The sequence below is a fragment of the Eretmochelys imbricata genome, chromosome 6, assembly GCF_965152235.1.
Source record: "Eretmochelys imbricata isolate rEreImb1 chromosome 6, rEreImb1.hap1, whole genome shotgun sequence".
Taxonomy (NCBI): Eukaryota; Metazoa; Chordata; order Testudines; family Cheloniidae; genus Eretmochelys; species Eretmochelys imbricata.
The window spans coordinates 64,806,017-65,094,374 of NC_135577.1; the positions used below are offsets into that span (position 1 = coordinate 64,806,017).

Below are 288,358 nucleotides of genomic sequence, written 5' to 3' on the forward strand. Positions count from 1 at the left end.
TGTCCACGGACAGTGGTGGGGTAGCGGTAGGATCCCCCCCTAGAATGCCATGCAGCTGATCATAAAAGTGGGATGAATGGGGCTCTGACCCAGAGCGACCATTTGCCTCCTTTGTCTTTTGGTAGGCTTGCCTGAGCTCCTTGACTTTCATGTGGCACTGCTGTGTGTCCCTGGTGTAGCCTGTCTGCACCATGCCCTGTGCGATTTTGGCATATATATTAGTATTTCTTTTTTTTTGATCGGAGTTCGGCCTGCACAGATTCTTCTCAGCAATCAGATCCAGTGTCTCCTGTTTGCTCCATGCTGGAGCTCATTTGCAATTCTGGGACTGCATGGTCACCTGTGCTGCTGAGCTTGCCATGCTGACCAAACAGGAAATTAAATTCAAAATTTCCCTGGGCTTTTCCTGTGTACCTGGCTAGTGCATCGGAGTTGAAAGTGCTGTCCAGAGCGGTCACATTGGAGCACTCTGGAATAGCTCCCGAAGGCTAATAACATCAAATTATGTCTGCACTATCCCTAATTTGACTCAGCACCGTCGATTTTAGAGCTACTCCCCTTGCCAGGGAGGAGTACAGCAGTCGATTTTAAGAGCGCTTTAGGTCGACGGAATGGGGTTGGTTGCTTATAAAATCTATCTAACCTGGCTAAATTCAACCTAACCTCGTAGTGTAGACCAGGACTTAGGCTCCTACTTCATCCTTAAGAAACAGCCATCAGGGTTTATGGACACTTATTATTTGAGTGCTTAGTGATGTACTAGGTGCTTCACAAACCAGGAAGACACACGGTCCCTCTTGTGTAGTGTTTACAAATTAAACTCACCATGACAGACCAGTGCTCACCATAACTGCACCAAAAAGGAAATAGGAAAAGGACAAAAGTGACAATAAGATCAAATGATTATGCAGCAAGGTTTATATACTTCTTGATCTGATTTTTGTTTTATTATATTCCCTTCCTCTACTTGTTTCTTGCAGGCAGAAGGGAGTTTATAGGAGGGATTTGAATAATAGGAGCCAGTTTAGGATTGTGGGATTAGCTGATGTTTCTAAAATGATTAGTTATCAGTGTCAACAATTGAAATGGCTATTTAGGTTTCGTTAACCTTTAAAGATTAATGGGGCAGTTCACATCTCTCAGAGCTGTTTTTCAGGTTGTCTGCAGATTCAGGATGACACTACTATCTCATTTACACTCCCAAGGATTCTCTTTGCAACTATGAGGCTGGAAACATATGATCTTTAAATGAGAGGTGAGATTCTGGAGCACAGTTCTGCAGCAAGGAGTGAATTGATCGCAAATTCTGTGACCACTGAATCTCAGAATACAAAGGGTCTTGGCTGTAACTCCCATTCAGTGGGAATTATTCAGCCGGTGGTGAGAGCATTATGCCCATGAAGATTAATCACAACTGAGGATATGGTTTCCCAGCTCTATTGTACACAATGAAGCCTGAGACTCTCAACTCGCAATACTGCTATATCCTTCACTGGAGCAGAACTTCATTAAAATACAAGCTCATGGACCCAGATCCTCAAAGGTATTCAGGGTCTAATTCCAATTGATTTCCCTTTGGGCCAGTGAGAGAGGTTGAAAATGACTCTCTAGCCTGGTGATTAGGGCACCCAGGTGGGAGACCCTAGGTCCAATCCCCCTGCTCCATGACTATATTATTTGTATAGAGTGGAACAGCTTCAAGAGGAGAGACTGAGGACACCCCACAGCAGACTGTCCTATTGCTCGCCTCATCAAGCAGGGGGGAATTGAACCTGGGTTTCCCACAACCTAGGTGAATCTCTAACTATTGGGCTATAAGTTTATAAAAGGAGGGCACCTCCTCTGGCCAGGGTGGGACCTGATCTGGTAGGCAGTTTCTGAGCACACCTGCTGGATCAGGCCCCAGATGAGAGACAGGTGGCCGAATGCCTGTCTCCCCCTGGTTTGTGAATCGCTCTGGGGTTAGGCAGGAGGTAGGTGTCTAGATGCCTAGAGGGAGGCAGCAGTGTGCATGCAGTGCAGGGGGAACTTATATAGAGGGAACTTTCAATAACCTGAAAACTTATTTGCTGAGTGAGTTTAGGCACCTATAGACTTCAGCAGGAGTTTTATGGATCACAGTGGAGCTAAAGCTGGAAGTGAGGGTCCTAAACTCAGATGTAGGTACCTGAGTGCCTTTGTGAATCCTGGATTCATTGACTGATAATATCACTCACTGAGCCCTTCAGCGGCTAGCACATCACATCTGCTGCAGGTCCCTGTGCGACAGATATTACAACCCCTTGCAGTATCTTTGGAGAGCACTGTATTAAATCCATGAATGGATTCTGCACAATTGTGTTCTGCTCCATGGGGGACGGTTATCACAGCTCCTCCAGGAACAAAGTGTGTGTGGTGATTACCTGTTGGGATTGTAAATGACTCCAGAGAAGCACCACCCCCCTGGGGTGCTTGCATTTGCTGGCTCAGCCTGGGTTTTCCAGAGGCTCAGACAAAGAAAGCATAGGCGGCGAGTTATGTGGGCCCGCCATGTCCGTGCTCCACCAATATTAAGGAAGGTGGGCCTGTCTCCACCAATGTTTGGGCTTATATTTTCAGAGCCGTCCCATCCATAGGACGGACTGGGGCAACTGCCCCAGGCCCTGTGTTTTGGAGGGCCCTGCGCTTCAGGGGGTCCAGGGTGGCCTGGTGCTGGCAGCCCAGCCCACCCCTTCCCCCAAGTCCCTCCCCTGCCCCACCTCTTCTCACCCCTGCTCTGCCCCCTCTCCACCCCCATTCTACCCCTTCCCCCAAACCCTGGCCCTGCCTCTTTCTGGCTTCCACCCCCTCCCCCAAGCCAGCAGAGCGGGGCAGGATGAGCTGGGGCTGGGACCAGGTTGCTCACTGCTGCCAGGGCCAGGTGCCCCGCTACTCCCCCAGGCCACCCTGGACCCCGCGTTCCCCAAAGCACAGGGCCCGGGGGAGTTGCCCCGGTCTGTCCTCTGGATAGACGGCTCTGCTTGGTCCTGTTCTCAGCACCACCAAAAATTATACAAACCTGGCACCCATGAAAGAAAGAGGTTTTGGTATAAAAAGACTGAATTTGAACGGACTCAGGGCCTCCCTTCTGATTCAGCAAACAGGCAGCGCCTTCTGTCCGGACCCGGGGGAGGGGCAGGTTCTTGGAGAAGGTTTGGAAAGACTTTGGTCTACTAGGGGCCCATAAAACTAGTGAGTGACTATTAGTATGTTTGTTTAAGTCTGTTCTATTTTGGTGGGTTTTTTTCTAGGTTTTTTTTCTGTAATGCTTTTACCTTATGAATAAATGTGCCTATTTAGAAAGAGCTAAGTGGTCACTTGTAACTGCTGGCAATGCACTGGCCTTAGCGCATGGAGAGAAAACAACATACAGGCACTGGCCATTAGGTAGACTGACTTGCTGGGGATATCACAGTGTGAGATAGGGGGCTGTGCAGCCTTTAAACCCCTGGTCAGAAGGGATTGGCACAAGGGTCCCTGCCCAGAGACAGGTGATTGCTGGAGACCTGAGACCTGACTGGGGACTATTGCAGTGGACCACTGAGGGGCAATACACATGTAATTACCCTGAAACTGTGACAGTCCTGGTGGAATCTTCATCTCTTTCGTGTCATTCACTGAAATGATCTATGCTGGAGACTGTCCGGTGAACCTCATGATGTGATCAAGGCAGAGTAATAAATGGGACCTGGGTGTGTTCATTTCAGGTTTTTTATTGCTGCTGCTCTCCTGCCTACAGCTGGAGAGAGTCCCTTTAATAAAAGGAACTCATTAGTAACCAATAATGTGTGCTGGCAACACAATCCGATTTCCAGACTTCGTGCAAAGTGCAGTTGTTTCCAAAGATAACTCTATAGTGATCTCAAACCAGCTGCAGCTTTAGCTGGATAGCCTGAACCCTGCTGTTGGTAATACCATCTCTGGAATGTACAACTCAGTACATTATTGTGCAGTTGTTAATTCTCAATAAAAACAGGTCTAGTTGTCCGTTGTCTTTTCCCGTCTGTAATCACTCACAGCTGTATAAAACAACCAAATTAGAATTCTCTACTCACATACACAGCTGGTAGCATTTTACATTCACTTAGCACAGGTACAGATGGCTATATAAGGCAGTGGAGAGTCAGGCCCAATTTGTGGGATTAAAAAAAAAACGAATTGGTATTTTAATAACAAGGTACTAGATTTTATTGGCAGATGGCAAATTGACAGATGGCAAACTGCGAGGGCAAACTAGCAAAATATAAGTGATGATACTGGAACTGCATATGGCCTTCATAGATCCTCTCTTGCATATGGAATACAGTTCAGGGTATCTTTCCCAGGCAAAGATTATTGCCATGGAAAGGGTATTAGTGATATTAAGATGATACTGTCAATTCAGGAAGTTGGGTTTATTCTGGGAGGAAAAGAAGAGACATCAGGATGACCTAATGGAAGGTTCTGCGATTATGAAAGAGATGGATAAGGCAGAGAGGTCACCTTATGGAGAGGATCAGAATCAGGAGACGTGAAAGTGATGGATGAGGAGTGTAGATGTACTCTGATGGAGTCATTCAATTTAAGTGATGATCGGCATAAGAAACCAATTACTGGGGATGCTGACTGAAGAATCTAAATTATTTGTTTCTGGGGAGAGGTTAAGCAGTATGCTGGGAAAAAACAGGAAAGTTCAATCAACCTAAATTAAACCAGGATAGATGTATTGGGTTGGATGGCTTTCTCTGGTTCCAAACATTCCTCCCTGTCAGTGTTGGGGTGGCTGGCCTTTCTCTAGAGATGCTCAAATTCATTAATCCCTCTGAGGAAATAAACATTCCTGTCTCATCTGTGTCTTGAAGAGTTCACTTTACAATCCATAAAGGTTACTCCAGAAGGGCTCAGAGAATGTGGTTATTAATTGGCTGCCAAAGAAGACTATCTAGTACCTTCCACAGAGGCTTAAGAATGTTCTTCCATATTATAAAAACAGTGTGAATAGCACAATCCCTGGTAAGATCCCTTAACTCATTTCTGATCATCAGTCTGCTACCTGAAACTGCAACTGCAGGACCTAGCAATAAGAAAATCTGCCAAAGATGGTCCAGCAATTGATATGCAACAGGGCACAGCAACACCACCCAATGCTTTAGTACACAGACTGAAGAAGAATATTGGATCCAGCTGAAACTGAAAGAGGAATGTAGGAAGGCAGAGTGTAATTGCCCACAGTGGAATCTGACCAGGATGGGAGGACTGAATCCCTACTCTTGCGAAGGGGACAATGGAACTCATAAGACCACAAGTTCTCAAGACCTTGGCTTCACGTCTCACCAGAAAGCCAGCACGTCCAGCCGTGTAGCATCCCCTATCGTCATGCTGGGCATGTGCTCAGGCAGCTCTGACTCAGAGAGAGGAGTGTGAGTCACTGACAGCACAATTGCTTGCCAAAGGCACGGAGGGCAGAGGCATTCCATCTGTAACCACTGGTCCGCTTCAGGACACTGTAGAAGCCTATTTGACATTAGGTTAGTTCTCTTCTCTTCTTTTCACCTGGACCCACAGGCCAGGGGAGACAGAGTCCTCTGCTCCACAGACCCTTCATTTGTGATGGTCCCAGGTAAATGTCTTGATGTATGATTTCAGAGTAGCAGCCATGTTAGTCTGTATTCACAAAAAGAAAAGGAGTACTTGTGGCACCTTAGAGACTAACCAATTTATTTGAGCATCCGATGAAGTGAGCTGTAGCTCACGAAAGCTCATGCTCAAATAAATTGGTTAGTCTCTAAGGTGCCACAAGTACTCCTTTTCGTCTTGATGTATGTTTGAAATGGATCCCAGGCACCTTCTCTCCAGCCGATTGTTACCTGATGTTGTGCAAATCATAGGGTACGCCCTTGTACCCATAAATGCAAAACTACCCCCCCACTCCCACTTCTGCGGTTGATAATTAACCCTTAGCTCTCGTGTCCCCTAAAACACCAGCACTAAAATAAACCCTTATACAGTCCCGCCCACTCCAGGAGCTCCAGAGGGGCCGCTGGGGAGGAGATCATCTGAACTCGGGCTGGAAACGCCCCATTAGCGCGTTGGGTCCATTCCCGCCACGCGAGTCCAGTGCTGGCCTGGCAGCGCGCGGGGCTCGGCTCCCGGCGTGCGCCTGATCCCAGCGGTGCGCTGGAGAGTGCAGGGCATTAGGACCCTGAGGCTCTCGCTCTCTTTTTCTGCTCCGCAGGACTGAGCCGCGAGAGCCGAGCTAAAACAAACAGCTGTGACTGGGTAAGAGCCGGCCGAACAGAGAGAGGGCGAATCCTGTCACCAGCACCCTCCTCTCCCCATCTCCCTCACACAGAGCGCGGACCCTTCCCTTGCCTGATCCCTGGGAAACCTCTTCTCCAGGTTATCTGGCTCCCAGGCTCCACTGGGGCTTTCGGGATGAGGCGGATCAGGGCTAATGCCATTGCAATCCTGACTGTAGCCTGGATCCTGGGCACTTTCTATTACTTATGGCAGGACAACAAGCCTCATTCGGCAGCCTCCAGCAGATCCCCTAGCAGCAGCGGCAGGAATGGGCAGAGATCAGCTGCGAGGCTGGAGAGCCACAGGGAAGATGGGACCATCCCCCTCATTGTGAGTGAGACACGCTCGCCGAGCGGATTACATTTTAATTCTTCAGCAGCGGTTGTTGCGGGGAAATTGCATTGCGCGTCGGTGCTGCTGCCGGGTGAGGTGTTGTCAGGACCATTCATCTAGTTTGTCAGAGATTGGTGGGGGCTGGTGAATGAAGGGGGGGGGGCGGGGATGCATTAGAGGAGGTGTTAGATGTGCATGGGTTTCTTTCTATTTATTTTAGCATTCTGGCTTGTAACCATGACAGCACTTGCAATTGGGGAGCACTACCCAAAGGCTTGGAGAAATAGGCTAGCGCTGAATGTAAAGTCGTGTCCACTGGATGGCCAGGGTCTGTTTCTCTGGCTGGGAGCTGGATTTCCTTTTTGGCTAAGAAAGGGGTGGATGAAACAGCCGTGAAGGCTTGTTGGGTTGTATTCAAGCTGCGTGTTTTAAATGAGGCCAGAACGATTTGTATTTGCAGAAAACAGTTTCTTAGGTCCTGGGCTCCATGATCCTTGCTCTGGAAGGATTGTGAGGATCAGGGCCTGGGGGAATAATGTTGCAACACCCACACTGCCATGTGGCGGGTTTGGTGGTCTCAGCTGCATCATCCATTAGTTGTTGTACGTCCTAATGTGAGAGCACAGCAGAGCGTGCGAGCTTGGAAGTTAAAACTGAATTGAGCCAGAGGAAGCTCTCTACTGTTAGACTCATATTTCGGTTGAGCTCAGAGCGAGACAGGAGGGGTAGGCAGCCCTGGTTTATCTCTGCTTACATCCAGACTGGCTCCCTCCCCCGTTTTATTTCTAATTTGAGGCACTGTATCAAAAAGACCTGTCCTCCACTTTTCCTGGGGATGTCCAGGGGTTTGGCAGGGGGGTCAAATAGAGCTTCTGCTCTCCCTGTATTAGGGGAGATGATAAGAACCATTCAGCTCTATCAGGTGGAGAAGGTTTTTCCTCTTTCAGGCTACAAGGTAAAAATAAAAAGCCACTATTTACTGTAAGAAAAATACAAGTAACCAAATAAAAAACTCATTGAGCCCATTCTTACTGGAAACCTGGGCAAGACCACTCAGAAATTGGGAGATGTGTCATTGTTTATGTTTGTCTGTGAATCATCTGGTTGCACAGACATGGAAAGGAACAGAAACAGCCTGGTCTAATAGTTAGAGCAGAAGCCTGGACACCAGGATTCTTGTCTTTTCTTAGTGACTTGCTTTGTAACTTTGGCCAATATCTCAGTTTTTCCATCTGTAAAATAGGGCTGTGACCATCACATGGGGGTCATGATGCTTAATTTATTAATGTTTATAAAACACCATGAGATCCTACAATGAGAGATGCTTTAACAAGTGGGGTGTGTGTGTGTGTGTGTGTATGAGGGAGAAGGAGAGAGAAAAAAGAGGGGGTGGGGGGAACCCTACAAACACATAAGAACAGCCATACTGGGTCAGACCAAAGATCCATCTAGCCCAGGATCCTGCATTCTGACAGTGGCCAATGCCAGGTGCCTCTGAGGGAATGAACAGAACAGACAATCATCAAGTGATCCATCCCCTGCCACTCGCTTCCAGCTTCTGGCAAACAGAGGCTAGGGACACCATCCCTGCCCATCCTGGCTAATAGTTATTGATGGACCTCTCCTCCATGAACTTATCTAGTTCTTTTTTGACCCCTGTTATAGTCCTGGCCTTCACAACATCCTCTGGTAAGGAGTTTCCCAGGTTGACTTCCATGTATTGCCTTACAACCCAGGAACTCTACAGGAAAGGTCATGTGGTGAAGGCATAGGGCTAGGAGTCAGGAGACCTGGGTCTGTTCCTAGCTGGGCCACAGAGATCCCAATTTCTGGTGTGCTCTTGGACAAGTCATTTTGCCTGTTTCATAGTTTCTCCATCTGTAAAATGAGGGAAATCATATGAACTTAGCTACCTCTCTGAGGGGTTGTGTGGCTTCATGCCTTCATGTTTGCAAAGCCCCTTGAAATCCTCAGAGGGAAGATGCTGTAGAAGTGCCAAGTCTTATTATATTACTAATGTGTGGTATGTAAGTGCACATGCTCATACATATACACAAATGGTGTGATGATGAGCTTTAGTCATTTTTGAGTCATTATTATTAAAATATGGCATTACTGGTGGAGTACCATAGACATTGTCATTAAAAAAAAATAGGTATGGGTCAGCCTGACCTGGGCTTCTGTCCCAAGCCCATTAATAGAGCGGGATAATGCCGCTCTCTGCCTCCCCATTCCTCTCAGTAATTGGGGTCAGAGGATTTGCTACCATACTGGTCTATCTACTCCAGATTCTTGTCTCCAGTAATGGCCAATAGGTAATGGGAGAAAGGAAGGTGAAATGTAATGCACTTGACTGACTGTGCAGTGCTGTACATGGAATACTCCTTCCTGACCCCTGCAATGATCAGTTTATACAAGGAAGCAGGAGAATGGAAGCAGTTGGATCTTTTGAGTAACCGCATTTCTCAAATATATTCTATACACAGTGTGCTTTCCAAAATGTTCTGTCTGCTGCTGTGAGAGTCAAGCCAATCAAATGCCGTATTCTTGCTGATGTGACCCCTTGCAGTGGCATTACTGTTGATTTGGCACCACAGTGAGAGAGTAACGGGACTTTACTGTGATGGAATGTGAATAACAAGCAGTCAGCCCCATTTGTAGCAGTCTCATTGGATTGCTAGAGACAGCTCTGGGAGGAGGTGAAGCAGAGAAATAAGCAAGGAGCCAGTCTGGGGTGTGAGGGGGAAGATCTGTGGGCAGAGAAGCTGGAGAGCAGGGTGGTTGACATGCATTCCTGCAGGCTCTGTCCTAGGCACACTTGGCATAGGTTCTAATTTTTCAAGGCATATAAAATGTGCCTTTGTAGTTGCTTTTATGTGGGAACAGAAGCTATTAATATATAGAGAAACAGGTGCTCCTGGGTCTGTAGTGCCGTCAGCTCTGGTCTCCTTAGGAGTTAATTACTTTGCATAATAAACAATGTCAACACTATTTGTTTACCAGGTGTATCTATTGGCTGTTAACTTTTCCAAAGTTCCAGGGTGTTTGGATCTGCAGTTTTGGTTTGGCCCACGATAGAATTGTTAAGGTAAGCCACACAGTTTGGCTCCAGATCCAGATGTATCTCTGGTTTTTGTGGTTGGCATCTGGAGATTTGTTTGGGGCTTGTATTAAGATTCTTTGGAAGCACATTGTTTTGCAGTTTTAAAACCCTCTTTGTACTGCTTTTGTCTGCAAATCTCTTCTTTGACCAAGTGAGTCCAGAAGTTCTGCTCTGTGCCATTGCAAATCCCAGGTGAATGACATGTTTAAAAAATGGAAATGCCTTTGGGGGTTTTACAGGACTCTTTTTATCCCCTCTTGAGTTGGAAAATAAAAATCTACAGCTAACTAAATGGAGAATGAGCAGGGAGTAAGGCCACTAAATAACTGCCTGACTTCTGATGGCCAATGTGAGCCTGACTTTCAAACTTGGGTGCCTAAAATTTTGAGTCTGCTATGGAAATCTCTATATCAACCCTAATCATTAGCGGGAGGTCAGGTGTTACAGTGATGGGTCTCCAAGAAATACCTGAGATTCGATAATGTTGGACACTCAAATCCCTGTTCTAGGCACAGAAGTTCTAAAAATTTGGCCTCTCTGGGTCAAAAGTCATCCTTGGTTTCATCCCACTGAAATCAACAGATTTAAAAAAATAAATGAAAAGACTGACTAGGTCAGCTTTGGAAATCATCTGCAAAGCTGTGTCCCCTTTTGAAATAAACATGGAGATGAACTAGTAAAAATCTGCTATGGGCTATGTCTACACTATGCAGCTTTTAGCGACACAGCTGTGCGTGCCGCCACAAGGTGCACAGTCTAGCAGCTGTTTGTCGGTTCCCCGGCCGACAAAAAACTTCCACCCACAACGAGCGGCCAACAGAGCACTGTTCACACAGACGCTTATCATCGACAAAACTTTTCTCTGTCGGGGGCGGGGGTTAACACCTCTGAACAACAAAAGTTTTCTTTCACTTGCCATTGTAGACCTAGCCATAGTTACAGGCAAAGCTCAACTCCTGTGTGTTTGGCTTTCCAAATTCCCTCTCCAAAGACCACAAAGGATCTGCAAATAGCTGGTGGTTGTTCCTCTAGGATGGGGGAACCAAAATACAGCCCAAGGGCCAAAGGCAAATGCTCAGGGCTGAGTTGCTGTTATTATTTAGTATTAAATACAGCCCACAGAATCCAATGGGGCAAGCTCACTCCCATGCAGTTATCACAAAGCTATCAGCACCACTGTGTAGCGATGAGGCGTGTGTAAACGAAACAGCTGCATGAAGAGGATCATGGCATTCCTAGAGAGGCTGTAGAGGGGGCCCTGCACCAATCCCAAACAGGCTAGCACAGAGTGGTTATTGGGGTAACTGTGGGAATCCATCCTTACCGGATGTCAGTGGTCCAGAAGAGCAGTGGATGATACTGACTCGTAGGCTGAAAGAACAGCAGTGAAAGGAGTGAGGTGCTGCCCTGCTGCCTAGGTACAGGTTGGGGGTAAATTCCAACCCTCCTTGGAGTAACCCACCCACAGCTTGATTAACCCAGACTAGTATGAGGAGGAGTAAAAGTTCACCCAAAATATAGTCTCTCTGGCCACTCTTTTTTTAATAAACTGCAGGCTGAGAACAAATCAGAATCTGATGAGCTGAGCCCCAGGACTTGGTTGCTGGTGAATTGAGCCAACAAGCACTCCCTGCTCATCTCTCAAGGAAGGCGCAAATACCACAGTCCTGGGTATTTATTTTTTATGTTTAACAACGTGGTACTTTTTTTAGGAGTAGCCCTGGGGCTCCTGCACGTTGCTCACATGGCTCTCTCTGTTGCAGCGTTTGGGCTTTTCTGAAAAACAGCATTCCAATACATGTGCCCTCCTTTCTCTTTCTCCCCAGTGGGATGTTGTCTTCAGCTCCCCATAGGTCTCCTTTACACAGAAGCTTTAAAATGGGTGATCAAAGGGTTCTTGGCACTACTTACACACTGAATTTCAATGGGTTAATCATTCGCCTCTTTTCTTCCATCTCCGTTAGCACAGATGTGATGGACGCTTGCTTCCCTTTCCAAAAGACTGAGAAAGCTGCCCAGTACATTTATTCCATGTAAAATCCGTGGTCCTAAACGTGAGCCCATTGAGGAGAGTAAAGACCCTGTTGTCACGCAGCGAATGCTGCCTGCATGTCAGATACATGGCTGATGCACAGTTTTGAAAATGGAGCCCCACTGCTGTCTCTCCATGTGGTGGTGGTGATGATGCAAAAGGCATAGTAATAATAGCTCACCTAGACCACTGACTAGAGAATTACTAAAAAGAAAAGGAGTACTTGTGGCACCTTAGAGACTAAATGTGTTAGTCTCTAAGGTGCCACAAGTTCTCCTTTTCTTTTTGTGGATACAGACTAACACGGCTGCTACTCTGAAACCAAGAGAATTACTGAAGATTGAGATAGGAAAGACTTGTTGGATGATCTTGATGATTTGTGATGCTGGAATGATTTGTATAGGTGCTGAGAGCCTTTGAACCAAATAGTGAACCCTCTATATTATGGAAACCACTTCAAACCATGGGTGCGGTAGCACCCCCAGTACCCCTGGTTCCAGCATCTATGATCTTGTCTGTCCTGCAGGGCTGGTACAGGATTGTTCCCTATGGTTTGTTCTCCCATTCTCTTGTCCTGTCCAGTTTTATACATCCTAAGCAACGTCCCTCACATCCCTTAGGAGACTATTCTACAACTGATAGATCTCACTGTCTAATATTCTGTCTACATTTCCTTCCATAAAATCCCATTACTCTTTGGTGTGGTAGAAAGAGAGCCTGAGACATAAGGCTTTGTATCCATTTCCATTTTGTATCAATATCAATTTTGACCAGCCTAAATAATACATCTCCCCTGTTGGTGTTTGTTAACAAATCCTTTATCCTTCTCTCCTTCCATCTGAAGATTTCAAAATACTCTGCAAAGATTAGTGGATTAAGCTTCACCACCCACTGTGAGATAGGGAACAGTATTATCCCCATTTTACAGATGGGGAAAGTGAGGCATAGAGGTTAAGTGACTTGCCTGAGGTCACATAGTGAGTCGGTGGCAGAGTTGGGTAAAGGACACAGATCTTCTTATTCCCAGTCCTGCATTTTAGCTGGAAGACCATTCTCTCTGCTCTCCCCTTTACTATCCTCTTACACCCTTCAGATCCTGATAGATTTAACTGTAATTTAGCCACGCTACCGATAATCAGTTTTATTTATTTTTAACACATTATTGGGGAAATAGAGTGTGTGTATATGCATTTTAAAAAGCTCCCTGCTAGATCTGATACTCTCAAACTCATTACACTTCACACATCTGAATCAGCTGTTTCCAGCTCCTGAGCTCCCTGACAGTCCTGTGAAATGGTTATGTCCCCCTCTTCCCACTTGCTGCTGTCAAAACCAGATATGATATTTCACTCACAACTGAGATAAACTGCATCTTTCATGGTTCAATAGCTGATCTCTTTTGTTCTGCAGAGGTTTCTATCCCACTGGGCTCCCTAGGGTTGTGTGCCTGCCTGGAGGCAGTTCTTGTCAGTTTCAGTGCTGTAGCTATGGGAATACAGGTGGCTTCCACATAAATAAATAAAATAACTGCAAGAGAAAAAACTCTCTGTAGTGGCACTTTGCCATACTCATGATCTACAGGTTTTATTTCACGTCCTGCTGTGCTGCTAAGGAGGTAGAACCTAATAATTAAAGATATATCACAGCTCATAAAAGCGTCCTCTTGAGCTGGGGGAAATCTGGTTTCTGTAGAATTTTACTCTTCCTAGCTAATTTGTGACTGACCGTCCCATAGTCAATAATTTGCCTTGGTGTTCCAGTTTAAGAATTTAACCAAGTTTCTTCTTCTACCCCGCTGGGTCGATACAAATTGATTTTCATCTGTACATGATCATAAAGTGGCAGTCCCCGCTAGACTGTTTGATCTCTTAAAGGCTGCTCATTGAATTTGTATTTTTGTATAAGATGTGCTCTACAAAGTAGGTGATCAGACTCTGGATTCGGAGAGAGTCCAAAGCAGTTCAGGCTTTTGGGCAAACCTTTGAACGCCTCATAATATTCAGTGTATTGTGAACTATTGATGTTTTTCTTAAAATGACTTTTTCCCCCACAGGAAATGATTTCTCCTCCTGCATCACTAAAGGAAAGAGGAATGTTGCAGAGTTCTTGGGCTCTTCCTCGTGCTAGAATGCAGGACTGTCTTGCAGGAGGAGTTGTTCGGCTAGTACCTGCATACCTTCACAGATTCTGCATTCTAGAACCTGGCCTGCTTTGATGGAGACCTATAGTTCGGATCTCAAATTCTTCCCTTCTTATAGCTGGTTCACCAGAAGGCATAGGACTTTATGAGAACCATCCCTAGAGTCCAAATCCTGGGTGAACGTAAACTGATCTGTCCATACTGTTGCTAACACTGTTGCCCACAGTTCTGCTAGTGTCCTTCACAGAATTCCTGTATCATCTGGATATGAGGAAGGGGATTCTTCCCTGGATACCAGTAGGATCAAAAGAGCATTTTCCCTTTCTTTGGGTTTACTCCGGTAGTATAGCTGAGGATAAGTGTGTGTAAACAGAGTTTACCGACTTCTTGTTTGGGGAATATGGTATTTACCACAGCCAAGTCTGGAGTGCCAAAAAATTTATTAATCTTCACCCACTTTTTTTTTTTTTTAAACCTCTACACCGCTGGTCTATCCTGTTTAATACTTGGTTGGGAGACCCCTCTGGAAAAGCAAAATGCTAATGGGAAACCCTCATGGAAAATCCAGATGCCACGTGAAGTTGTGTTGGTGATTAAGTAGGTTTTGCTCTTCCCTTGCATACTGGATGGGACCAATGTCCCAGCGCAGGAAGAGGTATTGTGCTGCTGATGGAGGTACTGTCACGTTCTGGGGTGCAATCCAGACATGTGAGAGGTTGTATCACCGCCTGCCCTATAGCCCTGAGTGTCTCCAAATGCTGTGCTGCCAAAGCTCTCTTGTCTGGACGCTTCCAGCTAGCAAACAAGCCTGCACTGAGTGTCGGTGAGTTAAGCAGCCCTGGTTCCTTGCTCTGACCCCAGCAGCCTGCCTACAATACCACAGTCCCACTCTGGTAACACCTGGCAAAAGGACCCCACTGCCCCCCTGTGACAAAGTTCCTCCTCTACCTTGGTGGGTCTTGTGCTTATTGGCGGATTTGCTCGCCTTGGAGCTTCACGGCAGCTCTCAGTTTGGCCGTTTTCGTGAACCCACAGTCCAGTTTGACTCGTCCTGCGTCTGACCAAGAGTTGGGAGGTTTGGGGGGAACCCGGGCCCGCCCTCTACTCTGGGTTCCAGCCCAGGGCAGCTACAACTCACTGGGCTACTTCCCCATGGCCTCCTCCCAACACCTTTATTCTCACCATAGGACCTTCCTCCTGGTGTCTGATAATGCTTGTACTCCTCAGTCCTCCAACAGTCCACGTTCTCACTCTCAGCTCCTAGCATCTCTTGCTCCCAGCTCCTTTCACATGCACCACAAACTGAAGTGAGCTCCTTTTTAAACCCAGGTGCCCTGATTAGCCTGCCTTAATTGATTCTAGCAGCTTCTTGATTGACTGCAGGTGTTCTAATCAGCCTGTCTTAATTGTCTCCAGAAGGTTCCTGATTGTTCTGGAATCTTTCCCGTTACCTTACCCAGGGAAAAGGGACCTACTTAACCTGGGGCTAATATATCTGCCTTCTATTACTCTACTGTAGCCATCTGGCCCGACCCTGTCACACCCCCAATACTAAATTTTCCCAAATCCATGTGCTCTGCAGTGTCCAGCCCTCTCCTAGAACACTCAGAGGAATAATAAGGTCCGTTTGCACCTTTAAAGAGACAAAGTTGGGGATTGGCCCTGCTTTAAGCAGGGTGTTGGACTAGATGAGCTCCTGAGGTCCCTTCCAACTCTGATATTCTATGATTCTAAAAGAACATCACAGCTTATTAAATTAACTGGGGTAAATAAACCCTTCCCTTCAAGTACAGCACTGACTTGGTTTATTGTAAAACAAACAAACAAAAGGACATAGGATAAGTGATACCAAGTAGAAGAACTAAAGTTAGAAAGGATTACAAACAGATAAAATCAAATACACTTTCTAATGGCTAAGACCTGACTTAAACAAGCTATAGTCTTTGTTCAAGGTAGTTTCCTTACCAGTCTTCCATTCCCAGAACTTTGACTCCCTTGGCTGAAGGACCCATTTTTCTAAGCTTGCAGAGCTCAGTCCAGTGATGTTGGTGAGATGTGAAAATGTGTCCCTGAGCAGGGCTAGTCATTAATGTTTTTATGGCATCTTTTGCAAGAGTAGAGGTACTAGAAATTTCTGCAGAACACTAAATCTATCTGTGTAATTAAATTCTCCTTGTGTTTTCAACTGGATAAAATATACTACATTTTCTGTCCTGCAGATCTATAAGTGTTGCATTTCATCCCAAAGGTAGTTGGCTTCTTTTCAGAGGTGGTTGAAAATTGTTACCTCATGGGAAGGCCCATGAAGTCTGTGGTTTATTGTAGGCAGATATTCACTCCAGGGGACAAGGCCTCTAACACTTAAGGTTTGTTGTATATATTCCTGTTGCGGCAAGGCCCACAATGTTTGTGGTTTCTGCTGTCCTTTGGATGTTTCTCACAAACCACAGGTGAGTGGGCTATGCCAGCTCCGTAGAATAAGCATGGTTGATAAATGCGTCTCTGGGAGTGTTACTGCACAAGAAAGATTCTGTAAGAGTTTGACAGCTTTATATTTTATTTACAGTGCTTACATTTTGGAACTGTGGAAATGCTATTTGCCTAAATGGCAGCAAATGATTTCATATTTAATTTGTTCCAGTGGTATACATGGGGCTTAAAAAATTAAAGTAAAATAAACAAAACAAACCCATCACAAAAATGTAAAAAATCCTGTCAGCTGTGTCTGAGGGCTTCCCTCAGTACCTTAATTCTGAATTCAAGTGGCTAGGTGGTTCTACAAATATTCTGTTCTTGAAAAGTGTGCTGCTCTGCCTGTGGCATGATTTTTTGGTGAGGCCAAAGGTGAGGTGCTCCTTAAATTAATCCCACATTCTACTTATTATTTATATTTTGGCAGTGTCTAGGAGCATGAGCCAAGGACCAGGACCCCTTCATGCTAAGTGCTGTATGAACACAGAACAGAAAGATAATCCCTGCTCTGACCCTTTCCACCTAAATCGGTGGGAGCATATGGGGTAGGGAACACATCCATTACTTGCTCCAAAGTTTAGGTAGCTTGTGCTTCAATAATACACAGCCACTTCCCAAGTGAGGCTCTCCCGATGGTCTTTGCCTCAGTCTGCAAAATGGCCCCCATCAGAGATCATAGTACTAAAACCTGGTAATACACCTGCACACATGGAGTCAGGGAGCTTTCCAGTTTGCCTTACAATCCTGATTGGATGGAGCATAGGCGAAGGGGAGGATTCTCAAATCCTTGGCTCTTTTAAAGGAGCCTGCAATAGCGTAGTCATTACATGTAATACTGTAATACCAGATCTGCTTGCAGGCACTGCAAAGTGAAGCCTGGATCCTGTCTCTTGATGCTCACTTGAGGAGAATATGAACTGCCATATGCCTGAAGATGAAGTCAGGACAGGAAAAAAAAATCACTCTTTCCATTTTAACTGAGCTGTATTGTGGTTGTCAGTGTTGAGGAGCTTTCCTGCTCTGAAATATGACTTAATTATCCTTGCTGGCAAAACACAGCCCAGCAGAAAGGGAGTAAAAGAAACAGAGTCAATTGTGTTGAGGATGAAAAAATATTCTGGCCATTTGCTTACTGTTATTATTTTTGTCTGTGTCTTTCTCTATGGAACTGAGCTGCCGTATCAGATAGGAAGTAAATTCAGTGGTTGGAACTAGCATCTACCCTCATAATGGATAAAATAACTTTCTAAAGGAGAGGCTGACTCGGCCTGTTTCTGTTTGTCCTGGGAACTGCTGCAAAATACCTTCACACCATAGGAGCCTCTCTAGATCCCATCTTCTAAGAAGTTCTACATGTCCCAGGGTCTAGTTGGTTCTAACTTGGTAATCCTTTCCCTCTTCTCTGGCTGGCTTTATTCTCTTGCACTTCCCTTCCTTTCACTGCTTCAAACAAATCTTCCATTGTTTTTCTCCTTCCTCCTCGTTGGCTTTCATGCCATGAAGTGTGATAAGGTGTGAATTGATCATTCTTAACCTGTACCTCAGTTAGGTAGAAATGCAGGATGGTTTTGTGGTTAAGGCACGGGACTGGGAATCAGGAGACCTTGCTTCTGTTCCTGGTTGAAGTGCAGACTCGGTCTGTGACAATGGGTAATGCCTCAATTTTCCCATCTGTAAAATGGAGCTGTTGTGAGGCTTAGTTCATGAATGTTTTTTAAGTGCTTTGAGATCTTCAGGTGAAAGGAGCTTTACAGGGCTGGCTAATAGGTGAACCTGTGTTGGATGGCATGAGAGTGGCTCAGCTGTATGTGCTGTCATCTTAGATGCTGTTTGTCTGAGCATTTCCAGTGCATGCTCCAGCAAGGTTAGAGCTGGTCAGCATTTTTCCAGCAGGATGTTTTTGCATTGGAAAATGCTGTTTCATTGAAATCAAAACTTTCCTTTGGAACATGTTTATTTTGACTAAATTTCCTTTTGAAAAACAAGAGCTGGAAAAGTATTTTGATATAACTGAAACATTTCAACCTTCTCAGAATGGAACATTTTGATTTTTTGTTTAGAAATGACTTTTTGTTTCAATATTTATTTTATATGATAAATTGTAATTTAAAAACAGACAAAGTCGGAAAGCAATGTTTCAGTTTTCTCAAAATGGAACATTGCGATTGACCTGAAATGAATTGTTTTCAAAAAAATTCATTTCATGAGAATTTTTTTTTGTTCTGATTTGAATGAAAACAGATTTTGAAATGCTGGAATTTCCTGTTGAACAGAAATTCCAGATTTCGAGCAGCTCTTATCAGGTTATTGGTGTGTTCGCATCCCAAACTACTACATCATCTAGTATAATTGTTGTAAGCCTGAGCGACCATAATATTGAAAGCGCTGCAAATCAGAATGGAGGTGCACTAGTAAAGCTGGGGGTGGGGGCGGCAGATGGTGTCTCAGCAGCAGAATAGCAGAGGCTGCTGCAGGTCAGGAATGAAGTGCTTTGACAGAGCTGTGTGAAAAGCCAAGGACTGCATTCAAGAGGGCTGACAGTTGAGGATTGACTGGTAAAGCTTACACGCTGCCTGCTGGTCTCTACCATTCACTAGTATAGATCACACTTTCACTTTTGTGAGCACCTTTTTTGTTTTTGGGTTTTTGTTTATTTGTTTGTTTTTTTTTTAATCCAAAAAAGGAAAAGAGGGATTAGAGCCTGGCCATTCCCCACTGATGCTCACGAGGCCAGATTGTGCTTGTCGTTGTATGCTGTTATTTAGACAGTGAGACGTGTGTGTGTGCTCACGTATGTGTATACATAAAAATGAGAGAGAGAGGTCTTCAGGGCCCCATTCATGCAGAGAAATTGCCCATGGTGTGAAATGTGGTTTCAGAGCATGGGCAATTTTCCAGTGCCGATTGAACCTAGCCGTTGGATAGGCAGCTGTGTGTTCCTTTTGGAATTGCCTTCTCTTGACTGCTTATAGAGGGGTCCTTTCTGCTCTTTTGAATTGGGTAATGCAAATCTGGCAGATGTGTCTGTTTCTTAGCTACGTCCTACTTTCTGACTTGAAAGAAAAGAGGAGAGGGCTCGCTGTCTGCAGAGAAATGGTTCTAGTCAACCTGAAGAGGCAATGTTAGACTTTCCTGGTGTGTTGTGGAGGGGCTCTTGGTTATAAGATTTGACTCTCTGGATACTTGGCCTCCAAAAAGTCTCTGAGCTCTTTGGGTTAAAGCCGTACTTTCTCATTTAATTATATGAGGGCCAATAGTGACCACTCTGTTAGAGCTGCCTGAAATTTTCCATTACCAGCCCCTTGTTTTCAATCTCTTATAACTTCCCAAATTTGTCACCTTTTGAGCTGAACGTTTCCAGTCTTGTCTCTCTGTGCAGGTGACTATATTTTTTCATAATAATAATAATAATAAATAAGTTAATAATAAAACAAACGTTATTTTGGGGCACTGGGAAAATGGGGGAATATATTTTCCTTACTATTAAAGCAATACAAATTAAACCTTTTTTTGAACAGGCCTTTTGTCGAAACAGCTGTGGGTTGAAGCTTGGCTGGGGAAAGAGCTCTTATTGAGGAGAGGTGATATTGAGTGTTCCCATAAAAGTTCTTTTTGATAGACTCAGTTATGAATCATTGAAAATTGCACTTTGTCCATGTGCAGAATGTTCTGAATGGAGTTTTCTCACTCACCTCAAAGTGCCTGGCTAACTTAAGTGAATGGTGAAAAATCTAGTGAATGGCACAATGAATGCAGTAAGGCTTGTGCATTTCGTAAAGAGACGAGTGCATGGCTCCTAAGGCTTAGCTTACAGGAGAGGGGCTCTCTGGAAAGTGAATGAGATGGGGTGTTCCAGCCAACTAATTCCATATAATAGAGTTTCTTTTTTACATCTATTTTTCTTAAGAAATTTCATTAGAGAATTGTAAAGATGGTAAAGCACTCCAATTAGGAACGTTGAAGTTATATGTGTAACCTTGTCTAACCCATGGCATACCTATATAGCACAACAACATGGTAATTAATTACGTGATCACATACTATTTCTCAAACAATATAATACAGGCTTTTATATCGTCTTAGAGTACGTCTTTGCTGCAGAGTTAATTCAAGTTATCTGCATTTGAGTTACGTCTCTTACAGTAGCCTAGCTTGCATCAGAGTGGCCACATTGAAATAACACTTGAGTTGCCAGGGCTGCCCTGGTGCTGCACTCACTTGTGTGGCAGGCAGTAGCACTTTGAGGGCCATATCCCATGGTTCTTTGCGCTGCAGTAAACTGATCTGCTTGAGGAATTCTTTCCAAGTGCATTATGGGAGAAGCTGCTTGTCTTTTCTGGGAACATGGGGGGAATTGTGGGAAGGCGCTGGTGCATTAGCAGCACTCCCGGGGCGCTAGTCTGTGTCCACCCTGCAGTGCAGTTGTTTTAGCATCTGCTGAGTTGTGTTAACTGAAGCTTTAGGCTATACCCCCCCTGTACAAGCCACCAGACTTGAGTTAAGGGTTTTTGTGTGTGGATGGGACTCAAGTTTGGGGCAACAATCAAATTATAACTTGAGTTAACTTTGCAAAAAACAATCTCCTGGATGCACGTGTGTTGCATCTGACAGTACTGTGTATGCTAGAGATAGTCCATTTAAAGTAATTGTAAATGAAAATAACCAATAAACCATATTTACACTACATACTACAGATTAAACACAACCACATAGAGTAGTAGTGAAAACTTGCTGGTCTACTTAGGTCACCTAAGCTTGTCATTAAACTAGTTTTGTAGCTAACTTCCTCGTGCTCCAAACTGCATCCAAAGAGAGCTGAGCAGTGAGCCGAAAAGGAAACCTGTAGGCTGGAATGAGTGGCTGTGCTTGGGGCGTGCCTGCTGGGAGATAGCTCTGCTGAGACGGCTTCCTCCTTTTCCCCTCCGGTAAAGTCATCAATGCAGCAGGTGTTAAGAGCTCTCCACCATAGAACATGCTGAGTGGACATCTTTTGAGGCATAGGATATCCCGGGACTCCTTTCGATGAATCCTCTTACCATTTTGAATCTTTGTGTCTTAGTTAATGGGGATTTAGTCCTCTCAATTTGTCCCAACTCATCTCCGTTTCCTCCTTTTTTTGTTAAAGAGTTATACTGTCATATTAAGCTTTAAAGGGGATTGGATTGTTGTATATCATTCCTCTCTTCTAAATGTCTGCTAGGAGACCTTATGAATTAGGGGCAGGAATGGATAAAAAGATGACATCACTGTCTCCTGAAGGAGAAGAGGGCACTTAGATTCTCTAACCTTTTCTTCTCCTTTACATTCTCCTTGCAGCTACTGCATTGGATACTCTTTGAGCTGCTAACCAGTGACAACACCATGTCAAATTTCCTATAAGTCATCCTCCACAATTACATTACACAGAGGGAGGGATTCCTTGCAGTCAGCTGGGGGAGAATTCTTCAGCACAGGCACTGCATGGGGCTACTTTAGGCGGCCCAGTGCAAACCACCTCACCAGCCTCCAGGGTAAAAATGTGCTAGGGACATGACTGTGTGTTGGAATGGCGTTCCCAAACTGCATGCTCTTACAGAGATTCTGGGGTGCAGATCTTCCCATAAGAGTCTGACATAATGTAGAGTAGCCACCCCATGTGTGTCAATCTGACCCCTCACCAGCCCAGACTCCAGAGGGCACAAAGGTAACCTAAACCACCCTTGTGCCTTCCATCTCCCGGGCTTCTCTCATGCGTGCTGCAACTCCTAGAGACACAACACACAATCTTACTTAGTGTTTATAGCGCAGTTTCTTCCGTTTGGTTCAGTGGAATTTTAACATTGAATCATTTCATTTAAAATGTAGAGATTTTAATTAAAAAGAAAATCTGTGGCAGAATCTTCACCCGTATTGGAAAACAGAATTCCAGGGCTGCAGAATGACAGTTTAAAAACTCCCTAACTAGTGTAACAGCAAAATTGAGCTCTTGGAACATAATGCTACCATGTGCAATTTTCATTTATTAGGTGCACCAGCACATCCTGACTGCGTCTTGTGACAGATTAAGTGTTTGGAATCCACATTACATCATCATATCTTGCTCTCCTGTAATACTTCAGAATTCCACTAAATTATGTCTCTCTCTGCTATGCCTAACTCTCCAAAGTGGTGTAGAGCTTTTGTTGTGGCTTTTATAATTCTCTGTAACAAGGACAGAATTATGAAGCATGGAAGCGGAAGGGTATTTTGAAATATCAGAGCAAAAGATTCACATCTTTCCAGACCTGACTAAGGCAGCTGAGTCTCAGTGGAAAAGATTTTTAAATTTTGGATCAGAATTTTCTTTTATCTAAAGGTATCAATTGTTTAGTATTTTTCTTCCAGGTAAACTCCAGGTCATCATCACTGGAAACGTTAGTAGCATATAAAAAAAGTTTGGATTGATGGTGTGAAAAATAAATCTTAGAAATAAAAATGACAAAATAGGCGATCTGTAAGCAAATTTATATATATATTCATATTTCCCACATACTTGTGTGGCTTATTTGTGTATAGTCTTCATGTTCAGTTGTGTTTTTTGTGTATCTGGGAATCTCACTTGGATCCCTTTTTAATAGAGATTTTTTTTAAGCATCGAGACTGGGGACCCCCTTGTACTAGGCGCTGTATGTGCAAAAGAGAGCCTCTGCGCCCCCACCCCCGCCCACCAATTTACAATCTACATGGACAAAGCAGACAAAGAGTAGGGGAAAGGAAGTATTCATCTCCTCACCTTACAGATGAGGAGCTGAGGTTAAGTGGCTTGCCTGGGTTCGCACTGGAATTCAGTGCTGTTGCAGAACCAGCAACAGGACTCAACTTGCCTGAGGCTCAGTCCAGTGCCTGGATTGCAAAGCCATCCTTCCTTTCTAAGGTCATGGCTAGGCTAGGAAAATAGGTCATGCTTCAAAACATGTTATCTAATATGTTTTAATTAACATTTTAAAATACTTCCTGTTCAAGAGGACTCTCCATGGGCCTGCTATCATTGGAATCTGTTCCATTTGTGCTGGAACAGACCAGAAAATCTGTATGCCATTGGCCTACAAGTATTATCTCAGGCATCCGTGGTTGTGGCATGGCTTACTGAAGGAGAATGTGAATGTCAGCTTCTCTACAATGCCAAAGGGAATGTTTTATGCACATTGTTGCATGGACAAATTTCTATCTGAAAGGTCACTTGGCCACTAATCAGAAAGCAATAGTTTATGTGTCAAAAATTTGAAAATAGGGGGCTGTTATCACGTTAGCTGGAACTAATTGGCATTTAACAGAGCATTAAACCAGGAACCTAAGGGTATGTCTACACAGCAAGTAGACACCTGCGGCTGGCCCATGCCAGCTGACTTGAGCTGGAGTTGTGGGACTGTTTCACTGCAGTGTAGACACCTGGCCTTGGGCTGGAGCCTGAGCTCTAGGACCCTCCCACACATCACAGAGTCCTAGAGCCTGGAGCCCAGCCTGAGCCCAGATGACATACAGCAATGGAACAGCCCCGCAGCCCAAGCCCTGCAAGCCTGAGTCAGCTGGCATGGGCCAGCCGCGGGTGTCTACTTGCTGTGTAGACATACTCTTACTGTCTCAGGATGTATCAGTTGAAGTTCAATCTGTAATTTTATTGTTACCTGATCATGGTAGATTATTATTGGCACTGTGCAGTGGTTAGTGGAGGAATAATTCCAGAAGGCAATAAGTTTTAGGTGCTTCAGTATTTGCTTATTGCTAACATAATGATGCTTTGCACTTACATATTTGCATGAAGATCTCAGAAAATGCTTTACAAAGATGGTAAATATCATTCTATTTTATAGTTGAGAAACCAGGGGCACAGAAAGGTTAAGGACCTGATTTACAAAGGTGACAAGCACTCGCAGATGCCATTGATTTAATTTTGACATCTGTCATGCAAATCATTTGATTGACATCTCTCAGCTGGAATTTAGGCATACTTTTGATTATCCATAGTTCTATGAAAAACTTCTTTAACTTGCTGGCAAGAATACTATGGGAAACTGTATCAAAAGCTTTGCTAAAGTCAAGGAATAACACATCCACTGCTTTCCCCTCATCCACAGAGCCAGTTATCTCGACATAGAAGGCAAATAGATTAGTCAGGCATGACTGTCCCTTGGTGAATCCATGCTGATTGTTCCTGGTCACTTTCCTCTCCTCTAAGTGCTTCAGAATTGATTCTTTGAGGACCTGCTCTATGATTTTTCCAGGGACTGAGGTGAGGCTGACTGGCCTGTAGTTGCCCGGATCCTCCTCCTTCCCTTTTTAAAAGATGGGCACTACATTAGCCTTTTTCCAGTCGTCCGGGACCTCCCCCGATAACCATGAGTTGGCAGTCGGTATCAAGCGGAGTGCCCCAAGGGTTGGTCCTCAGGCCGGTTTTGTTCAATATCTTCAATAATGATCTGGAGGATGGTGTGGATTGCACCCGCAGCAAGTTTGCAGATGACACTAAACTAGGAGGAGTGGTAGATTCACTGGAGGGTAGGGATAGGATACAGAGGGACCTAGACAAATTAGAGGATTGGGCCAAAAGAAATCTGATGAGGCTGAACAAGGACAAGTGCAGAGTCCTGCACTTAGGACGGAAGAATCCAATGCACCGCTACAGACTAGGGACCGAATGGCTAGGCAGCAGTTGTGCAGAAAAGGACCTAGGGGTTACAGTGGACAAGAAGCTGGATATGAGTCAACAGTGTGCCCTTGTTACCAAGAAGGCCAATGGCATTTTGGGATGTATAAGTAGGGGCATAGCCAGCAGATCGAGGGATGTGATCGTTCCCCTCTATTTGACATTGGTGAGGCCTCATCTGGAGTACTGTGTCCAGTTTTGGGCCCCACACTACAAGAAGTATGTGGAAAAATTGGAAAGCATCCAGCAGAGGACAACAAAAATGATTAGGGGACCTTGAACACATGACTTATGAGGAGAGGCTGAGGGAACTGGGATTGTTTAGTCTGCGGAAGAGAAGAATGAGGGGGGATTTGATAGCTGCTTTCAACTACCTGAAGGGGGGTTCCAAAGAGGATGGATCTAGACTATTCTCAGTGGTTGAAGATGACAGAACAAGGAGTAATGGTCTCAAGTTGCAGTGGGGGAGGTTTAGGTTGGATATTAGGAAAAACTTTTTCACTAGGAGGGTGGTGAAACACTGGAATGCGTTACCTGGGGAGGTGGTGGAATCTCCTTCCTTTGAAGTTTTTAAGGTCAGGCTTGACAAAGCCCTGGCTGGGATGATTTAGTTGAGGATTGGTCCTGCTTTGAGCAGGGGATTGGACTAGATGACCTCCTGAGGTCCCTTCCAACCCTGATATTCTATGATTCTATGAGATAATATATCCCACATGCGGCATGAAGGATTTCAGTGTTTCATATAAACGGATGCCATTTTTCCAGATTTGATGGCTTTTGGATCTGGCATTCCAAATCCATTGCCTCTACTGTATGTGTTACAAGGTGAAAGTTCTTCACTCTTGACTGGAACAAGATGAGCAATAGTAAGTCATTTCAGGTATGTTTCACTGGCATCTACATAAAAAGACAAAGGTGTCAATGAGAGGCTTATTTACATAAATGTACGACTGTATTTATCTTTGAGCCAGTTTCCAGATTAGAGTAAAATCCTTCAGGTGAGACATATGCCATTTGCACTGAGTTTTTAATTAGAAAAAATGCAGCATAAACACAGTTCTTTCTCTCTCTCTCTTTAATATGGTGTGGGATAGGGATTTTGTATATCAGCAGAAGTGTGTATTTCATCCTGTTGTTGTTGTTATTTATTACTTAGCTGTATAGTGGCAGAGCCTAGGGGCCCCAGTCAGGGATAGGGGCTCCAAGTGATCTCTCTGTGCTGACACACACATAATTTTTCATTATTTAATGAATGTACTCAATAGCTGTCTTTGAGTTGGGACAGTTCCACGAGACTGTTCTTTGTTGAGAAGATTTTTAAAATTTGCACATTGAAAAACTTCTTAATCCCAAAAGTTAAAAATGTAAACTGTGGGGAGAAGTGGGATCTTAACAACAACTCTTTAATAAAACAGATTTGCCCCTTCCCCAAGCCTTGCCCAAGGGGGGGAAAATACACTACCAAAGGAAAATCTTCCTCAAATTTAGTAGTTTAGGTTTGGTGCTAAGGTACCTACCAAATTTAATTGTATTGGACAATGGCTTTCAGTATTATGACACCCTAAACACAGAGCTGTTCACCAGAGTTTAAAAAGTCCAATTTCTTTTACCACTTTATAGCAAAAGAAGAAGAAGAAGGAAAGAGATTAAATGTAGCTTACTGGACTCATCTAGTTGAAATCTAGTGCACAGCACTGAGCAGTAATTTATTAGACTTCTAATTTGAAAAGTTATTACCATTTTAAAGAGTCATGTAATAATGGCTCACTGACGCCAGGGAACTTAAAACAGGACTCCACATGGCTACAGGAGCTGTCGGGTGTGATTGTCAGAAGCACTCAGCATTGGCCTAACTCTGCTCCCATTGAAGTCAGTGGGAGTGCTATCCCTGACATCAGTGGGAGCAGTTAGACCAAAGGAGAGCACATTTGCAAATCCTACCCTTAAGTGCTTATATTTATTATTTTAGTGGATGTTTTTAGCCCTTTCCCTTGCAGAGACAGACATTAAAGTATAAACCAATTGCTAAGCAGACTTGCCAAGGGTCAAAAGAGAATTTTTCTAACAAAATTGGATCAGACAAGCTGAGTTTATTAAGACATTTTCAAAAATAAAAAGTTACCACATTTAAACACTGCTAAGATTTATTTTTCCCCTGAACTTAGCTGAGAGAGTTTGGGATGTGCCTGGATATGCCTCCCTGCTGTTCAGTGTCCCCTTCACCCCACCCTGCACCCAAGATGACCTGCTAGCCCCAGTGGCCCCATTCTTTGGGCTTCTTAAGGTGTTCACTTTCTAGGTGACTCTTAAGAGATGTATGTGGTGGTAGGACTGGTTAGAACACATAGGCAGGGCCATCCTTATCCATACGCAAAGTATGCAGCTGTGTAGGGCACCAGGAAATTTGGGGCATCAAGTTTCCTGGTGCCCTGCACAGCTGTGAGTTGCTCCAGCCTTTGCTCTGCCTCTTCCCCATGGCTCCCACCCCTTCCCTGCCTCTTCCTGCCCCTGATCCACCCCAGACCCACCCCCACTCCCCTGAGGACTACAGCAGGGCTGGGCCTGTACTCACCGGCGGCGGGAAGTGCAGCGACCTGGCCCCAGCTGCGCTGCCGGTGAGTGCTGGGGGGTGGTTCCCCCTTGTCCCCCAAACCAGCCTCCACCCTACGGAGGTCTGGGGCCAGCTCCCCCACTCTAGGGGAGGCCTGCCCCCCCCCACGCCCCGTGGGGGGCCTGCATAGGGCCCCAGAATAGCTAGAGACAACCCTGCACATAGGTTAGGAGAGCAGCAGAAAAGGGGAACATGAATGGTGTCAGCAGAACAAAGGGCAATGGAAAAGAGAGGAAGCGGTGTGCACCAGAGCGAGGGGAAATGGAGAAGGGTAGCCTGGGGGACAGCAGAATGGGAGGCATTTCTCCCCTTCTACGGCCCTTAAGAGGCTCATTCGCACCCCAAACAGCTACCGCCTGCAAGCTTTGGAATGCTTGTTGGAGTCTTACAACTATTCTGCAAGCCTTTGTTGGCTTGTCAGGGGCCTTAACCCTGCCCCTGGAGCCTTGTGGACAAACTCAAGATAGGGGTGCTGGATGCAGAAGGGGTGGTATACAAGAAGTACAAAGATCGTTGTGGGAGTAGTGGACAAACGGTGTTTCAATGCTGGCTTTGTTGGTGGAGTGAATATGGGGACAAATCCCTTTGGCCTTGAGTCCTGTGAGCTGGGCTGGGGCCATCACCAGAGTTAATTATTATCAACCTGTGCTTGTGTGCTAGGGAATGGATACGTGATACATATTACTAATGGAGAGGGAGAGACCACCTCTCCCTTACAGTGACAGAATGTTTCACCATATGCTTTAATTCAAGTTGAAGTAGTAATTGAAAAGTATATCCTAAGAGGAGTTTTTCCTCTCTTACGTTGGGATTAAAGGCTTGAGAGCAATTTTCTCTTACCTAAGAAAAAAGTTAAGAGAGGGTAAAAGTCCCTTCTCCACCAGTCTTGATATTCAGTAGGTCTTGGCTTTCAGGTCTTGGGAAGATAACTTGAGCACAAGTTATTCAGCTCCAGTGGATAAGTAATTGTTACCTGTTTGAGTTGAGAATATCTCTTCAGCTCTTTATTCCCCAAGAGAGTGGCTCTATTACAACTTATACCACTTGGAGAAATGAAATGGGAATTCCCCATAACTCTTGTTCTCAGAAGATGTGTAGTTATACCAACGCTGCATTCAGCCACCTGCCTTCCCAAGAGAGGAGTGGATTGTCGTGTGGTTTTTACATCGCTTGAAAAGGAACTGCCATTTGGGTTCTGGTGCATTCTCTCTCTGCTCTGGAGTGGCCTACGTGTGGCTTTGGCTGCGGGTTCTAATTTTGTAGCTTACAAGTCAAGGGGCATGGACATAGGATTCTGGTGGATCTAGACATACCTTGTGAGGACAGGAGATACAGGTCAATAATTAGAAGTAAATAGGAACTTATTTATACTGAATAGTCATTTGTTATGAGGCAGGGGGGCACCACAATTTCTTTTTAATTATAGGACATTAAAGGACAAGGCTGTCCTTAGAAAACTGGACAAGCCAAGCCTCTCATATCTTAAAGGTAGAGTGTATCAATTAATTAAAACAAATCTGCATGGGTTTTATATTTGCAGGGTCTCTTGTGCTGAAGGACCCAGGTGAATCTGAAGAGGGATGCTGCACAAAGCTTTATCCTGGCCCTTCCCACAACTGAGAGTGGAATGAGAGTTCTGATTGTTAATCAGCATTGCCTCTCCAGTTAAGGGGAGAGAGCTGCAGCTCTGATGTCAGCCTTGTTCAACATACCACGCAACAGAACCACTAACCCAGGAACTTATCCTTGCAACAAAGCCCGTTGCCAATTGTGCCCACATATCTATTCAGGGGACACCATCATAGGGCCTAATAACATCAGCCACACTATCAGAGGCTCGTTCACCTGCACATCCACCAATGTGATTTATGCCATCATGTGCCAGCAATGCCCCTCTGCCATGTACATTGGTCAAACTGGACAGTCTCTACGTAAAAGAATAAATGGACACAAATCAGATGTCAAGAATTATAACATTCATAAACCAGTCGGAGAACACTTCAATCTCTCTGGTCACGCAATCACAGACATGAAGGTCGCTATCTTAAAACAAAAAAACTTCAAATCCAGACTCCAGCGAGAAACTGCTGAATTGGAATTCATTTGCAAATTGGATACTATTAATTTAGGCTTAAATAGAGACTGGGAGTGGCTAAGTCATTATGCAAGGTAGTCTATTTCCTCTTGTTTTTTCCTACCCCCCCCCCCCGATGTTCTGGTTTAACTTGGATTTAAACTTGGAGAGTGGCCAGTTTGGATGAGCTATTACCAGCAGGAGAGTGAGTTTTTGTGTGTATGGGGGTGGGTTTTTGGAGGGGGGTGAGGGAGTGAGAGAACCTGGATTTGTGCAGGAAATGGCCTAACTTCATTATCATGCACATTGTGTAAAGAGTTGTCACTTTGGATGGGCTATCACCAGCAGGAGAGTGAATTTGTGTGGGGGGGTGGAGGGTGAGAAAACCTGGATTTGTGCTGGAAATGGCTTTTAGATAAGCTATTACCAGCAGGACAGTGGGGTGGGAGGAGGTATTGTTTCATATTCTCTGTGTATATATAAAGTCTGCTGCAGTTTCCACGGTATGCATCTGATGAAGTGAGCTGTAGCTCACGAAAGCTCATGCTCAAATAAATTCGTTAGTCTCTAAGGTGCCACAAGTACTCCTTTTCTTTTTATCCCTGATAATGTTCTCCAAAGTTCTGATCAAGGTCCTCTAGCTAAGAGAAGAGCGGGAGGACTCTGATATCTTTAACATCAGAAGGAAGAATAGTTTTAAAAAAAGTTAAGGCAACTGTGTGGTGAAAAAGAAGCAAAAAACCAGCACTGTTGTTTTTGCTTCACATTGAGAATTAGCCAGTTCTACAAGGTTGCCTGTGGTTACTGGTTGGGGTGGTCATGCTTCTGGAAGATGTGACATGTCAGGACTTACGGGAGAAGCTGGCTTTGACAAGCACCCACTTTGGACACCCCTGCCTGCCTGGTCTGTATGTGATGTTCCCTGCTTTCCCTGGCACTGGGTACTCCCAGGTGGAGATATCTGATTGGGGACCTATTGCCCCAGATTAATTCCTCTCATTCCAGTCAAATCCAGCCACTATGCTGGCTCCGAGCATTGCCTTGGTTTGTGGAGGGGAAGAGTCTATAGCTTGCCCAGCCCCATGAGAGTGCCCGGCAAAGGATGAATTTAAATTGCTAAGAAGTAAAGGGATGAGAAGGGATCTCTTGCCTCTTGGTTTAAAATTTTTTCCTTGGTATAGGTGAATGCTTTGTTCTGGGAAGAGGTGGAATTGAGGTGTGTAATGTGCACAGGTAGATGGTGGGATGATGTTTCACGGCTTCCCGTGACAGAACATATCAGTCATTTGGGGATTGGTTCTAGTACATTGGTTTTTCCTCGCTGAGGAAAGCTCTTAAAGCCACAGCTCTGGTGGGTGATGAAAGACCCTCATAAGCTTGTTTTTCTAAAAGACATTATCAATTTTAAGATTTGAAACTGCTCTGGAATGGTAATTGTCCTGAGATAGGTTTCAGAGTAACAGCCGTGTTAGTCTGTATTCGCAAAAAGAAATGGCCTAACCTGATGCTCACTTTAGATAAGCTATTACCAGCAGGACAGTGGGGTGGGAGGAGGTATTGTTTCATATTCTCTGTGTATATATAAAGTCTGCTGCAGTTTCCACGGTATGCATCTGATGAAGTGAGCTGTAGCTCACGAAAGCTCATGCTCAAATAAATTGGTTAGTCTCTAAGGTGCCACAAGGACTCCTTTTCTTTTTGTCCTGAGATAGGTTTTCACTCAGTGTCAGGTGGAGGATTTCGAGCCAATAGGCTGCTTTTCAGCTTCAGGATCTCAGTTCAGTTCCAAATGCTGAATGGATAGCCTTGGATGAAATGACCTTGTTGCTTGAACAGCTACCATGAAGACTCACAGTCCCATACCACAGCCTTCAGTGTGCAGTGGGCAGGGTGCAAATAGAGGAGTGCCATTTATGACAAACAGGGCAATCTCCTTGATGAACCTTATTGAATTAAGTTTAATATCTTTGGAGTCTATTGTATTAAATGAATGGTTTACATAACCTTGTGGGTCAGGAAATTATGTATTTTAGTTTAGTAAATTGGTAAATACAGCTCCTCCAGGAACTGAGAACAGAGTGAGGTGATTAGTCAAAGTCACCCACGTTGTAACATCTCCAGGGAAGCACCACCTCATGGAGAAATTCACATAAACTAGTTCAAACTGTATTCTACAGGGACCGACAGACCCAGAAAGCATTTTTGAATCAATAGCCTGGCGGTAAACTGACTGATGGCCTCCTTTCTGATCCAGCAAATAGACAGGACCGTTAGTCCAGGGAGGGCACCAATCTTTAGGGACGGGTTGGAAGGACTTTGGCCTGCTGAGGCCCCATAGGACTATGTGCTTGTTCTTGTTCTGAGCAAAAAGTGTTACAAATTTGAAACCACAAGAAAACCTCTGTGTGGGGTTTGAAGGCCTGCTGACCTGCCAGAGCCCATGGTGGAGTTGGGACGATCTCTGGTAAGCTCATTAGCATGCATGTTCTCTTATAGTTTTTAATATGTTTTCTCTGTATTGCTTTTACCTTAAAATTAAAATGTGCTTGCTTAGAAAGAGCTGTGTGGTAGATTAACTATGATGTTTACACTGTTAACCATCTCTGAAGAGAAGGCAAAAGAAGCCTACTTAGGCAGCCTGTCTTGGCTAGTATATCACAATGAAGGCAGAGATCTGTTCATCCTGGAAATACCCTGCTCAGAAGGGAGAGAGATGCAGGTCTCCATCCTTGAGAGGCAATGGCTGGGGAGCCGGAAGCCTGAAGTGGGTGCCCTTGCTGGACCATCGAAAGGGAAATACCCATGTAGTTGCCCTGTAGTGCGACACCAGTCATGAGCATCAGAGATGGGAGAAGACTGAATGGCCACAGGTTCTTCTACCCTGACCTCAGTTGCAACTCTACTGTATATGTCTCTACTGCTCACCAAGGAACACAGCCAGGCAGAACTCTGAGTTTAGCTGGTGCTGCAATGCTTAGGAAGGTTGTAGGCAGGGCCTGTCCAGCACTTTCCTACCCTGTCTTCACTGTCACTGTTGCATGTGGCACAGTTCTCTCTGGGTGGTGCATGGAGGCTTCAGCTGCAGGGGAAGGGGTGAAGCTCAGAGTACAAAGCAGAGGAACATTATAGCATCACCACCATAGCAGGAGGCTTAATTAGTGGTGTTTCCCTCAGGACAACATTTATACCTCTTTTAACTTAGGTCTGAGTTGGTAGTAGTGTTGCTAGGCGTCTGGTCTTCGACTGGAATGCCCAGTCAGAAAGGGACCCTGGTGGCTCCAGTCAGCACTGTCGTTAAAAGGGAGTGCAGCGGGGCTAAGGCAGACTCCCTGCCTTCCCTGGCTCTGCGAGGCTCCTGGAAGCAGCCAGCATGTCCCTGTGGCCCCTAGGCACAGGGGCGATCGGGGAAGCTCTGCATGCTATCCCTGCCCTGAGCGTCGGTTCTGCAGCTCCCATTGGCCAGGAACCTCAGCCAATGGGATCTGTGGGGGTGGTGCCTGCAGGCGCAGAGTTGCCTGGCTGCCCCTGCGCCTAGGAGCTGGGCTGCATATGCTGGTTGCTTCCAGAAGCCTTAGCACCCCAACCTCCTACCCCAGCCCTGAGCTCCCTCCTGCACCCAAAACCACTCATCTCCTGCCCCACACCCCTAACAGGAGTCCACATCCCCTCCTGCACCCCAACCCTCAGCCCAGAGCCACCTTCTGAACCCTGAACCCCTCATTTCTGGCCCCACCCAGGAGCCCATATTCCCAGCCGGAGCCCTCACCCCGTCTTGCATGTCAACCCCCTGCCCCAGCCCAGTGAAAGTGAATGAGGGTGGGGGAGAGCGAACAATGGAGGGAGGGGGGATGGAGTGAGTGGGGCCTCGGGGAAGGGGTGGGATAGGGATTGGGGCAAAGGTGTTCGGTTTTGTGCAATTAGAATAAAAGTTTTGTAAATGCGGCCACCAGGGGCTTTTCTTGCAGATACAGCCTTCTTGGTGGTGATTGTGGAGGGGAGGGCAAAGCAGCGTCCCCTCCCCCGGGGCCACCAGCAGGTTGGGCCCTGCCCCCTGTGGAGCTAGCTTGTGTGAGTTCCCCATCTTCCTGGGGGCGATGGGGCTCAGGCTTCCCGCTTCAGCCCTGGGGTGGCGGGTGGCATGCTCCGACCGTGCGGTGGCAGGCTCTGAGCTTGGGCTCCAGTACCGGCCCTGGGTTTACCACCTCCCTCGTCGCCGCTGGCCCCTGCTGCCTCCCTAGCCACTTCCCCATCCAAGGCTTAATTTGTCCCCTGGCTTGCTAGGAATGAGTAAGTCTGCTGAGAAAAGTGACATTTGTATGTTTGCTGTGAAAAGTGATATTAACAAACATACAAATGTCACTTTTCATAGAAGCAGACTTACTAGCTAGCAAGTCTGAAAAGAAAATGCAACCAAAAAAGCAAAAGAAAAAAATAACAAAAAAAGACAAGAACATGCAAAGCACCTGAATTGTGTTTCTATTCTGTTTAGGTCCAGTAAAGAAATAGAGACTGCTGTATGTTATTTTTATTATTGAGTCTGCAAAAAAAACCCTACATAAATAAATTACTTTGATGTGGACATATATATGTGCATGTTTATTTGTCTTTCCCAAAGTTAATTAAGTATTTTAGGAAAAATTGTCATACTGGCCACCAGCAAGAGTTCCTGGCTGCACTCTGTGGCCACCAACGGTTTGTTTTTGGTGAGAACCCTGACTAACGTAACCTCTAAAGAGCAAAGGACTTGCCTACATAAAAGACTTCACCCAGTTCATCTCTTGTGTCTTTTTCTTACCTATCTCGGGGTGGAATCATGCGATACTTCTACTCCTAGACTGGGACATGGCTATGGCACCAGGTGTATACCAGCCGCTTACCACCCTGCAAGTCTAACTGGGTTTCACACACCTGCATTTCTTCCCTTCAGTGGCCTGTGACCAGTGATATACTGACCAACAGCCTTATTCAAACAAATAATGTTTTCATTTAGCAGTTGGAACAAAGCATTGGAGAAAAAAGGATTTTAAAACAATAAACACCCTTCCCCCCCCCCCCTTTAGTCTCATCTAAACTTATACTTCACTGCAAACAAAGCTAGATGGGCTGTCCTGTTAGGTTACAAGAAGTGCAGAACAGAACCAACTTTTATTTGCAGTGCTCTAGCCATGTTGATCCCAGGATGGTAGAAAGACAAGGTAGGGGAGGTAATATCTTTTATTGGACCAACTTCTGTTGGTGGAAGACACAAACTTTTGAGCCATGGAAAGAGTGAGTGACTCTAGAGCCGGGTGGTTGGGTCTCTCCCCTCAGACATACGAGATTGAAGTCCATGCTCCAGTGACTAGTTTTTTATAAAAAGTGGAATGGCTTCAACAAGAGGGACTGAGAGAGCCTCTTTCCAGGGAATCTCATAGCCCAGTTCTTAGGGCACTCACCTGCACTGTGGAAGACACAAGTTCAGAGCCCTTCTCGACCTGACAGGGGAGGGGGCCGAGGGAGAGTGAAACCACACTTTCCACATACCAGGTGCATGCTCTAACCACTGGGCTCAAAGATCTAAGCATGGCTGCTTCTCCTCTGCCTGTCCTGTGAAGGGCATGTAAATTCTTTTCCAAAAAATTTGCCCAAAACTATTTGACAAATTTATGTCAAATCTCCAGATAGTTCTGGGTTGACCAAAACTACATTTTTTAGGGGGAGAAATAAACTCTTTTTCAGAAGGCCGGGAGAACGGTAAGTAGGCCTCATCTATCTCCCCAAGCCCCATGTTGAATGCAGCTCCATGGCATGCAGAGGGGCTTCTCTCAGAGACCTCTGTGTTTGGGGAATCAGGACCAGGATTTGGCCTGGGACGTGCCAAACAGGCACATAGATTTAAAGAAGGGAAGGGTGCTGGGGAAAGAAGAGTGATTGTGCCTGGGGGATGGAGTTCCTGTTTAATACACTTTCTACCTTCAGCTTTGGCTCACCCCCTTCTTGTTTTGGGTCACCTCGTGCATCACGCAGGGCCAATGCAGGGTTGTTCTCTAGTGCTATTTCCAATCTAGAATCCTATGTCTCAGGCAATGGAGCTTCCTTCAAGAGATTATCCCACAGTCCAGTGAATTTCACTGTCAGGAACATTTTCCTGAGCTTTAGCCAAAATCGTCCTTTGCTCCATTTAATCTCATTAATTTGAGAATGCTCTTCTGTGTTGACAAGCAGGAGACTCAACAGGAGCAAACTGAACTGTTTGTTGGTTTGCTAACCTTCCCCAGTGCTGCTGCTTGGATAAATGAGGTGTCTTTGGTTTCCGTCGCTCACACGAGCACGCAGCTGTTGACCAAAACTGGGCTGGGTGTGAGATGTGAGAAGGAAAAGAATTGAATGAAAAGTTGGTATAGCAGTGTATTTAGAGAGAGAGAGAAGTTGGTTAAAATAAAGAGAATAGCAGGAGGATTTGCTATTGAATAAGTTTATACTTTGTTAGTGCTTTCAATCTGAAGATCTCAAAGGGCGCAATTTAAGGAAACCTCTCCTTTCAGGGCGGCATGTGCTGAGGTGTGTTCCGGAATGGGGCCAAAGTGCTGAGCAAACATTAATGATTTAAGCCCTCACACCCTAGCCTCAGGGGCAGGTCAATATTCCTGCTCCTAGAGGTGGAGAAAATTGTCCAAGGTGAAACCAGGAATGCTGTAGCAGAACTGGGAATGCAGCTCTGATCTGCCTTCTAGTTCTGTACCTATGCAACAAGACCATCCTTCCTGTAACAAAGGGCTCCTTTCTGACTGGAATTTGAAGTGCCTTCTTGACTTCTTTGGGTGAACCATGTGGCATCTTCGAGCCTTTTAACCCTCAGCTATGAGGAAAAAGGTTTAAGAAGCCCTGTTGGCACCATGTCAGCAGAACGTGTATCTTCTAGGAACCCCGTGGCTATGTTGGTAAAGTTATTAGCTTTAGTGAGGCCTGAAATGTGAAGCTCATAGTAGAAACAAACTCAGTGGGTTACGCTAGTGAAGCATGCATCTTCCATAAGGCCTCAAATATGGTTTTGCTTACACTGAGTGTGCCCTCAGAACCACAGCTGAGGCTTTAGGGAAGTTACAAATTGTGGTATTTTAACCTGCACAGCTTGTAATCCACATGACTGCTAGTGATAAAATAAAGACTTCACTGTAATTTATAAGTACAATTAATTTGGCTAACTTTGTTATGTGATCACAACAAATGATTTTTCTTCACTTTAATAAAATCTAAGGAAATTCCCAGACAAAAAACTTGAAGGTAGTTATGTTTAAGAATATATTGCCCTTTACAGCAACAACATATTATGTTTAACACCCTCCACCGCAAAAAGCGTTAGAAACGCAGGAAATTTGTATATAAACTCACACCAACCATAAACACTAAAAAGCTTAGAGGAAACTTAGATTACAGTATATATTGTTAGATTACACTGCTGTTTTAACGGCAATCACTTCCTGGATCCTTTCATCTGCTTCCCCAAATGTATTTAAATAAAACAAGAAATTTATTTGTAAATCTTGTTCCCCAAGTGATGATTCACAGAGACCTGGTTTCACTGCTGGAGTGTTGCTGCTGTACTGAGTGATACATATAACAGATTAAAAACACTGCCGGTCAAAGGGCTGCTTCCTCCTTAGCTACAGGGAGGACATAGCTACTGACATAACTAATGAAATGGGATTGGTTTGAGTGGTGTGGGCTATGTGCCATACAACTTGTTGTCCATTAAAAGCTGCTGTCATTCTGTTCTCATCACCTGTTTAAAATAGGTCTTTGGCCAGAATGTTCTTGCTGGGATCTGACAGACAGGGTAATAGGTGTGCTGGTGTGTGCTTTTGTGATAAGGATAATTGTCTACTAGGAACCTGACTGAGCCCAACAACCCCTCCACACTGGCCACTGGATGATGACAGCTTTGGCTCAGTATCACCTTGGAGTCAGTTTTGAACTTGCTGTCTAGTGTGTAAGGCATTATAGCCCATTGTCAGTCCCCTTCCCCCCCTTCTCCTCCCCAGCCTATCTTTTAAATCTCTCTGTTTCAGAATCTGTGGAGTGCTGACAGCGTAGAGCGGACTCAGTCCTGAAAAAGGTGACATAGCTGGCAGACCTGCCCTGCAATACTGAACCCCAGAATGTTGCTGCACCTGGCAGAGAAGCCCCCTGTAATTCTGGGAGGGAGAGTCCCTAGAATGTTGATGAACCTGGGAGGGGTAACCTCCCACATCTTCCAAAACATGGGCAGTAGAATAAAGGGCTGTCTGTTCAGTATTTTGGTCTTTAAAAAAAAAAATTGATAAGGCTTCCAAATGGCTTGACAGGGAACTTGGTGCCCAGGTATGCAGCGATAGCACTGTTTGGGGTCCTATGATCTTTACCTTAGTTTCCAAATATACCTTCCCAAAGATTCGTAGACTTTAAGGCCAGAAGAGACCATAATGATCATCTAGTCTGACCTCCTGCATATCCAGGCCACAGAACCTTACCCACCCACTCCTGTAATAGGCCCATAATCTCTGGCTGAGTTACTGAAGTCCTCACATCCTGATTTAAAGACTTTAAGTTACAGAGAATCCATTATTTACTCTAGTTTAAACCAGTAAGTAACCTGTGCCCCATGCTGCAGAGGAAGGTGAAAACCCCAGGGTCTCTCCCAATGTGACCTGGGGGAGAAATTCCTTCCCAACCCCCAAAATAGTAATCAGTTGGACCCTGAGCATGTCAGCAAGACCCACCAGCCGGACACCTGGGAAAGAATTCTCTGTAGTAACTCAGAGCCCTCCCCATCTAGTGTCATGTCTCTGGCCATTGGGGATATTTACTACAATGCCTACAATGGTACGTGGCCCATCTCATCATACCATCTCTGTGATGGGTTGCCCCCCCTTTTGGGGTGCCACCTGCTGTACTGGGGTACCACTGAGCCCGCCTGTTCCTCCAGCCTGGGCTCCCTCACCCTGTCCTGCTAATCAGGCCCTCAAGCCTCCTCTAGCATACACACAGGTAGGGACACACCCAGCTGCAGAAAGACACAGACACTGAAATCAGTACTGCATGGGAAGGCTTTCCGCTAAGGAATTGCCCAGCACTCAAGTGCACTCCCCCTCTGGAGAGTAAACCCAAAATTGTATTGTCTTGCGCTGCACAGAGAACTGTACAGCATAAGCTAATTGAAATTTGCCCTCTCCCTCAATGTGGAGAGAGATACGCACAACTTTCTTTGCTGCTCCCAGTTATGAATGACACAAACTGGGTTTAAAACAAAACAAGTTTATTAAGTACAAGAAGTAGCTTTTAAGTGATTATAAGGGATAGCCAACAGATCAAAGCAGATTACCTTAGTAAATAAACAAAAAACGCAAATTGAGCTTAACACACTAGATAGGTAGGATATACATTAGCAAATTCTCACCCTGAGTGATAAACAAGCTGGCAGACTCTTAAGGCACAGGTTGCCTTGGCTTTCCCAGGTTTTCATACACAGGCTAAAGACCCTTCTAGCCTGGGACCATCACTTCCCACAGTTCAATCCTTGTCCTTCAGGTGTTTTCAGGTGTGTTGTTGCAGGGAGAGTGAGGTCCCATCATGATGTCATAGTCCCCCTTTTATATCTTCTTCCCACTTGCTGGAAAGTTCTTTTGCTGTGACCTTGGTCAAACAGTTCCCACTGTATAGTGCTATCTCTGAGAGGTTTCTATTGTACACAGTTCCTGGGGTAATCCTGTGTTTGTGTGAATTTCCTCAATAAGCCATTAACATTGTTTGGCCTTTTTACTGTTGTACCTGAAAGGCTGCTTGTGGGTGTTTTCAGCCTCACAACATGTTTCAGTAACACATACACAGCCAAACTTCATAAAGTCACACACAACAATAACACATACTATCCAACGAGATATTAATGTATAGCAGATCAAGACTTTTAGAATGATACTTCACAAGACATACTTTGTACAAAATATATCCTAGTTACATGACAGTGGTGAATATTGGGGTGTCAGGGTGTCACAATCTCCTCTATAAATTTATCAAGCTCAGTCTTAAAACAAGTTAGGTTTTTTGCCCCCACTGCTCCCCTGGGAAGGCTGATCCAGAACTTCACTTCTCTGATGGTCAGAAACCTACATTTAATTTCAAGCCTAAACTTGCTGCTGGTCAGTTTATATCCATTTGTTCTTGTGTCAACATTGGCACTTAACTATAAATAATTCCTCTTTCTCCCTGGCATTTATCCCTCTGATGTATTTATAGAGAGCAATCAGATCTCCCCTCAGCCTTTGTTTGGTTAGGCTAAACAAGCCAACCTCCTTGAGCTGGGTCTGGTAAGGTAGGTTTTCCATTCCTCTGATCAGCCAGTAGCCTGTTCTCTCCGCCTGTTCCAGTTTGAATTCATCTTTCTTAAACGTGGCAGAACAGAACTGTACACAGTACTCCAGATGAAGTGTGACCAGTACTTTTGTATAAGGGTAATAACACTTCCTTATCTCCACTGGAAATACCTCCCCTGATGCAACCTAGGATTGCATTAGCCTTTTTCTCAGCCGCATCACCTTTGCAGATCATAGGCTTTATCTACACTAGAGAGTTTACAGCAGCACAGCTGTATTCATGCAGGTGCAGCGCTGTAAGATATCTACTGTAGCCGCTGTATGCTGATGGGAGAGAGCTCTCCCATCAACATAATTAAGCCACCCCCAACGAGCTTTGTCCACCGACATAGCGCTGTCCACACTGGCACTTATGTCGGTGTAACTTATGTCACTAAGTGACATACGGTATACCAACGTAAGTGGTAGTGTAGACATATCCTTATTCATCCTGTGATTGACCAATACACCCAGGTTTTTTTCCTCCTGTGTCACTTCTAACTGATAAGTCCCCAGTTTATGGCAAAAATTCTTGTTGTAAGTCCCTTAGTGCATGACCTTGTACTTTACATTTTTAAATTTCATCGCATTTCTATTACTCCAGTTTTCAAGATCCTCCAGATCTTCTTTTATGATATTATGGTCCTCCTCTGTGTTGGAAATACCTCCCAGCTTTGTGTCATCTGCAAATTTTATTAGCACATTCCCATGTTTTGTGCCAAGGTCATGAATCAAAATATTAAATAAGATTGGTCCCAAGACTGATCACCCTGAGGAACTCCACTAGTATCCTCCCTCCAGCCTGACAGTTCACCTTTCAGTATGACCCACTGCAGTCTCCCCTTTGACCCGTTCCTTATCCATCTTTCAGTTCTCGTATTAACCCCATCTACTCCAATATAACTAATAATTTCCCACGTGGAACTATATCAAATGCTTACTCATCCAGCTTGGTCTGCAACCCTTCCCTATGAATTTTTTCCCCTTGTTTGGGATGCAGACTTCAGATAGCTTCTGCAACTTTGACTTAAAGTAATTCAAAGCCTCCTCCACATTCAGATCCTTAAGTTCTTCAGTCCAGTCCACTTCCCTAACTAAGTTCCTTAGTTTTTGAAAGTTTGCCTTTTTGAAATCAAGGACCCTTGTTGTAGACCTATTTTTGTTTATCCTTCCATTTAGTTTAAACTGCATTTGTTCATGATCACTCAAACGAAGGCTGTCCTGCACAGCCAGTTCTTCTGAGAGGTCCTTGCTACTTCCAATACTAAATATAAAATGGCATAACCTCTTGTTGGTTCAATGACTATTTGGTGAAGAAATATGTCAGCTGTCATACCAGGAATATCTGGGCCCTACCATTATTAGTAGCACTTGTCCTCCAATCTATATCAGGAAATTAAAGTCTCCTATAATCACAGAATTCCAAATAGTATTCATTTCATGAAAATGTTAAAAAGGTCTCTATCCATATCCAAATTGGATCCTTGGGGTCTGTAGCAGACCCCAAGCACCATCCCAGTGGAGCCCCTGTAACCTTTCTTCCACAAAATGATTTTGACCCAAATAATTCTGTTTTATCCATTCCATCACTTCTAATTTCTTTGCAGTCTACTTCATCATTAACATGCAATGCTACTCCACCACCTTTACCTTTTATTTCTGTCTTTCCTGAACAGCACATACCATTCAGTACCTGTACTCCAGTCATGACTACTATTTCACTATGTTTCTGCTATCCCTATAATATCTTGTTTCACTTTCTGCACCAGTTCGTCCTTTTTGTTACCCAGGTTCCTTGTATTGGTGTATAGACATCTTAGTTGTTTCTGTTCGGCTTTGCCCAGATTTCTCACTCAATTAGGTACAATCATTCTACGTCCGGTATTGCCTACCTGACTGTTAATGTCACTGGTATTAGCCTTGTCTTTCCTCTTGATGCCCATTCTCCTACCCTCTGTTGTTCCTTTCTCTATTGCTGTTTCCTCTTACTTGATTTTCCTTCTGCTCAGTGTTAGAATCAGATATGGAGATTACATAAGCATCTCCCAACCATCTCCCCCGAATTCCTAGTTTAAAGCTTTTTAAATCAGTTGTGGCCATCTCCATCCCAGAAGTCTATTTCCCTTCCTACTCAAGTGGAGTCCATCTCATGAGAACAGTCCTCTGTCTGTGAATACCTCCCAGTTGTCAAACATCCCAAAGCTCTCCTTTACCTGAGCCATCTGTTGATAATCATAATCTTGTCTCCCCTTTGTTCTTCTCCTCTGGGGACAGGTAGAATTCCACTGAAGATCACTTGAGCCTCCATTTCTTTATCGGTCTTCCCCAGCCTGGCATAGTCTCCCTTGATGCATTCCAGTGGGAATCTAGCTGTATTATTTGTTCCCACATGAAGGACACTCATTGGATTCTTTCCAGCTTCCATTAGGATCCTGTTCAGCCTTGAGTCCACATCCCGTATAGACAGCACAGAACCCTTCTGTTCTCTGAATCTGCTCTCGTGACAGGCCTGTCTGTTGTTCTTAGTAGGGAGTCTGCAATCATGCAGACCTGCCTCTTCCTGGTGTTGGTGCGATTCTCCAGCTTTCCCTTTCTGTTCTTTCTGGCTGCAATTCCTCTTGTCTTTTGTTCTCACTTGCAATCTTCTGCAATTCATCCTCTATCCTCCTGGGGCTCCAAACTCTGGTGATCTCCATTGACACTTTTGCTCTTCTTGTAAGACTAGCTGCTCTTCTCTTCTTCCTTGCCCTCCCACCTTCCATCACTCCTGCCTCTCCCTTTCCTTTTCCAACTCAGCAAACATGTTCCTCAGTTCTTTTTCTCCTTTGCTAGTCAGTCTTTTCCTCTGCCTGGTTCTTGTAGTCACATGCTTCCACTGGCCACTTTCCTCACCTGCCAGTCTACCCTCACAATTCTCCAGCCAAGCTTGCATCTGTGAGTCTTGAGTTTTCCCTTCCACCTCCTCTCGCCTTCCCTCCATCATCTGCTCGACTCCCCTTTGAAACTCAACCACAGTTTCTACCTGCGTCTCCAAACCTCAGATCTTCTCTTCCGTCAGCTCTAGCAGGCCTCACGTCATACACACAAAGGACTTTTCAGGACCCACGCCAGGATAATGTATGTGCCACAGCGTCCAAAATCAGTCATCTTCATTGTCTCTTCCATTCCTTGGGTCACTACTGTGGCTGCCTCTGTAGGTGTCCTCGCCTTCCCGCCTAAGCTCCTGTCAAGGAGAGAGAAAAAACACACACACACAAAACAGAAACACAGAACCCCACATAGCCCCTCCTCTAAACTCTCCTTACAAACGCCCACTCAAACTCCCCTGTTCCCATCTCAGTTTACTGGTTCCTTGGGTTGCCAGTTCTGGTCGGATGTATTCCTGGAGGTTTCATCACATGACATAATATTTAATTGAATATTAATCTTTAATTCCTGGAGACCCCAGGACAATCCTGGAGGGTTGGCAACCCTACCAGTGGTTCCTTTGCCACTGCTCCCAGGGACCTTCTTGTCTTGCCCCGAAGGAAGTCCCCAATTTCTCATCCACGCTCTCGCAGTGCCTGTCTGTCTGGTGGTGCAGCAGGTACGCATACAGCAGCTTGACTCTCAGATATTATTGTTCAGGGGTTATTTTCCTTTTGAATAAAGCTCTGTAGACCTTCACAAGAGGCCTGTCTTTTCCCCATAGCCCTGCCTGTGAATGCTATTTCATCTATTGACAAAAAAATAGCTGATGTGGAGGAGGATGTTGACTCATTTCTAACCCCTGGCTGGCAGTCAACACCATCCTGGAAATATTTACCTTACCAGCTATCGGAACTCCCCTGGCTATTCTGAAGAAATAGATCTCTGCATAAAGCTACTGGAAGGAGTGTTTTCTGTTTCCTTCAGTTCACTTGCTGGTGCTGAGAGCATAGGGGGTCCACCACTCTGGGTGAAAGAAGCTGCAGTGCGTCATGTTTTTTAGGACCCGCAAAGTGGGGAGAATTTCCCTTGGGTCTGGGGGGTTTGAAGGTGTGGTGTCTGCTGGGGATGGGCAAGGTTACAGCCACATACTCTACACATGTATTTGTCCATGAGGGCCTTGTTGAGTTGTTTGCGTTTTCTAATACAGCCACTGGAGTAACAATACTGGGTTATATATGCAGGTCCCAAACTATTCTGAGGCAGTGCTCTGTGCTGACTGTGCTGGCAGGAGTTCACAATGACTGACCAGGGTCTCCCAACTCATGCAGCTGTTAAATAGCATAAGTGCGCTTTCACTACTAGGTCCCTTGGGAGACTGCACTAGTGGGGACCAAACTGTCATGGCTTCTTTCTTTCTTTCTTTCTTTCTTTCTTTCTTTCTTTCTTTCTTTCTTTCTTTCTTTCTTTCTTTTTCTTTTTCTCCTGTTAAACTGACCACATGTTACAATCACCTCCTTTTCCAGAACTTGCAAGCCAGACCCCATTTTCAGGCTTCGGTCTAGCATCCTTCCAGTCCAGCTTGCCCAGTAATTATGCATTTTGATGGGTATAAAACATGTTTATCCTGTAGGTTTGTACAAAACTCAATTAACAATACAGCAAATCTAAAATTGGGCCAATGCCAGTTAGAGGGCTCCTAACTAATTTTGGACATTGCCATATGGTGATATGACATCCTAGTGCTGTCTTCCTGATACAAGAGAGAGACTGAGGAAGAGAAGATGTTTTCTAGGGAACAAGGAGTCAGACTCCTGGGTTCTATTCCTAACTTGGCTGCGAATTAACCTTTTGGCCTTTGCAAGTCACTTAGGACCTGATTTTTAAAGGTGCAGAGCCCCTACAGCTCCCATTGACTTCACCTGGAATTGTGGGTGCTCAGCACTTCTGAAAATCAAGCCCTTAACCAATCTGTTTCTCAGTGACCAACTCTGCAAAATGGGGATAACAACCAGGACCTACCTCAGAGAAGGCACCACTGATCAAAACTTGTAAAGCATTTTAAAATGTGGGGATTAAAGGTGGCTACAGATGGGCATATTTTTGGTTGTTATTATTCCTGGACTATGATAGAGGTACAGATGCAGCACCTCAGCATGTGAGATTTTGTTTGTTGTTTCAGCTCTCCAGGGTAATGAGTCTGCTTGAGCTAGCTAGCAATTTGCCCAACATCCGCCATCAAGTTTCAAGGCTTCTTGGGTGGGAACTGTATAAATGAGGTTAATGCTTGTGATATAAAATTGCTATTACATTGCCTTCTCCACAGTGCATGGACTGTGTCCATTCAGGTCACCACACTTTGGGAGTCTCAAATGCAGCTGTTTTTATGAGCAGTCCATTGTGCTGTGCAAATACAGTTTTGCTGAGGAAGATCTCTTGTTGCCTCTGAAGAGAAAAATGTGGTCCGAGCACAGCACTGGGAACCAGGAAATTAGGGCTGGGGTTTTAAAAATGTAATTTCCTAGTTTTCTTTTAAAGAAAATACAAATGCTATCATGTGTCAGCTGGGTCACCAGCAAGGTTTGAGCCCTAGGCCTTCAGCACTGCGGTACAAACCTCTACCACTTGCACTTAAAGACTGACTATGTTAGGGAGCAGCAGAAGTAGCTATTATTCTCTGTGAGTGAGGCATGACGGTAGTGGGGGAGAGGTAATGGATGCAGGAGTAGCCCCATTTTACAGAGAGTATATGTAACATTGGCCCATACTAGACAGTTAATTTTCTGTTCTATCCTTTGAGTTAGTTATTAGCTTGTGACTTTGAGAACATCTTGCTGGCATCTTCTTCTGGCCCATTGAATTGAGGGGTGTTTTGGGAAAGAGGTGGGTTTTGGAGTGCAATGAGTATGGTAATGGTTTGGCTCTATCTGATCTCTTTTTCAGGGAGACTTCTAGGGCCTTGGTTCGGTTGTTGGGGCAGTTCTACTGAGGGGTCCCTCAAGTCTGAACCTGATCTCTGTTAGCTGTAATGTGCTAGATGCCCATAGCTTACATAGCAGTTCCAGAAGACCTCTGCCTTGAGATAGCATGGATCTGTCCTATTAAGTGCTTTGTAGATCATTCACTATTAGATGCACTTCAAGGTTCTGTAACTGAAGAGCCAGTGAAAGTTGTGGAGACCCATGTGACATGCCTTTTCTGGCTGGTCCTGCTTGGGAGAGAGGCTGCTAATAGGTGTACTAGCTGCAACCTTGTGATCTTCCCCTGTAGTCCTCGGATGAGTGACTTGCAATAGCACAGTGGGGAGGTGATGGACACATGAACCACGGTAGTCAGATACTCGTCAGAGAGTAAGAGGTGGAGTGCTTTTGCTAACTGTAGATGGGAGAAGTGCTTCTGATGAGGGTGAGATAGTGAAGTTTGCCACCTCCTCAAAGCATTCCTCTCTTCCATTTAAAATCCCTTCATGCTTTCCCAGATTTAGCATGAGCCAGGAGTTCTTTATCCAGGTGTCAGTTTCCTTCATGCACTGGCATAGCTCTGGCTGCACTGTAAGAGAATCTAGATAACCCCCACCCCAGGTGCTTATCGCTATGGTAACTAAGCACCTAAAAAAGAACACCAAGCTCTGCATCATCTGCAGACTGCTGGCTTTGCAGCCCAGGCCCTAGCAATTGCACATTGATGTTAAATAATATCAGCAACAGGACTGGGTGTGAGGGGAAGAGCTGCTAGCCATCATGACTCTTTGGGATCTCTCTGAAGGAATGAGCGTCACCAGTTTAACCATTACCATTGACTCCTAGAAAGTCTTGTAGGTGGATCAGCAGCTTCTCCTGCTTGATGGTGTCAAAAACAGCTGAAAAATATCAAGCAATGTGGGAAGTGTTTTCCTTCTGTCAGTCACTGTGGCGAGACCCTATGTTACAGCTACCAACATCCTTTTAGTGCTCTACTCTGGCCTGAAGCCAGGCCAGGAAGGGTTTTAAGATATTAATAAAAGTTTGCTATCACCGTGTCAGTAATCATGCCCAGGATTGTGAGATTTGAGACTGAATTCTACTTAACAAGATTGCTTGGCCTGAGCAGTTGTGGGTGTGGGTGGAGGAGACTGTGGCTTATTGTGTTAATGTTTTAATAGAACGGGGATCACATTTTTAAAGGCAGTTGGTAGAATGCCTACTCGAGGGAGGCACAGTTGATCTTTGTCAGCATTTGCCAAGGCATCTCCTGCTGGTTTTGATTAGCCAGGGAAAGCATGAGTACTGTTTGCATGTGGTGTGTCTTCTTCAGCTTCCAGCACCTCCATCAGTGGGACTGTGCCAAGTTCCAACAAGGTGGGCAGTGTGAGTCCAGTGGGAGAAGAGCTCTTAGCAGCCGGAGGTGAGAGGTGATGAGGTCTGTGGGTGATATTTCAAAGTACTTCAGACTGTCCAAAGGATCACTGCATTCATCACTGAAATGCAGGCATCTCTGGAGTGGAGTAGGGCAGTTGTGTTCAAGAGCCCATGGCAACAGTGCATAACACTGTTGGAGAGGACGTGAAGAATTCCACATCCAATGAAACTGCAGTGGTGTCTGGGAAGCAAAATGTAATTACTGAGGTAGGAATTGAGTTGGGAACCTGACACTACCAGAAAGGAGGGACGCTGTCCTGGAAAGGGCTGCCATTGCAAAAGAGGAAAGAACTAGCGATTATTAACAAAGTTGGTGCCATTTTCAAATGCTATCCTGTGAAAGGATTTATGTTTCTCTGAAACATTTCCTCTTGGGATGATTCTGACAGGAGCACAACTGTGTGTGTGTGTTGTGTAAACGACACTGTCTCTCCTTTCAGTGCCAAGAGTTCTGTGGCCTGATAGATCTGGGATTGCCTCTAGGGACCCAGTGGCAGGGTGATTCTTCCTCATTACAACTTCTCGCATCTAAATAAGTTGAAGATTCCCAGTCAGATGCCACTTGGGGATTTGATTTGGATATTTTGGCTCTCCACTGCTTTCTGTTGTATTTTGCAGGAGATAGGAAGAATCCATGATAGGAGAACTCTATAGGGAATACAGTCTCATGGCGGAGGGAACATGTTGGCATGTAACTGCATGTGATCATAATGCATGGACATAAGGGGAATGAATTAAGGTTGCATAGAGGGTCTGAATTCTGGCCTTTCCTTACTTCTGAGTGCTCAACTCTGCAGCCTAAATAACATTATTGGGGGGATTGTATGTAATTATACATTGATTGACAAGACCCTCAGCATCCCTACTCTCTGACTGGGAGAGCTCCAAGACTCCTGATTGGGCTGCAGCCCCTATTTAATCCAGAGGAGAAAACAAGAAGTTCTTTGTACAACTGGATTTCACCTTGATCTGGTGTTTACCTGGTCCTGCCTTCTGATCCTGACCTCTTGGTATGCTGACTTAGCCTGACTCTTGGTACCTGCCTCCTGGTTTCTGTCCTCTGATTCCTTTGCCTGAACCTGACTTCCTGGTGTCCTGGCTTGCCTGACTCTAGGTAACTGATTCTTGATCCCTGTCTTCTGGTTTATCTCTTGTTTTTGATCTCCTGGCATTCTAACCCGGCCTGATTCCAGGTGATTGGGTCCTGGATTCTGGACCCTGGTCTTGTGCCTCATGCAAACTCTTAGGCCAGGCAGCCCATGGTCTGGTCCTGACAGCATTACATGAAATTCACCCCACCACATTGAAAATGTAATCCTGAATGGGGCATTCCAACAGGAACTTAGTATGCCACTCCTTATTAGCTTGTGACATTGGGTGAAACCCATTGCATTGCTTGGGCCTCTGGTTGTTGTTTTTCCCGAAGGATCCTAGAACACTTTACTTTCTGACAGAGACATCCCTTAGGGGAGGATCTACGAATGGAGAGTCTCTATGTCCTAGTAAAGAGGAGAGGATGGAAGATGATAAAATACAGGTAGGATTTGATGAGAAACAGTCAAATGAAAAAAGTCTCATTCAATTACATCATGTAATGGGAGACAGCTAAAAAGTAACAAGTTTTTAACGTGCTTATATACCAGTGCTAGAAGTCTAAATAACAAAATGGGTGAACTAGAGTACCTCGTATTAAATGAGGATATTGATATAATAGGCATCTGTAGAGGGGTTTGGCCAGGGCTCGTCCCTCTCCGGGGTGGCGGGAAACCACACTGCCTCACTACTTCCTTCCAGTTGTTGACGGGGAATTAGCCTGGCTGCGGGAGTTTCTTGCTGCAGCAGTAGTAGAGGCAAACACAGACAGTTATTCGTGCCTGGCCTGTGGTCGGCAAGCAATAGTGAGTCAAGGGCTCAGGCTGGGGCTGAGCAAAGAGTTATGTAATTAGCAGGCCGAGGCCCGAGCCCTGGCTCCGTGCAGGGCAGCAGAGGGTCAATGGTTCAGGTCCTCAGGCAGGGGCTGACCAAAGGCAGGTAAACAACAAGCCCAGGCCCTCAGCTCAGAGGGGCCTGGGAGAGCAGGAGACTGCCACCCACAAGCTGGGTGGAAGGGGGGATGCAGGCCCTCCCACTCCACTGCATCCCAGCCCGGGGCCCTAGCAGCGGCAGAAGGCCTACTGCTGAGTCAGTGTGGATACTGGTCGCAACACACTGACATAGGTTCTGGCAGTGCTGCAGCCAGACTAGAGTCAGCTGCCCCTGGGCTACTTCTGAACTCCCCCTCTGGAGGTACCTGGGTCTGGACGGTGTCCTCCAGGGGGGTCAAACACCATGGGGTCCTCTGGGTAACTGGTGAGGGGCAGGCTGGGCAGCTCCTCCAGGCTTTGGTCAGCGTCAGTCATCAGCAGGTCAGGCCAGACCTCGGGTCCACCGTAGGTTGCCAGGGTCTCCCAACTGGGAGCTAGGCCAGAGGCATCTGGCCTCTTCAGCGGCTGCCTCCCAAGTGAACTCTGGGATCGGGCTTTTATATTTCCTGTCCTGTGCCTTGACCTCTGGGGGGTGCGTGAGGGACTTGCTAGCTCTACCCACTTTGGTGTCGGGGGCTTGTCCCTCTCCTGTGCAGTGGGGAACCACACCGCCTCGCTACAACATCACAGAAACTTTGTGAAATGAGGATAATCAATGGGACACAGTAATACCAGGGTACAAAATATATCAAAAGGACAGAACAGGTTGTGTTTGTGGGGGAGTTGGTGGGGGAGTGGCACTATATGTGAAAGAAAGCGTAGAATCAAATGAAGTAAAAATCTTAAATGAACCAAACTGTACCATAGAATCTCTATGGATAGTAATTCCATACTCGAATAATAAGAATATAGCAGTAGGCATATATTACCAACCACCTGACCAGGATGGTGATAGTCACTGTGAAATGCTCAGGGAGATTAGAGAAGCTATTAAAATAAAAAAATCAATAATAATGGGGAATTTCAATATCCCCATATTGACTGGGTACATGTCACCACAGGATGGGATGCAGAGATAAAGTTTCTTGACACCTTAAATGACTGCTTCTTGGAACAGCTGGTCCTGGAACGCACAAGAGGAGAGGCAATTCTTGATTTAGTCCTAAGTGGAGCACAGGATCAGATCCAAGAGGGGAATATAGCTGGACCAGGTAATAGTGACCATAATATAATTAAATTTAACATCCCTGTGGCAGCACAGTGGTCCAACACTGTAGCATTTAATTTCAGCAAGGGGAACTACACAAAAATGAGGAGGCTCGCTAAACAGAAATTAAAAGGTACAGCACCAAAAGTAAAATCCCTGGAAGCTGCACGGAAACTTTTTAAAGACACTGTAATAGAGGTTCAACTTAAATGTATACCCCAAATTAAAAAACATGGTAAGAGAACCAAAAAAACATGGCTAAACAACAAAGTAAGGAAGCTGTGAGAGGCAAAAAGGCATCCTTTAAAAAGTGGAAGTTAAATCCTAGTGAGGAAAATAGAAAGGAGCATAAACTCTGGCAAACGAAGTGTAAAAATATATTTAGGAAGGCCAAAAAATAATTTGAAGAACAGTTAGCCAAAGACTCAAAAAATAATAGCAAAATTTTTTTTAAGTACAATCAGAAGCAGGAAGCCTGCTAACAACCAGTGGGCCCTGGCTCATCGAGATGCTAAAAGAGCACTCAAGGATGATAAGGCCATTGCGGATAAACTAAATTAATTCTTTGCATTGGTCTTCACAGTTGAGGATGTGAGGGAGATTCCCAAATCTGAGCCATTCTTTTAGGTGACAAATCTGAAGAACTGTCCCAGATAAGGTGTCATTAGAGGAGGTTTTGGAACAAATTGATAAACTAAATGGTAATAAGTCACCAGGACCAGATGGTATTCACCCAAGAGTTCTGAAGAAACTCAAATGTGAAATTGCAGGACTACTAACTGTAGTCTGTAACCTATCATTTAAATCAGCTTCTGTACCAAATGACTGGAGGATAGCTAATGTGATGCCAATTTTTAAAAAGGGCTCCAGAAGTGATCCCAGCAATTACAGCTGGTAAGCTTGACTTCAGTACCGGGGAAACTGATTGAAACTATAGTAAAGAACAAAATTGTCAGTTACCTAGATGAACATAATTGTTTAAGTCAACATGGTTTTTGTAAAGGGAAATCATGCTTCACCAATCTACTAGAATTCTTTGAGGGGGTCAACAAGCATGTGGACAAGGGGGATCCAGTGGATATAGTGTACTTAGATTTTCAGAAAGCCTTTGACAAGGTCCTTCACCAAAGGCTCTGAAGCAAACTAAGCAGTCATGGGATAAGAGGGAAGGTCCTCTCATGGATCGGTAACTGGTTAAAAGGTAGGAAACAAAGGGTAGGAATAAATTATCAGTTTTCAGAATGGAGAGAGGTAAATTGTGGTGTCCCTCAGGGGCTGTACTGGGCACAGTCCTATTCAACATATTCATAAATGATTTGGAAAAAGGGGTAAACAGTGAGGTGGCAACATTTGCAGATGATACAAAACTACTCAAGATAGTTAAGTCCAATGCAGACTGTGATGAGTTACAAAGGGACGTTATGAAACTGTGGGACTGGGCAACAAAATGGCAGATTAAATTCAATGTTGATAAATGCAAAGTAATGCACACTGGAAAACATAATCCCAACTATACATATAAAATGATGGGGTCTAAATGTTACTACTCAAGAAAGAAATCTTGCAGTCATTGTGGATAGTTCTCTGAAAACATCCACTCAATGTGCAGCGGCAGTCAAAAAAGTGAACAGAATGTTGGGAATCATTAGGAAAGGGATAGATAATAAGACAGAAAATATCATATTGTCTCAAAATAAATCCATGGTACAACCACATCTTGAATACTGTGTGCAGATGTGGTCACTCCATCTCAAAAAAGATATATTGGAATTGGAAAAGGTTCAGGAAAGGGCAACAAAAATGATTAGAGGTATGAAATGCCTGCCATAATCAGGAGAGATTAATAAGACTGGGAATTTTCAGCCTGGAAAAGAGACAACTAAGGGGGAATATGATTGAGGTCTATAAATTCATAATGGGTGTGGAGAAAGTAAATAAGGAAGTGTTATTTACTCCATCTCATAACACAAGAACTAGGCGTCACCAAATGAAATTAATAGGCAACAGGTTTAAAACAAACAAAAGGAAGTATTTTTCACGCAACGCACAGTCAACCTATGGAACTCCTTACCAGAGGATGCTGTGAAGGCCAAGACTATAACAGGGTTCTAAAAAGAACTAGATAAGTTAATGGAGGATAGGTCCATCAATGGCTATTAGCCAGGGTGGGCAGCGATGATGTCCCTAGCCTCTGTTTGCCAGAAGCTGCGAATGGCGACAGGGAAGATTACCTGTTCTGTTCATTCCCTCTGGGGCACCTGTCACTGGCCACTGTTGGAAGACAGGATACTGGGCCAGATGGACCTTTGGTCTGACCCAGTATGGTCGTTCTTATGTTCTTACAAACTACTGACTGGATCCTGAGAGGTACACTGTAGGCATTGGAGGTGTGCCACATCTTCAGGATCAGGCCCAAAATATACAAGAATCATTGTGGCAGCTATTTTAATGTTATGTTAATGTGGTACAGTAACTCTTTGTTTTGTTTTAGTTTCTTAAGAAAATCCCTTCGGATGCAGTCTTGTCCCATTGACCTCAGTGGGAGTTTTGCCTTTAAGCCAAGACTTCACCCTTAATCTGCAACATAATTCAATTTTACATTGTATTCATGTGAGTAAAAACAAGGTCTGTGTTTTTTGCCCAATTCAACTCCATCTGAGGAGATGGAACAAAAGAATGCAATGAGCCAACTTCATTTTAATGTTTTGAATGGTCCTGGAGAGGACCTCACTGAATTCTGTGGAGTTCTAGCCAGAATGAATTTTTCATTTCCTTCTTGGGATTTTGGAGGAGTCATGAAGGCCCCCTATGTTGGATTTAGGCTTCAAACGCCTGCTCTGACCCTCCCAATACCAGTCACTTTCGAGGGCTGGTCAGTCTCCTCAGTGAAATAAGAGTGTTTTAAAAAATATCCTGACAAACTCACCAAAGAAGGAAAAACCCTGTTCATCAGCAGCAGAATTTGCTGGATAATGCAGCCTTCACACACACACACACACACCCCCTCCCCTTCCCTCTTGGGAGATCAGAATTTGGAGTTGCAGCCTCAAATAACTGGACTAAGTTACCCATCTTGAAACAAGCATTCATGTTGTTTGATTTTAATAAATGAATAATCTTTTATTTGAGGAAGCCACTGCAGAGCAAAATGAATGGAAACGGTCGCTGCTTAGTGGTGATGTCTGCTGTTTTAGATTGTGGGTCCTGCATTAAATAGTATGGTGACAGGCGTGTTAGAAATGCTTCTAGACTATAGTGTTTGTATTGTACTGAAGGCGGCTGCAGTAAAACAGTAAAATTACTGTCCTCCTGGGACCCTTATGAAAATGTGGTTTGTACAGGAATTCATTAGCTACACTAGTAAGCAACATTTTAAGTCCATTTCCTTTGATGCCCAAAACTCAGGGCTCCCAAACTTAGCATGATCAAAATCCTCACTGACAGCTAGCCAGGAGCCCAAGGGCTGCCTGCATCTACAGTACTGACGGCCCCAACCTTTCAAACTTCATGATGGGTCAGGCCCTGTCGGGGTGAGGGGGGATGTGGGGGAAAGGGGCTGGTTGAGTGCTCTGGGCTGATAGTGCCACCTAATGGTGATACTCCAGGATATAATGCCTAAGGTGAGAGTCCAAGGGCTGCTTTGCCTAGCGGCATATCACAGGGGTAGTGTGTCACCCACTACTGAAAGAGGGGAGGGGAACCCAGATCCACCCTACTCCACTGGGTTCTGACCCATGGCCATTCAAAACAGTGGACCCTGACAGAGGGTTCAAGTCCTGATCCCACCAAGCATGTTCCATGGGTCACTTCCTACCCTCATTCCAGTCCCTCTGGCGTCATGCCAGGGTTGGAGGTGGGGTCCCTTTTGTGTTCCCTCTGAATTGTCTCCAGAGTCTTCTCTGTTGGCAACAGCGAGTTGTTCCTGTGGTCGACTGGCTTCCTACAACGCAGCTAGGAGGCTCAACCCCAGCAGCTTGGAGTCATGGTGGCTTCCCAGCAGGAGGCTGCTGCACACAAGTGCTCTCCTCCTCAGTCCACCCAGACTGAGCTGAGCTGCTCCCTTTTGAATGCTCCCTCCACCAGGAGCATGCCCAGCAGGGGTGAGGGCTGTGTGGCCTCTTGGGCCCAGAGCAGTCCATTAATCCTCGCCTCTCCAGTGTGGGATTGGTTCACCCTGGCACAGGCCCCCAAAACCATTGGCTTCAAAATAATGAGATTTTTAAAATAATAAATTTGGGATCTTTATATTTGTCTTCTATTTTTTTTTAATCTTTAGCTTTCACCTTTCCCAGCTTTCTTCTACAACACAGAGGGCTAGAAACTTACTTTTTTAAAAAGAAAGCTGATATTCTCACATAATCTTAAAAAGAAAAGGAGTACTTGTGGTACCTTAGGTTTCAGAGTAGCAGCCGTGTTAGTTTGTATTCGCAAAAAGAAAAGGAGTGCTTGTGGCACCTTAGAGACTAACCAATTTATTTGAGCATAAGCTTTCGTGAGCTACAGCTCACTTCATCAGTTGCAATTTATTTGAGCATAAGCTTTCCTGAGCTACAGCTCGCTTCATCGGTTGCAATTTATTTGAGCATAAGCTTTCGTGAGCTACAGCTCACTTCATCGGATGCATCCGATGAAGTAGCTCACGAAAGCTTATGCTCAAATAAATTGGTTAGTCTCTAAGGTGCCACAAGTACTTCTTTTCTTTTTGTGGTACCTTAAAGATGCATCCGATGAAGTGAGCTGTAGCTCACAAAAGCTTATGCTGAAATAAATTGGTTAGTCTCTAAGGTGCCACAAGTACTCCTTTTCTTTTTGCGAATACAGACTAACACGGCTGCTACTCTGAAACCTGTCACATAATCTTGTGAAGTTTTAAGAAAGACACCAAATATTGCAAGACTCGCAGTTAAAATTCCAAGAGGTGACAACACTGACTTGTGTATACTCAAGTAGATTGCTCAAGTAAAACTCCTCGTGTTGAATGGGGGTTAATAAATTAATAGATTTTTAAGACTGAAAGAGGCCATTCTGATCATCTAGGACAGTGGTTCTCAACCTGCAGCCCGTGGGCCGCCTGCGGCCCAATCAGCACACAGCTGCGGCCCATGTGACATCCTCAGGGCCAAATCGGTAGTATATATAATGTGTGGATGTCACCCACATAACACACAGAGAACTGCATATGTGCCCACAGTGGTAAATAGGTTGAGAACCGTTGATCTAGTCTGATCTTCTACATACCACTGACCACAGAATTCCTCCAATGATAGCTTGGGGCTCTACAGTTCTTAACATGCAGTGTTCCCTCTTGAGCTGAGATGATTGTAGAATTCAATTACCCATATTTTGGCCACACCAAAATGTCTCAGAACTCTGCCAAATTCTTGAGTTTGCTGTTAACAGCAACTCAATAGTTCTACCCAGACAATGGGTTTAGGAAAGTACCAACTCTTTCTTAGTTGACAGTGATTAAAATGCGGAGCAGGAATGCAGTTATGGGCCTTTGATAATAGTGCAACTGAAATCTGATGTGGCAAAGGCCTGAATAGCGTAACAGGTTTTGGGTTTTTTTTTTAATCTTTGACAGGCATATATGAGCCCATTGCTCTGCTTCTTATTGGTATGCACCATCCTTGATTAAATTTGCAATGGGGTTGGGTGGATTTAATGCCATTGCAAATGGAGACCCAGGCAAGCACAGAACGCAGCACTGAGGGTCTTGTCAGTTCAAATTGATTGCCTGGAATTGAAGCAGCACAGTAAGTGAAAAATTCAATCAACTCCATTGAATTTCATTTGGCTTCTAAACAAAATGCCAACGGCCTGATATTCTCAAATCTCTGCTGACAAATGGACAATGAGCTTTTCACCAGTGGGAATATATGCTTCATGTTACAAACCTAAGTGCATGTGAGATAATGCATGTCAGAGCACATATGGAAAGCCTTGCACCAGAGTGTTCATTGTGTAATAAATCCATGGCTGCGTATGCACAGTCACTATGGTCATCAGGATAAATAGCATCTACGCAGCACTGAGGATGAAACCCAGGGCTTTTGGCTCCCAGAATGCAGGCATTTACCACTTGTGTTAAAGGATAGCCAAGGGCTTGTCTTCACTAGAAAATCAGAACACAACTTTGAGGAGTTACAAGGGTTTTTTTCAGTATAGACCAAGACAAGTTGTGTTTACCATTGTCAGCTTCTTGTGCATAAGCCTGTGGTCCAAGCAGGATTGACCCATAGCCAGCTGACATGATGTTAAAAATCCCCTGGCTCTGTCTACACTTACTGCCAAAGCTGTGTTTAACATCATGTTAGTTAACATGACTTCTCCAGGTCATGTTCAAACATAACGTAATTTTCTAGTGAAGACAATCCCATTGTTGGCAGTAGTGGCAGATTGGCCTGTGGGCCAGCCTCTAGAGCAGGGGTGGCCAACCTGAGCCTGAGAAGGAGCCAGAATTTACCAATGTACATTTTTGCCAAAGAGTCACAGTAATACGTCAGCAGATCCCCATCAGCTCCCCACCCCCCTGCTCCCAGCGCCTCCTGCCCACCGGCAGCCCCGTCGATCAGCGCCTCCCCTTCCCTCCCCATGCCTCCTGATCAGCTGTTTCATGGCTGCAAGAGGCTGGGGGGGAGGGTGGAGACGGGGCAGGGCAGGGGAGCAAGGGCATGGCAGGCTTGGCAGGGGGCAGGAAGGGGTGGAGTTGGGGCAGGGCCTGGGGCAGAGCGGGGGGTTGAGCAGTGAGCACCCCCCAGCACATTGGAAAGTTTGCACCTATAGCTCCAGCCCCGGAGTTGGTGCCTATACAAGGAGCCGCATATTAACTTCTGAAGAGCCGCACATGGCTCCGGGGCCACAGGTTGGCCACCCCTGTGCTAGAGAAACAACTGTGATCTCTCTCACTGAGCCAGGACATAACAGTGGCTCCTGGAAGCCGGTGGCCACTGTTCCCCATGCTCAGGGCATGTCATATTGTGTGCTGCATAGAGGGGTCAGAGGGATTATCTGTGGTGGGCCAGTATTTCTCTGGTGGCCCCAGCAATTAATTAAAAGGGGTGGGGGAGTAGTTTCTAGCCCTTATGATTTTGAATGTAACCTGATGCTGCTCTCTCTGACTGAATTTATAAGACCCTCAGACAGAAACAAAGCAATAAGAGCCAAATTGTGGTCCCACTGAAATTAGGATTGCCAGGCGTCTGGTTTTCAACCAGAACGCCCAGTCGAAAAGGGACCCTGGCGGCTCCAATCAGCACTGCTGACTGGGACACTAAAAGTCCGGTTGGTGACGCAGCAGGGTTAAGACTTGGTTTAGATTGGATATTAGGAAAAACTTTTTCACTAAGAGGGTGGTGAAACACTGGAATGCGTTGCCTAGGGAGGTGGTGGAATCTCCTTCCTTGGAAGTTTTTAAGGTCAGGCTTGACAAAGCCCTGGCTGGGATGATTTAACTGGGAATTGGTCCTGCTTCGAGCAGGGGGTTGGACTAGGTGACCTTCAGGGGTCCCTTCCAACCCTGATATTCTATGATTCTATGATTCTATGAAGACAGACTCCCTGCCTGCCCTGGCTCCGCGTGGCTCCCAGAAGCGGTGGCATGCCCCCCTCCGGCTCCTAGGCACAGGGTCAGCTAGGAGGCTCTGTGCGCTGCCCCCGCCCCGAGTGCCGGTTCCACAGCTCCCATTGGCCGAGAACTCTGGCCACTAGAGCTACAGGGGCGATGCCTATGGGTGGGGCAGGGTGCGGAGCCAGAGGGACATGCTGGCCACTTCTGGGAACTGCTTGAGGTAAATGCCATCCAGAGCCCACATCCCGTACCTCCTCCCACACCCCAACCCCTTGCCTCAGCCCAGAGCCCTCTCCAACACCCAAACTCCCTCCCAGAGCCTGTACCCTGCACCCCCTGTTGCACCTTAACGCCCTTCCTGAGCCTGAAGCTCCCTCCCGCACTCTGAACCCCTCGGCCCCACCCTCCAGCCCGTAGCCCCCTCCTATGCCCCAAACCCCACATCCCCGTCCTCACCCCAGAGCCCGCACCCCCATCCCAAGCCCTTACCCCCTCCTGCACCCCTGCCCCAGCCTGGTGAAAATGAGTGAGTAAGCGAGGGTGGGGGAGAGCGAGTGACGGAGGGAGGGGGATGAAGTGAGCAGGGGCATGGCCTTGGAGAAGGGGTGAGGCTTCAGGGCAGGCAGAGGGCGGGGCAAGGGTGTTCGATTTTCTGCAGTCAGAAAGTTCACAACCCTAACTAAAATCTATGGCAAAACTCCCTGATTTCAGTGGGAGCAGTCCTGTCCCTAAGGGTATGTCCACACTGCAGTCAGGGGTGTGTAACTGCAGCATGTATCTGAGATAAACATAATCTAGCTAGCTGGTGTGCCAATAGCTGTGAAACAACGTCACAGGCTTCAGTGTGGGCTGTACAAGCCCTCCTGGAACCCTCTGTAGTTCTTCGGGCAGCTTGCCTGCACCGAAGTCCGGGCTGCCATGGTTTTACTGCCATTGCTATGTTAGTTAAAACTGATGAGGCTTGGGTATGCCTACCTGTAATGCAATTGCATGCCCCTTCCCAACTGCAGTGCAGACATATTTGAAGAGAGACATGAGTTGGCCTGCCCTCTCCCCCTGCCAACCACGTGCACGCATCTCTGAGAGGAGTGATCAACGTTGTGAACTCTTGCTGTGTTACTAAAAAGAAAAGGAGTACTTGTGGCACCTTAGAGACTAACAAATTTATTTGAGCATAAGCTTTCGTGAGCTACAGCTCACTTCATCGTCTTTCAATATTGAGTGTTTTTCTTAAGGCCTCGGCTGCTGGAGACAAGTAATCAAGGGAATATCTCAGCTTACTTTTCTAACATCACCGTTTCTAGCCCTCACAGTTGCAGAGAAAGACTTCAAAATGTGACCCCAGCGCACCCTAAAGGAACAGAAAGAAAGCTCCATACTTATTCATTTTAAATCTCATTTTTGAACACTTGGGGTTGACCTGGCCCGTTCACCTCAACTGGTGTTAACTTAACCCTATGCGGATAATTGTAAATGCCTATATGGTTAACTCTTTCACTGCTGATTACGTTAGCACGAAGTATCCAGCTACTCTGGGACTAGAGACAGATAGTTAGCAGAAAAGCAACACAATATTTTTTTTCAATTACTCCCTGGGATTCACAGTCTAGGAGACCTCACCAGAGAGCTTTCGTGGACCTGTAGTATGAAGAATGCTTTGGGACATTTTTTTTTCTGAATTAAAATAAAATAATAAAATATCTTTAAAACATGAACATATGTTTGGTTTTTTACTGCACTTCCACTGCAGTCTTAGGACAACGTGATGTGGCTATTAAATTCCAGCTAGTGCATTTGCAATGCTATAGATATGTTACATTCCCTAACTTGGCCTATTTTATCCATTTGAATTTCAGTGCAAAAAGAAACCAGAGGCTAAGCTTTGTCTCTCTTCTTGACTCAAGGATGCATGCAAAACCTACTCTGATTCAGTGACTGCGGCCAGGTCTACCCTACAAACTACATCGGTATAACAGTGTTGCTCAGGGGTGTGAAAAATCCACACCCCTGAGTGACGCAGCTATACTGACATAACCCCCAGTGTACACAGTGCTAAGTCGATGGGAGGGCGTCTCTCGTCAACATAGCTACTGCCTCTCACAGAGGTGGCACAACTGTGCCGGTGCAGCATTTAAATGTAGACCTGCTCAGAGTTGTGCTTATTTCCCTCTAGGAGGCTGTCCCCTGCTACACCCGTCTCTAGTCAGTCAGTCAGTCATTCAGACTGACTTTTACCCTCGGCTGCCAGAAGAGCACAAGTTACCCTGAATGATCCTGCAGCCTGGCAGGTCTGAAGCAGCTTCCACCTTATCTGTGAACCAATACCTCTGGGGACAGCTGTCACTCTAGACAGTCATGATTCAAGCCATTTGAGTTCAAAGAGACTAGGTTAGTAAAACAGCAAGGGAGATACATACATACACTGTGTCTGTGCAGGCAGTGTGGGTGGGGATGTGAACATACATCTTACATGACTGATACTTTTAACTGTTGTCTGCAGTGTTGTTGCAGCTGGATTGGTCCCAGGATATTAGAGTAACAAGGTGTGTGAGGTGATATCTTTTATTGGACCAACTTCTGTGGGTGAGAGAGACAAGCTTTGAGCTCAAAAGCTTCTCTCTCTCACCCACAGAAGTTGGTCCAATAAAAGATATTACCTCACCCACCTTGTCTTTCTGTCCTAGCCCTCATTCATGGGAGTTGCCTTATTGACTTCAGTGGGACTACTGACATGATCATGCAGTCCTCATTCAGGTGGCAATAGTGGACCAAATCCTACCACCCTTATTTAGCTCCTTACTCAGGAAAAACTCTGGCTTGGATGGGGCTGCAGGATTTTGTCCATGATGTACATTTTGAAATGGGAGCAACCAAATCTGGGTTGAGGAGCTCAGGTCCAGCATATGGGCACTTAATGGCCATTTAAGTGTCAAACATTTGGAAAACCTCTCCCCTGCTTACAAATTCGTTTTGAAAGAACCCACCCTGTCTGGTAAAACCATGTGGATGTCTCATATTTAAAAACGAGATGCACATTCTGTGTGTGTATGTAAAACATACAAGATTGATAGATTATCCCAGAAATAACTTCCCTTTCTATGTGGCCTTTTGTTCCAAGGGACCCAACACCACTTTACAGATTTTATATATGGAATACAGATAAACATTAAATAAAACATCTCTATACCATAAAACACATTAGTACGTCACAAGTGCTGGCAGTGTAGTTAGACTTTGATAAAAGGTTCTCCATGTGATGCTTAACAGATGTCTGAACTCAGACAGTTCTCTGGCTAAAACCTTCATCTTTGAAGCTTCTACTCAGTTTGTTCCCACCGAGATCTCATTTTGATGGTGCTGGCAGGGGTCTTGCTGAAAGTTTTGTTCTGTGTCCAGTGTGGATGGTCTAATCCCTTAGTTATTCCATGTGTGCACTTTCACCTCAGTCTTGCCTTGCTGTGGCTAGCTGTCATCAAGGAAATATACAGTCTAGAGAGGTGTCCTCAGACACTGGCTCTGTGGATGAGGGGAAAGCAGTGGACGTGTTGTTCTTTGACTTTAGCAAAGCTTTTGACATGGTCTCCTACAGTATTCTTGCCAGTAAATTAAAGAAGTATGGGCTGGATGAATGGACTATAAGGTGGATAGAAAGTTGGCTAGATTGTCGGGCTCAACGGGTGGTGATCAATGGCTCCATGTCTAGTTGGCAGCCGGTATCAAGTGGAGTGCCCCAAGGGTCGGTCCTCAGGCTGGTTTTGTTCAGTATCTTCATAAATGATCTGGAGGATGGTGTGGATTGCACCCTCAGCAAGTTTGCAGATGACACTAAACTGGGAGGAGAGGTAGATACGTTGGAGGGTAGGGATAGGATACAGAGGGACCTAGACAAATTAGAGGATTGGGCCAAAAGAAATCTGATGAGGTTGAACAAGGACAAGTGCAGAGTCCTGCACTTAGGACGGAAGAATCCCATGCACCGCTACAGACTAGGGACCAAATGGCTAGGCAGCAGTTCTGCAGAAAAGGACCTAGGGGTTACAGTGGACGAGAAGCTGGATAAGAGTCAGATATGTTGCCAAGAAGGCCAATGGCATTTTGAGCTGTATAAGTAGGGGCATAGCCAGCAGATCGAGGGACGTGATCGTTCCCTTCTATTCGACATTGGTGAGGCCTCATCTGGAGTACTGTGTCCAGTTTTGGGCCCCACACTACAAGAAGGATGTGGAAAAATTGGAAAACGTTCAGCGGAGGGCAACAAAAATGATTAGGGGACTGGAACACATGACTTATGAGGAGAGGCTGAGGGAACTGGGATTGTTTAGTCTGTGGAAGAGAAGAATGAGGGGGAACTTGATAGCTGCTTTCAACTACCTGAAAGGGTGTTCCAAAGAGAATGGATCTAGACTGTTCTCAGTGGTAGCAGATGACAGAACAAGGAGTAATGGTCTCAAGTTGCAGTGCGGGAGGTTTAGGTTGGATATTAGGAAAAACTTTTTCACTAGGAGGGTGGTGAAACACTGGAATGCGTTACCTGGGGAGGTGGTGGAATCTCCTTCCTTTGAAGTTTTTAAGGTCAGGCTTGACAAAGCCCTGGCTGGGATGATTTAGTTGGGTCCTTCTTTGAGCAGGGGGTTGGACTAGATGACCTCCTGAAGTCCCTTCCAATCCTGATATTCTATGATTCTATGACTCTATGAAACAGGAGCGAATTCAGATAAAAACAAAAGAAAAACCATGACACATGCTTCCTTTTCATGTTGTTACTCAGCATTTTTGAAGAATCACCCCCGCTCTGTTTTTCAGTGTCTTTCCATATTTCTATTTTTTTCCCACTAGATAGTTTTTTTAAAAAAACCTTTAAACTATAAGAAATGAATAGGAATGGCAACCTTTGTATAGGAGCAAGAATTTACCCAAACCAAAAGCGCTTATCCCCATCAGTATGTTCAAAATCAAATATGTATGAACTATATTTGTGTGTGTGTATATATGAAATACACATGCACTTTTTACATAATTAAATTAAAAACTCAAACATTGGAGTATATACAACAACATGTCAATGTGTGCATTGGAGATAGGTGCAAAGACTGAAACAGATCTTAGGCAGTCACTTAACCTCACCTGGCCCCTGGACCTGTGAGGTTCTGAGCATTCTCATTTCCCACAGAAGACATTTGTAGGTAAAGGCACTAAACTATCTTGCAAGTTCTAGCCCTTGCTTACTACCCAGGCCGAGGTGGTGATTAAGCAGCTAATGACATAAGATAGCAATGGGTAATGATGTTAATGTTAATAATGTTAAAGAGTCTGTATCATTGAGCAGTAAAGCACGGCAGAGACAGTACAGTGTGTCTACTGCATGTAAGACTCCCTTCTGATCTTATACAACTTCAGCTGGTGTAACTTACAAACCGAGGAGCTAGAAGAGCAAGGTTGTAACAGGAAAATCAGATACCGGGAGGATGGAAGAGAGCCAGCCCTGTTTTATTTTCTTCTGACTCTTCGGAGTGCAAGCCAAACGATTCTTAAAAGGTGACTTGATCACGGGTGACCTATAGGGTGACCAGATAGCAAGCGTGAAAAATCAGGGGAGGGGGTGGGGGAGACTATATCAGAAAAAGACCCAAAAATCGGGACGGTCCCTATAAAATTGGAACATCTGGCCACCCTAGTGGTCTATAAGTATCTAGATGGGGAGAAGTTTTCTGATAGTAGAGACCACTTTAATCAAGCAAAGATATAACAAAATCCAGTGGCTGGGAGCTGAAGCTAGACAAATTTAAACTGGAGATAACAGATTTTTAAGAGTGAGGGTAATTAACCATTGGAACAATTTACCTAGGGACGTGGTGGATAATCAATCACTTAGAATCATAGAATATCAGGGTTGGAAGGGACCTCAGGAGATCGTTTAGTCCAACCCCCTGCTCAAAGCAGGACCAATCCCCAATTTTTGCCCCAGATCCCTAAATGGCCCCCTTAAGGATTGAACTCACAATCCTGGGTTTAAGCAGGCTAATGCTCAAACCACTGAGCTATCCCTCCACTCTTGAAGTCTTTAAATCAAGACTGGATGTTTTTCTAAAAGATAACTTCCAGTTGAACTAGGACATATGGGCTGCATGCAGGAATCATTGACTGGTGAAAGTCTGTGATCCGTGGGAAATCAGACTGGATCATCATGAGAGTCCCTTCTGTCCTTAAAAAGTGGGGTGGGAGGAGGTATTGTTTCATATTCTCTGTGTATATATAAAGTCTGCTGCAGTTTCCACGGTATGCATCCGATGAAGTGAGCTGTAGCTCACGAAAGCTCATGCTCAAATAAATTGGTTAGTCTCTAAGGTGCCACAAGTACTCCTTTTCTTTTTGTGAAACTTGTGACTCCCTTGCACCCACTTGTGGGCATAGACTGCCTCACATATCACCTCTCAATCTGGTCCTTTAGTTTTAGTCCTGTGCATGAGGCCTTGGAATTAAGGTTGAATATTAACTACATTTCCTGATTTTGAGTGCATGCTTTCCCTCTACCTGAATGCTGTATTGACCTTAGGGGTGAAATCCTGCCTCTACTGAAGTCAAGGGGAGTTGTGTCACTGACTGTAGTGGAGCCAGGATTTTACTCTAGACTTGTGCGTGTGCAATTTTCTTGACTTGTTTTTCTTTTCTATATAAAAAAACATGTAACATATTACTGTCACACTGTCTGGATGGCTCAGAACCATGAGTGCCAGCCTCAGGGCAGACTGTCAAAAAAGCAGAGCTGAGACTGCAAACTGGTTGGTTTCAGAGTAACAGCCGTTTTAGTCTGTATTTGCAAAAAGAAAAGGAGGACGTGTGGCACCTTAGAGACTAACCAATTTATTCGAGCATCCAATGAAGTGAGCTGTAGCTCACGAAAGCTCATGCTCAAATAAATTGGTTAGTCTCTAAGGTGCTACAAGTCCTCCTTTTCTTTTTGCAAACTGATTGTGTTCTGTAATTAGATTTAACCAACCTAGTAGCAAGTGTGAACTCTTAAAGCACTATAACAGTCTTACCATGGAGCCACAGACAGTCCCCTTGGGCTCTCCAGTCTATCTTGCCACCCAGGCAAGCTGGACTTAGTGATAGATGGTTGATTTACACCAAAAATCACAATAATAATCAGGGCACTCCCAATCCCAAAGGACTAGTCGTTTACCCCAGGTCAATTTGCACCTTAGATTTTACTGCAAAGACAATGCTTGTAGCCAATCCTATAGTAAACTACCTAAAGATTTATGAACTAAGAAAAGAAATGAGAGAGTTCTTACAAGGTTAAAGCAGGCAAGCATATATATACAAATGAGTTACAGTCTGTGGTTTCAAAAGGTGACAGAGTTGTAGTAATCTGTCAGCTGTGAATGTCTTTTAGGGCTAAAAGACAGGTTGACCCTAGGGATCTCTACTTCGGTTTCATAGCTCCGGCCCTGGGAGAGTCCAAACAGTAAAAGAGGTGAAACATTTTCTTATCAGCTATTTTTATTTCCTTCTTCCAGAATTCAAGCTGATGGCATGAGCCCCTTTGCATGCATCCTCTTCATGGGTGTGAGGTGGGCAATTTAAAAAGTCTTTTTATTGTGATGTCCCACAATGGCCCATTTAGTTTTGATGGGCCTTCTTGATGGTAGGAGATATTCTTCCTGACTGGATTTGCAGCTTCAGAGCAAACATTTTTTACAGTTACAAAGCAAAACTTAAATATGACCTTATAGCATGTGAGAAAGATATAAATGAGATTAATGCATGCAGCAGCTTACACGCATTTCATAATGTCTAAACACATTGTTATAAGTCCAATACTCATCTTAACCATACTAAGACACAAGTGAAACAGACTGGTTTCCAGTAATGAATTTGTCAGTGCTCAGCAGAGGCCTAAAGCCTTGGCAAGAGCTGGCATCTGGTCTGCTGGCCTCACACCTCTGGCACCAGTTTAAGTGACCTGAAGGATGGCCAAAGGGCAATTGCATCCAGAAGGGACTAGACTCTAGGGTGCCTGTGTCACGTCCTGCATTTTCTTTGCCACATCCTCTACAAATTGGGCTGGGAGAGGGAATGGTGCAGGTGCCAGTCTGACATTCTGCGCCCCAGCAGAATCCGCCAGGGCCCAGCTCTGCCTGTTCTAGCCCTGCTTTGCTGTATTCTCTGTGTAAGGGTGCAAAGAGACGTGTGCACATGCGCCAAAGAGAGAAATGAAAAAGCATAACCCCTCCCCACAATGTGGTGTGCAGTGCTGGCAGTTTGGAAAAATCGAATGCAAGTTTAAACAGCTGGCACTCTTCACAACCATTCTCTGCTCCCATGCCTGCTGCACCATGCAGATAATCATTTACAAGAAACTGCTAGCAGGGAGCCTGTAGCCTTAGCTGAACAGCTGGCTGTCCTCTTGGTCACCATAGCAACATCTGTCTAAGTGAGGTTGGCAAGCTCTCTCGTCTGAGGTAATTTATTAAATCAAGTAGTTTGTCAGGGTTGCAAAGCCGGGGGATGTTTGGAAGGATTATTATTTCTGGTTTTGTTTGTGTGTATGTGTTCATTTGTAGGGGAAGGATGTAAGGTAGGCCTGTCCCTTTCTTCCTGGCAAACCGTGTTTATTGGGGCAGACGCACAGCGAATCCATTTCATGTTCTCTGGTCCAGCAGACCTGCTGCAAGCATGACAATGAGCTTGGGAAGAAAAACCAGCTTTCATTTGTTAGCTTGGACAAATATAGGGTTGATAACTTTCTATTTGCAGAAAACCAAACACCCTTGTGCTGCCCCCTGCCCCGCCCCTTCTCCGAGGCTCCACCCCACCCCTTCTCCAAGGCCCCGCCCCCACTCACTCACGCTCCCATCCCTCCGTTCCTCGCTCTCCTCCATCCTCGCTCACTTGCTTATTTTCACTGGGCTGAGGCAGGGGGTTGGAGTGTGAGGGGGCTGAGGGCTCCAACTGGGGGTGCGGGCTCTGGGGTGGCACCAGAGATGAGGGGTTGGGGGTGTGAGAGGGGGCTCTGGGCTGGGAGTGTGTGGGAGGGGGTACAGGCTCTGGGCTGGGGTGTGGGCTCCGGAGTGGGGCCAGAAATGAGGGGTTCAGAGTGCAGGAGGGGGTATTGTCTATGGGCTGGGGATGCAGGCTCTGGAGGGGGGCCAGGGATGAGGAGTTTGGGGTGCACAAGGGGGCTTAGGGCTGGGGCAGGGGGTTGCGGTGTGGGAGGGGGTGTGGGGTACAGGCTCAAGGAGGGAGTTTGGGTGCAGGAGGGATCTTAGGGCAGGGGATTGGGATTGGGATTGGGCTAAGGATTCGGTATCTGGGCGGCACTTACCTTAGGCAGCTCCTGGAAAGCTGTTGGCATTTCCCTCTGTCTCCTAGGCTCAGGGGGAGCCAGGCAGCTCTGCACACTGCCCCTGTTTGCAGGCACTGCCCCTGCAGCTCCCATTGGCCAGGAACTACGGCCAATGGGAGCTGCAGAGCCGGCGCTGGGGTGGGGAGCAGCGCTCAGAGCCTCCATCACCACCCCTAAGCCTAGGAGCCAGAGTGAGATGCTGGCAGCTTTCTGGGAGCTGCGCGGAGCCGGGCAGGCTCCCTGTCTGCCGTGCTGCAGGCGGCCAACCAAACTTTTTACAGCCCAATCAGCAGTGCTGACCGGAGCCGCCAGGGTCCCTTTTCAACCGGGCATTTCAGTCCAAAACTGGACACCTGGCAACCCTAGACAAATGCCTACCAGGAGGACGGCTAAGAATTCCAAAGGATATATTCTGTCAGAAGTGCTCACTAGAATCAGGTTGGAACTGAAGTGTTCGGGGCGGGGGGGAGCAGGGCATTGGTGTGGGGAGACAAAGCAGCAAGGTGATTAGAACGTTGTACACTTAAAGTCTGAAATCTTACCAACTACCAGGACTAGACTATCTATACACCGTTAAAAAAAACGGGGTTGCCAGGTTTCTGGTTGTGCTTGGCACTATTCGTTTCTAACTCTGTATCTGCGATGGTTCAGATAATTGTACCTTACAGTGGCCTCTTGGGTCAAGCAAAAATACGATCTGTTTTCCATAGAAGCTAGGATGCTTTCAGCAACCTTAACAGCCAGCACCATTCACCGACTGCTCTTCCAGTACTGGCTGGAACCAGGAAGGGGAAAGTCCATGCAAAAATAAGAAATGATGAAGGGGGAAGGGAATATTATACACATTTTTCTAATCTCAAAGTTCAGTATTTGAATTCATTTGGAGGTTTGGGTCAGATCTGACTTTATCCAAATTACTTTGCTAATCCATAGTTTAAACACTCAGATTTCAAGCACCTTGTGATCTGTACTGCTATTCTCTAGCACGTTTCCTTTGTCACAGAGAATGTTCTACCCATCAGCCAGAAGGAGCTGCTCCCCTTCTATTGCCATGCATCCCATTAATGGTTCCAGACTTGTGGCCATGGATACAGGTCTTTGGATAGAGACAGACCTTTAGGGTATTTCACAAGTGTTGGCTGCACGGTCAGTTTGCTAACAAACTTAATTTGTACATAAGTGCACATATTGTGCCCCTTAAACATCAATATAAATGCAGTCAACGCCAATATGTGCTCATACTGACTTCTTCCTTGAGCAACAAATAGAAATTTCTGGTTGCTTGAATTCACAGCTCTCATCAACCAGCTTTACAGGAAGTAATTAGACTGTCATGTAGAGAAGAATGGGGCCTCAAAAAATTGTGAACAGAAAGTGCCCACAGCCTCCCAAGAACAACAAAATAGCAGGGTCTGGGCTATTGTCCTTAATCTTTGTGGATTCATGACTAAAACAGAACAAAATTTGAGGGCAGTTGCAGGCCACATTTTTGGGCCTCAGTGAGCTCTAGTGAACTATCTAATTAATCCTCACATTGTGGCATGCTGGGAGTGGATGTGTCATTACACAAAGTAAAACTATTCCCCCCCTCCCTTCCTCACACATTCTTATCAACTGCAGGAAATGATCCACCTTGATTATCACTACAAAAGGTTCCCCCCCACAGCTCTCCTGCTGGTAATAGCTTACCTTACCTGATCACTTGTTACAGTGTGTATGGTAACACCCATTGTTTCATGTTCTCTGTGTATATAAATCTCCCCACTATTTTCCACTGCATGCATCCGATGAAGGGAGCTGTAGCTCACAAAAGCTTATGCTCAAATAAATTTGTTAGTCTCTAAGGTGCCACAAGTACTCCTTTTCTTTTTGCAGATACAGACTAACACGGCTACTACTCTGAAATGCTGGATTGGGTTATCCCTAAACCATCCCTAACTGGGTATGTCTACACTGGAGCTGGGGGTGTAAATTCCAGCTAGAGGTGACATACCCGTGCTTATTGAATGAACATGCTACAAATAGAAGTGGGAGGGAGGAGCTGCCATGAGTACAGTCCCCTCAGAGACCATAGGTACGTACTCACAGTGGCTAGCCCCTCCCATGGCTTGCACCACAACAGCTACAATCCTGTTTTCAGCACATTAACGCGATCATAGCTAGTGTGTATGTCTCCTCAAGATGGAATTTACATCTTCCAGCTCTAGTGTCTTTCTGGCATACCTAGGAAGTCTTGTTTCAGAGTAGCAGCCATGCTAGTCTGTATTCGCAAAAAGAAAAGGAGTACTTGTGGCACCTTAGAGACTAACCAATTTATTTGAGCATGAGCTTTCGTGAGCTACAGCTCACTTCATTGGAAGTCTTGTCACTTGAATCAATGCAGGTATTGCCTCCGAGCTTGTGTGTCTTTTGAATTCACAACGATACCTGTGGTGATACGTGCTGTAGTAAAACATCTACATTCCAGGGACACTGTTTGACAAATCAGTTTCTCTTCATTTTGGATCGTGCTTTATTCGCTTTGCTGTGCCTGTCTACTGCACTTTGGTCACAGGGTATTCAGGTTTATGAAGATCCTGCAGTCTTGGAGAGTCTCATCCATCATTTTGTAAGCCAGTGCTCTGGGTGTGTTTTGGTAGAGTTTCCCAAGAGAAACATTTCAGGATATATATTAACACCGCCTCAGTTCTGAGGAAGCTTCAGTTTTCAGAGATCAGGAGAACTGGGTAAAATAAGAACCAACCGGAACCTTCACCTAGTGCTGAAATCCAAGCCAAACCTTTAATGAGGGTCTGAAAAGATCAGAGAACTTTTTTTTTTGACAAAAATGATAAGTTATAGTTTCACCTGCCTCTACACTTCATGGACAGGATCAGAAGTGATGACCCACAGCAAGGGGCGACTGGTCAGGACTCAGGTATGTTGGCAAAGCTGTAATGGATGGTTCAGGACTGGAATAGCACTAGGTGCTGATAGCAGAACTATTGGTAAAGAGGTTGTGGTAAGTATGTAGTGCATATGCCTGCTTTATTTCTGCTCCAGCACTGTAACATGGTCAACAGTAAAAAAAAAAAAAAAAAAGTTTGCAAACAAGGTGTCAGGAAGGAGTAGTCTTATCAAATGCCAACAACTGCGTAAGCAATGGGTACTGAGTTTCCTTCCCTGCTGTGGAAGTGACTCTCTTAGGAGAGGATGTTGGTGCAGGAAGCGGGATGGAATGGGGAGTCTTGCAATGTTGCCCATGTTGTAACTGTAATAAATGAGATTTCAAGGTCCAATCCTGCTTCCAATGGAAGCTTTGCCATTGACTTCAGCAGCTGGAGGCTCAGGTTTTTTTGGGTATGTCTATACTGCACACTAAGCTTGGGCTCAGGCTCAGGTTCAAGCCCAAGCCTCCCTTCCAACCACACAGAAATTAGTCCGACTCAGGCCCGTGGATCCTGGTAGGGGGCTGGGTCAGATCCCATGTCTGTGACATGGGTCAGAGTCCAGGCCCTCTGCAGTGTGAAAGCAGCTCAAGTCTGGGTTGTCAGACTTGGGCCTGGAGAGTCCGCCAACACTATCCCACAATCCCCTGGGACTGGGATACCCATTAGATTCCAAAGCTTGTCACTTGCTTCCCAGGAACCGGAAGCAATCTCCTGATTAAAAACAGCTGCTCCGCGATTAACCCTTTATTGCCACACAGACTGCTCAATAGAAACAACAAACATAGTCAATGCTAACAATTATTATCTGTGGCCAGCAACAAGGTGAAGTCCTGCCTCAGGTGCACTGCTAGCTGACCAGGTAACCCAGCTGGATTCTGGTTAACCTCTGGCATGAGGCAAGCAAGGCATTGGACTGCAGCAAGAGCGTGAGAAATGAGCATGCGTATAAAAATGATATCCAAGTGACTGGCAGCATTGAGGATCGACCAGACAGCCAAACAATGCCAACAGCAGATCACACAGTAGAAGACAGACTACTGGAAAATCAAGGATGCTAATGGCATCTCTGGGAACTCCCTATCTTTCAGCCTCTTCTGAGGAATCTGACTGGGCAATGGGAATGGCACCAAGCACTGTGCCCCACATGATGCATGACCCTCTGCTGAGTGACGATGGTGATCTTATATCTCTCCTATCACTGGCACCACCAGAGGAGAGCTAGGCGCTGGATGAGGCCAGTAACAGAAGAGGCTGTGTGGCTGGAATAGGTACTGCATAGCCTGGATATGTACCGTGAGGACCTTTTTGGGCACGGCCCTGGGGAGCAGCCCACTGCAAAACTGGCATCAGAATCAGCGCTGGAGCTGGAGTTGAAGGCTGGTAAGTTTCAACCACTATGCTTGTTTTTATTAATGGATGAATGAGAGAGATTTCCAGTTTATGGACCTATTTAATTTTTAATACAAATCAGGATTTTGGTGCACTTCTGTTCAGGGCAGGACCCATGTCATTCTCCTATCTCCCTTCACCCCCTACTGCTACATGGGATTCAAAATGGACACCACAGAAAGATGAAATTATACAGGCAGTTATCATGACATTTTTACTAGTTACTTGCAGATTGGTTTATGTATGGGTTGGTGTGCCACAACTCATTGCCTCACAAACCTCTCCCATGTAATACAGTGCACCGTACCATTCTGCCACACACTCACTGTTCCCAACTCCCTGTTGAGACAGGCAGCGACAGAGGCTGCACAGCGTGAGGGGAGATTGGCAGACAGATTCACGGAGCATGACTGCCAGTTGAGGGTGAACAACAGAGCTCAGCAGCAGGAGCTGTTCAAGCACTTACTGCAGGAGATGGCTACCAGACTGCAGGCTCCAGTGCAACCAGTATCTCCTTCTCCAGATCCATGGCCCAAGTCCCCTTAGCACTATTGCACCCTGCAGAGCGTCCATCTTTTGGATAATTCAGGGGGTGGATGGGCCATGTCACAGGAAAACAGTGGGTCATGGAACGGACAAGTGCACCCTGTACACTCATCCATTCCCATCCAAGTGTGCCTACACGCACAAAACGTGCCAGAAAGGACAAAGAAATCATGGTCCTTTGACTGTTTTTAAACAAATTTTGTTTCACTATTACAACCAAACCAGCTGCCATTATGATATGCAGTGCAGCAGCCTGTACATACCCATGAGAAATAAAATCTTGGATTTGCACAGAAGGCAACCATAAAAAGGCTTATTGTGTGTAATGGTAAAAGTGGCACAAATGTTAATGAAGGTCATCGGATACCCAATGTCAAGTTTCATAATAAAAATTGGCAGTCTGTGGTCACAGTAATCCACCAACTGTGAATGGCAGTACATTGCTAATATGGACAGAATGCATAACATGGAAGTTTTTATGGAATTCATCATGACACAATACCTACACATGTATAAGAAATACCACAAACACACACACACCTCAGATACCATTTCATTCCCCCTCATGGATAGGGCCATGCATACCCATTATGTAGGCACACAAAACATCCCTGATTTCCATTGCATGCCAGGAAATCAGGACTGGCACCAGTCTTGACAGGCACACTGTCTGGCTGTGTGTACCAGTTCAGAAATCCAGCAGTGTCCTGAATCCATTCCTGGCAAAAAGAGTCCCCCTTCTCCTCACAAGCAGTGTGTAGGGTGCAGCAAGCCACAATAATGCAGACTGTGTGACACTGGCATCCAAACGGTTTGGAAGGCAGTGCCAACAGGATTTAATCGGCCAAATGCACATTCCACCACCATCCTACAGCTACCTTCTTTTGCCTGATCTTCTGAACTCAGGGTGTGGTTTCATAATGGCGGGGATAGTGACTCCATTTATAACCAAGTCATTTGGTGGGAATAATGTCCCAGCTTCTCCATGAAGGTAAAATACCCATTTCTGGAACACACTGGCATCATGCACCCTGCCGGTGCCTCCAACGTGAGGGTCCATGAATCTGCCCCTGTGGTCAACCAGGGCCTGCATAATGATGGAGTAGCACCCTTTGTGGGTTATGTGCTCCTTGTAGCGGGCAGACTATGGGCACATGAGTCCCATTAGTGGCCCCAGTGCAGTTTGGAAAGCTCAGTCTCAAAAAGCCAGCAATTATTTCAGGAATGTTTGTAAAACCTGCCCACAATTGGTAAATCTCAGTCCTGATCACCTCACAAATTTCTGCCAACAACAATCCCACAGCTAATTTGCTAGCTCCAAACTTGTTAGCCACAGACCAGTAGCTGTCTGGGACAACCAGCTTCCAGATGGCTCTCACCGACCTGCTTCTGGGTGGACATAGCCTGCCTCATGTGAGTATCCTGACACGGGAGGGTAGTGACAAGCTGATCACAAACCTCCAGGAACATCCGCTTCTTCATGCGAAAGTTCTGACCATTCTATTGGTCATCCCAGGGCCGCATGATGCTGTGATCCCTCCAGTTTGTGCTGGTGGCCCTGCTCTAGAAGTGCTGGTCGACAGAGAGGGAAATCTGCAGCTAAGGCTACAACAGGCTTGAGCAGCACCACCTGGTTCACAGCCGGTATGTCAGTATCCCCCTCCAGAGGTGCCTCTGGCAGTTCAAAGACTGCTGCCAAAATGTTCACCAGCATGTTGCAGATGCTCCGCCCGTGTCCTGAAGTAGGACTGAGAGCATGAGGTGGAGCTGTTCTTCCAGCAGGGCGGGATCCATGTTGACTCTGGCTGCAGGGAGTGTGTGACACAAAATGGCTCAGCTGGATGTGATTGTGGTCAAACATCACCCAAACTTCTTTCAACAAGCTCCCGCGGGCAAGTTCTCTGACGACTCACTGTGGAGGGCTTGCAGCAGAGGGCCCCAAGAATCTTGGGATAAGATAATAAATGCCCACAGATGCTGGAGTTCTGATTCAGGTCTGCAGAGTACAGTATGGACATGCCAGCGCAGGTGCAAGGCCTGAGTTTCCACTGCAGTGCGGATGCTCAAAAATACAAGTTCACAAACCTGGGCACCGCAGACTCGGACTGTGTGTGCAGTGCAGACATACTCTCAGTCTCCAGAGCTGACAATTATCAGCACTAAATTGACTTAAAAATGTTTATAATGAAAACAGAGTAGGCAGAGAGCCTGTCCATTTCCAAGCCAAGATAAGATCTGGGAAGGGGACACCTGAACCTTCCACTTTGCACACCTTCTCTACATAATAATGTGTGGGTGAACCTTGATAGGTATGATATGAAGGGCATCTGAAACAATGTAAAATATTATGCAAACAATATTGGAACCTCAGGGTTTTGGTTCAGTGTTCAGTTTAAGTTCTGGGTGAAGGACGAAGTCAGATTTCATTATATTTCAATAGGTTTTCCTGGCCTTACTAATTTAGGATCTGCTTCTGTTCCTACTGAAATTAATGGGAGATGAGAACTCCTATTTATTTTCCTAGAAGTTTTGGTTGTGCAAAGAAAATATAATCAGGCTCTTAATGTTACATATGGGATAAAAAGATACTGACTGAGGATGAAAAACTAGAAACAATTTTGGCTAAAAAACATTCCAAATGTTTTTATTTATACAACAGATTTAAAAAGTAATAATGTGAGACTCAAACTCTAGATGACTTACTTGTAGCCATTTATCCTTAAATTAAATGGCTCTGAAAGGGTTGTTACCACTGGCAGAACCATGTGCATTGTTCATGCATCTATAAAGCTAGAGAATGAAAGCAGTTGTTACTCTGCCAGGGCATGGAAGTGCAAGACTAACTATTGGAGGGACACTGAGTGATTGCAGAACATTTAAAGAGACATGCTCAAATAGCTTGTTCCTGGAATTTAAGCTGTGTTTTTGGGGAGTATGTCAGTTTTACCAAACCTAATAGGAATGGAAATTTAAAAAGAAAAAAGTTTCTAAGTTTTTTATGACTAGTGAAAATTTCCCTTCCTGTGAAAGTGAAATTCAAGAGCAAGAAGTTAGTGTTTGAGAACCAGGAAGTGAAACTGACTGTATACATCTCTAATATTTTTTTGAATCACACTACGCTCTTGGAATCAATTATATCTTTTGGCAATGAGTTCCACCAGTTAACTATGCTTTGTATTGAAAAATATTTCCTTTTATTGATAAGTGTGTTGCCTTTCAATTTTATCAAACATCCCCTTGCTCTTGTAGTATGAGAGAGGGTAAGCTGAGCACCTGACTGATCTTCACTATAGCATTCATTGTTTTCTGGACCTTTATTTTGTCCCCTCTTCTATTCATCTCCTTTCCAAACTAAACAATCTTAATCCTTTTAACTTTTCCTCAACCCTGTAATAATTTGTCATCCACCGCTGAAAGTTTTCTGTTGCTGCTATATCCTTTTGGAGATTGGTTTGACAAAACTTACACTCTCACCATGAAAATATTTATATAATGGCATTGCAGTAGTTTCAGTATTCTCTGTCTCTCTCTTCATATATCATAGAATATCAGGGTTGGAAGGGACCTAAGGAGGTCCACCCCCTACTCAAAGCAGGACCAATCCCCAAATAAATCATCCCAGCCAGGGCTTTGTCAAGCCTGACCTAGAAAACCTCTAAGGAAGAAGATTCCACCACCTCCCTAGGTAACCCATTCCAGTGCTTCACCACCCTCCTTGTGAAAAAGTTTTTCCTAACATCCAACTGTAATAGAGCCACTCACCCGGCGGCACCTCCTGCTGGTTGTCCTTGGGAATTAGCTTGTCAGCCTCTGGAGCGCCCTCTGTGTCTGGTGATCTGCCTTACCGCCAGCCCCAGTCCCTCCCAGGACCCAATGCCTCCTCCCACTTGGGTGCTGCCCCCGGCAGTAAACCCCAACACTCCCTGAGGGTCTATCGTCCCCAGGGAACCCCCACCAACTACCCCCACCTCCCCTCAGTCTTGGCTACTGCCAGTCATCGCTTAGTCCCGCTCCCCGGGGCAGCCTGCAGTATATCAGCCACTCATCACAGATGAGGGGGTTTGGACCTGCTGCCTCTGTCTGCCCCCTTGCAACACCAGTACCTAATAGGCCCTAATCTAGGCCTTGCAGCCTGGGGTTTTCAGGCCAGAGCTCCCCTGGCCTTTCCCCCTCAGCCCTGCTCCAATCTAGGTACTCCCTCAGGTCTCTACAGCCAGGTCCTTCCCTCTCTGAATGCAGGGAGAGACTGGCTAAGCTTCAGCCTAGCAGTCCCTTTTTGGCCCAGCTGCAGCCTGATTGGGCCATGGCCCAGCTGTGGCCATTTCCCCAATCAGTCTAGCTGTTCTTGCCCTCAGCCCTAGCTCTCTCCCAGGGCGGGTTTTTAAGCCCCACAGGGCAGGAGCGGATAAGCACCCCACTACACAACCTAAACCTCCCCCACTGCAATCTGAGACTGCTACTCCTTGTTCTGTCATCTGGTGCCACTGAGAACAGTCTAGATCCATTCTCTTTGGAACCCCCCTTCAGGTAGTTGAAAGCAGCTATCAAATCCCCCCTCATTCTTCTCTTCTGCAGACTAAACAATCCCAGTTCCCTCAGCCTCTCCTCATAAGTCATGTGTTCAGGGTCCCCTAATCATTTTTGTTGTCCTCCGCTGGACGCTTTCCAATTTTCCCACATCCTTCTTGTAGTGTGGGGTCCAAAACTGGACACAGTACTCCAGATGAGGCCTCACCAATGTCGAATAGAGGGGAATGATCACGTCTCTCGATCTGCTGGCAATGCTCCTACTTATACAGCCCAAATTGCCGTTGGCCTTCTTGGCAACAAGGGCACACTGTTGACTCATATCCAGCTTCTCGTCCACTGTAACCCCTAGGTCCTTTTCTGCACAACTGCTGCCGAGCCATTCGGACCCTAGTCTGTAGCGGTGCATGGGATTCTTCCTCCTAAGTGCAGGACTCTGCACTTGTCCTTGTTGAACCTCATCAGATTTCTTTTGGCTCAATCCTCTAATTTGTCTAGGTCCCTCTGTATCCTATCCCTACCCTCCAGTGTATCTACCACTCCTCCCAGTTTAGTGTCATCTGCAAACTTGCTGAGGGTGCAATCCACGCCATCCTCCAGATCATTAATGAAGATATTGAACAAAACCGACCCAGGACCGACCCTTGGAGCACTCCACTTGATACCGGCTGCCAACTAGATATGGAGCCATTGATCAGTGGCTGTTGAGCCCGACGATCTAGCCAGCTTTCTATCCACCTTATGTCCATTCATCCAGCCCATACTTCTTTAACTTGCTGGCAAGAATACTGTGGGAGACCGTGTCAAAAGCTTTGCTAAAGTCAAGGAATAACACATCCACAGCTTTCCCCTCATCTACATAGCCATTTATCTCGTCATAGAAGGCTATTAGGTTTGTCAGGCATGACTTGCCCTTGGTGAATCCATGCTGACTGTTCCTGATCACTTTCCTCTCCTCTAAGTGCTTCAGAATTTATTACTAGAGGACCTGCACCATGATTCCTTGACGACCTGCTCCATATATTCCAATACGTTGCTTGCTGTTTTCCCACCTCTGCACATCAGGTGCAGGGTTTCCTTGATCTGTCCATGGGGATGTTCAGGTACTTACTCTGAGTGGTTATAGTCAATTTAGAATCCATTAGTGTTCATGAGTAATTCAGTTCCATTCCAGGGTTTATTACCTTGTACTTGTCCACACTGAATTTCATTTGTCTTCATGTTGCCCAGTTATCTAGCTCTTTTAGGTCTCTCTGAAGTCTTGGGGTTGCCTCCTTTTGGAAATGGCAGGAAATTTGGCACCCTAAATCTTCAGAATCCTCCAGGATCTGCAGAGGTTTTATGTCTCTGCATTACTTCCCATCCCACCTGTATGACAGCACAACTCCTGCAATAGCTGTGCTACTAGGGACTACTCCTAGGCCATTGCCCTCAGGCACCCTCTAAAGGGGAGTCCCATTGCAGAAGCAGAAACCTGATCAAGACTAACACTGAGGAAATCAGAATTAATGTAGACGGGATCCCAGTATCCCTGGATCGCCCACCCCTGTGGGGTTAGGAGAAGGTGGGAATGATGCCATAGAATCCACCCATGTTTTCCCACAGAGCTGGGATCCTACAGATTTCAATCGCTTCTTCACACGGAAGTAGAGAAAATTATTTGGCCATTATATCCAGCTGTGCATGGCTTGGCTTGTGCCATCAGATTCTGCTGCTGTATATAATTTGTTCTGGTTTTTAAACTCCTAATGTTGCACAGACACCAATAGTCCCTTTGTGTTTTTAAGCAAATAGTTTACCACTGTTTTTTCTCTTCAACCAAAACCTCTGTCTGCTCCAATGTATTTCAGTGGGGGTTGAAGCTGTGTCCTTGTCTTGTTCCACTCCCAGTGTCTGTATTACTAGTTGTCAAATGTCGGCATTACGCTGTGTTGGACGTGTAATTGTGTAATCTACATTCTGGGGAAAGCAAGCTAATACCTAAGATTGCTAACTAAGGTAGACAGAGGAGGTGAAATCTGTACCCATTCCATGAACAGAATTCAGGTGCAGGGCTGCCATGCTGGCACCTGAAGCCCAGCATTAAATTCACTCCATGTGAATGTGGGAGCCATTATTGACAACTGGCTCATCAATGGCTTTTCTCAACCACTTTAACAAATATTTTTCTTTGACCCTATCGCCTGGAACCTGCTGGCAAAACCACATCCCCTCTGAGCTGGGAGAGCGTTCAGGCAAATGGAGTCTAGCCCACTCTGTGTTATAGGTGCTAACCATGATTTGGCCCTGTCTACACTGGCAGCCAAACTATTTTCAGCCCAAGTGGGAAGTGGGATATGATGCTGACATGTCAACTCTGAGTCATAGTGTTGACAGGACTTCTGTTCTGGTTCTTACACGGCCCTCATGACCATTGTATCTGTGCATCTGCCAGAGTGCAGTGGGGGTTTGTGCACTTGGAGATGAGTCCCAGCTCAAGGAGACATACTTGTGTGAGCTCTGATCAAGCCAGCATGCTAAAAACAAAATGTAGCTGCAGCAGTGCGACTGGTGGGAGGGGCTAGCTGCCCTGAGTATGTACACGTCTGAAATGCTTGGCACATAGTCAGGGTGGTTAGCCTCTCCAGCTGGTTGTGCTACGCTCTGCTTTTTTGTGTGCTAGCTGGATGAGAGCCAGCACAGGTCTGTCTCCTCACGCTGGGAATCACACCACCAGCTCCAAGTATAGGAAAGCCCTCAGTGACGTGGCTGTGTGTACGATTGTGCATCACGCTGAATTTACTTTTGACATGTTAGTACGCCTCTCTCCCATGTGCTCTGACACTTGTGTCTGTTCTAGGTGACCAGAGTCCCACAAGCAGAGAAGAGCAGCCTGAGGGGTTTGGATGAAAAGGCTTACCTGTCCTCCAAGCTGCTGAAGGCCGGAGAAGACCCATACCGACAACATGCTTTTAACCAGATGGAGAGCGACAAACTCAGCAGTGACCGGCCCATTCGGGACACCAGGCATTACAGGTACCACACTACCCTTGTTCAAAGCCAGGGCCACCTTCTTGTGCTGAGGCCTCTCGGTTCCCGTTACCCCTGCCATCCCTGTGTTGTTATGCCCCCTGTTAGTGAAGAACAGATTGTGTGCATTGGCAGGGTCTCCCTTTCACCTAGCTTTCTGTTTCTCCAACAGGATCTTGTGGGTCTTGAATGAACACACACAGACTCCTGCTATTCCAGCCCTGCACCACCCCCCATTGCCGTGCTGTGCCAATAGCCTTAACCCAGACCTAGAGCTCCGTCTTGTTATTTCAGCCCTGCGTAGACCTGCCATTGCGACTCAAACCGCCCAGCCTGCACCTGTCCTTCTTGCCTCCTTCCACAGATTTCCCAGTGAACATCCATCCCGCCCTGCAACACACTCTGTTAGTGCAGACCTGCACTTCTTCCCGAACACGCCTCGCCTCTCAGGCCCTAACCGTCTCTGGCCTGTAGTGTTCTGGAGCAGTGAGAGCCAGTCTTTCCACACTGTGTGGTGGGTTTGGGATGTGTGCAGATGCGGTTCAGATGAGACCAACACGTTTATTTACTACTCACACCAGACATTTTTTATACATTTTGCAAAACACCCACACTCTTGGCTTTATTTCACGGTGGGGAAATTCATTCTGCTGACTAACACCCTCCTTAAGCCATTAATATCTTCACTGTCTTAAACTGTTATACGTTTGGGTGAAAGGTACTACAGAAATAGAAGATAATTGTAACACAGGGCTTTGATGATGTATGTTTGATGATGGCAGGTGTGGTGTAAGGGCCTGAACAGAAACAGACCCACTCTACTCACTTCTGAAATGAACCTTTGGGGTGGAATGCAGACGCTGCCTGACACTGCACAGCAATATAGGGCAAGAAGGGAAACTGCACAGGGAACGTGTGGAGCCAAGGAGTAATAACCTAAACTGGAATCAGCGCTCCAGGGTTAACAGCCACAGTCTTACAGTTGGCACGGTTGGACCTTTAGTGACTGCAGGTGGTCAGGATCTTGGCTACATACCTCCTCTGAAAGATGGCTCCTCCAGCAGCACAGAGCTCTGCTCCAAGCACCGTGCTAGGGACTGGTTCCTTAATGACCCAAAGGCAACAGTGCCACATATGGAATTAACAACACACCACTTCCTGCTGGGTAGAACTGCTGTTCTCTGATAATCAGCTATTGTGCTCTGTCAGAGAAATGGGTGCAGTTCACTGGTGAATTATTATTTATCTATTTTGATTGCTGTAGCACCCAACATGTAGTAAGTGCCTCTAAAACAGAGGAAGACAGTCTTTGGGCTTAACAGCAAAAAGTCTAAGGGCTTGGCTACACTTGCGAGTTACAGCGCAGTAAAGGAGCCCCAGGCGCACTAGCTCACTCCCCGTCCACACCGGCAAGGCACGTAGAGCGCTCTGACTTTGCGGCTACAGCGCTGCTGGTACTCCACCTCGGTGAGTGGAATAACGTTTGTTGTATCCCCACTGGTGCGCCGCAGTGCCAGTGTGAATGAGGTGTTGCTTTACTGCGCTCTGATCAGCCTCCGGAAACGTCCCATAATCCCCTTAATACAGTGGCCACTCTTGTCATTGTTGTGAAATTGGCTGCAGGAATGCAGAAATGCCGTTTCAAAGCTCCATTTCGGAGAAGCCGGCTGCTTATCAGCTCCGAGAAAAAGCAAACATTTACTGTTTGCTTTGAGTGAGTGAGAGAGAGGAAGGGGGTCTGAACTTACAAGACAGCACACTGACACATTTTCAGCACCCCAAAAACCCACTCTTTCTCCCTCCACATACACATAACACACTCCCTGTCACACTCCACCCCACCCCACCCCACCCTCATTTGAAAAGCACATTGCAGTCACTTGCATGCTGGGATAGCTGCCCATAATGCACCGCTCCCAATGCCGCTGCAAATGTGGCCATGCCAGTGCGCTGTCAGCTGTCAGTGTGGACAGATTGCAGCGCTTTCCCTACTGCACTCTACGAAGGCTGGTTTAACTCACAGCGCTCTACATCTGCAAGTGTAGCCATGCCCTAAGGAAGAGAATACACAGTGATTTCTGTAAACCTAAGGCCAGATCCAAGGCCCCTTCTTCATCCACTTTGTGCTGCTCTCACGGAGAGCTGCAGGGCAGCTGGGGATTCCTCTTGCAGAGGAGAATCCCTGGGGCTAGGTCCACACTGCAGGTGGGAGCTGCAGCTCAGCTCGAGCTAGCACCTAAATATAGCAGGGTGGATATTGTAGCACAGCTGGCAGCTTGGGCTAGCCACCCGACCAGCCCCCTGGGTCCAAGCTTGGGCGACTAGCCCAAGCTATCACCTGTGTCACCACTTCCACGCTGCTATTTTTAGGCACTACCTTGAGTTGAGCTAGTGCAAGTCTGTTTACCTAAGCTGGGAACCGCAACTCCCAGCTGCAATATAGACACATCCCGACTGGCATCAAGTCAGTGTAGGTGGCTGGCCCTCCCCTCCAGTGCAGTGGTTATTCTGGAGGCATTTTGGGGCAGAATGGGGCATGTCAGGTTACACTGTGCTGTGGCACTCCTAGGCTAATGGAACACCCCCTGAAAGTCATTTCAGATTATACAAGTTAGAAAATCCCTGAGGCTGCTCTTGCTTGTGCCAGGAGAGGAACTGGCCCCTGGCTGCCTTAAAGGTCACAGGTCAAAAGGCCACCTATGACTCTCCTCTTTCCTCAGGCACAGAAGTAGAGCTGAGACATGCCTGAACTTGTGGCCCATAGTTAGTTCATACAGTTTTTCAATCACTTTGGGATCCTTTGGATAAAAGAGACTAATATTATTCTACCCAGCACAAAGAGAGGCCGAACCTTTTTATATCAGCTTCTTCCTCCCCTGATGTGACTCTGAAATTTGCTGAGGAGCTGGGAACCCCTTTCCAAATAAGCATAGACAAATCTCTATACTTGCCCACATCTTGTCACCTTAATAGTCCTTAAAAAACAACCCACCCAGTTATTTTAAAGCAATAATAAATACAGTATGTCTCCTGCCTGGTCACAAGTCTTCCACTTTGTCTTGATCAGGGCTTCTTTATATGCCTGAAAATTGCAGTAATAAGCCACTGTCACAGTAGTAACACTCTGTAAGGAACAAAATAGTCAGCACTTAGAATAGTTGTAAACAATGGCAATAAATGTGCGGGGAAAGAATGGCAACAGTTTAAGTAATAGTCATAAAACAATGGTAATAAATGCTGTAATAAACATAGAGCTAATAAGTCATGGGAAGAAGTCAGTTATTTCCCCTAGGTCCTGGGGTGGATTCAGTCTAAATGTGGCCTTGATTAGCCAAAAATGTCAGGCCCCAATCCTAAGGGTGGGAATTTGATCTGAAATGTGAGAGTCTGAACTGGCCGATGTTTGTCATTGCCACAAACTTGGGTGGCGGGGCTATGGAGGAGCAGATCAGCCCAAATCTGTCATTCCCAGAACATGGCAGAGGCTGGAGCTAGAATTCGTGGGCTCATGCTGGATGGGTGGGGTGGATCCCACAGTCTTTGCTCGTGTAGCAAAGAAAATTCAAAGTCTTGGATGGAGGATATAGTGCCCTGACCTAATGGTTTTATGAAATCTTGATACATTACCTCATAAGAGGAAGGTCTGGGAGAGTAGCCTATTGCTACTAAATTAGCAGTGGCCGGGAATACTGTGGCTGCAGCATTCTCAGACCCGGAAGGAAGGAGGAGCACCCCATTTCACTTAACAGAGACTCCTCTGGCTTGATGAGCTTTGAAAAAATGGTTGTTGCAAGGGCCTTTATGAAGAGGGAAGTTGCGTGGGGGGAATCCATAAGGCTTTGATAAACCACCCCCTCCAGAAGGGAAGAGCTCATGTAGAGTACATTATTGTTGCTTTGCATTAGCAGTGCTGTTGGTATATAATTCAGATTTTCAGGTTCCCTTCTTTTCTCATCTCAACGTTTTATTTGTAACTACTATAAATAGCCACACATTCCACATCAGAACACCAAACTGGAATTCTGGCACAAACCGAGCTGAGTTCAAAGGTTACAAGCAAAACATACATGGTGAGCTGCAGGAGAAAACAGATTCTTGGAGTCGTGGGAATGAATCCTTGTTCTCCTGGGGTGTAAGAAATCCTGGCACAAGTTCACCCTAGGCTAAATCTTGGCTCTTAGTCAGTGAATAGATTTGTGTGCTTGTCATGCAAGTAAAGTAAGACGAGAGAGTGTTTTTCATTCAAAGAAATTTAAACCTCCTCATCCCCTAGCATTTTTTTGTGGTTTCAGATTTTATGCTGGCTTCTAGTGATACAAATTCAAATTTTGATACAACCTTCCATTTGGCAACACTGTAATATCTTGATCCTGATATTTTCCTGGTAGTGTAGGGGAATCATTTTCCATTGCCAAGCAGAGATGTTGGTGGTTGAAAGAGAAGCCATTGCCCGTGGGCAGATCTTTAACAAATAATGACAGTGCTTTCCCTTCTCTAGGGCCTGCATCCAAGGATCTCAAAGTGCTTTACAAACCCCAACCATTGAAACCTCCCAACTATGCTGTATAGATACTGTGACGTACCAGGGTACAATCCAGACTAATGAGTAGCTGTGTTACCCCTACCCTCTAACCTGGGGTGCCCTTTACAATGCTTTGCTGCTGTAGCCTCCAGCCTGGACTGCTCACAAACAACCTCCAGCCTGCAAGTCACTCCCAGCAACGTCTGTGTGTGCGCTGCAGCCAGCCAGCCACATCTTGGCATTTACCAGCCTAGGTTATAGTGCAAGGTGACCCCAACACACTCCAGGTCCTAGATTTTCCCCCAGAAGTGTATGTCCTATACTACCCAGCCCAGCCCTCTCCTGGACAATACAAATTTATCTATAGTCTGTTATTTCTTTAATAGAAATAATATGCACATAACTTGAAACCCCCAATGGAGTTTCCCAATCACTTCAGTTTAAACACACTGCATTAGATAAAACAATAAAACAAGCTTATTAACTACAAAGAGATACATTTTAAGTGAGTACAAGTAATGAGGTATAAAAATCAGAAATGTTTACAAGAAAATAAAGTTAAAACACTACTGGTGCCTAGCTTAAAAGCTATTTCAGATTCAAGCAGTTTCTCAGCATATGCTTTCAGCGGTCTTACTGATCAAACTTCATAGGTCAGGACCCCTTCTCTCATAGTTCAACGAATGCTTCCTTTGTTGCTTCTGGTGCTGTGAATGTGATGGGCAGGGAAAGAGAGGGAGGGTGCCTTGGGATGTTTGTCCTTTTAGTGTCAGTCCTCCTTTTGAAAAATATTTCCAGCTAGGTACCAGGAGAAAAAAGGTCTATATGGCAGGATGTTCCCTGCTGCTTTTTTCTCACCTGTTTGAGCTTCCTTTATCTCCCCTTCCTGCTTGATGACTGTTTACTGCTTAAATCAAATTACGCAGAGCACACATTCCTTTGTGTGAGACAGATCAATTTGCCAACCAGAGGCTTGGTCTACACTATAGAGTTAAGTCGACATAAGGCAGCTTACATTGACCTAACTCTGTAAGCGTTTACAGTAAAATGCGCTCCCACTGGAGTAACTAACCCACTAAACCGCCTTAATAACTCCACCTCCGTGAGAGGCATAGCACTTAGGTCGATGTAGTTAGGTCAAGGCAGTATCAGTGTAGACACTGGATTGCTTCCATCGACTGTTGCGGCCTTTCAGATGCCATTCCACAATGCCCAACCAGACAGTTAAATTGGTGCAAGCATTCCTGGTGAGGACGTGCACTGCTGACACAAGGAGCCTAGAATGGACATGCAAAAGGGATTTAATGACTGCAATGGCTGTACGTCGACATAACTTAGGTCCACTTAATTTTGTAGTGTAGACTGATCCTCAGTTTGGAACATGTGTTAATAACACCATACAGTGGAATCTTATAACTTCAAAAAAAGTATTGCCACACATATTTTATCAGGACAATAATGAACAGCGAATTATGAGTTTTCAAATGATACCTTACATGACCTATTTTGTACAAAGATGATTACAATAGTGTGTAGCGTGTGGATGCAGGGGTACATTCTGTCACAGATACTTATTGTCCCTGTTCTACACAGGGATAAACAGACTTTATTCAACTTGCTGAAGATCACACAGCAAGTTAGTGGCAAATCCAGTAGTCATGAGACCCAGTCCCTTGCTTGAACCACTAGACCTCATTCACTCCTAGTATTGTTGGTCAGACTGCAGTACTGTCAGTGTCTTTTTCTTTTTAGTAGTGACTGAACTTTTATCCTGTTGTCCTTCTTAACCCCATTGAGCTCAGCAGAGGTTCCCATGGTAGGCAGGCAGTGTGGTGGTTGCAACCCCTGTGCCACACTCGGCTGTTTTTCTTTGGGAAATTCCAGGCATCTCTCGCAAAGGGCTGCTGTGTATTGTATCTGGTTTGAATGTTTGCCCTCCCATGTTTCAGATGTGCCTCTGTGCACTATGATGCAGACCTGCCAGCAACCAGCATCATCATCACCTTTCACAACGAGGCTCGCTCCACCCTGCTCCGCACAGTGAAGAGGTAGGTACCAGTGGGAGAAACGGCTCTTAAACCACAGGAAATTGGTTGCTGGTCCCGGATCTGAGATGGCTCCTGGCAGTAAAGAGCAGGGCGGAAAAGTCCCCAAATGCAATGCCCCGCCCCCAGGTGGTTTTTGATCTGACCATGAGCTCAGCAACCGGCAAGAGGCCAGGAGGTTGGCCAGGTGTACGTGTCTGCAAGGGTCATGCAGGGAACTGTGTGTTTCAGGGGGGCAGTTAGACAGGGAGTTTGAGGGAATTGTTAGCAGCAGGGAGGAGGCTGTTTGGGTTAGGCCCACAAACACTTTCAAGGGGCATCCAGGCAGGGAGCGTGAGGGAAGCTGAAGGGAAAACAGACTATTGGAGGTGCTTTCAGGAGGGAGATAAAGAAGTTGCGGGGGGGGGGGGCAGTCTCAGAGAAGAATCAGCAGCTAGGTCCTAGCTGGGTCATATATTGTAGTAGTGGTTTACACTGGGATGCAGCAGGAGTCTATTTCATGGGAGGAGGGCGGTGCGCAGACGGCATGTCCGAGTGTTTGGAGTGAAAGGTGATGGCATTGAAGTCTGATGGAGACTAGGCCCCTGTCACCTGATACAACACTTGGAATCGCTCACTGATGGAATAGCACTCGAGTCCATGGAAAACCCCTGGCTAGGCTTGTGTGCACAGCCCCTGCCAACCAGAAGCACCCCAGTCCAACAATATATGTGGCTCTCTCCCCTTAGTCACAGTGGTAGCCAAAAACAAACAGGTGCATCAGGTGGGGTGGCTCTGAGTGTGGGAGTAGCCCCAAGCAGGTGGGAGCATGAAAATATCTGCTGCTATTCATACAGCAAAGAAATATTTCTACCAGCTCCTTTCCTTCCCCAAATCCCTTTCTCTGCTGCAGAGCCCAGACAGGTTTTCTGCCTTTATTTTTCCAGAGACTGTGTCCTCTGCCGTCTCTGAGATACCAAATACTCACTCAAAAGCTCCCTGAAGCAGGCAACCAGCCCAGGGAAAAGCCTCCCTCTCCTGTGGAGACTGGCCGAAGGGAAAGAACAGCTCAGCTGGAAGGTTCAGCTAAGGGCACCTGTAGCAGGAATGCAGCATTCATTGGCACTTGTTCTCTCACTGAGTCCCAAGGGCTTGCAGAAGTTTGCTTTGTGAATAAATAACAGACTCTTTCAAGTGTGCCGGAGCTGGACTCATGGATAGAAGGCTGGCTTTCTAAGTCTCTTCCCAGTTTGGGGCCACCTGCTTTCCAGAGGTCTGAATGTGCCAGGCTGGGCATGAGCTATTGCTGTGTGTATAATTGCTGCTGAGTTCGCCTGCCCAGGCAGTGCACCCACCACTGTGTCATTACGGTAAAGCACTTTGGGATATATCAAGTATGAAAGGGACTCTTCTAGTCTATTTATCACTTGTTGTGAGTCTGCAGAGGACCACAGTGATATTAAGCAAGAGGAAGCATAAAATTGTGTCAGCTACTTTTTTTTTATGACATCTGGTCAGGCTTCCAGAACAGCTTTAGGTTTAAAATTGCACCAGGTGTGTGGGGCCCAGGATGACAATTAGAGCTTGATTGGTTAGATAACTAATCAAAATTAACCATGCAAGGAGCACCTGTTGAAAGTTCTATGTAATTACATGGTTATAACAGAGTACTTATTTTTTCCCAAACAGAACTTAAGGGATTTTAGTTGCACTTTGGGGATGATGAATGAGGAATTGGGAATGAAGAAGAATAACTGATGAAAATAAATGACAATAAGGACATTTTTAAAAGCAGCCATTGGGTTGGGTACCAAACTTGCCATTTTGGGCCTGATTTTCAGAGGTGCTGAGAACTTGCACTTACAGTTGACATTCATGGGAGCTGTGGATGCTCAAAACCTCTGAAAATAGGGCCCAGATATCTCAAGTTGGGCATCCAAAATGGTGGCTGCTTTTTAAAATTTCAGCTATGCACTAGCTAGTTTTAAGAAGAACTACACAAGGGTGGTACCACTAATTTGGCTGAGCCTGTGTGAGACGGGTGGGAGCCCTCCTGTAGACAAGGTCCCACAGCCAGATGCATTTGTACCACATGGGTTTAAATTGTCTACACAGGGGATCCCATCAGGGCTAACACAGATTCATGTGAATCGGTGGCACTGTTGGAAGGAATTTTTTCCTAAAGTTCCCTAGCATAGAGAAGACTGTTGTGTGCATGGCCTTGTGATTTGTTTAGCAGGCAAATGCTGCTGGTTCAAGGCATACAACATGTTTAGGCCACAAGGATTTGTTTTTAGCTTAGAGGTAGCTGAGGAGGAAGATACAAAGTCTGATGCTTGGATAAAGAGACCAAACAAGAGACTAAATGAGAGAGGGAATGCAGAAAAGAATTAGAAATAGCCTGGATGCCAGCAGCTATTACAGTGGCATCTTAAACAGCTTGCCTGCTGGCATCCTTTGATGTGCAGGAGATATCTGTGCTGGTCTGCTTGACATCTGTTGCTTTGCAGGAGACAGTTGTCACTCATGAACTGTTTTCTCACTTGACGTGCCCTACTCTGCAGGAGATGGCTATCATTCATGGACTGCTTGCCTGCTTGGTATCTCTGCCTTGCTCGTCATTAAGTGAAATTACCAGTTTCTGCCATGCTGGCCGCTCTCACTGACACAATGAGGCCTTATATAGAGGGAAGACAACAGCTGTGTTGTCTATATTTTATTTATTGATTTTTAGGGTGTGTGGATGCCATTTGTCTGTGAATACAAATGTATGGGTGTACATTTGCTGTGTAAGATAACAGGGCTGTCAGTAGTTCAGTGCCCAATCTAAGTGATTGTGTAAATTCTGGTGGAAACAATGCTGTAGAATACAAACGTATTTTGGGCAGCACCTTTCATACAAGCTGCATCCCAATATGCTTTGGCAAATTCAATAAATATGGGCAGATAAAGAGAGAAATTCAGAGTAAAAGAAGAAAGGGATGTATTTTCTGGTGAGATTTGAAATGAAATGGAGAGTCTGTGAGCCAGAGAGAGATAAAAAGGAGGATTATATAGATGGTCAGATCTGCAGAGGAGAAGACTCTCACGTCAGCATTGCTGATACATCCATGATGAGGCAGCAAGAGGACACTGATGCTGAATAAACAGGGAGCAATGAGAGGAGTAGAGAGACAAGAAATGCATCGGAGGGGGGAGGGGGGAGAACAGACTGAAGTTGGTCCATGTTTCGGACACAAGGAAATTTAGAACTGGATTTTGGAATAGTAGTAATGTTTAGCTCTTCTATAGCACCTTAAGAACGTAAGAACGGCCATACTGCGTCAGACCAAAGGTCTGTCAAGCCCAGCATCCCGTCCCCGGCCAGCGGCAGGTGTCCCAAAGGGAATGAACATGGATCAAGTGATCCATGCCCTGTCACCCAATCCCAGTTTCTGGCAAACAGAAGCTAGGGACACCATTCCTGCCCATGCTGGCTAATAGCCATTGATGGACCTATCTTCCATGAATCTATCTAGCCCCCTTTTGAACTTTACATCTGAATTAACATTAACTAATTTTCATGGCACTCTTGTGAGGAAGAGACATATTATTCCCTGTTATCTACACTGGGGAAATATTGGAAGTGTTATAATCCCCATTTTGGAGATGGAGAAAATTATACACAGAGAAGTTAAGTGTCTTGCTGGAGGTCACACAATAGGTTAGTTGCAGAACTAAAATTAGAACTCAGGAATTCCTGACTCCCAGCCCTATTTGCAGGCCACTAGACCATAGTACCTCTAATGAGGAAATCAGTGGAAGTGTTGATGAAAAAGGTGTGATGTGTTTGTTTCCTTTTGCACGTGTTGGAGTCTGGAGATCTGGAACTTGTGGACAAAAGCGTTGTGGAAGTTGTAGTCATATAGGTGAGAGGAGGAGAATGCAAAGACAAGGATTTCAGAAGAGGTGGGATAAGGGAATACGCAGGCAACACTGTAGAGGAGGCAGGAAAATTTAGATGATAGGTGGGGTTAGACCAGTCTTGTTAAATATTTTCTCTAACAAAGTGGTAAACTGCCTGGGGCTGGTTCTCCACTGCCTTTCGGCTTGTGGTCACTGACACCTACGAAGAGAAGGTACAAAATGGAACCGTTTTGATTTGGGTGCATTTTACACTCACTTTACACAGCTGTGAATTACTACACAAAGCACAAGGTAGTCCTGTACATGAAACTTGCAAATGACAGTGATGTGGGAGAAATTGCAATCATCAGAGAAAACAGAAAAGTAATGCTATGGGACCCAGAGAGGGCTGAGATGTGAACCAGATGTAGCAAATGGTATCTGGCTCGCAAAAATGCAGGCTGAGACATCTAGGGAAATACAAGCTGAAACCCAAATATTCATGGGCGGTCATGTGGAAACATAACTCTGAAATAGAGTGGGGTGAGATAGTGAACAGCAAAGCGGTTATGTGTTTGCAGGGTGAGATAGCAGTAAAAAAAACACAGCAACATTAGGCTCTGTTAGCCTAGATGTGGTGGTTTTTAAATAATAATCTCACGCTCCTCTCCTCTTTATGGCCCTGATCCGGCAAGGTACTTGAGAAGGTGCTTAATTTTAAGCACATGATTAGTCCCATTGAAGACTGGGAGTTTTTTCCTGCTTAGGGGGCATTATGGAAGAAGGCCTGAGTGGGCAGAGGAAGCAAAGCGGTTGGTGAGGCCCGCATTGTTGACAGAGAAAAGCAGGTAAAGGGAGACATAAGGAACGATGTAGATCCAATTGGAGCTGCGCAGGGGCTTGAAGGTGAGGATGAGAAGTTTGAATTGGCTGTGGGGAGTAACGAGGTGCTAGGGGAGGGATTTGAAGAGGCGAGGGAGATGGTTGGATTGACAGGTGAGGAAGATAATTTTAGCAGTTGCATTTTGGACAGATGGGAGGGACTTGGGAAAGCCAGAGAGTTCTCTACACCTCCCTACCAGAAAGATATTGACAAGTTAGAAAGTGATCAAAGAACTGCAAAAATCATTATTTGCGCTTGAGAGAATGGCTTATGAGGACAGATAAAAGAACTTTGGTAAATTCGTACATCTGAACTGAACAATGATGACTAACTCTGATCCCCAAGCATGGTAGAGCCCCTCATTCCTCCATCTGCAGAGGGTTGGCGACTCTCCCTAGGACAATGGGGCCTGACTGCCTTGTGCACAGTGCTTCCATCTAGTGGCTGGATGGGGTCCTGGTCCATGACTGCATCTCCTATGTGCGATGACAATACAAATAATAAATAATAACAACTACCACCCATGGAATATTATAATATATAACAGGACCAACAAAGAAAGATAAACAACACTTTATTTCCAGAAAGGATGGGTAAACTAAAAGAAGGGCAAGGGAACAGGCAAAGGAGACAAGGATATCAAATAAACAAGTAACTAATCAATCCTGCAACACTGAAATCCCACAAACTAAGGGAATCTTTGGAGCGAGCTCTCCAAATTCTCCCCACAGCTTTATTTGGGTGCTGGAGTCAGAGTGAGGGGTTAGTGTCAGTGACATAGCTACAATGGTGCAAGTGGTGCAGTTGCACCAGGGCCCACAAGGTTATGGAGGCCCAACCAGGCAGACTGTTGCTCCAGCACTGCACCAGGCACGTGGGGTTGCAACGCCACTTGCTTAAATTTGGCCCCACCTTCCCTCCAGCACTGCTCAAGTTTAGTCAGGACAGGGGTTGGCCGCGCCAAATTCAAGTGAGTGATGTTGCCACTCGACAATGGGGTCACAGAGCCACTCATGTGTGATCCGGCTGCGTCTCTATCATGATACTCCAAACCTGAGTAATGTTATGGCCCCGTGTGCCTGGTCACATCATTACTCATCACTCAACTTTGACCCGCACTGTGTGAATGCTGGGCGGGTGATGGGAGCCAGCATTGCTGCTGAGTGGCCAGGTTTGGGAGGAGCTGCCCTTGCCCAGGATGGGAACAGAGTGCTGAGTCAGCAGGGGTGCCAGTGAGTGGCCAGGAAGATCCTGGGGGTGGTGGGTCAGGGGCAGGGGCAAGTGGTTGAGGGAGTGTTGGGGGGGGGGGTGAAATTAAGAATGGGAACATTTTGGCTGAATATCAGGAAAAGCTGAGTGACAGTTAAACTTATAGGGCTGTGGAACTGTCTCACCCAAGTGATGTGACGTCATGTGGGAATTTGGATATACAGTACATTGGGCAAAGCACTAGAAAATGTACTGCTGGCAGCAATCCTGCCCAGGTCACTGTACGACCGAATAACTTACCCTCAGCAGGGCTCTTTACCTCTTATAGGTATGGAAGGAGAGAGGCAGTGCAGTATCTAGCGGGATGCGCAGTATCACAGGTACTGGGCTGATTGCACCTCCAACTCCTCCTAACCTTGTTGAGTGCATCTCTCCCGGTCCCAGACCTCTAGCCATCACCTACCTCTGAGTGGAATCGTGATTCTTGCATTCTCAGACTGGGCCCTGGGTTGCGGCCCCCTGATATCAACTGTGATTACTTCAGCAGGTCTGACTTGTGTCCAGACCCAGCAATTCTCCTCCCTTCTCTGGAGCAATGGCAATGGTAATCAGTGACCAAACAGATTCCTTAAAGCAAAGTATTAGCTGTTTAGAACTAAAGCATTTCAGAGGAAAAGAGATTTTAAAGCAATAAAACTAAGCTTATTTTCCCTAAGGCTTACTGGTCCCTGGATGTGGGGAGCCCTGTGTCAGCCTGTCTCCCTAGACAGCTGTTGACAAGTGACTCCCTCTTCTCTCCCTGAGAAGCGCTACTTATCTCTTGCCCTGTAAAAAGAAAAGGAGTCCTTGTGGCACCTTAGAGACTAACCAATTTATTTGAGCATAAGCTTTCGTGAGCTACAGCTCACTTCATGGGATGCATACTGTGGAAAGTACAGATCCAGGTTTGTGCTGGAAATGGCCCACCTTGATTATCATACACATTGTAAGGAGAGTGATCACTTTAGATAAGCTATTACCAGCAGGAGAGTGGGGTGGGGGGAGAGAAAACCTTTTGTAGTGGTAAACACCCATTTTTTCATTCTTTGTGTGTATAAAAAGATATTCTATACTTTCCACAGTATGCATCTGATGAACTGAGCTGTAGCCCACGAAAGCTCATGCTCAGATAAATTGGTTAGTCTCTAAGGTGCCACAAGTACTCCTTTTCTTTTTGCGAATACAAACTAACATGGCTGTTACTCTGAAATCTTGCCCTGTAGTTTTTCAGGTGTATGTTGGGGTGTCTTTATCTAAATCTATTGTGTTTCTTTGTGGTTTGCTGTTCCCACAGCCCCCTGTTAAGTTAGATCAATAAAGTCGTACAAGAAATTCTAATAACCCACCATCTCCTACAGTAAGTTTACCTCACTGAACAGGTCATGGACAGTATTCATATCATTATCACATATCAGTATTCCCAAAATAAATAAAAATACAGCTTCTTGTCCATCACACCCAGGTTTAGGGTGACCAGACAGCAAGGGTGAAAAATCAGGATGGAGGTGGTGAGTAATAGCTGCCTATATAAGACAAAGCCCTGAATACTGGGACTGTCTCTGTAAAATTGGGACATCTGGTCCCCCTACTCAGGTTACAAACAGTACAACAAAAGCGTTTGTTTAATAATGATGAGGTCCTTCTTTCCTTCTTGGATTCCTGCAGTGTTATGAACCGCACCCCTGCCAATCTCATTCAGGAGATCATTTTAGTGGATGACTTCAGCTCAGATCGTAAGTATCAATCCTCCCTCTCTTTCTTTTGCTTTTCTCTCTGATTTTCTCCTTCACTCACTCTGTTCTCTTTCCCTCCCTCTCAAAGATTCTCTCTCTTGCTCACTTGCCAGTTGGCGAAAGAAGAAAGAAGAAGGAAAGGAGAGAGGCTTTTCTGCACCTAGTTTAGCTTTCACCCATGGCAAAGAGGCCGTGTTTTCCTCTTTCCTGTTCTCCTTGTGTGAGGTTGGTAGTTCTGGCCAGGTTGCCAGAGTACCCAGTCTGGTCCCATTAACCACCTTTTTATGTGGTGTTTAGCCCAAATATGGTGAGTGGTGTAGGCCAGTAGTGTCTGATTATATGGGTTAGAGCAGTGGTTCTCAACCTATTTATTATTGTGGGCCGCATATGCCCAGCACCCCAGCCCACACCCAGAGACCCCTCCACAGAGTGGGGCCAGGAGCGTACTCCGCTGCAGGGCTGAGTGGAAGGGCAGCCCCAGACCCCGCCATCGCACAGGGCAGCCTGGCAGCCCGGACCCAGCATGCAGGCCCTGCGGCCTTTAGCACACAGCTAGGCCACAGCTATGTGCTAACTGGGCCATATGTGACCCGCGGGCAGCAAGTTGAGAACCACTGTGTTAGAGAGAGAGACCACAGAGAACTGTTGCAAACTCTCATGTTCTACAGACAGACTGGCTTTTGCCCTAGGCCCAGGCTGGGATCGTCATGTAGCTAGGGCATCCCTGGGAGTAGTTCTGGGTGAGATTTTGCTTCAAGAGGCACCCGACTTCCTCCAGCAACCTGGTGCCAAGCAGGAGTGTATGCTGCATGATCCTGGCTAGCTCCACAGACTAGTGGCTGTGCCATGACTCTGCCATGCCACCTTTTGGGTAATTCATTCCCCTAAAGGCACTAGGAGATAGTAATCTATGCACTCCCCTGAGCACAGTGCTTGCATTTGTTCCTGGCTGTTGTATAATGGGGTTGGGGTACAAGGGGCTTCCACAATGGCCCAGGACAATCTAGCACCATGTTTATTATAATAATTAATTACATCTTCAGACTATTATTAGTTTTTTACAGCATTTTGTAATGAATGTCTGCAGTGCCCCTGTGAGTTAAGGAAGTGATACTGGCTGCATTTTACATATAAATAGCTTTGCCCAAAATTTTCAAAAAGCGGCCACTGAGTTTGGGTGCCTGAGTTCCTGGGTGCCAGCTTGAGACTCCAAGAGCCTGATTTTGAGAAGTGCTGAGCACCCACAACTCCAATGGGAGGCAATGGGAGCTGTGGGGCTCAGCACCTCTGAAAAGCAGGTCCTAAGTGTCTCAAGTTGAGCACCTGACAATTCAAACCCAGACTCCGTTGCCACTTTTGCAAATGTTGGCCTTGAGCAGCTTGAGGCCAGATTTTCAAAAGAGCTCAGCCAGAAACTCCCATTTAGGCCTCTAAATAAATGGCAAGATTATCAAAAGTATCCATCTCCCAGATGTTCCCATTATTCTCAGCGGTAGCTCTAGGGTGCTGAGCACTTCTGCAAATCTGGCCCTTGGCGCCTCGGTTTCCCCAAGGACACACAGAGGTTAGGGTCAGAACTAGGACGTGGATTTCTGGGCCCACTCTTCTTACATTCCTGGCGGGTGAATAACCTGAAAAGAGATTCTTGCATTCACCTGAAATGGACCTGTCCAGTGCTGGGACACAGTCTTCCCTTGTGACATCCAGCAATATCTCAATAGTTCTTTACTGAAGAGCTTCTGCCACTACATTTGAATGATACAACAGCTGCCAAGCTGCCCACAGAAAAGCAATATTTCAGATTTGTGTCCTTGAAAATGGAAAAAGAGATGCCAAGAGAAGCACTTTGGCTGGTGGCCTTAGCGTCTCTCTCCAGAGCACTGAGGCTGTGGGAGGATGATGGCAAGCAAAGGGCTCTGCAAGATGTAGAAAAGTGCATGGGATAAAAGAGTTGCTTGTGGGGGGAGGGAGGTGGAGAGGGCTCTGGGAAAATGGGCTTGTGATGGAAACTTTTGCCCCAGTGATATCTGTTAGAGCAGGACTTGCCAAAGTGTGGCCTGTGGTCCAAATGTATCCCACAGAGTTCTAGAGCAGTGGTTCCCTAACTTTAACAACAATAAAATGTCAAGTCTCACGTACCCCATCCTAAAAAGGAATATTTCCAGGGATTTTCTCCTTTACCTGAGTATAAATTATAAAAGCAGTGATCTTGGAAATATAAAATTGGTTTTTATGACATGCTTGTACACTCTATTTATTATTAATTATTATTTATGATTACAGTATTTTTATTACATTATGAAAATGGCAACACGCTTCCAAGATCTCACTTTCATAGCTTGTTTCACTTTGAATGAGCCTGTAATAAGCCAAGGCTCCTATGGTTCATCAAGGAGTATCAGATGTGAAACAGCATGAAGGTATTTAAGAAGCCAACTCAAAGAGTTCCTCCTACACAAGCATTCAGGTCTTGAGCAGTCCAGGCAAACAACGCACGTTACAACAAAGCTTAAACTTGTTTTTCATAATAAGTTTAAAAACAATACTAGCTGCCTATTTAATTTTAAAAACAGCAAAAAATATCCACCTCCATTTCCATTCCTTATAAGGAGTCTTGAAGTTTAAATCTCCTGAGTATGATAGATATGCTTGCTTTGATCTGCTTAGCTCTTGGAAGTCCAGGGCCTCCGGGCTGCTGGCCCTGTGCTGCCCAGGGTCCCTATGGACAGCTCTGTTCGCCATTAGGGAGTTTTTTCCCAAGAACCCCCTGTAACATTTCACAACCCCCCAGGGGTTCATGAACCCCAGTTTGGGAACCACTGTTCTAGAGGGAGCCCTGTGCCTTATCTCCTCTTTCATGTGGAGATGTGGCCTTCTGAGCCTACATGGCCCAGCATGCATTGCTCCACTGTGAGCTGAGCAGAAGGTCCCTCTTACCAAATGCAGTCTGGGATGGTTCTGTAATATACTTCATTTAATGCAAATTAGGTGTGATGTGGGCTCCCAGCAAGTTACCAGTCAGACATCCCTATATTAGACAGTGGAAAAGTGTCCCCAAGAAAGATGGTTGAATCACTATGGCTTGGATTAATTAAAACTAAGCTGAAAACTATCCCAGAGAACAGATTGTAGGGAACAACCTTGCATGATCTCGTGGGTGGAGGAAATGCACTAGATCACCTAATAGAATAGGTCTCTTTCCTCCTTAGCTTCTTGGATTCTCTGCACTTGCTCCCTGATGTCCCTCAGTTTCTCCTGCTCTCAATTCTACAACCTACAGCATATGCCCCTTTGTTCTTCTGCAGTGCTGATCTCGAGCTGGCTGCAGCCTCAGCCTTTCAGCGCATCTGGGGAGCTTTGGCTCAGCTGCCAGGGAGGAGGACTGTCAAGTGAGATCTCTTGGGTACACTTTAGACAATGGGATTAAGGTATCAGGTTGATTAAAGTGATATTAAGTGAAAGCAGCACTTTCCCTGCATGGAGACACATGAGAGCAGTTAATTGGAGCACTCCACGGAAGCCAAATAATTCATGCATTTGTGCCAAATGTTTTCTCCTTTCCTAAGCTGAGGACTGCCAGCTCCTTACCAAGATCCCAAAGATCAAGTGTCTACGCAACAGTCGGCGAGAAGGTGAGTGTGGAAAACTTTGCAGGTACCATCTGCTCACAAAGTCACCCCTTCTGCCCTCCACTCCCCTAGATGGTATTTCTCATGGTTACAATTCATACTTGCAATACAGGTGAAGCTTTTATTTCCCAATCTGGAGGCTTTGGCAGAGAGAACCTGGGTTATCAATCCTCATGCTTCAGGGCATTTGTTGTTATTTTAAATATTTACGTTATAGTAGTGCCCACAGTCCCCAGTCAGGATCAGGACCCCATTGTGCTAGAAACATATAGGTAGACATGGTTCCTGACCTGAGAGAAGAAGACAATCAAATATACATTATATATACACACACACACACAGTTGGGGAAAGCTAATATTTCATATATATAATACACCTACAAAACGAAATGTTGACTTTCCCTAGCTGTCCTAACAGCTGTCCTTCCGCGCAGCCATTTTGTGCTGTCTGATTTCTTATAGCCAGCACAGCACAAGCGGGTCTTGAGAAGGGATTTGAAGGAGGTGAGGGTAGCGGCCTTACATGGCATCCCAAGCATCAGGGGGTGGTGTGGAAGATGGGGAAGCATTTGTGGGAGAGACTGGCATCATAAAAGAGAAGAGTGAAAAGCAGTGAGGGGCCCTGAAAGTCAGGACAAGAAGCTGGAGCTCAGTACACTGGAAGGGGTGAGGGAGCTAGGTGAGAGATTGAGAGATGGGGGTGACTGAGCAGAGTGATAGGCAAGGAAGGTGATTGTAGCAGCTGTGTTTTGCAGGGACTTGTGGGCAGTGATGTGAGTGTCAGGGAAGCTGATGAGGAGGAGGTTCCAGTAATCAAGAGTGGAGGTTTAGTGGTGTAGACAGAAAAAAAAAAAAAAGCCCATGCTCCCTAGCATGTCTCCTACTCCTGTGGTGTCATGGACCTGGCTAGGGCAGCTCTATGCCATCTGGGGAGGCCCCTCTGGTAGGGGTACGTTTATGACCCATTTACACTGTTAGAGCAGTGTAAAGGGTCCAGCTTGCCCTCGAGAATCAGGCTCCCTGCACCAGTATAAATGGCTACACAAGGTGCAAGGTAGTGGAGAATTTTTATTTTTTCTAAGTTGTAGAAGTTCAGGGCTTTCCCTCCCTTATCTCACCTTTCTTTTACTCTCTGGCCTTTCCACTTCCTTCCCCTCCTCTGCCTGTTCCTCCTTTTAGGGCTGATTCGCTCTCGAGTGCGAGGGGCCGAGGTGGCAATGGCTGAGATTCTCACCTTCCTGGACAGTCACTGTGAGGTGAACAGCGAGTGGCTGCAGCCGATGCTTCAGAGAGTGAAAGAGGTGAGACCCCTTCCCCACGTCATCTTTCTCTCTCCACACAACTCCTGCCAGGATTTAGCTTCTTTTTTCCTGGCCCTGCCAGGCAGCTGACAGACAGCACCGTACACACTGTGAGCTTCAGCATCGAGGGCAAGTACCCAAATGCCTCCTTGTCCAACTCAGATGTTTTTAAGAGGAGTACGGAGCCTAAAATATTCCGTGCAACTGGCACCTGCTGTGTATTACCAGGACTCTTACTGCAGGGCCCCAGCACTTTCCTGTTGTGGGGGCGGGGATGTTCATAGATGGCAGGGGAGATGTGTGAAAATCCTTGTGCTGCTGACTGCTACTTTAACCTTCCTGGATACCTCTTCCACGTCCCCTCACATGTAGACAACACACACAACCTCTGCACGGACTACTGCTCCCTTTCCACAACCCCCTTCCAACTGTTGAACCTCTCCCCTTCCCACCCCCCAAACCCTCCTGCTATTAACACCCTCTGCAACAAGCACCGGGTCCACAAAACCACTTCCCAACACAAAGTGGGAGGCACTTGCGCTGCTGTACATTTCATATGTCTGCTCAGTTTAGTATCAAGGGGAGGAAGAAGGTGAAACCTTAGAACTTCTTTTTAAGCCTGCTCAATAAATCCTCCATCTCAGTAGCCCGATATAAATGTCTACTTTACTTCTGCTCGTAAAGTCAAGCTTCTGGCAGGAGCAGCAGCAGCAGCTCAGTGATGGTGTCTCTGCAGCTGGGTCTGAGTGGTTGCTAGCAGGGATGGATCTGAGCTGCAAAGTTTTTGGACCCTGATCCAACCTTTTTAGAGTTCTGGGCTGGCCTGAGCTCAGATTTTGGTTCAGCCCATTATAGATATAGGGCTCAGTTGCCACGTTCAGATCTAGGTCCAGGTTCAGATTCCAAACTTGCCCCAAATTTTGTAGTTGTTTCGGTCCGGGGGTTTGGTTCACACCTGTCTCTAGCTGTGAGGAGGCTGGAATATCAGGCCACCTGGATAGATGGTAGCAGAGCACAGACCATAGAAGGGATGAACTCTGACACGGCTGTTGACAGTGCTCTTGCACGGGCAGAATTAACTCATGCCTGTCCTGTCGCTGTCAATGAAAAATCAAACAGCACACCCAGGCTCAAGGCCTGAATACAGGCCACAGCAGAAGGAACTTGTTCTGAGAATAAGTGGCTGTGTGATCAGAAGGCAAGAGGTAGTAGTGACAGATGGATGGCTAGGTACCTCCAGCATTACCGACTCTCTCAATTTTATCGTGAGTGTAGAGATAGCAGGTGTTCTTCTTAAAGCCTCAGCTCCTGGAGTCAAGAATCTCAGCTTTCTTTTAATACAAAGTAAATTTCTAGCACCCATTGTTGCAGAGAATAGCTTGAAAATGTGACTGGAGTGCTCCCTGAAGGTTCAAAAACCAGAAGGCAAATAAAAAGCACCCAATATTTCTTTCTTTATTTTAAAAATCTCATGATTTCCAAGCCTGTCTCATTATTCTCAGGGACTAGTCAATCATCATGAGTAAATACTGTCTCCACCTTTGTGGTTTATTAGTTGGCTATGTGGTTGTTTTGGGTTGGTAATGAGCATTTTTTTATTGTATTGGCCTTTTTGTTTAAAAACATCGAAGGAATGCTGGATACTGATTCCTGCCTGTGTGACAAAGATATTAACCTTTGAAACTGGGACCCATGTCATGTGATTGGGGCCAGGAAATAAAGAGCTATCACTTACCAGTGCTCCTGTGTGCTAAACCCATATTACAAGGGCCCTTAGTTCCATTCCCCGTGTCATAGATATGAAGTTGAGCTGACAGTTTCCCTATCTGTAGACATGTGCAGCAGCCATGGATTCGTTACCCAGCTGCCACACGGGAGGTAATGAAGGGTTGCAATGTAATATGCTGATTTATTTTTCCCTGTTGCTCTGTACATAGCCTCTTGTCTCTGATATCCTATTCTTTTTCCAGCCCCCCAAGAGAGGCCTGATTGTTCTCCCACTCTTCTGTTCTTACAGGATTATACCCGAGTCGTGAGTCCAATCATCGATGTGATCAGCCTGGATAATTTTGCCTACCTGGCAGCCTCAGCCGATCTGAGGGGAGGTGGGTAAGGCTAATGGCTGGGATAAGTTAGACCTGGGGGGGAGGTAGGCCAGGACCAGATAGTGAGTGGCAGCAGTAACAGTGCTCTGCTCTTTCTGACCTATGTGTTTTACTCCTTGGAATGACCAGCTCCAGTGGAGAAGAGGCCAAGGAGCAACTTGGGGGTATCCAGAGAGGCTCTCCCCTCACTCTGTGTAACTGGCCCTGCATGTGGATGCTTCAGACACAAGACAGTAGTTTTTTAGGACTAAAGATGGCTCTCTAGGAAAGATCTGCAGGCAGATTGCAGGCCAGGCAGGTATTCAGGAGATGTGCCAGAGTCTGACCCTTACAATGCTCCAGACCAGAATTCCCAGCTCCCAGTGACACCCACAGGGCACCCAACCCAGCCCCTCCTGCTATTGCTGAGCCCTCCAGTAACCCTGCAGATGAGTGATCAGAATGCACCCTGCTTGTTCTCCAAAACTCACCACACACACACCTGCCCATCCCAAAGCATGCAGGCCAACCCCCCTCGCAACCACTAACATCACCCATCACCTGATGGATAATGATGCAAACAATCCCTCACCAGCTCATTAGCTCTCCCTCTACTCAGCAGTGCCTAAACCCACCAATAGGTCCCTCAGGTTAGCCCCCTAACCCAACCCCATTCCCTGCTGCACCCTCTGCCTGCCTGCACCCTCTCCATGATTCCCCCAGACAAATGCCACCATCAGCTGTTGAAACCCACAGATATCGCAGATAGACTCCTGACAGCTGCAGAGCCCTCCAGCCAGCGCACTGTGCTAAGCAGACATTAGAGCTTCCTTCTATCTCTTGAAGAGCATCCCAAGGTCACTCCTCCCAGCCACCAAACCCTCCCACAGTAGCCCCTGAAAAACAGTCTCAACTCTCTTCCTAGCTGCAAAACCCTTCCACTACCATCCCTCCAACGTCATCTGGCTCAACTCTCTCTCCCTTTCAACAGTGAATCCCACCTGCCAACACCTCCTCTCACCACCCTCCCTGCCTTTAGAACCCACCCAATTTGTGGGTGTCCATTACCTGGCAGCATTTTAAGGATTACACTGAGCTAAATTCAGAAACGTGGGGCAACTCAACAAGTGATAGACTTGGGAAAACCAATGACAATGTACTGGAGCCTTTGTTCCCAGAAATACACCGTCATCCCACCAAGAGTGCTGATTAAAACCTCATAACTTTGTCAGCCAAAGAGGCATAAGACACACTGACCAGACTGCACCAGCCTTGATTATCACCTCCACCCTGACAACACACTCGAGAAGCTCTGGAAAGTAGTTGAGCACAGCCAAGTATTGCTAAGGGAGGGGAGAGCCTGGAGGGACTCCAAATGGTACAGCAATATGTTTACATTTTGATGCAATGTAGAAGGCTCTTGCTACTTTGGGGCACGTGTGGGGTCACCTTGGGACTTCTGCTCACTTGGGTCACTGGTGGCCTCATGCATTTGCAGGTCCAGTGTGCCCCGCTGCCTCCTGCTGGTTGATGTGCAGGATAGTACTTGCAAATCTTGTATGGCACCTGCCACAGGTAGATGGGCCTGAGGGGGCAAAACAGGCACCCTCTCAACACCACCATACAACGAAGGTGTGGGTCTGTTTCCAAGGCTAGTGGAAACCTGTGTGTGCAAAACAATCACCAGGACCATCAAAAAAAAAAAAAAAAAAAGGTGGTTTGCAGCATCCTGATAGTTTAGTTTGTTGTCCCCTAATGCCCTTGCTGCAGATTTCCTGAGTATTCTAGTAGCTGGCATTGTACTCTTACTCTATTGGCATCCCTAGTGTTTCTTTTCTTCTCAGGGTTTGACTGGAGCCTTCACTTTAAGTGGGAGCAGATCCCTATAGAGCAGAAGATGTCCAGAACGGACCCAACCCAGTCCATAAGGTACCAGTCTCTGTTGGGCTTGTGCTGCCCTCTCTTTGAATGCCATTGTTAAGACTTCATCTTTGCATCAGGAGTGCACAAGAACTTTCCTGGTGAGGACAAGATACCATCACCGTTGCTGCAGATGCTGTGCGAGGCATTTGTCCTGTGAGATGTTTGAAGCAGTCATGTGACACGGGTGAAAGCTGTAATTTATCAATTCGCTACTCCCTGAACAATGTAAGAAGCAGTGATTTTAAGTTAAACACATTTACAGACTGTTGCAGCCAGTTCAATCTGTCTACTTATGTGGCCCCTATCACTCTAGTATCTGAGTGCCTCACAAATTCATGAATTTATCCTCTTGACAGCTTGTGAGGTCTGGTTGTGCTATTATCCCCTCTTATGGATACAGAATTATGGCACAGAGGCTGAATGACTTGCCCAAGGTCACACAGGAAGTCAATGGCAGAGTCGGGAACGAAACCCAGTCCAAGGGCTTAACTACAGAATCATCCTTCTTTCCCAGCTTTGAATGTTCAAGTTTTTGACTGAGATAGGGGTGAGGCACATAATGGCTTCTCTGTTGACCGGTGTAGTCACTAGGTGGTTCATTACTGTGTACAGAGCGTTGAGAAAACTAAAGTGTGAAAAATGCTGACAAAACCCCCAAATTCTTGTCTATTTAGACGGCAAGGTTCTTTATCTATAGCACATAGGAATTGGAAAGCATCCAATAAATAGTTTGTGAGCCCTGTAGTGGTCCTCACTGTCTCTCATGTTTCTGAAACCATCAGAACCCTGACAGAACAGCGGTGGATATATGTAGCTGAGCCTTAGTAACAGTCCAGCAGTTGTTTGGACCCCACTGTGCCCATGTGGTTCCTTCATATTGAGTATGTTGTGCAAAGAGCAAAAGACACAACACAAACCTTCTAGTGATAGAATCTAACATGGGGAGGAAGGCGGGTGAAAGCACAAGACTTGGAGCCAGGAGATTTGTGTTGTATTCCCACCTCTGCTGCAATCTCATCATGTGATTGAGGTGCGGAACTATGTCTGGCCAAATTTTCCCCATCTGTAAAATGGAGATAAGGATAATGGGGGTGGTGCATGTTTACGAGGCTTAATTAATGAATGTTTCTAAAGTGCCTTGTGATCTTCAGATGACAGATCCTGTGCAAGGACAAATTATTATTATTGTTTTGTTATGTATTTGCCCTTTCTTCCTTCTCTCCAGAACACCTGTCATAGCGGGAGGCATCTTTGTGATCGATAAGTCCTGGTTTAACCATTTGGGAAAATATGACACTCAGATGGACATCTGGGGAGGAGAGAATTTTGGTGAGTGGTGAAATTAGTCATTGCCCTCTCTTTCCCCCTACCATCTTCCTCCTCACACAGAAAGTGACGCCAGGAAATCTTTGTCAGACAAAATATGCTTTCCTGTGGGCATTTCATGTAATTAATATAATACTTGCATATAGATGGGACGCATTTCCAATCCACAAAAACACCCCACTCCAAAGATCTGTGTATCAATGTAAGGTTCTAGACATCAGACAACCACAGTGTCAGTCAGATCTATATTACTGGCTCATGTGTATATCAAAGATATAAGCTCTTCAAGGTAGGGACCATCTTTTTGTTGTATATGTGCACAGCACCTAACAAGACAGGTCAAGATCTTTGAGTGGGGCCTTCTAGGTGCTACAGAAATACACATAAATAACAATTACATCTGTGGTACTTAACATCAGATCTTCGGGAGAGATTCTCTTTTCTGTCCCACTCCACAAGTCTTCAAGTGGAACATCACCACCATTCAACCTTTCTATATACATCCCTTCTTCCCCTAGTAAAGGTGAGTTCTTATCCCATGACAATTGCTTTGAAATGTAGTGTTCCTAGTATGTCAGGCCTCTTTGGGAGTGAAAGCTGGTACAAATACTCATAATGAAGACTCTTAAACTGGGACCAAGATCTAAAACCCTCTGAGGAATATCTCCCCAGGTACTGTTATTTCACATAGCAAAGCACTGAAATCTGTTTCCCCAATACTACTAAAGGTGACAATTGGAGTCATCTCTTTCTCCCAAACGAGATGATGCCATGTGCTGTAGAATCATCACATGTAAGTGAGGGTTAGAGACAGCAAGAGAACTGAAAAGAGGAGCACAGAGAAATCAAGTATTTGGGACTCGATTAAAATGAATTGCTGGTGAGGGAGAGTGGAATTAAAATAACTAATTTATTTGTCTTTCCTGTGAACTGAAATGAAAGTATACATATCTCTTTCAGTATTTCAATACCTCATGTCGTAATAAAACCACTCCCTCTGGCCTGACTCTCTGGAATTATAAAGTGATTTTGCTCACTATTTGAGGAGTTCCAAACATGGCCTGTCTGCAGTACATATTTCTTGGGATTACCTAAGGAGTTCAGAAGAGTACTTTCCATTAGGTGGAGGGAACCCTCTCTAAGACACATAGGAAATGATGATCTGTCAGAATTCAGACATGTGGCAGTAGGAGGATCATTAAGAATGTGATAAAGCTGCCACAAATTTATTCTGTTTGCATTATTAATTAAATTGCAGATAAATTCCATTCAAAAGAATAATGCATCCCGTGCTTTCGGCTTCTGAAAGGATAAACTAGGAACGGGGAAAACAAAGTTGCGAGGTGGAGTCTTTGTTGTAAAGATCTGATGTCGGGTTACTCAATATGATATTTCTTCAGATTTCTGTAAACCTCTGTTGGTGCCCATCTCATCAATTAAAATACAATATAAAGCTCATTCCACCTTGACACATAAATTATATATCTATTAGATAATAGGAGGATAATAAAATAGAAAATGGTCATGGATATTTTTCATTTTTGTTTTGTTTATTGAAAACCAGGTTTTTGGTATATGACAAATCTTGATTTTTTAAATAAAATTTATATTAAAAATGCCACATTTTTTCATGAAAAACAAAATATTTTACAGACCAACCATTTTTTGTGGACTTTTTTTTAAAGGCCATTTTTTGACAAATTTCTTGTTTGAAAATTTCTCCCAGCTCTACTTGCGAGTGAGCAGGGTGAAAAAGGAGGCAGAGTGTGGGAGGCAAATGTATATCCAAAGGGATATGGTAAAAGGATGCTTCACTACACACTCCCCTACAGAATCGTGCTCCAGCTAGGAGACAGGAGTAACTTGGTCCCTAGATGCAAGCACTCCAAGCACGTTTTCATGACAGCGAGATATATTAGGTATGTGGGGTGTGTGATTCCCAGCTTGAGGACACATACCCATGCTAGCTCTGATCAAGCTAATAGAGTGTAGCCATGGCAACATGAGTAGTGGGAGGGATTAGCCATGCTCAGTACATACACATCCAAGACTATAGGCATATACTTGGGGCTGCTAGCCACTCACGCAGTAGCAGCTACATTATTTTTAGCACACTATGTCGATCAAAGTTAGCGTGGGTATGTCTCCTGAAGCTAGGCATCACACTCTCCTCTCTAAGTGTAATTGTACCCTTAGTTGGTAAAAGTCTCTTAGGGGAAGTGGAGAAACTCACAGTGCTTGAGTCATCTAAAACTGCAAAGCACTTGGAAACATACAGTACATAACAATCCAACATATGCCCCAGGAGATGGGCTAAATCACCTAGTAGATCTTCTCCATCTCCAATTTCTATTCCATATCTGAAGGAAAGAAGTCAGAATAAAATGATGTATTGTTGTGTGAACTGCATCATCTTTTTGTCCTTTTCACCTGCCTTCAAGGATCCTGCTGCTTTACGGATATGGAATAGATACGCTCTCTCTCTCTGTATGTGCATGTGTGTGCACATGGCCGTTTGTGTCCTTCCACGTCCACCTAAAATCAAGAACTGTCTTGAAACCCATACATCAGGTTAACTGAACAAACTGGCTTCAGGATTTCACAATGGATATATTTGATATAGTTATTAGGATGCAACCTGGCCCAGAATGAGTCAGAACCTAGTTCCAGGAGTAAAAAAGCCAGTTGGACACAATGCCAAAAGAAATGTATAGCTTGGCTTTTTTCAAAGACCTTCCCTTCCTATGAGGTTGGGGAGCTTTCTTCTGCTGTTGTCTCTCAACTGATCCCTGTTGGGCACAGACTGTCTGGGATGTGTGAGAGGAATCAAAAGATAGCAGTGAAAATGTGACTTACTAACATTTTCTCCTTTATTCAGAGGCAGAAGTAGAAGCCATTTTAAAAACAAATAACCCACTCACGTTAAACAATCCTGCCCACTCCTTCCAAAGGAGCTGGACTGGCAACCTGGGGGTGGGAGGCCTGAAGTATGGTAGCCATGGGGCCTGCATGGCAGATTTCAGGCTGAAAGGATTTTTTTTTAACTTAATGTTGTATCTCCTGCCCCATGGCCTGAGGAAGACCCCAGGCGAGTAAAATTTTTGAAGGAGAATCTATATGACCTGAAGTCTGTGGAGGGCCCCATTGTTGTAGGGAATCTTATGCAATCTTTCCAACTCCTTAGTTGATTTTTTTGCCTACTACCCTTCCTCTTTTGTTGCTTTCACCTCCACATTGAGTGCAAGTGGGGAACCCATCCAGTCTGGCACAATGATTCAACCTGGGGGGGAGACAGACAACCCATAATCCTTAACAAGGGCCTGTCTCTTCTGTGATGCAATGAGCTTCTGCACATCAAAGTCCCCGTGTTCCTACAATTCTTTAACAAAATGTTGAATTTGACTTCTGGATCGGTTGGGTTTCTGTCAGCAATGTGTGTGTGTGTGTGTTTCTCTCAAATAAACCGGACGGAATTCTGCTCTTGCGAGAGGTAACTGTGAGTTGCGGCCCAGTGTTTTCACTCCTCTACCATTTTTGGCAGAGCCAGGTGGGTTGGGAGCGTTATAATGAGACGGTGTGAGACAACTGAAGCATTAATGTGAGATGTACTGCAACTGCTGGGATTCCAGGGGCCAGGAGAGAGAAGGGAAGGGGAGATACAGTGTTTAGATGGGCAGTGGTGGCCAACTTTGCCATGGCAAGGGGCCACAAGCACCTGAGCTAAGCAGATATATTTAATTGGATATACATAAACCTGATCAGCTGGGTCATTGCCCTGAAATTAGAGGGAGAGAGCAACCCTGGCCCACACTTGGCAGCTGTGTACGATATGCTCTGTTTTGAAACTGTACTTGAGTGATTTCAGTGGGGGCGTGGCAAAGGGAACAGGACTCCAGGCATGGACCGCTTAAGTAAACCAAAGGACCTCCCTGACTCCTCTTCTCTCTATCATTTCCTATTCTCTCACACCTGTCCACCTTTTTCCTCAATCTGTTCCTTTTCTCCCATGCACCTACTCTTCCCTATAGACTTGGCACCCATTCTGACTTCTTCAGGGGTGTCTATTTTCCTGGGGCAGCCCCATCTCTTGTAGACAGGGCTCGTGGGCCACTGAAGTCCAGTGTCATGTCAGCAATATCTGTTGCCAGAAGCCATTCTAAGTGTCTGACAGCCAAAAGGCCCAGGATAAATGAGTAGGTCTCTTGCTAAAGGGATGGTCTCAGAGAGAGGAGAGGGACGTGAGGAAGGTTGGGAAGTCTAAGAAGGATCAACTCAATTTTAACAAAGAGAGACATGTTTTCTCTCCATCAATTCGTCCCTTCTGGTTTTGCCGGGGACTGTGTCTATGGCATCTATGCAGGGAAAGGAGGCAAAGCCATTCAGGTGCCGGGTATGAGGCGGCTTTTTCTGGCCGGTATTCTTGGAAGTTTTACTTGTATTGCTTGTCTGGCTGTACCTTCTGATGCTTGGGATCTCTTCCAGAGCTCTCCTTCCGCGTGTGGATGTGTGGTGGCAGCTTGGAGATTGTTCCCTGCAGTCGAGTCGGCCATGTGTTCAGGAAACGCCACCCCTATGACTTTCCAGAGGGCAATGCACTGACCTATATCAAGTAGGTGTTGGGATATCGCAATGGCAGGTGGATCATCTTGATATTTAGCATGTCTAAATAATCCTATATCTTTCTTTCCCCCTTTCCCTTTTTTTTTTGCCTGGGGATTCAGGGAGGATGGCACGTGATTGAACATTTAACAAGATTCAACCTGAAGCCTCCTGCCTAGGCAAAGAAATGGTGCAGGTGCCCACTGCATAAAGCATATCCCCTTACTCTGGAATGCTAACCCAGAAGGACATATCCTTTGTGTCCCTTGGAATTCCAGTCCTGGGTATTCCTTGCCCCGTCCATCTCCTTCCTTCCATCTGAACCTGCCACAGGACTCAGGAGTTCTTTGTCACATTTTTTGTTACTGATTTAGGAGATAGCACATGAGAGTTGCAGGTCCAGATGTACTACAGAGATGTATCTGCTGTGAAAAGAGCCAAATGGGCAGCTTCCATTGTAGCAGAGAAGGGAAGAGAATAAAAATGAGAGAAGTTGGTAGACCTGTTGGGAGGGAGAAAGAGGTTGTTACAAAAAAACAAAGGGTGATATTGATCTGTGACTAGTCACAAAGGGCACATCTAGTCAGGGACAAAAGTGAATTAAGCTAAAGTGAACTACAGCCACCTCACTTCTGAATGAGCGTGTCCACATAGGCTTAATGCACTTTAACACTCTTTAACTTCACAACACCTTTAGACTTGGTCTGTGCTTAAAATTTAGGTCAGTATAGCTACATCAGTCAGAGGTGTGAAAAATCCACACCCATGACCAATATAGCTATGCTGACCTAACCTCCAGGGTAGGCACAACTAGAGAAACAGAAGAATGCTTCCGTCAACTTAGCTACCATTGCTTGGGGAGATGGATTACCTACAGTGATGGAAAAACCCCTTCCGTCACTGTAGGTTGCATCTACACTGTGAGGTTATGCTGGCATAGCTGTGGCGATGAGTTAACTTTCCCAAGACCTGGTCTACACTTAAAAGTTAGGTTAATATAGCCATGTTGGTCAGGGATATGAAAAATCCACACCACTGACCGATGCAGCTATACCAACCTAACCCCCAGTGTAGGTGCAGCTGTGTGGACAGAAGCGTTTTTCCATTAACAAAGCTACTGTCATTTGGGAAGGTAGTGTTCCTACACAGCCAGAAAAACCCCTTCCATCATCTTGGGCTGCATCTAGGCTGCACTGACTGAGCTATGGTGCCATAGCTATGTCAGTATAATCTCCACAGTGTAGACATACCCTGAGTGTCTCCATGAGTACATTCCTAAGTTGCCAATGTTCCTTTATCTCCAGCTCCTGGGGGAGCTGCCACAAGCTACTAGCACTCAGCATAGCTTCTCCTTGCCCACCTGCAGGAACACCAAACGCACAGCAGAGGTATGGATGGATGAGTACAAACAGTACTACTACGAGGCCCGGCCATCTGCCATCGGGAAATCATTTGGAAGGTAAGCAGTCCCTGAGCCTGGCTAGCAGCCTTCCTGCTAATCGGTTTGTTCACTGGAAATGGCTTTCGCACTTTCACTGGGAGAGGGTAGGGAAAGGCTAAGGGCAAAGATGCCCTGCCCAGCGCTATCTCAGAACCACAGCTCAAATGGCTGGTTAACGAGATTTACTTTTAATTTACTTTATTTTAAATGGCAGCATATGTCCTTCCTCCCCTGCAGTGCCCTACTTAACTTGCTCTAGAATACAAGGCCAGAGGGACCCTTAATGAAATTAAAAGGCAACACATTAAGTGGATAGAAGAAAATATGTTTTTTTACATAGTAGGTAACCAGTCTATGGAGGTCTGAGTTGAGCAGGTAACTGATCAGACATTCCTGTGCTTACGCTGCATCCAGAGCCAATGGGACTGGCTTTTATTGGTATGAATGGCCATTAGGCATTAGAGTTAGACAGGCTGTCTGCCCCACAAAAAGGTTCACATAGGTGTGGGGCAGAGGGGAAGTTGCATCAAGAACAGTGAACTTCCCAAAGAAATTTAAAAACCTAAAGCATATTTATTAACTAGGAGAGTACCCTGAAGCCAAACATACCTCTGTGTATGTATCAGTTTATGGACAGCACATGGATATTACTGCATTGGCTTAAGAGATCCACATTTGTGGTTGTCTCTCAGACACATGTACGTTCAATACTGATGTATCTCCTATATGCACTGAGCTCTGTAGATGCAATATGATGTAAGTGCCACTCTGTGTTTTACATCATGTTTTATTTCTCATGAATTAATAAATTATCTTTTTAAAATGTCTTTGCCTGCCGAATGTTTATCCATCTCTGGTCTGGCGTGAGTGCAGCCCTTGGGCCAGAGCCCAAAAACAGTTCCAATCCCCGTCCCTCTGCTCCCTGTCTGTTTGTGATGGAGAGCTCTCTGTTACACAGAGTACTTGAGCCTCCCTGAGCCCAAAGCTTACAGCGCCGTTCATGCAGATCTCCTTATGGCTTCAGTAGCAGCTTTGTGTGAATAAAAGCTGAGTCAGGGCTGCAGGATTTGGCCCTTGGTAATTACATAATGTATAGTAATGGCTCTGTAAAGCTACCATGAAATGTACTTTTAGAAGGCTTATGTCACTGGTTAAAGGGACACCATCAAGGTTAATTGGGCCCTAAATGTGACCTGCTTCCCCACCAGTTACATCAGTTTATAAGATCTATGTAGTTCTTTATAAGGTATGGGCTGTATTATGGCTGCTCCCAGTTGGGTCCCTGAGGATGGCAGGAGAAAGAGGATGCGTAAAAACAGACTCTTTCCCTTCCACTCACCACACCCACAGAGGGTGAGTATGCTGATGAGGGGGAACCACTAACTCTGCCAGCAGCATCGCACGCCCCACGGAAGGAATGTTTGACTGGACTGGATGTGGGGCCAGAGCCCCGTTCCCCCGATTCCTGCACACCAGCTAGAGCCAAGAGAATCGTCTGTGGAGGAGAGTGCACTGAACAGCTTTAATACAGGGCTATGGAGTGCAGCAGCAGAGGACAGTCCCTTGCTTCCCCCCCAGCCATATGGAGACATTATGCCCCCAGTGCTTTGTGCCTTCTCCACTACTCACGCACTATAGCTGCTCATCTACCCCATGCCAATAGCGCACCCTGGTCTGTAACAGCCATAATTTAACCCTTGACGTATTCTTTCCTTTAGAACAAAAGCTTCACGTCTCCTCTTCCAGGGAAAACAAAATCAGTGCCAAATGCCAGCTCCCGAGCTACTGGACGCTGATGAGCCAGTGCGTGCAGCACAGCCATAAGGAGCCCTAGAGTGACAATGCAGTTGTTTTTTTAAGTGACCATTTACATTTAAAGTTTCCAAGGAGTCACTGTGAACACAGGAAAAAATCAATTACAAAAATGATTAAACACACCCTTGATCATTGGGAGTGACCTGTTTAGCTTCCCAAGCCAATCTGGTAACCAGCAGTTGTCTGCGTCTCTCTCTTCCAATAGAGCCCCAAAGGGACATACAACAGTGAAGACACTTTCTCAGCTCTCCAGTGGTGCCACTGTACTGTGCTGTTTTTCCCTGAGCTAGAGGAAGTGCAAGAAATTGCCAGAGTGTGTGTTCGTTTCTTCAGTCCCCTCCCACATCAGGAGGCCTCTGCACTCGCCCCTCCTTGTCTCTCACTTACTTCAATGTCCCTGCTCTGCCCCCATCACATTGGCCAGCAGGCCAAGGGCAAGGGGGCAACGTTATACAGCTTCACACATCCCGAAAACTAGCCCTGCCCTCCCTGCTACCCCTCATCATCTCCGTTCACTGTAGCATTCTGAACAACATGCTTTTGTTTCCAGTATTGCAGACCGCATGGAGCAACGCAGGAAACTAAACTGTAAATCCTTCCAGTGGTACCTGGAGAATGTCTACCCAGAGCTCAAGTGAGTTAATCCTCAACTCTTAGAAAGCTGGAAACCAACTCTCTGAAAGGATGCAGGATCTAGGCCAGGGAGGAAAGCACTAGCCTCAGAATTGAGGAAGATCTGTGGCAGCTGGGAAGTAGGAAATCAGGACTCTCATGTTCAGAGTAAATCCTGCTCACCCCTCTCTTTTTGGCGAGAAACCCTCCTTGATTTCCTGGCCTGCACTTCCTCTTGACCCACCACCAGTTCCTGCTTGGACATTTGAGCTGGGACCTGGGAACAGGGAGGTGGAAAAGGATCTCTACAAGGGAAGTGGGGAGAGGTGGCAGCCAGGAGGCGGGCAGGTGGAAAGAGTACATTTTTGGGAGAGGGAAGGAGTGGCAAGGGCAGGTGATTTCGTGGGATAGAGAGCTCTATTAGGAGACCTTCAGGAAGCCAGGTGGGGCAGCACCCATTGTTCATAGGGAGAGAGGACATGCAGTCCAAGGAAATCAGGATGTGTGTTGATGGGAGAAGAGCTGCAGACTAACATACCTCTGGAGATGAGTCTGTTAAGATCTTAACGCTCTGTTGTGTGAATACCTGTTTCTGAATTTCGGGTGCCTCAGGGATCTGAAATAAAGTGGCTTGTTAAGGTATGGTTTGTATACATGCTTATGGCATTGCTGGAAGTGTGGAGTACAGCTCCCTCTAATCTAAGGCTCCAGCATTTTTGCTGCCCACTGTACTGAAGTCCAGGGCCAGATTAACCATTAGACCTAAGACTAGGGCCTCTGACTCTGGAGTCACAGTGACATAATCATATAGAGCCTGGAGCTCCCAAGGAACAAACTACATGGAATTGGGTCTGCCGCAGGACTTAGATGGGAGATTTTCAAGGAAAATCCCAGATTCTGTAGCAACTGGTCTTTGTGAACTGGTAACTGGCACTCTTCCTTCTGAGTCAGTACTGAACCAGTGCCCTAGCCCCGTGTTAGTGAGCAGCCATGTCTACACTAGGGCTGTGTTATTAGAACATGTTAGCTAACACAGTCTAACAACACCCCTTTAAATCCTAGTCTAGACAAAGCCTAAAACTCAGTAGGGTTAGATGATGGTGGTTAAAAAGTTGATAGCCGTCTGGAGCCCTGTCCACACTAGCGGAATGCTAGTTGTTACCACAGTGGAGATGAACTGATGGTAGCAATGGGGAAATTTGGGGCAGGGGAGGCTAGCATAGACATAGCTTTTTGCTGGAGGTGCTGTCTTTCAGAGGAGATGCAACCCTGAAGTCCTAACTCATTGGGGATATTAAGGATCCCCCAGCACTTTTTGAAAGTAAGGGATACTAATACAGAGTTCTGGCCAAATCCTAACTCACATTCTGCCTCCTCGAATTCCCACAGACATTTCTATTGGGTATAATATTCTTCATTTGCTGGCCCCAACTATTGTGCGGTGTAACTGCATGCTGTATTCCACTCGAGAGGTGGACGCTCGATATAAATGCATACAGTGTATTGAGACATTTCTGGCTATAAGGTGCCATGCAACTGTTGTTATTTTTCTCCTAGGGTTCCTGAAAAGGAGCTGGTTCCTGGGATTATCAGACAAGGAGGACAGTGCCTGGAGTCTTGGGGCCAGGACACAGCAGGAAATTCTGTGGCTGGTGTGGGAGGCTGCAAAGGGACAGTGAGCAATCCCCCTGTCAGCCAGGTGAGGCAGGCTTGAATTTGGCTCTTTACTCCTGCTTGCTGCTTTTTAGCAGCTTTGACACAGTGGTACTGGGAGGATAAATGTTTAGGAAAGGTGTGTGTGTGTGATCTTTGGAATATCTGAGACCCTCGGCAGTGTGTCCTGACAGACAACAGTAGCCACTTCTGCACAGCCTTATAATAAGTTACAGTCTTTCTGCTGTAGGGGGTGGACAACATGCGAGTCAGAGTTTGACAATATGGCCCACAATCAAACCGCTCAGATTAAGCTGAAGCATTACATGCTGGGACTTGTGTTCTCCACTGGCCACATTTCTGTTTCCAAGCTGGGGTGGCCTCAGGCGTCTCCATTTTATGCAAACTTGATGTGGGCCTTGGGCTTCGTGGCAAATTGTAACCATGGCCTTCAGTTTGACAAAGTTTGGGTGCTCCTGATCTACTGTATTAGATATTGATTCAGTGAGATGGACATTAATGAACATATACAGATTCACAGGCAATGCTCCATTAACCCCTGAGTGCTACAGTGAGCACTCAGGAGTTGAGCTACTTCTCATTCTCTCTGCCTATCTCATCCTTATAGTGTGAATTACCATAGTATCCAGGCACTGAAATACAGTAAAGAAGGGACACATTATTCCTGCTAAAGGTGAGCTGCACTTGGGTTCATGCATTACACTGGAGTATTTGGCCTGAGTCCATGGGAGCGTACAGACACCACTTTCTGAGCACAATACAAACATTCACAGGATTTTGAAGTGGTTAATATACTCTTAACTGGCACAGATGCTGGTGGAAATTGAAATCTTTGCTATAATTACTGGAAGAATATATTTAAATACTTATTCAGGAAAGAAAGTCTGCACTTAAATAAAAATGTTGAAAGTACTTTTTAAAACAGTATTTGTAAGGGGCAGTGTCTGGTTAAAAAGCAGTTTTTAAAGAAACCTCATTTCTTTATGTTACTAATAAGACTGAACATAAATAAAACATAAATAATTTCCCAGTGCTAGCAATTGCAGCTCTGCTACCAAATGGCATGCTACCAGAGCCATCATAGATTCTCCCCCCACTACCCCAGAATCTGTGTGGATCTGCAGGGTGTGCATTTGCAGCCCCACAGCTTATTCCATGGAAGGGGACAAACCAAAAAAAAAAGGACTTTTCCAAAAGCTACATTCTGGATCAAATTTGACCCAACACTGTCCTCTTTAAATAAAATCATACCAAAGTGCAATCCTAATCTGAGAAGTGATTTAGTAAAACAGCATTCTGGGTTATGAGAAAAAGATGTGTGGGTTGTTTCCTAGCTGCCAGCCCTGCAAACTCCACCTGGGGTCTGAAAGTCATGCACGTCACCACATGTAACGGAGATTCTCTAAGCCAGAATCTGTCCTTGATGGAGTTGCTCAGGTGTAATTTGAGGGGAGAATTTGGCTCTGCAGTTGGAGTTTAGCTAATAACTCTGTTGATGATGGGTGAGCCAGAATAGAACTCAGGTCCTGCTCCTGAAGTTGTGTTGGCTCCACAGAGCTAACAAAATGTAAGACATAGGGGGAGAGAATACTTGTCACTAAAAGTCAGCAAATAATACTTAGAGGGAAAAGATCTGTTAAGTAAGAAGATGTCATTTTTACAGTGGCTTTTCTGAATAAAGCCACACTTTATGGTAAGCAGCCAGGACCCCAGCTGCTGTAAATTGGCATAGTCCCTGTTACTTCAATGGGGGACTACATTACACCAGCCCAAGATTTTCTCATTTGACAGCCTTGCTACAGCAGGGAAGCAGCCTAAGTGAACAAAGGGTCCCAGTAAGCTATTTCATGCCAGCAAATGCTCATTCACATCTGTTATCTGTTGGGAACAAGTTTGCAGCCAGCATCCAACATGCCATTTAATCAGACTCACTGTGCCATTTCACTATTGTTTAAAGTCACTGAAATGTATTGCATTCGGTCCCTCTGCTGGGCCACTGTCCCAGTGAATAATAACCTTAATACCTGATGGGATGGGTGTCTGTCAAGTGGCATGACGGATCAATGCAATGGCTTATTTTCTATGGATGTGTGTGTGCTGTATGGAAGCGTGTGGGTTTAAATGTATGTGTTTGCCTAATTTGATAAACTGTCTGTTATCCACATTGGACAATTGTTGTTGACTCCTGGGAGAAGTAGGCAGTGCATTTGCCTATTATGTAAAATAATCAGAAACTGTTGCCCATTACCTCAATTAGGAGACAGGGTCTTAGCTGCTTTGCAGGCCAGTAGAACCCTGGTTACGTAAGGGTGCTGTGCAGGGAGACACTTGGAACCCAAGGATAATCTGACTATTGGAAGCCAGCTGGACAGGTTTTGAAGTTCACATGTCAGGGTTCCCCAAACCTGAACACAGACTTCAAAGCCTGGTGCCAGACCTGCCCAGGACCTGCCAGCTCAGTCCATGGGAGTCTCTTCTCTGGTAAGGACTGAGAGAGGACTCCAGGATTTGGCTCATTTTTCTGTTATATCATTGCTACCATAATGATGGAATCTGTATCTTTTTGTTTTCTCCTCCAAAGGAGTGGGTCTTCAGTGACCCTTTAATTAGACAACAAGACAAGTGTCTCTCCATCACCTCCTTCTCCACCGGATCTCAGATCACACTGGAAGCATGCAATCAGAAAGACGGCAGACAGGTACTGTACCGCCTTCATAATGCTGTCACTGTCCTATGTTGGTATTAGTGTTGCTTAAAGACAAAGAATTGGCACTGGCAAGGTGACCATATAAACTAAAAGGTCTCTTCCATCTCTAGATTCTAGGATTCATCCCCCACATGTACATCTCTTGTCTTTCATAAACTCTGATGTGACCCTTCCCGTTACTAGGGATGGGATACAGATCACATTGCTCTGAGATACCCAAGGGAAGTGGTGAATGCATCGTCATTTACTTATTTAGAAATATGTAAAATGTGCTTATCACTCAAAGCTGACCTCGCCTCTTGGGGTGGGGAGACAGGTGCCTCACACAACCAGGACCAAATTGGGTTTGAGGCCTGAGTTGTTAACTGGAATGGACAAAGCACAAGAGGGGAACGATCCTGCACTTCTAGAAAATGAATGGGACTTACTAGGGCTCTTCTATTCCTGACTTCTGTGCTTCCCTCAAGCAGCAAGGGAGAATAAGCATTGCATCGTCCAGGGCTGTGCTGGCATCTTTGCTAAGGTACCTATTGCCTTGGTAGCTGAGAGGCATGAAGCTGCATAGCCTATGACCAGTCCACAGCACCATCTGCTGTAAAGTACTACGCGTGTCTGAATTTAGCCCTTGCCAAAAGGAAAGTGATTTTAAAAGCATTCAGCCAGGCCCATCTATGGGAAATTCAGCCAGGCCCATCTATGGGAACCAGGAGCATAGATGTCTCCAGAGCGTTGGTTAATGCAGGAGTCTCTCGAAGAGCGGTCACTGTGAATATGCTGGGACAACTCTCACTGTCAAAATTAACCCTGCAAGGATAACCCAAGAGGTCTGTACTTTCCTGGGTCTTTCCCCCTCTGGGCGACCACATGTATCCCGAGCTGCGTAATTAGGTCACTCAGCTCTCTGTAAGTGCCTTCCTGAGTCCTCCTCCCAGTCGCAGAGAGGATCCTGGCAGCTGCCAAGATCATCAACTGCCCCCTCCTCCAGGGAGGGGAGAACCGGGGGAGCAGTGGGGCCTAGCACCCTAACAATGGCAATATTGTGGGGGCTGATCTATGTTTCCCTCCCCACAGTATTTCCGCTGTACCTAGGGAGAGTGCAAGACAGGGCAGCCCAGGCCTTGCTCCTCCTCCAGCTCACCCCCCTCTCCTTGGCTCCAGGAAGAGGGGACTGGAGCTGGGCTGGGTGAAGAACAGCAGCAGGGTGGAGCTGCATCATTTCGGGGGCGGTGGGGTATGGGGGAAGGCTGTTTCCACACCAGGGTTAATTCTGGGGCAAGGAGCAGGATGTCGGGTGTTCTTGGTGCCCGGGATGAGGCAGCAGGGACCGTTCTGCCACAGCCACCCTAACCACCTGCTTCCTCTGCCACGTGTCTCCGAGGCCAAGATGAATGCCTGCCCTGCCACCCTCCCCCACCCCTGCAGCTGCCTTTGAACCACTCATCTGCAGCTGCGAAGCCCAGATCCTGAAAAGTCCAAATCTCTTCCTCCCCATTCACCATAGCCCTGTGCTGAGGGCACTAACAGAGAACACGTTCCTTGAGGCTCACCCTCAGACACCTTCAGTGGTGTACATCTCCCTGTTCCTACCATCTTCTCCCAAGACATTATTTGTATTGTCTAGGACCATCCCCATCAACTCTAGAGAGCAACTGAGTTCTCTTGCTTTGCTCCTTCCCCTCTCACAAAGTACCTCAATTCTCTTTCCTCTACTCTGCCCCTCCCACCTCTCCCCACTTACAGGGGGTCAGAGTGCCACTGCTGAGCCTGGGGCCACAGAGCCCACCCCCAGCTCTCCTCCTGGTTTGGATGGCAGGACACTTGATGCCCAAGTTGCACCCTTCTTGTCCTGGACTTCTGGACAACAGGATTTTTCCCAGCCTTCTGGGAACTATATTTGAACCTAGTGGTGGCCAATATAATGCATACCTTTCAATACAGCCCCCAGCCTTGAGTATGTTAGCGGACATGAGAGTGCAGTAGAGTAACTTTGCTCGGTGCATCTTTCCCATCTCATTCTGCTCTTTAGTGCTTACAGCACTGAAAAGTTATCAGGTAGCTGACAGCTGGAAACTGAGTTAGGAACAGGGTGACCAGATGTCCCGATTTTATAGGGACAGTCCCGACTTTTGGGTCTTTTTCTTATATAGCCTCCTGTTACCCCCCATCCCCTGTCCCGATTTTTCACACTTGCTGTCTGGTCACCCGAGTTAGGAAGGCGTGGAGAGAAGCCCACTCTGCCATATCTCTGTTCCCAGACACTCTCCTTGTTAGCCCAGACTTTCGCTCACACATGAATCACCTGGTAGCTGCCAGCTTCAGTTTCCACTTGATCTGGGAGAGACAGTTCCAGTCCCCAAAATGAAGTTGAGGCATTGTCTCAAATGGAAAAGGGGGAGCGTGCGGATGGGCAGAGAGGGTGTGGGGAAGGGAGGATCCTGCTAGTTAAAGATCAACATCAATATTAATAGCAGTGGTTGCCAGACCTATGGGTGTGGTTACACAATACCCTTTGTCATCCCAGGACATGCAGCCAGCTTGGACACTGCTAGTAGAGAGAGCTCCAGCTGCAAGAATCCTGATCTGGAATTTGAATCCCCAAAAATTCAGAGCTGTTTGGATCTGGAGTTTACCATTAGCCCAATATATAGAGATGGGCCCAGATTCAAAATCCAGATCCAGGGTTGGATTCAGGCCCATGTATCCCATCCCCTCCCCCACAAAATTCAGGAGTGTTTGGAACTCGAGTTTTGGATCATCCCCATATTTAATTATTTGAAGCATTTAAACAAAATCCTTGTTAACAGACTGTCAGCAAAATCATCTGCTAGGTCAAGCCCTTGATTTGAGTCCAGCTTATCCACATAAGGTAATGGAAAACAATGACTCACATCCTTAGTAGACTGGCTCCAAAGTTTGTGTTCGCATCTTTGTAATGAGACCACTATAAAACTGTCACATCAACGCTCTGTAACTCACTCCAATGGCACAATGAATCCACGGGTGTTAGTGTGCATTGATTTTTCACTTCTGGGGAGAGGAGCCCATGTGCCTCTCTGGCGCAGAGAGGACGCTTGCCCTGCAGGGCTAGGGAAGCAGGCAGAGGTGGCAGAAGCTCGCTTTGAATGGGGGCGGGGGGGTAGCCTGAAGTTTGGGACAGAGTATGCACTGAGGAGCCTGTGGTCAAGGTGCAGATAGAGCTTGGGCAGTGGCAAGTGCTCTGGCAGCTGCAGAAAGTCAGAACAGAAAGGTGAGCAACTGTTTCATTCAGTAGCCAAGCCAGAGTAGACTGTGTCACAACACTGGGATCCTTGCTCTGTTACTGAAAGTCAGTTTGATTTGACTGGTTTCAGAGTAGCAGCCATGTTAGTCTGTATCCGCAAAAAGAACAGGAGTACTTGTGACACCTTAGAGACTAACAAATGTATTTGAGCATAAGCTTTCGTGGGCTAAAACCCACTTCATCGGATGCATGCAGTGGATTTGATTTGATGTTCAGAAAGAGAATAAAGGCTTGCAAGCTGTGGGCCAGTCGGATCATTCAAAGACTGTTGTTTTTGCCAGAAAGGCAAGCAACAGTTTAACTTGCTAGCCACATCAAAATAGGCTTTGTAAAAACAAATTACTGAGTCAGAATAAGTCCATGTACATATATGCAGGAAAGCACTTGATGGAGAGATCAGAGAATGACCCAAGTCTAAAAGCATTCCAGCCCCATCAGGCTATTCTGTACTGGGCTAAAGGAGACCAGGAACAACATATATTTGGCAAAGCCATGATCACTGAACAGGAACAGCTGGTTGCTGGCAGCACTAATGGAGAGCTAGCCAAGTGCTATTCTTTATGATCAGAACTAGATTTCAAACCAGATGGACATTATCCATAATGATATTTAGATGTTAGCATTTCTACTTGAATGTCAGATAAATTATTACATAGTCTCAGACTGGTGGTGGACGTGGCATTTTAATTTGTAATAAAGTGAGGACAAATATAAGACCAAGTGAGAGTCAGACACTAAAAACAAGATAATAGAATTGAGAAACCCTGGCATAATATTCCAAGACAGAACAAAGTGAATGCAGAGAAATCCCATTAGACAAAAGTATTTCATTGTAATTTACCTGAGAGAATGAGACCCCAGCCTGAAAATTTTTTGAGGGACGACCAAATCTGAAGTCATAGCTGTCTGCCTTTTTCCCCAGCTTGCTGCTCAATGATGCATATTATCTGAGATAAAGACAAATGGAACTATGTGCAGACAATCAAAAAACAGAGTGAAAACCTTACAGTTTTGTAGGTGTCTGAGTCAGCGTCTTGACAGTAATAGCCAAGTAAAATGTTCCTTTCAGTATACCACAGCTTGAAAGCAATTTTCAGGAGACATGAGATTTTCTCAGCTCTGATTTCCTTTTTGTTTCAGTTTTGTGAATTTCAGAGCTCACAGGGAGAGTGACAGCACTTGTTAGATTCTGGCCTAGTGCACCAACTGCCATACAAGCTTTCCTATCAAACACCTCTGTTTACGCACAATCTTCTGTGAAAGATCTCCTCTGATTCCAGTCCTAGGCTCCCTGCAGCTCTGCAAATGCACCTCAATCATGACCTGCAGTACCCTCTATGTCAGAGCTGGCTCATGGGCAGCCATGCTTAGAAGTCAGAGCCAGAGCCCACAGTCATAAGATAGGAGTCAAAAGTCAGCCGAGTCAGGACACCGGGAGGTCAGAAGCAGGAGATAAACTAGAAGTCAGGAGCCACAAGTCAGATGCCAGGAAATCCAAGCTAGCGGAGCAGAAGCAGATGGTAGCAGGAGTGGGTAGTACGAGACTCACAGACCAGAGGGGAACCCAGTTGTTCAGACAGCTTCCTGTTCTTGCTGCGGGCTTAAGTAGGGCCAGCAGGCCAATCTGTCACTCTGGGACTCTGCCAATCGGGCATCAGGGGTGGACCCTCACACTGGGACTGGGCTTCCGGGGTCTCAGATAAGCTGCTGCCAGGTAGATGGTTGAAGCATGGCTGCTTCCATGAACCTTGCAGGCCCAGGTATGAGGCCTGTGGGTCATAACACCCGGCTATTCCAATTATCAGCTTCACCTACTGTACCTCAGTCCTGTGTCTGGTCTACACCTAAACCCTAAGTTAACCTAGCTTTGCCACTCAGGGATGTGAACAATTCAGTCCCCTAAGAGCTGAAGTCTAGCTGACCTAAGCCCCAGTGTAGACACTACTAGGTCAATACCTGTGCTGCTGTAGTGTTTCTAGTGTAAACATACCCCTAATATATAACACCCTGCTGTTCTACTCTTACTTCTTACCTGACTCGGCTGCTGCCAGTAGCTTCCTAGGTTTACTGAGCTATTTTTAGTCACTTGCAAAAATTCCAGACCCGCTAAGACCCATGATTTGCCTGTAAAATTATTTGGACTGACAGAAGTTAAAAACCAACTTGTGCTCACACTGAAAAATTATAGTACTGTTATACCTTGGGCTATATTTTACACTATCAGAGTGGAAGGATTGAATGACTTTTCCTTCAATATTATAGTAATAATATTTGCAAGACAAGGTGGATGAGGTAATAGCTTTTATTAGACCCACTTCTGTTTGTGAAAGAGACAAGCTTTTGAGCTCTGTGTGGCTCAAAAGCTTGTCTCTCTCAACATCAGAAGTGAGTCTAATAAAAGATACTATCTCACCCACCTTGTGTCTCTAATATCCTGGGGGGAACCTATTTAGCTACAACACTGCAAAGAGTAATGATATTTGGCACTTGCAGCGCCTTCATTCATATATTGCAAAGCACTTTAGTGCACAGTAGGGCTAGTGGGACAGTTTCAAAATTTTGATGAGATTTTGATGGGTAAAAAAGAGACAAAATATTTGTGAAAATCATGACATGTTGTCCAACCAGTTCTAGGGGGTAATCTGTATTATCTCCTTTTGACAGAAAGAGAGGCAGAGGTACAGAGAGATTCAGACCAAAACTTTTTGAAAGCTTGGCAAGCCCAAAGAGTCATTTCAGAACTGGTAACCCAAAATCTTGAGCTGGCACAAAGTGTATTTTCACTCCATGCATCTGAAGAAGTGGGTTTTTTACGCACGGAAGCTTATGTCCAAATAAATGCTAGTCTTTAAGGTGCCACCGGACTCCTTGTTGTTTTTGTGGATCTACCCCTTGATACTTGAAAGTATGTGTTGTTTCCTCTTAGCCCCAATCTCTCATTACATGTCTCTTTGCTTCAACAGTGAGTTCTTTGGGACGGGCTGCACCTTCCTGTCTGGCTGGAAAGTGCCTAGTACGTAGTGGTTGCTACCATAAATAAATAATAGTAATAACATGGGTTTGAGAGCTCCACCAGGATTCTCTGCCATTCATTTACTCAGAGATGGCTGATTTCAGCAGCTACATTGAATGGAGCGCTCCAGACTGTTGGGATTTTCCTGTCTCCCTCTTCTCAGTCAAGCAGATGGCCCAGTTAGGACACAAGGTTTGAGTGCTCAGTAGGCTGACAGCCTGGGGATCTGAAGAGGATGTTTGGCCTGACTGCCTGATTGATGCAAGAAAAGGGGGACAGCCTGTCAGGCTGACTTGAAAGGTCTGGAGCAATTGCAGACGCACCATATTCAGGGAGCAAATATCCCTAGAGAAGCTGTCAGACTTGCCTCCCCTTTTAGATTAATGTTAGAACTCTATAGGCCTTGGGTCATTCATGGGTAACTGACCCAGTGAACAGTTTTTAGGTTGCCACATATTGCAGGTATTAGGCTCCCAGCCACATTCAGTGAAAATCCAGTGGTTAAAGTTTATATCAACTCGCTAACACAGCATTTCATTACGGCACTATTTATAATTCCTACCGCAACAGTGTCCGGGTGGCTCCTCATTGTCTTCTTGCTTATCTATACACTGATTATTATTCTCGCATGACAGAGCAATTGTGCAATGTAGGCTCTTCTCCGCTCAGTCCAGTTAGACCTGAAACAGCCTGGACTTGATTTTACAAATATTAATCCTCAGCTTGCCACTGTTACCAGCTCTGACTGAGGGGTCTCCTGCTGGGGGACTGGCCTTTGCTTCACTGGGAAGAAGTCAACATGATCAGGGAGGGTGCTAGGAGGGCCAGAAATATGGTGGGGGTGGAATTATAACCCTTCCTGAAGCACAAAATGGAGCTTACAGTGCCATCAACACCTGCTGCCTCCTAGGACCCAAAATCCACGTTCCAGGTTAGGCTGGCTATCACCTGGCAGAGGCCCACTGTGTAGAGAGCCAGAGAGGAAGTAAACCACAGAAAGCAGACACCATCATGAAGGACTGGGAGAAGGGTACACCTGCTCTTGGGAATCCCCAAGAGCACATATTGTGCCTGCCCTCATTTCGGTAATACCTCTGCATGTGAAGGCCTTCTCTCCACCTTGCATCTCCCCTGTGGATGCCTTTCCTCGTATGTGCTATGGCTTCCTGTATTAGCAATTGCTGCTGTGAAGGAGAAGGCTGCAGTTTACCATGCCTTGAATATTAGAGATCTGTGACCATGGCAATTAGCAAGGGACATTTTCCTTCCTCTTCCACCCAGGAGAAACCTGGCCCCATCGGAGATTCTGTGTCATGTGATTTCTCCAGATTACAGATCCACTGATCTGTGAGCCTCTGTGCGCTGAGCAGATGCCAGCCACTCCGTCTTCAGCAATGGCCTGCAGCAACAGCAGCAGCAGGAGGACACACAGTGAGCGTTCAGCACCACACATTTCTTCCTGCTAATAAACTACACCAAACAAATGAACTTCTCAGTTAATTGCACAACCTGAAAACCCAGCAGTTGTTTCAGAGTCATCCTGAATCTCTCAGTGCAGTAGAAAGTGGTAGGTCAGTTGTGGGGGAGGAAGTACAGGCGTGGGATTTGGCTGTAGGAATTTTATGCAGGTAGCAGTTTGTGTGTTGACAGTTATAAGCGGAAGTTGTTGGTTCTTTTCCTTAGATGACGTAAAAACAGTGGTTTTGATCTCATTAATTTTGCCCCATACAGGCCTGGAGTTTTTATGCCCCCCTCCTCCCCTCATATTCAGGAGGAAGCAGTAAAGTGGCTAGAGACTCACTAGGCTTCACTTAAAATCTCTTATCTGATCACTCGAGGCCCCACAAGAATTATAAGAACAATCACAGGCTGTGGAGTTTGAGTGGGCTGCCCAGCTGTGGCCTGATTGCTTTTTGGCTGAGCCAAACCTGAATGGCACTGCTGCCCCATGCAACAGGTCACAATGCCACTCACTCAAATTTGGCTTGACCACCCCTCCGTCTGATGAACGAGCAGCTGGGCCAAACCTGAGTGGTGCAATGCCACCCATTCAAATTTGGAGGATGTATGTTTAGGGGCTCATGAACCTCAGGGTTTAGGCTGCTGGTAGGGAAAGAGGGCGCCTGAGAGGGGAAGAGGAGGGTCAGGCACAGGGACAAATCTATCCCCCCCACCCCAGCACACTTTAAATGGTGCTCTACAGCCCCTGAGAACAACCTTGTGTTGGGGCAGCGCAGTTGGGCGTGATATCTCGGATAGATAGATGAGTAAAGGTACAGGGAGAGGGTGAAAACTGAGTGTTTGGGGGGAATCTCAAAAACCTTCACAGGAAACTACCTGCAGCCATGCAGCCTCAGGCTGTGGTCTTCCCAACTCTCATCCACCAAGCACCATTTGGCCTGGTTAGCACTTGGAGGGGAGCCTCCTATGTATACATAGGAACACCTGTGTATTGTGGGAAGCGATGCTGATGACTCAGTAGAAAGCACTCTTCCCTAGGCCCTGTCTATGCTGGGTGAAAATGCAGGTGCAGCCCGTCCCAAAGAACTCACTGTTGAAGCAAAGAGGCAAGTAATGAGAGATTGGGGCTAAGAGGAAACAACACATACTTTCAAGTATCAAGGGGTAGATCCACAAAAACAACAAGGAGTCTGGTGGCACCTTAAAGACTAACATTTATTTGGACATAAGCTTCCGTGCATAAAAAACCTGCTTCTTCAGATGCATGGAGTGAAAATTACAGATGCAGGCATTATTATACTGACACGCGACGAGAAGGGAGTTACCTCACAAGTGGAGAACCAGTGCTGACAGGGCCAATGCAATCAGGGTGGATGTAGTTCACTCCCAATAATTGCTGAGGAGGTGTCCATTCCAGGAGAGGCAAAATTGCTTTTGTAGTGAGCCAGCCACACCCAGTCTCTATTCAAGCCCAAATTAATGGTGTTAAATTTGCAAATGAATTTTAGTTTTGCAGTTTCTCTTTAAAGTCTGTTCCTGAAGTTTTTTTGTTCAAGTATGTATGGCTACTTTTAAATCTGTTACAGAATGTCCAGGAAGATTGAAGTGTTCTCCTACTGGCTTTTGTATGTTACCATTCCTGATGTCTGATTTGTGTCCATTTATTCTTTTACATAGAGACTGTCCGGTTTGGCCAATGTACATGGCAGAGCGGCATTGCTGGCACATGATGGCATATATCACATTGGTAGATGTGCAGGTGAATGAGTCCCTGATGGTGTGGCTGATGTGGTTGGGTCCTCTGATGGTGTCGCTAGAGTAGATATGGGGACAGAGTAGGCAACGGGGTTTGTTACAGGAATTGGTTCCTGGGTTAGTGGTTCTGTTGTGTGGTGTGTGGTTGCTGGTGAGTATTTGCTTCAGGTTGGGGAGCTGTCTGTAAGCGAGGACTGGCCTGTCTCCCAAGGTCTCTGAGAGTGAGGGATCATTTTCCAGGATAGGTTGATGAGGTGCTATAACAGATTTAGAAGTAGCCATACTTGAACAAAAACCTTCAGAAACAGACTTCGAAGAGAAACTGCAGAACTAAAATTCATTTGCAAATTTAATACCATTAATTTGGGCTTGAATAGAGACTGGGAGTGGCTGGCTCACTACAAAAGCAACTTTGCCTCTCCTGGAATGGACACCTCCTCATCAATTATTGGGAGTGAACTACATCCACCCTGATTGCATTGGCCCTGTCAGCACTGGTTCTCCACTTGTGAGGTAACTCCCTTCTCGTCGCGTGTCAGTATAATAATGCCTGCATCTGCAATTTTTACTCCATGCATCTGAAGAAGTGGGTTTTTTACCCACAAAAGCCTATGCCCAAATAAATCTGTTAGTCTTTAAGGTGCCACCGGACTCCTAATACATACTTTGACCTTTCAGTGTAAGCATCACAACCACAGTGGGCCACCAAGAGAATTCTTTGTGGGTGGAGACCTTGCGGATGAGCCCAGGGACGTTGCTCCATGCATGGCAGAAGGCATAGAGGCATTTATTGAGATGCTGACAACGTGGCAGTCAGGGTGGAAATGCTGGCAGAGTGGAGGAATGTTGGGGCAGCTTGAAGTGAGATCAGCTTGGATAAGTAGGGAGGGGCAGAGTTATAAAGAGCTTTCTAGGTGGTGATAAAAAGTTTGAATTTGATGTGCTAGCGGGTAAGGAGCCAGTGGTGGGCTTTAAAGAGGGCAGTGACATGCTCAGATCAATGGGCAAGCAGATGATGACTTACTGTGGCATTTTATATGGAGTGGAGAAAGGCAAAGTAGGCTTTGGGGAAGGCAGAGACAGAGATGTTGCTGTAACTAAGATGAGATATAATGAAGGCCTGGATCAGAGATTTAGCTGTGTGAATGGAAAGAAAATGATGGGTCTTGTCGGTACCGAGGAGGAGGAAGCAACATGATTTGGACGTAACCCAGATGCAAGGGAAAGGGAGCAGCCAAAAATACCCCAGGTCATAGGCGGGAGTCAGAGGGAGGGTGGTGATGTTGCAACAGTGACAGAGGAGGTAGAAGTGGACAGAGTTTGGGAAAGAAGATAAGGAATCTGGCTTCTCCCATGTTAAATTCAAGCCGACAAAATCTTCCAGAGGAGATGTGGGATGGGATGGAAGGGGCCTGGCTAGGACTGGAGAGAGAGATTTGTGAATTGTCTTCAGAAATTAGACAGAGGAAAGAAAGGTTCTTACTTTGAAGTGACAGTTTGACTTTAAGGCAGCTCCATTGGCTTTTAAAGCCCTTAATGGAGAAGGGACTTGGCTATATCTGAGACTTCTTCCTTGAGCTGCTGCTTCATGGCAATCTGCATTGTTTGGACCCGACTCACCTTTCAGCTTTCCCCATCCTGCATTGGCTCAGCAAGGTGAAGGGCTGTTTGCAGAGGTGGTTCTGAGGGTGTGGAATTCCTGCCCTTGCTGCCTCTGCCTGGGCCTGTCCTTCCCCACGGCACTAAACAGTGATAGAACAAACACTCCCCTGCAAAACAAAGTATTCAAATGTAGGGCCAGGTTGCAGCCAGCCCCCTTTTAATACCACTTTGGCTTTCTAATATCATAGTTGGTTTTATATGGTATGTTTTATGCCATTGTAATTATTGTGTGTGCCAGATTCTGCTGTGTTACAGCAGTGTAATCTCAGAGCAGCCTTGGTTTACACTAAGGTAAGCGTGAGCAGGATTTGGCCTGCACCCTGCAGCAGAGGGATTCTCCGTGGGCCAGCAGGTGCCTAGAGATGTAGATAAGGAAATTAGGAACATAACCCGCTTAGGTTCCCTTGAAAATCCCACTAGGTGCCTATGTGCATCGTTAGGCTCCTAAATACCCGTGAAAACCTGTCCCTATAAGTACAGGTGAACTCCTATCAGCCAAACCCTGATTATGGAAAATACAGAGGATCCCAGATTTTGGAAATGTCACCAGAAACCAGAATTCCAATTTCCTGAAGTTCCACTATGTCCCCCCGCCAATTGTTCCAAACCCTGCCTCCTGTTTCAAGCTGGGAGGAGCAGCCTCCATGGTGAAAGTAGGGGGAGCCTTTCATCTCACTACATTGTTTCTTCTTTCTCCTCCCTTCTTCCCACCCCTTCTCTCAGAAATGGAAGATGAAAGGCAGTTTCATTCAGCACTTTGTCAGCGGCCTCTGTCTGGAAAACCAGTCCAGCAGGGTGGTGACCAACCCATGCCAATCGGATAGATCCGGCCAACAGTGGGAGCTGCTACAAGCCACATGATGGTAGCCCGGAAACTTCTCTCTTTCTTTTTGCATGAGACTTGGGGAATGGAAGGGGTTAGGGTGGGGAGTAAAGGTTTATTATTTCTAACGCTAATGTTTCGATTGTGATCATCAGCAAGTCACCATTTCAGCTGAACATTCACTGCTTTTGAACTTTTAAGGAAGAAGTTAGGGGAGGGGGGATAAGAAGTGGCACTGAAATTGATCCATCTGTTTCTTCTTTGCGGTGACTGACATCCTCATACAACAGCAATCAAAGGTAAGAGAGGGCACAACCCAATAGCCGAACAGAGCTCGGAGCAACAAGTACTGAGTAACAGCTCTCTCCTTTCTTTGCATTGAACTTTATGATCTTCAGTCCTGTGGATTCCATGTAACCAGTGGTCTTGACAATGCTTCTACAGACTCTTGGTGGCTCCTGGGCTCCACTGACTTTCCTCTATAACATCTTGTGTTATTTGTATGTGTTGTCTCGAACTGCTGCAATGAGGTTGCTTTGTGGGAAATGCAACATAACTAATGCATGGGTTGGGAGATGGGCAGTGGATCTGAGGGGCAGGGACTGTGTTGGGACAGGGCCTAGCACACTGGGGCATCATTCTTGGTTGGTCAGTCTGCAGACACTGCCATTGTACATATAATTTGTAGTATGGATGGAGAATGGCAGAGGAGGGGTAATGGATGCAGGGGGGGAAGGTTTGTATTTGTGCAGTGTTCCACTGGATCATGTCAATGTCATTCCTTCCAGAGTTTCTTTTTACAGCTTCCCATTTCCTATGGGAAATAGCCATGATGGTCAGGAAGGCTTCTGTGGTGAGATCTGAGAGAGGCCAAATACCATTGCTGTAGGTGGTAATCCAAACCCAACTCTCATTAACCAGTCAGATTGGTGTGCTTAATATGACGGAGTTCTAGGATAGGATGCAAGCTTATTATGAAATGCCAGTATCTGTATAACAGCCCCTGCTCTTGTACCCTACACCCAGGGAACCGGAGAAATAGCCAAGCTTTAGTTTGTGCATTTCCTTCCTCCCCCAGTGTTACTCTGCTGTGAGTTGACCTGACATTCAGAAAATGACTGGCTAAATTCTGGGATATAGGAGGTTGCTGGAGGTTACTCTGAGACTGATAGATCTGATGCTACAACCGCTAGGAAATGTCCATTAAGCCCCACCCCGAAGGCATTCCACGGCACTGCACTGACAGCGTGTGTTGGTGTATTCGGTGATGACAGGCCAAGCAACGTGGAGGGAGCCAATATCGCTCCCTTCTGCCTTTCCTCAGCTGGGATGCACTAACACAGAGAGAGTGCAATCCCCTGGGTAATTACTGTGTTCTAACTGGGGGTTATGCCAAAGGAGCGCAGTGAAATAGCAAAGTGTGTGTGTGTGCGCTGTCCATGTGAATACAGCCTGGGGTAGCAGCTCTCCTTTTACTAACCTTCACCCTCTCTCAAAGACAGGCAGCTAAAAGGTTTGAGGATTTTGCTGCTCTTCTTTCATTAGCTCTTCCCAGCCGAGAAGACCAGCTTTTCCCTCCAAAGGGTTAGCACTCACCCACCCACCTTCCCTTTTCTGAACCCACTCCCCATTCCATTAGTGCTCACACTAAGGCATTTCCTTGTGTTCTCTCTCACTTCTAAATGGGGATGCATACAGTCCAAGTGTTTGGTCACTCGCACCCCAACCCTTTTTGTTTTCATCCATGCATAGGTGGAGAGGGAGGGCAAGAATTCACCCTGCTGCTATTGGCACAAAGGGGCTCTGATCACCAGAATCTGCCATTCCTAACCCTTCACTACCAGACAGACAAGGTGTGCCCGTAAAGGCCTCCAGTTCTTCTTTTACTTAAATGAATATGGTGTGGAAAGGCCTGGTACTGAGAATACTTGTGTATCCCAAGTTGTGAAGGCGTTAGCAGAGCTGAGCCTTTCTCTTTTTCATCCAGGAGACCAAAGGTCTCCTAAAGAAATAGCATCAGGATACAAATCCATACATTAAGAACAATCAGTCTGTGCTACATACCTGAAGTTATAAAAATAGGGGAAACGCTAAAAATCTAGTGAATTTTCCTTACTTATGCTGTTTGCTTTCTGTAAATAGAACAGCCAGTTTCACTTTCTGTTTCTAGTTAGTATCCCTTTTTGTTTTCTGGGAGCCCCCCAGTTGTGTGTCAGGTTTGAGTTTCCAGAGTTGCAGGAGGTGGTTTACATCTGGAAAAAAGCCAAAATTGTTTTAATTGACAAGCCTATTAAACCCTTTGTATTGCTGTTGGATTTTGTAATCCCCACAACCACCACTAGAACAGGGCAAATATAGCAAAACAATGAGCGTATTTCTTTAAATTCTAAACAGCTGTTTGCTTTGACCATATCTGTGTCTTCTTTTTAATTCTCTATTCACAAATGATTTAGTTGCACACTGTTTGGAGAACAGTAGCTCTTTGTACCTGTATCTGCATGTGAATAAGAGTGCTGATATGAAAACAAGAGGATTCATCATTTGCTATTATTCTTCTGTTTAAAAAAAAAAAAAGTTTGTCATCCAGACAGGTGGCAGAATCCGTACCTGAGCAGTAGACAAAGCAGCAGGAGTCTGAACGTTTGGGTTCCTTTCTGGCTCTGCCAAAGTGTGTGACTTTGAGCAAGTCACTTAACCTCTCTACACTTCAGTTTCCCTATTTTAAAAATGGGGAAAAAATACAGAACCTATTTCATATGGGTGCCATGTGAATTAATTCATTAGTGTTCATAAAGTGCTTTAAGATTTTCAGATGACAGGTGCTCTAGAGGTGCAAAGTATTTATCCTTTATTAGCTCTTGTTTTGTTTTTCCAGCATATTGAAAACTGGAAGTCCTTGCTGGTTCAGGATAACATTCACTGGCTGATATTTCATTTCAGTGTAGCTAGTCATCTTAGTAATGTCCTTGGATGAATCTGATGAGTGATCTGCGTAGCGAATGAAAACTCAGACGGCCATTCCCCACTCCCAGTTGGGGCAAGTTCCATTTGGTGCAGCACTACCTGTATGGGAGGAGGGAGTGCTGGGCAGAGTCCAGGTGTACTGCTGCCTTCTCCTCCTGTGTCCTGCAGAGATGCTTCAGTGCCATGCAAGTGCACATCAGAAGGATGAAGAAGAGCAAGGGCAAGGTCTTAGAGACAGAGAAAGAGAGAATGAATACAGGGAAAAAGAGGAAAAGCCAGGCATGTTCTTAGGATTTATGGGGCCCTATGCAGTATTATTAAACTGGTGCCCCTATGCTCCACTGAAGGAGGTCCCCAGCTGGCTCCAGTGTGACCCCAGTGTGTCAAGGGGGCACAGCCACCACCCCCACATATGGACCCCCAGAATCTCCCCCGCCCCTACAGCCCCTAGCCACTCCTGGCTCACCCTGAGCATTTTGACAGGAAGTACCAAGCAGTAACACCACCAACAATAATACAAGTGTGTGTGTGAGAACTAGTGCATGTGAGAGAGACAGAGAACCTGTGTGGGTGTGAGAGAGCGATTGTGTGTTGGGCTGTGTGACAGAATGTGTGTTGGGGAGTGCGAGACTGTGTGTGTGTGACAATCTGTATTGGGGGACTGTGACTGGTGAGAGGCAGAGTGCACGTGGGTGTGAGAGCCAGTCTGTGTGTGTGTTAGGGAAGTGTGAGAGACAGTGAGCGCACTGTCACTTGAAGCCCCCCCCACTCTCTCTCTCTCCCTCTCCCGCTCAGCCACCCGCCGCTGATTCCCGTGGAAGTTTCGCTCCCCGGCCCGGCCCCCACCGGAGAGCGAGCAGCGCAGGCAGGCGGGGTCCAGGGAGGGACTCCGCTCTGGGCCCGCTGGGGCTGGGTCGGCAGAGCCGCAAGCGGGAGCCCTCAGCCAAGCGGCTGAGAAGCAAGCGAGGGAGGGGGCGGGGAGAAGCCCGCCGGCTCAGCGCGGGGGAGGCGGAGAAGAGAGGATACCAGCCGCGGCCCGCGAGGGGAATGGTGCTGCACGCAGCCGCGTGTGCCTAAGGGCGGCGCTGGGGCGAGGCAGCATCGGGAGAGGGGGCGGAGAGAACAGAGGGAGAGGAAATGAGAGCAAGGGGGAGAGGAAAACTGAAAGAGCGAGCGAACGTGGGACAGCCAGGCCCTCGGGAAAAAAGATAAAGTCCTTCGCATCCCAGCCACAGGCAGGAGGCGCTGCTTCAGGCAGTGGGGAGCAGGGAAGTCTAACTTACCTGGCTGACAAAACTAAAAGGAAGAAAGATAGAGAGGAAGAAGAGCAGGAAGTGGCTGGTAATTTCTTTGTGTGTTCAAATGCTTCCAGACTGCAGCTTTTTGTCAAAATATTGCCTAAGGAGACCCCCTGCGCTTCCCTATTTTCCCACCCTGCAGGTTAATATTCCTTGCTAGCAACTTATTCGTACCCCTGAGCGACGTAAGTTATGCCAACATAAGTGTTAGTTGCATCCGATGAAGTGAGCTGTAGCTCACGAAAGCTCATGCTCAAATAAATTGGTTAGTCTCTAAGGTGCCACAAATCCTCCTTTTCTTTTTGCGAATACAGACTAACACGGCTGCTACTCTGATAAGGGTTAGTGTGTCCATAGCCTTCCGCGTGAGAAAGGGAGAGAAGCGCTGTCTTACTTGCAGTTCCCTTTTAAGAATTTGTCTGGTAACTCCACTGGGGGCTAAAGCCAGCTCTAACTCCACCTCCTCAAACAAAACAATTGCGGAAGGTTTCTCTTTGTGAGGAGACCCTCTGAAGAAACGTTGCTACTGGCTCTGGCTCCTGAGCCCTGTACGTATGGAGTCTCCACGTTCTGAATCTTCCAAGGTTGCTGTTTGACTAAAGGTCAGTCCTGGTTCAAGAGCTCCATTCACCAATAAATATTCCATGCAAAATCAACCCCAAGTGATTTCCTCATTGCCTGCGCTGGGTGTCAGGCCCAGAAGTACCTGCAGCACTGCATGCTAACAGAAGGCTGAATTCCAAAACATAATTCCCTCACACATCTTTGGTGATTTACATTAGAATCAATCAACAGTTTGCAGATCTCCTGTTTGATTGTCATGATCCTTGATAAGGAACCAGCACAGAGTGCTACTTCTTTCCATTTCAGACAAACCAACCACCTTCCCAAAGCAGTTGAGGACTCGTCTAAATCGGTTATAAATGTATTTCCTCATAGATCTTACGTGAGGGATGTGATCATCACCCTTTCCACACAGGGTGCTGCTTCTGCTAGTCCAATTCCATTAGTGCCATATCTTGAAGCCCTTTCTCAGTCAAAGCTCCCACTGACTTCAGTGGGAGCTTTGGCTGGTAAAAACCTCACGGTTTGCCCCTCACTTTGTAAAAACAAACAATCGGAACAAGTAGTGACTGGTTGTTGTTTTGCCTATTGACTTTGGACATACATCTAGACTATGAGGAAGAGCTTTAAGATTAATAGAAGAGAATGCGCTTATTAAATCAGATCATCCAGTGTAATTTCATGTGCAGTGTGCCAGGTGATTTAGAGTTTATTTAACAGGAGCTAAAACTACAGCTGTACAGAAATCAATTTCAAAGAGTTTATTTTCTTTCACTTGGTTAAAAAGTTTTCTTTGCCAAATGTAGTTTATGTGAAACACAGGTTTGTTTTTCCTCTTTTTCAACAAAGCATGTGCCAGAACTTGTCTATTTAAATGCCTGGAATAAAATCCACTTTGAAAAAAGCATTCAGACTCTTTATTTTCTTTGCTTTCCGTAAAGCAGGGGTTCCTTCTCTGCTCCCCTTGCTGTTTAGCTACATTCTGGCACTTCTGGTAACTGCTCCTCCGCAGATGCATCCCAGAATCCTTTGCCCGGAGTCCCAGGGCACTTCAAAAGAAACACTGCGGGAGTTGACTTAGCGATTTATAGGGTGCTCCTGGCAACTAAAGAGAACTAGTCACAAATAGCATAGCAAGTCCCTTTTAACAGGCTAGGAAGAAGAGCATCCTTTCTTTCCTGCAGCACAGAAGTAGTTGTGGAGAGCAGTTAACATTAAGCTACTACATCAGCAAAAAATCGTCCATGAACAGTATTTTCACAGAGCCTCTCCTCCTTAGACTGTCTCCCCTTGCCACCCAGATCCTCTCACCTAAAGCTGCGAGCCTGTCCCTTACCAGGCCATCCTTCTGCCCCTGGCTTGGGGGAGAGGAGACATCACTTACCCCTGTGGAGCTGCTTAGAGACATACATTAGGTGCTCAGGCCTTTTCATGCAGTTTGATTCCCCAGTTTCTTCCAGAAGTAATTCTACAGGATTCCTCTTGCCACCACCAGCTTCCCTGAATGGCTCAGCCAGAGCTTCCATTTTGAAATTTTGGGTTTAGAATCAGGGCTTAATCATGGCTGCCTGTTGCTACACCTGGGTGGCTCTGGCCCTGTGCCAATGGTGGTCACTCCAGGAAGTGACTGCCTGAAAGGGGGAATTGGTTTCAAGCTTCCCTGGAACTTAGTAGAAGTGAGAAGACCCAGCAGTCCCTCCTCAGGCTGGTAGGTATCATATCTTGTATTTGATGTTACATGGGTGTGCTGAACAGCAAATGAAGGTGTTTTGAAATGCAGTGGGAACTCCAGGTCTTGGCTGGGCTGCAGGATATTAGCCCAACTTCTCTACATGTGTACTGAGATTTGCAAGCTCCTTAGAACCTAGGAAGCTGAGCAAACATTCACTGAGCCTGAAGGCTTTTAACAGGCCCTATCCAAGGAAACAGGCACGGCTTTCCCAAGGGCCAAACTGGCTGCATCTGACCTGGGGAATGCGGGAGGATGATTCCCTCCTCCTTGTAGAGACGGGTTAGGCATATAGAACAGTGTAGCACAGGCACCGCTTGCAAACGAGTATTACTCCTGTACCAGCTTCCCTGCCTGGGGGGAGGGCAGGGCTCAGCTTGGCTCTGCTCCATTTCACTGTTGTAAGGTCCCTTAGGGATGTTATAGCAGTGACCCCAGTTTGAACAAAGTCATGCCGGGGCTGGGCAGGCTGAGAATCAAGGGGCTGTACCTGGTTCCCTGGCAGCCTCCACCCTACTGCTGCACTGAGTGGAGTCTAGACACAGGAGAGACTCAAGCTCATTGTTACTTTTCTGACAAATTAATCCATAGGCGTCTGTATCTCACCACTAAGTAAGCAGTGTGGCCAAAACAGCTGAGAAACTTAAGAGTGAGGTAACCTCCTTCGTACACTGGAAATCACTCTGGGAAATGATCAAAGTAGCACTTGGTAACCTGCAAAGCTTTGGGTCAGAACTGTCCCTTCTTTGAATGGCATCTGTGATTTCTGGTTGGGATATGCTTGGTACTGTGTAATGCAAAAAGGCAGAATAAACCCAACTCCATCAATATCCTTCTGTCCAGTCACCATGGGAGAAAAGACAACAAAATAATCCACCCGGGGGGGAAAAACTATTTTTTAATAATGATTTCAATGGATACCAACTGCTATGGTTAACATTTCCATGGAAACCAGCGCAAAACACTTACTGCCATCTGACACTGAGCTAAGCCAGTATAAATACAGACTGTATCCACTTGCACTTGAGCTGACCTGGGCATAAAGGTATCCTCTCATAAAATTTACAAAAATGAGTGACCACGGCATAATTTTTCCTCCAATCTAAAAACACATACGCACAAACCCCTCTTACCTTTTTGATGCCTCCAGTCCCTATGACTTTGTCTCCACTTGCTCTTCCCCAGGCCTCTTTTCCCCACCACCACTCACAGACTGGTTTCTCCAGCCACCAGGATTCCCTCAGGTCCCCACACCCTTCTCACCAGGCTCCTGAGACTTTTCGAACCTCAGTTTGGCAGCAGGATCTCAGTGAGGGCTCTCTTTCTAAATGCCCAAGGCTTTCTTCCACCTCACTTTGACTGCTGGCTGGGCCATGACTTCTCTTGTTCTTAGCACTGTTTTGTGCTCTCACAGCCTTTGTTCCAACCTCCTGATATTCTTAGTCTTCAGATCAGCTGCTGGCACATTGGTTCATTTGTCCTTGGTGCTGCCTTAGGCTACCACAGGTGTCTCTCCAGCCTCATGAGTCTCTCCTGACTTTTACACAGGATTTCCTTAGTCCTACTTCTCTCTTCTATCTGTCCCACTCATCTGTTCCTTCAATAACTGGGTTACCATAATTGGTCATCTTATAAACCAACCCTACTTGCAATGAATGATTTACACTGATAGATTTATGCTCACATTTTAATATTGAGGAACCCTCTTAAGTTTCAAGGACATAGGACAATTGCATAAGAAATTCAGAGGACCAGATAACTTGTACCACAGTGCTTGATCTTTTGCAAGATTATTGCTCAAATACAAGATAAAGTGTTTCCTAGCTAGTCTTGACTCCAGGTGCATGACAGGCAGTTAGGCACCCTGCTGTATACACAAGCATTTACTGTTGCATTTGGCTGAAATGAAAAAAGGTGGGAAATGTCAACGTGAATAGCTCTGACATTATCCAAATGAAACGTTTTGATTTTTCAGGCTAGATTCATAAGGGGATTAAGGTGCCCTTCACAAAACAGAGGAGGCAGTGATGGTAGTGCACCTCCCTCCCCACCCTTAAGAGAACAGACCAGTGGTTAGACCTCTCACCTGGGGTGTGGAGACTCAAATTCCAATTCGGGAGCAGATACTGGAACCCGGGTCTCCTCCCCTCTCACCTGAGTGCTCGAACCACTTGGCTACTCTGGAGAAGGGGGTCGCCACCATCTCCTCCTCTCTGCCTAGTCATTCTAGCTCTGCTTTTCCTTTGCTTTTGTCAAGAAGGTTTAAAATGCCAAAAATAAAATGTCTCATTTTGCGATAGGAAAAAAATATTTTGGTTTGACCTGAAACAAAAACTTTCTGACTTTTTTGATTAGCCAAAAATTTTAAAAAATCGGTTTTGGCTCCACCTGAACTTTAGGCTAACAGAAAAATCAGTTATTCACCCAGCTGTCGTGTGTATGTACACACACTCATCCATACAAACTCCCATCTACACAGCCTGGGAAAAATTGTACTCACTTGCTTTTGATAATTATAGATTATCATGGAAAAGGGCAGGCATGTAAATCTTATTCCTGGCAATTTTCTTGGCAATTTTGTACAGCTATATAGGTGCACACAGAGTCCACACTGAAAGATCACTGTGCTACGGCGGAATCTGTCATAGAAATGAAACACCACCTAGCATATGGCTTGCATTGTTCAAATAGTAAACAGAGAAGCAGCTTATGCAACCATCACAATGGTGTCTGAGTGCCTTAGAACCAGCAATAAACAGAAGAGGTACCAACCAGCAGAGAGAGATTTACATTTATTATTTGTATTGCTGTAGTGGCTGGGACCCCACTGTGCTAGGCGCTGTGCAAACTGAACAAAAAGACAGGCTCTGCCCCAAAGAGCTCACAATCTAAGTATAAGACAAGAGACAACAGATCAAAAATACATTTATTTCTATGGTATGAATCACTTTGTGAGGCTCTGAAACAAAGCAATGGTCAAGTGAGTGCGTCCAAGTCATTTTTATATAGTGCTCAAGACCTTTGTCTTCTCTCACATTGGAAAGACTGCACCTTGACTAGCACGGCACCCCCTAACACCAGGCTGGGACACAAGAGCTTCCCCTACTGAATAGCCAGTACCACTTCTTGGAGCACATGGGGTTTGCCTTGGAAGTCTCCCATCCGAGTACTGGTTTGTGCAATCTGAGAGGATTAGTCCAGAAATATTAATGGCTGAAAAGGATGTTAAAAATTTGACAGCTGTAGCTGTGTCAAAACCATACTGAACTGTTTACCTAATGCATAGAATTACAAAGCGTGAGAATTCAAGTTGGTTCTTTCAGAGCCCCTCTCAAATAACTTAAAGTGTTTAATGCAGGAATTTTTAGCTTGCTTAAACACACTATTCCATGGTTTTGTTTGTTTACTTTAAATGTAGAGGCTGTATGTTATAACACCATTGACAAAGACAACCCAACTATGTCCTTCTAATTATCCCAAATTAAAGTGTCTTCTCTCTTTTCTGTCTAGGGAGACAAAAGCAATGTTCAAGGAGACCCATTTATTACCAGAGCATTTTTCAAGGCAAGGAGTTGCTGGAAGCTTTTTCCCTCCTAAGCAATCTAAATGCTAAATAGATCTTTAAAATAATTACTTTACATAAGACAAGGAGTCATTTTCCCCTGCAAAACACCTGATGCTCATTAGCAACATTTAATGTATCACACATCACCTCTGTGTAAACGAAACTTTCTTGGCTTGGGTTTGCCAGGCATCTGTGAAATTCTGAACCTTTCTTGAAATGCTAGGAAAGCCACTTAGGCACCAACCGTTACTCGTCAAAGAAAGACTGGTTGCAAATGTTCATTTCCTCCAAATTGTCTTGCATTTTGTCTCCCAGCCCTGTTTTTATTCATCAAAGTTAATTATTTTTAGTGAAAGATGCCAGATTGACTTGGAGCCCAGTTCATCATGGTGCCAGAGATGAACTCAATACAAGGGGGTAGATCTCCCCTTTCATAGGCCAGTATAGACATAGGATTGGGCACCGGGGGCTGCCTGTGGCCCCCATGGGCCATTGTGGCTGCCAGGAATAGCCAGAGTGAAGCAATACTTTGATCACGTCTCCTTTCCTCAGGAATGCCTCTAACACACTCCCTTTAGGTGGGACTACTGTGGAGTTGAGTAGAGCTGTTATTCTGGCTTGATCCTAGCCAGGCAGCCCCCTATATCAGGGAACATCCCCAGGAGATGGCTCTGCTGGCTGTGCCATGAGATCACAGGGCAATCACGATTCAGGCCCCCTGATGTAATAATGGAATACATTAATAGGGAAAAGGGCTCTCTGAGGAATTTACGAATCTTGTCCTGTAAAACAGGCATGGCACAAGTGGCACCAATGCAAAGTTCCTCATGCGGCCCTGCAAGTTACCCCAGACCTGATCCAACAGTGGGAGGGTAATTTGATGTCTGTGCTAAGATGACCAAGAATTATGTCAGTTAGCCCTGGTGGCACCTGTTCATTAGGAACAAGGACTAAAACTTCCACCAAACAGGTTATCAGCCTATACCAGATTTGAACTGGATACCTAAAGGTAAAAGAATCTCTGTTCTGTTATCAACCCCTCCAGTTCTGCAGTGCCACTTCCAAATAGGAGGAGAATTCCTTCCACAGTAGGCTCTCTATATAAAACAAAATCTTACTGTCAAACCCCACATCCACACAACCTTTCTGTTTACATGTCAGCAACTCAAAATGCTTCTCTAAACAGAAAGAACTGGTGTGGTGTGAAGAACAGTCTGTGACTGACATTGCAACACCTCATCAAAAATTAGAGCTGCAATTGCCCTAGATCTTCTCCTTGTGCATATTTGTACAGTAGGTGACTAGTCTCATCCTTTTGCAGATTGTAACATTCATCAGCGCTTGTAATCAGTCCTCCTCAGGTGCACTCAGAATCCCTTAAACATGTTCTCTGAGTGTTTCCAGGGACACCACAGAGAATAAATTTGTTGGCTTAAAGAGCACTTCTCAGGAAGACCAGGTTGTAAGTGGCTGAGACAGTTGCTCCAGCAGAAGAGCAGAGACAAGGAATGTGAATGAGAGAGTGAACTTCCAATCATGGCTACTACTGATGACCTACATGGCTGGGGAATATGATCCCAGGTTCAGGACCACAGCTGTACATAAATTATAGTAAGGACCCCTTAGGGACACACTATGTTGCAATAAATAAATACCCACACCCTTTTCAATAATTGGACATAAAACTTAGAGGAAAACATTTACACTGACCTGTGCATTACCTGAATAACCCATATTGGGGTGAATTCACAACTCGTGTAAGATTTTGATGGAGCTTTGCCACCACTCATAACATGGAGGACCAGTTTTTTTCAAAGGGATCACACAATTCTGCCTCCAGTTGTACAAATGCAGCTTTGCACACACAAAGTCTCATGCACACATTTTTAAAGCATAAGTATTTACACACTCGTGACAGAATTTACATGTGCAAAACCCATCACGTGCATGTACCATCATGCTCAAAGTGCACAGGCAGGTGTTTATGTACAAAATTGTCCAATATACAAGCAAAGGGCAGATAATAATGATTTCCAGAAGTTCCATCCCAATATGTATATTTTAAAGCCCCTGCATGCAGCACACTGAAGTTCAGTTGTGGTAGCCTGGAAGTAGAAATCACCAAAACGTCACTAAACTGAAGAGGATTTTCATTCCTCTGTTTACACCCGGGACTAAAACTGCCCTGGGTGGATCAAAAATAGAGTCTTGACTGCTCCTGCTAAAAGGTAATGCTTTGCGCTCCTAGACCATCTTGTGTCTAACGATCATGCCTCCCCCCCCCTCGCCCCCCGTGACATAAAACATTATTTTTATCCCCTCCCATGGATAGGAAAACTGAAAAACAGAGTTTGTGACTTGTCTGAGGTCACATAGCATGTCTGTGGCAGAACTGGGAATAGAACCTAGATCATTTGGCTTCAAATCATATCACTAGCTATGCTCCCTCCATATATCTTCATGTACAACTCCTCAAAGTTTATTTAGTTGAGTAAAGTGTGCTCGATTATCTGGGTTGGGGGTGTAAAGCATTGAAGGCAAAGTAGTTGTGGTTTTCATCCCAGTCTAGATACTCTGTGAGATGGCTGAAGCTTTTATCTGAATCGAGTTCATGGGACACTTTTGTTATTTTGCATTTACATAACTGTGTTTGTAATGCTATCTGTAACCTTCAAACGAGTTCAGAATCTCCACATAATATTGTCTCAATAATAAAAGTGAGTATAAAACCCGAAAGACCAACGCTGCTCACATGGGGGTGGGTTGGGGCTGCTGGAGAAAGATGTAGGAGGATGGAGTTGGTACTGACAAAAACAACCCAAAATGTATTTGTGTATGGGAGGGGGCATATTCAGGGCTTCTTTCACAGGCCAGGGCCCATGTCAGCTGATCTGTTAAATCGTGTCTTAATCTACCCCTAGTTCTAGCAGTATAAAGAAAGGGAAACAGCAGTAGAGGTACAATGTGTTTCCTAGCAATGAGCAAATGATCAGAGAGACTCAGAAAGCTGGAAATCTTTAAAAGGTTTTAAGATGCAGATCAATTTTCTCTGTGCTTTCACTTCTAAGTGGGCAAGATGCATATCTCTGGGTCTTGCCATTCATTACATGGACCCAGATGATGTTTCCATAACAGAGTTTAAATTCCCTAGACATAGGAGTCAAAATATTCGCAACAAGCAACTGCCAAAGCCTAGCCAATGCCAGCTGGACAGTACCTGAGAGAGTGCAAGTATTAAACTTCAAAGAGCCATGTCTCTTGTCTTCAAAGAGCCATCAGAATTGCCTTTAGTTTTCTGTCCAGCAAACTAAGAGCTGCCACATTAATAGCCCAGACACTTTAAAAATCACTTAATGCCACTTATCTGTGGTACCACTTACAGTACTATTAAAGACTCTTGAGGGAGGGAGGGATTATTTTTTGTCTTTCTCCGGCCTATTAGTAAATGCTACTTTGATCTCTAATGGCACCTGCTCAATTAGTGATCACATTGGCCCCAATGGTCCCTTCCACCACCTGATGCAGAAAGAAATCAAACCAGTGGAAAAACTATGAGAAAAATGTACAGAGAAAAGGCAGCTACATCATGTGCAATAATTCTGCTTTACTCTCATCAAATCTATCTATGCACTTTATTGCCTCTGTGAAACATCTGTGGAAGCCATCAGTCTAGTGAAAAATGGAGGCAGGTCCAGGGAGTGTTGGGCAGCAAGAGTCACTTTAAGCGCTATGTCCCGACCTCAGTGGCTCATGTGAAGTAACAAGGATTAGTTAATGCTACTCAGGCCTGGTGGTGGCCTGCTAATCAACAGCAATGATGCCATTGTGTGTGTGATAGGAATTGAACCGAACCCAAAGAAAAGTCCTGGGTGCTTAGAGTTTGGGGCAAGGTTTCTTGGCCATCCCTATTTCCTCCCTGCTTGCACTGCAGAGCTCAGTGCACATAGCAGCCACACACACGGGGAAGTGCTGTTTGTTTGTTCTCCAGGTGTTTTTGCTTTGGACAGAAACATAAGGACCATGGCAATAGAATAGCAGGTTTACTTTAGATTATGCGGATAGTGCAGGAGGTGGGATGACAGGACTGACGAGCATATGTACAAAGTTCATATTGCTAGGTAAACCCCCGCTGATGCTCTAGCAATGAGCTGGGCTAAGAAGCAAAGCTTGTTGTATTTGTATGTGTCAGACTCAATCTGAGCACGATTAAAAAGAAGAAAGAGAGCTATAAAGTGGAGCAGTGCCCAAAACTCAGCCCGCTAACCTGGTCACACAAGCATAATTCAGATTACAGTAATAAGAGCACTAATTGCTGATGTCCCATGTTTCCTTGTAACATCTCCAGATGGGCCTTTAATTAACTTCAGTGATTTTCAAATATAGTGCAGGTGAAATGATTAACAGATCATAATAAAAGCTGTCACTCATCATATGCAAAACCAAACATTTCCACTCAGGACAAGTGATGAATCCACTTCTTTGGTGTTCGATCAAACATCAGCTATTACTATTCATCCAGTGCTAAATAAAATTACAGCAGACAAGACAGTGTGTGAAAAAACTTTATAGGACTAGTAGCAATGCTTTAAAAGCAGTTTCTATTTCAAGTGATCATTCTTAGGCTAGCTGTAGGAAGTAAAAATATGTATTTTACAAAGATGCACTGAGGTCAACATTTTCATATCTTGCTTAAAGTTAGGCATCCGAATAAGTGGATTTTCCGAGGGGCTAAGCACCCACAGTTCCCACTGCTACTAGTCTCAGCAGAAGTGTACATGCTCTTGCATTAGTTAATAACACCGCAGGAAAAGATCCTGCGAAAACAGCAAGATTGAGAAACCAGATATCTTTATGCTTCCACCATTCTACTGGGTCAGCAGACCCCATGGGCTCCAACAGATACAAGGATGGCTCCATAATGGTTGAGGAAACCGGAACCTGACATTACATTTGTATCCCAGCAACCACTGCCTTTCATTGTCGATCAGAGTTTTCTTGATGGGCTGTTGGATTGCATTTATTTGTCCAGCAAGGCTCTGAGTGTGATTGCATTGCAGAGATTTGTGCTGGACCTGAAATATTATAATTTAATGTGGATTATAAGAAAGGCCCTTCATTTTCGTTTTGTTTAAAATGTCTAGGGAATTTCAGTGAAAAATGAAATAGATGAAAATTGGTGCAAAAAATTAACCAGCATTTTGGGGTAAATATTGGGGGGAGGATAAAAAAAAGAGGGGGAAAAAAGTTTACTACTGTGGTTTATTTATTTAACTGTATTTAGCTGCCTAATACATATCACCACTAGATGGCAGCCAAACACATTGAGATACTGTAACAAATAATTTAATATAGTTTGCTGTTGAATTTAAATTGAACTCACACACACTGCATGCCCCCTATGAGTTTATGAAACATTATTTCTAAGCCCCCTTACAAATAAAACTTTTCTTTTCTAATATACCAACAGTAATCTGTTGACTTGATATAAGGCGCTTCACTGTTAATTCCAGAAGTCCTAGGTAGCATAGGCCCCAAACTTTGGGTGAAAAGCAGTAACAGCTACTAGCTTGCACAAAACCAGGGAAATTTTTGGTAAAAATCAGTAATATCTGAAAACAAAGGGCCTTGATTATAAATAACTGATATACTTTATTCTAATTCAGAATGGCTGAAGACAGAAGTATTAATTTTTTCTGGTTTCAGTGTAATTTTGCTTGTCAGAAGTTTCCATGTTTAAATGCATGTTCAGTGTCCACACTGCTAGTAGCGTCATAGAAATGGTCTCTGTGTAGGTCTAGTTAATGAGGTGATGCAAGTGCTGTTTATAAAACTGGGTTGTGCTTTTTCTGCTTCCTTGTGATGTATAAAGAAGGTTGGAAAGCTATTTAATTTTTCTGCTTGGTTGTTGGTTTTTTTTTTTTTTAAACATTAGAACTGTCAGGCATGGTCCACCATGGGGTTGCTGGAGTTTTCCTTGAGGTGCACGTATTACAAGCTCTCTCCTTTGGAGATGTAATGTTGAATCTTTAACAAAGGCTTCCTTTCCCCAAACGTTAGGCATTGGAGTTACAAGTAAAGCAGACTGGCAACAACTCCCTTCTCCTCAGTTGCTCTGCTTTCAGTCTCTTGATACTTGTGATGGCAATTTCACAACCTCTTCACTTATTATATTCTTCCACGATATTCCAGATTTAAATTTTTTATTTCCATCTTTCTTTATCCCTCATAAAGCACTACAAAGGGGACAAACCCAATTTTGTTTCCTTTGCAGGTCACCTTTACCTCTTCAAAAGACTTGGTATGCTGCCTACCTCTGCACTACTGCAATGTGAAGGGGGAAGCTAGGTGGCATTTAACTCTTCAGAATAAGACACTCAAAGCCTGTGGTATATGGTAACTTGAGTTCTATGTTGAATGACCTGGTTTATGGGCAGGCTTAGGGCTTTCTGCAGGTGGCAAAATTTGGAACGATGGCAAAGATGTAGCTAAAGTGGCTGACAATATTCTGTCCCCTTCTCAATGGATTGCTGATTAATTAAAGCATCATTAATACAGCACAATCTATCACTTCTTGGGCACCCTGTAAAGCATCTGAAGCAGCCACACCAGTATGTGCTTATTCTTGGATGTTTACTTTCCTGTTACTGTAATTAACAATATACTGTAGAAAATGTGATTAACATTGATTTGTATTGAAATCAAATGATTTTAAAAGTAGTTTTGTCAAATAAGCAGAAAAATCAATTGCAAGATAGTTGAATTGAATACAAATGAAATTTGTCCCATCTTGATAAAATTTGTGAGATATGCAACAGTGATCTTTAAGGTTATGGTTGCTACAAACATTAAAGATACTGCCCGCTGAAAGCTAATTAATGAAGCAAAATCCAGGACTACGGTACTTATTCCTTTTTGAAGCTTGAGACAGTGAGAGAAACCTTGAGGCAGCACACCTGAATGAGGACATAACATTAGAGGTAACAAGTTGTGCTTTTTCCAGATCTCAGACTAGCAATTCAGGCAAGGCAAAATTACTGGCTGTGCTTTGAAAGGCGCTTGGAAATACAGAAGTTCCTCTGCAACAGTGGCTCTCAAACTTTTTTTACTGGTGACTCCTTTCACATAGCAACCCTCTGAGTGTGATTCCCCCCCCTTATACATTAAAAACACTTTTTTATATATTTAACACCATTATAAATGCTGGAGGCAAAGCGGGATTTGGGGTGGAGGTTGACACCTCGTGACCCCTGAGGCGTCCTGACCCCCAGCTCTACAACTTTAGTTAAGCATGCAGTACTATGACAAAATGAGTTTTTGGAATAATGTAGCTGGAAAATGCAGACAAGACTAGAGAGCCCATGCGAGGAAGACACTTACAAGGAACAAATATGATTTCTGGAGATCAATCAGGAGAACATGTTAAATTTAGACAAACATGCAAGAGCAACGTTTACTAATTATGGTGACCAATCCTCTCAGTGCACTTTCTTAGTCAGATGATGCTGTAGCCTCTGCAGCAGGACTAATGACAATACTTGCAACAGTTCCTGATCTGCAAAATGTCTACTCGGTTTGATACAAAAACCTGAGCTGAATTTTCCACAAAAACATGATGTAAACTACATGAATCAAGAGGGTATTGCATGGTGGCAGGAGATGGGAGACTGCATCACAGTTTACATTCTTCACTTAAACAGAGTATGGTAAGAATATTGATATCAGAAGTTAAGGTATTACCTGCTAGAAAGCGTTAATGAATTATTTGATGCATCTCCCCAGAGGATCTTCCCATTAGTAGTACAGATAGGGTGTTAGCTGGCAGTTTAGTCTGTTCTGGGCATTGATACCTCAACCTATGCAGTGTAGCAGTGGAGTTCTTCCACCCCCATCAGGTACACAACTACAGTGGTATGGTCTGAACTGATCCAAAATATTGTTGCTATGGGGAAAAGAACTACGAGCTGCAGAACAACTTCCCAATGATGTTAGGTGTATGGGAGAAAAAACAAAGTGGCTTTTTTGCAAATTGTACTTCGAATACATGAATTTTCTAGAGCTGAAAATTGTCAGAATAAATAAATGAAAGGAGGCTTGGGCTGGAGAGTTCAGAGACCCACTGGAGAGGAGTGGCAGAATACACAGCACCTGAGCTTCCTGCATCTCCAAGAACCTAGAGCCCTTATTTCTCCCATCATAGCCTTGAAGCAGCGATCAGTTTTATGTAGTTGGAAGAAGGCTTTCTCGATAATCCTTTTAGCCATTCATAGCAGAAGATGTAGCAGTAGTTTTTCAACTCCAAAGGTGTTCTCCAGTCAGCTGTACAGCTAAGCAGTTAGTGTTAATAGGCCAAAGATTTAAAATGCTTTGTTTTGTGAACAGCTGATTGTAGGAGGCAGCTCTGAGATTACATGGAGAATACTATTTCGATATCATAATAGTATAAAACTTGCTATTTGGCTTCCCAAGCCAGCAGCCAAAAGTTTGTTTCAGGAGCAAGGGACTCACAAGAGAATCTTAGATCAGTCAGAGAAAGCTGGGACTTGGGGGAGAATTCACGCCTCTTCTGCAGCCACTTTGCTACCTATAGTGCTCAACGGCCCCCAGGGAATTCTCCTGGCACCAAGGGGTCTCTGGCTCTGCATCCCCCTGTTCCCACAGGAGTCCTTGACTCAGAGGATGTTCTAGAGTAGAAATGGTCATGGACTTGTTACAGCAGCCGTAGCCAGCATCTGAGCCCAAACCAGCCCCAGCAAACCCAGGATCTGGGAGGCACAAACCACCTCCCATTGTCTGGCTCTGCACCAGCACAGGGATGAATCTAGACTCAAGAGAGCAAGAATGCAGAGAAGAGCAGAGAAGGTATTATTTTATTATTTATTTTTATCTCTGTATCGGACTCCTCATGCTGAAGAAGCCATAGTCTTTGGAAACGATAGGGAAAAAAAGTTGTGTGTGAATTAACTTTATTTAGTTCCTCTGGTGAGCAATCATTCTTTAGCTACCATAGTTAAGCCCCAATGTGTCTTCTCAAAGTGACCTGCAAAAGGAAAAAGGGCTTTTTTTTTTTTTGCACTTATTTATTATGTATAAAGGCCTACAAGGTTTTCCTTCCAACTTTTTCACATTAGAAATTCAAGTCCTGTCTATGCTGGAAGAAATTACTTCAAAACTAGTGCAATGTTGCCCTCATAAGAGCAAAGACTGAAAGCTAAACAAATGAGGGGAAGGGATTTTTAGTCACTATTTAGCAAAAATGCCTTTTCTCTAAAATGTTACAGACCCAACACCTTCACCCCTTCAGCTGAAGTGGTAGAGCTCCCAATGGAGCAACAAGATGAAGGAAGACCAGACTTGACATTCCTGATTATTCTAAGTTTAAAGAAAACTGTAGGAAAAAAAGCCACCTTAAAAAAAGGTTTCAGGCCCTTTACCCATGAAGTAGCAAGAAAGGACAAGCCCTATTTAAAAAAAATCCTCTGCAATCACCTTAAAGAAAGCTACATTCTATGCAGCATCCCTGAAAGACAGTCTTCCAAAACACAATGTGTCGCAGAACTTTTAAAATACATTTTTGGGGCCTCAAAAGGACACTTATCCCTCTAACTACATTAGTATACTGAGCAGAATGTTCAAGCACTGTTTGTTTCCTCGATAGTTTACTTTGTTTATAAATACATTAAACCTTTCAACAGATAAAGGTGAGCCCCACTCATGGCAATCAGAGCCCCTCAATATTAAAAAACTGCCAGTTCTAGTATAAATGTAAGAGTGGTTCTGGCAACACCACTATAAACATGATGTTCTTTGTCACCACATGACCCATTAAGTAAAGTATTTAAGAATTTTAGTTGTCCTTTTAAATTGTGCGTTACTTTAACCAGCATACACTCCTTCCAGACTGTTCAGTCCTACGTGTTTCAAAGATTTTTTTCTTGCATACCACATAGCTTTATACTAACAAACCTTTTCCTTTTATACTCCAAGTGGAAAGATTTTCACCAGCAATAAGTATAAATCCTGGGCGCTCTATCAAAGCCATAAGCACTCAGTCCAAGAGACCCATCAACTTTGTTTACAGACCTTGTTGTTTTGCAGCACTTAGGAAAAAGTTTGCTCATATGAAGCTATACACTATGCAACAGAAAATCTTTCAGAGTTCAGTCCACGTACTCCTTCCAATCCCTGTTATACAGCACACTGACCAGTAGGATTTAAATTACTCTAAAGTGCTTTACAAGTCAGATAAGAAGTCCAGTACACATAAGATTTAACTAAAGAGCATTCATTTTATTTTCCACTAAGTCTTTTGTCTCAATGACATAACTAATAGTTGGACATCCTGCAGAAGGGCACATACAGTGAATCTGGTGAAGCATATGAACAGCCCTAGGGGGTTGACCAAAAGTAGGATTATTAGCTAACCAGAGAGAAAGTTAAATCCCTGCCAAAGATGTTACATTTTCTTCTTCATTTACACTAAAAAGAGGGTTTCAAACTGAACAAAATCCTTGCATCTCTAACAATACATTCAGTCCTGACTAGTTTAACAAGATGACAACAGGATGACTATAATACAAAACTTCTACTACTGTACACACCTGTTGTCCAGCCCTCCCCAAGCCCCATAATGAGGCTGCCCCATTATTTGCTTGCTTGCTGAGCCTGCCTGCGGAGGAGGACGTAGATCTTCTCCTTTATCCAGTCTTTATTGTAGGGTTGGTATGTCTGAGTGTCAGCACGGTAACTAGGGAAAGAAAAAAACGGTTAATGTAACATTGCTTTGTCCTTTGGTTTTACATTTCAGAAGAGGCTTAACAACTGTTTGTAAAGCTCACAAAGTGTGTGAGATAGCAAAGTAATTATCCATGTTTTACAGACAGATAGCTGAAGCCTAATCATGCTTCCATTTGACTGAGTGGGAATTTTAGCTGAAGTAACCTTGATCAAGTTACACAGCAAATCAGTTGAAAAGCATGGAACAGAACCCAGATGTTTCAAGCACCAGTAACTACTAGATCACATTCTCTCTCTTTTACATTAAAATTCAGGAAAATGATTTTCCTCCATCTACAGAAAGTAGAAAGTGAAGAGAGAAAGCCTTTAAAAAGTGTTTAACACCTCAGAATTTGAGAATTGTACACAAGTCATGAAACATTTTTAAAAAATCAAAATGCTGGTCCTCCTTAAATTTAAGAAATAGCAGGCAAGGTATTAATTTTCAAACATTAAATAAGTGAGAAATTTGGAATTTAAGACCACAGATTTTCTACTTGTGCTTATAATCTTTAAAGAAGTTTTTTTTAAACCAAAGATCTTCAAGTCATGTGAGGCTTTATAGAGCTCTTAAGTGTTTTCTTCATTCTCCCTAACAAAAGATCAAAGCCAAGAGAATAAGGAAGCAGCTCCAGCCAGCAACCCATTCACATATCATCTGGCAATGAGAGTCTAGATCCCAGAACAAGCAGGCTCCCCAAAAAAGAAGGCTGCGATCTAAGCTCTCACACATTCATTCTCTCTTTACAAGTCAGGGATTACAAATTTATTTGAGCTCATTTACTGTATAAAGTAACACAAAGTTCATCACCAAGCTCGACAGACCCAGGAAACATTATATTAAAACACTGCCTCCACTGCTGCCAGTCCTAGCTACTTATAGCAAAAGCAACTCAGCAAGCTGATGCATGAAGGGAGGTATCTGTGTAGATGCAGTACTAAGATTTGTCCCTTCATGCCCAGTTTTAATACTTAAATCTGGGATGTGCCTTTTAAAATATACAGTGCCTGACCTGGATACTCCAAGAAAGTGTGGTGTAACAGGATTAACAGAACATCTCTGAACACAATCCTTTCTACCCACGTGACAAGGACAAGAAAGGGAACATTGGCATTAAGCCGTGGATGAGCCAAAAATTAAGATCTGTAATGCCATTTGATTCAGTCCAAGATACTTTAGAGGTTTTACAGAACAAACAGAAAAAAAAAAAAAAATCTCACCAACGACCTTTAAAAACCCAGCAAGACTGTGACAAGTGTTTCAGTATCTCTATGCAATTGTAATAGATACATTCAGGATAAGCTACTAGGTTTTTACTAATTCTCAGAGCACTAAATGCATCTTTAAGAATCAGTAACTAAAGCTGCATTGAAAGATCCGGTATCAAGCAGCATAGGGATTTGTGTAGTCAAACTGTGCACAGTACATTACATGCTAAGTATGCCATCTGGTGGGAAACTATAAGCTAAAACAGAATTTGGCTCAAACACACTTTGGCTTTACTAGGTTTGACTAGGCTCCTGATTTAAAAAACATAACATTGTATTAGAAAACAGAGGCTCCTTTTTAAAAACAAGGATCATATCATTAATCTGTCAGAGGGGAAAACAAAATATAGCATGATTGGTCAACCCTGCACCACCCCAATACTGCTGTAGCTGGGGATCAGGCACAGCAGGAGGAGAACTGAAGGACAAGATAAAACTTCCAAAACTAGTATTAAGTGATCTTTTCATCCTTCTCGTCAATGACTTTGGCTGATGAATCTGAAAGGGTAAGGAATCCAAAGCCTGCAAGCTCTTTTCTGACTTCTCAAAATAATACGTCATAAAAACAAGTAATTGTATGAGAGAGGTAGGCACCTATTAAAAATAGCTTCACTGTGGCTGGATCAAGTTTTATAGAAGACTTACAGACCTGCACACATACTACACTCCGTAACTTCCTACAGTAGTTATCCAATGCTTTGACAATCCTTTTACAGTTAACTTCTACTCTGATTATGAAGAGCAGTTGCGCCCATGTCAGTTGAATTAACAGAAAAAAGTAGTTTAACTGAATGTTAGACTTCTTGTCTTATTCTACAAAATTTAAGGATGCAAGTCAAAAAGTAGCTGAATATTTATGGTATGAAAACCAGCTGTTAATTGCCAGAAGTGCTGAGATTTAAATTGTATTTTCCAGAGCAGAACAGTAGGGGAAATGAGTCTAGCCACCCACAGGTGTAGGAAAGCATGCAGAACTTACAATGCCATCTTGAGCTGCCCTCATCTTTTATATACAGAGAAGAACCCTGGAGACTGCAGGTGAGATTCTCTAGGTGACTTAAGACCACAACTGTTACTGAGAATCAATGGGACTTGTGTTCTTAAGTCCCTTAAGTAATTTTTTTTTTTTTTTAATATCCCACCCCGCATTTCTAACGTGCAATGCTCTGTCTTGATCCAGGTAAATTGACTACAGCGTACTCCACTTTAGGAAAGTTAGGTGCAGCCTGTAGGCTCCCTAGCACATTGCCAATATGGTCCTCAGTAGAGTAAGATTTACCAACACTGTGGCCTCTTCAGAAACAAACCATGCTACACAAGCTTTAGTAGCATTTGGAACTCCAGTACAAAGTTTTCTTATGAAGTTTTTGTTAAATGAGGGATCAAGCACTAGTTCTGGGCAGTTTATAATGCAATTTGTAATCTTACTGAAATGTGTTCGGGTACAAATACCTGAACTGTTATAAGCATTATTGTGGATAAAATCTGAAATGGAACTGTCAACTTCAAAGCTATGTGTACTTACTCTCAGACAAATGTTATGTCCCAGTGCAACTCTTGCTAAGGGTGATATGGAATGCCAGTCTGTTTTATGGAACACTGCTGCCTCACCAACACAGCTAGTTACACTTCACAGAATATAAAGAGCATTTTAAACGGAAATGACACACATTTCTGGTAAGCAACTGATAGGTACAGGTGAGAATGGAAAATATTATGATATTGTCAAGTATTATATCACTGATTTTGTACACAGGCTTAAGTGATTCCTTGTTACTTTTAAAACCACTGTTTTCCCAAAATGGGAGGGAAGCCATCCCTTCATCTGCAAAATAGGATGGGTGTTTTGAAGTACTACCTTCCATACAGCAGAATAGTACTTACACAAGACAACTGAGGTCTGCCAGGTCATCAATAAAATCAAACAACTGGCTGATGTCATATGTAATGGATGGGCTGTTGGGATTCATTCTCTTCAGATGTTCTTCATACATTTTACAAACTCCTGCAGAGAGATAAGAACTTTCAGTACCATCAATAATGGCATTAAAAGGCTAGTGGTTTCAGTTTGCCATAAGTTCCTTCTGGTATTAAAGTTATAGGCAACAATAAAGTTTATAGAAGCACATTTGGAATGGGAACATGCAGATGCTATAGAATTGTTTTAAAAGACAATACCACTCAGCTTTAATATTTTATTTCAATTTTACAATGTTGACTAGTTCTCCTAATTGTTTGTACAGCACCCAGAACACACTGATGTGGGAAATGGGTCGCTATTATTTACACCTTTTTAAGGTATCACAGTTAAGGAAGTACTGTCAAATAGTTCAAGAACATATCTTATGAAGTAGTGAGAAGTGTCTTCTGGATTTTAATTCTACACTTAGTTCAAGGCATAATTTTACAAAAATGTACAATATACTTTTTTTTTTACTGAGTACACAGGTCAAATATTTAGAATTATCTCATTGCTGGTTCTAAAGCAGCAAAGTTGACAAATCCTAGCAACAGAGCTGTACACTTGCCTGCTGTGCAACAGGATCAGACATCAAACAAGGAAGTAAATATTCTCAAATGGAGCAATGGACTTTCATACATAACAGGCAGAAAGTCAGTTTTCCAAATGTAAAGAGATCAGATTATAGCAGGGGTGAAAATATGATTATTGCACTTTCTAAAAAACCCACAAGAGTTCAATATTTTATACATTAATTTAAGATTCCTCTAAGCAGCAAATCAACATTTCCCATCTTGGAAGAAAAAGTCTTTTAGAATTTTTTTTTGGTGAGCAAAAATTATCTAGCTGAGGAAAACTTTAATGCTGTTGGTACAATAAGATAATTCTTGATGTTAGAGAGTATAAGAACTAACGTGATATACCAATTTTTTTAAATGTTAACCCAGTCAACTCTTCTTTATATTGTGCTAAAGTGTAATGCTAAATTAAACACCCAAATTGCTTCATGTGTGGTTATGCAGTCTGAACGGTCAGGTTCTGTGTCTCACAGAGCCTGGTCCTGAAGTGCTGAACACTCATTCTATGGACTTGAATGAGAGATGAGTGTGCTTAGCACCTCAGATAATGATGCCACCAGTGAATCCATATAAAATCAGCCCAATTTACAAATAAAACATTTTCTTCCATCTAGCCTGCAAACCAGTGTGTGTCTGAAAGTCAAACTGGTTTCTTTCTGGCTCACATACTCCTAGTAGCAGAGTTTGCAATTAGTATTTATTCAGTTGATTATGTGCAAAACAATGGGATCTAGATTACCGCTCATAGCAGTATTTGCTTTGTAGGGATTAGTAGTTAGAAAATTGGGATCTGATCCTGCAATGAGATGCACACAGGCAGACCACTTGCACAGTGCACATCTCATTGCAGTTTCAGGGCCTTAGTCAGTAAAGTCAGAATAGAACTCTGAATAAATACAGGAAGAAGATTTGTGAAGCAACGAACAGTCTTTTTGAAATAACTCTTTCGCCCCTTGCAGCAAACTGTTACACCTATAGGGCACTTTTTGCTAAGTTATTTTTATACCTTTTTAATTTAAGGAAACGTGTTCAGAATGGATTCTCTCAGCAGGTGAAAGTTTGGAAAAAATAATCAAACTAAACTGGCCTTAACAAGAAGAGATTGTCTAAAGCATCTTCATCCCAGAAGCAGCAATGCTTACCTTCCATGCACTCATTCACCGATTCATAGTCAGCATATGTTCTCCCTTCTGGCCTCTTAGTAGGCTGAACAAGCAAAATTGTGTGAGACTGCACAAAAACAAGACAGTGACTCAGACTTAAAAATACTCATTAAATACACAAAGACTAAACTGAAGTTTAGAAGACCAACCCATAAGACACAAATTCAGCTGTATTTCTAGTAATCAGATCTTATATACTTGTAACATATAAATCTTACTGTCTAAAGGAGAATCAGAGTAAGAGTCTTAAAATCACTTTGCATTTCTTTCTAAAAAAATCCTATGAGGCCTATAGTACAGAAAACAAATGTCACACTATACCATGAATTAGAAACTGAAAAGAGGACTGCCTCGTGGCACTGTTTTGGCCAGCAATTTTTTCTTCCAATCACAGTTGAGACTTGTCAATGTACACATGTGCTTCTCTCTTGGATAACAATCTTGTATTATTTCACACTCAAATGCACTGACTGCATTCAAGAAATAGTATGCAAGGCCCAGGCTGTTCCATTGTAAATACAACACCAGCGTAACAAAAGAAATGAGAATTAAAAAAAACCTACTATATTGGAGATTATATTGATTTGCTTATTCCATTGTAAATGCTGGCAGTTACTGGTTTTGTTTTAATACCCTAAATGATGGAAAACCAGGGTGGAATCAAACTTTCATTTCACTAACATTAAAAATCTCACCTCAAGGTGAAAAGCCAGCACATGAAACATGAGACTGAGTATTCACCATCAGTTACAAGTGAACACAAAGTTCCACAATTATAGTCTGCAGTTAGCTATTCAAGGATGAATGCATTTTAATTTCTAGGACTTTCTAGCTCCTTGCACCTTTCTCCAAAGCACCTGATACTGTCCACTCTAAACACGGTACTGGACAAGATGGAACTTTCATCTGATCTGTTATAGCAAGTCCTACTATGTTCCTGTCAGGACTTTTAAAAATGGCTTTAATTACCACCTACGGCCATTACCAAGCAAAACATGTTTAACATAGTGCAGAAAGCCAAAGTACTAAGGCTCAGACATCAGCATCTACTCAGTACGCACGCAGAAAGGCTTCTACCAACTATAGATTAGCTCTCAGCACATGACTAAGATGCTGCACCCATAGTGAACAGTGGACATCGGGGAAGCAGGAGATGGAAAGAGGGCAGGGCCAGAGCACTGATATAAGTACAATCAAGTGAATGCAGATAGTATGTAGCAGGGTTTTAAGTTACTCCTACTGCCAGCCAGAAGTAGTAGTTTGCTTGAATTGGCTCAAGAACTTCACTTAAATGAATGTCATAGTAGCATTAGCCCTTACAGAAGTGCTTCAAATATATCCTCCTCCTCACCGGCAGCGGTTAGTCAGCTACCAAAGCACTTATCAGTAGGCTTCCTTCAGTGTAGTTCACTTTCACATGAAAGTAACAAAACACTAGGATTATCATCTCTTTTTGCATTTCACTCAGTTTAACCAGTGAAGCAGTACAGATCAATTTCACTTTCTTTTCCTAACATATAAAGAGGGCTCTGGGTTCCAAGCGCTACAAGAAAGCATTTGAATAAAAAAAAAAGCTGTTTAATGGCATTATGTTCTACAAATTCAAGGTAGCGGCTCTTTGAATAAGAGTTTATATTGATTAAAAAGTGACCTGCAAAGGATTTTTTAAAAATTGGACTTGACTCTCCCCACGTGTGATGTATACAAGCCTTTCACTCCCTTTGGGGATTTCATTTACACTAGTTCTCCTGTCATCACAGACTTTTCCAGCCTACAACAAACCTCGAATTTCTGGAGTATAAACAAACGGAAAACGCATCGTGAGAAAACCCGCCTGGGCCCACGTGTGCAGCACAGAGAGCCAGACAAAGCCACAAGCCCAGTCACGGCGCGTGCAACTCGGTCACCCTAAGGCTAAACCCCCTGCCCCAGGGGCCAGCTGCCTGGGCAGACACGTGTTGGGGCTGTGGGTGAGGAATCTACCAGCGTGGATAAACAGGGGCCTTCGCCCCTCCCTGCGCAAGGAGCAGCCGAGGGCTGGAGATGTCCGCTGGGGAATCAGGGCCCCTCCTCCACCGCGGATGGGAAAAAAACTGCCGCCCCCGGGTGCCGCGTGAGGGTCCCCGTGATCTTGCCCCGCGCGAGCCAGACTCGCCCCCGCCCTTCCCCCCGCGGAGCTCGTGCGGTCGGGAAGAGGCGGGGTCTGTATCCCGCTCGGTCCCCAGCCCTGGAGCGGGGGGCGGGAGGAGACACGCGGCTGGGGACTCCGCCAGGCCGCAGCGCTACGTCGCCCTCAGCAGACCCATTCCCGCCACCACTACGTCGCGGCCCGACCGACCCGGTTCCTCCCCGCACCCCGGGATCCCCCCTCCTCACCATGGCGACTCGTTCTCCACAGCCCCGCTGACTGTGACGGTCCCGAACTAACAGTTCCCAACGGTCACCCGCAATCCCCTGCGCTAACCGGAAACACTCCACCAACCGCCAACCAGCCCTTAGTTCCCGACCATAGACATCACGAGACCAGACCAGAGCGCCTCCAGGGCGAGAGGAACTCTCGCGAGAATATCACAAGGCAAAGCGTCACCGGCGTTGCGTATGCCGGAAGGGGCACAATGGCGCCGTTCTTTGAGACTTTAGTAGTCATCTTTGATAGGGGCATCGTGTCCTATCAGAGGCTTTGCGCCTCTCGCCCCTTCCAAGATGGTCCCTTAGCGATTATTTGTCCGCCATCTTGGAATCAGGCGGGAAGTGGCGGCAGAAAGTGAGTCACGTGAGAAAGCCCCTCCGTTCCAGCCCCCCCCGCTGAGGGGAGGCTCAGGCGGCTAACCCGGAAGCTGCTCGCGGGAAGGGGAAGTGTCTGACTGCGGAGCTGCCACTTGGCCTCCATGGCAGCCGTGGGGGACGCCGGGCGCAGAGGGGAGCCGGAAGCCTGAGGGACTGAGCTCCCCACAGAACCGCTCCGCGCCCGCCTCCGCCAATCCGCTGAGACCAGGGGCCAGCGGGGGAAGGCGAAGGCCTTGCCGGCGTCTCCCTGCGGCCGGTAGGAAGGGCCGGGCTCCGTCCTTGCTGAGTCTCGGGGCGAGCGGCCTTTCTGTTGCCCCTGGGGCTGGTGTCGTCTGTGAGCGGGGTGGGCCCTTCTCTCACCCAGGCGAAAAGGTGCCCCCTGCCCCCGGGCTGTGGGAGAGAAAGGGCCTTTCCGCTCCCCCAGGGGTGGCCTAATCCCCTGGGGCCCTTGAGAGGGGAGGCGGCGAGAGGGAGAGAATCGTGGGATCCCAGCTGCTGTTGACAGATCCAGGGATCAGGGCCAGGAAAGCCGGGTGTCTCTCTCACACACTTAAGCTCTTGGGGGAGGGAGGGAGTTTGTGGCACCACCGGGGAAGAGGCGCCTCTGACCTTCATGACTCTGCTGGAGCCGCAACACCTGAACAAGTTGAAAAACTACATGCACTAAAAGCTGGAAAAGTTGAATTTCACTTTAAGCGAGTGGACAAAAAGCAACAACATGGATGATTTCATGTCCATCAGTTTGCTGTCTCTGGCTATGCTGGTTGGCTGTTACGTGGCAGGGATTATCCCCTTGGCAGTTAATTTTTCAGAGGTAAGCAGGTTCCACCAGACTGTCCATCCCTTGTCATGCAAGAATCTTGGGAATGAGAGAGACAGACACCTATCAACTCGTCTAGCTCGTCCCCTTGGGGCTACTGCTGGCTTGTTACCAGTGACAGTTTAAATTAGGGAGATTTCAAAAGAAACATTAAGTGAAATATTAAATCTCATTCAACAGTACAGAATCTGTGATGAATGTAAAATGTATTTTAAATTGCTTTAAAATGAATCCTACAATTAATTTGGAACTGCAGATCTGAACCTCTCATTGCCAAAGTAGAACAAAGACTCTGCATGAGTAGGAGGGAGGTGGCAGAAGCTTGATGTTTCTTTTTCAAAATGGTTTTAGACTATAAACTCTTGAAGGCAGTGACTGGTTTTTACTCTATGTCTGCATAGTGTCTGGGTAAGGCTTCTAAAAACACTAGTACAAATAATAAGAGAAATTCTCTACAAAACTCAATGTTTCCCTCTTTAATTTTCCACAATAATATTCCAAAACCACCATCATGGTTGCTCTCCCTGTGCCAAAAAAAAATTGGGTTTGATTACTTCTAGAGTTCACAAAAATCTTCTGAGCATTATGTAATCTATTTTGATACTTATATGGTCCACATTACTGAAGTATTTGAGGGAGATGGGGTGATTTAATAACCCACTGTTCTCTCACCTCTTATGAGCTGAATCTCATATCTTCACAGTTCTCCATTGTTCAACAGTGACCCCACCTCTCCCAGTCCCCCAAATAGTTTGTTTTTATATTGGGGTAGCACCCAGAACCCCCAGTTAGGACTGGGGCCCCATTGTCTTAAGTGTTTTACAAACAATAAAAGTTCCTGCCACAAAGAGTTTATGATATAAGTATAATATAGTGTTAGGAGCCTTATCCTTGATAAGGCACATTAAGTACACAACATTGATTTGGGGGTTTACATGAATGAAGACTGTCATAGAGACATTAAGATGAAGAAATATCTTCTGGAGAAGAGAGAGAAACTTCTTTTATTAAATAAAACACACGTTAGGCACCAACGGATTTCTTCCCATAATTAAATGTTTAATGCTTGGCTCTGAGTTCCCTTTTTGCTTTAGATATGATGTATATCAGTGGCATTACACTTTTTTTATTTGTGATTGTAATAATGGAATGAGTAAATGAAAGGGGGAGTTTAGAAGTGAATGTGATATTGAAAGTTTGTAGAGAAAATGTCTTAATAGGAATTATGGCCAGCTCATAGTCTCATTAGCAAGGTAGCATCTTATGTATTAGCAGTAATGGTTTAACTAGTAAATCCTTTCCTCATTTTTCTTCCTTTGCTTGTTACAAGAATTTGGCCTTTCTGGAATATTCACTAACCTGGTGTGCAAAAATATTGAGTTTATTTCCCTTTGTTCAAGGTTTAATTCCAAACTGTAATCCTAGGGTTCTAAACTAGATTAGTTTAGGGGTGAAATTACCTTTGCTTAGAATGTTGTGAGATGTGGGTGCAGACAGTCTCAAAAGAAGGTTCCAAAGTCTGTATAACTACAGATTTTGAGTGAAGCAGTTTGTTTAAGGGATGGTTTAGTGAATTGTTAACTGAAAATCTGTTTACCTAATTAATTTTCAAATAAGGACAAGTCAATTTAGACCCAAATTCTTTTTAACTTGACTGACATGAAGACACTCTTGTGACTGTGCAAGAAAACAGTGTGGATTTTATGGTTCTCTTGTTCTGTGCATATTTTACAGTAACTCCTCGCTAAAAGTCGTCCTGGTTAAGGTTGTTACGTTGCTGATCAGTTAGGGAACATGCTCGTTTAAAGTTGCACAATGCTTCCTTATAACATTGTTTGGCAGCCACCTACTTTGTCCACTGCTTTCAGGAACAGCAGCCCGTTGCAGCTAGCTGGTGGGGGCTTGGAACAAGGTTAGATCGGCAGCCCCCCATCCGCTTCCCTAGGTTCCCTGTGCAGCAGCCGCCCAGAAGGCTTCCAATTGCCCGCAGTTCAGCCCTCCCCCCGCTGCCATGTGCCACTCCTGCCCTCTGCCTTGGAGCTGCTCCTCGGAGCCTCCTGCTTGCTGTGCAGGGGAGGAGGGAAGGGGGGGAGCCTAATGTCAGGGTGTCCCCCTCTCCCCTACTCCTGCTCCCTGCTTACCCTTTCTCCATATAGAGCAGGGTGGGGATAGGACAGAGCTCGGGACAGGGAGAGGGAGAGACCAAGACTGCAGTTGCTGTCTCAACTTCCTGATCTTTTTAAAGGCAATGTACTTAGAGTTTGGTCGGCATACTTAAAGGGGCAATGCACATCTCTCTCTCTCTCTCCTACACACAGGGTGTGTGTCTCTCTCTGTCTCTGTCTGCCATGCTGTCTCCCCTCCCTCCATTCGTGCTGCCTTGTGGAGTGTGAGGCTACATTAACAACGTGTTAACCCTTGAGGGCTCAGCCAAATGCTAGTTCATCATTTAGCAGTAAGGCATTCCCTGGGAAATATCCCACCCTCTTCCACCCTCTAACTTCACCACCTCAACCAAGCTTCACAATCATCATTGCTGGGTACAGTATTAAATTGTTTGTTTAAAACTTGATGTGTGTAGGTCAGGTCTCCGCTACTGGTGCTATAGCTCTCCTACTGTAGCACCATAGTGTAGACCCTTCCTACAGCAATGGAAAGGTTTTTTCTGTTGTAGGTAATCCACCACCCTCGGTGGTGGTAGGGTAGGTCCACAGAAGCAGTCTGCTGTCAAACTAGCCATGCATCCACACTAGTGTTTGGGTTGGCATAACTATGTGATTACCCCCGAGGGAGCGACGTAGCTATCTATGCCTGTCAGAATTTTAAGTGTAGGCAAGGCCTCAGAAACATGTTTAAGCTAAATTATATAAGTCACTCTTAAAATGAAATGTGTGTCCACACAGTGGTTTCCATTAGTTTATCTAAACCGGTGTACATTTGTGTGTGTAGGTAAGACCCTAATGTGGCTAGTCTAATGATTCTGATTGCAACATGTTTGTGTTGTGAGGTGTCACTATACATTATTAATTTTCATGAAATTACTTGTTCTCTGGTATTTTTTTTTTCACTTTGACCTCTGACTAGCTGATGATTATATTTTAAACAAATAAGTTGTTAGTTTCATCACGAACTAGCACTTGGCCTTGTTATGTATCAAATTCGGATGATGGTGACTGCTTTTTCACTGCAGTTTGCTAATTGTTTAAGAAAAACTAAACTTTTGCAGTGACATCTTTGTAGTTGTGTAGAGAGTAGAATACCTTTTTATAGTCCATTGCAATTTTTATTTAATCCTTCTAGTCAGACTTTCAGATCAGTATAAGGGCCATGGTAAATTTTTTGAAGAAGTATCATAAAACAGTTGGGGTCATTCTGCATTTATGTATCTCCTGATCACACTTCTTTTCTTTTTTTTTTTTTTTTAAATCAAGCTGACATAAACTGTGTACTGGTGCTTTTGAGAGCTCCTTTGTCATTTTTGACTACTACAGTGCCATAATTCAAGCTTTCCTTTAAATAAACACTTTTAATGATTTTCATGACTTCTGTTTAAACCTACCTTGGGGATTGAATCCCTTCTGTAATGTGAAATTTTAGATGCTTGCAAAACAGGAATTTCACTACTTACTCCAGTTTTAATCCTTTACTAGAATTCATATTCATTTTTTTAATGTGAAAAGTTTAAGCCCTGGCAAGGTTTTAGGTTTTTTTACATGGGTCCATCTATAGTAATTTTCACTTGTGCCATTTTTTTAAAATTAAGTCCATTTGTCTGACGGTATGTTGCTGGAGAGGGGTCTTTAAAGCAGAGTTGTACTCAGGAAAGTGTAGTTAGGACAACTTCTTGCACATAAGAACGGCCATATTGGGGTGGACCAATGGTCCATCTAGTCCTCTAGCCTGTCTTCTGACAGTGGCCAATGCCAGGTGCTTCAGAGGGAATAAACAGAACAGGTAATCATCAAATGATCCATCCCATCGTCCACTCCCAGCTTCTGACAACAGAGGATAGGGGTATGTCTACACTACAAAATTAGGCCGATATTATAGAAGTCGATTCTTAGAAATTGATTTTATACAGTCGATTGTGTATGTCCACACTAAGCGCATTAAGTCGGCAGAGTGCGTCCTCACTACCGTGGCAAGCATCGACTTATGGAGCAGTGCACTGTGAATAGCTATCCCACAGTTCCTGCAGTCTCCGCTGCCCATTAGAATTCTGGGTTAAGCTCCCAATGCCTGATGGGACAAAAACATTCACGGGTGGTTTTGGGTACATGTCGTCAGTCACCCCTCCCTCTGTGAAAGCAACGGCAGACAATCGTTTCGTACCTTTTTTCTGTGCGGATGCCATACTGCTTTCAGCAGATGGTGCAGTAGGACTGCTAATCATCGTCATTCACTGCTTCCGCTGCAACTCTGCTCTGCTGCTGTTGTCTCAATAGTGAATTTCTCCATGTTGTCTGTCATGGGCTCCCGGGTACGTGTGTTCTTCCTCGGGAAACGTACGCAGTGCTAACTGTCGTCCTCCACCACTTCTGCTGTAACTCCACCTAGCAGGTCCTCTCGTCGTTCTCTATAAATATCTATTCTCATGTCATCCATTGTCAACCATTGCTTCCATTGCAACTCTGCTCTCCTGCAGACGCCATACCACGGCAAGCATGGAACCCGCACAGATCACCACGGCAGTTATGAGCAGTGTAAACACCTTGCGCATTATCCTGCAGTATGTGCAGAACCAGAATCTGCAAAAGCAGGCAAAGAGGTGATGGCAGCATGGTGACGAGAGTGATGAGGACATGGACACAGACTTCTCTCAAAGTACGGGCCACAGCAATTTGGACATCCTGGTGGCAATGGAGCAGGCTCATGCCATGGAATGCTGATTCTGGGCCTGGGAAACAAGCACAGACTGGTGGGACCGCATAGAGTTGCAGGTCTGGGATGATTCCCAGTGGCTGTGAAACTTTCGCATGTGTAAGGGCATTTTCATGGAACTTTGTGACTTGCTTTCCCCTGCCCTGAAGCGCAAGAATACCAAGATTAGAGCAGTGCTCATAGTGCACAAGCGAGTGGCAATAGCCCTGTGGAAGCTTGCAACGCCAGACAGCTACCGGTCAGTCGGGAATCAATTTGGAGTGGGCAAATCTACTGTGGGGGCTGCTGTGATGCAAGTAGGCAGCGCAATCACTGAGCTGCTGCTATCAAGGGTAGTGACTCTGGGAAATGTGCAGGTTATAGTGGATGGCTTTGTTGCAATAGGATTCCCTAACTGTTGCGGGGGCGATAGACGGAACACATATCCCTATCTTGGGACTGGAGCACCTTGGCAGCCAATACGTAAACCGCAAGGGGTACTTTTCAGTGGTGCTGCAGGCACTGGTGGATCACCGACATCAACGTGGGATGGCCAGGAAAGGTACATGACGCTTGCATATTCAGGAACTCTGGTCTGTTTGAACAGCTGCAGGAAGGGACTTACTTTCCAGACCAGAAAATAATTGTTGGGGATGTTGAAATGCCTATAGTTATCCTTGAGGACCCAGCCTGCCCCTTAATGCCCAGGCTCATGAAGCCATACACAGGCAGCCTGGACAGTAGTCAGGAGCTGTTCAACTATAGGCTGAGCAAGTGCAGAATGGTGGTAGAATGTGCATTGGACATTTAAAAGCGTACTGGCACAGTTTACTGACTCGGTTAGACCTCAGCGAAACCAATATTCCCACTGTTGTTATTGCTTGCTGTGTGCTCCACAATATCTGAGAGAGTAAGGGGGAGACGTTTATGGCGGGGTGGGAGGTTGAGGCAAATTGCCTGGCCTCTGATTATGTGCAGCCAGACATCAGGGTGATTAGAAGAGCACAGGAGGGCACGCTGCACATCAGAGTAGCTTTGAAAAACCGTTTCATGACTGACCAGGCTACGTGTGACAGTTCTGTTTGTTTCTCCTTGATGAAAACTCGCCCCCTTGGTTCACTCTACTTCCCTGTAAGCTAACCGCCCTCCCCAGTTCCATCACCACTTGCAGAGGCAATAAAGTCATTGTTGCTTCACATTCATGCATTCTTTATTAATTCATCACACAAATAGGGGGATAACTGCCAAGGTAGCCTGGGAGGGGTGGGGGAGGAGCGAAGCACCGGGTGGGGTGGTGGATGAGGAGAGGAGGGAAGGACAAGGCCAGGGCCACATTGCACTTCAAAACTTATTGAATGCCAGCCTTCTGTTGCTTGGGCAATCCTCTGGGGTGGAGTGGTTGGGGGCCCGGAGCAGGGGGCCCCCCACCGCATTCTTGAGTGTCTGGGTGAGGAGGCTGTGGAACTTGGGGAGAAGGACGGGCGGTTACACAGGGGTTGCAGCTGTGGTCTGTGCTTTTGCTGCCTTTCCTGCAGCTCTACCAGATGCCAAAGCATATCAGTTTGATCCCCAAGTAGCCTCAGCATTGCATCCTGCCTCCTCTCATCACGCTGCCGCAACCTCTCATCTTGCTCGTCCCTCCTGTCCTCTCATTCATTTTCTGTTTCCTGGACTCTGCCATTGTTTGCCTCCACGCATTCTTTCAGTGCAGGAGGACTGCATGAGCTCAGAGAACATTTCATCGTGAGTGCATTTTTTTTCGCCTTCTTATCTGCACTAGCCTCTGGGACAGAGCGTTGAAATATTTGCAACTGCTGGAGGAAAAAGGGGGAGAGCAGTATTTAAATAGACACAGTTTAGAGAACAATGAGTAGACTCTTTCACGGTGAACCAAGTTGTTAATATTACATAGCACATGTGCTTTTGGTACAAGGTCGCATTTTGCCTCTTACATTGAGGGCCTGCTGGTTTGGTGTGAGAGATCACACACGCAGGGCTGGGCAACAGAATTCGGCTTGCAGGCAGCCATTGTAAACCACAGTCTTTCAGCTTCTTCAACCTCCATAACATGTGGGAATGGTTTCAAACAGCAGCGCCGTCCTTTCCCATACCAAGCACCTCTCCCTACCGCGTGACTAATATCAGGGAAGATCCCTGCCAGCCAAACACAAACAGCTCAGCGTGAACGGGCCCCCCCTCCACCGTGTGGCTAAAAGCAGGGAGGATTTCTTTTCAGCCACAGGCAAACAGCCCAGCAGGAAAGGCCACCTCTGAATGTCCCCTTAATAATGTCCCTGGCGGATTTCCGCTCCATTCCCAGACATGTTAACAGACTTTTCCAGTAGCTGTACTGGCCGCGAATGCATCCCAAGTCTTCAGGGCAAATTAATCATTAAACACGCTTGCTATTAAAACATGTATTATATTTACAAAGGTACACTCACCAGAGGTGCCTTCTCCGGCTTCATGGTCCGGGAGCCCGCCTTGGGAGGGTATTGGCTCCAGGGTGATAAACAGTTCCTGGCTGTCGGGGAGAACGATTTCTCCACTTGCCTGTTGTGTGCTGTCCTCCTCCTCCTCATAGTCTTCCTCGTCCCGTAAATCCTCATCCCTGTTGCGTGAGACTACCACCTTGGAGATTTTTTCAAATATATTGGCATTTCATCTTTTGAAATGGAGTTCTGATAGCGCGGATTCATCTCCCCTTACAGTGATCAGATCCAGTACCTCCCGTTCGGTCCATGCTGGAGCTCTTTTGCGATTCTGGGACTGCATGGTCACCTCTGCTGATGAGCTTGCCACGCTGGGCAAACAGGAAATGAAATTCAAAAGTTCCCAGTGCTTCTCCTGTGTATCTAGCCAGTGCATCTGAGTTGAAAGTGCTGTCCAGAGCGGTCACAATGGAGCACTCTGGGATAGCTCCCGGAGGCCAGTACTGTTGAATTGCTTCCACACTACCCCAAATTTGACCCAGCAATGTCAACTTCAGCGCTAATCCCCTCGTCGGGCAGGAGTACAAAAATCTATTTTAAGAGCCCTTTAAGTCAACAAAAATGGCTTCTTCGTGTGGACAGGTGCAGGGTTAAATCAATCTAACGCTGCTAAATTCGACCTAAACTCATAGTGTAGACCAGGGCTAGGGCACACTCAGAACATACTGTTGCATCCCCGACCATCCTGGCTAATAGCTATTGATGGATCTATGTTCCATGAACTTATCTAGTTCTTTTTTTGAACCCGACTATTGTTTTGGCCTTCACAATATCGTCTGGCAATGAGTTCCACAGGTTGACTGTGCACTGTGTGAAGAAGTACTTCCTTTTGTTTGTTTTTAAACCTGTTGCCTGTTAATTTCATTGGATGACCCCTGGTTTTTGTGTTACATGAAGGAGTAAATAACATTTCCTTATTCACTTTCTCCATACCAGTAAAGATTTTATAGACCTCTATATTCCCTCTCAGTCATCTTTTCCAAGATGAAAACTTTATTAATTCCAAGCTTATTAATCTCTCTTCATACGGAAGCTGTTCCATACCCCTAATCATTTTTGTTGCCCTTCTCTGTACCTTTTCCATTTCTAAGGTATCTTTTTTTTTTGAGATGGGGCAATCAGATTTGCACACAGTATTCAAGATATGGGCTTACCATGGATGTATGTAGAGGCATTATGATATTTACTGTCTTCTTATCTATCCCTTTCCTAAAATGGTTCCTAACATTGTTAGCTTTTTTGGCTGCCACTGCACTCCCTACATATCTGAGTTATGTACATTTGTTTTTGTTACTGTTACCACTGCTATTCAGCACCAGTATCATCTATAGGTGAACAAGCTATGTTGCATATTGGTTCATTCACCAGCAGCAGTCCTACAACCTAGGTGTCATTTTCATCTCCATCCTCTCTAAACCTGCACATGTAGGCAGCATTCAAATCCTGCCTTATCTCCCTCTATAAAATCTATAAAATCCTACCCTTTTCTCTCTGCCCATGCTGCTAAAACTTCCATCCAAACCCTCTTCATCTGCTGCCTTGGCTATAGAACCCACCTTCTCTCTGGCTTTCCTGATAACCATTTTGCTCCCCTCAGCTCCATTTAAAATGCAGCTGCTAATCTTCCTGGGTCGTCATTCTCTTCATGTGGCTCCCCTCTCTGAAATCGCCTACTGGTTTCCCTCTTTGCTGCCACATCAAATATTGACTTCTGATTCTTAGTCTTACCCTTCACAATTTAACACAGCTGAATTGATCCTCTCTCGATTTGTGTGGTGTCCATTTTACTGTCAGTGTCCGCCTTGGTTATCCTTTTGTCCACTCCTCCCATGAAGACTTTTGGGCTTTTTTTTTTTTTTTTTTTTTTAAGTATGCTGTCACTCATGCATTGAGTACATTCTGAATTGGTTCGTAAAGACACTACTCTGTCCTCATTCAAATATGTCATCAGGACTTCTCTTTAGCACAGTATCTGGGGAAGCTGCTAGCTATGTTGCTCATAAGCTAGGTAGATGGTCAGTAGGTACCTCTGAGATGTCTTCTCCCCCGCCCCCTTTTTTTAAATATAACTGTCAGCTATTTAGCTGTGTCTGGGTTATCTAATAACTATTTCCCTTGTCTACTTTCTCCATTCCTTCTGGTTGCCTCACTTGTTGCATCTCTTGTCATTTAGATTGGAAGTTTTTTGGTATTAGGACCATTTTTTTACACTTTGTACTGTGGTTAGCACAAGATGTGAAATGCATTTGGAGATGAGGAGGGCAAATCCCCTTATACAGCTATGATCAATGGGCAGAGAGAAATTCAGGGCTATATATTCCTAATAATTCAGAGCAGAATGCCCACTCTTGTCAATGGGAGGTTTGCACAGGGTTCAAAGGGAGCATGTGGCCTTCATGTAGTAACTCAACATATTATTTATTAGCTGTTTAGTGCCTTGTTACATTAATCACGCATTGAGGCAGTATGCTCCCTTTTAGGCCCGCTGCTATTCCTGATTTGTTTCTTTTCCTTTCTTATCCTCCATCCTCTCTTTCTCTCCCTCTTCCTTGTTTTTGTGAGTCTTCTCTGTTTTTTCCTGTACATTTCCTTGCTGATAGCAACCTTCAGTTGCCTCCAGCATGGGGCTTTCAATCCCAGCTCCTTCCCAGTCCATCTATTAAAATGATCAGCAATTAACAGTTAATGTTGACATTGAAATATCATGATTGGGGTGTAGAGTTGACACTCTAGATTAATAGAGAACAGAGGATTTCCCCCTACATTGTTGTTTCAAACTGGATTCAGGCAGATATCACTTTATCAGTTACACTCTGTTTATGTTTAGAAAGTTATCTCTGCATCCATGAAGTCTAGAAATTTCCTTTGTTTTTTAAATGAAAGCTGAGTTTCTGCACAGTCTGGATATATCCTGCAGGCTTTATAAATACACCTTGCTGGCCAGGTGTATATTTGACACCCTGGTCTACTACAGTTGGGCTCCTGATTCTGATCAGGGTTTTTAGGTGCTACCATAATTCAAAAAATAAGTTATAAAGGGTATTTTTTACTCTGTTTCTATAATCTAGCCTCATTAAAGAGCAATAGTCAACAAGTTGTATGCTGTATTAATAGTACATTATTATTTTTTGGTTTTAACATTGCAGAGTAGGTTTTGGCTTCATAGGGCAAAAATTTGGATTTTTACAATGGACAAAAATAAGGAGTATCATTTGTAGGGGGACACCTCAAAAATGGCCTTGCTTGAATGGCTCTGAAAGTATAAACCTGATTCTGTCAAAATTGGGCTGCTGATCCTTCAAATTTGATCCTTCGAAACTCATACATGCATAAACAGTATTCACCTCAGTGGATCTGGCAGCCGGGGTTTAGAGTAATCTTCATTATCAAGTAAAATAGTCCTTTCTACTGCAGGTATTTCCCATTTCATTGCTTGTCAGCTGCCCTTATTTATCAAAGAAGAGGACATCTTTCATTTTCATTTCCTGCTCAAAATTGTCTGAGTTAGAGATGCTGACAGTACACATTGCTATTCCAACTGTTTATTAACCTTTAAGAATGTAAAGTTATGAAATTCAGTTTCTGGAATGAAAATATATATCGTAAAGTTTTGTGGATCATTTTTTCCCTACTCTTTTATAATCTTTTTTTTTTATACTGCTTTGGAATCTATCAGGCATACATGAAAAACAGCTAACTTTTTCTAAATCCATATAAATTAGAAGGGATCGCAATCTATTCATCTGTTACCACTCTCTTGGGGAACTGTACTGTAGACTAATAGACCTCGCTTTTGTGGGGGGAAGGGAGGGAATCCTAAATGATTGGCAGATTTTAACCCTTTGTGTTTTTCTGACAGGGTAGATTGATATCAATCACTGCTTTTACTCATGATTTAAATCAGCAAGCAGGAAATTTTGATTTAATCAATAATAATCAATTTTAATCGTGATGTGCATTTGTACTTTTTATGATTTTTCTAAAAAAGGTGATTCTTATTGTTTGGTAACCATTAAAACACATTGGTTTGCAACTAAATATAACCTTTACACTAAATTTGGTCCTCTCTTTTGCTAACCAGGAGGATACAGTATATCTCTGCACATGTATTTAACCAATTATATAGCTGAACATACATTTATTCAGATTTTTAAATTTTATATTTTTATTGCATTAGAAAACAGTGAATGTTACATTTCTTCTTTACTAGATGATTAAATTTTTGCTTCTGATTTGTGTCAATCTGCATTTGGATGGAAATTGGAATTCAGTTAAAATTCACAAATGGCATTTTAATTGTTTTTATTAAATAAAACTACTGTAAATATGATGCATACATAAAGTTTATCAAAATGTTTTGTATTTAAAACTAACTGATTTATTAAACTATATTATCTGTATTTAGTGAATTGAACTTATTATTTCTGGTCATCACATCCTTCAAGATTTTAGAACTAGTAGATCTCACCCTCTTGCACCTCATTTGAATTCACAAGCTTCCTTGCTTTTCAACTCCCAGTTATGTTCTTAACATTGAATTAATTAGTCATCAAACTGAGCTAGCTGAATAAACTGAAATGAAGAAAATACTCTCTCTGCACCTGCAGAAGAGGATAGTTCTGTCAAAAGTTGGTTTAGCACTTCAACAGACTGGTTCCAGGTGCTTAGCCAATGACTTCAACCAGTTCAGTGGTTTTACTTTCTTTAATACTTCAGCAGCAAATGTACTTCTTGAATATTTTTTATTTAATCTAAATTATTTTAATAGATTATGGTAAAATTAGGCCTTTATGTCAGCTATCGTAATTTCAAATTTAGTTTTAAATAGGTTTAGTTTTAAAGAGAAAAATGTATTTAAATAAAATAATCCAATTATATATTTTTTTAAAAAGCATTGTCTTCTATCCACCCTACTTTGTCATTCAAAGTAACAAATCTTATGAAGCACTGAGTTGTTGAGCAGAACTGCATGAAGTAAGTTTACTCCAGCGTAAAGTAAGTAGTGTGTGTTCAATAGTGTTTGGCAGTGTATGCAGAAAAAGCTCAGAAGTGAGTCTATGGATGACAAATCTCACTTAACACTGGATTAAAGTAATCTCTAAAACATCGCAAGGGAAACATGCATTGCATCCATCCTACCTTGATCTGTGGATCAGGAGCTATGATTTCTCATGCTACTGGTCTTTTCAACACTCTTGAGCAAAAATATTGATCCCAAATGTTAAAGTTCTTGGTTTTTGTTGGGGAATAGGAGAGGTTTTTTTTTCATTACTAAAGAGTGTTACTTGTTTTATGCTTCCTTGCAGGAAAGGTTAAAGCTGGTGACAGTTCTGGGTGCTGGGCTCCTCTGCGGAACTGCCTTGGCGGTAATTGTGCCTGAAGGAGTACATGCACTTTATGAAGACATTTTGGAGGGTGAGAAAAAAACCAGCCTGATCTATGTCCTTGTGCAAGACAGTTGATAAGCCAGAAAGGCACAAGTAGAGTTTCTTACTCTGAGAATAATTAAAGTTGATCTCTTGCTTAAACCTCAAACAATGGACATAATGGACAAAAGGAATTGCCTTTGAAAAAGATTTAATTTGTGTTTATAAGCTGCTGCTTTCTGTGGTTTAGGTCTCTTTTGGTTATTGCAGTCACTATCAGTGGTGTTTTATAGATCTCCATATATTTTTATCTTGCAAAAGAGTCTCACTCCCTTGTAGCTGAAGAACTTTCTAAGCTCAGTTGGCCTCAAACAATTTTGCTAATTAGTTTAACAGGCCAAAATTGCCTGTTAAACTAATTGGCAAAATTGTTTGAGGCCTACTGATTTTTTTTGTTAAGTGAAAGTACATGTCTTTAGAGAGACATAGGCTTAGGGTATCCTTGAAGCCCAAAAGTCTTGGATAACTGTACCAGTTATACCATCCCTTAGTTATATCAGGTAATGCCCATCATCTCTCATTCGAGTGCATTCTAATCCTCATTGGAGCTTGAGGTGCTTTTACAGTTGTATGACACAGGTTTTGAGTAGATTTAAGATCAGTAATTCAGTCAAAGGTGGGTGGCAGCAGCGCACTGGATCCTAATACAAAGAAATGTCAAGATGTGGAAGATGGGACTCTAGAGGACTTTTCAAACATGTTTGAAGTACCAATTCTGCTACTGCATATCAGTGGGTGAGAACTATATGATACCATAGTAAGGTGTTTTTTTGTTTTTCTTGATATCTCTGTGCTTTCCTCTTACATGTTTTGGAGAAGAATATATTTTTCATTTCTACCATTTGCACTTATTTAACCTACTTTATAGTCTGTGTATTTTAGGCTTGTCTAGTGCCTTTCATGTAACTTAAAATTATTCGTATTTAATAAACATAGAATCTTGCAATAACATTAACTATTTATTCATGTGTTCATACACTTTCCAATCTGTATGTTTGTTGTAGCATCTCACTATACTGCACTTCAGTTGAGGGTTTGTGATCCATTCCATTTTAATCTTAAGTGGGCAACACATTATTTCTCTTTGTTATGATTAGCAGCAGATAACGTTATTGGGAGCACTTATATTTTTCTCATTAAATTTTTGGTCGGTTTATTGCCAAGGCTTGACACCTTCAGTGAGCTGAGCTGACCCATTAAACTATCAAGTAAATCAGAGGCATTTGAAAAATTCTGTCTCTTCCTATTTACACAGCAGTTCATGCATATTGTCCATCCATATTGAAGTAAAATACATAACTGGGAAACTTACAGTATGCATTAATGCTATCTTAAACTAAATTTCTAACATGAAATGCCCTGCACAAAGCCAATCTAGCCGTAAAGAAATTATTTAAGTAACATTAAGAGTTATTTTTTTCAGATACAGTGATTTCAGCCCAGAATTTAGGTCCCTTCAGTGTTGCTCAGGTTACAAATCAAATCTTGATCCTTTGTCTCCCTTTTTAGGGCAAATAGAAGAGAACTAGAACTAATAAATCAAGGAAAAATGAGTTAATCCTAATATTACTGCAGAAACTGTGTGTATTACGTGTGAAGATAAAGTTGTAGAGAGCTGCACCCACTTACATAGACTCAGCCATGAAGGTCGTTATAAAAGATAAAGAGTCCACTTACAAAAGTAAGGCATTCAGAATTAAGCATAAGAATCTGATCTGGCTTGTTTTCCTTCACTCATTAAGTCTGAAAGGTCAGCTAAGAAGATTTTTAGTCTTAGCTCTAAATTTATTTGATTCTACTTTCACATATGCAGCCATGTTTAACTAAGTTTGAATCTGATTTTTGCATGACAGAGACTGCATGTATCTAGAAGGATATTTGTATCTGTCATTGAGACACAGAAATTATTCACTGATGCCTCTTTCTCACTATGCTAACATAACAAATTGATTAATACAGCAATGTTCACTCTAGGCTGTGCAGTGATAGGCTATTAGTACAACCTTGGGTATGTTGTGAGGCACAAGATCAGTGGCCTTGTACCATCAACTGTTGGAGAAGTGCAGTCAGTAGCCTATTAATGCACGCCCTGGAGTGGTCTATGATCGTCTGGCTTATTAGCTTGACCCACCCCCAAAACTGCTTTTATGTAATGTGTACCACCGCTATTTTTTTTTTAAAGTTCCTATTAGAAGAAAAGAATAAAGAAAAGATGTGCTGCTCCAGGTCCCAATGCATCAGGTGTTCTTTCTCCCCTGTGTTTTAAAAGCAGAATTGTTTTTAGACATAATGGTTTATAGGGATTCTATTTTTAGTGGGGTGGTCCAAACTGTGAGTTGGTATATCACTGGAAAGGCCTGACTGGTGCAATCATAACATGGCTGTAGACCACGGGTGGGCAAACTTTTTGGCTCAAGAGCCACATCGGATTTGTGAAACTGTATGGAGGGCCGGGTAGGGAAGGCTGTGCCTCCCCAAACAACCTGGCCCCTGCCCCCTATCCCCCGCCTCCCACTTCCCGCCCCCTGAGTGCCCTTCCGCAGAACTCCCCACCCATCCAACCCCTCTGCTCCTTGTCCCCTGACCACCCCCTCCTGGGACCACTGCCCCAATTGCCCCCTGAGGGACCCCACCCCCATCCAACCCTCCCTGTCCCCTGACTGCCTCGACCCCTATCCACACCCCTGCCCCCAGACAGGCCCCCCGGGACCACACCCTCCATCCAACCCCCCCCGGTCCCTGTCCCCTCACTGCCCCGACCCCTATCCACAGCCTGCCCCCTTGACAGGCACCCCCCTGGGACTCTCATGCCTATCCAATGCCCCCTGTTTCCTGTCTCCTGACTGCCCCACCCTGAACCTCCACCCCATCCACCCCCGCCCCGCCCCCCCCGCCCGGTTACCATGCTGCTCAGAGCAGCAGGAGCTCGCAGCCCCACTAGAGCCAGCTTTGCCACCCCGGAGGAGCAGCGGGCCAGAGCGCTCGCAGCGCGCTGAGGCTGCGGGGGATGGAGGACCGCACGGGAGCAGGAGCTCAGGGGCTGGGCAGGATGGTCCCGTGGGCCAGATGTGGCCCACGGACCACAGTTCGCCCACCTCTGCTGTAGACAGTCAGTATTCCCAAGCGTACTCTGCTGTAGTGTGTCTGCAGAGTGATTAGGTACTGTGAGCATTCCCCGCCAACCCACGGAACTATTACTCACAAATCTTACAGATTTTATTAAGTAAAGATGAACTATAAAGCTTTTTTCTTCATAAAGTCTGTGATCCCAAGCAAAAAACAGAACATATATTTAAACTTCAAAACTTTTCAAATACATCTTAAAACAAAATTGATTTTCTTTTTAAGAGGTCTGTTTCTGTGGCAATGGAATTGATTTACTAATCTAAACAGAACAGGGAATGTTTTCTTGAATTGAACATTGTAGCTCACCTTTTTTTGAGAAGGTTCATGCACACAAACTGATCTGGGCTAGATATAAAAAAAACACATGCTGATTGGCAGTGTATTTTCCGAATTTTTATTTTTGACTTTAAATAGCAAAGTAACGTACAAGAAAAACAGCCTATAAAAATCATTTCTGTTTATACAGCTAAAAGGGAAAAAAATGCAGAAAATAAACCTTGATAAAACGAAACATTGGCTTATATTGTTCCCTTGGAATTGTGTGTGATTATATTTTAAAAAAATTAAATGTAGGGCTATCAATTAATCGCAGTTAACTCAAGTGATTGATGCAAAACAAATTAACTAGATTTAAAAAAGTTACAATTAATCAGTTTTAGTCAAACTGTAAAACAATAATAGAATACCAATTTAAGTTTATTATAAATATTTTTGGATGTTTTTCTACATTTTCAAATATGTTGATTTCATTTACAACACAATATAATATGTACAGTGCTTACTTGTTTTTTATTACAAATATTTGCACTGTAAAAAGATAAACAAAAGAAATAGTATTTTTCAGTTCACCTCATACAAGTATTATAGTACAATCTCTTTATCATGAAAGTGCAATTAAAAATGTAGAATTATTTTTTTCTCATAACTGCACTCAAAAACAAAACAATATAAAACTTTAGAGCCTACAAGTCCTTGTTCAGTCAATCGCCAAAACAAACAAGTTTGTTTACGTTCACCGGCGATAATGCTGCCCTCTTCTTCTTTACAATGTCACCTGAAAGTGAGAACAGGAGTTCTCATGTCACTATTGTAGCCAGCGTTGCAAGGAATTTACGTGCCAGATATGCAAAACATTTGTATGCCCCTTTTTGCTTTGACTTTTTAAAAAAATGTTTACAGTGCAAATATTTGTAATCAAAAATAATATCAAGTGAGCACTGTACTCTTTGTATTCTGTGTTGTACTTAAAATCAGCATATTTGAAAATGTATAAAAACATCCAAAATATTTTATAATAAAATTAAATTAGTATTCTGTTATTGTTTAACAGTGAGATTAAAGCTGCGATTAATCATGATTATTTTTTAAAACTTGCGATTAATTGCGATTATTTTTTTTAAATAATTTGACAGCCCTAATTAAATGGAATATACTCTTTCAGGGAACCTTTTCTAAAATACCACACAAAGAATTAAAGGTGGAGGAGAGGAAGAGTGAGAGGAAAAGAAGGGGCAGAAAAGACTGAAGAGGAGGAGAGGATAGGTGAAAATAAAGTGCATTGTTACAGATTTTGGCATTTGTCTTTGAAAAAAGTCCAAGGAAAATAAGTGATACAAGTCCATTTCTGTAAATTGATCCATTCTAAGATCCGTAGAAGGAGCAAAAAGAAGGTTCAAAGCTTTTTCAATGACATTCTTTCAGCCAGAGCAGAGTCCTTTAAAGAAAGATCTGTTAACACTGTATTCTTAGAGAGGAGGAGAGAGAGTGTGAACACAGGTGACTCATTATTTAAACCAAGTACATACAGCATGAATGCAGGTGCTATACAGAGGAGGTAAGAGAGCCTAGTTCTCTCCAAAATGGAGAAACAGTGGTTCAAATATCATCTGGTGTAAATCAGCATAGTTGAATGTCTATTGGTCAGTTATGTCAGTATCAGAAAATTCATGATGTTGCTGTGAAGAGCTGGGATTTCCAATTTTTATTTAAAGTGGCTAGAATGGAGCAGGCAATTGGACTGACCGGGATTAAAAACTGCATAACTAGACAGTATGCATACAAATGAAACAATCTAATAATATCAGTGAATAGTATGGGACAGCGTGGGGCACGGGTCACTTGCTGGAGGATTCTCTGCACCTTGAGGTCTTTAAACCATGATTTGAGGACTTCAGTAGCTCAGACATAGGTGAGAGGTTTTTCACAGGAGTGGGTGGGTGAGATTCTGTGGCCTGCGTTCTGCAGGAGATCAGACTAGATGATCATAATGGTCCCTTCTGACCTTAGTCTATGAGGTCAGTGCACAGTTAAAATAGTATGTAACTAACTTTTCGTGTTTGATCTCAAGGGCTGAAAAATGAGCAAACAACACATCATGATGTGTCTAGTTTTTATTAATGAATCAATACACCTGTTTGAACAGCTAGTTTCACTGTATGCTACCCAGAAGTAACCACATTCTGCTTGACTCTTATCTAGTCATCCTTGTCTTTCCACTGAAAAATTAGTGAAACACTTGATAAAGACTTCATTTGTGTCTTGAAGTGTCCTAAAGGGACACTAATTCTTGGCCATGCTGATGGCAGTAATATCATTTGGCCTAAAATTGGTAAATCTAATGAGTTAATCTTTGTGCAACAAATGTATCACATCTGTGTTTATCTAAGCCCCCAAAACTCCTCCAAATGCAGCATTTTCTTTTCATAACAGTCCTTGGGCCATAATTTCAGTATAGAACATTGTGCACTTGGATGCCAAATCGAAGATGACCTTCACAAAATGAGACTTTGTTAGAGTGAGATGGGATTTTGGAGTTAGTTTCCAAGAATTTTGGACAAATTTAAAGGAAAACTCTCAACTTCAATTAACTTAAAGTTTATTAAAAAATAAACCAGAAAACTAAAGGATACTACATCTATCCCTGAGGCCCCCCAGTAAGTGTTGTGGTTTACAGATGCTTTTTTGCTATATATTTTTCTCTCCTCTGTTGCTGTATGTAAAGCCCAGTAAATAGGAAATTGACAAACTCAACATATAGAGGAAACAAACAAATATATTGCTTTCTCAGCTTTTCAGTTAAGTAATGGTGGTAGCAGACCCATTCACCATCTGTAGCCAAAATTTCTTCAGTGCTTATTGATTGTGTCAAAGCCAGGTCTGTTTTGCTATTGAGAAAGAAATTCCAATGCTCTGATCAAATAATCCGCTCTGATTAATATCCCTATTGCTGTTAATTTCTATGTGCTGTCTAGCAGGCCTAAAATTTAATTCTTTTGCTTTTGTCCTCTATCTAAAACTTATTGAAGTGCTAGATTAAGAAATGGACTGTGTTCTCTTCTCTTTATTCCAGTTGTCTGTTCATACCTTTGACTATTTTTAAAGATACACAGTCAGGTTATATTTGGCCCTAATGAAGCTTTTGTAAAAGCCTGAGAGTCTTACAAAACCAAAGCAAATAAAATGTTTTCCTTACATCTTTTAAAATTCCAGTGGAAAGTTTGCTTAATCAATACACTTTCCACTGCAGTGTTCCAACACAAACTTTGCTGTCTTGTGCTAGTGTATAAGTACCAGAAAGTTAAACATAGTCTGTTTTCCCTTAAAGTTGGTTTGTATTTTGTTTTTGGGTTATTGTTTGAAGGTCTTCCAGAAGCAGTGCTTTTAAGGAAGATTGAAAGAAGAAAAGGTGTTTTAGTGGCATGAAAAATCAAGGAGACAGTTTCAAGCTTAGGGAACAGCATAAGAGAAGACACAAAGACAAGACAGAGATTCATACAAGTGTAATGCCTGAGCAGTGCAAAGGGACCAGATGGAGATATAGGAAGAGTGGAAAAAACAGCAATAAACTGGACAGTGTCCCTTTAACTGCAAATTAAAGGATCTGTGCACAGGGTATAACTGACCATTTGCACATAGAGTCCCACTCCCTCCCCCGAAGTGATCTGTTGAAAGGTCCATTTAATTCATAGAAAGAGTAGCAGTGAGACATCATTATGTTTTGCTCAGGTTGTCCCAGATGTCTCCAACGGTGGCTGCTGTCCTCAAGAGGCCATTAGTATTTAATTAAGCCAGAAGACCTCATAATAGAAAACAATATTCAATATTATTCAATAGTTTGAAGCAAAAAAAACCCACCCAGACTTACCCAATGATTTCATCATCCACAGCTAACTGTTTCTTCAGGAGGCTGTAGAACGTCTTGTGTGCCACAGACACCTCTTTGTTCAAAGTCACCATGCATACATTTTGCAGGGCATTGAAGCGTTGCAAAATGCTTCATTTAAATTCATTTTAAAACAAATCCCCCCCTAAGAATTTTCATGAAAATATGGAGTCGCCCTTCTGAATATACATTAATTATGTGTTCTGGGGAAAAAAACCTTACAAAATAATTATAATAATGTTACAAGAGACAAAGGTTGGATTCAGCACAATATCCTACTTAGTACTTCTGTTGCACCTTTTCCTATGAGGATCTTGAAGTGCTTTACAAATTCTAAGTAAACCTAGCAAACACACTCAGAATTAGTATCCCTGTTTTGTGATGGAGGCATCAAGTTCTATCTAGAGGCTATAATGGGGACTGGGAGTCAGGACTATATCTCAGAGCTTCTGACTCAGTCACTGATTTGGCAAGATAGCAAAACAGGTGCAGCTATCTATAAAGTACTTTTTAGAGATTCAGGTGATCTGTGCTATGGAAGTGTACAGTATTTCTATAGATGAGTTAGCTGAGGTTCAAAGAGGTTAAATGACATGCCCGAGGTCACGTTGTAGTCAGGAACAAAACCCAAAACTTCTGACCCCCCAGAACTTTGCTTAAACTAATCACCATGCTTCCATTATTGTTTTTTTCCCACCTAAACAACGAAAGGCAGCTGAGATGACTAGGGTCATATTATCAAGAAACTGAAACAGCTTCATTTTTGTGAATATACTTGGGGCTTTTAAGTATGGTTAAATGCATGTTTTAGTAAAGTCTGACTTCCATATTTTGGGCTATATTATAACTTCAAATGTTGTGACGGGGTCCTTGGGGTGCAACCTGGATTTTGGGACCACTGTGCCCTTCAAACCCACCAACCTGGGCTGCTTCTCACACTCATGTTGAGGTCATGCTCTGGTAAGCACTGCACTTACACAGACATCCACAGGCGTGGACACATCCAACTGTGTTACACAAATGATCTCCCAGCCACTCATGAACTATCAATAGGGAGGCTCCAGCCAATTCCCCTGAGCTCGCCAGCTTTGCACCCCAGAACTAAATTGTCTTGCACTGGGGAACAGAGGGAAAATTACTTTTGTAGTGCGAATGAGGCCAATTCAATCATAATTTTCCCTCTGTTGATATTCACCCTTTCTTGTCAACTGTTGGGAATGGGCCACATCCACCCTGATTGAATTGGCCTCGTTAGCAATGACCCCCCACCTGGTAAGGCAACTCCTATCTTTTCATGTGCTGTATATTTATACCTGCCTACTGTATTTTTCACTCCATGCATCTGATGAAGTGGGTTTTAGCCCACGAAAGCTTGTACCCAAATAAATTTGTTAGTCTCTCTGGTGCCCAAAGGACTCCTTGTTGTTTTTGCAGTGAGAGGTGTTTCTCATTATCAATAAGCTATGAAATATTTAAAAATAATGGGTTTTTAACTTAGCTCCTGTATTTCTGCTATTGCATCTGGAGAGCCCAGTGTAAACCCCATTATTTAAAAATATTTCAGAATGAAATGAGACTGGTGAGGTTCTGTTTTAGTTTCCCTTTCTGGTTCTCATGTACCAGCTCAATGTTCTTCTATTATCTCTGTCCCTTTCCTGCTCCTCAGGAAACTGTCTTCATTGAAATTTGCACAAAATAAAGAGAGCTTTTCTATTCATACTAGGCTTTTCTAAAACATTTGTAATTGCAAAACCAAAAACTTATAACCTAACAGGACAGTACCATCAATTTTATCCCGTCTTGGTGTACTCTGTTGTTTGTGCACAAGTATCACTGATGTCAACTCGGTTCTGGGAGTAATTGAGTTAACTCCTGCCTCGGTGGGGACTGATGCTTGGAGTTTGGTTTGGTTAGTCTCATTATAAAGCTTTTTCTTTTTTCAAATTTCATTAAGACTGTTAGTGAACAAATAACATAAATGTGTTTTATGGGATGTTACAAGGACATTTCCTTCACCGTGTGTTGTTCTATTTAAAAGTAGGTCAAATATATGGCCTAAAAGTGCTTGAGTGTCCCTTTAAACCTTAATAGAGTTGGCAACCTATGATTTTAAAAAATAATACAGCAATTCTTATAAATATAATGATTGTATTCAAATGTTGCTTTTAGGTAACATAGAGCCTCCTTTCTTATTGAGGATTCACTCCTCCCCTCCTTGCACTAAGATATTAAGGAAGGGGATGAGCAAGTATACAAATTCTGCCAGTGTTTGTCCCCAAAGAGGGATAATCTAGGACATTAAAAACAAAACAAAAAATTCTAAATCTATTTTTCTTTCCCGCTTTATATTATTAAGTTCAGGTATGAAGAAAGCTCTCAGTGAAGGAGCAGAAAATATTAGAACATCACCTTTGGGATCCTCACTTCTAATCAACCTGTTTATCTGCTTTAGGGAAGCACCATCAGGCCAGTGAGACTCAAAATGTGATTGAATCTGAGAAAGCAGCAGAAATAACAGCTGAGCATGAGCATGGTCATGACCATTCAAAATTACATGCGTACATTGGTGTTTCCCTTGTCCTTGGTTTTGTCTTCATGCTTTTGGTGGACCAGATAGGCAGCTCCCACGTGCACTCTACAGATGGTAAGTAAAGCCTCTCCTGCCAGACTGGCACTTGCCTTGGAGCCATTGCAGCAACTAGAATGAATTAACAAAGTGTATTTTCAGAATATGATTATTTATTATGTATTTTTAATACAGTAGTGCCCAGTCAGGATGAGGGCTCTATTTAACTAGTTGTATTCTACAAACATAAAGGTAAGCATGGTCTGCTATGTGAAATAATAAAGCAGTGTTACTGTCAATGCTGGAAGCCAGCGTAATGTGAATATTTGCTTCATAATGCTCAAGTGTGTGCTCATGCTGACAGAGAAAGTCTACTTAGAAATAATAGATGATCAACAGCTTTGTGTGTTAAGGCTTTAAGCAGTGTAGGTTTTAATATATGACAAATAGATTAGTCCACCAACATAGCATAGCAAAACTGAAGAGCCAGAGCCTTAACTTCATTAGCTACTTTATTGTCTTGCTTTGAATTAAACATTTTAGAGAACAAAATATTGGCTTAGTTCAGGCTGTAAATTTTCATGGAAGAAAGGCCTCCCCTGTGATCTGCACAGACTGACTGTTGGAACCACATGGGGTCCTGTTGACCTCAGTGGACTTCACATGGGCCACAAAGCATAAGAGCTATGGTGACTTTCACTGGTAATTTTCCTCAGTAGTTTCCCTGTAAGTGCATGCTGGTTTTCTGTGTACAGCAGAACAAAATGTAGGTAATCTTTCCTGAAAACTAAATCATTAAATATTTGTTTTTTTATGTGAAATTTTATTCCCCAATAAAAACCTTTTGAATAAAATGTGGCTCAAAATACTGTTGAAATGACCGTTCTATCACACTTCACTTACATCCTTATTTCTTGTCAGTGTTCAGCAATGTGCTTATGTTTAGATTTTGTTAATGTAAATATTTTATACTTTTTATCACACTCTCACTTTTCTAGCTTTCCCCTCCTCTACACATAGGCTTCTCACCTTGATTAAAAGTCTTCCCTACAGATGCTCTGTGTACTGACTCTGTTAGCTTATAAGCTTAGCTTCTCAAATGGAGGCTTGGCAAATAGGTTAGCAAGAAACTCAGTTGACCAACTTGTATTGAAATCCTTGTTTTCTATATTTTACAATGCTTTTTTTTTCTCTTTCCTGGTTAGGAGAAAATGGGATACCTTGTGTCTTTGACCTATTAAGATGCACAGACTCAAAAACTGAACAATATAGGGAACAATTTTTCTGAGCCTTTGCTTTATCTCCCACATGAAATATAACCGAGTAACTGCAAGTGTTGCCAGAATAGTTAGGGATTTATAAAATGCCTTTTCCTGACTTGAACCAGTGGTATTCATTATCCATTAATGTTATCTCAGTTGACTAGATTTTCTGTTCCCTTAAAATAGGACAGCTATAGAGGTTAGAATGGAGTATAACCTTTAAATGTGATCATCTGTTTGGGTTTGGTGGATAGTCCAGAACTAAGGACATAGGTTTAAATTAAGAGGAATTAAATGATAGAAGAACTTGAAGGGATGTTGTAGCTCTGTTGGTCCCAGGGCTTTAGAGAGACAAGATGGGTTGGATAATATCTTCTGGTGAAAGACAAGCTTTAGAAAATGTCTGCTTTCACAACAGAAGTTGGTCCAATAAAATATATTACCTCATCCACTTTGTCTCTTGAACTTGAGTGTGAATAGATGGAATAGGCTTCCAGTTGAGGTAGCAGAGTCAAGTAGCAATATAGTTAAAGTTGTCTGACCACTTGAAATTTAAAGGATCAGATATTTTTATATTTTTTCCCAGTGGCCTGTCAACTACTGTTACAATTTTCACTGATTAATTCCCCTTCTGTTGGATTTATAGGAGTGTTGGTTTTTTTTATTTCTCCAGAAAAAGTTAGTTTACAAATAGATGGTGAGGTAAAAGTAGATATCAAACAATTACGGACATGAATGGCCCATCATCTGCCTTCAATCCTAAGCAGTTATGCATGATGTTCACTTTCCACATTAAAGAGTACGGGAGGATTCTGCCATCTGCTTCAGTCTGTATGACCGCATATAGGGTTCATAAACAGCCCACAAGGAGCCAGCAGGGAGTTGTCCATAGTCCAGTCACTGCCATAGGTGGCCCTTCCTATCAGCCCCAGCTCAGGGGGCATAGTGGGAGGGAGCAGGCCTGTATAGCACATGATAATGTGGGCATTCTGTACTGCATCAGACTGTAGAATAGCCCAGAGGCAGTATTTGGAAGGCTGATGTAAACTAGAGCAAATCTTGGCTGCTCTTAGTTAGGCTGGGAGATGCACTAGCCCTTGGAGTAGCCCAGAATCCTGAGTACAAAGGTGGCTTAAAGCTACCTTTCTGTGCTGAGTTGGGGAAGGTAAAGAATCTCAAATGATAGTTTCATTTCAGAAGGATGAGGGAAAATGACTGTTCCATATCCCTGTCAATGTTCCCTTAAATTCTGAAGGATAGTGTACAATGTCTTGACTAGTTTGCCTGGGAAACCTATGGTAATTGCTTAACTGTTTAAAAACGGGTCACAGCTGAGAAATTATGCCTTGGTGTTTGTAATATGTTTTCTTCCAGCATGATTCATACGCTTGTTAATATCTTATATTGTCTAATGCTTAATTTCCTGATGATTATTTCAGACCCAGAAGCGGCAAGGTCAGGCAATTCCAAAATCACTACTACACTAGGACTAGTGGTCCATGCTGCAGGTAGGCTGAATAACTATAAGATCTGTAAGCGGCAATCTTCTGTCACTGTCTTTTTTCCTGTCTATCTTAAATAAACCTTTTGAATTTTAAATTGCAATAATTACTGTATATTCACCAAAATAGCTAGCTCTGTGGGCATTTTTTTATGTATTTAGAAGCACATTTTCTATCTTTTCCTAAGTGAGCTAACTGAACATGGTTTAAAAATGGTTTGAAAAAAATCCACACAAGGACTGGGATATATGTCTAGATATGAGCCAGATAAGGAGGATTTAGGGAGGTTTTTAGAATTCTTAATCACAGTAAACCTGATTTTTAACTTTGTAGGAGAGAAACTACTCTAGATGCTAAGAAACAACATTGAGAATTTTTTAAATGTATAAATAGTTGGGGTTAAGTGTTAGCAATGCAAAATAACACTTCATCCAAAAATTTTAAGGGGCAGGGGACACCAATTTGTCTATTATAACTGCAGCTGTAACAGTATTATAGTATGTTTAATCAGTCATTTAGGATCTGGTGAGTCCCCATTTTATATATTTAGTAAATTACTTCTACTGTAAAATGAAGGATATTTTGAAAGCTTTGAATTTTTTGCATCTTCTGTTTCATTTTAAAACAAAAGCAGAGTGATTGGCTTGATTAAATCCGAATATGAAAATAGTATTCTGCCTCCCGAAAATGTCCCTGGGCGTCTTAATTAGATACAATATTTTTCTTCATTTTTTTTCCTGAAGACTTGTGGTGCATTGTTAAATATCTGCCGCTCCAACTCCAGTGGTGGCTGCTGATCAGTGATGGATGAAGCAATACATACAAATATTTGTTATGTCATACATATGGAGTTGAAATCTTTTGTAATGAATTATTTATTCATTTATTTGGATTTTAATTGTGCACAATGGGTTAGGCATCCTAAACACATTTAATAAAAAAGATACTTCTTGTTCCAGGGATTTTACCACTTAAATGCAAGTTAGATTTAGCTATTTGTTTATATTGAACCTTTGGCTGCCTCATCTTCAGTCTGCCCACTAATCTGTCTCCGCTGGGACCGCTTCTAAAATTCCAAACCTCTGAGAAACTTTCAAAGAGCAGCCACTTGGCGAGGAGTGGGAAGAAAGGTGTAATTTTACGGGGGGAAAAAAATCCATATTTGGTGGAGAGGAATTACTTGCATGCAGGATGGGCAATATTCAGTGCTGGACCGGTGACTGATTCTAGGTCCAATATTTTGCAGACCACGGGGGTTAGAAAATGGTGCATTTAACCACTGGAAATGTAGGTATGTTCTCCTACAACAAACAATGAAATGGCAACACTTAATTCTACTCCTGGTAGGTTGGAAGATATTGGTCATCATTAGTTTTTCTCTATATAAATGTATATCTTAAGTAACTTCTAGAAGTTTCTAAAATGTATTGGTTAATACTTTTCCCCCTTTCTTTCCAAGATCTTTACAGTTTGGATTCATGGTCATAAGATAAGCCATTTTTACAGATGGTAGTGGGAGATGTTGTGAAAAATAGTATCTACTTTAAAGTTCTCTAAAACTTCTTTAAAGCAGTTTTTCCTTTAAAAATCTGTTCTATAAACAAAATATTTGTCTGTTTCATATAAGTGTTACGGTTTTGATTCACACTCATTTGGGATGATCTTTTTAACTCCTTCATTACTTTATTGTTTATATATAATTTGTCTAGCTCAAATGCTCATGAAGTAATCCTCTACACTTCAGTGTGTGGGTGAGGGGGTGTGGGGGTGTGTGAGAGAGAAGTAAATGCATACATATACACACAATGTTTTCAGATCTACATGATAAAAGGCACTGTGTAAATGTACATCATAAAACTGATTTTAACCAAAAAGTGTTGTTTCATTAATGCATGTGTTTTATATAAAAAGAGAGAAGTTTTTTATGAACATCCAGTTAACTGATTTGTATGTTTTTCTTTTGATTTTTACCCAGTAAGAGATTTCAAAATTCCAAAAGTAATTACAGGTTTACAAAGAATTCTAGTTAAGATTAAAACTGATTTTCAGCTTTAAGTTTAGATAGGAAACACATTCCATAACTTTGGAAATTAGTTACTAAAACTCTGTTCCCTGAATTATTCCAGTTTTATATTAGGACATACCAAAGACTGAGCCGACTCAGTTTGAAATCCTTCTGGTATTGAAGTCAGTGGCAAAACTCCCATTGACTTCACTAGGACTGGGATTTTGCCCTCAAACCTCAGAGTGGCTTTGTAAGTAAGGGGAATTATTTTTAAAGCAATATACAATTTTATATTGGTAGCCAGTGGAAAAATGAGTAAACCCTGTGATGTGTATGAATAATCCATGAACTCTTATGCATTCTTTTGGCTTTCTACCCATTAAGCTGATGGTGTTGCATTGGGGGCAGCAGCTTCTACTTCCCAGACCAGTGTCCAGTTAATAGTGTTTGTTGCAATTATGTTACACAAGGTAAGTCCTGATCATAAAATCATACTTTTTTTTTTTAAAAATAAAGAAAAGTCCGTTTCTACTGCATATAGGAGGAGTTAATTATTTGGGTCTCTTGCTTGAGTTAACCTCAGTATATGGAGCTGCAGTGAAGTGATCAGGTGGTAATATAAAATAAGGGATTGGAGAACACAAGTATAATATTGGGGTGGCTATGGGTATCAAAGGAAGCTACACCTCCACCCCAATATAACGCTGTCCTCCGGAGCCAAAAAATCTTACTGCATTATAGGTGAAACCTCATTATATCGAACTTGTTTTGATCCCACTGGAGCGCGCAGCCCTCCCACCCCCCGGATCACTGCTTTACCGCGTTATATCCGAATTTGTGTTATATCGGGTCTCGTCATATCGGGGTAGAGGTGTGTATCCAGTCTGGGTTGGGGAGGATGAATTTCAGCTGTTCATTGACAAACCCAACCCCCTGCTGCCCAAACAACTGACTGTGACCTACAAAAACGGGGCAGAGAGAGAAAGGAGAACAGTGTATTTCCTGGAGGAAATGTAGCAGCCACACAGGGCTGTTGAAGGCAGAGAGGGCAAATAAAGGTTTTAGCCTTGGGACTCTAAGGCTAGTCTACCCTACCCCGCTACCTAGGCCCAGCTGCACTGATGCAGCTGTGCGGCTGCAGCATGTCTGGTGAAGATGCTCCTTGCTGACGATAGAGTGCTCTCCTGTTGGCATAATTACTCCACCGCCACGAGAGGCGAAAGCTGTGTCAGCAGGAGAGCGTCTCCCACCAACATAGCGCAGTGTGGACCCCGCTTTAATTCGATGTAACTTGCGTGGCTTTTTCACACCCCTAAGCAACTTAAATTACATTGACCTCAGCGGTAGCGTAGACCAGTCCCTAAGGATACTTGAAGTAGCCCTGGGGATATGGCAAGGGGTACTTATGTATGTTATGTTAAAGTATGGAAAACTGTTTCCTCCTGCTAGGATTCATTTCTATTTGTATGTGTGGTTCTCAGCACTGTGGGAACAATATATACATATTACTCCTGGGGAAATGCTGTGCACAATACTTTAAAATTCTGCAGATTTTATTTGTCAAAGTAACAAATCATGCTATGTTCAATTATATTGGAAATTTATTTCAAAATACCTGTCAGCAAGTGTGTCTGTAACGATACAGACAACAAAAAAGATCCAGGAAATGTTTTTTGACAAATAGATTCCTTATTAGGCGTATTAGCACATCTATATGGCTTCACAGAACAGACGGCCATAATATTTCCATGTATGTCAAGCACAAAAGACTTTAATTATATGGCTACACAGCAAACAAAAACCCACGGCTGGCCCGAGCCGGCCAACTCGGGCTCATGGAGCTCAGGTTGTGGGGCTGTTTAATTGTTGTGCAGACTTCTGGGCTCAGACTAGAGCCGGAGCTCTGGGACCCTTCCATTGGGTTGCCAGGTGTCCAGTTTTCGACCACAACACCCAGAAAAGGGACCCTGGCGACTCCGGTCAGCACCACTGACCAGCCCGTTAAAAGTCTGGTTGGTGGTACAGCAGGGTAGGCAGGCTCCCTGCCTGGCTCCCAGGAAGAGGCTGGCATGTCCTTCCAGCTCCTAGACCAAGGGGCGGCCACGTGGACTCCGCGTGCAGGCCCCGCCCTGAGTGCCAGCTCTGCAGCTCCCATTGGCCAGGAACTGCGGCCAATGGGAGCTGTGGGGGCAGCGCCTAAGGGCAGGGGTGGTGTCTACAGGCAGGTGGAGCACACCTAGGAGCCAGAGGGACATGCTGGCCACTTCCCGGGAGCCGCCTGAGGTCAGTGCCACCCAGAGCCTTCATGCCAAAACCTCTCCCACACTCCGAACCCCTCGGCCCCAGCCCGGAGCCCTGTCCCACACCCAAACTCCCTCTTGGAGCCCAGGGCCCCACCTGCACCCAAACTCTCTCCTGGAGCCCACACCCCACTTTCCTGCCCCAGCCCGGAGCCTCCTCCCTTACACAGAACCCCTCATTTCTGGCCCCACCCTGGAGCCCACACCCCCAGCCCAGAGCCCATACTCCCTTCCACATCTCAACCCCCTGCCCCAACCCAAAGCCCCCTCCCACACTCCAAACCCCTCAGCCCTAGCCTCAAGCCCACTCCTGCACCCCAAATACCTCATCCCTGGCCCCACCCCAGAGCCTGCACCCCTTACCACCCCAGCCCCCGTCCCAGCCCAGTGAAAATGAGTGAGTGAGTGAGGGTGGGAGAGAGCAAGCAACGGGGGAAGGGGAGATAGAGTGAGGGGGCGTGGCCTCAGAAGGGGCGGGGCCTTGGGTCAGGGAGCAGGGGTGGGGTTCGGTGGGGCATCTGTACTTGTGGGAGGTCCTGGGCACACCATGATAGCAAGCAAGAGGGACAGAGTCTTGCATGCATGCCCAGCCTTGCCCCCCAAGGCAGTGATTTATGTCTCCCCGGCTGTTCCTAATGCCCAAATCAGACACACCTGCTCGGGACTGCTGCCTGGAAGGGGCACATGAATCAATTATTCTGCAGGGGACATTAATTCTGTGCAGAATTCTCCCAGGAGTAACGTATTAAGAGGTCTGCAGTCATTTTGCATCATTAAAGGATAACAGGTTGATAGGGTTACAGCATCACAGACATCTGAAGCAAAATTGAATTCAGTTCCTTTGTACTGTAATAAGTGTTTTGATATGTCTTCTGCCAATAAAGAAGACACACCAAACTCCAAAGTTGGGGCAGTAGCCTTTCAATTTCCCATTAATACTAAAGTAAACATGTATTTGTTCAGTCCTTATTTGTACATGGTATGGAAAAGATTTATTGGATCTAGTTTTCAAATACCTCAAGCACACAGTTGCACACCTAATTTGTATGTGCAATTATTGCACCCTACTGCCATTCACAGTAATTAGTCATGCATTTTGTTCAGATCTTTTGCCTGTGTAGATGCATGCCTAAAGTGTTTGGAAAATCAGGTCTGCTGTGTTTGCACTTTTCACTTGTATAATAACTGATATACATGGTAACCATGTTCTGGGATGACAACGTTGAGGCCAAAGGCCATGGTGTTTTGTAGGTCAGGATCTGGTTATTTCCAAGTAAAGGGGAAGTGCACACTTATTATTCTGACATTTTAAATGATTATTAACAATATTTTAAAAGTGTACAGTAAATATTTTTAAATGAAAGAAGAAATTTTTTTTAAAAGTGGGTTGTCAATGAGATGCTGAAAGAATTTTTAAAGAATTGAATTTTTTTCTCTTCCTTACCCCTTCCACAATTACTGCTACTTTTTCCCCCACCTATCTCCTTTCCCCATCTATATTTCACTTCCTACAGATCAGCAAGCTTCTCCTGTAGGCAGCCGCAATATATTTTAGTTCACATTGTGTTTCAAAACTAAATTGGGATTGTCCCGATGTAACCATAAAACTGATAGTTCTTGTGGCTTGTACGGAAGGGACTGGATTGATGGGAGAAGGGAAGAAATGTCTGGTCTTGCTTCCACTGAAGTCAGTAGCAAAGCTCTCATTGATTTTAGTTGGATCAGAATTAGGCCTGAAGGAGGGAAATAAATCAAAAAGATTGTTAATCTTTTACTGACCGTTTGACAGACCCTTTTTCTTTGCTTTGATGGCATTTCTTCTCTCATGTAAATGCTGGAATTTTTCCTGCCTTAGTTGAAGAAAAGTCACTCGAGGCAAATCTGTTTCTTGCAGGTAACCTAAAAGTTCTGATTACAAAAGTTGATCAGAACAAATTTTGATCACCAAAGCTTTTAGTCAGAACAAAAGGGTTAAAGTTACCCATGAAATCTGTACAGTAATGAAAATCCTGGCATTCAGTAATAGTACGTGGATTCATATGCTGTATTGTTATTATGAAATAACCATCCAGTGATTATGCAAATAAGATAGCCAGAACCAAAAAGAATGCAGAGAGTGGCATAACTGTTCTAGGTCAGTAACTGGAGAGCATCCTTGCACTCTGATTGGGAATATTCCACTTCAGTATAGTTAGTAGGAATAATACATATTTACCACACCTTTTTTTTGTCTTTGGACATCTTAAATTACAGGGAATCCTAGCCAAGAAAATATTGCACTGACCATTGTTCTTTTGCAGGCACCAGCTGCCTTTGGCCTGGTTTCCTTTCTAATGCATGCTGGGCTGGAACGGAATCGAATCAGAAAGCACTTGCTGGTCTTTGCATTGGCAGCACCTGTTTTGTCAATGGTGACGTACTTAGGGCTAAGCAAGGTAAATGTTTGGGATTTAATTTTGCCGGGAGCTTAGCAATTGGATTTGGGGGGCATGGAACTCCTTACTGGGTTTGTAGAACACATAGCTCCAAACTGCTTCACCCACCACCAATACGTTTTTCCATACTATCCGCTGTAGCTGGGACATTCCCGCCTTATGGTTGCAAGTTTATGAACAAAATTCTCAAAAAAGGATGCTTCTGTTTGTTTTAACTAAACAAAAAATACTTTTCCACAATTCTGTGGCAGTTGAATCTGTCATACAATTGTGCTGGGGAATCTAAGCTTTCATTTTAAGAAGCTAAATTGCTTTATAAGTTTCACTTTAAGAAACTAACCTGACAAATACAAATGGATGCATTGTTGACCTCCTGAGTCTGCAAGCAGATATGCTGAAACAGTAGCTCTGACATGTGGAAATGTGTCTCCATTCATCTTGAAGGGATTTTACTGCTGAAACATGAGAATTTAAATCTTAACGTTAACAGTTACAGTGCTGATAATTTTAGTGGAAACATTTAGTTGTTGTGCGTATCCATCCATACTGGATTCAGTGGAAGATATTGGGACAGTGGTGTGGCTGTCACTGTCAAGGGGTCGGGAGTTCAAGCCCCAGCTCCTTGAGGGACAAACTGTTACCTCTAGGAAGAGGGAAAGAAGAGATGCATCCCCTCCTTGGTGCCCAAAGCCTGAAACAGCTCCTGGGAGCTCAAACTCAAGTCATCTCCCTTTCCGTCTATGATGACAAAGGCCCCAAATGCTGCCCAAAGCTTCCAGCTTTCCCCTTTGACAACTTCTTACATTGTCAATACAAAAATCTGCAGCACATCAAAACTGTAGTTGAAGCATACAATATACAGTATTTAATATTAAAATATAATGTCACAAGGGACACTGTACTTCTAATAAGGTAAAAAAAAATCTCATGTTTTGAACATACACTGTAAATTTTGCAGCATTATCAAGTATCACTTAATTCAGCATTGGTGTGCCATTCAAAGTTGAGGCCTTGCTGCAGAACTTGGGTCCAGATCATGACAGAATCCCTGGGACTTTGCTAATGCTTCACATTTACATGGTGCTTTTCATCCGAGACAATCCATGTCCTTTAAAAACGTACGTCATTAAGTCTTACAACTGTCCTGTAAATCAAGCATAGGAAAACAGAAGCTCGGGCTGAGTTGCTGGTAAAGCCAGGAACAGGAAAACTAGGAATCGCAACTCCCAAGTGTGCTGGTACGACCATTAGACAACTTGCCCACCCATAAGGTTTGGATTCTTGACTATAGCAGTCCAAACATTCAAAGTGATCTGTACCTAAACATTTCTAAAAACATTTAATATTTATTTACATAATAAAGTCCTGATTGTAGAGTTGTGTATATGCAGGATGTACTGTGTGTGTATTGTGGACTCTGATTGAGACAGACCAGGTGTTCCCTTGAAAAATCAAGTTTTTCCAAGGCAAACAGACTTACAGCAATAAATGATGCACTGTTAGTGACCATACATCCTCCCCAAGGAAAACCTCAACATCTGCCTCGAATGAACACCCAATAAGATACTCATTAGGCTAAGCCTCATTTGTTCATCTTAACTAGTTTGTAGTAAATATATTTAAATGTACTAGTGCAGTGGCTCTCAACCTTTCCAGACTACTGTACCCCTTTCAGGAGTCTGATTTGTCTTGTGTACCCCCAAGTTTCATCTCACTTACTTGCTTATAAAATCAGACATAAAAATACAAAACTGTCACAGTGCACTATTACTGAAAAATATCTTACTTTCTTATTTTTACCATATAATTATAAAATAAATCAATTGAAATATAAACTGAAGCTTTCAGTGTATAGTATATAGAGCAGTATAAACAAGTCATTGTATGAAATTTTAGTTTGTACTGACTTTGCTCGTGTTTTTATGTCGCCTGTTGTTTAAACTAGGCAAATATCTAGATGAGTTGATGTACCCCCCTGGAAGACCTCTGTGTACCCCCAGGGGTATGCCTACCCCTGGTTGAGAACCACTGCACTAGTGTACACATGTGTAACGCAGTCTTTATATAAGTGCCTGTTAACTTATCTGTAGAACGTAGGATGTGGGAGGCTGATTTGGTTAATGTATTGTATTGTCTTCAGAGATCTGTCACCGAGCCCAGTCTAAGATATAGCTCAATATGCAGGGCCTAAGTGGAGACTCAAAATGCATCAAGTGTAGAAACTTCAGCAAAGTTCTTAGCGCTATAGATATTTCAGAACTTCCATCCTCCAGTTGTTCAGTATAGTTGATATAATGACCTAAGAAACTGGCCTAATACAGAGCCTGACACTTCTTGCAGTGAGTAAAAAGTTAAAGACTGTGCAATTTGGAATTGAAGTCTCTGTTGTGATGTGAAGGAAACACTTGGTGATCCAATCTCTGGCTAAAATAGAAGGGTTAGGATGCATAAGTCTGTTCCCTAATCCAGTGTTAAAATTGTAACGAGAACTAATCAGAAATCAAGGGATAAAAATGGTAGTGCTATCTGTATGTGAGATGTGAAAAGAAACTGTCCTGTTCTGTGCATACCACAAAGTGACACTCCTATTTAGGATTATATGCTATTTCTCACCAAGATTTTTTTTCTAAGCGTTTGGTATATTTTTCTGTCATGTCATGCCTATTCAGGTCCATTCAGAACACTGTGACATGCCTTCTTGCCTGTATGTGTGCCATCATCTCCAATTCTTAAAGGTCTCCTCTTGTTCCCCTTCCACTACAGTTTGCTCTCCTCATGTTCAAGAGCTCCTTCTCTTTTCAATCTTTGCTCTTTCAGTTTTGATCATCCCTCCTGTGTCAGGTGCTGAATTTTAGACTCTCTCTCTCTCTCTCTCTCTCTCTCTAAAATAGCCTTTTTGCCTTATTGATTTCCCATCTCTTTGTAAAAAGCACAGCTCAAAACCCCCTCAACTAGGCTATCTACAACCAGTGAGCTGTCAATTAGGTCACTGCACATGTGCTTATCACACCTGTCCCAATCTGAATGTTCCTGTCTACTGCCACTGTTCTGTAACAAATCCACTGCTGTAAATTGCATAGATGATGTGCTATGAAATTGTATAAAAGGATTCTAGAATAAAGGACAGGGAGAGACTTTGAGTAAATAGCCTGGGAGACACGCTAGAAAGGAACTATGCTAGCTGCAACACCATTTACACAGTAGATGGTGAGAGGTTTGATGGGTTTGTTAATAAAAAACACAGATGAAGGATCTTTGTTGATGGGTCATTGGTTTTAGGCAGGCTCAGAGCTGAGTTTTGAGCAGCATTTTAGAAGAATGGGGGATTGGGAAGGCAGAAATAATTATGGAGCTAGTGCAGTTGCAGATGCAAAGAATCAACCTCTGCTTGCCAATGTTGGCTTCCTCTCCTATGTCAGAGGGATAGGTTGAGAATATACCAGGAAATAAGATCACAGAGATAAATGGGAGCTTGACCAAAGAAGGACTTTAAAAATGAATGGATAAATTTTGCATTTTATTATCTATGGTGTAGTGTGATCCTAATCCCAGTGTGGCAGAACCTCTTCTATAAATGGAGAGACATACTAACATAAAATGAACAGAAGGATTCTTGATCATTCTTAACATGTTAGATACAGTCTATGTATGTAATAATTTTGTATAGAACCACTGGAAAGTGCACAGTGCTTTCTGTGCTTACAATTTAAATACAGCTGGGTGGCATCTATGCCCTGAAATCTGATCTCATTGAAATGAGTAGTGAAACTCCCATTGACACAGTGGGAAAATAATCAGGCCTTTAAAGACTTGAGGTCATCCTGAAATCTAGTCATTTAAAAAAAAAATTAACTTCAGTGTGTGAGTGCCAAATTTTGTGGTTTTACAATTTAATTTTCCCATTTTAAAAAGTATATTTTGCTCCTCTTTTGCTGTGTGGAAGACTCTCACAAACAGGGGTAACTAACTATACAAGAGAAACAGTTCAGTTTACTATACACACAGTACTGCCAAATGCACAAAGTAAACAAAGTGGGGGGAAAAATATTTAATTCCTCTAATCTTTGTCAATGATTATAATATCAGATGCTACTTGAAAGTATAAGTCATTAAAACATTTTCAGACACAAGTGTGGTATCTTTTTTTAAGAAAGATTGTCATTTTGAAAGAATGATTGTTGACTAAATCATAATAAAGCTGGAATGTTAAGGCCTTTTATTTGTTGAATCTGTTGTAGTTTGGATTCATTTTCACTCCCCCCCCCCCCGCTTTTTTTCTCTTTCACAGAGCAGCAAAGAAGCCCTTTCAGAAGTCAACGCTACTGGAGTTGCCATGCTTTTCTCTGCTGGGACTTTTCTGTATGTTGCCACAGTGCACGTCCTCCCAGAGGTAGGAGGAATGGGGCATAGCCACAAACCTGAATCAACAGGTGGGAAAGGACTCAGCCGCCTGGAGGTGGCAGCCCTGGTCCTAGGCTGCCTTATTCCTCTAGTTTTGTCCATCGGGCACCAGCACTAAAGGTTCAAAGTCACTGTTCTTCTCCTTGATCTGGTGTGAGCAGTAAATGTCAGCTGCTCTTTTCATCGTTGTCTCTCTTACCCCATCATCCACCTCATCTGCGCTGTGGAGTTCAGAGGGAAGCTTGATTCCAACATGAGGAATTCTGGAAAAGCTTTTAGTGTAGCAAAATGTACTTTGGCAGCCGGACATAAATTTTGTGTAATTTTCTTTTCTGAAGACATTTGATATTTTAATTTTGATTTCTGGCCCCTATTCTCAGGGAAGATGGACTTTGAATTTTAAGAAAGGTGAGTGGGGAAGAATTTAATGGCTCGTCATGAAATTGCAATCACCAAAGTATTCTGTAACTCAGCATTCACAGCTGAGAATAAAACAATGGATGGATGCCTTTTAATATGTGGAAATCTTCTTACCAGTAGAATCGGGGAATCTCCCCTACAATTTTTTTATGTTGTCCTGACATATGTGACTGATCCTTGTAATATCAGTGCCACAAGCCTTGCTGTAAGGATGTAGTACTCAAAATTCTTGGTAATGCACTTGTTGCAAAAGACACTAACTGTTGATTGGAAGAAACATTATTGGACAAAGATTAGAGGAAGTCTAGGATGTGAGAATTCAGCTAGTTTAGTAAGTGGAGATGACTTTTGCATTGCATTCCCTGGATTAACACAAAGGAACCAAGGAAGTCCTAGAAACAAGGAAATATTCTGTTTTTACTTAGTTTATGCAATGGCTTGTTACGTTATTTAACAAAAAACAAAAACAAAGGCAGCACACTTTGGAAGCAGATCTCCCATCATGTCCGTAAAGAGTAACAACCAAAATTGTAGAGACATTTAGGAATGTAGCACCAGGGCTGCACTGCTACTATCCTTGAGAGACAAATACACAGTGTCTTTTTAAATCAAACTGTTCAGGGCTTTGAGTGGAGATCTGATGGAAATGGATTTTGAGGGACCAGAGAACTATACTAGCTCATTTACAAAGGGCTGAAACTAGTGGTCTGGTTTTTCTTTCTTTCATTAAATAAAAAATATTAAGGTTAACAAAACAAGATCTCTGGTTAAATACTCATACTCTGTGCATGTTGGTAGGTCCACGGTGTGTCTAAACTAGTTAACTGCTCTGCTAAATCTTCTTACCAACAAGTAAGAAGCATTTTGTTTTTTGTCAAGAACTTATTAAAATCATACCTTTCTCCTTTGGGAATCTTGCAATCCACCACCTCTTGATTATGGTTGGTTGTCCTGATGCTACTCTGGGATTCAGTGCCATTGCAGCTGGATGATAAAAGATTCTCTCCTTATCAAGACATGCCTTCTCTTGTCAGGCAATGTTTTTGTTTAATTATGCAAGAAATGGTACATTTTAATAACTGTAATGCATACAAATTCAGAACAATTGACATGCACAGATTGAAAACACAACTCTTGTTTTACAAAAATTTCTTTTATGCTACATCCATTTTAAGCCCTAGTCTGAATCTATCTGCACTTCTTAAATATAATATTGCCAACATGTTGTTTTTGTTTTTAGTCATTTTCATTGTTTGAAACAAATCTTCAAAGCTTGAAAACACTGCTTTCTCAAGGAACTTATTGTCTCCTTGTGAAAGAGAGAGCCCCCTTCTTCCCTCGCCATCTGTTTCTTATGGTACACAGGCCATCATGGCTCTGACTTCATTACATCCTCATCTTCTAGCTCAGCAGTGGGTATCAGCATGGCTCTTGGAACAGGATTTGTTAGTTTAATTAGCGATCACTCTGTTCAGTGGCTTTGTAGCAGCACAAAAACAGTAATCCACAATCAGATTTTAACAGTGGTGACTGCTTTTTTGTTTTTTACCGTTAGAAAGGTGGATTTGAAAATCAGTGCAGAATTATTAGAATGTAGAAGACCTTCCCACAAGACTAATTATTTTAAGGTAGATAAAATATTGACCTAATATTGTCTACATGACACTAGACTTTTAAAAAGCTATTGTGTTCTGAAAAGCAACAGCAAAAATAGCACCACCTAACTGACTAGATCTGTTCCCTCTATGTATTTAGTCATGCCTAGTTTCTCAAGAGACAAATACAAATCTATACTTTTTTACTCCCGTTAGCTCTGAAAAGCCAACACAGCTCAGCTAGAGAGCTGGGTTCTGTTCTCTGTGTACCACCACAATTGTGTAACTGTTTGCAATTGACAAACCTGTGTAAATCCACTGAAGGCAGTGATGGTGCACAAGTGTCACTGAGGGCATAATTGGGCCTGTAGAACCTTTTTGACAGGTGGTAGTGACAGGCAACGTATAAAGAATCCTGCGCTTAGACCTCTTGGTAAATTTGCAGGGCTGGCAGTTATGAAAAAACACCAATTCTGTTTGTAAACTGAGCAAATCTGATCTGTAATCATTGGCAGACAATTAAACTAGAACCTCCCTGGTGACACGTCTGCGGTTACATTTTGGGGTAGAACCACACTTTACGTTTACTTCCATTTTTCCCCAGCACGTTCTTACGGTTATCTTTCAACATCTGTGTTCAGCTTCAGCCATCATTTCATTTCATGTCACGTCACTGTAATGGTCAGAAACCTATATATCCACTGTAGGTAGGAGTATCATTTACCATCTTTTCCTGCCAGTGTGCAATATTCAGCCAGAACCTTTCTCTATGGACCATTACTTATTGAGGAGGAGACATTTGACCAAATTTCTCTCCCCTGCTGACATAGCTTCTGGCAGGTTTACCATAGTGATAATCATCTTCCTGTTGGCATTGCTAAGAGGGTTTTATCAGACTTCTTGCCACAGACACGTCATAAGATCAAGTCTCCAACTTCTGGGGCAATTGCCAGTGATGATAATGCTCAATTTAGTATTGTGTAAACTAAGCTTGTGAGGCCAGAGCATTAAGCATTATTGGCCAAGATAGAACAGCGCAAGAGTCTGAAAAGGGTTCACAGGTTAAAATATCTACAAACAAAAGGGGACAGAAGGCCCAGTAAGGTGCAATTTTCACTTTGCAGTTTGACTAAGTGGCATAAGTTTTATGTTTTTTCCTGTCCACTTTGAACGAGCTTCTTTGTTTTGGCTGCCTTAATGGTATATATCCGTTGAACTGTTTAAACTTTACGTGGCTGAGACTGCCCCAGTTACCAAGGGAATTGGGGGTTATCAGAGAGATGCATATTGTAGCAGAAGGTAAAGTTTCGTTCTTCGAGTGCTTGTTCATGTCCCTTCCAATCAGCTGTACGATGGCCACGGGGGTTGTAGTGAGCTGCAGGCACTGCTGGCAGCGGCACCACTGACAGACACGCCAGCACTGCTGTTGCCCCCCACAGCTCCGGCACCGACCCTCCTGGCAGCGGCACCACTGACAGACACGCCAGCACTGCTGTTGCCCCCCACAGCTCCGGCACCGACCCTCCTGGCAGCGGCACCGCCGACAGTGACAACTTCGATTCCACTGGCGTCGACCATATCGGCACCACCGGAACCAGCAACTTCAGCACCGCCTGCCTCGGCACCGATATTTCCTCCTCCAGCGGTTGCGGCACCGCGGGCTGTGGAATACCGCATGCCGCAAGACCCACGGGGCGCTGAAGGGAGTGAGCAGGGTCCGCTGCCAGGCCGCTCCTCCTTATCGTCCCTGGATGAGGTGGTCGCGGGACGTCGACGTCCCCAGCTCTGGAAGATAACGGGGCACTCCAGCAGCTCTTACACCATGCTGCCCAGACCTTGGGTACACAGCCAGAAGCGGTGGTGGAGGAATCAGACCCAGTCGTTGAAGCAGGGGTCTGCCACAGCGTTTTGGTCGTCTCTACGACAGTCTTTATTAAAGACAAGGCGACACGAGAGGGACCAGAGGGTGCCAAGGCAGGTGCTGAATGGCTGGTTCCGGCAGTGCCAATATCAACGCCAGTGGAATCGAAGCCGTAGCTGTCAGCAGTGCCGCTGACGGGAGGGTCGGTGCCGGCGCTTCTGTCAGCGGTGCCGCTTCCAGTGATGCCGGTGGTGCCTGCAGCTCATTACAACCCCGTGGCCATTGTGCGCCTGATTGGAACGGGCATGAATAACCCATCTCAAAGAACAACAGTTACGAGAAGGTAACTGGTTTTTGCCTCAGGTGACCAAATCTATCCTGATCGTAGTTCCTCAGCAAATTATTTTCTTTCAACATAGGATTTCAGTTAAATATGAGTTGGGGTGAAAACATCTCTGATCATACCTCCATCCTCCCTCTTCATCTGCCACGATAAAATCAATTATCACATGTAGTCTGGGCCATCTCTTGTCGGTTTCCATTCCTCAGGAAAATTAGTTGCAAATCAATTCTTCGTTACTCTTCCATTTTTGTCTGTAATGTCCATCTTATATAGGCTTTCAGTTGTGATGGGGTGGAAAATAGGTACACCCAGACAACGCTGTAACTGATTGGCTTGCATTTTTCCCTTCTTTTTCCAAATCCCACCCCCAAACCAGAACTCTCCACATCAGCTAATTTATCAGTTCCTGATGGTTAAGTTGATACTAAGAATCAATTAAGATTACATCTGTGTTAGTTCCAATGGGTTCAGCTATTTCACTGACTTCTGATATCATTTTTGTTCCTCGTAATAGAGGCAAAATATTTTTTTTCAGTACCTGATGACAACTGAGATACAGGAGCCTCATTTATATTTACAGATGTGAGAATGGCAGGGCAGTCACACCAGGATAAGGATGTTTTGATGGCTGCTCCATATATTAGAAGTTGGCCAGGAATTAAGCACGAGAACCTAGTGACTACATCTGAGCTTCAAAGAGCACTCCTGCATGGAATATCTTAAAACCTTAACATTATCCAAGAGACCCGGAAGAACAACAGAATTTGTTCAGGAACTAATGTAGAGGCTGGTGATTGTTTTATAGGATTCCTTGGCAGTGGCTGACTTGTGCTCTTATTGTCAACTATACTCAGAAGAACATGGAGAGGCTATGGAATAACTATGTTGCTGTTGGCCTCTTCTACGTCGTCTCCTTGATCATCCTCAGGAAATCTGGAAGGAGGAGTTCGGTTGCTTTTGTCTGTGGTGTTGTGGGGAACCTGTCCAGTGAATTTCAGATTCAAACTTTTAAAAATATCAGCTTTTCTCATTTTCCTTTGGTTACATCTTCCAGCAACTCAGGCTTTCTAGGGAATAAAATTGCCTGGTTACTGTAGTTGAAGTGACTTTGCATACTGAGCTGTAATTTTAATGTCTTTTCAAAACCATTTGTACACATGAAATCATTCCATGAATGGCTGCCTTATAATTTTTTGTTTTTTCCCACTTTAATTGTGAATGGTTTAAAAAAATGTTGTTGGTTTTTTGATTTGTTTTATTATATTAAATTTTTATTAGGTGCAGTGCTTAAGAGTTGGCTTCTCATTTATCATATGAGGTTTTGTTAGCGAGCACGTGAAGAGCAGTGGCACTTCAAGGTAGTGCTGCTGAAGACTAGTGCATTTTATTTTTATGTACAGTAGAACCTCGGAGTTACGAACACCAGCGTTACGAACTGACTAGTCAACCACACACCTCATTTGGAACTGGAAATACACAATTAGGCAGCAGCAGAGACCAAAAAAAAAAAAAAGCAAATACAGTACAGTGCTGTGGTAAACATAAACTACTAAAAAAATAAAGGGAAAGTTTTTAAAAGAAGATTTGACAAGGTAAGAAAACTGTTTCGGTGTTTGTTTCATTTAAATTAAGATGGTTAAAAACAGCATTTTTCTTCTGCATAGAAAAGTTTCAAAGCTGTATTGAGTCAATGTTCAGTTGTAAAACCATAACGTTTTGTTCAGCGTTACAAACATCTCAGAGTTACACACAACCTCCATTCCCAGTGTGTTCATAATTCTGAGGTTCTATTGTATAGGCATTTCTGTGGGCTCATAGCCATAATGTCGGAGTACCCCACAAAAATTAAAGCTACAAGGGAAAGCTGGTGAGAGAGGGACTGTCATGTTGTGTTGGTATGAATGATTTTATATAAAGATGTAAGCAAGGGCAGAATTTGACTGACTTAACGGGAGTTTGTTGCCAGTGTCCCCCTCCCCTCCCCCTATAATTTTAGGAGCTGGGACATGGGGAAGGGGTGAGTTCTGTTACTGGGGCAGCCCCAGAGAGCGTCTTCACCCAAGATTGCCACTAGCCAGAAAGAAGTTGGGATTACAGTGATGGGAATGAGAGTGGGTGTCAGGAGCAGTATTGCCAACCACAAGTATTCAATAGTCATGAATTAGACACCTCTGAAACCATGACTGACTTAAATATTCATAGGCACATTGGCTTTTGCCTGTTTCTGATTTTTTGAGCCTTGAGGGGGAAATAGCCAGCCCCCAACTTGCGTGTGAGCATTTCAGATTTAAAAACTCAACAATAAATGCGCAAACAAAATGTGAGTCTCTCTGCTGGATTTTGAACGGGACTGTACTTAGCCTCTCCTCACCTTTGGGCTGTGGAGAAGCTGCCATTCTAATCTTCTCCATCTCTCTGTGTACACCACACGTGGCTGCAGCCTAGTTTTCCATCTATCTTCCACATGCTCTTACCCCCGGCACACATGCCTTCACAGCACCTCTGTTTCCCTCTATGGCTCCTGGCAGCAAAGAAAGGTGCCATCTTCCCTGGCGTCATTCCCACTAGAACAATGGAAGGCAGTGGCCATCTCTGCTAAGGGCAGCCTAAACATCCTCTTTTCAATACAGTAGGGAAATGGGGGGCCTCTTAAATGAGGGCAGATTGTGATCTTTTAAAAGAGAGTTCTTCCTGAGTTTCTCTTGAAAAGAATATATTTGCTGACACACATTTTCAGTTATAAAGGCTAATGGAAAATAACCTGTGGGCCTACATCCAAGAGGTTGTCAGAAATTTGAGGACGTGTGAGAGAAGTTTTGACATGGTTTTTGAGCAAAAAGGTACAAAAAAGAGGATTTACCAGGACATACTTCTTACAGATTTGCAGATTTAATGGGAGATCATCAGAAAATTCAGTCCTTTCTCAGATTGTATGCCATGAACTTGGGGGAGGAGACACTATATTCGTCATACAAAACAGGTTGAATCCTTGCTTTAAGTGAAAAACTTAGTGCCACCTTAACTGTGTAGTCACAACCAATACCTCCAGGCTAACCACTTGTTTTTACCAGACTTCAGTTTGGGGCCAGATTTGACCTGAGTGACCCTTTGAAAAGGTAACAAAATTAAGATGAAGTGTTTGTATGCTGTGTACAACTAATCTGTATGATGTTAATATTTGTTTTACAGTACCCTGAGTGGGCTAGCCTCAAGAGATTTTCCCTGTGCTGAAGAATTTACAATCTGCAGCCTGCAATTTGTAGTGCAGGATCCATACATGAGGACCCTTACATCTGTGCAACATCCCATAGAAGTCTAAGGGACTTTGTGCATAAGGTCAGAAGGTCCACAGGATCCAAATAAAGACATGATTTTCTATTACTGAGGCAACATTTCAGTTTTTTCCAGAGTTGTACATGGAGATAGATAGATATAGATAGATAGATAGATAGATATAGATATATATAAAAATAAATTTTTATATTGCATTCATTATAAGCCAGAGAGATCCTTCAGTCCTTATGGCTCTTCCCCACCAGAGGGGTGATATTATATTATTCCTGCTGCCAACAATGTACAGTCCCCCCTTCACAATCTTTGTTCTGCTGCTATTCTCCTCCTGTTGCTCAAGCTGAGACTTGAGATATGTGTGTTGCACAGTAGCTGCTCCAGCGCCCATAGCAAAGAATCTGTCAGCATTTCTTTTTGAAAAGTGAAACCTATCCCTGAAGAGATTTTATGATGTTTGTTCTGCATGTTATTTATTTATTGGTTTTTAGTACATCACCCATTGTGGCAGCTCTGTAACAGTTAAAACCCACAAACATAAGTCTCCATCTTAACAGTCTGCTGTTGTGCTTAAAAGTCCCATGTAAACGAATACGCTTTGGATTGTTCCTTAAAGCTCACCACACTTGGTTCTGATAGTTGGAGAGATAATGGAGTGAGTTCCACCAGCGAGGGATCCTCAACCAAAAATATGCCATTGCTGGCCTCAGACAGTAAAATTCACCATGAAGAACAACCCAGTAGATCTTAACTGCTGTAATGCAACCAAGTTAGGTGGCCTCTTAGGTAGCTGACTCCTAGACTATTAAGGATTAAAAGAGCCTAGTCAGTACCTTGAATTGAACCTAGAAACATCGGAGTCCACGTCTAAGGTAACTGCACTTAACATGCCTTGCGGTGATACAGATTAGGAGTATTGTACGGAGATCAGTGTTAAGAGAGGACAGGGCTGCATTCGCTTGGCCTGATGATAGGAGTCACTGCCAACTTGAATCACATTCTATAGAGTCAAACTTGGTAAGCTTTTTTTAAAAAGTGCTCAAGGGGTGAGTTTTTTGACTTACTTCACTAGTTTTATAAGCCCCTTTTCTATTGCATGCACCTAGCCGCCGTTGCGATAGGTGTGATATAAATACATATAGTTCCAGAAGAACTGGGGGGAAATTAAGCTCTTGTAGGAGGTTCAGGCGTAGCCTCCATTGTGAAAATGCCTTGAAAGCACCTCCCATTATTTGCATTCCCAAAGCAAAGCATTTGCTCTTCAAAATTATTTTCATGGATTGGGTTAAAAAAAAAATTCCTGGGCAGAGACAGTTTAGCAGTAACTAGACAAAAGCGGGATTTCTTTCCTCCCATCTCCCCTTCGGTTCAATTGCTGCACACAGCCTTCTCTGAGATCCTGTAACTTCAAAACTTACCATACTTATAAAACCATTTTCCGGTCCCCGCTCTCCGCAAGCAATAAACCCATGATGCTCTGAACTAATTGTTTGAGGTGGTTGACTTTTCTGCTAGTTCAGCTTAAAATTTAAAGCTGACTTATTCAGTTAATAAAATAGTATTTCTCCATGCACACTTAAGTAAAATAATGTATGTTAATAATTTATCGCTATTGTATGCTCACCAGTGGGAGATCCAAGGTACATTACTGATTTTTGCAAATTAGCTAGTGAACAAATAGAAAGGGAACTCCAGGCTAAATGCTTGACAAAATGTACTTTATTCTTTTAATTAACAATTGTAGCTCAGCTTTAATTATTTATGATGCTTCATCATATAGTAGTAAATGTACTGTTAGTATATTTTGTAAAAATGTCTGAGGAATGCAAGACTTAACCACTTGTTGAAATCCTACAGAGAGTTGAGCAAGAAGAGACCACCTTTTGGTTACAATAGTTACCACTCACAAGTTAACATTCACTACCCCATCATAGTTTAACTTACTGCAGTATTTTCTATAAATACAAAGTAAATGTTACATTTGTTTTAGGGGCAATCACTGTACAAGGTGTGTGTATTCATTGACAGTTGTATTTTTATCAACGTTTTTTCAGATGCTGTTAGGGCATGTGCACAACAGGAAGAATGAGCTGAGCTGTTAGTTTGTGTCAATGTGCAAATTAAAACATATTACTGATGTGTGCAAGTCTTAACAAAATATCCCTCCAGCCAGAAGTACAGCATATTCTACCTTCTTTTCAGAGCATTTTCTCTGTTGCCTAAGGTGTCTAGACATTAACTATCAGCTGTATTAGAAGGCATAATAAAAAAATGCCTTTTGCCTAAGGCTTGCAGGGGCTACATAAACAATAAAAAGTGAGCTAACAATGGCTAAAATCTAAAATATACAGAATTTAAACCTAAAAAGCCAAACAATGTGAAATAAGGGAGAAGTGTTAAGATATACAGTATGTGTTTTGCACAGTATGTTAATCCAGTGACTCAAGTGATTATATCAGTGTGAACACAGTCTAAATTGGAGTCCAGGGAGCTCCTGGGATTTGCCTACTGGAATCTGGGGACAGTAAAAGGACATACTGTCGCAATTAATGTGCTAGCCTACACCATTGCCACTAGTCTGGTTTGGAGTTGACTTGAGAGCACCATTCCCAGGCTGGTGGAAGTGACTGGAGAATAGCTAATGTTGTGTCTGTGTTTAAGAAAGGGGAAGACAGTGATTTGGGCAATTGCAGGCCTGTTAGTCTGACCTCAGGAGTATGTAAGGATTTAAAACAATTTGTGAAGGAAAGAATAATTAAATTCATGGAGGTAAGTGGTAGAGGAATGTAATGCAACATGGATTTACCAAAGGTACATCATGGCAGTGTAACCTGGTTTCCTTCTTTAAGAAAATAGCTGATTTTTTTAATCTTAGATAAAAGAAATTCAGTAGCTCTAATATGCTTGCACTTCAGGAAAACAGTTTACACGGTACCCCACATGGTACTAGGGAAATTATTCGTTACCTTAGGGAAGATGCAGATCAGTACAAGAATTGTAAGGCAATTAAGGAACTGGCTAAAGGGGAGAAGGCAATGGGTTGTGCTGAAAGGTGAATTATTAGTCTGGAAAGGGGGTTACTAATGGAGTTCCTCAAGGATCAGTCTTGGGACCAATCTCATTCAGTATTTTTATTAATTATATTGGCACACAACGTAGGAATGTGCTAATGAAATGTGCTGATGGTACAAAGTTGGGTGGCATCGTCAATGAAGAGGAAGATCAGAATATTACACAGAAAAATCTGGATGCCCCTGAAGTCGGGAGTGAGAAATGGGATGAAATTCAGTAGTACGCAGTGCAAGGTCATGCACTTAGGCGCTAATAAGAATTTCTGCTACAAGCTGGGGTCTCATCAGTTGGAAGCAATGGAGGAGGGGAGAGACCTGGGTGTGCAGATTTATCATAGGATGACTATAAGCCACCAATGTGAGGTGGCTGTGAAAAAGGCAAATACATCCTACGATTGTGTCAGGTGAGGTATTTCCAACAGAGAGAGAGAAGTATTAATGCCATTGGGCAAGGCACTGGTAAGACATCATTTGGAATATTCTGTACAGTTCCAATCACCCACGTTCAAAAAAGATGGATTTAAATTGTAACAGATGCAGGGAAGAGCTACTAAGATGATCAGGGGACTGGAAGGCCTATCTTTTGAGAGGAGACTAAAGGAGCTTGGCTTGTTTAGCCTAGCCAAAAGAAGGCTGAGAAGGGATATGATTGCTCTTTATAAATACATTGGGGGGGGGGAGGGGTAAATACCAGGGAGGGTAAAGAGCTTTTAAACTAAAGGACAATGTTGGCATAAGAACAAATGGATAAAAATTTGCCATGAACAAATTCAGGCTAGAAATTACAAAATACCTTCTAACCATCAGAGGGGTGAGGTTCTAGAACAGCCTCCTAGTAGGAGATGTGGGACCAAACAACTTAATTAGTTTCAAGAGAGAGCTGGACACATTTGAATGCAATTATATGACAGGATTGCTTGTGATGGTAGGGGGCAGGGCTTCCAAGCTCGCCCCGTGTTCATGTCTTATGTTTGTAAAGCTTATGTGTCAGGGTTTCAGCCAGCCAGGGATTTTTCCTCAACCAGTACGTTGTTTGTTTTTTCTTTAAATCTCCTTCCCCTGAAGCATCAGGGATGGCCACGGCTGGAGTTGGGACAGTGGGTGGGGAGGGCCAATGCTCCAAGGTGACACCGAGTATTCTCTGTCTCTCAGGTACTTGGCTGGCTGGTTCTTGCTCACAAGCTCATAGTCTAACATCACCATATGTGGGGTTAGGAAGGAATTCCCCCCAGGTCAGATCAGCAGAGACCTTAGGGAATTTTCGCCTTTCTCTGTAGTGTGCGGGAGCAGGTCACTTGTTGGGATTATCTGGGTATATTACTATCATTTTCCTGCCATTACGGGGCCCGCAACTGCTGGTGCCCCTCAAGCTTTCCTATTCTGTGCCTCTGGTACAGAATAAATGACTCTCCTGTGAGCTATGTAACTTTAGTCTAATTTTGGTTGCTGGGTTTGGTGTGCGGGTGGCGCTGGTGTCCTGTGATACACATGAAGACAGACCAGATATAGTGTAGCAGTTCTCAAGTTGTGGGTAGGGACCTCAAAGTGGGTCGCTACCCTGTTTTAATGTGTTAGACTTGCTGGGTCCTGGGGCCGAAGCCTAAAGTCCAAGCCCCACCCAGGTCTGAGCTCAAAGCCTGAGGACTTCAGCCCTGGTGGCAGGACTCAGATTTTAGTTCCCACCCGCCCATGGCTGAAGCTCTCAAGCTTCAGCTTCACACACCCTGCCCCCAGAGGGGCGGGGCTTGGGCTTTCTCCCCCATGCCCGGGATGGAGGGGCTCGGGCTTCGGTCCCCCTTCCAGGGGTCATGTAGTAATTTTTGTTGTCAGAAGCTGGTCGCGGTGCAATGAAGTTTGAGAAACCCTGATGTAGTGGTCTCTTGACTCACCGACTGACTGTTTCAGTCTCTTCTCATAATGTTTGTTCTGTTTTTAATAGATTTCCCTAACAAAATGCTAACCTTCAGTTGCTGCCTTTTGATTCTGCAACACGTAGTGAGGAAAACGTGCAGCGGCTGGCAATTACTCTGTCTGTTTTTTAACTAGAAGCGTTTCAGATGTTTTGGTATTTTGTGTTTCTAAACGAGGAAGAGTGAGCTGAGGTAGATGTCAGAGGGAAGATAGCCTCACCCTAGGGGCCACTGTCATAGCAAAGACACTAGTGTTGGCTGACCTGAAATGCAGGAATGAAACCCCTAAGAGATGGGTGGAACCACAGAATGCAGGTGGAGGTCAGCATGGTGTTCAGGGAATAAGCCTTCAATATAGTCAAGTTCCTAATTGTTAAAGGCGACCAGGCAGCCATATGCTCCCTTTTTTTTTTTTTTTTTTTTTTTGCTTCTTTATGATGTTTAAGGAAGGCTTGAAGTTTTTCCTTTGATTTAGGAATCTCATTAGGTATATTCCACTCTTGTCCTCCCTCTTTCTAGAGGTCTACTTGAAGGCTCCAGAGATGTGGACTTGGGAGGGTTTTCAGCCTAACTGAAGGGAACGGAGTGTTGAAAATTTAACAAGGAAATCTTTTCTTCCAAGTGCTTGACAGATGTTTGATCTAAATCAGCATTAATAGAGACAAAATATTTGAAACAGTCTGACTGAAAGTCTCTCTCGCTCGCAATCAGATTTCACTTTGTAGTTGTGAAGTCATTAACCGTCTAGTTCTCTAGTCTTCCAGGAAAAACAAGGTAGATGAGAATCAAATTTATGACTATGAAATGTAACCACTTAAATATAGGCCTTTATATTCAATAAAATAGTTTTTGCTTTTTTCAAAAAAAAAGCCCAAACTCAAATTTGTTTCTTTGCAGGTCACCCTGAGGAGCTAACATGTCACTCTGGCACTTCACCAAGTTAGATGGAAATAATACAATCCCCATCAGCCACTCAGCTGAGTAAGTGAATTCCTGCATCCTGCTCAGCTGCAAGGGTTCTAGGAGCCCTGTGAAGAGGGGGTTAGGTTAATCCCAAATGACCTTCGTTCTAACACCTCTTTATAAGCTTTCCCTTGCTTGCCTCCCCAGGGTCAGGCTGGGACAAGGGTGCAGCCAACTTCACGACTGCAGCAGGTCTATTTCCCTCTCTGCTTCCCAGCACTTTATAGTTTGCTCATCTATAGAGGAGGTGAGGGGACTAATGGTCTCGGATAAAACATCATACTCTGTTACCTTGCCTCCCGTAAGCATTTAATATGGCAAAGCTCTGGCAAGACGTGGCCGCTAAGCAATGAGGATTCCACTGAGAATTGCTGCTGTGCACAACAGCAAACCATATTTTTAAACCAGTGGGTTCTGTCAGTGATGGGCCGGTGCCAGGCTACAGTGATGATGAATAAGCCCCATCCCCGATTACCACCTGCAAAGGTTTGCGGCTCTGTGAATAGAGCAGCCAGAAGAGAGGAAATGGATTGGTTGTAGTGGGGTGCATGTGACCAGGTGCCTGTGCTGTGAACCATGTCCTCTATTTTCTGCACAGTCAGACATAGTCTTAGCCTTTCACTTGGCAGAACATTCTTCCTAGGGGGCATGAGCAGTGGTGGATTTCACTATTGGCCACTGGTAGATAGGGTTTGGTATTGGTGAGGCCTTTGCTTCTACTTAGGCATCTGAGAGCTGAAAAAAGACAAACAGGCTTTGGATGGGAAGTAGCTCTTTCCAGTGCATGAAAAGGAGTTTGGTTTTGTCCTTACCCAATGTATCTATAGCACAAAACCAGTCTATGAGATGGTCAGCAGGGAGGTGCACGCTGATCTGGATAGCATGGGAGTGGGGAACCAGGACTCAAATAGTAGGGGCTGCTGCAGATCAAGATTGAGGGGTCTGGGAGGAGTGTTGTGTGGGTGGAGTGGAGAGTAGGGGGTGTCCAGGACTTGGAACAGAAGGAGTCACAACACCTCAGTCCTGTTTTTCAAGCCCTTACCTTCAACTAGTCTAAAAGTAAACCTTTTAAATGGATACTGTCAACTCAATAATGTTGTTTATCACATTTCTTTACAGATGTTATTACTAATAAAACCTTAGATAACTAATGATGCTTTTTAAAATTACTTTTCACTACTTTATGCTTTGTTTAACTCTGCCTCCATAATGAAAATCCATGAAGTCACTTCCAATGTTGTTTACTTCCAATGTTGTTCATTTATTATTTATAGTGTGTCAGATTCTATGATGCAAGGTTTGGGTTGCAAACACTGTAGGGAAATGTTTTAGTAAAAGCCATTATTTATGTTTAAATTGTTCTGGGGGAAAAAAGGAAAGATTTCTATGGGGTTTGGATTTTGAAAAAGCATGTTTTAACAAACCCTACTTTCCTGGGCTCCATCTAGTATGTTAAAACTCCAAGCATACACCTCTATTCTGTCCATACAATGGAAGACTTTATTGCTCTCAATGTCAGCACAGGAGAGAGAAAATAGAAGGGAATCAGGGATCATGGTCAGCTTCTAAGCTAATCAAAGCACTTCTATTGTATAACTGGCCTCCAGATTTGAAATCAGTGATTGACCAAGATTTAGTAATTTAGAAACAGAACTCAGTTCTACTGACTCCACCATAACTACTAAATAAAGTGTTTCCCATCGCAGTTTCACAGGATAGTTGTCATCTGTCCTGTCACGGGTCTATCATTAGCCCTGTCTACCACTACCAAGTTTCTGCACAGTAAAGCAGCTTTCTGCACTGTGATTCCTGAGGTGTACACACTGCCAAGCCACTTAGTGTGCAAAAACTGTGCAGTTGCAGTGCTGTAAAATAACAACCCTGACGAGAGGCGTACAGCTTTCTGCGCCAGGGCTACTGCACTGCAGTGCCAATGTAGACACAGTGGTCAATTACAGCGCTGCGATTGGCCTCAATGCCTGTTATCGGTTTGAACTCTATTGCCCAACTGTCATCCCCACCACTTAAATTCCTTTGGAATTTTGAAAGTCCCCTTCCTGTTTGCTCCGTGATGTGTGCAGTGGTCTCAGCGCATCTTTCCAGGTGGCCATGCCTGCTCCATGCACCAGGCGATCCCCAACTTGGAGCAATGTCGAGCTGCTGGACCTCATTGGCATTTGGGGAGAGGAGGCTGTCCGGTCCCAGCTGTGCTCCAGACGTAGGAATTATGATACCTACGGACAGATTTCACGATGTGTGACAGAAAGGAGCCATGACCGGGACGCAGTGCTGTGCAGGGTCAAAGTGAAGGAGCTGCGGAATGCCTACCACAAGGCACAGGAGGCAAACCGGCACTCCGGTACTGCGCCCACGAGCTGCCTATTCTACAAAGAGCTGGACGCGATACTTGGCAGCGACCCCACCTCCACTACAAAGACCACTGTGGATACTTTGTTGGCTTGCGCGCCAGCTGAGAGTGGACCAAGCCAGGAGGAGGAAATCTTGGATGAGGATGTGGAGGGGGACTAGGAGGCAGAGGATGACTCAGAGATCAGAGATGCATGCAGTCAGAAGCTCTTTTCTACCCCGGAGGAGCCTAGCCAGTCACAGCTGTTGGATGTTGGTGAAGCACAAACAGGAGAGGAGGCCCCTGGTGAGTGGATTTGATTTTGGGAATCACTGAAGCAAGTTGTTGGGGGCAGGAGGGTTCCAGAAACAGGCTTGTCTCCCACCCCATGCCTAGTCAGAGCGGCGGAACAGGCTGTTGATTGACTCCCTCACTTCACAGGAATCTCCCTCAGAGATCTCCAGGAAACTCTTGTGGAGATACTGGGCAATCCGCTGCCGCAGGTTCTTGGGCAGAGCTGCTTTGTTTCTTGCCCCATTAACGGTAACTTTTCCATGCCACTGTGCTGTCACGGGGTGGGGGGTGGGGACCATTGCTGCACACAGGCGAGCCTCAGAGGGGCGAGGGCAGAAGCTGCAAGCTTGGAGAAGATCCTCCCTTGATTCCCCACTCACCCTCAGCAGTGAGGTATCTTCCATAATGATCACATCCTCTGGAAAGTATGGGGACAGGAATGATTATCGAAGAGGGGCCAAAAGGAGAACATGGCACACCAGAATGAAGCCACAGAGAGGCTCTTAACGGTTATTGAGCACCAAGCAGACACGGCTCCAGGTGATACTAGCTCTGCAAACTGAGCAGCTCTGTGCCTGCCCTCCCTCCCCTACAGCCGCTATCACAAAGCTCATTCCCATTCTCCCCCGAGACGGTGTTATCAACCTCCTGGCTCCAGTCTATACCGGTGGCATTCCACTTCTCCCTCCTCACAGTCCAGCACTGTGGGCTCCCACTGCACTTAACACCCATCCCTCTGCAGTTTGGCCCTGCTGAAGTACAGCACCCACTGCATTGTACTCCAAAGGAGAAGGTTGGATATGATCCCTGGACACCCACAAATCTTTAGCCATCCTGGGACTCCACCTCTTCCTGGGACCTTCCCTTCCCCCATCACCCTCACTGCTGATGTTGTTTTTTTTTTGTTCGACTTTCTTCTCTGGTTGTTGTTTTTTAATAAAAGAATTGTGTGGGTTTGAAAGCAATCTTTATTCTATTAGTGAAAAGCAAACAGAGCCCTGCAAAGCAACAGACAGTTATGTTAAACCTTCATACTGCATCGTCTGCATCAATCACAATCATCTCCTAGCATTATGAGCATTGCTCTCTTGAGCATAGCAACAAATATTAGTAGCTTTCAGCTTCAAATTGCAGGTTAAAGGCATCCTTGATCCTTATGGCCCCGTGCTGCACCCCTCTAATAGCCCTGGTCTCTGGGTGTTCAAACTCAGCCTCCAGGCACTGAGCCTCTGCAGTCCAGCCCTGAGTGGAGCTTTTACCCTTCCCTTCACAAATATTATGGAGCATACAACATGCAGCTATAATCATAGGAATATTGTCATCGGCCAGGTCCAGCTTCCCATAGAGGCAGCGCCAGCGGGCCTTTAAATGGCCAAAAGCACACTCAACAGTCATTTTGCACTTGCTCAGCCTGTTGTTGAACCACTCCTTGCTGCTGTCAAGTTGCCCCGAGTATGGCTTCGTAAGCCACAGCATTAAGGGGTAGGCAAGGTCTCCCAGGATCACAAAGGGCATTTTGACTTCCCCTATGGTGACCTTCTGGTCCAGGAAGAATGTCCCTGCTTGCAGCTTCCTGAACAGGCCAATGTTCCAAAACATGCGTGCATCATGCACCTTTCCGGATCAGCCTGAGTTAGTGTCTGTGAAACGCCCACGGTAATCCACAAGCACCTGGGGAACTGTTGAGAAATACCCCTTGCGATTAATGTACTTGGTAGCTAGGTGGTCTGGTGCCAGAATTGGAATGTTCATGCCATCTATTGCCCCTCTGCAGTTAGGGAAGCCCATTTGTGCAAAGCCATCCACAATGTCACGTACATTGCCCAGAGTCATGGTCTTCCAGAGCAGGATGTGATTGATGGCCCTGCACACTTCCATCAACATGAGTCCAACTTTCCCACTCCAAACTGGTTAGCGACCAATTGGTAGCAGTCTGGAGTAGCCAGCTTCCACAGTGCAATCGCCATGTGCTTCTCCAACGACAGGGCAGCTCTCATTCTCGAGTCTTTATGCACCAGGGCTGGGGCAAGCTCATCACACAGTCCCATGAATGTGGCTTTCCTTATCTGGAAGTTCTGCAGCCACTGCTCATCATCCTAGACATGCATCACGATGTGATCCCACCACTCAGTGCTTGTTTCCTGAGCCCAAAAGTGGCTTTCCACTGAGGTCAGCACCTCTGTGAATGCCACAAGCAATCCCGTGTCCTAGCTAGTACGTGTGACAAGATCAATGGTGCACTCTTCTTGCCTTTGTAGTTTAAGGAATAACTCCACTGCCACTCATGATGTGTTGGTCAGAGCAAGCAGCATACTGGTCAACAGTTCAGGATCCATTCCTGAAGCCTGAAGAAGCAGGGTGTGCAGTACACAAACCATTGAAAGATGGTGCCAGATGTGGACGGAAGCACAGGGATTGCTGGGTTGCGAAGCAATGCATCATTGGGCACTGGGTCAGGACCAAGGATGCCCCTGACCCCCATCCACCTTCCCACAAGTCTTAGTGGTAGAAGAGGAATGATCTGTGGGATAGCTGCCCAGAGTGCACTGCTCCGAATACTGCTGCAAGTGCCGCAAATGTGAACACACAACAGCGGTTTCCCTTTAGTACTCTCTGAGCTGCACTGTAACTCCCAGTGCTGTAACTCTGCCATTGTAGACATGCCCTCAGATGCTGCAAGACTAACTTGTCAGATTTTTAAAAAAATCCCAAATGGAATCTGATGACATACTTGTCACACTGTGATGTCATGTAATTATGTAATGACATTCACTATCAAAAACCTCATGATCTAGCAGTTGTCCTGCAAGGAAACCCTGGAAGGTGGAAGCCCTGACATTTGCAAAACCTGTCTTTAGCAGAACAGTGTCTGAGGTAATCCAACACACTGATGAATTTATTCGCACAGAACTCCTGGGAACTAGGGAAGTATTTTAATTTCCATTGTATAGATGGGGAACTGAGGCACAGAGAGATTAAGTGACTTGCTGTAGGTCACACATACAGTCTCTTTGGTAAAGCTGGGAACTGAACCCAGATTTACTGAGCCCTGAGTTAGTGCCTTCACTGCAAGGCTGTCCATCTTCTTAAAGGAAAGCTGGACTGGAAATGAACAACAGGCTTGAATCAACAGTAGATGCCCCTAATACTCACGCTCTTCCAAATAAATGACTGCTATGAATAGCAAGCTTGCCTTTATGATTTATTCATTAGATCCTGGAGCGTTCTGGTCTCCAAGACAGCATGGGATATGAAAGCCTCTGGAAGTTCATTGCTGGGCTCCAGGTAGCTTTGGGAACATTATGACTTGTGTATTCTTTCTACAGAAAGCTTCCACTGGTGTTCACTTAAGTTATTACCCCTGTTCTGTTTATCCTGTTCAATCAGTTTCCTTTTGTACCTGCCACCGTTCCTGATGCTGCTGTAATTCCTGGAGGAGGGAGGAATAGCATTAACATCAAGCATAGGAAGTTTGGGTAAAATTTATATTTTTCTTTCCTACAGCATTTAATATACATGGTGTGCTTGCTAGGTAGAAAATGTAACAGTCATGATTATCGTTTTAAAGGTTTGTCCTTTTTTTTCTTTTGCATGCTGTTGTTCACCACTCATCCCCAAGGTGGAGTGCTTTGATTACTGGAACACATTTCCCACAAATTGAAAAAATCTGCTGACCAGATCATGCCCTCCCGGGCTTGAATTGTGCATGATGGAGCAGACCCTTTGCACAGAGATCTCCTCACTTTCCACAGCACCATCCTCCCCTGTGCCCACTGGAGAGGGCTCTCCACTAGTCCAGCATCCATGCTGAGGGGGAGAGATGAGAAGGGAGAGCCTGGAGCTGGAAATGGGGCTCCAGGCTGTGTTGTCAGTGTTCCTCTGCCTCCACAAAAAGAACAGGAGGACTTGTGGCACCTTAGAGACTAACCAGTTTATTTGAGCATAAGCTTTCGTGAGCTACAGCTCACTTCATCGGATGCATACTGTGAAACTGCAGAAGACATTATATACACAGAGACCATGAAACAATACCTCCTCCCACCCCACTCTCCTGCTGGTAATAGCTTATCTAAAGTGATCACTCTCCTTACAATGACAGGTTTCAGAGTAACAGCCGTGTTAGTCTGTATTCGCAAAAAGAAAAGGAGTACTTGTGGCACCTTAGAGACTAACCAATTTATTTGAGCGTGAGCTTTCGTGAGCTACAGCTCACTTCATCAGATGCATACCGTGGAAACCGCAGCAGACTTTATATATACACAGAGAATATATTCTCTGTGTATATATAAAGTCTGCTGCGGTTTCCACGGTATGCATCTGATGAAGTGAGCTGTAGCTCACGAAAGCTCACGCTCAAATAAATTGGTTAGTCTCTAAGGTGCCACAAGTACTCCTTTTCTCCTTACAATGTGTATGATAATCAAGTTGGGCCATTTCCAGCACAAATCTAGGTTTTCTCACCCTCCGCCCCCCCCCCCCCCCCAAGCTCACTCTCCTGCTGGTAATAGCCCATCCAAAGTGACCACTCTCTTTAAAATGTGTATGATAATCAAGGTGGGCCATTTCCAGCACAAATCCAGGTTTAACCAGAACGTCTGGGGGTGGGGGTGGGGGTAGGAAAAAACAAGGGGAAATAGGCTACCTTGCATAATGACTTAGCCACTCCCAGTCTCTATTTAAGCCTAAATCAATAGTATCCAATTTGCAAATGAATTCCAATTCAGCAGTTTCTCGCTGGAGTCTGGATTTGAAGTTTTTTTGTTTTAAGATAGCGACCTTCATGTCTGTTATAGCGTGACCAGAGAGATTGAAGTGTTCTCCGACTGGTTTATGAATGTTATAATTCTTGACATCTGATTTGTGTCCATTTATTCTTTTACGTAGAGACTGTCCAATCTGACCAATGTAGATGTCAGAGGGGCATTGCTGGCACATGATGGCATATATCACATTGGTGGATGTGCAGGTGACCGAGCCTCTGATAGTGTGGCTGATGTTATTAGGCCCTGTGATGGTGTCCCCTGAATAGATATGTGGACACAGTTGGCAACGGGCTTTGTTGCAAGAAGTCACCTACTACAGGACAGGCCTAACAAAGAAAATAACAGAACGCCACTAGCCGTCACCTTCAGCCCCCAACTAAAACCCCTCCAACGCATTATTAAGGATCTACAACCTATCCTGAAGGATGACCCAACACTCTCACAAATCTTGGGAGACAGGACAGTCCTTGCCTACAGACAGCCCCCCAACCTGAAGCAAATACTCACCAACAACCAGATACCACACGACAGAACCACTAACCCAGGAACCTATCCTTGCAACAAAGCAAATACAGACTAACACGGCTGTTACTCTGAAATCTGCCTCCACAGTGTTCCTCTGCCTCCCTCCCAGCCTGAGAAAGTTTCAGGGAGTGGCGGGGAAGGCCTTTCTGCAGATGGCCCTAGCCTCCCACAGATCCCAGGGGATCCACCCGGTTTATGGATGTGGACAGAGCCCACAACCTTTTCTTTGGGGGCGGGGGAGAAGGAAGCTTTTTGCTAATCAGTAGGGCAAGATTGGAATTCTCGGAGGGGATTTTCACTGAGATTTCCTATCAGAGTCCCCAGCTGAGGATTTTACTGTAGGAGGAGATGACCCAGGCCTATCTGTTTACATGGTGCCTCAATGTTTTGTTTTTTTTTTGTAGGGTGGGATGTCCTTTGGCATCAGGGCCAAAGAGACTGTAAGACAAAGCCGAACAGATGCTATCGTGAATGAGCTGTGAATAAGAGTCCCTGTCATGAGCAAGAGGACTAGTCTCTGGCTGTTTGATATGTGTACTCTAAAGAAGCGATTGTCAAGCATTAGTCCTCCAGGCTTCTGTCACTGGTACTCTGGACTCCACTACCATAAAGGTGACATGAAGAGGGAATGGTGAGTCGACCAGCTAACATTTTAGTCCTTGTCCACATTAAGGGAAAAACCATGTTTAACAGTGTGCTTGTTAGAAAGCCTGGTGGTCTAGTTACAGTTCATTTTGTGCTGTTTGAAATGTGATGGGGAAAAGCCTCTTATGAGAATTTGGGGGTATCTTCCACAGAGCAATTTTTTTCAATCCTTGACTCTGGGAGCCAGCCCTGCTCTGCTTTGAGAACCCCCACTCCTGGGCTGTTCACGCACAGCCTTGGCATGTAAGCTGCTCCTTGGATTGTGCAACCAAATGACACTAGCCAATATCTCTGGTCCCAGACACAACCCTAAGAATCTCTGTCTTGCAGTGTCCTGTTATGCCCGCTGTGTACGGGGAGATTTGGCAAACCAGTAAAGTGCCTGAAACCACTATTGCTTATTCCTAAAAGCAGCCAAGTCAGCAGACCATAAATTGGCCATGCAGCAGCCTTAGCTTAACCAAGGCGGGAGGGGAGGGGATTTTGGGTGCCACAGAAAGGGCAGCTTGACCCTGAATCCTTCCTGATAAGAATTGTGTTGAAGTTGCTGATACATGCATTTTAGAGGTCGCAAGGCGTGCAAACTCTGAAAAAAACGCACCTGCTTAATAGATGACCAGAAGGAAATCTCTTGGCTTGACCTTGAAACTGCTTGCTTAACAAATTTTCTTTAAGTGACATGTCATTGTATTACTAATGGATAAATAAGGGGAAAAAGTTTGAGGTAGGGGGACTCTCCCTCTGGATACATCTTGTGTTTCCCACCAGCAGATGGAGGATTTGACCACCAGAAGACTGCCGTTGTGCCACTTGAGAACCACACTCAGCTTCAGTAATTATTGGGAGTTGGGGGTGTTTTACTAACCTGTTGCGGACTTGTGTAAGTGTTTGAGACTAAAGTTTAGCTTTAAGTGAAAGCACTCTTGTGTTGCTGAGTTTGTGCCAGCCATCTATCGATCGGAGGGCTGCATGTCCCTTGATTTATTTCCTGACACCACCTCGCACAGAGTAAAAGTTACCAAGAGCTTTGGTTGAAAGAACCCCGGGTAACAGCTGGACACTGCAAGCTTATATGAGTTCATCAGTTTAACAAAGAAATTGATATGTACCAGGCTTGTTATCCCAAGGGGAGTCTCTGACACTCTTCAAACCAAATGCACTGCTGCAGGTAGAATAAACAAACAAAGTTATTAACTACAAAGATAGATTTTAAGTGATTATAAGTCAAGGCATAACAAGTCGGATTTGGTCAAATGAAACAAAAGCAAAATGCATTCTAAGCTGATCTTAACACTCCCAATGCCCTTACAAACTTAGATGCTTCTCACCACAGGCTGGCTTGTTGCCCTTCAGCCAGGCTCTCCCCTTTGATCAGCACTTCAGTCGCTTGGTGTGGTGTCTGTAGATGTAGGGGGAAGAGAGAGGAAGAGAATGGCAAATGTCTCTCCCTTTTATAATGTCCTTTCTTCCCTCTTGGCTTTGCCCCCACCCTTCAGAGTCAAGTGAGCATTACCTCATCACAGTCCCAAACTGACCAAAGGAAGGGAGGTGACTCACTCAAGAGTCCAGCAGATCCTTTGTTATTTCCTAGGCCAGTGTCCTTTGTTCCTGTGAGGCTGGGCTGGGTTTGTCCCATACCTGCCCTGATAAGATGTGAACTGCCCCTCTGCTCTTGGAGAGTTTTTGTCTGGGTTGTTAAGCCATGAGGACACATTTTCAGCCTCATACTTATATACATGAAATTACAACCTATAACATTACTATGACAACAATGCTCAGTGCATCATGAGCCTTCCGAAGACACCCAACGTGACAAACTTTGCATTGGATACCACATAATCATTTTATAAGGATGAACGTGGGGTGCAGGGTGTTCCCACAAGGTACAGAACGTCACACAGACCATATGTTCTCACTAGAGAAAGATGTCAGATGGGGCTGTAAATTTACCTATCTGTGTGTATTGGGTGCAGAATGCATTGCCAAAGGCTTTTTATTTTTATGACTATTTGCTGAATAACCTTCCTCTCTGAGCTCTGCAGGGCAGCTGTTTTTTTCTTCCCATCCGAGGTATTAAAAATTAATAATGGTGTGCAGAACAAACTCCATCTATCCATGTGTCACATGGGAATGGATGGATTGGCAGCATGCTGCCTTCCCCCCTTTTAAACCTTCCTCTGCACAGAGCTAAGCACTTGGAAGGCTGGAAAATAACTTTCAGAAATAAATATCCAACTTTAGCATCAAATGGGGACTGGGCTGCTGCTGCTTCTGTTTTTTTAAAACTATATTTGTAGCATCAAATATATGGTAAGTGTCTCCATTTATTTCATTAAGCTGGTTCAATTGCTAATGGCTCCCTAGTTGGAAACGGCCACAATGTCCAGTTGAAACTAGGAAGACTAATCCAAACTGAAACACCAGCTCTGAACCCTTTTAGACTTTGTGGTGGCTCAGATCCAGATCCAAAGTTTGTGGCACAAGCCCAGAGATCAGTAGAATACAATTTCTTGTATAGGCAATGCACCTTTGCAACACTAGGCAGAACAAAGGTAACACTCTGTCTCCTACAGAGAGTGCTGTGGAATCTTTATTGACTACCGTTAGTGAAAGATTTTAGCTTTATCTTTCATCTGAAAGACAGCTCCTCCAGCAGAGGAGTGGCCCCACCATGACAGGATATTAGACCTGAATCGGTGCAGAGTTAATCTGCTCTTAAAAGTTTTCCCAGCATAGCTTTGCCAGTTAGAAATGTGGGGGGAAAAATCATCCTCTAAGCAACTTAACTATGCCAGCAAAAGCCACAGTGTAGACACAGTTATATTGGCGAAAGTGGTGTCCCCAGTAGGAGGGTTTGCCAGCATAGCTATACTTTCTAGTGTAGACAAGGCCTCAGATAGACGAGTACCACCTACTAAATCTTGCAATAAGTGTTGTTTCTGAGACTTAAAGTTTGGCTAATGTTTTCTATTTGTCCTTTTCACTAGGCTGTCTCCTCTGCTAGATACAGGGAGCAGAAATGTGGAAGTGTCAGGTGACATGCAGCTCTCATATTACTTCTTGCTCACAAGGGGAATTATTTGTTTCAAACCCAAACATTCATGGAGTCTTATCTGAATCCAGCTCCCAACCTTTCACAGTTCAGTTTTCATGCCTAGTTCACAGGGTTTGCAGTTTCCAGTTGCCATAGATTTCACTCTGATCACCAAGCCAGTGACTTCACCCTATAGCAGACATACTCAGTGCCCACAGTTGACTTGAAAAAATACGTATCTGTGACAGCATACAGCCTGCTAGCTTCTCTCAGTATTGGTAGGAGTTAAGAAAGGAAGCAAGGAAGTAGACCTCTCTTCCAGAGAGTTCGCACAGTAAGTTGAAAATGCTGAAGTTCTCAGACCTCAGCTAGTAATACAAGAGAAGAGAGCAATTATGAAGAATATTGTTGTACTTGGGAGCCTGAACCAGTCCTACCATGTCGAGCCTCATAAATACTAATCACTGTGTGAAGGGAGATCTAGTATCCAAAATCATAGTCACAGTGATTTGGGCCAGCGAAGAACCTAGACAGATAGATTGGACAGACTACTTTTCCCCCATGTCTGCCTGGGGTTTACTTGGCACTTTCAGACACCTGGAGTCTGTGGAATGCATGTGTGGATCATGTTTTGTTTTGTTTTTTGTTGTTTTTTACACGATCTGATTGGTTAGTAATAATCACTGATACACTTTATAGCAGAGGAAAGTGTGTGTTTATTTTCAAGTGCATTTCACCAGCAAGGATGCAATATTCTAATTAACGTAACAGACATGACGATGTATTGCACCAGTCAAAATGTTGAATAGTTGACGGGTTTGGAGGCTATTACTACTACAGACTGTCAAATATCATAACATCATACAAGCAGGATTGGGGTTGAGCAAAACTTGGATGGGAGAGCTCTAAGGGAAATGCCAGAACTGATGATTTGGTAGGTAATATTCTTCCCTCTGACACAATAGTGAAGTGATGCCCTAGTGTGGTGCTTGGGTAACCTACATGCTTGCATTGCAGCATTTAGTGGTGTAAATAAGGGAAGAAACAGTGGGGAGGATACATAGTTCTTGTGTTTGTCTGCCTATAGACTTGCCAGAGCCAGATGGGGCAGAATCATACAGAAAGCGGGTGTGGTGGGCAGTAGGTGGGCTCATCAGCTGTTTAAAGCTACTTCTGTGATTCCCATTGAGGGAAAGCACCTGACAGGACACACACTGAGTCACTCTGAGGGTATGTCTACACTACGAAATTAGGTTAACTTTATAGAAGTCGTTTTTTTAGAAATCGTTTTTATATATTCGAGTGTGTGTGTCCCCACAGAAAATGCTCTAAGTGCATTAAGTACATTAACTCGGCGGAGTGCTTCCACAGTACCGAGGCAAGCGTCGACTTCTGGAGTGTTGCACTGTGGGTAGCTATCCCACAGTTCCCGCAGTCTCCAGAAATGAGATTCAAAAGTTCACAGTTCTTTTCCTGTCAACCTGGCCAGTGCATCTGAGTTGAGAGTGCTGTCCAGAGCGGTCACAATGGAGCACTCTGGGATAGCTCCCGGAGGCCAATACCGTCGAATTGTGTCCACAGTACCCCAAATTCGACCCGGCAAGGCCGATTTAAGCGCTAATCCACTTGTCAGGGGTGCAGTAAGGAAATCAATTTTAAGAGCCCTTTAAGTCGAAAAAAAGGGCTTCATTGTGTGGACGGGTGCAGGTTTACATCGATTTAACGTTGCTAAATTCGACCTAAAGTCCTAGTGTAGACCAGGGCCGAGTGTGGAACCAGTGGAAACTCTAGGGGAGGGGTTTATACATAGGAGGAGTTGGAGGCAGTGTTGGAGACTCAGTGGTGGAGCAGCACAAGGCCCGGAAAGGTCTGCTATAGGGGTTGTATTCTAGGGATTTTGCCAATTTGTTGGATTTAAATTATAGGCTCCCTTCACCCCACTGGAGAAGAAGAGGACTGGAACTGCTGCAGACTGCAGATTAAGACTGTCACTGCAGAGCCACATAGGGAGTTTGAAGAGAGACTGTAGCTTGTTTCCTGGACTTTAAGGAGGTTGCAGTCCCTACAGAGGATCAGGACACCATCCCACAGTGACTGAGAAGTGTAAATCCTCTCGGAGAAGAGCCCTAAGGGACTATATTTGAGTGTGTGTGTGTGTGTGTGTGCATAATTATATTTGGTATTTGCAATTGTGATAGTAACAAGTACAAAAACTTGGGGAAACCCCCCTCTAAAGTGTTCTCTTTCAAGAGATATTAGTGACCATGTTCATAGTGGTTTCAAGGGGTATAAGTAAACATATGTATTCACAATTGATATTTAGTAAGTATTTTCCTTTAGAAATATTGTGTCACTCTCCTATTGGAGATTTAATTCTGCATAACATATTAAGTCCTGATAAGGCTAAATTTTCGTGTGTACCACAGCAGAAAGGTATGCTGAGGTACTATACATGATGTTAGCGTATTGCTGTCTCCAAACCCATTACATATGCAGTCAGTGCTGTTGGATGTGCTATCAGCTGATGCTGAAGTATGAAGCCAAGGTTTTGAGTACTTGTGGTCATTAAATGACCTCAGGAAACTTTTTTTTTTTAAGAATATAGTTTTAATTCCCTTGTGCTGACCACATTCCCAGTTTGAGGAAATGGATTCTTCTTGTCAAAAATTGCCCATGTTGTTTGAGTTTCACACCATATCCCTTTTCACTTCCTGCCCTAACTCATTGTACAGAGTGCGATGCACTGACCAACAGATTTGACAATCTACCCCAGAGATGGAATTGGTTCCAGTATTTTTTATTTCAATGTATTTGTGCTCTGAGATCTTTCTAGATGAAAGACCCTGCCACAATCACTGAGCTAACTGCAGCTCTGACCGCTCTTGGTCTCTTCAAGAGCTCACCCTCTCAGACTTCTGACCGTCACCTCTCTCTTGGGGTGGAATCTTATGATTCTCCCATTTTCAGGCTGAGCCCTGGGCTGCAGTCCCGTGATTACCTCAGGAGATCTGACTTATCTTCAGCACCTGCAATCTGTCTCCTCTGGGAGCAATGACAGTGGTAACCTTAAAGCAACATTTCCTTCAAGCAAAGTATTTAGAACAAAATAATTTCAGATAAAATTCAAGGTAAATTCAGATAAAACAGATCTTAAGAGAATAAATGGTCTACATACTTGCCTGTCTTTCCCAAAGGCCATCTCAGTCTGTTCTACCTAGGAACAGCGGCCAATGGGAGCTGTGCGGGTGGTGCCTGTGAGTAGCGTGCAGAGCCTCCTGGCCACGCCTCCGCCTAGGGGCCGGACATACCAGACACTTCTGGGAGCCACGTGGAGCCAGGGCAGGCAGGGAACCTGCCTTAACTCCACTGTGCCACCGACCAGGAGTTGCCTGAGGTAAGCACTGCTCAGGCAGTGCCTGCATCCCAAACCCACTCCTACACTCCAATCCTCTGCCTCAGGTCAGAACCCCCTCCTGCACCCTAACTTCCACCCAACCCCCCCCACCTGCCCCCAACCCTCTGCACCAGCCCTGAGCCCCCTTCCACACCCAAACTCCCCCCAAGAGCCTGCACCCCAAACTTCCTCCCACACCCCAACCCTGAGCCCCCTTCCACACTCCAAACCCCTCAGCCGCAGCCTGGAGCCCCCTCCTCTATCCCAAACCCTTCATTCTGGGCCCCACTCCAATGCCCCCACCCCCTCCCACACCCCAACCCTCTTCTCCAGCCCTGAGCCTGCTCCCACACTCCAAACCCCTGGGCCTCTGCCTGGAGCCCCCTCCTACACCACAAACCTCTCATCCCCACCCCAGAGCCTGCACCCCCAGCCAGAGCCCTTACCCCTCCCACATCCCAACCCCCTTCCCCAGCCCAGAGCCCCCTCCTGCACCCTGAACCCCTCATTTCTGGCCCCACCCCAGAGCCTGCACCCCCAGCTGGAGCCCTCACCCCCTCCCGCAGTCCACCCCCCTGCCCCAGCCCAGTGAAAGTGGAATGAGGGTGGGGGACAGCGAGCGACTGAGGGAGGGGGGCTGGAGTGAGTGTGGGGCAGGGCCTCAGAGAAGGGGTGGGGCCTTGGGAAAGGGACAGGGCAGGGGCAGGGCAAGGGTGTTTGGTTTTGTGCAATTAGAGAGTTGTCAGCCCTCCTTTCCCCTCACTGATACCAATCCTATTTTGAGGGCTGATCCTTCAAACCCTTACTTCTCCAAGTAGTCCTTACATGAGTTTTCAGTGGGGCACGGGTAAGTAAAGATGGACGTATTGGACCCAGTATTTTTATTTACCTTGCATGCAGTAGGCTTCCAACGGAAGTCCTCCCTGTTTTTCTCCCAGATCCCCACCCCAGCACAAGCAATCGCTTCTTTTCAGAACAGCATCCTGAAGAGTTGCTTCAGGTCTCCACATTTCAGGTGCAGTCAATGTAGCAGCCCACCTGAGTGATGTGCTTGCCTGCTCCACAGGGACCCAGAGGCACCCAACACAGGCAAAGGATGCACAGGAGGCAGGGCCTGCTTTGGTTTTCAGTGGTCTTCACACACCTCATTGTGGGCCTGATCCTGAGGGGGCTGAGCACTCAAGTCCCATTGACTGCAGCTGGAGAGAATTGTTCTTGGCACTGTTCAGGGACAGGTCTAGAAAGAGATGTAAAGTAATGCAACAGAAGGGACTCAACGTAGAGAGAATAGGAACAGCATGCTGGGTTTGCCTTCCCCGTCTAGATGTCACCAGCTTTCACTCTGATTTTACCAGTTCACAAAACTTATTAATATAATACTTCTAACTTCTTCTCTTTATCATTTGTTAGATGCTGCCATCAATGTGCCCTCAGCACTGGGCAAGATAAAACCAAGGCAATCCCTCCTCAAAGATCTAACAATGTCAGAGACAGACAGAGAAGGCAGGATGCGGAATGCAGGAACTTGGAGCAACATTATGCTGTGGTTTCTTGTGAGCCCTGGGGAAGAAGTGTTTCTTGGAGGGACTTTGTGTGGGGTGGGCAATGGCTGGGGAGCTGTTCATTGGCGATGGAGTCGGAGGAAATGAATGGAGTGGTGAAGCTCTCCAGGGAGCAGCAGAAAGCATAATGTGTCCCAAGTCCCAGAATTGGGATTGATGAGTTGTATAAGAGATTATTTTATTGCTGGCAATGGCCCTTTAAGGAAGAATGAGACTGGTGTCATGGACAATACCCATTCAAACCAGAGCAAGCATTTGAACCCTACCCACTGGCTTCCAGGCTGGCACAGAAAGGAAACCTCTCCAAATAGATGAGGAAGTCTGATTGGAGCTCACTGATTCACACCCACTCTGCTCACCTTGTCCCATGAGCCAATCAGAAGAACTCATGAGCAGGCACAAGACTTTGGGGGCATGTGTCACAGAAACAAGCCTGGCAATTTGCAGACTGTCTCCTCTGACTCTGATCTGGGGCTTCTGAGTGTTCAGTGCAATAACCATCCTTACACCCTAGCTCTCACTCAGATAATTAGGCTTGCTGCATTATTTCTGAGTGTGTGCGCTCTCTCTCTGTATTCCTGGTCTGTGGCTCTATTCAGCCCTCTGACTCATGGGCTGGGACCTTTGCGCTCTCCGTAATGCATCACAAAGTGATACAAAATGAAGACACTTTCATCATCTCTGCATCGGGGGAGAATTATCGCCTGAGCACTGAGCAGTCCTGTTATTGATTTAAACCATAGCCTCAGTCTCTCTGTTGGAGTGGCTGGTAATGTCCTTCTGGGTCATTGCATTTAATTGGATTCCCTGAGCTGCCAGGCAAAGGGGGAGAGTTAGAATAAAATCCATCTACGATGTTCACTTCAAAATCCAACTCTGTCTCCCCCTCTCCATCCATGGAACAGGCAGACTCGGATGTCTTGGATATCAGCACCAAAGTGCAGCTGTATGGCGTGCTCTGGAAGAGACCCTTTGGGAGGCAGTCTGCCAAATGGTCCAGAAGGTAAGATGCAGGATTTGGCTGTGATGAGGTGCAGTCACTGCAGGACTCTCTGTCTGTTCAGTGGAAAATGCAGAGTTCAAGGGGGGAGGGGAGGGATAGATAAGCAGCTAGACCCTCTGAGGGGTTAACAAGCTGGGGCAGAGAGGATAAAATTAAGTGTTCAGTTAGATGGGTTTGGGTGAATCTCTGAAAGAGCCATTGGGTGAGCAGGGAAGGATACACAGGCAGGCTCCAAGTGGGATAGGGAGGGCTCAGAGGCAGGGGTTAGATTAGCAGTGTGAACCTCTGGGGACAGCTCCCCCATTCTGAGACTGCTGTATACACCGGGCATCTCAGCCAGTTTCCTTCTAGCCCTGCTTCACCCCTGTGCTGTATACACATCACTTCAGCATTGGAACTGGTTCCAAATGTTATAGTGTGATAATTGTGTGATAGCGGCCGAGGTTGCTTCTCTACCTTGTTCTGGAGTTGAGGCTTGATTCATTAGTGTTTGTAAAGCTCCTTGAGATACTTGGCTAGTGTATATGTGTACTGCTGCTTTCTGGGGGTTGGAATCAGAACTGCTTCACTCTGAGTCATAGGTGCTATACTGCTAACAGCAAAAAGAGATTCTCTTTCTGTTTCTGAAGAGGGAGAGTACAAGTTCTATCCCCACTGTTGCTATAAAGTTGGCATAGTGTGTTGCATACTGGTGACCAGGAAGTTTGTAGGTGGCTATACCTTTGTTACTTATTATCTGGGTAAAAGTATGTACTTTACTACAGAAGCAGTGGGTGGTTTTTTGTTTGTTTAAAGTTGATGTTATTTCAGTGTAAGTTTCACTACATTTTTAAAAAATTTCCGGTGACCTTCAAATAACAAAAGGTGACTATTTACATATATATGCTCTTCTTATAACACTTCACACTTTTATTGCACCTTCTGTTTAAGGCTCTCAATATGTTACACACTCAAACAGATTAAGTCTTTCAACACCACGAGAAGCAGGGAAATACCATTATCCGTCCGAATTGTGGTCTAACAGTTCAGATCTCGACCTGGCAGTCAGGAGACCTGTATTTCTCTCCTGCTACTGTCAGTGATTTGCTTTGTGGTCTTATGCAAGTGATTTAACCTTTCTGAGTTTCAGCTTCCCCTTCTGTAAAAAGGAGATGACAGTTCTTCCCCAGAAAGGGGCTTTGCCACCACCTGTGGGAGAGCACTGTAAAAGGCAGAGTTATTTATTTATTTAGTCCCATTTTACAGCTGGGGAAACTGAGGCATACAGTGGTTAAGTCTTTTGCACAAGGCCGCAGAAGGCCAACCCCCCCCCCCCACACACACACACACACACCTTTGTGTGTACTGCAACATTTTTCTGCAAACTGAGGTGTTATTTTCTGGGAGGTGCTTTGTGATAAGTAACCGCAGCTTCGCCTACATACATTTGTTACATGAATTATGTTTCAAAACAAACGTGATTGTGCTGCTGAAAAGAGCCAAGGATTGGTGTTTTCCCAGCAAGAGAGAATAACCAAGGGCAAGATCTCCTTCAAGGCAGATTGTCAAGGTTCCTCCCCCACTCTGAACTCTAGGGTACAGATGTGGGGACCTGCATGAAAAACCTCCTACGCTTCTCTTTACCAGCTTAGGTCAAAACTTCCCCAAGGTACAAAATATTCCACCCTTTGTCCTTGGATTGGCCGCTACCACCACCAAACAAATACTGGTTACTGGGGAAGAGCTGTTTGGAAACGTCTTTCCCCACAAAATACTTCCCAAAACCTTGCACCCCACTTCCTGGACAAGGTTTGGTAAAAAGCCTCACCAATTTGCCTAGGTGACTACAGACCCGACCCTTGGATCTGAGAACAATGAAAAAGCATTCAGTTTTCTTACAAGAAGACTTTTAATAGAGATAGAAGTAAATAGAAGTAAAGAAATCCCCCCGTAACATCAGGATGGTAGGTGCCTTACAGGGTAATTAGATTCAGAACATAGAGAACCCCTCTAGGCAAAACCTTAAGTTATAAAAAGATACACAGACAGAAATAGTTATTCTATTCAGCACAATTCTTTTCTCAGCCATTTAAAGAAATCATAATCTAACGCATACCTAGCTAGATTACTTACTAAAAGTTCTAAGACTCCATTCCTGGTCTATCCCCGGCAAAGCAGCATATAGACAGACAAACCAGACCCTTTGTTTCTCTCCCTCCTCCCAGCTTTTGAAAGTATCTTGTCTCCTCATTGGTCATTTTGGTCAGGTGTCAGTGAGGTTACCTTTAGCTTCTTAACCCTTTACAGGTGAGAGGATTTTTTTCTCTGGCCAGGAGGAATTTTAAAGGGGTTTTTACCCTTCCCTTTATATTTATGACACAGATTAAAAAGAGTCCTTAACACGCTCATTTCCTCTCAATCAGAATCTCTTGCAACCAAACTGTCCAACTCTATCCGACGTTTGAGTCATTATTTATTTAACACTGTTCTATTCCTAGAAGTCACCCCCTTCAGCAGCGAGTTGTAAATATTTTAGTGATAGCAGGTGGCAAGAGGTGGGGGAGACGCTCATGAGCCAGCAATGCGATGGGATGGAATGTTTGCTGCAGCTGGAACTCTGAGGTACGCTGGGAGAAAAGAAATGGGGAGGGATTTGGGCTTGGAAGGAAAGGAATTGATTGGGTATCCTGAAGTCAGGAGGCTGGGGTAAATGGTGAAAGGGAACAAGAGGAAGCCAGGAGGCATGAAGAGAATGGGGAGATGCGTGAGGGTATGGCTTCATGGCAGTTAGCGTGGGCGATTACCACCCAGGTCTGAGCACCCAGGTTCACTTAGCCCGGGGGCAACTGGCCCCATTTCAAAGCCCTACTTGCATTACTGTGTCCTCACATTTCTGTACTTGCCCATGTGTGTCTGTGGGTATAGCCCATGGTTCTTTGCACTGAGATGCTCTAGGATTCTTTTCCAGTCAGTTATGTCAACTGCAAGAGAAATTGTCCATCTTCTGCAGAGAACTGTGGGAAGGCTTTGGAGGACTGTCAGCACTTGGGTGACTCTTTTGCCTACATCCTCACTGCAAAGTGGGTGAGTTCCAGTGAATGAAAGTTAATCCCGGACTTTAACACCCCACTCTACCCAGCCGAGTAAGCTAGCTCAGTCTTAAAGGACTGCCAACCCTGGGTCAGGTGGTTTGCTGTGTGGTTGGTAGGGGGGTTGGGGCTAGAACCTGCATAAGAGCCTGGGCTGACTCTGGTGCAGTGAAGACGTACCCTAGGAAGGAAAGGGAGACGCCTGGAAGTGAAGCATATGGAAGGCTGGGGCATAGGAGCAAGAGGTTACAGGGGACTTGAAAGCAAGGGGTCTGGAAGAAAAGCAAAAATGGAGTGGCACTGGGGTCCTGGAAGACAAAAAGAGAGTTTGAGCAGGGGAAGGGAAGTCAGAGGAACCGTTGGAAGAAAATGGGACATAAACTTGCTGAGGCTTTCAGGTTCTGCAGCATGTTGAATCTTTCTCAGACTTTCCCATCCCGTGTTTCTTTTTGCTGTCTTCCCTCCTGCAAGCCTCGCAGTTTGGATGTGCATTTGCATCAGCGCACATTACAGATGGCAATTCCTTGCAGAGCTCTCAGGGCTTTTAACATGTCAGGATTTGCAGAGGGCTGGATTTTAAGATGCCGTGTCACCAGTTTCTGCTTAAAGATGCTAGCTCTTGAAGTTCTCGGTAGAACTAGCATTACTTTCTCAAGCACAGAAGGGTTTTACTGTGAAATCATCTCTTGCAGGCTTGTGTAAACTGATCATATTGAGGCTCAAGAAATAATCCACCCACCCCCAGTATAACAAAACATCCTTGGTCAGGTATATTAGGTCAGAGGGTAGGGGGACCAGGTGTTTTTCATCTTAATTTAATTCACTGGATATTATTGGTCAATGCTGGAGACAGGTGACTTGATGCACTAGTGGTCTTGTTGATTATGGCGAAGGATTTGTTGTTATGAAATCCTATTATTATTGTTTGTTTGTTACTATTATTTGCATTGCACCTTGCATAAAACCTAAAGGCCCATTCCCTGCCCTGAGGTGCCTACAACCTAAGTGAAGTATGACATCATGTGATGTGGGGAGAGACCAGATCAGGAGATGAGGGAAGAAGGTTTACACAGCTAAAGGTGCACACCTGCTGGAGCTGCATGCTTCACGTGTTGGTTTCTGCTTTATAGGGTTGTACTAAGGTCATTGCTGGAGAGACTGGAAAGAAACGTATGTAGAGGGGGGGACTCAGGGATGTCCATGGGCTACTTGATCAGGCAGGTCACTCCGGACATGGGCAACAACATTTTACTGATTGGTTGGGTGAAACTTTGGCTATGTCTACACGACACCACTTATGGAGGCTCAGTTGCCTCTTTGTAGCGTTTCTGGTGAAGATGCTCTAAGCTGACAGGAGAGAGTTCTCCCACTGGCATAATTAAACCATCCCCAGTGAGCAGCGGTAGCTATGTCAGCGGGAGAGCATCTCTCAGAGGGGTGTTTTTTTACACCCCTCAGCAACATAAGTTACACCGACAAAAGTGCTAGTGTAGACATAGCCTTAGACAAGTGGTTCTCAGCTGTGGTCCACCACTTGTTCAGAGAAAGCCCTTGGCGCACTGGGCCAGTTTGTTTACCTACTGCGTCCACAGGTTTGGCCGATCGCGGCTCCTACTGGCCGAGGTTCGCTGTGCCCATCCAATGGGGGCTGCGGGAAGTGGCTCGGCCCGAGGGACGTACTGACCACCCTTCCTGCAGCCCCATTGGTCTGGAGCAGCGAACCGCGGCCAGTGGGAGCCGCGATTGGCCGAACCTGTGGACGTGGCCGGTAAACAAACCAGCCCAGCCCACCAGGGCTTTCCCTGAACAAGCGGCGGACCACAGTTGAGAACCACTGCCGTACACAATAGCTGCGTGTGCACCTGCCTTGGCGCTATGGGCTGAATATGGTTTTCAGTAGGGCCATGGAAGGTGGGGAGGAGAGATCTCAAAGATGCTGAACTTAGACAAGAACAGATTCAGAGGCAGCCTGAAGGAGTAGCTAAAAGCATGTGGCTGACCCCAGAAGAAACCTGAGGAGAGGTTTTTGGGTCAGGTTGCAGGCTGAAAACAGTGTTCTTGGTGCTGTGAGCAAAAGCAGCTATTTCCCACTATTTGATTCCTTTTGAGTTCAGAGACACAGGAATTTAGTGCAATTTGATTTACAAAGAATGTACAGAGAAATACCTGACTACCACCAATTTCTGCTCCAACTGGAACACCCACCGGGCCCCCAACTTTGACTAGCTACTCGGGTCAAACAGCAGCAGCCGGCATTTATACAGCACTTATCACCACGATGGCTGAGTGCCTCACTCACATTTGATTCATCCTTGCAACCCCCTCTGTGAGGCAGGGGAATATTCTCATCAAGCCTATATTGCAGACCAGGAGTTGAGAAACCAAAAGGCAAAGTGACTTGTCCAAGGTCAACCAGGAAATTATATTCCAGCATAAGGAACAGCCCAGATCTCCTGAGTCCCCTTTGCTGCCACTGGAGTGGAGTGTGGATGTGGATCCGGCCCTGAGCTGGTATGTATGAGGGGACCATCTAAAGTCCTGCTTCTGCAAACTCGTATGTATGGGCAGGCCCTTGCACCTGCCCCCTGTCCTATTGACTTCAGTGGGGCTCTGTGGGGCTGCAGGGGTTCACCTGCACAGAGCTCCGTGCAGGATCAAGGCTCAGTCATACCTTGTATGGGGATGGACTTGATGATATCGAGCCCTGTCCCACAAGACACTGAGTGTCCTGACTTCCCTTTGAAATTAGGTGGAGTAGGTGGCACTCAGCGCCTGACAGGATCAGGACCCTCATTATTACAGTGGTAATAAACTCTTTCATGTTGTGGACCACTCCTTCAGAAGGACCTTCTCATGCACCATCTCCTGCTCCACCCCCAATGTCACCTTCCTCCAGGAAATGTAATATCCCAGTGGTAAGGAGTTAGGATAAATTCAATGTAATGAGTCATGGGCAGTTACCTACCTCCACCTTGTACCTCTGCTGTTTATTTACTCTCCACGTATAAAGGGCTTTAGATCTATTAGGACCAAATTTACCCTCTTTCCAGCAGTGCTCAATGCTCCAGTCTTCCCAGACAACAGAAGCTTTTTGGCTCTGTCCTTTTCTGTGGTTTGCTACCTCTCACTTTGAATCATGGTTGAATTTACAACAAAGAAACAGTTGATTAAGGGAGCCGTGAAGCTGCTGCAGAGGATGCAAAAAAGAATTAATTTTGTTTGGAGTCTAGTTGGCCTAAACAGTCTCTGGAGGTTTGTTAGAAGAGCTGCATCTAGTAGGAACTGTCGTTGCTTGAAGACCAACACAGGTTCCATCTTTGTTGCAGAATCAGCTGTGTGGGCCACCTGGAAATATTTATTTTGCAGATCACCAGCCCTTTATGGACCACACTTTGAGAATCACTGCTCTACTGGGATCTCATGTCTGATTACTATGATCCCATAATGGGGCAGGTCAGATGGGGTTCCTATCTGGTGATTCCACACGTGGCATTTGACATACAATTCACCTTTTTGCCACATAAATGTGTTCAAGCATCCAAGATTTCATTTTTTAAAAATTCTTGTCCTTGTGGTTCTGAAAATAATCTTGAGAACAGGATATGTAGACTGTAGCAGTTTTTTTCTTCCTGAATTTGCAGAAAGCCTGAAATAATAGTTTGGAGAGGTGTGAACTGCCCCTAGGCGTCTCAATGGGTTAACAACTCTACAACTCTGCGATCTGGTTTCTACATGGTTAACTATTTCCCTTATCCCTGTCACAAACAACCCTCTCCTGGAGGAGAATTTACTATTAAAAATAAACAGAAGGGATAGAGAACTGATTTTATTATTAATTTTTCATATTTAATTAAAAACTTCAATTTTAAATGTAAAGGAAGATGCCTTAGAGCTCCCAGCCTGCTGCACCAGAGAGCTGCAGAGCCCAGGGACCTTGTCAAAGAAAGTAGGTCTAACTGGCTGCAGAGTGCAGGGGGACTTGGGAGTAATAATTAACACCTTTTATGTTGGAACGCTGATGATAATAGCCACCTTCCACCTCATCTAGACCCTGTGCAGTTGTTATAGCCAGATAGCATAGAGCCAATTTGGGTGGAGGGGCAAACAGGGTTAAAAAGCAAGTAGAGGGAGACCTTCCAAAGTCAGAGCATCATTTGTAGCAGAGTGTCAGCAAATGTTGGATGCGGGCCAGCTGGAAAAACAAGTTTTCCTAGATGAGTTCCCTTAGTTAGCATTTTATTATGCAGCCCTCCCATCACTCTCCATATGTACATACACCACACTGCCCTCCCCACCTCCTGTCTCATCATCAACAGCAGAAATGCTCTTTCCTGCCCTGGGACTATCAAAGACAGGGGTTGGAATGGAGCAAACACAGATTAATGGTAATTAATCCATCTACCAGTATAAGGAGGAATTCAGCTTCTGACCCCCTGAAGAATCTTCATTGACAATACCCGGCTCCATCAAACTAAGTGCTTGTGACTGAATGAGTTTAGGGACAAGGAGTTGGGGCATGTGGTCCAAATCCTGCAGTGCTGGCTTAGGCAAAATTCCTGTTGAAGTCAATGAGAGCTTTGCCTGTATAAAGACTAATAGATTTGGCCATGTGTGTATAAATGAGCGAGAATGGACCTGATTCTTCACTGCTTTGCCCCTGGTGTAGCCATTTACATAAGATCAGAACAGTACGCTCACTTTGCACAGGTGTAAATAACTGCTGAGGGTACAAGGCAGTGGAGAATCAGAGGGCTATAGGGAAAAACAGCAGAGAAAAGGGCTGTCTCAATCTACCAACCTATACTGTGGCAAAGCCCAAGTTATTTCATTTGGTTGCTTGTCTCTGTTACTGATCCACAGTGGCTGAGGGAGGTCTGGTACTGGAACAAGGCTGACAGCCTGAGTTCATCTGTCATTATTGTGACATCTGTGTGCTGTGCTTTGTATAAGCAATAATCTGAAGTGATATTAGCAGCATCCTCTCCAGCCAGGAGGAGAGGGAGAGATTAATGCCTCAGGCAATGCAACGTCTTTCAGTGGAAAAGAGCTCCCTTCCCAGCAGCCCCCTGAGAGAGAAGCAGCAGTCTTGGTTCCCTGACTGGACACTGGTGGCGCTTTTGACCGGTCAAGTCCAAGTTGGGTGACTGCTGTGGTACAGAGCAACTTTGGAAAGAAATTTCTGCTGCCTGACTTGTGATTTCCCCCCTCTTCTCCCTGCAGCTGCTTATTCCTCCCATGGTTCCCAACTAGCAGCTCAACCCCTTTCCCTGCCACGGACACCACAACACTAATGCCGACGGCGGGAGTGGAGCCAGAGTGAAATGCCCAAGACCTATTGCTGCACTGAGGGGCTCATCAGTAGGAGAGCAGGGCAGGAGCATGTGTCCTTTTCATCCCCATCTCCAGCGTTACGTGTATGCTCCCCGCAGCCTGACCATCCTGCTACCACCTGCTGTGGCCATTTCAGCAGAGGTCAAGGTCGTTAATGGGCCTTGGAGATTGAACTCCTCTCTCCTCGTTGGATGTGGTCCCTCCAGCTCCGGAGTCAGGTTTGAGCAGAAGCAGGGTTGAGAAGTGCTGCTGTTTCTGTAGCTGCTCTGTGGATAAACAGAAGCCATCAGTCTTCAGTGCTCTCATCAGCTCTGAAAATCACAGGCAACCTGCACGGTGATTTTTTTTTAAAAAGTGTTACTTAAAAGCACACTGTAAATGTCCAAATGTATATGCTGCAAGGACTGATTTTCACTGTGTGGCTGCCCAGAAAAGGACTGCCACAGTGGGCTCCCCGCCCTGGAGGGAGAGAGAAAAATGTTCGTCAAAAGCCCGCCCTTCCTGGTGTGTTATTTCGGTGATCTGTGCACCTGTTCCCCATAGCATGGCCTTCACTGCGGTCTCCTTCTCCAGCTAGAACTCACCAGCATATAAGACAGACAAAGAAAGCCTATATCTATCCCGAGGGGCAGAAGAAATTACAGGTGCTGCCGCCTCCGAGTTAACTTGTTTTTCAGGCTGCCACTGTCCAAGTGTTCCTGGGATAGCCTCAGGGAATGCCAATCATACTGGTCCAGCATCTGGGACTTGCTGTATTTAATCCTGGACCAGTGCCAAAAAAGCACTGCGAGACTAAAGCCCCAGTGATGGTTTTAAAGTCTGATGATCCTGATACTTAGTGTGTGGCATGTTATCACCTCAAAACACTTCACAGACATTCACTAACCAACCTCATTAGCCATCAGTGCTAGAAAAAAGGCACTTTGTCAGCAGAGATCAGGAGCCTCAGCTTCTGAATGGGATGCAGCTTTGCTTTCTGACCCTAGAAGAGCACAATGCCTCTGACCTTCACCTGAATCCCCTATCTCTGATTACTATAATTTCTTCTCCTTCCCTACTTTAATTGCAACATGATTTCAGCAGCTGTTACCTTGAGATTGGCTGGAGCTAGAAACAAATATGGCAGCTGGAACCAATCTGAGAGCTGGGCATGCAGATTCCAAGTGACATAAAACAACCGGGTCAAATTGTTCTTTCAATGACATTGATGTGCAAGGGGAACCTTGCTCACTGAGCCTAATTCAACCCTGGTGTAACGCAGGTGAATTCAGTAAAGTCACACTAGGGAGACATCTAGCCAATTGTTTCTGACATTCGTAGTATGGTCTAACGCTGGAGATAGGATTTTAGGGACTCATCTGCTGTAACCTACAGGGGTGGATTTAAATGGAGGCATGGCAAATGGCATGAGGGGCCCAATGGCAGAGTGTTACATTTGGGGGATAGGGAGCCAAAGAGCCCAAGGTGACTAAACAGATACAAAGGGTGAATGTTTCCATTGTGCAATATTTCATGCTTTTCGTTTGTTCCATGCTCTTCTCTCCTGTCCCTCACCTTCCCTTTCATTCTCCTGCCAGTCTGTCTGTCTCCCTTCCTGCTCCTCCCACAATCTTGTCCTGTCTCCTCACCACCCCCTCTTTCCCTCCCATTCCCCAAGATGCCCCTACTTACTGCCTATGTTCATTCTGTGTCTCTCAGCTCTCTGCTGGGTGTCTCTCTCACAGCCCCCAGGCTTCTCTGGGTCTTTCGCTCCCCTCTTCACACTGCCTTAGCCATCCTCCCCTTCAGGGTCTCCCAGGGTCCTTACATAGTGATGTGATGACTGTGTCCTAGAGGCCAACGATTATAAAGTGGCAATCTTATTGATGATAGCCTCCCTTGTAGGGAGAGACCATGAGATATGCATGTAACATGTCATGAGGTGCCCATCAATAATCCAGGTTTGAAATGGTTTTCTTTTCCTTTATTATTATTCATGTGTATTATTGTATTATTTATCATTGAATTCTATTTCATTTATTTATCATTCCAAATCCCCCTGGATTCTGCCAACCTCTTGGAGGCCAGGATTTTAATCCCCCAGAAGCACAGCACTGCTCAGAACTCAACTCTGTTTTCTCAGAGCAAAATCTAAATCATAGGGATTATTGGGAGCACTAAGCAGCCGAAAAACTAATACTATAGAGCTTGGATTTAAAGGGGGGCTCTGCTGACTTTTATTAATTACATGTACATAACAATAAAATGTCCTTACTTGTGTTGCAAATAACACCTGATGTTGAAACTGAAATAATTTTTAAAAAATTAATGTACTTTTCACCATTTACACTGTTTGCTGCTTGCATTTTTTTTAGTGCAATAGACCACTCCATTTTGTATTTGTGGGCAGTCAGTTTCACATTCTGATTTCCATGCGCTAGCAGCAGAGTGCTGCAGCATTTGAGTTGCAAGCCCTACAGGAGAAGATATGTTTAAAATATATTTTTTTTAAATTGTTGCAGAAGTGGTGTGAGATCCAAATCAGGCATCGAGTCCTCACAGTGCTAGACACTGTAGAAACTTGTAATAAAAAGACAGCTCCTGTTTGATGGGTTTGATCACAGAAACCCCCTTTTGGACTGCCACCTGATATGCCAAGACTACCTCTGAGCCCGTTTTCCCTGCCAGCTTGGGACTTCAGTGCCCTGCCTGGTTTGAGTCAGACACTCTAGCCTGCTACAAACACAGACCCAGGTCTGAACAACGTCCCTCAAAAACTGCAGGCTTAACTGAAAACAGTTTAAGTGTTCCTGTCTCCAACACTCAGATGCCCAGCTCCCAATGGGGTCTAAACCGCAAATAAATCCATTTTACCCAGTATAAAGCTTACAGAGGGTAAACTCATAAATTGTCCGCCCTCTATAACACTGATAGAGAGAGATGCACAGCTGTTTCCCCTCCAGGAATTAATACATACTCTGGGTTAATTAATAAGTAAAAAGTGATTTTATTAAATACAAAAAGTAGGATTTAAGTGGTTCCAAACTTAGACAGAACAAAGTGAATTACCAAGCAAAATAAAATAAAACACTCAAATCTAAGCCTAATACATTAAGAAACTGATTACAGATGAAATCGTACCCTCAGAGATGTTTCAGTAAGCTTCTATCACAGACTCGACACCTTCCTAGTCTGGGCCCAATCCTTTCCCCTGGTACAATCCTTATTTCAGCTCAGGTGGTAGCTAGGGGATTTCTCATGATTGCAGCACCCTTTGTTCTGTTCCACCCCTTATATAGCTTTGGCATAACGCGGGAATCTTTTGTCTCTCTGGGTCCCCACCTCTCCTCCTAAATGGAAAAGCACCAGGTTTAAGATGGATTCCAGTACCAGGACCCCAAGCCTTCATTCCTCCCAGCCTGGCTCATAGAAAGACCTGCCTGCAAACAGAGCCATCCACAGTCAATTGTCCTGGTTCATGGGAGCCATCAAGCTTCCAAACCACCATTAATGGCCCACACTTTGCATAACTACAATAGGCCCTCAGAGTTCTATTTCATATTTCTAGTTTCGGACACAAGAATGATACATACATACAAATAGGATGACCACACTCAGTAGATTATAAGGTTTGTAATGATACCTTACAAGACATCTTTTGCATGAAGCATATTCCAGATACATTATATTCACACTCATTTGCATATTTTCATAAAATCATGTAGAGTGCAATGTCACACCCTGACCTAAAGAGCTTACAGTCTGGGTTAATGATCAAGGGTAACAGGTGGATGAAACAAGCAAATAGCTAGGATGCTGGCATGCAGTGGAGAAGAACAAAAGACTGGGGCAAAGAGCTGCGGGATCAAAACGAGCTAGTCAGCTGGTATGGATATTTCTGATGTCTTGCCTGGGCACCATGACAGGGCACTTTAGAGTTATCAAAGTAGAATGAATCCCTGGGTGCCAGCAGGTCTGGAACTGCTGCAGCAGTAAATGCTGATGCATTTTCCATTAGTGTAAATGTATTGGAAAATCCCATCACCCAGAGGTGAAACCTAAATGGAATCACTGCATCAGGAGGGGTTCACACAGAGCCATGTTCAGCTTTGGCAAATGGGCTTTGATCTTTTTGAAACAGTAATGGCAAAGAGTGCTAGAGGCATGGGGATGTCTCAGCCCCCTCCCTTCTCTGAGTCTCTCAGTCCCTCCCCGTGCTGTCCCCAGGGATTAGTGTAAACCCTGGTCCCTGACATGGGTCAGGAGGTAACTCATGGGATACACATGAGATTTCTAGAGACACCTGTGAGGGCGTTGTCAAGATCCACCGAAAGTGTGGTGAGCTAGCTGGGCAGTCCAGCATCTAGCACATCTTGGGCATAACTTTAACACAATAATAATCATTACCAGGATAAGCCTGAGATCTTTAGAAACACTGAGGGAAGAGAAAACATTTACTCCTTTGTCATTTCTCACTGGCCTCAGGACTGAGATTTTCCAGTTTCAAGATATTTCTTATGCCACTTCTTGTGCAGTTTAATTTAATCTCACTCAGTGAAGGCCCTTGTTTTTTCTAATTCTAATTTGCAGGTAGCCTACTAAATGCTTGCACTCCAAGCACAAGAGAGAAGAGCCTAGTAAGAAGAGCAGCGAAGATATTAAATGAGCAACTTTAGAAAACAGTTCAGAGGTCAGCACCGAGGTACTGTGCTGGTTCTGTGAGCGCGTGTGCTAACTGCCTTGCCCATACATCGCCATCTGTTAGCTAGTGTACAACAAAGCATTGTCAGTGGCTACAGATCAGGCCAGCCATCGCTTTACCAGCTGGAGGAATGGTGTTGCTAAGGCTCCTCTGAGAAGTTGAGAAATTAGTAACTGCTTGGAGGGGAACAGGTGCATGAGAATAAAGCGGTGGTCAACAGGTTCTGTTCAGATGATTTGTTGTAGAGGGAGCTACGACCCTTCTTTGACCCTATGATCAGTAAGCAGTGAGTTTACCCTGAGTGGTGCTCTTAGATCTAGAAAGATACTGCTGGGCTGAGTGCAGGAGCAGGTGCTTGTGTGGGGAACAGAATGCGGAGCAGCCAGCCAGGCCTGAGGCTCTGGGAGTGTGAATCAAAAGGGCTATGTTCTGCTGATGCAGCAAACTGCCTTACCTTGCCTAACTCTGGAAATGCACACAGTCCAAAATATACTCCTGGGCAGGAGTGGCTGGAGTCTGAGGTTTGGCAAGCCTCTCAAACTGTTTGTTATGTTCACAAAACTTTTGGGTGTAAAGCCAGGGCACTGAACCACTGGCCATTGTTAAAGATCACATGGCACTTTTCAAAAGATGAAGCGCTGACCAAATTCTGAGCTGGATAATTACATTCTGCCTCATTCAAAATTCTCTCTGCAATTTCAGTGCGGTAGGAGATTATTGTTCACTTGTTGTCTTAAACGGCTGCATAGTATTGCTGGGCTGTCCTGTACTAGGACACGGCTGCTTAGTTCCACCTGATAGACGTCTGCATTGCAGTGGTGGGCAGAGTGTGTTAAATGGGAGCTGGCATTCTGGATCAGAGTTATTGTCCATCTAGCCCAGTATCCGGTCTCTGATACTGGCCAGCACCCGATGCTTCAGAGGAAGGTGCAAGAATTGTTCAAAGAATGCAGTTATTAATTATTATTATTATTAATTATTATTTAACAGGCCTATGATGCTAGGGCTCCTCTCCTCTTTACACTAGAGGGAGGGGGTAAAATGGGGCCCAGCTGGATCCACCCCTTCCCCAGCACAGAACCGAGCAGGGGAGACCTCACACACAGTGTGAGGGCAGTAGTGTCCGGGGGTGCCTCCCCCATGTGTCTTTGGGGAAAAACCACAGAGAGAATCCAGCCTGACTCCAGCTGGCAGGTGCAGAAGAGGCCAAAGCAGGGACCTCTGGACATTCAAAGAACTTTCTACGGTGTTGACTGGGCTTTCTCTGTCCCTGTCCTGATTGGCTGTTTGCTCTAAACCTTCTTCCCTCACCCTCAGCTTCACTCCACACCTGCCCCTCTCACCTTCTCCTTCCCTGTCCCATCCCCCTCACCTCTACCCTTCCCTTCTCTTTTTTTCCATTTAGTTGATCCCCTCCTAACACCCCCCCCCCCCAATAAAATCAGTCCTGGCACTAACAGGCCATTTGCTGCCATCACATTATTCACTCTGTCTGTGTCCTGTCCCTTCCTCCATCCTATGTTTGTCTTGACTATTTAGATTGTAAGCTCGTCAGGGCAGGGACTGTGTGTTGCTCTCTATCTGTACAGCACCTAGCACAATGGGTCCCAATCTTGTTTGGCTCTTAGGCACTACTATAATAAACATTATTATTCATAAAAATCAGTATGGGATTAGCCTGCCCATAGGGGGAAGTTTCTTCCTGACCCCTCTCTGTTAGTGGCTGGTTTATGCCCTGACACGTGAGGTTATAATGTTTCTCATTTTTTAATCCTGTCTAATGGAACTCAGGAATATTTTCATTATTCATATAAACATCTAATTCTTTTTTTGAACTTTACTAAGCTCTTGGCCTCCAGACCTTGCGATAGTGACTTCCATAGGTGTGTTTTGCAATGTGTAAAAACATATTTCCTGTTATCAGTTTCAAATTTGTTGCCTTTCATTTTCGTCAAGGATCCCCTGATTCTTGTATAAGGAAAGGCTTACCTTCTTTGTGCCACTAATTATTTTTTAAATCTCTGTCATGTCCCCACTAAATCTGCTCTTTGTATGGCAGTCTTTCCATGCCTCTCATCACTGGACCCCTTCTATTTCTGTTATGTCCCATGTAAGCTAGAAGAGAACTCAGCATACCAGAGAGAGTACCATCGCTTTATAAAAGGGCCTTCTGATACTTTCAGCATTATTTTCTATCTCATTCTTTACATATGTTAACAAACATGCTAAAAGGAAATAAAATATATTCAAAAAATAAATAAAGCCCTGTAACAAACAAATAAAGCAAACAAAAAATACCCAGTCAGAGGGGATTTTCCCCCCAAAAGGAGAAAAGCTAGAGATTCCATTAAGTCCACTAGGGATTTTGCTGTTCTGACTGTTCTGTCACATTGATCACAGGGTGTTGTTGAGCCATCCACAGTGATGCTTCCCTCCCACCACCCACCTCAACCACCTCTACCAGCCTCTTTCCTGAGTAGTTACATTTAAATTTGAACTGCTCATATGGGAATTAATTATTCCTTACAATGTATATTGCTTACCATGGTTTTCAACACTGGATTCCATCTGCTATCATGTTGTCCTTTCCCTTAAGTTTGGCGGGTCCCTTGGAAGTTCCTCACAGGTTTCTCTAGATTTGACTGATCTACATAATGTTGTGTTGCAATTTTTGCCACTTCACTGTTCACCCCTTTTTTGCAGCTTATTGATAAATGTACTGAAGAACACCAGTCCTAAGCCCAGATCCTCAGCTGGTATAAAGCGTCATAACTTCTCCCCTGGTATGAAATGTTGGGCCTATGTTTTACCATGTTGAAAATTGACCATTTAACCCTGTTCTCTGTATTTTGTTTCGTAGCCAGCTTCTGCACACTGCAGTACCTTATCTCTTAACTCATGGATTCCTAAACAGAGGGAGAATTTTGTCAACAGCATTTTGAAAGTCCCAAAAAATTACAACTGGTGCTCCTTCATTCACAATTTTGAGGCAATGCTCAAAGAATTCTAATAGATCAGGGAGGCCTGATTTTTCCTTTACAGAAGCTGTGATGTTTTGCACCTATCATACCATGTTCATCTGGGGATAGTGAAACCTAACCAAACAGGGCAAGAAAGAGTTAATGTGATACATATTTCAGAGACTTTATTTCCTTTGTATTTCCGGATGACAAAGAATGACAACTTTGCCGGGATCTCTGCTTAGTAATTCCTGGGAAACTATCTTCCATTCTTTAATGGAGTGAGCACAGGACAGGGCAGGGCACAAGGAATTTTGAAGTTCTAATCCCACTTCTAATGCTGATTCACCGGGTCAGCTTCACTCCTAGCATATACTACTACAACGCTATTGTCCGTGACAGTGGCCAACCCACTTATGCCAAGCATAAATCTGAGTTGCCTAATGACCTGGAGCAAGTCACTTGACCGCTCTTTGCCTAGGTTTTTCCATGTATAGAATGGAAATAATAAAACCTCGCAGCTGAGAGAGCTGTTGTGAGGGTAAATTAGGTAATGTTTGTTCAGTGCTCTGATGAAGTAAGTGCTTTTTAAAGGATGACTATTAGTAGGAATTTATTGCTTTCCTTCTCTTCCCCCTCTCAGGTTCTTCATCATCAAGGAGAGTTTTCTGCTTTACTATTCTGAGAGTGAAAAGAAGAGCTTTGAAAGCAATAAGTATTTCAATATCCATCCCAAGGTGAGCACCCCCCAGCTATTTCCCCTCTGACTCCACCTGGCCTCTCACAGGCACCTGGAGAGCATAACAGGCAGGTTCTCTGACTCCAGCCTTGTAATTAGATCCAGAGGAACCTCCGAGAAGCATGGGGACATGGATTAACCCCTTCTGAAAACTGAAATTAATTCAGGTTCCCCACTACCACACCAGCTGCTTGGCAGGGTATAAATCTAACGTGATACTGGATTTATACCCTGCCTTGTTTTAGCGATTTTCTCATCATACCATCGATCCTGCAGCCACTTGAATAGTCTCTGCGAGGCTAGCCTGCTAATCAGGAAGTTTATTGCTTTACTCATCATCACTAACTAATTAATTCATAGTCACATATGTGGATTAGAAGCCCACTAAACCACACACCTGCAGCATAGGGAAGAGGACTCAGGATCTTTCAGCTCCCTGGGCTTTATCACCTGAGCTGAAGCAGAATGTGTATTTCTGTTAGTGGTATTAGTCTTATTCTCTGTGGATCTCCAGCTCTCCAGGACAACACAATCGCATGCCCTTCAGCAGGTCTGATTCCATCCAGCACTGGGAAGCAGTGACACACTAGCCATGGGTGCATTATGTACGTGGGAAACAGAATTATGTAGGGAAATAAAATGGGGGGGGCTACACGTGAGGACACTCCCTCCTCATTTTAGCTCTTGTCGTTATGCTCTCCAGGAGAACTTTTAGACCATTGGGAAAATCTGCACATCCCTGATAAAACAGCTCCTGTTCCCCATCGCCTACGTATCCCCAGCCACCAATCTCCCAGCTCAGGTGGATGAGATGAGGCTCTCTTTGATGTGCACGAACACTTCTTTTTAGTCAGCTCCAGGGAGTTCCCCTGGGTGATGTGAGGCACTCCTGCTTCTCAGGATCTCAACATACTGCCTCCATGATGCTTCCAGCACAGGGGAAGAGCCAGCAGCAAAAACTGGGGCTAGGAATCAGTGTCCAGTTCCTGACGTTTATTGTTTATAGTTATGCCTTGTAGTAAAACCTCACTGACCCGTTCAAATTCTCTGGTTCATCGCTAGGGCGTCATACCTCTGGCCGGCTGCATCGTGGAAGCCAAAGAAGAGCCCAACATGCCTTTTGCCATGAAGATCTCCCATGAGGACTTCCATGTGCGTGAACTTTTCCCTTTTCAGGCCAATGAACTTGGTGCTGGGGAAAGGTGTTGGATTGACAGCCCTGGAAATTCCTGTCCTTTGTTTTGCAACCCTCCTCGCCATGCCCCACTGCCCTCCCAGTGTGCCTCAACAACCCCCCCCCCCGATAGTCTCCATGGCACCAAAGCAGCAGAATGGGCTAACAGGAGGAAACGAGTTAGTACCAGTTGCAGTGGTGGCAGTTCCTGCATTATGTCCACTAGGAACCGGACTAGGGATGGGGGTTGTGCATGATGGTGGGCACGTCTGCATGTGCTCACGTCAGCATCTCTCGTTTGATTCTTCTTTTCCAGGGTAACATTGTGCTGGCAGCGGAGTCAGAATTTGAGCAGGCTCAGTGGTTGGAGATGCTGCAGGAGTCTGGAAAAGTGTAAGCACCGGGGATATATTTCCCTTATTTTCTTCTCTTTGAAGCATTGCAGGAGGTGCTGGGGTTTTGAGGAGAACAAGGCCCAGCATTGCGGGAGGTGCTGGGATTTTGAGGAGAAGAAGGTCTAACAAGAGTGACAGGAAGAGCTGAGGTGCTCCTTCATGGCTCCTCGCTTTCTGCTTCCAACAGACACCAAAATGTTTCAAAGTTCAAGTGAAGCATCCTCCGTCATACTAAAGTTTCACTGTGTTGCTAATACAACCCTGGTTGTGGTCAGGACTGAGAGTGATAAAATGCCACATGGCCTCTGCTGTCCTGCTCCTTTTCCTCAGGTGTGGAGGTCCTTGGACTTTGAGAAAACAGTGCAATTCTGCTGTGTGTGGGGAGCAAGATCCTGCTCTGGGGTTATGCTTCACAGAAGCTCCCTGCGCCTCAGGGAGAAGGACTTTTGGGTGAGATGGGGGCAGGATGAAGGACAGCTAGGGGTCAAATCATGACTATGTAGATGTACCAGTCAAACTTCCCCATGAACAGGGAGCACAGGTGTCACAAGGGCTACTTCCACCCTGAGGCTTCAATTGCAGCTGTAGAATGGATCTGTGGCCTTGGGGTCCTTTTGCCCAGATCCCAGTAGGCTCAGGCTGTGCAGAGGGAGGTGTATTTAGCTCTGAAAATCAGGAAGTAAAGTAAATCCCCTGAAAGAGTCTGTTATCATGGGATTTCCAGCCCACTTCTACAGCGTTCCGATGCTGTAAGTGTCTGGATGTTTGGTTGCTTATCTGGCTGGAACCTTTGAAAGATTTAAGGTTTGGCCAGCACTAGCCCTCGCATGTTGTCACTGCTAAGTGTGCTGCAGAGGAAGTAAGCAGCTGGCTCTAATACTAACATGCTTCTCTTAGGTCTTAGCAGCAATATCAAAAGGCAGGGGCTAGGAAGGGAGCTGAGTGACGGGAACTTTCCCAAAGCACATGGGAACTTTCAGAACCTCCGGAGCCTGGTAATCAGCTAAGCTTCTTAGAGGAAAGAGATCTTTGCAGCTTTTCCTCAGGGAGCTATTACACTGGACTTATTCTTTTGAGCCCCACTAGAAAAAGGCTTCTCCTTCAGATGAGTTTATCCTTGGGTATCAGCATGTGCAGATGGGAATGCTCATTTCTGTGAAGAGGAAAGTGTGTGTGTGGCGGGGGGGGGAATATCACAATCAAGTGAAAAGTGCTACAAAGGCTCACTTTTTATTAGTGGTGACCACACTACAAAGCACCCTGCCCAGGGCTGCACGGAGTATGTGCCCAGCTCAGCCCTAACCCAGCATCCCCCTCTGAGCTCAGTCTTGCCCACCATCTATGAGATCTCACGCACAAGACGAGAAGAGAGGCCAACTTGTATGTTTCTCTTTGGCTTTGTCTACTCTACACTACCATTTTTGTTCCACAGTCCATACCCGGCCCTATCCCCAGTGCAGCTCCCCTTGTGCTAGCCACAGCTGGGATGCTAGTGTCGATTGGCCATTGGGTTTTTTTTATCTCCTTGTTTTCTAATACCACTCAGCTCAGGTGTAGCTGACACCGTGGTTAATACCCCTTGAGAGCAGCACTGTGGACAGGGAAATGGGAGGGAGACTTTAACAGGAGTGCTAGTGTAGGCAAGGGGTTTGATCCCTGTATGTACTGACCAGAGATGAGCTGGGTTTGGCAGGACAAGGTGCAAGATATGCCAGGCCTGAGGCAGATCTCTGTGACCTACATAGTGTACCTGGGGGTGGAAGCGTTTGGCTGCTGGAGAGGATGAGGGGACCAAATTCAGCCCTAGTGTAAATAGGAGGATTTTCGTAGAGCTGCACTCACTTATATCAATGTTGAATTTAGCCCTGGGACTTTTCTTGCTGGGAGACAGGTAACTTTACCTTTCAGTATGCAGGTGGGAACATGGTAGGGGTGGCTGTGGGCACAGGCTGGGAGGGGCACTAATAAAGAGAGGGCTCCCAAAAGGATAATGCCCTGTGTGCTTTCAGCTTCATCCCATGCCTAGAACCAGCCATGTTCTAGGCCCCGACTCTGTTCCTCCAACCCCTTGTGTTTGATACAGAAGCTGATCCAGCTGCTGGCACATTTCTAGCCGTGCAGCAGGATAACCCACTGTGCTGGATGAAAATAGGCTTGTGGCATGTGTCTTGCCTCTCCATGCACCATCGCTGCAGGAAGGATTTGGCTCCAGCATTCACCTAATCACTTTCGGGGGGTGTGTGTGTGTGTGAGTGTGTGTGTGTGTGTGAAGAAGAGCGGAGATAATGCGACTTGTGTTAGCAAGGTCGGGAGTGGAGCTGAGCAACAGCGAAAAAAGTGCAGACCAGCCAGTAAATTGAGCAGTGATGAAAGGGAAAGTTAAAAGGACACTGTTTGAGTCATTTAGGCACCACATTTTACTGCCCTTTTGTTCCTAGAGGAAAAGCATGCTGCTTATTCCACTGTAAGGTTTATAGGGTTTATCATCATTGCAGCCTATCGCTTCATAATAATAACGTAAGAGAGCATAGATAGACAAGGGTTACAATAAATAAGGAAGGAACATAGGAAAGAATAAGACTGGTATGGGGTAACATCCTCTCCCCAGAATCCTTTGTTTGTGCTGTGTGAGGATACGTGTACTGTTTCTTTAAATCTGGAGCAGGGGGAGTGTGCAAATATACTGGGGTATAGATCGTTTAAAATATCAGAAAGATGGGCTAGTCTGGTGTCTCAGTGAAAATGCACTGTCACCTGGGGGTGGTTGAACTGATTGCCCATCCTGAGCTCTCATTCCCTAGCTTAATGACTAATCCCAAAGCCCTCTGATTAATTAAGGACTAGAGTTTATGGCTTCTCAAAGGGAAGCCTCCCTTCACTCTGTTGTGGCCAGAAGGACAGCAGCCACAGTGCACATAAGGCCCTGAAAGCTTTTGAGTGTGAAGTGGTGCAAACAAGATATGGATCTTCTAGCTCTGACAGGCATTCAGAAGACTCCACCGGTCTGGGGAGGGGGCCATATACCCATGATGCTAGGGTGATGCATATTATTTTTCAGAGTAGCAGCCGTGTCAGTCTGTATTCGCAAAAAGAAAAGGAGTACTTGTGGCACCTTAGAGACTAACCATAATATTATTTTTGGAGCTGCTTTTGCTATGTTCTCTTGGGTTGGTTAGAAGTAGCTCTGGTCAGAAAATAGAGAAAAGTCACAAAAGTGTTGATTAATAAATACCTTTCTCAGCAAAAAATATACCGACCGCCAGTAATTGGGAGTGTCTATGGTCAACTGTGAATAATAGCCAAGTTAGTTCTACAGGGGCTGACTTTGCAGGCTGGGATCACAAGTTCTTGTCATATAGCAGGCAAGCCTTCGTAAGATCAACCCATAAAGGTGAGATTTTCAAAGGCATGAAGGGTAGTTAGGCTCCCAACTACTATTGATTTTGCCGTGGGTGTTGGGAACCTTACTGGCCTTTGTGCCTTTGGCTGTCTCTCCCTGAATAACTTATTCCTGCTACAGTTTAGTGTGTAGCCCTTTCACTTTCCGATCCATGGCAGCCGATTTTCGTGGATCTATTCTGGGTTCCACTGGTGGCCATCTAGCATTTGTAGGGCAGATAAAGAATCTGCCACTGATTTGGAGCAACAATGGGCCAGTCCATTACAGTAGTAGGGAGTGCATGTACCTATTAAATCAATTCAGATGAATAAATAAGAGGTTAATCGATGGGTAAGGGTGGTAACCTCACATGTGATTCCAATTCAGATGATCCCCTTTTGTAGCTGGGTCCTGTCCCTTCTGACCACTGGCCTTTTCCTAAGCCTACTCCTTTCAACTCTTGACCCTACCACTGCAATGTCCTTTTCTGACCTTTGCCCTCTCCTCTCTCTCTTTCCCCTTCCGATAGTTTTCCCTATCCCTTCAAGCACCTCTTTTTTTGCCCCATGAACATCCAGAAGTTGCTCTCTGCCTAGGCTGTTAACCAGTAGGAACTCGTGTATAGCCTGGAACCTGGAATGGTTGGCTGATGAGTAGCTAAAATACCTGACATGAGCGATTTGAGAGTAAAATGATTTTTAAAATAAGGGATTATTATAAATAAGTGTGATGTGTAATAGGTATGTGCGGAGCCTAGCACAATGGGGTCATGATTTCACATAGGGCCCCTATGTGCTATTGCAGTAATAATAATTGTCATTATTGCTCAAGAGCAAATTTATACTCTGTATTATAAATTTTATTTCCTCCTCCAGAAATAGGCTAATGCTAACAGGGCCAACCGTCATTCGGGAAAGCATGCAGGTACGCTGTCTATGCTATAACTGATTTTAAAGTAAACAGTGAGTGTTGGGGGAAGGAAACGTTTGTAATGTCACAAACATATGAGTGTTGTTTGCAGATTGTTTCTTATACCCTGTTATAATAATGAATGGAGAAGATGTGCAAGGTAATATTTTGTTAGAAAATAAATGCAATTCGTAATCATGACACAGTGTCTCCTACATATCCCAAGAAGAAAATGTACTAATAATGCCTAGCTCTTACCTTGATAAGGCTTGCTGGGCTAAACAGTGTAAGTGAAGGAGCCACATGGTTTGGCCCTGCTTCAGGAAAGCACTTAAGTAAGTCCTTAAAGTTAAGTGCATCCTTATATGCTGTCCTCCAAAGGGATTCTTTCCTAATTTGGGGCCTCTGTGCTGTGGCAGAATTTAAAATCAAAGTTCATAGCCACAAATTTACCACACATCCTTCTTGGAAAGGAATAACCACCATAAATAGAAAGAACGAAAAGCCAGTAAAGAAGAAACTCTTTAAAAGAAAAGTGTATCTTTAGATAGGTTTACAAAAACAGGGTTCAGAGTAACAGCCGTGTTAGTCTGTATTCGCAAAAAGAAAAGGAGTACTTGTGGCACCTTAGCGACTAACCAATTTATTTGAGCATGAGCTTTTGTGAGCCACAGCCCACTTCATCGGATGCATCCAATGAAGTGAGCTGTAGCTCACGAAAGCTTATGCTCAAATAAATTGGTTAGTCTCTAAGGTGCCACAAGTACTCCTTTTCTTTTTGCAAAAACAGGGTTAAGACCCCAATTTAGCAGAGCACTTAAGCATGTTTATAACTTTAAACACATATGCAAAGCTTTGTTGAATAGGGATGGACTTAAGCGTGTGCTTAACGTTCAGCATGTGGTTAAGTTCTTTGTTGGAGCAGGGCCAAAATCTAGAAAAGCCAAGATTTGTCTAACTGAAAGTGATGCCACAAAGTGCACAGGCATTCTTTCCCCTTATGAAAATAGTCTAATGTAACTAATTTCTAAATCCATAAGCAAACAACCCCTAAACCAGCTAAACATGCATTCATACTAGTTGATATAATATTTGATATAAAACAACTCACCCACACAAGCACAGATTGCAAATACCAACAGAGGTTCTCAGTTGTCTGCCAGCTACAGTAGAACTTTAGATATCAATTATTTAGTGTCCCAAAGTCCTAAGGGAAGTTCTTTGAGAAATACATAGTTGGTTTCTGATTGAACTTTCAAGGCAATTGGGCCACTGGTCATAAGACTGCAGCTTTCGTTTATAATGCACATAAAATAAACGTGTTGATTACTTCTGAAATATGAGCCAGGTTATGCAGACATGGGAGACCCATCTGCTTTTAAGTTCAGCTTCAATGGGCTTAAGATTGTATCATAGGGACAGGGTGAGGGGATGACAATTTTAGGGGAGTATTTGTGAAAAAGTTAACCTAAATAAACAGACATTCTAAATGCTTTCATCATTTTCAAGCCATTAGTATAACAATGTATGAAATCCTGGCCCCATTGAAGAAAATGGGAGTTTTGCCAGTGACTTCAATGAGGTCGCCCAGTGTCTCAGCATTTCAGAAACTACCCACACCCCTTGTGCACATCTCTCTCTCTCTCTCTCTCTCTCACACACAGACACACACACACACACACATATGGTTCTCTGGGTACCCAAGACTGTGAGTCATCTTGTTAACCCCCCCGCCCCCCGCGCTTTCAACATGAGGGAGACCTACTTGTACTTAACTGGTGTCAGCTCCCTGACTCCTCTTCTGGGCAATGCCAGCCCATGGTTTGCCTTGTGGGTTAACAATTGGTACATCCCAGTCCCCAAACCCCTTTGAAACATTACCCTGTAGTGTTCAGCCCCTTATCCACTGAACAATCCTAGTAATACACAGTCTGCTGTCCCCGAGGGAACAGTACACACCAGCTTGAATGATTCAACTCAGAATCATCTCCTTGTACAAAACCACAGCACTGAGATGTATCTATAGTGAAAACAAGAATAAGTTTATTATCAGAGATTCAAGATTCAAATGATAGTGAGTAAGAATATTGGAAACAAATGGTTAGATACAAAACAAAATCATAACATGCTTTCTAGAGACTAAACTTAACTAACAGGTTAACCTCCTGTCTAAAGAAGTTTATCTCATCCCCAGGGTTCTCTGCAGTGTTTCCCCCAAGGTTGGCTGAGATCCTGTTTTCATGAGTGTAAACAAGCAGTCTGTTTACTTCTAGGTGCAGGATAAGGGGATGTCGTCTTTGACTTCTATTTCTACACCCCAAAGTTCATTGTCTGTACTCAGAGACAGTATAGCTACCTGTGGCTTGTTTTTCCTGCATGCTCCTTCCCTGTTGACGTCCCATGCCTTTGTTGATATTGCATGTAAAGTGACGTCCATTGTGTTAGCTTGCAACGCTTCATTTACATTTGACAGAAAGAGCAGTGAATAAACATCTCTTGTTTGACAGAAATGCGGTTTCTGCTGGTGACTCGTACCTCGATACAGTATCTAAGAGCGTATTTTCGGTCTACATACATAGCTCCTTACGTATCGGCGCGTGCTTTTCACAGTGACATTAATGACGAGTGTGACCCCGGCTTTCATTTGAGGCCTCCAATGATTTTCTTTGGTGAACCAGAATGTACAGATCAGTATCAGGACATTCCATAACCCCAGCTGGCATTAACGTGTTCTTGGGTCACATGGGCACACATTGACATATTTTGCACATAATTGGATGCTGAAACTGTACATTTTTATTAATTTTCTTCTAATTTCTCAGCATTTTAGATATCATGGATACACATTAGCTTAAAAGAAATCCAGTTGTGTGCAAATAACAGTTAAAGCCATACATTTTTACTAATTCTCTTCTAATTTGCTGTTAGAACAATGAGCTGTCTCAGTCTTCTCTCACTTTGCTTTTCCTGTGGATTCAGATGCAAATGAGCATCACCTTGCTCAGTTTACACTGGAGACACACTTTGTCTCTGGCATCATCTTGCTCATTTTACACTGGAGACACAGGCCAACAGGCAAAACAACATTACTTTGCCCGGGGCAAACTTGTTTATCGCATCTGCCCCCAGAACACATTGTGGGAATTTGTTTCTAGAACACTTTACATAACTCCTTACACTCCATCTGTACATGTATCACACGGTGATATTCATGACTAATGTGGCACTCGTGTTTATGATACTTTACTCGATACACTTCTATAGCACAATAATACTGTGTCCAATCAGCTGATTTAATTGCTTATTTTTGGAGTTCAGATCCCCTGTTCTCCCGCTGATGTGTCTGGACCCTGATTGTCACAATGGGTTAGTAGGGATGGTAAAGAACTGAGAAATTCCTAAATGGGGCATGCTATTCATATGTGCATATAATTAACTGGTCTGCATTTTAAGTATAAAAAGGTTGTGTTTTTTCTAGTGGTTGAAGCCGAGGACTGAGAAGCTGGAGCTCTGCCTTTGACTTATTATTAGTCCTTGGGATTGTCACTTAAGCTCTGTACCACAGCTTACTGTATCTTTAAAGTGTGGCCAGTGATGCACACCAGGAGGATTGTGTGGCTTTATTTAATAATGTTTGCAAAGCACTTTGAGGTCTTCTGGCAGATACTGCATGCAAAGTATTGTTATAACGCACCCCCTTCTCTCTTTACATTTTAGCTTTTCTTTTGATGTTTAGTTATGGCTCTTCATTGTTTCTAGAGGTAGTAACCATGGGCTAGGCAGGGGCTCCAGGACATACATCAAATCCTACTGGCTAATTGCCCATCAGGGAGAGATTTCCAGTTGGTCATGGGATACCAAAAGGGATGAGGACAAAAATCAGAAGGGGAGGAGCTGGGGACAGGGTAATGCCCAAATGGAAATTGGCAGTGGTGGGGCAAAGCGTTGGAAAGGGGTGGAGCCAGGGGAGGTACAAGTGGCTAGAAGAGATGGGTCTTAGACAGGAGGTGCGATGGCATTGGTCATCATCCTCATCTATTAATCAGTGTCTTACCAATCCATCAGGATCAATTTGACAGGCCCAATGCACATCCTACTACCAGGTACCTGGAAAATCCCCCTCTATTGATTGTATGCCAGGAAATTTTACAACTCATTTTAGCAGAAATAATATTTTATTTTTTAAAAAAATAATTCATCAAATGCATGGGACTCTGTTTGAAGTTGTAGACAATTTAAGCCTGAGTTTTCCTCCTCACTCAATAATTCCTAGCCCTGCTTCCTTCCCAATTCTCTTTATTTCTGTTCATTCTCTTTTTAGGACCTGGAAGAATGCTCAACTGGGAGAAGCCATGATTGAGAGCCTGGAAGCTCAGGGGCTCCAGCTGGCCAAGGAGAAGCAGGAATACTTAGGTTAGCTTGAGCAGCTTTTTGTACTGGGGACTCTTTAGGTTCAGAAGTGCCCAAGGGTTGCAGAATCCTAAATAGCACCCCTGTCTCCACTTTCTGTAACTGCTGGTGAGGTCCAGGCTGGTCAGCTGCAGGCTTTTATGAAATCAGCCATTTCTATTCAGCTATCAAGGGAGATGAACATAAAAGCAAATACTAGGGTTGAGTTCAGGACATTTATTGTAGGTGCTTAAAAGTATGCATGTGTCCAGTCAGATGTGATCCTTTAGCTCCTAATAAATGGACAACGTGACTCTTGTTCTTGAAAAGTTTGAGGGTCCTGACTCTGGCAGTTAGCGCATGCCGGGCATACATAGGTACTCGTGTGCCAGTTTTAATTCCTCAGGAGTGGCATTTCTTATGGTGACTACAATTTTGGGGTTGTTGTTTTTTTTCCATTGGGGTTTTTCCATTCCAGTATTTTCACACTGCTGAATCCCCATCTCAATTCACCCCTGTGTTAGTGGTGATAATGTGTATGGTGGCAATTCTAGCCTGGTAGATTATGGGTTCATGAGCAGGCAAATGGCTCAGCTAGTGCATGTGTACATTTCAGATAATTAGTGGCTTCTCTGGGTAATTGAGACTACTTACACCTTAAGCTAAGGCACCTGGTAAAATAATAATTAATATGAATGCTGTGAGCTACACTCTGTCATCCAACTCCTGCTAATAAAACTTTAATATATTTCAATATTAAGAACAACTTGTTAACTATAAGGGTTGTTAAGCTCTGGAATAGGCTTCCAAGGGAGGTTGTGGAATCCCTATCACTGGAGGTTTCTAAGAACAGATTGGACAAATACCTGTCAGGTATGGTCTAGGCATACTTGGTCCTGCCTCAGTACAGGGGACTGGACCTGATGACCTCTCAAGATCCCTTCCAGCCCTACATTTCTGTGATTTTTTTTTTTATGGAAATCTGAAGATGAAGAAATATTTCTGTTTTACATTATTGCATTCACTGTGCTCCAGGATGATCTCAGTACATTGCCTGGGATTTAATAGTAGTAACCATAATTAGAGCTCTAAAGCACTTTCAGTCTGAAGATCTCAAAGCCATTTATAAAAGTTTTATTTATTTATAATGAATGAATTAAGCCTCACAACCCACAAGTGAGATAGGAAAATAATACCATCCCCATTTGCCAAAGGGATAAACAGAAACCCAGAGAGGATAACTTGTAGAGCTGGTCAAAATGTTTTGGAAGAAAACTTTGTCTAAAATTGCCAAGATTTTTTTCATGAAAAGCTGGTGTGTATTTCAAATCTTGTTCATAAATTTTGGGGTGATATTTTTATCAACACCTTTATTGTAATTTTTATTTTAAAAAGTTATGGAAATGGTTACTGACCATTTTCATTTACATCACAGTTCGATCACATTTTCAGTTAAAATATTGATGAAACAAATTGGTGCAAAAAATTCTCTTTGGCCCCTGTGCACCAGAAGTAGTGCTGACAGGGAGTTATTAATGACTTTTAGTTAACAAAAAATTTCCCCCCCATTTTTCAACCAAATCTGATGACTTTGCCCACAGCCACACCGTGAGTCTGTTAGAGCTGGGAACAGAGCCCAGATCACCAGATTCCCGTTCCCCTGCTCTCATCCCCGGCCTTGCTTTCCAACCTTCCAGGGACTGACCCGGGACTGATCTATGGGAGGATTCTCTCAACCAACCCCTGTTTCTCCAGGATGTTTCCAGACACCTGCATCATGGTCTCTCAGTTCCCTCCCCACCCCACTTCAGGTGCTAAAATACCATTACCAAATTCTGTAGGGAGGCTGCAGAACGCTATGCAGCTCTGTGGGAGTGGAACCCTAGCGGAATGTGGTAGCTATGAGAGAGATTCTCCCTATAAGAACATAACAGGATCTTAGCGGGAAGACCTGTCCCTCACTGCTGAATGTCACAGGTTAGCGGGTTTTCACTATTAGTGGCCAAACATCCCCTTCATAACCCCCAGGATAGCATAAGAATTGTTAGTCCTTTCCCAGGTTGCAGTCCTATACGGGGGAGGAAGAGATATCTTCTCTGCTAATTAGCAGCTATGTATATACAGGGATCTTTGATCCATAGCAGGGACATTCAGGCTGACTATTCAGTACTGTCATGCCTGGCCACTTTCATTTGACAGCTTTTGCTTTGGTTTGCTTTGTTCCAATATAACTGCTGAGGTTTCTGCCTTATTATTAGCATCCTGGTCAGCGCTCCGTGTCCCTCCAATGGTTAGTGCTTTGAGGACAAGAGAGTTTCTGGCCACTGGGAGATCAGGTCAAGACTCTGGGAGGCACGCATACTGCTCTACCTCCCTTCTATTGGGAGCGTCTGTACTTCCCCCGACCCCCTCCGGAATGACCATCCATCTCCTACCCTCGCCCCTGTGCCCAGTCCTGCCCCCAGGCTGGGAACCACAGGGATTGGTGGACTGCATCAGAAGGTCAGACCCTGCAGGACCTGGTCCTCCCAAGACGGGCAGGAGTTCGAAGAAAGGGAAGAATTGGCACATTGCCAGCAGTGTGGCACATGGGGCAGGCAGCATAGGTTCTTCAGCCTACAGCATGGGTGGGGAGCTGTGGTTTTGGCAGCATCTTCCAGCGCTCACAGGGAGATAGTGGAAGGGTCTGGGGTTTTGGATGGGGGAGAAGGAACAGGAGGAAGGAAGGAGAGGAGTAGAGGTTCTCAGAAAGAACAGAATAATGATATTATTCATCTGTATTACTGTAGCATCTAGGAGCTCTAGTTGTAGATCTGGATCCCATTGTGCCCAATAATAATAATACCTAGCTGTTAGCTCATGCTTTTAATCTTTAGATCTCAAAGTGCTTTCCACAGGAGGTCAGTATCGCCATCCCCATTTGACAGATGGGGAAACTGAGGCACAGAGCAGTGAAGTGACTTGCCCAAGGTCACCCAGTAGGCCAGTGGCAGAACTAGGAATTGAACCCATTCTGCTGAGTCCCACTAATGCTCTCTAAGAGTTAATCTCAGAGTGCGCAGGAACTCTGGGTACTGACCTTGTTAATAAACCAATAGGTGCTCTTTTCAGCATGGCCGAAGTCCAGCTGGAGACCTTAGGAAGGGGCAGGGCTGAGATACTTCGTTACTCACAGGAATCCCTCTGAGGCTTAGAGCTTTTCAAGACAACTGAAGGAACCCAGTTTTAGCTGGGGCATCATAACAGTGCAACCAGTTTCTTCACAATGTCATGCCACAGAGATGGAAATGGGACATAGATGCTATAGTCATCTCACTGGATGGCTGGTGGCATCCCTGTTAGTAGTGAGCAGCTGATTATCAGCATGACATAGGCAATGGCAACCTCAGAGAGAGCAAATTTTGTTGAATAAACAGGTGGAGTGAGCACAATAGTGAGCATTAAAGGAAATGAGGGCTAGACAAGTGTGTCTAGTAGCTGATGGCTGAGATCATGACCCAGAGTCTAGTCCTAGCTTAAGAACAGAATGTGGCCTGCTAGTTCAGGTAAGGGACAGGGAGTCAGGACACCTGGATTTTGTTCTTGGCTCCGCCACTTTGTAAAACTTTGGGCAAGTCACTGAACCCATCTGTATTTCAGTTTCCCCAGCTGTGTAATGGAGAGAATGATATTTTCCTACCTCACATGAGGGTTGTGAGGGTTCCCTCACTGATATGCTCTAAGAGTCTTAGAAGGAAGACATCAGAGGGAGTGCAAAATATTAGTGTTTGTGTGTTTGTTAAAAATTTGGCAGGAGAAGGATAACAGAAAATCCCATTAAAGTCGTCTTGGCCTTAGGAAACACTCAGACAGATGTATGCAATGCAAGAGGGAAGTCTGCATTTTCCAGCTCTGTGTGATCAGTGCCCCAAGATCATAAACACCCCACTGCATTATCAATTGCTTTTCTTCCTGCATTTGGCCTAGGGTGATCAGATAGCAAGTGTGAAAAATCAGGACAGGGGGTGGGGGGGTAATAGGTGCCTATATAAGAAAAAGCCCCAAATATCGGGACTATCCCTATAAAATCGGGACATCTGGTCACCCTAATTTGGCCTATGTTGTGTGTGTTTGCAGATAAGCTGATGGAAGAGACAGAGGAGCTGTGTCTGCAGAGGGAGCAAAAAGAGGTGGGTGCCCATTCAAAGCCAATCAAATCATACCCCTTCCTATTCCCTGCAGAGTGTAGGGCAATCTGTTGATTGGAGGGGCTAGCACCATGCAAAGCCCAAAGGCAACCATGCTCCTGGATGCCCCTTTGATGAGTAAAGGGATGACAACCAAGCCCTGTAGATGGATCCTGCACGCTTTTGGTTTCATCTCTTCTCACTGCACCATCTCGCCTTCCTTGATGTTAGCATCTAGTCACATGTAGGAAAGGTTGAAAGTTGTTGTGAGAGGGAATAAGGATGCTATTTGAATTACAACCTGGACCAGGAGGGGTTTCTGCTGGTCAGGACTCTCTCTTTCTAGTCCTTGCCCCTCATTGCTGGTGTACCTCAGTCTCGACCTGCAGTAGTACCCTGGCCCATTCTAGTCTTGAGCAGAGACAGTTAATTATGGGTGAAATTCAAGAGGTTTGGGGCTTTGGGTTCAGTTCAAATAAATACCCAATCATTCAAATGCTACTATGAAACTTACCCAAATTATTAGAACCGATTCAGCACTTGCTCTCTCCCCTGGCATCACCACAAACACCTTTCAAAGACCCCTCCTACTTTATTATGTCTTCTTGAGGGGTGGGGGTTTCAGAAAGTTTCTGCTCCCTTCCGGGGTCTACAGAAGTGGCGGGTCCACTTCTCCCTCTTTTAGGGCTAATCTACTGTCCCCTCTAGCTCCTTTGGGCAGCTGGCTAGTAGACCTGCAGTGGAGAGGGAGTAATTTTGTCCGAGAGCACTGGGCTGGATCCCTACTCTTACAAAGCCTGCCATGGGTGCTTTAACATTCACAGATAGCAGACAGGAGCAAGGGCAGTTTTGAGGTCCTTTGTTCCTAAAGGAGGGAGAAAAATATAATCTACAGGGAGCGTAATTGGTCTGACATTTTACAGGCCTGCAGGGCTTCACAGGAATGGTTTGGGAGTGCACTGTGTTTGAACTGTTGGATCTGCCATATGGATGTACAGTCTTTATTATTAATTTATCTTGTCAGTTTCAATCAATGGTTCTATGACACTAACGGAGCCACTATAAGAGCTTCACCTAGTGGCTAACTCTAGTACGTTTTAAACCAAGACTCCTGAGACAAAAGTCCTTTGTTATTCAGTTATTGAGCGGATCCTTCTCCTGTGCAGTGTCCACAGCACTGGTGTAAAAAAATAGCCATTTTGACTGGGGAGCATAAGCTTGTTGAGACTGGGAAGATGGGTGGTGTTACTTATCAGCCTTTTTAAACACCACTTATCACCAAGTGTAGACAAAGGCAGTGATGATTCATAGATACTAAGGTCAGAAGGGACCATTATGATCATCTAGTCTGACCTCCTGCACAACGCAGGCCACAGAATCTCACCCACCCACTCCTGCGAAAAACCTCTCACCTATGTCTGAGCTATTGAAGGCCTCAAATCATGGTTTAAAGACTTCAAGGAGCAGAGAATCCTCCAGCAAGTGCCCCATGCTACAGAGGAAGGTGAAAAACCTCCAGGGCCTCTTCCAATCTGCCCTGGAGGAAAATTCCTTCCCGACCCCAAATATGGCGATCAGCTAAACCCTGAGCATGTGGGCAAGATTCACCAGCCAGATACCCAGGAAAGAATTTCCTGTAGTAACTCAGATCCCACCCCATCTAACATCTCATCACAGGCCATTGAGCCTATTTACTATGAATATTTAAAGATCAATTAATTACCAAAATCATGTTATCCCATCATTAAAAATGTTAGCTGGTTATGGATAGCAGCTAGCACACATTTCAAACACTACTCAATGCCAATACTCAGAAGCAAACTAGGGAAATGTGGTCTAGATGAAATTGCTATAAAGAGGGTGCACAACTGGTTGAAAAACTGTATTCAGAAAAAAGAAAAGGAGTACTTGTGGCACCTTAGAGACTAACGAATTTATTTGAGCATGAGCTTTCGTGAGCTACAGCTCACTTCATCAGATGCATACCGTGGAAACTGCAGCAGACTCTATATATACACAGAGAATATGAAACAATACCTCCTCCCACCCCACTGTCCTGCTGGTAATAGCTTATCTAAAAGCCATTTCCAGCACAAATCCAGGTTTTCTCACCCTCCACCCCCCCACACAAATTCACTCTCCTGCTGGTGATAGCCCATCCAAAGTGACAACTCTTTACACAATGTGCATGATAATGAAGTTAGGCCATTTCCTGCACAAATCCAGGTTCTCTCACTCCCTCACCCCCCTCCAAAAACCCACCCCCATACACACACAAACTCACTCTCCTGCTGGTAATAGCTCATCCAAACTGGCCACTCTCCAAGTTTAAATCCAAGTTAAACCAGAACATCGGGGGGGGGGGGGTAGGAAAAAACAAGAGGAAATAGGCTACCTTGCATAATGACTTAGCCACTCCCAGTCTCTATTTAAGCCTAAATTAATAGTATCCAATTTGCAAATGAATTCCAATTCAGCAGTTTCTCGCTGGAGTCTGGATTTGAAGTTTTTTTGTTTTAAGGTTTGCTGTCAAACTGGGAGGATATATCAAGTGAGGTCCTGCAGGAGTCAGCCCTGAGTTCAGTACTAGTCAATATTTTCATTAATGACTTGGATAATAGAGGGGAGAGTATTCTTGTAAAACTTGCAGATGACACGAGGCCAGGAGGAGTTGCAAACACTTTGAAGGAAAGGATTAGAATTCAAAACAACCTTGACAAATCGGAAAGTTGGTCTGGATTCAACAAGATGAAATTCAATACAGATAAATGCCAAGTACTACACTTAGAAAGGAAAATCAAATGTACAACTACAAAATGGGGAATAACTGGCTAGGTGGTAGAACTGCTGAAAATGATCTAGGAGTTATAGTGGATCACAAATAGAATATCAACCAACAATGTGTTGCAGTTATGAAAAAGGCTAATATCACTCTGGGGTGTATTAACAGGAGTGTCATACATAAAAGCACTGGTGAGGCTTCAGGTGGTATGCTGTGTACAGTTTGGGGCTCAATACGTTAAGAAAGATGTGAACAAACTGGAAAGAGCCCAGAGGAGAGCAACAATGAAAAAAGGTTTAAAAAATCTAACCTAGGAGAAAAAGTTAAGAACACTGGACGTGTTTAGTCTTGAGAGGAGATGACTGAGGAAGGACCTGATAACAATCTTAAAATATGTTAAGGGCTGTTGTTTAAAGAGGATGGTGATCAGTTGTTCTTCATGTCCACTAAAGGTAGGACAAGAAGTAATTGGCTTAATGTGGAGTAAGGGAGAGTTAGGTTAGATATTAGGGAAAGCAACCTAACTACAGTACAAGGAGAGTTAAGCTCTGGAGTAGGTTACCAAGGGATGTTGTGGAATCCCTGTCATTGGAGGTTTTTGGCAACAGGTTAGGCAAACACCTGTCAGGGATCGTCTAGGTTTACTGGGTCCAGCCTCAGTGCGGGGGATGGAGTAGATAACCTCTTGAGTTCCCTTCCAGCCATCCATTCCTATGGTTCTGTGATTTAATAATTATGTATTTCATGTCTTTACTGTTTTGGATTTGGAGGCAACACTAGTGCTCATGTGGGATGGTGGGGAAGGCCAAGTTAGAAAAGGGCAGTGTGACTATAACATAAAATGAATTGAGTTACTGCAGGGGTAACCATTTAACCCTCTGTGCGCTGCAGCCGAGTGCACTTATTTCCCCATGTTACCTCTCAGGAGCTGGAGCGTCTTAACCAGGTGCTAGAAGCAGAGAAGCAGCAGTTTGAAGAAGTGGTCCAGGAGCTGCGGCTGGAGCAACAGCAGATTAAACGGTAATGAATCCAAGACAGGTAGGAAACCAGGTGGGCGACAAGACAGCTGACACTTCCACAGGTGAAGAGAAGCGATCTCGGTTTCACTTTGCATTCAGGACCCCAACAGCCTTTTTAGAGCAGTGCAGTAAATAGGATGGAAGAGTGACCACCCCATAAACTCTGAGTACTATGGCGATAAGCACACACATGGGTGCATATTCCAGACTAGGGCATTTCCCGTGGCCGGTCATGGCATGTGGGAGCATATGTACATTATTGGCACATGTGTCACAATTCTCGACACTGGAAGTCACCGTGCCACGACTGCACTGAAGTCAGTGGAGTGACACTGTGGATGGATTTGAACCCTAAGTGCCTAGAATTTATAAGGCACATATGCCCATATGCAGTGGTTAAAGTCAATTGAAAGAGGCTCTCACCACGCTGGCCATGGGGGGATGGGAGCTGGGGGAGCACTGCCTACCCAAGCCAGGGAGAGGAGGAGGAATGCTTCCTCTGTTATGGTTGTGTCCCCCAGCTCCACCTTAAGTTAACTTGTGCCTGGCATTTCTGATTCCTGACAGCACCCCTTCCAAATCAATACTAGAGCATCCTATGGCAATGGCCAACTCTACAGCCTATGGTAGTGTGAGTGCAGTGTTTGGGGCTATTATTCCCCCACAAAGTGCATAACCATTGTCCTTTTAGGGAGCTGGAACTGACAGCCCAATCCCTCAAAGGAGTGGAGGAGGAGAAGAAGGAACTGCGAAGCCTGACAGAGTCCTTACAGAAAACACTGGAGGTCAGTGATAGATTTTTCTCCTCATGGTGACAGCCTTTCGGGGAAAGTGCTATAGAACTAAACAGGGATTAAACTAATAGTATCCTGTAGCAATTACTCTAAAAGCCTATAGAGTTTGACAGAGAATCAGATCCTTCTACAGGTCAATTGATCCAGCTTATAGAACTCTTTAGCAGGGACATATGTCAAGATCCTCTCCTGTGTTGAGATCTCTTCAGGACAGGGCTGGAGCTGTCAGAGACCCAGCTATAGCTCCCTGATTCTCAAGCAGCAGCTTCCCTGGCCTAGCCCTGGTCTAAATTAGAGCAACCAGGTGGCAGCTCTAATTTACAAAGCTGCATATGGTCTCGGAGAAATCATATACCAGCTGAGAATGTGGCACAGAGTGGAGCTCCATCACACCTCTTCCCTCCCCTATTATAACCCCTATGTCAGGATGGCTCCTCTAGCTTTATGCCCTCTGAGAGATCCCTCCCCACACACTGGGAATTCTCAGCTAGGCAGTAGCACCCAGAATATGGCCTATAATTTTCCACTGAACTCTGCAGGATGGTCCAACTATCCTATGGAAAGGATCTCATTCTGTATTACATTCTGCGGGTTTTTAGAGAAATGGCCATAGAATCCTGTTGATTTAATCCCTTTTTGATTCTGCAGGACTTTCCCATAATACAGATCCTCTCTCATTTGCTCTTGCTCTTTAGTTTTTTTGCTGGGTGGTTTGGGTTTCAGTTTGAGCACTGGGCAAAAACCAGGAGTTCATGGTTCAGGTCACTTACATTGCCCGACCTGGTCTGCTCCACCATTGTTGCAGGTACTGGTCAGACAAAGTTTGGGAATGACAGTATTAAGGAAGGAATGATTCTGTCCTGACTACAGTCAATAGGTTGAGCAGTACAGAGGAAAACAGTGTCGTGTGCCCTTCCCCTCTAGCTGATAGGGATTCATCAGCATGCAAGGGGAGAGTCTGCTGGCACGCAAGGGTGCAGAGAGGCCTGGAGGGAGGAGGAAGAAGGGCAGTGAGGTTGTACAGTATTAGTGATGAGTAGAGGAAGTAAAGTTCCCCTTTCTTGGAGTACTGTCTGCTGAATAATCATGAGCCCGCATTGGCAGATTCCTTTAGAGAAGCCCCAAGTGATGGCCTGTCTTCCTGCATAAAGAGAGAACATTAAGGAGGTTATTGCTCCCAGGGTTGCTGGGGAGAAGGGGAATCCAAGGTTTAAGTGGGTGGGGAAAGGAGGGCAGCAGAAGGAAGGAGGGGCAATAGGGAGCCATTGGAGAGGAGTCATCTGGGAAGGTGCCTAGCCTAGGAACCTCCATGTCAGAATGTCGGTGGCCTGGCTAGTAATGACATGCTCTGTTCCTTCTCTGTCCCAAGGAGCTCTCCTGGGAAAAGCAAAGAACCCTGGAAATGCTGGAGGAGAATGAGAGCCAACTTCAGCCCCTGGCCAATGCTAACAAGCAGCCAAACCCCACCGGGTGTCTGCACAGCAACCTGCGCCAGATTGAGGAGAAGATGCACCAGCTCCTGAAGGAGAAAGTCTTGGCAGAGAGAAGGTAAGGTGGGGAATGTAGCTTACAGAATCCCAGAAGAGGAAGGATGAAGTGTTACTCCTTGCAGAAGGAACGTGGTGTTGGGAAAGGAGCTACCATTACTCCTGCAGAGGGAAGGTCATAGTAAGAGGAGACACTGGAATAAATTCCAGACTTAGAACTGTAATAATTTTAAAGCATTTTCTCTATTTTCATTAACATTGGCTATTTCCTGGTGGCCAACAGCCTTCTGCAGAGTTGTTAGACCTTTTGTCGTTTCCCCTCATGGATGCCGGCTGAGGAGTGGGAAAGTGCTAGTCAGGCAATTCAGATTGCCAGGCAGGTTCAAATTCGTCCTGGTCAGTGTGGCCATCTGTGGCCGTGCTGCTTGGTTGCCAGTGTGAAATGAGCTGGTTGACCTTTCTAATTCCCTGTGGTCAAGTGTTCATATTGCAGACACTTGACAGTCTAAGCAGAGAGGCCAAGGGTTCCAGGGGCCATGGAGAATGAACTCCTCTTTGACTCTAGAGCTGCTCCTTTCAGATCAGGATTGGGGCACATTAGCCCAACAATAGGCCAGAAGCATGTGCTACTGGTGGACCTGTTCTGTTCATAGAGAACTTCACCCTCCAGAGCTGTCAATCTGGGATCACTGCATTTACCTGTTTCAAAAATGGAGATAAAGTTCTAAGGGAATGCCGCAGTGAATATGTACAACTAAAACTGAGGCCAACTGGACTTGCAAGACCAGCCCTGCTCTGTCTGACCCATCAGAGCAGCTTTCAACCAAGGTCTTCTTTCCCTTCCTTTCTGGGAGTTGTAATGGCCAGGGAGAGGTCTTCTCTAATGCTCTTTTGTCATGCTGTGTGGTAGGATGAAGGAGAATGAGGAGCGGTCCCGAGCCTTGGAGGAGGAGCGGGAGTTTTACTCATCTCAGTCGCAGGTGCTGCAGAACTCGCTCTCAGAACTGACTGCAGAGAAACAGCAGACAGAGAGAGACCTCAAGGTACTGCATATGTTGCTCACTAACTCTGCCCCTGCTTTGGGCCCAACAGATTATCTCCTTCTTCTCCACTGCAGACTTCTTCAGGGATCTCAGAGTGTTGTAGCTTTTCTTTTGAGGCCTAAGATGGGAGTGGGGAGAGCTTCGGGGCCTGCACTTGGTCAGAGAGATGCTTATTGGCAATGTCAACCTAAATGAGCTCAGTCTCTGAAGAAGAACATGATCAGCCCTTCCACTCCAGAGGCAAAAAGCATGCATGGGTAGAGTAGAGACTTATACCAGACCCTGTAGGTCAACAGGTTTAGGCTCTGATGGGACAAGCAGTTGAATTCCACTAAGCAGGGCTATCCTCTGAGAGATTGTCCTGCCTCTGCAACCAGTTGCTCATATCCAGGGACTCCTGGACTCTCCTGATGATCTCAGCTGTCATAGTGCTGTATAGAGGGACTCCTCTCAACTAGCCAGCACCCAGATCTTGTAGGTATTTATAGATCAACACCAGAGCTGAACAGGATCAGCACAGTCTCTGGAGAGCGGGGCTTAGATGTTCCTGACTGCTGACATGATTGGGCTGCAGTCTTCACCAAGGGAATCATATGAGTGGTCTTGGCTGTCCCATGTCAATCTCATTGCAATAAATGGACCAAACATCACAGTTTGGGAATCACTGGTCTATTAGTCCACCAGACACTTCTTCTTGAAAAAGTGGGATAGAGTATCTGATTTTAGCCAAAGGGCAAAGGAAAATGGATTTCCACCTATCTTATCATGATGGGTGAATGCAGAAGGGCTGGCGGTTCAGTTTGGATAAACACCCAGAAGTCTCAATGTTTTTTACCCTTATCTTGAGTCAGTAACATTTAGCTAGAAATGTCACAAGGACAGTTTTTTTTCCCCCTCCATGAGATTCCATATACTTCCTGTTCTTTTTCAGCTAGCAATACCTACCCAAACAGCCTTTCTTATGGTATTTAAACACCTCTGATTCCAAACAGAACCTAGAATGGTGGGGGCAGCTGTGAAATCAGGAATTTGGAGTAATAGACAGTTACCCAAACACTGCTGAGCCTCAAGGAGGGGTTCAGTTTGAGGAACTGATGAACAGCTTGCATGGTTTCTATCTACACTGGCAATCCCTTCATATTCAATGCCACCCTCAGCTTTGGGTTCCTTGCAACTCCTGAGTCAGCAGCAGTATCACTGTTGTGTTGAATGGTTTTCCAGAGTGACTGATTTCCTTCCGTCCTCCTCAGGCTGAGATGAAGGTGCGTATGGATCTAGAGAAGAGACTGAGGGAGGCTGAAGAAGCCCTACAGAGCTTGGAGCAAGGCTTGAATTCTCTGGATTGCAACAAAGAGAAGGAGGAGAAAATGAAAACAGATGTCAGCAATTTGAAAAGTAAGTCATCTATCCTCCATCCCCCTCTCTGCTGGTGAATACGCTCCACAGAAGGGTCCATCTCCACAAGTCAAGCAAAGTGGTGTTTAGTGAGTTCTCAAAACACTTTGCAGCTTCCCTCTGCAGATTGCAAAAGCACTTTGCAAACATTAGTGAGTTAAGTCTCACTCTCCTGCGAAGGTCAGTGTTGTTCTCCCTTGTTTTATGGATGAAAAAACTGAGGCATAGAGAGGTTAAGTGACTTGTCGTAGGTCATATAGGAAAGCTGTGGCAGATCAGGGAACAGAACTAAATGGAGCTCAGCATCTCAGTCCTGTGATTCCACCACCATACAGTCCTTACAATCTGATCCTTCTGTATTTGGATGACAGCAGCCTAAGGAGCATTCAGCTTGGTGCTGGATGATTCAGTAGGTTTGTGTAGTGGGGCAGCTGCCCCACTGCGGCGGAACAGGGGTTAAAAGCACCCCTGGAGAGAGCTGTTGCTGGATAAAAAGAGTGAGAGCAGCTGAGGGAGTAGCTGACCACAGGTGTGGCCAGCTCAATTAGGGCCCAGCTGGCCCTGATAAGAGGGCTGGGGCCCAGGAGCTTGAAGGAGTTTCACTCTAGCCTTGGAGTGGGAAGGGCTAGCTGCCTGGGAGCAAGGTACCTGAAGCAGAGCAGTTCTGGGGAAGGGCACAGGGAGCTGGGGAGCTCCAGCCTGGTAAACACGCAGGCTGCAGGCCTTGTTGAAGGCCTACGAAAGGTACTGGGGCCGCAGAGGGGCATCCCAGGGATAGGCAAAAGCAGCAGGTCCTACCCCCTTGCCAATGATGAGTGGCCATTATAGACTGCAGTCTGCCTCAGGCAAAGGGGGCTAGATGATGACTGGCAGTAGCCACTGAGGCAAGGTGGGCTTAGAGGGTTGGGGGTTAACCGAGAGGGGAGACCCAGAGTGTGTGGGACTGCTGTGGGGCAGAACGCCAAGATAAGAGGGCACTGGGATCTGGGATGGACATGGGGCCTGAGGCAGGCGAGACACCGGCCACCAGGAGGTGCTCTGAGTACTGGGCGAGCTAATTCCCAGGTGACCAGCAGGAGGCGCCATTCCAGTGAGTCTGCAATCTGCTACAGTTAACCTTGTACTGTGACTCAGTTATTGCATCAGTGCCCCAGCCTAGCATTACAGGGTGTTGTGCTGTTGGAGGTGCAGTCTTTGAGATGAGACATAAAGCTGAGTTCCTGACCATGTGTCACTGAAGTTCCAAAGATGCTTTCAATAAGAGATAAGGGGGTTGACTCTAGGGTCCTGGATGATTGAGCTTTGGGTAATTATCCCTTCCTCAACTCCCTTGCAGCTCCAACTGAATGCAGTATTCTTCACTTCCTGTCCTATAATGTTGCTGGGAGCTGTTAAAGAACTGCCGGGCTTCATTTCAGTGCAGGGTGGGTGACGTGGGCCTGTGTATAGAGTGTGCAAAGTCCTTTGGGATCCTGAGAGTGAGATTCACCATAGAAATACAAGTGATTAGCATTCAGTCCATTTACATGAATCAGTAGATTCCAAAGTAGCAGCAAAGCAAAGGGCATGGTTCTCCACTACATTGCTCCAGCAGACTGTGGTGGAGTGAAAACCAGGTCCTGGCTCACTGTGCAGCTGGATCCCCCAGTCATCTGTTCCCCCATACATCTCCTCCGCCTTCCTCGCTGTTCATGGCAGGAGCCTGTGACTTGGGCTCCTCAGACGTATCCACGGTGCTGTTGTGGGGGAGGGTCTCCACTGAGGATGGCATATAGTTCTTTGTAAAAGCAGCAGGTCTGTTGCTTGGCGCCCGATTGTTTGTCGGCCTCCCAATATGCCTGCTGCAGCTCCTTGGCTATCACACAGCACTCCTGCTGGTCCCTGTAGTACCTGCTCTCCAGCGTCCCCTGAGCAATCTGTTCATAGATGTCCATGCTTCTATGGCTGGGGTGGGAGCTGTGTCTGCATAGCATCTCCCCACAGGTCCAGGAGAGCCAATATCTCCTGTCTGCTCCAGGCAGGAGCATGTCTGGAGTGTGTCGGTGGCATGGTCAGGTGGGCATTCGCACACAACAATGGAGAACTGTGAGGGGTGCTCACCAAGCTGGGAAAGGAATTTCAAAAATTCACAGGGCTTTAAAAGTGTCTATGTGGCGATGGGGGTGGGGCGGTTCTGGTCTCTGTGACCCCAGGCAGTGAAGTTTACAAAGGTGACCAGAGCGTTGAGGTCAACATAAGTAACACAGCCTCTCCACTTGCACTGCGTCAACCTAAGTACACTGACCGTGGTTCTACGTAGCTCAAGTAGGTGGTGTTACCGTGTCAGCGCTTACAGCGGTGGGAAGCCAATTTGAGTGTAGACGCATTAACAGTTAGGTCAGCATAAGCTGCCTTGCATCAAACTAACTTTGTGGTGTAGACCAGGCCTTAGAGAATGGAAAATCAGGTCCAAAATCTACATTGTCAGCACGGAATTCTACCTTGTGTTGAGTTAACTGAACAGAAACCTTCGCTCTGGCACAGAAAAGGCGGGTAACTTTTCGCACAAGGACTAGAACTCCTCCCAGCTTTAATTTTCTGCCCTAGGTTTTACTGTGTCTCCTCTTAAAAGAATTGAAGAGTATGGGTGAATTAAGTGCTTATAAAGGTTAGGGGTCAATACCACACACCTCAAGCCTGGCTTGCAAACCCCATCTCATCCCTGTCCTTTCAGGTCAGGATCAAGATGTGGTAGCAAAGATGTCTGGGGGCCTGTGACTAGCAGGGGAGTTGCAGAGGAGACATAAGGTGTGTTTGTGCGGATGGGGAAGGAGAGCCAGGCTGAAATGGTCCAAGATGTAGCTGGCTAGGGCAGAGGAGGTGCGCTGGCATAGCATGAAGGGAGCTGGGCCGAGGGCTGGAATAGAAGGGTATGTAGCAGGTCAGGATGCGGGTGCATTGGCAGAGCTGTGGGGTGGAGGGGGACTGAGGCTGGAATAGCAGGAGGTGCTGCAGGTCAGGGAAGAAACGCATCAGCAGAGCTGCTCGGCAATGTTTGCCCAGCATGTGCCCGTGTCGTTAGTCCCTCCATTTCCAAAGCTCACTTGGAGAGAGAATAAAACACGTGCAAATTCTCTTTCTTTGGAGATATATGGAAACATTTGCAGGACTTCCCCTTCTCCACCTTGGGGAACCCCATCTCTTTGAAGCATTTGAGAAACAAGGAGTGCAGTGGCCAGGGGCACAGTCCCGCTCTCTGCTTCCACTGAGCCATGAAATATGGCTGTGCTTACCAGTGGCCACAGCGTCCATCTGTCTTGATTACTTTGCTGATTTCAGACTCTCTGAACCAAAGCACAACCAGTAGTGCTTCAAAGGGTTGCATTTCTGGAGACCCATGAAGAGAGACTTTCTCCTGCTAAATACCAAGGAAAGAGCTAGCTGGCTCCTGGCTAGTGACTGTGACGCTGAGATATTCTTGCTGCAGCTGTAGGAATAACTGAGGGGGGATTGAATGGCTCCTGTGGGACTGGTAATGGGCTCTTTAGCCTTCACTTCACCAGTCTGAATCCAGCCCAGATCTAATACAGTCTGGAAGTTGCTACCCCCTGACAGTGCTTAGAGTGCAAAGAGGGGGGATTGCCAGTGGGTGCAGACCTGGAAAAAGTTGGCTTTAATTGCATGGGGTCACTGTGGGACACACTCTACACAGTGTCGTACCAAAGCTGCTGTTCCTAGGTTGTGATCGATGCCCCACTTACTTTCAAACCACCACCGTCCTCTGGTGGTGATGTGGGGCTTTGTGAATGAGTGTCTGTGAATGTGCTCCAGGATCAGATCCTCCTCTAAATGGTGCTGTAGACATGCAAGGTATGAGCACCTGGTCCATCTCTATGGGCAGTGCAGGACTGTTCTGAGCAGGACAGTGTAGCTGGTATCTAGTGTGCCCAACTGGGATAAGCTCGCTCTGGGGCCAATGTTAACGTTTAAAGTGCCTCCCTCACGTGGCTTCCTGGAATCTCTCCTCCCCAGAGTTCTTTGAGGAGTGCATCCGGAATGCCGAGCTGGAAGCCAAGATGCCCATGATCATGAAGAACTCTGTGTACCTCCACAAGGCTGCCACCCGCCGGATAAAGAGCTGCCGGCTTCACCGCAGGAGGTCCAGCGCTTCATGTAGGTGTTGGCGGCTCTTCCCACATTATGCTCTGGGGAGTGGGGATGGGAGGAGGTTTGCTGGAGGAGGTGAGGATTTTGTTCCACGAGGACTTTGTGTTTCTTGCCCCCTTGTGGCATCACCCACTCACGGGGCTGCTTGCAGAGAAACCTCAGGCACCAATTCTCCACCTGAATTCCCTGGCTTTTCACATACCTGGAAACATGGGGGTGAACCCCTTCAGTGCCATCGGCTCTCTGTGTGCATGCTGGGGAAGCATGCTGCTGCAGCTGGGTTGGTTTGAGTGATTGATCCATAGGAAGCCCCCTTTCTGGGGCCCTTGTGCAACCTGACAGCAGCAAAGGGGGAGGGGGAAACAGGCACTGCCTTGCCCTCATTCTTGCCCCTCTCTGAGGAAAGCAAGATGGACTTATTCCATGTGCTCTCAAATGTCATCATAGGTTACTATCTCCTCCCCCACCAGAGTCCAGGGTCATAAAGATGGCACTGCTTGGCTCCAACTGCTCTGCATTGGCTCCCTGTTGAATCTGGGTCTTGGACAATGTTGGGGCGGTCTCCGGCATGGGAGCGCTCACCTGTTTTACTGCTGCTGTTGTTTCAGTGAAACAGTCCCAGTCGTTCATCTTCTCCCAGACAGAAGCCGATAATATTGAGGAGCTGAAGGAGGCAGCCAAGAGGCTCAGCTGGGACCAGCACTTCCGGGAAACCCTCTATCAAATCATGATGTCACAAAAAAATTCTGCTTCAGGGGAGGAAAAGTGAATCCTCATCTCCTCCCATCAGCAGGGGGCTTCTGATCTCAACTCGTTGTTCAACTCATCAGAAGTTAAACCACTGGGGTCAGGGGGAGGATTTGCTCCTTTGTGGGGAAAGGGGAAGGATGGATGAATGCACCACCCTCCAGGGTTGTGGCTTTTAGTGTGTGTTCCTGAGCAGTGCCAATCTCTCTTTCCCCAGACTGCAGGGAGGCTCTGCCATTCCCCCCAAATCACCTCTGTTTACTTCAGCCATTTCCACTAGGACATGTTCTGCCAAAATCCCACAATCAGTGTTCAAATGAATCGCACACTTTAGCTTAGAGAGTGTTGGGTCATTTCTTCACAGTCAAGTTCTGTGGCCAAATGTAGGTGCTGCTAATAAACCCCTTTCTCTGCCTAATGTCCAGCTAGTGAAACTAGCAGATGAGACACAGCCCAATTGCTCTGGCTCGCCTTCTTTCTCAGCTGGTCCAATACATCCCTCAGTATCTGTGCTGGGAAGGGGGATGTTCCTCAGCGTGTTGCCTAGACACGGCAGTTATATCAGTCTCCTGAGGTGTGCAATGATGTCAAGCCCGGAACAACCTCTTGATGTAGCACCCTTTAAGCAGGTAATAATGCAAGGCTGAGAGTACCATCCAGAGGCACCAGCTTCCTAAATTCTGGGGACGGGGGTTACTTGACCCCTGCTCTGCCCCAGGCACCGCCCCCACTCCATCTCCCAAGCCCCTGCCTCTTCCCACCCCTGCTCCTTCCCTTCCTCCCCCTGCTCCTCCTGCATGCCACTGAACAGCTGATTGCAGTGGGCTGGAGATGCTGGGAGGGAGGGGAAGGAGCTGACTCATGGGGCTGCCAGTGGTTGGGAGGGAGGGGAAGGAGCTGATCTGCAGGGCTGCCAGTGGGTGCTGAGCACCCACTTTTTTTTTCCATGCGGGTGCTCCAGCCCCAGAGCACCCACAGAGTCAGCGCCTATGGTGCCATTGTCATCAGTGGCAACAAGACAACATGGGGTGGGTGGGTGACGAGAACCCAGCAACAAGTCCTGCTACCACAGTCTTAGTTAATTAACACACAACCTGAGGAGCGCTAGCTTCCTCACTGCCCAGAATAACACCACCATTGTCATGTCAGCTACCTACCAGGTTTAAGTTCGGGAAACTATCCAGGTTACAGCAGGATGGACACCATCCATGGTTTATCCAAGTGTTATCAATGGTGGTGCCCCTATTGAGAGATCAGGGCTTTTCCTTCCATTCCCTTTCCATCATGGCCTGCATCCTTCCTGGAATGCTGTAGGTGATGTGTTTGTCATGGAAGCCCAGACTTAACCTAGACTAGAAGAGAGGATTTGCCCAGCGTTTAATAATACTGTAAACTGCTGAAGAGAGAGGAATCAATTTTTTTATACAAACCTGATGGCCACTAGCACCTTCTTTTAAGTAACTAGCCGTACAAGGCTTGTATCCAGAATACAATAATAATAGTTCTTAGCACTCAGATATAACTTACAAACATATGTGGTAGGTGAGTATTAATATCCCCATTGTATGAATTGGGAAACTGAGGCACGGAAAAGTTAAGTGACTTACCCAAAGTCACAAAATTAGTGGCAGAACCTGTATTAGAGTTCAGGGGGTCTTGGCTTCCAACTACCTGCTCATTCTAGTAGGCCACTTTTCCGATCTATGAAGTGTTGTTTATAGGTAGACAGCAGCAGTGAGGCTGGAACCAGGCCTCATGCTGTCCCAGTGAACATGGTGTTTGTTAAGCTTGAAGAGCAGGTCTGCTGCTGTAATTCAGCAGGGTCTGTTTTGTGTATTTTGCAGAATTCCATTCTCCCCTCTCCATCCTAAAGCAGGGCCAAACAGTGATTCAGGAGATGCAGATGTTACCTGGGCAATAAGCAGGAAATTTGAGGGGAGGTCATGAAGGCATGGATCGTGTTTCATTTTATACATTTGTGCAGGCAGTCGCAGGCATCCTTCTGCCAGGCAATGAGATGTGCCTAATGATTCCAGTGTCCAACATCAAAGGCATAAAATGTCATCATCAGATAAGTGATCTTGTCAAAATGCCTCCTTAACAGTTTTGATCCTTTTGTGTTTTCAACTCCTATTTGCTCTGCAGAGCCAGTCATAAGTGTTGGAATTAGGGGTGCTGCAGAACCCCCTAACTTGAAGAGGTTTCCATCATATACAGGGTTCACAGATTGGTTCAATGGCTCTCAGCACCCCCACTATACAAATTGTTCCAGCACCCCTGGAGCCAATACAGCTATGGGAGACCAAGCTGGAGTCTATTCTTCCTTGCACATTCCTGACTAAAACACCATTTAATTTCCAGTTGCAGAATCTTTGTTATTTGATGATGTAAGAGGGAGAAAGACAAATCTAGATCCCAGCAAGAGAATCTGCAGTTCTGGCAGTTAGAAAAATCACCTTTTGATTTGTTAACACAACACCTTTCATCTGCAGTGTTTGGTGTTGATGTGACATTGCAGTATTGATCATTACTTCTCCCCTATGAAAATCAATCAAATCAGTCTAGCAGTGTTCAGTAATTACTAGAGTGAATTTATTGTTATTGTTGTTTATTCTTATTTGCATTGCAGTAGTGCCTAAGAGTTTTGGGTTGTGGACCAAGACTGCACTGTGCTAGGTGCTGTACATTGCCAGACTGTGACAGGACTGCACCTAAAATGCCATCTCCCTGGCCTCCCACTTTCACACACCTTCCTCAAGTGTGGTAGAGACCTAGTGTTTAAGGCCAGAAGGGACCACTAGACCATCCACTCTGACCTCCTGTATATCACAGGCCACCAACGCCACCCGCACACTAAGCCAACAACAAGACCAAAGTGTTACAGCTCACAGGAGACTAGACTGCTGTGTGTCACAGACAAAGATGAGGAGGGAACAAAGTGTACCAGTACGTGAGGCCCTTGCAATAGCTGGAAATGATTAAATGAGCTATACCTGATAATTCTAGCAAGTGACCTGCACTCATGCAGCAGAGAAAGGTGAAAACCCTCCAAGGTTCTGGAGCCAATCGGATCTGGGAGGAAATTCCTCCCTGACCCCACATAAAGTGATTAGTTAGACCCTGAGCATGGGAGCAAGAACCAGCCACTCAAGCAGCTGAGAGAGAGAGAGAACGCTCAGAACCCTCCCAACCCAATGTCCCATCTTCTGCCATGGTCTTCCCTGATGCTTCAGAGGAAGAAGATTTAAAAAAAAAACCAAAAAAAAAAAAACCTTCTTCCTTTGTCTTTGAGAAACAGGTTTACCTACTCCCCAGACTTGTCTGGTAAACACACTTGTCATAATTTCAGCTGATGTTCATAACTTTACACATACTGTTGCTATATGCATTTCACCATGATACTCTTGACCTGCAAGTTATTAGTTTTCAGGTGATACCTCACAAGGCATATTCTGTACACAGATTTTGACAGTGTGTAGGGGATGAATACAGGGTGCATTCTGTCACAATCTCCCAGAATACCCTGGGGAGGAAAAAAATCCACTTCTTACCCCTGCCAGTGGCCAGCTGAAACCCTGAAGTATGAGCTTTAGGAACATAAAACAGAAATGGCCGAGCCCTGCCCACTGCCATCACAAGCACTGTCACCTAGGGGTGACAGTGGACGAGAAGCTGGATATGAGTCAGCAGTGTGCCCTTGTTGCCAAGAAGGCCAATGGCATTTTGGGATGTATAAGTAGGGGCATAGCGAGCAGATCGAGGGACGTGATCGTTCCCCTCTATTCGACATTGGTGAGGCCTCATCTGGAGTACTGTGTCCAGTTTTGGGCCCCACACTACAAGAAGGATGTGGATAAATTGGAGAGAGTCCAGCGAAGGGCAACAAAAATGATTAGGGGTCTAGAACACATGACTTATGAGGAGAGGCTGAGGGAGCTGGGATTGTTTAGCCTGCAGAAGAGAAGAATGAGGGGGGATTTGATAGCTGCTTTCAACTACCTGAAAGGGGGTTCCAAAGAGGATGGCTCTAGACTGTTCTCAATGGTAGCAGATGACAGAACGAGGAGTAATGGTCTCAAGTTGCAGTGGGGGAGGTTTAGATTGGATATTAGGAAAAACTTTTTCACTATGAGGGTGGTGAAACACTGGAATGCGTTACCTAGGGAGGTGGTAGAATCTCCTTCCTTAGAGGTTTTTAAGGTCAGGCTTGACAAAGCCCTGGCTGGGATGATTTAACGGGGAATTGGTCCTGCTTCGAGCAGGGGGTTGGACTAGATGACCTTCAGGGGTCCCTTCCAACCCTGATATTCTATGATTCTAAGCAACCCTGTCCTACAATGGCACTCGTAAATGTGTCCAGCACTTTCTTAAAACTAATTGTGTTGTTTGCCCTCTTGAGGCCTAGTGGGGGGCTGTTCCAGAACCTCACTCCTTTGATGGTTAGAAACCACCTAATTTCCAGCCTGACTTTGTTCCTGGCCAGTTTATACCCATTTATTCACATGCCAACATTGTCCTTTAGCTTAAATAGCTCTCCACTCCGCCCCGGTATTTACCCCCCTGATGTATTTATAAAGAACAATCATATTCCTTCTCAGCTTTCTTTTGGCTAGGCTAAACAAGCCAAGTTCCTCCCGTCTCCTCTCATAAGATAGGCCCTACAGTCCCCATATCATAACAGCTCTTCCCTGCAGCTGTTCCAGTTTGAATGCATCTTTCTTAAACATGGGTGATCAGAACTGTACAAAGTATTCCAAATGAAGTCTTACTAGTGCCTTGCCCAATGGCATTAATACCCCTCCCCCCCACTGGAAATGCCTCACCTGATACATCCTAGGAGCGCATTTGCCTTTTTCACAGCTGTAGCACATTGGTGGCTCATAGTCATCCTGTGATGGACCCGGACACCCAGGTCTTGTTGCTCCTCTGTCCATCTCTGCTGCCAAGCAGTTTAAAATTTATTCTAAAATTAAAGTCAAGATACACTAAATCTAAACTAAAAACCTCAACCTGGAATCAATGAACTGCATGGCTAACCTACCAATTCACACCACAGGATTTTCTGTTGCACCCCAGCTGCTATCCTTCTTGGCTTATCTTAGGCCCTGATCCTGCAATGCAATCTGCTAGTGCATAGATTTTTGAGGCTGGAGGGCTCCCATTGAAGTCAGGGCAGGACTGGGCTCATAGATTATATGCTTGTCCTTGCAGAACCCTTGTCTTTTCTCTGTCTGCAAAGTGCCATGCTCACCAATGGTGATATGGAAACAATTATTCCAACCCTACAGCTTTACATGGATTTGCAATGTAAAGCAGTAACATCCGCCAATAGGTCAGCAGCTAAGGGAAATGATCCACCTAGTGCAATAACACCATTTATCACCATCAACCAGATTGGCCCCTCCCACAGAATAAAACCTGGCAGGGTCTTTGGGTGGGAGAATTCTGTGAGGTCTACCTTAGTGAGTTTTCCCTAAATTGTTCCATTGCATGTGTGAGGGCGGGAGACTTTGCTCCCCCCATGCAAAAGCAGGCAGTTCCACGCTAGACTATGCAGTTTCCCCAGATCTACACAGACCGTAGGCATTCAGGGAGGCCCTAAGCCCTCTACATAAAGCCCCATCTTTTGGTTCCCATGGCCACGCTAATAAGATCTTCTCCCACCCATGGCTGCCTCTGAAACTCCCTTCCTTCTTTAAGGTGCTCTTGAAGTATATTTTGAGTCTGCTCTTTTGTGTCCTTGAGTGTATCTGATGGTTTGAACAGTAAAGCCTGCTAGCCCATTTCTAGGGTACATCGGCCTCCATGTAACATGCTTAAACCTATTATGTGGAAAGGCTTGAAAAGGAATTCTGTGGCTGGCAAAGGAAGTTTTGTGATGACAAATCACTGTTTCACTCAGGGCATTTTTTAGAACGGTGGTTCACAAACTGTGGTTCCCTGGACAACTGTTGGCCTGCAGGGCAGCTCCTCCTCCTCTCTGCGTCCAGCTGCTTCTATGGTTGCCCAAGGTCCACATCGCACACAAGAGCCCAGGTGCTTAGAGAAGTAAATGAAAACAAGGAGGAGGAGCCATGCAATCTGCACCAGTGTCAACCACTCCTACATAAGAGGAGATGGAGAGGAAAAGGAAACTGTCCTCAGAGCCAGAAGCAGAACAGTTGAGAATAACTGTATGTAACCCACTGTCAGTGTATGTTAGGTGTCTCCCGCTGTGTGCCCCGTACACAGAGAAGAGAGGCCTCAGCTACAGAGCCTGGCTCTTTCCCTCAAGCTGTAGACATTTGTGCTTCTAGCTCTGGATGTTGCTGTGTCAATCTCTAGTTTCTGTCGAGATGGTGGGCACCCTGTAAAAATTGTCCTATGATTACTTTTCCATGCGAGCAATTGCTGTAGTTGTCATGGGGAGGGAAGGTGATTCTTGCCAGTGGGGATGTGGCGGGAGCACAGCACAAGACAGTCCCTCTCTCAAGAAGTGGGCTACACTCGGAAAGTTTGTGGTAGACTCACTTCAACAGAGCCTAAATACAAGTCCGCTGTTAATATTTGCCTTGAAAATCAATGAGTTCCGCTGATATGTTTTGCCAAGGGCTTTCCAGGTGGTTGCTAAAGTGATTGTTGTTCTTTAGGTTGTTGTGATTAGTGGAGGGATATTTCTGCAATCCGTGTGTTCATATCAAGCCGGGAAGGGATTGCTACTGCTCACCTTTTGCTTAATTCCATAGTCAGGTGTCCTCCAGGACTGCCTCTGTGACTGGAGGGAGTGACTGAGCCGCAGGAAACAGCTGCAGTCAGTGAGGTCTTTTCCCCAGGGGTTAATATGTCTAACCAGAAAGCAAAATGAGTTACCTTACCAGAAAGCTAACAGAAAAGCATCCCATCTTGTGGGTAAACCCAATCCTGTGGCCACCAGGTGTTGAGCCCCACAGGCTCTCTTCTACAGCTGCCCTTCTAGCCCTTCCCCTGAGCTTATACGCAAGAGGAGGAAATAGTAGTGTTGGAGTTAACCCCTTGTTCACTGGTGAGCAGGCAGTACCACTGGTGCGCACTGCCCCCGTGATATAGCATTTCTTTCTTCAGCCTGCATGGGGTCACTAATGATCTTTCCCCGGTCAACTCTATAGTCACATTTCTGCTTGAAGTGTTTTCAAGGTGTTGATGTTTTCTGGAATTCAGGAACAGTTTTCTCTTTGAGCTGGTTGTGTGCTTTGGATGGGGCTTTGTGTAGAGTCACTTTGGCTTCTGCACTGCTAGTTTCCCTTCCCAGTGCCCTGTCCTAGCCTGATGGCGTGACATTCTGATACCTTGCTTGGGGAGCCTCTCTGAAAAGGAGTGGACTGCACTGCTGTTGTCTGAGAATAGGATTGGATGCTGTCATCTCTGCTTCATCTAGTCAATACGGTTTAATTGTTAAAACTCTAAAAGGTACGAATATAAATCTCTCTTGGGAAATTGCCCAGGGAGATTGGAGTGGCAGGCGAGTCACACCCCTTCCTGGGACTGCAGGAAGAGTCAGAGGAGCTGGGTTTGCCCGACTCCCCAACCCTGCCGCGGGGACAGGTAAACACTAATGGAAGTAGCAGGGACAGGTGATCTTTCCCTGGGAAGCACCAGAGACCAGAAGAGGGAGTGAGCAGGGACAGATGATTTCCTTGTAGTTGCTGCTGCTTTCCAGTCTGTTAGTTGGGTGGCTAGCAGGGCTCCTGGAAGCCCTCTGCAGGAGCTGCTGCTTGTTATGGAGTCCAGCCCCAGTCCTTTCCTGTGGGTCGCAAACAGCAGCAGGGGAGACAGAGGAAAATATTTTTCAAAAGCCCACACAAAACAAACGTGGTAATAAAAAAGCAACCAAAAAAAAAAAAGAAAGAAAGAGAGAGAGAAAGAAAGAAAGAAAAAAGGGCCAGGGGCCTTGGGGACAAGAGCTGCTTTTGTTAGGTTTGGATGAAACTGGTCACTTTGCAGTTGCTAATGTCCCTTTAAGAAAAATACATTAGATTCCATAAGCATTGATGAAAATGCTACCCCAAGGGAGCTTGTATTGTGGTCACTCCTGAAAGCGTATAGCCACCTGCCGGCCAAAGTCAGTATTAGTACACAGACAATAGTGCACTGGGCAGCCCTTCACTCGCATGCTAAGGCTCTCTCTTTGCTAAGTCCCATCGAGTAGCTAAGTCTCACTGATACCCTACTCACTTTCAGATGCAGCATGGGACAATGAGAAGGTTGGGAAAATTACCAAGAAAGAAGGTGCAGCCATCCAAAAGCTGAGCCCTCCTGCAGCAAGATTTAGGAGCAGGATTATTTGAGACAACAAAATGTAGTTCCAGTGGGAAGGGAAAGCATTTCAGTTCAGAAAAAGCCACCACTCCCATCTTACCCTCCCTCACCCCCTCCCATCGTACACTATTTCTTGTACATGGAGACAGAACACAATGCTATGACTTCATGCAGTACGACTGACAACTAAAAACAGGAACAAAACAAATTCCCTGATAGCCAAAGTACCCCTGATTGTGGGTCAGCATGTCTGTTAAAGGATGTCACCTTTTCCCACACATGACACATGCACATTAATAGGCAAAAGAAAGATCTTGCTGTCTGCAGGTGAACTTAAGTCCTGTTTCTTGGTTAGGCTGTTCTGAGAGAGCTGGGTTTCTCAGCTGTGAAATAGGAACATAAGAATTAACATCTCAGCCAGTGTCCAACCCCAGCTGCTTCAGAAAAGGGTATGAAACTGGATCACTAACTGGTTAAAAGATAGGAAACAAAGGGCAGGAATAAATGGTCAGTTTTCAGAATGGAGAGAGGTAAATAATGGTATGTTCAGGGGTCTGTTCAGGGACCAGTGCTGTTCAACGTATTCATAAATGGGGTAAACAGTTAGGTGGCAAAATTTGCAGATGACACAATTCCTCAAGATAGTATCAGCGGAGTAGCCGTGTTAGTCTGTATCCACAAAAACAATGAGGAGTCTGGTGGCACCTTAAAGACTAACAGATTTATTGAAAGAAGTGGGGTTTTTTACCCACAAAATCTTATGCCCAAATAAATGTCTTTATGTCTTAAATGTCTTTAAGGTGCCACCAGACTCCTCATTGTTTTCAAGATAGTTAAGTCCAAAGCAGACTGCGAAGCGTTACAAAGGGATCTCACGAAACTGGGTGACTGGGCAACAAAATGGCAGATTAAAATCAATGTTGATAAATACAAAGCAATGCACATTGGAAAACATAATCCCAACTATATATATAAAATGATGGAATCTAAATTAGCTGTCACCACTCAAGAAAGAGAGCTTGGAGTCATTGTGAATAGTTCTCTGAAAACATCCACTGAATAAGCAGCGGCAGTCAAAAAGGCTAACAATGTTGGGAATCATAAGGAAAGGGATAGATAATAAGACCGAAAATATCATACTGCCTCTGCATAAATCCATGGTACGCCTACATCTTGAATACTGTGTGCATCTCTGCTCACCCCTTCTCAAAAAAGATATACTGGAATTGAAAAAGGGCAACAAAAATGATTAGGGCTATGGAACAGCTTCCGTATGAGGAGAGATTAATAAAACTGGTACTTTTCAGCTTGGAAAAGAGACGACTAAGAGGGGATATGACAGAGGTCTATAAAATCATGGGTGGTGTGGAGAATGTAAATAAGGAAGTGTTATTTATTTACCACTTCTCATAACACAAGAACTAGGGGTCACCAAATGAAATTAATAGGCAGCAGGTTTAAAACAAAATACTTCCTTTTGTTTTTCACACAACGCACAGTCAGTCTGTGGACTCTTTGCCAGAGGCTGTTGTGAAGGCCAAGACTATAACAGGGTTCCAAAAAGAACTAGATAAGTTCATGGAGGAGAGGTCCACCAATGGCTATTAGCCAGGATGGGCAGGGATGGTGTCCCTAGCCTCAGTTTGCCGGAAGCTGGGAATGGGCAACAGGGGATGGATTGCTTGATGATCACCTGTTCTGTTCATCCCCTCTAGAGCACCTGGCATTGGCCACTGTCAGACTACAGGCTACTGGGCTAGATGGACCATTGGTCTGACCCAGTATGGCCACTCTTATGTTCTTATGAAACTGTGCTCCTTTTCTCTCCTGCAGCTTCTATTGCTGAACAATAACATGGAGAGAAAAATGCTTCCCAACCCCAGCTAATTTAAGCCCTAAAGCATGGAAATATGATGTGCTGTGTTCCACCCAGATTTGGTTATGTTTCAGTAGTGGCTGAAATGGTTGCTAGAAAGGGAGGGTGAGAACATGTGGGTGTTGGTGTATGGACTGTTTTTCAGAATGCTGATCCCCTGCAACTCCCAGTGAAGTGGATGCTCAGCACTTCTGAAAATCAGACCAGAAGCTTAGAAAGTGCTGTTAGGTCCCTCTGAATGGCTCCTTATGCAGGTGTAGGGGTGGCTCCCTTCCATTCTCTCCTCTCCCACTTTTAACCTCCCTGCACACTTGAACCCAGTGACCCCTTGTCAGCTGTCTCAGTGGAGAGGGTGAGGAATTGATGAGCCAAGCAGACTGAACTCAGGTGTAATTAAAGGGGAGCATGGGACACACTTGTCCCATTCAACTTTCTCCCAAGGGAAGGAGTGCGGTTGTGTTCCCTTCTCCACTCTGCTCTATAGCAAGTGGGCCTCTTGATACCCCCCTCACCTCTGCCCCCCTCTTGACTGCAGTGCAGAGAGAAAATATAACATAGTCAGCAGAGGAACCTCAAGGGAACTGTCCCTGGCTATTGCTCTCACACCTGGACCAGGACACGGGCTCAAGATTAGGGCCTCAGGGATAATGGCCAGTGAGTCTTGCTCTGGAGAATAAACAGAAATCACATAGTGGAAGAGATAAATTAGGGGGGCATCTGGAAAGGGATGGTGTCACATTTTAGAGGAGGAGAAGGGCAGAAGAGTTGGAGGGTTAGAGCAGAGGAAAAGAGAAAGAACAATAAGAATATAGGCAAGAGATGGGGGCTCTGGGGAGAAGAAGAGGCAAGAAATTGGGGCTTTGTTGGAGCCGGAAGGGAGCAAGTGGAACTTTGGGGACAAGAGGGTGAGATCCCAGTAGGGAAGGGGAAGAGGGAAATGGGGCTTTTTAGTGCCCTGCATAGGAATAAAGTGGCCGTGCGACTTTTTTACTGTTTATGCTTCAGAGAGAAGGCCCAAAAGGGTGGTTTGGCTCTTGGTTTTTGTTTGTTTTTCAAGCTAGGAATTCTGATCCTGCCTTCGCTGTCAGACTGTGGGTGACTGGAGAGCTGTCAGAATCATGCACGCATAGGGCAGCACAAGCTCCTGTGAACTAGTGAGAGGGGAAATGATTTTCATTCAAGCCACTTAAAACTCTCTCGGTTTGGTATTTGTAAACACCTATTTAATTAAGACAATTGGGAGAGAGGCTGTATGTTAAGGAACCTCCGCCCACATCCCGTTCAGTGAGGGCTACTCAGAAAATAAAGTGCACGGCTGAGTCACCCAGCCAACCCTCAAAGGCCTGGTCTCCACACAGTTTTTGTGCCAGTGTAACTATGTCGATTAGGGGTCTGACTGATTTTTTTACCGATATAATTAGACTGGTACAGCCCCTAGTGTGGACATAATTATACTGGTATAGAAGGGCCTTACCCCAGTATAGCTTTAGGCCACTACAGACTTCTGCTAGCATATCTATGTTGGTCAGGGGTATGAAGAGGTGTGATTCATGACCAGTACAGTGGTGGCAGCAAAAGCCCCTAGTGTAGGTGCAGTTATACCAGCAAAATTGCACGTTTACTTTTAGCTTTGTTCACCCATGTGGGGGTGTTTTACCGCTTATACTGCTACAGAGCGCAGCGTTGCTGGTTTGGCTGTGTCCACAGTAGGAGTGCTTTGCTGGTATCGTTTACTGGTATAGGAATAGCAGTATAGTGCTTCGTGTGTAGGCATAGCCTTATTCCCCATCCCATACAGGAATAGCTATACTGGTATAAAATTCTTTCTAATTGTGTCCACACTCGTGGGATGTTCTGCTTTAACTATACCTGTATTGTTAAAGTCATACACCTTGGGTGTGTAGACAGACCCTAAGCAATAAAGGCAAGACTTAACAATTCTGATATTTCCCAGCATGTCTTTTCTTCCAGCTAATTAGGACAGCTGCTGCAAAATTAAAATTATCCACTTGTGTGAATGTCAGACACTAATGTTCTTTTTTTTTTTTTCTAACAGCTGCTTGAGAGCCCATGATTATATTCTTACTCACCCACATCTTGGGATGAAAAGGAGAGGGGAGTTTTTATTTCTAGCTGGGGTGTGGGTGGATAATGAAAGGACCTGCCAATATTGTCTTTAGAAATAGTTGTGTCCCCCCCCCCGCCCCAGTGAATGGTGAAGATGAATCAATGACTAATTGTTCCAGCTGGATCCATGCACGGTGTGGGTAGGCCCTATCTACGTACCCCCACACGTTGTTCTGCCAAAGCAATTCAGTTTTCGATCTATGACACTATTCAAGGTCTAATCCCCCACTGGTCTGCCCGTATACCTCAGTTCAGATGTGTAGCATCCCATTCTGTTCCAGTCCTGAGTTGCCACTCCCTACAGCTTTTCCAGTGCATGACCTCCAGCACTCCAGGCTGTCTCACGCATATGCCCTCACATAGTTCTGCCTCACAGGACCTCTGGTACAACTTGCTGTTCCAGTCCATTGGTTGCCAATGGCAGAGGACATGCTAAGCCGTCCAACTTTAGATGCCGTTTATTTTTGTGATTTTTATCGGTTTTCTTTGCTTTTGAGCATTCTCTTTGTTTGGCAGTTTACTTCTATTGTTTAAAGTGGAGGGCTGATAGTCACACTTCCGGGGTGGAGAAGTACTGGTCCACGTTGGAATATTGGATTGCATACCACAGATCATTTGGAATCCTTATCAACCAATCCTAGTGCTGTATTTTTTGGAATTGCTCTAACAAATCTCAGCTCTTCTTCAGCTGATGCTATTTTGCAAATGATTTAGCATAATACCCTGAATATGCAAGCACATGGGAATCCCTGGGGAAACCACTTACATCAAAGAAGTAACCATGATTTACTTTACTTAACAGTGTTGCTCTTTTTCATGTTTAATGGCTCACGTCCATGCTCTGTATCTCATTCTTTCAGCCTGTCTCTTTATGCTCCTATGTATTGATCCCTGCATGTGATTCTCTCAGTTACTATTCCTATTCCTGACTCCTAGCCACAAGCAAAATCCTAACAGTAGAAATCCAACCGAACGAAAGGTCATTGGAGCTTTGGGATTCACACATATGCAACTCTCTACTCTACCAGGGCATCTACACAGGAGCATCTACGGAAGGTACAAGGTCCCTCCTGTCCCACTGCCTGTAATTGTGCAGTTAGCCGTGCCTCTCTCTAGGGCTGGTGGGGCTACGTCCCACCAATAATACCCCAGCCCTGAGCCAGGTCTGACTAAAGTAGCTTTGTGGTATATCTAGGGTTACTAACTTTCTAATTGCACAAAACTGACACCCTTGTACCGCCCCTGGCCCGCCCCTTCCCTGAGGCCCACCCCTGCTTACTCCATCCCCCTCCCTCTATTACTTGCTCTCCCCCACCCTAACTCACTCAGTCATTTTCACCAGTCTGGGGCAGGGGTTGGGGTGCGGGAGGGGCTGAGGACTCCGGCTGGGGGTGCCAGTTCTGGGGTGGGGCCCGAAATGAGGGATTCAGGGTGCAGGAAGAGGCTTTGGGTTGGGGAAGGGGGTTAGGGTGCAGGGGGAGATGAAGGCTCCGGCTGGGGGTGCGGGCTCTGGAGTGGGGCTGGGGATGAGGGGTTTGGGGTGCAGAAGGGTGCTCTGGGCTAGCATTGAGGGGTTTGGAGTGTGGGAAGGGGGATCAGGACTGAAGCAGGGGGTTTGGGCCTGGGAGCGGGTCTGGGGGGCACTTATCTCAAGCAGCTCCCAGAAGCAGCGGCATGTCCCCACTCCGGCTCCTGCATAGAGGCGTGGCCAGGTGGCCCTGCGTGCTGCCCCATCTGCAGGCACAGCCTCCGCAGCTCCCATTGGCTGCGGTTCCTGGCCAATGGGAGCTGCGGGGCAGCGCTTTGGGTGGGAACAGCATGTGGAGCCCCCTGGCTGCCCCTATGCGTAGGAGTCAGATGGGGGACATGCTGGCTGCTTCCCAGGAGCCATGCGGCGTGGAGGATAGCAGGGAGCTTGCCAGCCCCACTGTGTGGCGCCACCAACTGGACAGTCAACGGCCCGGTCAGTGGTGCTGACTGGAACCTCCAGGATCCTTTTTCGACTGAGTGTTCTGGTCGAAAACCGGACACCTGGTCACCCTAGGTATATCCTTACACAGGGGCCCCCTGGCCATATGTCTGTGCTGTGACTCCACTCCTGGTCCCACTGTGGCCCTGCCAAACCTTGGGCTGGTGATCACATGGGCCACCCACACAAGAGCCAGCTATTGGACTGGAGGAGTGGGCTGCCACTGCTTTTCATCAGACTGGCTGCAGCCTCCTTCCTCCCTGTCCCACTACTTCCTGTCTTCAGGCAAACTAGGGTCTGTCCAGGATCCCCTTCAATCCTGCCAGGTGAGGAGGACAGATACCCAGTCAGACCTCCTGTGCAGTGACCTCAGGGGCTGACAGGTGACCAGGCACCAGTCCAGGGACATCAGCAGGAGCATGTAGGTGGAAGCAGAGGGTTCTCTTGTTCTTCCTCTTTTAACCCCAGTAGGAGGGCTCTGTGTGGACCTCTGCTCCTGAGGATCCATATGGAGATCCTCCTTTCCCTACTGGAGCACAGGACGGCAGTCAGAACTGGAGGCCCTAGATACAGGTCTACTGTATCTTGTAGTTAATTCGGCCCTGCTTTTATGGGGTCTGTCTGCTGGCACACATAGAGTAGACAGTATTTTAAGATGTCACACCTATGCATCTGAGGATACGGAAAAATATCTGATATTGTATTGTTTTTAAAAAGTGTTACTCATGCAATTAGTCTGATTGTATTATTCTGTGTGCATACACACAAGGGGGCAGTCTTAAGGTTGCACATTCTACCTACTTTTTTTATTTCTTGACATTTGGATGCTTAGTTATGAAATAGTAATGCTCTCTAGCTTTTAAAAAGAAACTTCTTTGAAAGAAGAAAGATATTTCACAATGTGGAAATATTTGGCTGGCCACTGAGATATGTAACTGAAAAAAATCATTCTGTTTTCTGAACCTTCAAGTATAGGGGAAGCAGTACTGTCACTCCCAAGCATTTAAAAATCACAAGTCAGGCCCCCAAAATCATGAAAGTAGCTTAAAAGTCATGAGATTTTAAAAAAATACATTTGGGGTTCTTTTTATTTGTCTTCTGGTTTTCAAGCTTTCCTCTGCAACCCTGCAGCTAGAAAACTGAGATTTCACTTAATCACATGCCATTTTGTGTTTCAGATTCTGTCTTTCAGTGATTAATGTACGCTCCTCCTCTGCTACAAGCAGAAGGACAATTCCCCTTCCTCTCCCTGGCTTGGGTAGGAAGCGATCCTACCCACATTTCCCCTCCTTGTTGGTGTGATGAAAGCTTCCCCTCCCATTTCAACCTGCTTTAACCTTTACTGTCTATACAGATTCTTATACTGCACCCAATGCTGTTCAGATATAGACTGTGACAAAGCAAGCCGTCATTTTTTCCTCCAACCCTAGAGACATTACATTAGTTCTTTCTCAGCTTGTTAATGTTTTCCTTAGGCTGAAATAAATATTACCTTGGCACGATTTACTTTGTTTTGGTGTGTATGAGAAAACATGACAGACACAAGAGGAATGGTCAGTTCCGAGGAATGAGCCCTTCTCCTGTGGGTCTTAAAAGCTAGTCAACTTTTACCTTGTTGGATGTAAAGGAGCTGAGACAAAAACCTGTAGAAAATTGTATACAGCTGCTCATGCATTTTTAATGGTATCAGATTCCTGCCTGGAAGCTGCTATGCACTTAGCACATAAAGCCTTCAGAATTGAACATTTTATGCATGGAATTCATAGAATTATCTACCCAATGCGGTACAGCATTCACTCTGCACCTTCACCAGAGCTTTCACAGATCATCACACTAATCTGAGGTGTGATTGCACACTTTGGCCCTGAGCCTGCAAGGTGCTGTGCATCTCCTGGAGCTGACACACTCAGCACCTTCACAAGTTGCTCAGCACCTTGCAGAACTTGGTTTTTTTATGAGCTCAGAGAGAAAATTCAGTGCAAAACATGTGTGGAAGGCAATTTTCAAACCTTCATAACTTGGTCGAACCAACCCCAGTTTTAATCAGAACACTCAAAAGAACTTTCCTTCAATGAGTCACTATGTTTCATATTTCCCTGTCAAATGTCAATTTCCTCTTCTCCTCTGGGTGAGGTTTGGTGCTACAGCGATTTTAAAAAAATCACAAGAATTACTTCATAATTTAGGGAAAAGGAAGGGGAGAAATCTTCTCATTTTCAAAAATGGCTATATCCTTTTTTACTCCCTAGAACCATTCCCCATCAGGCAGAGATCAGACCTGGAAAATTTCAGCCTGAAAAAAAATGAATGATTTAGAAGGGAAATAATTATAGAGCTGTAACGATGATGGTTCCTGCGGTTCCCTTGTTAATGAATAAAGGATCAATTCCGGTGAGAAAGCAGTGCTTAGGGAAACAATCCTGAGAAAGGCACCAACTAATTCTGTATTCATGTTAATGCCCGGTTCGGCATCTGCAAAACAACAAAAAGCAATTTCAGGGCAGTCATGGCCTAGCAATGCTACCAGTTTTCCAGTGGCCTCTGTGAAATGTGTTGGTGAGTCTCATTCCGGTTCCATATTGCAAAAAACACTGTTGCTACAACTGACACTAAGGTGATCTTCAGCCTGTCAGAGTGACAAACTAGGACGGCTTTTGCGAGAGGGAGGGTTGGTGCAGGGCTGGAGTCAGGAAGGGGTGCAGTGGAGGATTTTGGCAATGGCTGTGGGAAAGAGAATATAGTGCTCACTCTTCTCTCTCCCCTTCTTCTGCCAAATAATCCTCTGACCTTCTCCTCGTGTGTTGGGAAGTGCTGGCTTGAGGACTCCTTGAGAGCTCAATGGTGGGGAGCTGATTTGGGATGTGTTGTGAGGCAGTGGTGGAGGGCAAGTTCTTAATTTGTGACAGGCCTCGTTAGGGAGTGCTCCATTTGTTCAAGTTTTATATGGTGCTCATTATCATGGTACTTCAGAAGTCCCCACTTGAGGCACATATGTGATCTTCCAATCTGTTGTCGGTTCCGCTGGCCCAGCTTGGTGAGAGTTCCTTCAGGTGGCCAGAGCCCACCGTGGCACTGCTTTTTGTATAGCTGAGAGACACACTCGGACAGACTTGGTTTTGTAGGATACATACTCACTCTGCTAAGGGCAGTCTTGGTACTAGAGGTCACTGTGTCATGGAGCCTGACTGTCCTATCCA

At 44.8% G+C, this 288,358-nt stretch overlaps 4 protein-coding genes across 6 annotated transcripts; 3 read left to right on the plus strand and 1 right to left on the minus strand.

Annotated features, from left to right (window-relative positions):
* The first annotated feature begins 6,432 nt into the window (after positions 1–6,432).
* On the plus strand, positions 6,433–129,324 carry GALNT16 (polypeptide N-acetylgalactosaminyltransferase 16). The gene is made up of 16 exons (XM_077820242.1): positions 6,433–6,631; positions 45,563–45,578; positions 79,755–79,892; positions 86,358–86,456; positions 94,114–94,181; positions 97,748–97,813; positions 98,990–99,111; positions 101,129–101,216; positions 103,040–103,124; positions 104,344–104,447; positions 108,927–109,053; positions 110,410–110,502; positions 112,850–112,933; positions 114,469–114,610; positions 117,167–117,283; positions 129,187–129,324. Exons 1-16 carry the CDS (start codon positions 6,433–6,435, stop codon positions 129,322–129,324), a joined length of 1,686 nt encoding a protein of 561 aa, XP_077676368.1.
* Positions 129,325–148,255: 18,931 nt separating this feature from the next.
* ERH (ERH mRNA splicing and mitosis factor) lies at positions 148,256–157,697 on the minus strand. 2 transcript variants are annotated; one of them, XM_077818734.1, is made up of 5 exons: positions 157,526–157,697; positions 155,129–155,216; positions 153,333–153,453; positions 150,005–150,150; positions 148,256–148,443 (listed from the first exon to the last, which is right to left on the minus strand). In XM_077818734.1, exons 1-4 carry the CDS (start codon positions 157,526–157,528, stop codon positions 150,048–150,050), a joined length of 315 nt encoding a protein of 104 aa, XP_077674860.1. In that variant the 5' UTR covers positions 157,529–157,697; the 3' UTR covers positions 148,256–148,443; positions 150,005–150,047. The 2 variants fall into 2 exon arrangements, with proteins under 2 accessions (XP_077674860.1, XP_077674859.1); XM_077818733.1 differs by lacking the exon at positions 148,256–148,443 and having other exon boundaries at positions 149,673–150,150.
* Positions 157,698–157,921: 224 nt separating this feature from the next.
* SLC39A9 (solute carrier family 39 member 9) lies at positions 157,922–195,808 on the plus strand. Of its 2 annotated transcripts, XM_077818735.1 has the most exons (7): positions 157,925–158,750; positions 171,415–171,523; positions 181,275–181,466; positions 184,090–184,158; positions 186,542–186,627; positions 190,758–190,892; positions 195,181–195,808. In XM_077818735.1, the coding sequence occupies exons 1-7, from the start codon at positions 158,655–158,657 to the stop codon at positions 195,409–195,411; spliced, it is 918 nt and encodes a 305-aa protein (XP_077674861.1). In that variant the 5' UTR covers positions 157,925–158,654; the 3' UTR covers positions 195,412–195,808. The 2 variants fall into 2 exon arrangements, with proteins under 2 accessions (XP_077674862.1, XP_077674861.1); XM_077818736.1 differs by lacking the exon at positions 181,275–181,466 and having other exon boundaries at positions 157,922–158,750.
* Positions 195,809–226,162: 30,354 nt separating this feature from the next.
* Positions 226,163–270,937, plus strand: PLEKHD1 (pleckstrin homology and coiled-coil domain containing D1). The gene is made up of 13 exons (XM_077820244.1): positions 226,163–226,311; positions 242,995–243,088; positions 244,153–244,242; positions 244,581–244,657; positions 253,269–253,360; positions 257,453–257,505; positions 261,210–261,304; positions 261,995–262,088; positions 263,467–263,645; positions 264,495–264,627; positions 265,878–266,022; positions 270,034–270,174; positions 270,777–270,937. Exons 1-13 carry the CDS (start codon positions 226,163–226,165, stop codon positions 270,935–270,937), a joined length of 1,503 nt encoding a protein of 500 aa, XP_077676370.1.
* Positions 270,938–288,358: the final 17,421 nt, after the last annotated feature.

Coding starts and splice junctions, on each gene's coding strand:
- GALNT16 (XM_077820242.1), top strand. CDS start 6,433: ATGAGGCGGATCAGGGCTAATGCCATTGCAATCCTGACTGTAGCCTGG. Junction 94,182..97,747: donor GGATGACTTCAGCTCAGATC/GTAAGTATCAAT, acceptor TCCTTTCCTAAG/CTGAGGACTGCCAGCTCCTT. Junction 101,217..103,039: donor CTCAGCCGATCTGAGGGGAG/GTGGGTAAGGCT, acceptor TTTTCTTCTCAG/GGTTTGACTGGAGCCTTCAC.
- PLEKHD1 (XM_077820244.1), top strand. CDS start 226,163: ATGTTCACTTCAAAATCCAACTCTGTCTCCCCCTCTCCATCCATGGAA. Junction 263,646..264,494: donor AAAGTCTTGGCAGAGAGAAG/GTAAGGTGGGGA, acceptor GCTGTGTGGTAG/GATGAAGGAGAATGAGGAGC. Junction 270,175..270,776: donor CAGGAGGTCCAGCGCTTCAT/GTAGGTGTTGGC, acceptor CTGTTGTTTCAG/TGAAACAGTCCCAGTCGTTC.
- SLC39A9 (XM_077818735.1), top strand. CDS start 158,655: ATGGATGATTTCATGTCCATCAGTTTGCTGTCTCTGGCTATGCTGGTT. Junction 184,159..186,541: donor ACTAGTGGTCCATGCTGCAG/GTAGGCTGAATA, acceptor CTACCCATTAAG/CTGATGGTGTTGCATTGGGG. Junction 186,628..190,757: donor TTGCAATTATGTTACACAAG/GTAAGTCCTGAT, acceptor GTTCTTTTGCAG/GCACCAGCTGCCTTTGGCCT.
- ERH (XM_077818734.1), bottom strand. Junction 153,454..155,128: donor GGTGAATGAGTGCATGGAAG/GTAAGCATTGCT, acceptor ATCTCTCTGCAG/GAGTTTGTAAAATGTATGAA. Junction 150,151..153,332: donor GCAGACCTCAGTTGTCTTGT/GTAAGTACTATT, acceptor TTCTTTCCCTAG/TTACCGTGCTGACACTCAGA.